Source organism: Strix aluco, chromosome 7, assembly GCF_031877795.1.
Source record: "Strix aluco isolate bStrAlu1 chromosome 7, bStrAlu1.hap1, whole genome shotgun sequence".
NCBI lineage: Eukaryota > Metazoa > Chordata > Aves > Strigiformes > Strigidae > Strix > Strix aluco.
The window spans coordinates 23,288,390-23,576,747 of NC_133937.1; the positions used below are offsets into that span (position 1 = coordinate 23,288,390).

Consider the following 288,358-nt stretch of genomic DNA (forward strand, 5'->3'; position numbering starts at 1 on the left):
AGTTTGCTGTAGCACTTAAATGTATTACCTCCTCACTTTCTAATATTTCCCTCCCTTAAATTAAGGTGAAGTTGGAACAACTGTTGCCAACTGTTCTCAACTCTACCAGGCTTCAACCATGGTGCATCTATGCTCAAGAGCTTGCACGACTTCTCCATTTAAAAGGCTGGTCTGACTGAAGAGGCTCTTCCAGCACACCTGGTCCTGTCCATACCCCTGTGCTGTGGTGACCAGAGCAACAGAGTTACTGGGAAACCCTGGCATTGGAAATATTTGACAGTAGGACCCTGGGGATGTGGTGCTAGAAGATGCATAGGGCCTCCCTGCCTCAGCACCTGCACCAAGAACCTGCTCAAGAACTATGTAGGGGTCTCACCCCAGCCCCAAAATAAAAATCAGAGTGGAACAGAAAATATTTTTGTAAATCCCCCAAACAGAAGAAAAACAGGGGACATCAGTTACAACATGCCGATCAACTGCTCAGATAGGGTATGCTCTATTTCTGTGCAAAATTAGAACTATTAGCCTAAATTAATCCTAACTCATCACAAATTACCCCAAAGAATTTAATAGCAAGAATGATTTGTTATCCCCTTTTTTTGGTTTGGGTTTTTTGGGTTTTTTTAAAGAATGCTTAGGACATATGCTAGATATACAGACTGTATCATATCTAACAACATAATTACCAATGTCTAATTTCATTACAACATCCCTTCCCAATTCACTGACGTTCACATGATGGCAGCAGGCCCACTCTCCCCTTGCTTTCTCAACTGAGAGCTTTGGGGCAACACAGAGATTACAGAATTTCAGAGAGAGAACTGCTAAAGTTGCCCTGTACCCTCTAGAATGTTTTGCTCTGAGAGGGGGTGCAAGATGCAGTTTAAAACATCAGAGAAGGGTTTGACAGATTATTCAGGGGGTTGCTGAGCAGCATTCTGTATAATCATTTAAGTGCCACGATAGCATTTGGACTCCTATTTAAATTTAGATATTTACATCGTGTACATCACACTGTATTAATACTTTAATTGCCTAAAACTATGGATTTGGATTTTTAACAGGATTTAATCTTACATATTAAAGTAAATTTAGAAAGATAGCCCCACCTACTGACAGAACAGTCACAGTACAGAGTAAAAATTAAAGAACTTCATACTCGCTGACCAGAAAACAGGGGTTTTCTTTCCACCTCTTTCAAACAGACCCCAGAATCACTTTATACCAGCAGGGCAAGAACTCAAATCACTCATTTTCCCTTTGCTCAGTACATAAGCTCAGATGACAAAGTAGTTTCTTGTTATCCTGTCCAGGATTTATTGCTACTTGAAAGGAAAAATGTAGGAACTGCATTCAGTAACATCAGAAAATAAAGTTCAATACAAAGCTAATTGAAGAATCAAAAGAATCAACTGAAACTGATTTAAATGGTTCAGCTGCATATCGTATCTCACGCACTGCTTCCCATGCTCAGGATTGTAAGAATACTTTATCAAGTCAATAATGAGAAGTGCGAGTTATACCCTAAGTATTTTGCAACTTTAGTGAAGTTTGTTTTCCAAGTAATAATGGGAATGCTTTTTCTTCTGAAATTCTTTGATCCCTTTTCCTTTTTTTTTTTTTTGTAGTGGGTAGACATAATTCTAGAATTTTGTTTCAAAAGTCTTAATATTTAGTAATAGCCCTCATCTCTTCATGTTATGTCACTATCCGTTTGTAAATAAGGAAGATTTTAACACTATCCAAAAAGCTCTTTCCCCATTCCCTTAAAGCTTAAAATTCTATATATTATATATTTGTAGTTGTTCCAAAGAACCTACAGAACTGCCAAGAGAAAGTTGCAAGGTTTCTCCACAAAATTCTTTCACAATTAGTTTTCTCCTGCCTATGCCTGGCACAGTAAGCTCTCTTGGAAGTACTTTGCTTTTTCCTTTACTTTAGAGCCTGAGAAACAGATGGTGTCAAATCATCCTACAGTAAGATTATTTTTTTTTTGAGGATGTAAGGGTGAAGAAGAGTGCGCTGGATAGACAGGCTAACACTGCTAGTAATTCCCCACTATGTAACTCATCTTCCCTCATCTATTTTTCCCCTCTACAATGCTAAATCAAGTCACACCCAGAAATAAAGATTCACTACATGCACAAAGCTCTCAAGTAGGCTAATACCCTTGTCCACCTTGTTATCTTCTGCTCTTACAAATCCAGACAGCACTGCAGGACAAAGCACTGTTATATGGATAATAAAAAAATTACTACAATCTTTTTGTAGTATTTAGCAATGGTGGTGGTTTTGCAAATGAGATAATCAGGGTTTTTTTTCTGCTTTTTCCCCTTTGGTGAAAAGCTAATTTAATTACTGAAAGACTAGATAATGGGAAGCACTGGGGTGAATTAAGTATCAGTGACAGAAAGGACAAGACCTGAATTCAAATGATGACGTATAGAAATAAAACAAAAAAATAATCAAAAACCACACAAAACCAAATTGAAAATTAACTTTACTGACCAGTCAGTGCCACAGTGTTTCCAGTTAAGAAATTGCTATATGGAAGCTGATGGAGCTTCTTTTCATCTCTAGCTTGTTGCAAGGCATAAAAAGTAACACAGCATGCTAATAGAGGCATATGTTCATATTTAACAGGGACTGTTTGATTAACAGTTCTTTCATAAAGCTTTTACAATCACTACATTCAACTATGTTCTATTAAATCAATGCAAAACCAGAGATTAATTCTTCAGGTTCATTTTATTAGCAATGATGAATATAAATCTCTTATGAAAATATTCTTAATATTTCAATATATAAGAATTGTCTATAAAAATATACCACTACATAACAAAGCCAATAACTTCTACAAAACATATCATTCAACATATATTTAACAATATATAGGACATCATAAAAATCCTTTCATTAATGCTGAGGGTATTTTTACCCCCTTTTTGTCAAACAATAACTCACATAATATAGGAAACCACTCATTCTGATATACAGAAGCGTTATCACCATAGAAGTCTATGTATGTTCCACCCTGAAGTTACCTGCATCTGCAGGAACATAAAGCCATAACTTTTCTTTGGATGGACAGGCAGTTACGACCACAAAAACATTCTGTTGTTAACTGCAACGTCCTGCTGAAGTCAGTGTTGCACATCTGCTGTCAGCATTGCCAACTCTGAATCCATGCAGGGACAGAGATCATGCTTCTACTACCCTCGTAGGACTGATGCCACAGATGACTCTGCCGTGGTTAGAAAACAGACTCTTCCCAGTTAACTGCTGCTAGCTAGCAAGGAAATAACTTTTTAAGAGGCTGCCTCTCTAGAAATAAACAGCTAGCTCTTGAACAAAAGCTCAAGGAAAATACTGCAGGGGGGGAAGGGTTTATACTAAATGATGATGAAGGGTAGTATTACCCATCTTGTCATTATCAACTACAGGAAGAGCCACCTTAGAACACTTTTTGGAATTGGGAAAGAGACTAGTTTCAGGTATTTCACCAATGCTGTTAACGCTGAGGTTACTTCATGCCTGGTGTTAGACAAATGCAGGAAATCCATTTTACTTACGTAGACTGCCCTTGTCTACACAATGAACTTGTCAAATTTGTAGTGTAGATGTATGTAGAGAGCTTTTAGAGCTTCAACCTGAATGATTCTATGATTCTATGACAACCAACTTAACCTGAAAGAAATTGGCTACGGCACAGTGACAGTACATAGCTTTTTCAGCCATCAGTTTTATATAGAAGAGCCAGATACATAAGGCTTTAAGGCTATAAAGTCCCACTGAAGACAACAGATGATTACAGTGTTTTGCATAGTAAAGAACATAAGAAACGTGCTTGTGACACATCAGTAACAACTAAATCTTTTTACCCTGTGTTTATGTGCAAAACAACCAATAATTATTACTCTATTCAGGACCCACTGAAACCTGTATATTGAATTAATATGTTGAAATTCAAGAGAAATTTAACATTATAGCATAGCAACTGCAATGCAACAATATTTCATCATATTACAAAGGAATTCCTATTAGAAAAGTACATTTATCAAACTTAAAAATACTCTAAAGATCACAACAGGACACTACAGGCGATGAACTTTAATATTTCTGACTCAAAGCTCAGAAAAATAGTATTTGACCCTGAGAAACTTGCTGTATTAAAACTTAAAAAGCTAAAAAAGACTTCAAAAGTAAAACTCTATCCAAGGAAAGAAAAAAAAAAAGGAAAGAAAAAAAGGAAAAATCAGAATCTGAAAGAATCAAGGTTTAGTCAGTTTCATTTCAGATTCTCAAACTGTTAAGCTCTGGAAGAAAAAAAAATTGACCATCTTAACAGGAACTGTCAGAAATATTTTCCATTTAAAATCCCAACATTTTAGGGTATCCATACTTTCGTATAATTTCATTCTCTTCAAGGCTTCCAACTAAAATTAGGCTTTCAACCTACATTTGAGAGAAGAAAAATTTAAAAATTGAGGTGGTTGAAAAAAAACTTAAAGCTTAAATGTCTTCCATTCCCCAAATCATCTACAAAAGCTAGTTACAGAAGCTAGCTTGTCATGCTTTATGACTAGAGAAGCTCTAGCCAAGTCCTTCATTCTCACACCAGTTAAACAAATCTCTAAAAGATGCATCAAAATTAAAATAATGTTCCAAAAAATACAATGTTCTCCAACATAGGATCTTGTTTAGATGATTATTTTAACAACTTTAAGTATTTAGGAAGGTTTAGGAACAGCAGCAAGAAATACGTAGATGGAGCCCATAAGGAAACCCTATAGGTTTGGACAAAGAAAAAAAATAATCATCTGGGTTTTTTGGCACTACAGGTATGGAAATATATTGGAAGAGTTTCTGCAAGAAATTTGAGAGAAAAAGTAGCAATCACTGTATTAGGTTGTTGACTTCAGCTTATTTTCTGCACTTACTTACATGTTAAGGGCAAGAAAATAGTCCTTTCTTCAGTAGTCTGTTCTTCTCTACTGAGTGTAAACAAAATTCATTGAAATCATATGACCTAAAGATTTTTTGATACAAGTTTCCACATTATTTTTATTCCATACTGACAAAGCAGCATTCCTGTGCTGTAATTTAAACCATTATCTAATTCCCCTTCCTAATGTTTTCACACTGTCATCAAGTTCAGGCTACTCTGCTTTTGCCCTCTCCAACAAGCTTACTAAAACGTTATGTGGCTGGATCTGCTCCCAGGGCCAGCTTACCACACAACCACATAAGCACAAGCACTGAGCCAACAGGAGGAACCAGGACTAGCTGACAGTCCAAGTTTACATCAATCTGAGCTGCTTTGGAACCACACCTTTATAAGTGTCAATTCAAACACATGCATATTAAACATGAACTGAAGCAGTAAAAAATGCAGTCTACCTTCCTTCCCTCCCCTGAAAGCTGCTGCTCAATGGCCGTGATGGCTGAGAAGCAGAACAACCCCAGTTTACAATTTGAAGTATTAAGTGAAATGGATGCCAAACTGGAATTTTGTTGTTACATTGGGCTTTAAAGAGATGAGAAAGCAGTTTCATACTATTCCTGACCTTGTCAGCAGTAGCTGAACTCCAGCCTTCAGGAGAAGCGGAGAATGGGCAGCTATAAGCAGGAACTGATTCTACCACTCAAGTGGAATCTGCTCCAGTCCATAAACATATATGGATTCAGGGTGCTGGTTTACATACGGAATCTTGCACAAAGCTGGCTCCTAACATCCAGATGCATCCCAAAGTACTACACACATTCCAGTCCTTCGGGATTCAAGTCCCCTAGATCTGCTCTGCCAGGATGCAATGCTTATTGGCAAAATAAAAGATGTATGACTAGACATCTATAAATCAAAATAAGAAAACACCTGCTCCCTTCAATGATTCTGAAAAAAACCAGCCAAGTCTACAGAACACAGTATTCTCCTTTAAAAAAACACTGGAGTAAATAACTGAAAAACACCTCACAATACAAAGGACCAAATAAAGATCTGAGTTAAAATTTTCTTTAAGCACTACTGAGACAAGACCCAAAAGTACATAAGACTCCATCTGGGAAAATCCCCCTACCTGATACTAAACATATATTCCTTCGCAAACATGAAAGACACTAAGATCAATAACATAAGCCTTTTATCTTAGTATTTGTTGCTATCAAGATAAAGCCTATAGAAGTGGGAAGATGTGCAAGAGAAGTGCAGATTTAAGAGGGTCAGCTCCAGAAATGGGGCTGAAGCTGCCCACAAGCATGACTGATGTAGTGTGGATGCCTCCATGTCATGAGATGTGTACACATAGCTCCACCCTCTCACCAAGCTCTCCTCAAACCTGTTCTGTAGCATCTCTGCTATGACCTCGGCCAACCTGCATTTTCTATGAAACTGCAATTACTTTGCAGTCTTGTGAATTCTTACAAATTAGGCAAATGTTTTATTGTAGATCCTCCTAAATTTATGAAGGCCAAGAAGACTTAAAACTTGGTCTCATAAAAAAACTTTTGTACAAAAGAATCTAAACAAAAGGTTCATAAGCAGCATTTAAAATAACCTATATTAAATACCTAAAAAATATAATCTTTTGCATAGAATAAAGAAAAGTGCAGCTACAGCATAACATTCCTTACCACAAGAAATGGCTAATTTATGAGTGGTATACAATTAATTGTTGTCTCTCATCACTGAGACTGCAGCAACTAAATGCATGTTTCTTGAGAAAAATCACATATTAAAAAAAGGGATGAGGTTGTTTCACTGTATCTGTAAAGCAAGTGCAAACATTTAAAATTCTTTTTAAAAGAAAGCAAACCTGATAGGTAATTTTCACAAGTTAATTTTCACTTGATATTACTTGGAAAGATGAAGTAGCCTTTGTTCTTTTAGAATCCAAATTAAAAATAAATCCCCATTTTGGCATCTGTTTTGTAAGGGGAAAAAAAAAGCTTGTAAGTGTGCAAGCTTCATCTGTTCTATAAGAGTTGGATGTTTATAGGATTACAACCTTCATTCCCTTCTAACTTTTGTACTGCAATCCCTCTAGTAATCAAGCACAGAATAGTACTAAATAAGCCTGGGAGACTAATCTCCACTGCTCAGAAGAATAAAGAAAGGGTCCAAGAACTGGAGAATCAGGAATTTTAGGAAAGTAAAAGCCAAAAAAACTATTGTCCACTTCTGATGGGAAGCAAGCAACTTTTAAATATCTTTCTATTTCTCATATTTGAACGCCTAAATGTAAGAAGAGCATATACCTAATCAGTTGTTAAAACATCTTCAATTTTGCTTTTTTTAAAAAAAGTCAACTTACTTCATTGGATATAACTTGGTACTACAATTTAAGTGAGATCTTTAAAATAAATAAAAATAAATATTGTATATATATTTCAAGATTGATTGTTTCTATAATGAATTAGTGTCTGTATTGTTAGATTTCATTTTGTTTAGCTTTTTTCAAGCTTTGTCGCCACTTACGAATGGCAGTTCCAGAACTACTAGCTACTACACAAAGGGCGCCACCCACAGTCCACCAAGTTGGTAGATGATTGAGAAAAAGAATTTGTAAAATAAAAGCAAACACCACATCCATTGTTTTCATTATGGCTACAGGTCCAGCTTTCTCTATCTGTAATGCTTTTGTGAGAAATATCTGACCCCCTAACCCTAACAAGCCTATTAATATTAGAAGAACCCTATCTTTACCACAGTATGGTAAACGCCATTCATTCATAACAAACAATGCTATAACACATCCAATTAAACCAATGACTGCATAATACCAAATTGACAAAAAATAATGCACAGATTTTCCGACCTTCCTTAGTATAACAAAAGTCGAAGCTCCAGATACTGTGCTTGTAATTGCTGCTATAGTTCCTTTAAGGTGATCTGTGTAACTTCCTTCAATCCCTGTAACGTTTGACCCAAACAGAAACGGTGGTCTGGCAATAAGAACCACTCCAGTGATTGCGAAGAGGGTAAACAGAAGATCCCAAATACTGTATTTCTCTTTGAGAAAGATCCATGCCAGCAACGATGTGAAAACAGGACTGCTAAAAGTTATAACAGTGGCATCTGCTAGTGGCATGACTTGGAAAGCATAGTAGAGAAGAATCATTGCACTGGAGCCAAGGAATCCTCGGAAGAAAAGAAAAATTCTTTTACCTTTTGGTCCCAAAAACCCTGTTCTGAAAAACAGAAATGTCACATTAATGTCACTGGCTTGCTTATTTCATGACCAACATCCAATCACATTTAAATGTACACACCCTTCTAGACGAGTGATTTATCTCAAATATCAAAATATTCTTAAGTGCCTGATCACAGACCAATTTATTCCCATCACCACCCCCAATCACATTCAGAGTCCAGAACTTGTTCTTCTTACTCTTAATTTTTTGCTTGCAAAATAACTGAAGAGTATCTACAAATTACCTTCTATTTTTTAAGAACACCACTTCATGGAATATCAATACATTTGATACAATCTCTGCAGAAACTTCTATAACTCAGGGAGTCAAAGATTTTCAGTTTTCTGAATTGCATTAAGAAACGATCAACTAATCCAAAACAATGCAGTTATGCAACTGAAGTCTCAATTAAAATAATATTGCAATCTGATTTGAGTGATCATTCTAGATCTATTTTTTAAGAAATAACTTTAAACATTTGCTACACTTACTTGTAGTATATTAAACCAGGAAGAACGAATGCCATTTGGAAAACACATCGAAACGCACTCACTTCCACTGAATGTACATCTTCTATTTTTTTAAGAAATAAAGAGGCCACTGAGAAAAGGAAGGCAGACAGTACAGTATAAAACAGACCGAGTCCTGGACACGCAGCTTTCTTCTTTGTTCCTGCAATAGATAAACTCCAGTTAATAATGATCTACTAGAAGATTTCTCAGGTCAGGCGGCTCTACATACTGCAGTGCTCCATACATTTGGAGCTGTTCTTGTGGTAGAGGACAGGGGAAGCAATGGAAACAAATGCAAATACTACAGGTATTTACTAGACAAACCTTGAAAATATGTTTCAATCACCACCACGGGTCTCCTTTTTTCCTTAAAATGGGAGATAAGAGATGAACCCTAACATTTTGGATACAAAACTTCTCACAGTTCCACGTGAGTTATTAGGCTTTACTTCCTGGAGGCATCAGTCTAGTTTGGGCAATTCACTGTAGGACTAGTTGTATGATTCTGACGATTGCCCAAGGACCAATAAATACACTGACTGCAGAATGGTCCATGGTCAGATTCTGAAATACTGAAACTTACTACCTCGGAAATCATTTGATTATTAATTTAATTAAGGTTCATAAGCAACAATTTAATTTCCTTTCTCACAAATACACACATGTAAACATTGTGTACAGAACCTCACCTTTGTTAGATCCCATGTTTATTTTGCAGCTAAATCACCCTAAATTTGACCTAGACCTACAGAAGTTTTATATAACATTTTTATCTTGGTGTAAGAATCCAAGTATTTTCTTCAAATAAACATCAAATATACATTTAAGCGACTAATTTTAAAACATCACAAGCCTGCTTAAAGCACTGATACCTATCACAGTTCCATGAAGACCTTAGTTTATGCTTATTTATCAGACTTTCTCTCCCTGAAGTAGTTTCCCAAGTCTAATGGTTTCTATTCAAGCTTCCGCATTGCTTCAGGCTCTCTTCAGTAACATACTCTCCCTCCTCCCACTCATCTTCTCCACCCTCAACTATTAAAAAAAAAAAAAAGGCAAACAGAGGGTGAACTGCTGTTGACCTCGACACCGTCTCCAAAGAAACCAGCCTTTTTTGTTATTGCATGGCTGCATAAGAGGAACAGTCTTTCCACTGAACCTAGAGGTGAACACCATGGAAAGAGAACCCATCTAAAAATTTGGGTGGAATGTTACCTCGCTATCTCTTTTCTTTCTGCCTGCATAAAACATTGGGAGTTACCTTTTCTTCTACAACACCCTCTTAAGACAAGAGCCAGAACTCCATGTCCTTGAGGCAGTGTTTTGAAAAAAGGGTGCCTCATCTCACATTAGTGTGGGAGCCCGTGAGCCTTATGGATCCTCTAAAACGTTATCAGCAGGGCACTGCTCTGAGTTGCTTAGCAACTAAATAAGGTTTTGAGAGGGGTTTTTGTTTTGGTTTGGGTGTGTGGTTTTTTTTAAATTAACAAAACTTGTCACAAACCATTTTGATCCTCCTTAAGATCAGCATTCAAAGCTGAAAAACTGCATCTTACTACTTAAGACAGTGTGTCTAGCATTGGTTCTCACTCTAACAATTCTAGAGACCCAGGTTTTACAACTGCAACCAGAATTTAAAGTAGGCAGAAGGCCTGCTTTTCAAGGAATTCAGCCACACTACCCCTGAAAATGAATGACAGTTTCTACCAGAAATATTTCTGTTTAGCAACAGCTGCTTACATAAAAGTGACTATAAAAACTACCACCAACCAACACTGGACCAGGACATCTACAAACTATGAAACAGAGAGGATTTAAAAAATGTTCATGAATTACGTAATGTCCTAATCCACAGTCACGCAACAGAACTACAAAATCAACATTGTCTCTAATATTAAAGCAGGAGGAATTAGACTGGCCTATAACTGAAATGGGAAATCCAAACCCAGGCTGGCTTATGGATGAACACAGCACAAACAGAACTATTAACTTTTATTTCAAGCATGGTAACTTGTCTGATTAGCACAGAATGAAGCCACTCTAAATAATGGAAGTGTTGAAATGGAAAACCAATCAAATTAAAGCAAAGCAAGCTGAAAGGATCTTATACCCAGAACTAAGCTTTGGATTTGAAAGAACAAAGAAAAACCAGAAGGAACTAATTTTTGTAAGCTACCCAATATACCAAGCCTATCAGAAACAGTATCTTGTAATACTAGAATTTAAACCATCAACATCTCATATTGCCAAAGCACGTACTCAGTGCAATGAGAAAGTGCTTTCTTTCCTTTTAAAAATAAAATGGTACATGTTCTTCCACCAAAAACAAGAACTGCAGTTCTGAAGAGTACTTGTTTCAAAATATGTAGTAAGGAGAAGTTAGGTTAAGATAACATTCCCATCCCACAAAATATTAAGGCTCCAAACCCTAACCCAACAGCATCAAAATACTCAAGCACTTGTGCTTTTTTAAAAAAGTGTAGCAGTCTGAAAATAAAAAAGTTTCCAGTAGTACCCAAGTCCTCTTTTCTGAGTGGCTACAGACTTGAGATTTGGTTTTCCAATTTTATTCCCTGGCCATCTCCACACATACGGCTTTCAAACAATCTTCTACTCCTGTTTTAAGTCCTAGTCAAATGCCTCCCACTGCACACCATCTTCCGTGTAAGTTCTTTTTGTTTGTTTTAATGCCATGCTTTCTTGCAAACAGTTTCTATACTTGCCAAATGCATACAGTGAAGAAAATCACACTTCTCACATACATGCATCTTGAGAATAGTAGTAGAGGCAGAAGAGTACTGGCAAAGAAGATAAAGGTGGTCAGTGAGAAGACGATTCCCCCAGACCTTCAGGAAAGCCATAAGAGGATGATCCATTCTTCACACTGTAAGAACAGCTCTCTCACAGACTTCAGGAAAGCACCAGGATTACAACACACTGTGTATGAACTAATCATGGTCATGCAGACAAGATCTAGGCATGATTCATAAAGTTCAGCCATTGACTCAATTAACATTTTGCTATACAGACTACCAAAAAATAAAAAAGTATATTTTTAGTGAATAAATGCAAGTTTGTCAGGATTTCAAATATTGTTTTCTTTTCCCAAGCTTTGCCTCACTATAGTGAATTTCACTGGTGAAGTACCTATCTCTTCTGGCCTCTCCACAGCTCGCTAGCTAACAAAGACTGCCATTTTATCCATTTTCTGCTGGAAAGTCAGTTTTAGTCCATACTTAATAAGAAACACATTTTCAGTTAAGTTGTTCAAAAACCGCTAAAGTACTTCAGATAACAACTTCAAAAATTATTTTAAGATGGCATTTATGTTTTAAAAGAAAGCCAGATTAAACTTACAGAAACATGTTGTGTATTTCGCAGTAAGTTTGTGGCTTTAACAATTCAAAATGACCACGAAGTGAAGCACACAATAAGGAGTACATACAGAGTAAAGCGAGGTAAGAATAACCAAGCAAGTCATAGTTGCGAGTATATGGACTTGTTGAACAGCACTCGTGCCCCTTCTCAACGTATTTACAGCACCAGAAGTTCACACTGCTAGAAGGCACCTCGATTTACCCAAACCTGTCAAGTTTTACTTTAAAACTTTGACGACGGGAAGCACTGTTTTCCCGAGGGATAACCGCTACCGAAGCTCTCACAGAGGTGACCGAGCAGCAGCCCGCCCGCCCGGGGGATGGCAGGGAGCGGTGGGCGGCCCCGAGCGCTCTGCCCGCTCCCGGGGCGGGGGGCAGCGGGGGCCCGGCCCGAGCCGAGCCCGGCGGACGGGCACAAGGGCTGGCGCCACGGAGGGCGCTTCACTCGGCCGCTAGACCAGGGGCCGGCTTGCCCGGTAGAGAGGAGAAGGAGGAGGAAGAGGGCGAGGCCGAACACGCTCGCAGGGGCGCCGGCCGGGCGGCGGGTGTGAGCCGGCACAGCCGGGGAGGGCCGGCAGGCGGCAGCGTGCCGCCCGCGGGCAGCCGGCGGCGGGGCCGGCGCAGGTGCCGGGCGCCCTCTGCGGCCGCCCGAGCTCGCCCCGCGCCCCGCCGCCGCCTGCGGTGAGCCCCGGTGCCCTCGGGGCCGCTTCCTCTTCCTCCGCCCCGCCGGCAATGTCACCCCCAGAGCGGGTAGCCCAGCCGGGAGGGCGCTGCCCCCCCCCTGCCCCGCTTGCCAGACTTCCCCCTCCTCACCAGGTGCCTTGCAGCAGCGCGGCCAGGGCAAGCCCGAGCAGCAGCCACAAACGCGGCGCTCTTCGGCGCCCGCCGCCTCCATGCCGGGCGCCGGGCACAGGCAAGGCTGCCCCGTACCCGCACCGTCCTCCCGGCTCAGCGGCACCTCCGGCTCCTTCCCGCCCGCTGCCGGAGCGGCGCCGGCCTCGCCGCCCTGACACAGCACCATGAGGACGCCGGACTGCCCGCGATGCTACCGGCTCCTCGCCAGCCGGCAGGCACCTGCCCTCCTGCGCATGCGGTGCCGCCGCCCAGCGCCGCCCGGCCCCCGCCCCCGAACGCCGCGCACCCGCGGGCCAGGGGAGCTACAGCAGGTCGCGGCTTAACCGGCCCCCGCCCGCCCCGGGCCCTGCCCGCGAACAACCGGGCTGCCGGTCCCCCTCCCGCGGCAGATACCCGCCTGAAAGCGCGGAGGCAGCCAGACACCGCTGCCGGGACAGGCGGCAGCGCCCCGCCCGATCTTCCCCGGCGTCCCCTCAGCCCGGGGTGACCCCCTGAGAGGGGCGCGGGCGGCGGAGAGCTCTGCCCGGGCGAGAGGCCGGGGCTCGGCGGGGAGGAGCGAGGCCGCGGCGCCTCGGGAGGGGGAGCTCTCATCTCGCCGGAGCGAGGAGCGGAGCGCCGGCGGGAGGAGCGGAGCTAGCCCCGCCGGGCGACCGTTAGGCGCGGGTGGGGGTGCTCGGCGGCCCGCGCGGTGCGGGCGGCACAGGCCGCGGCAGCCCCCGGCCAACTTTCTTGGGCGGTGCGCTTGCGAGGCAGTGAAACTGAGGAAAACGATGACGCAAAGGGAGTTTAGGGGCGTTGTTGCGTCATCTGAGCGCCTGAAATAAAAGTGTGTAACTGTTACTGTAGACGGGACTGCTACCTCACGGTACCGGCTCATCAGCCTGCTCGCAGGCAGGATCCGCACCGAGATAATGGAGCTTTTATTACCGCTTCTTCATATTCTGTGTGTGACAGTTTGAAATCCTACTGGTGCCATCTCCGCACCGATTTAAATAGCTCGGCTTTCTTTCGGTGGGCCCATTAACATTTAATTGCCATGTCAGTGAGCGGTGACAGCGGCAGCGTCTCTCTGTGGAAGAGCTGCTGACTGCACCAGCTGCATTCATAGAGGTCAAAACGGAGATGGGAACCTGGTGGGCAATTTAGTCATTCTGTGTGCATGTGAAAAGCCTCACAGGATTGTTAGTAGGGTACAAAAATCACTTAACCTTCTCGTGGTGTGTTTTCCTTAAAAAATGCCGTCTGTGTCATTGGGCAGGGGACTCAGAGGAGCTGGTGCAAAGAAATACAGAACAGCCCCTTTTCCTTGCCCATCAAAGAGTGCAGAAAAAAAGCAGCAGAATAAATTTCAAATGCTAAAATTCTTTCCTTTTGAGCAAGTTGAGATGTTATCAATAATTAAAATCAGGAGGAATTTCTATTCAGAGATTGATGCTCACACTAATCTTTTAGCTGCATAAAATAATCAGTTTATTCTTAACAAGGGGAAATGTAATCTATAGCTTTAGTGAAATGAGCACTAAATGGTAAATACAAGCTATTTCACACAATTTCAAGTTTTCCCTCAAGCTACCTCATAAAAGCTATTTCAAGCTTTTCTTGTCTCTGATTTAGCACATTTTATAGTCCATGCTAACCCACCAGAGGCCATAAGTATTTCATTATCTCGGAGCTAGCATTTGATTAATATGACTAGAATTATTTCACAAATTATTCTTAACTAAAAATTAGATGTGTTATATCAAGTATTCAAAAAGAGAAAATCAATTTAAAAGTCTGCATTGAAATAAGGATTAATTATTTCTAAAGATTTACATTATCTGAACTCCTCTTGCTATAAACCCAGAAAATAAGTAAATATCTGCTGCCACTTTTATTAAAGCTCCTATCAGTACAGTCCTCTACAGAGTCTCTATTGAAAGCTTTACTAAATCTTTCTTCGGTGGAGATGCAATGGCAGCTGCATGTCCCACAAAGGGGAGGATCAGGCCAGCAAAATTTCCCAGACAGACACCCTTAATTAAGAAGTTACTTTTGCGTGATGCACTTCCCTGTCCCTCAGAGTTTGGTTGAATTTAGAGAGGGAGGTGCAAATAAGCCTGGCAGCCTGCTGCTTTCCCAAGAAACTTACACCTCTCTGTACTCCAAGGCAGCTTTTACAGGTCACTGTTCCATGAATCGCCAACACGAAGTTAGAGCTGTCCTTCCCCAGTGAAGTTCTGATGAAAGGCAGCAGTGGAGATTCTGCCTCTTACCAGCCGTCCTGGGGTGGCAAGACCATAGGTCTCTAGGAGGAAGACCTGGCCCAGCCCCTGGCCCGTGAGCATGAAGCAGGCTTGCAGAGCACACGCACCCACAAAAAGGCCCATCTTTGCAGTCACTGGGTGTGTTAGCTCTGTAGTCAGCAACAGCAGAAGCAGCTGGCTAACTTGAGTCTTCAGTGAAGAAAACCAGAGCCAAAACTTTTAATCCATATTACAGACAGAACAAAATTTAGTGAGTTCTTACAATTTCTGGCTATTTGTTTAGATACTTTGTTAAAATTGCAGATTATGTATTTATTTTATAATACTGCCACTATGAAACCCAAAGTAAAATTTTTAAGTGCCACAATGCCAAATAGTGTGCTGTAGAGAGTTTCAAAGAGACTTTGCAACAACCCCCTCCATGCCCCCCCCATGTCTGGCTTTGAAAGGAAACATCCAAGGGCAGTGTTTGTTTATGCCAAGATACATAAAGTGTTCCGTTTGCTCCCAGTCGAACTGCCAGGCTTGTCTCAGCTTTGACAGCTTCCAAGTTCTGCTTGTAAAAGTACAACCTTCTTCTTTGAGTAAGGAGAACACTTCCCAAAATGACAGAGCAGTTGCAGCTGCCCAAACTAACCAGTAGGCAAATGTAATTTGCAGTCACGCTGCCCTAGATTGGAAAATTAAGTAGCTGCATAAATGTGACAGGTCAATGTTTTCTGCAGCCCTTTGAAGTACACATTAAGCCTCGTCTGTGTAATACTGTGCTCAGAACTAGCTGTTCCTTTCTCCAGGACATTGCCAGCTTGCAACCAACAGTAGAGCAGTAAGGACCTCCTATAGTATCTTTTGTTCATGCAGAGTCCATAAGAAAAACCTTTAGTGAACATGGGCAATTTGACCATTCAAAATTAAACTGCAGCACCAGCTAGAATGGCATTTATCTATTTTCCGTAATATCATAAGCGCAGAGAGGGAGCAACTTTCTCCTGCATAGTCACCACTCAGGGAGTTTTCTTGGGTTACTCTTTTCAAAGGAGAAATATTCTCATTCTCATCCAGAATTTAGACAGACGGTTTTTGTCATTATAAATGCCAGGAACAAGTCACTGCTTCATTGCAGGTTGAGACACAGACCTGACAAGTACTTAGTAAAGTACTGTAAGGAGTCACCGGTCTGGGTCTGTGTGTCTGGTGAGGGATCCTTTGGTGTTCAGTTTCCATCTCCCTGCCTGCAAGTGCTGTATCCTTCTCCTCAGAGTGGCTTTTCAGAAACTCTAACAGGCACAAATGACAAAGCAATTACATGAGTTTTGTGGAGAACCGTGGGAGTTTTCTGTGAGATTATAAGAACTTTATCCACAATCACATCATTTCTTTTATCCATTGCTGAGATATCCTAATAAGCTTTTTGAAACACTGCTGCCTCTTGGAGGTTTAGTGAGAACAGAATAATATAAACCCAGGGAGCCCTGGAACTGGACTATCCCTTCCTCACCGAAAGGCAGCACTAAGGGCTCTGCAGAGCACCAGCAGAAAAGACGGCGGGCTGGATTCCTGGGCACTGCACGTGGAACACCCTGGTGACATCTATCCCAGTTTGATCTTAACATAGCTGTGCCAGCACAGTTGTGCACTGCCTAAGCTGTTAAACTAGTAGAAGATTTAAAACAAACCAGCAACCCGTATTGATGGCTTTTATTCTGTAAAAATGCTAATTCTGTAAAACTGCTTTTAAGATCTTAATTTGAGATTTAAGTTGTCTAGCAATAAATTCATTAAAACTAATACAGGCTAGTGCAAAGGAAGTAATACAATAAATAATAAACTTGCATTTGTTCCCTTCCTTCTGAAAGGTTTTAACAACAAAAGAGATAAGAATGACTTTATCAGCTTCTGAAATGGATCCAACTCTTAAGTGCATTGTAATAACCATTTACCTCTGCACCTGAATGCCATAAACCAGATGATTATTGCAGCACAAAGGATTTTCATTGTCCCGGTCATTCATTCAAACTTCTGGTCAACCCAGAGTTGTTTGGGAATCAGAATAGCTGAGGTTGATGGGCACATCTGGTGCCTTGAAAAGTTGTCTAGTCCAAACCCCCCTGCTCAAAGCAGGGTCAGCTAGAGTTCAGGACTGTGTCCCTTGGGGTTTTGAATATCTCCAAGGATGGAGACTGCACCACCTCCCTGGGCAGCCTGCTCCAGGGTTCAATCACCCTCACAGTAAAAAAAAAAAAAAAAAAAAAAACACAATTATATGTGGTGTTTATAACCATCTGATGTGCTAGAAGAGACCCATATTTTTCAGCTTCCCTGTTAAGGTGAACAGTGTATGATACTCAATTTTGTCATCACCACAAATTGCTTCCACATATACATATATGACTGTTGTACAAGTGTTTAATCTTCTGTCAAAGAGCGTGCTCAGAGTGTCACAGTTTTCTTCCTCCTGAGTTGGTGGTTGTACTGAATAGTACTATAATAATAGGAGATAGACTAGAACATTGTAATAATAGGGAATCCTGCAATTACGGTCAATATAATGGAGAGACCCCAGGGCTCTTTTTAACTGCGCTTTTCAGTTTGCACTGTTAGCAGTTGCTGTTCAGGAGACTGGAAGTATTGACACAAGTACATTCAAGTAGAAGTAAGGAGTACATGTAACAAAAAACTTCTGTGGTTTTCAGAGTGAAAGATTATATTTTTACTTCTGAAGAATTGCAAATAACAGATAAGCAGGACAATATTCAAATTCTGCTTCTATACTTGTTAGTGTGCTTTCAATCCAGTATTAAAGGTGTGCTGCTTAGCTGATTTTGGTCACATAAAGGTCATGCAGCATTGCTTCTATCCTCAGATAGCTTAACTACACTGCTTGCTAAGCAATCAAGTCTCGGTAGCTAGTATTCATGGGAGAATGAATTAAAAATAAGTTTCAAGCTTGGCAATAAGCCATGTACACTGAGTGTTTTCTTTATTGTATTTCACATAAACTTGTGAAGAATTTATGCAAATCTAGATGGTGATCCTTTAAAAATATTATGTCAGGTTTCGTTCTCTTTAAGCATGTGGAAAAGGCTGTTACTCCAATACATCTTGGACAAAAAAACCTTTTATTTTAATCTCTTAATAAGAAGGCTATCTGTTTCTTTCTCTTTCTTTCTCTATCATTTTGCATCCAGTGAAGAACATAAACATCTAAGCAAACCAATAGAGTGAACTTTAGTAGCTCACTGATAGACAAGAAAATGAACGGTAGTACTGGGTTTGTTGATCATAAATGTATTTGCCACAGGCCAAACCACTGTAAATTTTGTAAAGCATGATGGCAGGTGGCATTCAGGTATTTGTGCTGGTACTCAGAGAAAACAGCAGCACTTGCTGTCTTACTGCAGTGAAGTTTTACAGACTGTTGTAATCACATAACAATTATACCATGCTAAAAAGGCAAAATTTACTGAGTCAATCTCAATGAACAGAGTTTTTAACAGTTCATGTATATTTACACACCCTGTGTGCCTCTATCTCAGGTGTATCTCAGGTGCATACACATATATGTGCATGTACTTACACTGTTGACCCAGTGAAGAACAGAATTCCTACACATTTCAAACTAGCAGTGCTTGATAAAACATACATTGTCAAGGCTGCTATTTCTACTTCTTTAGGAGAATCTATATTTTGAATATAAACTTAGCAAAGCAACCAATGTGAAAGTCTGAATTTGGAAAGATCTCCTTTCTGGCAAAAGAGGTGTGGGTGGTGTTTTATTCAGGCATTTGGTTTCATTTGGTTGGTTGAGGGTATCTGAGTCCTCACTATATGTAAAAATTTTCCAGGAAAGTGCATATAATTTTATTTTTAATACTAAAGGAACATGGATTCACTATAACACAGTAACTCTCATAATTCCTTTTTCAGTTGTTTATTGCGGCCATTTAAGCAGTGAAGAGCTTGCAACCTTGGCATGTTCCTTTCTCCTTACTGTACTTTCTGATCTGATGTGTCAGTACTATTGCTAGGAATGCATAACATTATGAGATTAGCTATAAAACTAACTAAAGCTCTTTTCCCTGTGAAGAACTCATTACTCATAAAGAGTAAGACTATCCAGTGCATACAGAAATGCACAGTGAACAAAAAGAAGACAGAGAAAATGAAAAAGGAATCCAGGAAAAAAAAAACCCAAACACTGATGGTATTTGATGTATAGAAGAGAAGAAATGAGTATGCTAGCATTTATGTATACATTGCCCTAGGTAGGTGCTTCTCCTGGTAAGCATCTCTGGTAGTTTCAACTTTTTCAGCCTCCAACATCTTTTTCATTTAAAATTATTTCCCAAATCCATCCGAACTTCTGGATCTTTCAAAAAAATGTGTTTGGCAGTTTTGATAACATTACTTGTTTTTTTCCACCTCTTCCTTGGAGGGGTTCTTGAAAATCACCTAGGAACTTGTCCTGTTATTTAGTGCAAATTGCACTTAGGTACAGCAGAGATTACTATATAAGCTTTTCAACACACCTATCAAAGCCAAAGGTCTTGGAAGAGGGAAGGGCAGATATTCTTTGAACTATAGCTAGAGAAAACAGGAGTAGGCAGCAGGTATCAGTTACCATTCTGCAATATGCTTGACTAGTAATAATGTAATCATGAAATACATGCTCCTTCTAAATTACCCAGAGATTTAGTAGTAGATAAGAGGAAATATTTTCCTCCTTCTTCATAGCAGTCAGCACTGTGGAGAGAAGAGAAAGTGAAATAAAAAATTATATAACTTTAAAGTTTGTGGTGATTTTCCAGAGCTTTCTTTTCTGGCAGGCAGTACAGTGCAAAAATCAGATAGTAGAAGTACAGCTTGAGTGCCATTGAGTGTCAGAGCTCCCAAGGAGGAGTGGAGGAAGGTGGAAATTGCTCACAGTAGCCACTGATCATTTTTGCTTGTTTTGTTTTGTTCTGTTCTATAATGGCTTTTGTAGCTGTTAAAAGAAGATAATTTGGTCAATTATATTTTTTCACTGTCACCTTAACTGATTTTTTGTAGCAATAGGAATGACTGAATGTATAGTTTATCTTCGTGGGAGGGGAAGGAATTACTTCAATCAGCTGCATTTCTTGGCACTTATACAGTATGTTTCCTGTTCTGTAAGCTATCTGCCTGGGGCTGCTCTGCAGGGCAGGAAGGGGGAAACTTCCTTACTTGCAACTCCTATGAATTATTAAGCATTCGTTTACATGCCTTACTTGAGGGAGATTATTCTTCCTTGACTTCTACTTTTCCCCAGAACAAAAATTACATACAATGTACATAACCTTGTCACAGGTGATGGATCAGTATTAGTGTATTGGGACTCTATCATACATATATATATATTTATACACGAGTGATATATTATTTAAATAAAACATATTTATGTTCTGTATTTATATAAACATATGATATATGTAAAACACTAACATGATTCAGCTTGTGTACCTGTCATTTTGTTCTGACATGCTTGTGCAATGTCGGCTCCTCCCAATTTGCTTGTACTAGTATGTTCAAAGAGGAATGATCTGAAATGCAACCCTAACTGTTGTTGTTATGGAATGAAAACCTTGCAACACAGGTTTTAAAACCCTTCTGATTTGTCAGAGTCACAGAACAGGTGGGGTCTTTTTCGTTTTCATTATTTTTTAAGTAAAGTTGGTGCTCCTTCATTACCTCCAGGAGCTGCAATGCAGAACGGCATTCGTCATGATAGAAAAAACCCTGGTGCTGCCATGCATGCAGAATGTACCGATTCCAGGCATTTACTGTCCACAAGAATACTTCCATAAGGCAGGAACCATGGTTTCTTTTCCTTCCTTGCGGGAGGCTGAGAGGGTATCCTGGGAAATCATCATGAGAAATCATCTCATAGTCTTTTTTGGTTTTTTAATAAGCATCGCTTCTGGCCAAGTAGGCAGGACGTTGGAGCACATGAGCCCTGGTCTAACTCTGAATGGTTATTTTTATGTCCCTGTAACCTCAGCCAGCTCAGATCCTGCTAACAGTGTCAGTGTGGCAGCCCCTCAGGAATGGGCTGACCAAGCTTTTGCAGAGTGTGCTGACCTCTGCAATCTGTTCCTGGCTTCCCAGCAAGTGGATGGTAAGTGAGCTTGGGTTTGATGACATACGCAAGCTGATTACTCCCTCTGAAATTCCAGCAAAACCGGGAATGTTCTGAAATGCAAGAGCTGGCATCCTCAAGACCCTGCTGAGTTGTTCTTGTCTCTGGGAGGATTGCCTCCGGTCTGTGGCTGTACTTCAAGGAAATTGTCACTGTTGAGGCACACATGGAGCTTGTTCCCTTCTTCCAAGGGCAGCTTCAGGGCTGCCTGTTCCTTGGGCAGCACAGGGAAGGCTACAAGGTATTCTCAGATGGGGAAACAGAACTTTGCAATGTACTGGCTTAAGAAAGCTCTGGTTGTATGTAGTGGTATCACTGTAGCACAGTTTATTTGTAATAGTCTTGCCAGGTACACTTCACAGTTCATGTCATTGAATTAACTGATTATTTTGCAATTTTACCTAGTTACATTTAGGCACACTTTTAGACAGCAGTCACAAGCACCCCCCAGTAGTAGGATTTTTTGAGAAGCAGTTGAAATTAGCTTCCTTTTTTCTTATTCTTAGATCCTTTGATAGTGTCACTGCTCTCAAAATAACTTTACAGAAATTCTGAAATTAGTTGTAATTCTGGAACAAGCATTCATTTCCTATTAGGTTCAAGCTAATACAATATGATTATCTTACTGCTGTTGCAGTTTGATGTACTCCAGAACCCTGTATAGAAAGGCAGAGCTTTCCTAGCGGCTGCTCTACCAGATACTTTTTCTTGGTCTCAGCCTTGATGTGAATTTAGTTTGAAGGAGTTATTGTTATCTCAAATAACAATGCTAAGGAAAAGTTAGCAATAGGGTTTAAGACTGGACTAATGCCATATGGATTATTTAAAAGCTGTGGGTTTTTAGTGGTGTTTGCAGTTTATAATCCAGGTAGCTAATTCTTTCAAAGGTAAACATTAAAAGTATGTTTTGTTTTCAGTAATGCTCTATATAGCAGAAAATTTAGATGTTCACAGGTGCAATTAAACTGTCCAAAACCAAACAGATTTCCTGACCACAAACTATTGTTTCTGTTCCAGCTTTGTCCTTTTTCTTCCTTTGTTCTGCACTCTGGACCAACATATTTACTGATGTTTTTCCTGAATGGGCAATATCATTATGTTATCGTATATGGGGGACAAAAGGAAGCAGGATAGGGTTTTCAAATTTCACAGTTGTTTGGAAATTGTGAAATTTGGGGTTGGTTGTTTGTTTTTCCAAAATTGGCAATCCATTCTTGTGTTTTAGAAATGACTCCCTCACAGTACAATACTATTACCTGGTTAATCATAAGGTACTTTGCAGCTAATATTGAACTCTTAATAATAAGCTTATAAAAAGACTGAGTTCTGTTCTTCCCAAGGGAGTCTATGTCTGTCAGGACTTACATAGCTGAAGCCAGCCAAAGTTGTGCAATTACATTTTTAAGCGCTTCCAAATAGTTTGCCAAAATTTTCTAATTGTTGACATCCTCGAAATATATGTTGCTGCTATCTTCCAGATTTTGTCGGTGTTCATGTTTTCAGTATTGTAAATGCTTCTGAGCAGCTAATTCATATGTACATCTTATGTATTTCATTTTGTGAATATCAGCAACAAAGTTGAGCTAATTTCTGAGCAATGTGTCTCAGGGACTGAAAATAGGAAATGCCACACTGAAGCACATTCATTATCCAGCTGCTTGGCTGTCCTCTTGTCCAAAATGGCTAGAGCCAGATGCTTCTGACAGAAGTGCAAAGAACTTCTCTTCCCTAATAATTAGAAATTCTTTTAAATACTAAAAAAAGATAAATACAATTTTTATGTAATTTGTCCATGTTTGACTGTTTTCTGAATGTTCTTGTTCTCAACAACTGTCTATTGCAATGAATGCCACAGTTTAATCTGGGGGGGTAAGTATCTTGGTTTATGGCTAAGTATTTGCTAAAGGCAAGTGTCATCTTGTTCCACACTTCCAAGGAGTTTTTTCGCATTTCTCTGAGTCCTTAATCATTCTGCAGTGTGTTTTTTGATATGGCTACATTACTGCTGCATGCAGTATCTCAGATAAGGCAACAGCATTGATTTGCCATAACATGTAGTGTTGTATTCTCCCTACTACCCTGCACATGTTGTAACACTATTTGCTTTTTCCTGTAGGTGTATATTGAGATCAGTGTCCTGCTGAGTTGTTCACAACAACGTCAAGTTGCCTTTCTTTACAGCTAATTTTAAACCTTGCGAGCATTTCTTTCCTATCTATAATATTTTGCATTTCTGGACCCTGAACTTCACTAGTCAGCCTGTTCCACTTGTTTAGTTACCTACTTTCTCCTGAAATTTTACACTTCCATTTTCGATTAGAATTTCAGATATTCAACCAGATATAACTGTGGATCTTACTGGTCTGAAACTCTGCTGATCATCCTATGAACGTTTTATAAAAATAGACACAATATTTGTTACTTCCAGTTCTTTTGCACATAAATGGTTTTTAATGAAGGCCTGTGTATTCTTAGCAGATCAGCCTGTTTATTCTGAAACTCTTTCAGCATTCTTGGATATTCACCATCTGGGCAGGTTGACAACTTGCTAACATACTGCTGTCGCTATCCAGGCCTTCCAGCAGGAAGTGAGAATGGGTCAGAAAGTCCCTTTTCAACTGAAATAATTCAGTAGGAAGCATAAAGTAATGCTGAGTTGAAAACAACTTTTGAGAATTCAAAAATTGATTTGATGAATGGGAAATTGGGAACAGTAACATAATTATTGCCATCATCCACTTAAGTTTATTTGGAGAATAAATAAACAATTATATGAATATAAATATGCATATTTGGGGGCAAATTGCTTTCTACTGTAACAAACTTGCAGACAGAAGTATTACACTAGCATAACTAATTGGAGAAATTCTAAGTCTCAAAGCACAAATAGAACACCACTTCTGTATAGCACACTGGAGGTCTTTGTAACTGTAGTTCATTTCAGAAAAATTCCTGAATAGGAATAGGGTTAGGTTGGCCTCTGAGCACTTTGTTTAAGTGAGCTATAAACAGAGACATGCCTGTAACGCCAGCCATTAGAATTCAGAGTCATCAGTAATGAAGAAAAGTTGCCATTAGCACTAAGTCAGGCAGTGTACCTTAGCTTGGTCTTGAGGAATTGAACTCCCCAAGACCTCAACATTTATCAGTTAGTTCCTGACCACAAAAATATGTTTAGCCATTCTAATCAATAGGAGTCTAAATCACAGCTTTACTACCATGCTCAGGTCTCCAGATCAGTGAGTATGGGAGGAGAAGGCTTGCAGGCATATGAAAGATAGCTGCAAGTGTTTGCAATACGTATTAACAAATCAGAGAGAAAATCTGCTGGGTAGTGGGGGAGGCATTAACAGCTGAGTGAACTGAGTGTTGGGGTTTGCATTTGCCATCTGCTGGTTTAACTTCTGTCCTGCCCTGGCAGGGCCCTTGCCCTTTCGGTGGGTGGTAGCCTGCTTACTGCTCCATTTGTGTCACCACTGTTGAGACTCATGTAACAGAGAGATATCAAAAGGAAAAATTGCCACAAATTGAGATCATGGATGTAGTGCATTAAGTTTGTAAGCCTCTTGCTGTATTTTGCAAGAACTGGGTGATCATCTGGATTTTCAGGGGTCCCTGCTGAGGAGGAACACATTATGTGTTTCACAGTAAGGAAAACATTTCCTTGAAAGGGAAGACTCCTGGACTCCCGAGACTTGCTGTGGGCTTATATTCTGTCCCTAGTTGTAACATTTTGGGCATGCTGACTTCTCTGCTTTCTTTTGGTGCTATTATCAGTAGTGTTCATCAACAGTCCAAGGACTGTTTGTTACTTCTGTGGTTTAAATATTCTTTATTTTCCATTGAATACTAACACAATATGTTGTAATGGTCATATACATAAATACAGCTGTTAGACATTTAGCTTCCCACTAGAACATATCAAAGCATATCACACATATTATTAACTACGCTAATAATTGTTTCCCATCCTCAAGTGTACTTTGAATGACTGTTATCACCCCTTCAAATAAAGTTAAAAAAATAAAAATAAGATAATTAAGAGAAGTTACAATTAAAATGCAACTCCAAACCACTAATACAATTTGTCCCTATTTCTGTTTGTTCTGTTGCCTCACAGAATGATATTTTTCCTTACTGAATTTTCTTCTTAGTAGGAAGAGTGCATTTTGGAGTATTTTTTCAATGGAAAATAAGTAGAAACAAAAACCCTGCAAGTCCTAGACATTACAATAGACAAAGAAAAAAAAGCTACACATAGTGTAATATCAGGTATTCTAGATGTATTTTATATATCCCTTCCAGAGTAGAGAAGTGTATATTCTTTTATATTTGTGCTCCATCAAAAATATAATGTAGTTGTAGGAAGACAATACAATTCCATTAACAGTTTTTTTCTGTGTTAGACATTAACATGACCAAGCAGCATCAAGTATCAGCAGTATCCATTAATAACCTTCAGTACTGTCTTCTATAATACTTTTAGTACTTTACATACTCACTCATAAACAAAACGATTGGGGAGTTTAGAAAACCCATTACAACTGCAGAAGACAACTAGTCAGCCACAAGTAACATAGACTTTGCTGAAAGAAATGGATTTTTTTAAACAATGTTTAAAAATATTACCAATGAATATATCATTAAAAGTTCCATTTTAGTTTTTGTCTGGGGATTCCACTAATACCAGAAGGAATACTGAGCAGAGAACCAGAACGGAATACGGCCTTATGCTCAGAGGAGCTGTTAAAATGCCCAGTCTCTGAAATTAAGAAGAAACAGCATAGGGAGCCACCTAATGAGCCTTTACGCTCTGCTACGTTAAGGATTATGAGTTCTGTTCTAAAAATACCCCAATTCCTTATGTGGTGCAATGAAGTGCTATACTTGCACAATAAGAAATTGTCTGTGAATCTCCACCTGACATAAATTGACTAGAGAAAGGGATTTTCAAAAGAGAACAGATTTAGATTCAGCATTTTATAGTGATTATTTGACCTTCCAAAAATGACATAGGCATTAAGAACTCCCCAAATCATTAGTGCTTGACTACAGGTAAAATTTCCTGAAGGAACAACCACACTGGTAACACAGTTGCGTACTTCAGCAGATTAACCCAGCAGATTAATCCTTTACCACCCTCCACTGTACCATGGGTAGTTTTACAGGTATTGTGAATGTAAAATTCTGGTGACTCACACCCTTGCAGGGTTTTAAATTCTTCCTTTATACCCAGGAGTAACAGTGAATTCCCAAAAGTCTGTCATATTATTTCAGAATAAGTTAACGCAGGAAAACAATCATAGCACTACTACAGCACAGGGCATGTAGCTGGCTGGCCCTGAAATGTAATTCCATGAAACACAACCTTCTCAAGGTACAACTGTGAGGCAATATACTGGGCTATAGGGTTTGTAGATAAATCTTGGTATCAGATTAGCAAGGTTACTCAACTCCACTTAAACTCAGCCAGATGTCCATAATATGTCCTTAATGAGGATACATAGCCATTATCTATATAATTTGATAGAGAGTGCATGTAGACAAGTATAATGGGAGAAATCAGATCAAAATCAGTGCACATAATTCAATAGGACCTTAAGTAAAAGACTGAAACAAAAGACAAGATGAAGTAGAAAACACTTCATGATTTGCTGGTAGATTGGAGATTGGTTCATGACTTTCCATTTCATTCCTTTGCCATGCAGGATGGATTGAAGAAGAGATGGACAAACTGAGCTGGAAATCACAGATGGGCAGCCAACATTGAGAAATAATAAAAGATATTATTTGGGTTCATCTGGGGTTTGAAATCATGCTCATATAAAAGCTAAAAATTTATAAAGGAAACCTGCCAAACAAGTGATGATTTATCAAGATGATTTTTGGAAATGTATTTATTAAGAAAAAATTTCAACTGTGAAACAGTTTAAAATCTTTCTAGTCACACTGTAAATACTTATGGAATAGGTAGTTATTAAGCCAAATACTGATCAGAGCATAGTTAGCTATGGATAAAAAGGCATTAGAAAAATTTTAGAGTAGTATTGTTCACATGGGATTTTTTTCAAGTAATATTTAATATAAAAACCCCTCTATTCTTTATTACAGAAGCATACTGTTTAGGACTGTCTTCTTAAAATATACATTATATGTCTTTTTTCTTAATGATTTCTGCTCCAGGTGCTCTCAACAGCACCATAATGCTCTGCTGGTTTTGGGGTCTCTGTGAGTACGGGGAGCAGCCAGCTTGCACAATCAGCTTGTGTGATTAGCTGACACGCATAGTATGATAAGTCTTATTTGCCAAACATCTGCGAATGTTAGAAATGTATATAAACATATGCAGTATTCATGTGTATATTTTAAAGATGGCACTGGAGCACAAAGCTTGATAACTTCCAGTGAAGTGCAAGGTGTCTAAAATCAACTTGAGCTCTCTTCCTGAGCTGCACCAAATGATCTTCAGCAGCAGTATAGGTTTCTCACAAGTGATGCACTAGATAAACAAAAAACTATTTTGAGTTTGTAACAGATTTTCATGCCAAATTCTAACTTGGCATAATTTAATAGATATAAGTAGCTTTCCTGGAGTTGCATGTGGTACACCAACTGAATTTGTCCTGCTGTATTCAAAGTTCCCTGAATTTCAGAAGTATCTGTTATTACTAAACTTCATTGCAGGATAATGGAAAAAAATGACTTCACATTCACTAGATTCATTCAGAATAATGAATAAATTCATTGAAGATTAAATAATTGGAATACAGTGGAAAAACTTGACAGGGACACACAAAATTCATGCAGGTGATGTGTGACAGAAATAGAACAGATATATTCAGATATAGAAATGATGCTAGCTGAAAAATAACCTGTGCTTCTAGTTTTCAGCACAGTAACAGCCACAGTATTACACCAGAGATTTACTTTGTGCTGCTTCTGCATGAGAGGGAGACAGACCTTTACATCATCTTTTATTCTGTTGATTTCTTTGTAAATTTTTAGAAAATCAGGTACTTGCAGCTATACACAGTACAAAGACCCATCCTACAACAGGATCTGTATAACTGAAAGCTTTTTTCTCAGTGGAGTCCTGTTTAAATCAGTGAAGATTCACATAAATGCAAGGACATGTCCAGGTGATAATTTACAGGATTGGGGTCCAATGCTGTATTTTTATCAAGAAGTTCTTGTTAAATGTAAAACCCACCTGATCTTCGATATTGTGTATCTTCCATGCAATATGACACTGCACTGGGCAAAATGCCTTCTGGGGTTTATTTTCTATGGGTATAATATATACACAAATAAAAAGTATCACCTGCAAATAATATTTGGAATGTGAAAGACACAAAATGTAAACATTTTATTTGGCAGTTGTTTCAAACAGGTGAATAAATAAATGGAAAATTACATCTTAATATTCTTTATAGCAACAGATGCAGTTGCACACATATTTACATATTGTGGATGCAAAGAACAGTTAATTTAGTTTCTTTTTGTTAAAAAATGCAACTTCCAACACCACTAGACTTGACAATTAAAGATGAAGATACTAGTAATACTTTGTTCTAGCAATCTCAACTTTTAAAGGCATTCATTTGGAAGTAAGATAAGAGAGTCATCATGCATTTAGTTCATTTTGTCCACTTATGGTAGAAAGTCTGACGTAATCTCAGAATTATGAGTGTCATGCGCTTAAGTCAACTATGACATGTTTATAAATCAATGTAGTTCCCTTAAAACTTGAAGCAAAGAGAAAATCTCGTTTATCGATGGAGACATGTATGAAAGATCTTGGTGCCTGTACGTTTAATTCTTGAAACTTCACAAATTTTGCCTTTTCAGCATCCCAATAATAGACTTGAGTGAAAGAATAATCACTTCCAAGAATGGCATATTGATAATTATTTATCTGAAGCGGTTGGAATACCATTGACCCTCGGGATGGCATCCTTTGTAAATCCAGAAATGCTGAACCACCCCATTTCATTACTTTAGAGTCCCCAATAAATCTTGTTAAGCAAATGTATACATCCTCTTTCACTTTGAAATGTTTCACTGCATATGCATCTTCCATATCTTGGATATCAAAACGCTTAACAAATTCATTTGTTCCTTTGTTCCATTGATATATTACAGGTCTTTGGGAACTACTTGACAGAATTAAATGTGGTTTGCCAGATATTTCAAGATACTCCACATCAGTATCTCTGTACCAGGCGTGCAGAGACTGATGGGAATAAAATCCATTCCCATTCCATTTGTAAACTGTGGTGAAACCAGCCTTTGAACTGTCTGCAACAACAAAATACCAGTCTTCAGCAATCCTGAAAGTTTCAATGTCATTGGGTTTTCGGATTTTAAGGATTTCAATATCTTGAATTTTTATAAACTTATTAGCAAAAATATCTCTTTTGTATATGTGGGAGCCTCCAAACAGCTGTGCGACAATGACATACAGCTGACTCTCAATAACTATAGGTTTACACACAACAGTTGAAGTACCTATAAAAAGAAAAGACAGAGTTAGCACCACTTTTTGGATCAGCTGTTGTAATGTTATTTGTCAAGCAGTGTTCATACCTGTAATGTTGTCGTAATTCCTGAACATCACTTCTACATGGTCCCATTCAAGAAAGATGCATTTTCCGGTAAAAGGCTGAGCAATAACCACATGTTCATCATTCATATATGAGAAAGTATCTACTGACAGAGATTGGTATGGCAGGGACTGATAAACTTCAAATTCTGCAAAAGTGCACATAACATATGATAATTACAGAGATACTTTCCATACTGTACTGAAAAAACATCTGCTTAACAGATACCAATTTATTACAAATTACAGTATTTCATCACTAGTCCAATTTTCCTGATAAAGGAGCACTGCAACTTGTTTGTCAATCTTTCTCAATTAAAAGAGGTGCTGTTTTATGTCCCAGTTCTCCCCAGTTCTCCAAATCCTTATATAGCATATTAAAGTCTGAGTAGAAGCCGCAGTATAAGACCCTACTCCCAAGTGAGTGTCAGACTTACACCTCCACAGAATTCATACTGATTTTAGTGGAAGTTCCATCCAGTATGCAGACGTCCTGCAAAAATGGACCCTAGAATAAAAAATACATAGCTTTGACTTAAATTTAACAAGATTAAGTAATTTGAAGCACATTACCTGTAATAATGCAATCAAATTCTTTTGGAGAGAGGCTATTGATCTTGCGCTTCTTATATTCTGGTGGGCTTTCACAGTAAATGTCTTCAACTGTTGCATTGGTGCTGCCCAGCCATTCCACCAACCACTTCAGTTTGCAGTCACAATTAAATGCATTGCCTCTAAGATCTCTACAACAAATAAATCATGCATTGAAAATAAGTAGTCAGCTGATATATTCCTCTTTGCAGGACAACAACAAACTGGGCTCTTGTTAAATATATGCCCTCTTGCTTATTCTCAATTGATGCCTTCCTGGTTTAATTTGTCCTGACCCATAGTTAAATCTATATACCAGAACCCACACAGATTTAATTATGTTAAGGTAATCAAGGAGAATTTAACTTGATGGTCAGTAGGAAATTACTGATTTCCCTGAGTTTACAGGTACACAAAAGCCTACCAACTGTTGACCCCATATTTCAGGAGGTTGTTTCTTTTGGATTACCCTTTCTCAATATGAGCATTCTAGACAACAAAACCAAAATGAATGTAACCTGATGGTCAGCCAGTCAGTATTTGCTGTCTCCTTTGGATATACTCATTTAGGGCTTTAAGAGACACAAGCAAAGGAGTTCTGTTCAAGTCTTTTACAGCTGTCTTCAGTCAGATTTCAGATGTATGTACAGGAACGGACAAGTGCCAGCACCAGACTGTGTAACCACCTGGCCATGATCAGTCATGCCAGGTAATGCTACCAGATACACCGACCATCTCCACATCTTACTACTGCAGCTCTACACTATGAATCCAGACTACCTTGTTAATACAAGGAGCAGGCAAAGGATGTTTTGTGCTCATTATCTGAAATCAGGTGAACCAGAATTTGGTGTGTTGTAAACAGGACATATTTCAGTGAAGCAACTATGAGATTTATCTGTTTATCTGTATTTTGTATTTGTACTGGTATTTAAGTAACATATTTAAACAAGTTCATGTTTTGGTTTGGTTGCAGTTAGATTTAGTATGGGACATGCTACTTACTAAGACACATACTTCTGTGATAAAAGATAGCCTTCCCAGAAATTATTTGCACGTAGAAATGTTACTCCATTAAATATCTTCCACCCTCCCCTCATGCCGTGCTCTCTCATGCATCCCTAAGGATGCTTCCTTCGTATTCACTAAGTCTTAATGAACATGCAGCTCTCTTACATAACTACAAACAATATTACTTATCTTCACAACTGATAAAATATTCAAAACTAAAGCAAATTATCATCAACAGAAGACAAAAACCAAGCCTACCCATATTGGGTAGTCTCTACCCAGTAGTAAGATCCCATTACTGGCTATCAGTTTGAATCGTTACTCAGAATGTCCTCTAAAATAATATCTTTATATTTTTAGTATAATTAATAGATTAATTAATTGCTTTCTTACACATTTGTTAAAGAATCCAAGCCTTTGAATATGTCTTTTGGAAGCGATTGGAGATTATTATTTGCGAGACTCCTGTAAAAGAAGACACTTCAGTATCAGTGCTAGTTCATGAAATAACAGTTTTGCAAGGTGTAATACTGTGTGGGATTTTTTTCTTAAGGTAAAGAACTCTGGTATTCTCCAGCACTTAGTTCTAAAAGACTGCTTTTAAGAATAGCTCATTTACTTTGTGACTTTTTCTTCCACTAAAATGCCATACCTCCTTCTGCTTTCTCACTCTTCAGCAGCTTTGCAGCATTTACAATACTTCACTTAGCAAGGTAAAAAGTGCAATCACCTCTGGTGTTTTGCCAACACCATTATTTTAAAACAATCAGTCATGATTGGATCTACTGATGTTTTCCGTATGAGATACCAATACATGGTGTTCATATTTCTGCAATTTCCCCACATTGTATATCTTCTGGAAGGAAAATCTTAATATTCGGTTTTATTCCAGTGGACTTAGGTGTAGCTCATAGTTTTCGGAAATGTGCATTAATAGACAAGAAATTGCTGATCAGCGCAAATTTCTCTCCTGGAATGTGCATGTGTGTGTGTGAGTATGTGTGAGAACAGCAAAAAACTGCTGTCAATTCCTAATTTTTAATGTTGGGAAAACTCGTTTAAATTCAGTGAGTATTCTAGCCTGTAAAAGTGACGAGGAAATGTGAGCAGACTTTGAACAAGCAATATATAACATTTCAATCAAACATGTCTGTGTGAGTCCACCAAAGGTCTGGATTCTCCAAGATGTCACTAAGGGCATGACAGGAAAAGAATAATGTTGTAGGGTACAGCTTATGCCTCTTTTGACTAACAAAATTATTTATTACTTATGAGAAGAAAAGAAAATGGAATTAAATCATTCTAGTTTAAGATCCCAGTTAGAATCTGTAGCTAGTAAGACTTAGAAACTCTTCTGTTTTCGCTGGTAAACTTAAAAGTTATTTATTAACTACAAATTCTCTAGCCAAGCAAAGCCACTTAGGCATATCCTTAAATTCAAGAACAGGCACAGATATACTAGGTCTGCTGCCTCATTTAAAATTAAGTGTTTGCCTTATCAGGAATAGTAAATATGGGATGATGCCATTAGTTCATTCTGACTTCACCACTTCCAAAGTACATCTGATTCTAACACCGGTGTATGATCACGTGCTTCGCTTATGCTTAATTTTACACTCAAGAGCAATTCCTTAGAAGTCAGGTAACTCATATAGAGAAAGCTAAGTAGACTTGCAAGCTGAGGCAGGTTTAATGCCCTATATATTCTTTGATTATTATTATATAGCAAATTGAAAGGGATGATGTACTTTGAAGTAGCAGTGGTTCACCACTGCCATGGGAATATGACTGACAGAAAAATTTACACAAGGTTTACACATTTGCCAATTTTTGGATGAAAAGTATGCATTTTATATTCCACTGCTACAAAGCGTATATTAGAAAACACTGGCTTGCCTGGATGGTGCTGTACATGGTATTTGGTTTATAATAAGAGAGTAACAGTTGAAGCAAACATGCAGTTAAACTTATGGTCACAGTTCTGAAAGAAATGCAGTCAAAATTCTATGTTTTGTATAGAAATTATTGTCCAACCCTAACTAAGATTTTGACATTAAATTAGTAAATTAGTAAAAAAAAATGCTATTTTTCTTTAATTTTTCTGTTCTTAAATCTACTCTGGGGAGAAAATAAATCCTGTTGCATAACGACAAATACTAGATGGCTCTGTTTTACAATAAGGACATGCTATAATTATCAGTTAATTGCATTACAAAAATACAAATGTTTGGATAGCTTACTGCATTGCAAAAGTTATGTTGTGAAAAGGAAGCAAACAATAAATAGAACAAAGTTCATCTTCTCTAACTTCATGGAACTCATTTGTATGCTTATTTACTATGATTCTTTGAAATATATTTTATGTACACAAGTACTCTCATGTTTCTTAAATGAGAAATGCCTCAGGGTGCCAAATGATTATTATTAACTGTACGTGCAATTTTCCCCAAAGGGTGGGGAGTGGTTCTGCAAGCAAATAAAACTAGTCACATTCTGTGGTTAATGGACCTGCCTTTGCAGTTATTTTCTGCAAATTTCTCATTGTCTTCATGAATAGCGCTCCATGCGCAATAGCAGCATGATGCACAAATCTATGTCCCAAAAATGTGCATGCACGCACATGCAAACCGCATTGGCTCCTCAAATGTGGTTCTGTCTTTTTCATATGTTTTCTCTTGTGAAACTGCTGAAGCATCCCCAGAAACCAATGTAACAGGCAAGACATTACTCTTGGACTGTATGCTCTGTGGAGAAGAAACTGTGCCTTCCTCTGTGTTAGAAAAGCAATTTGCTCACTGGCAGCAACAGCTACTAAATAAGTAAATGAATATGATAAATAATGTACTGGACCCATTTGTGAATATAAAGCTATTCATGTGCATAAATATTTTGAAGATAGGGTCCCAGTTACCAGCCTTATCCAATTATCTGCCTTTTTTAACAATGCTATAATTATGCCTATACCTCTAATACAGATTTTTATGGGATGTGCACAGCCTGTTTATATACTTTTTTCCCTCTCCTCTTTCTTTCTTCTTCCTCAGACCCAGAGCCATCTACACCAGTAGTCTCAGTAGGCTTGGTTTCAGCCAGCTATGAGTCTTGTCTGTTCTGGCCAGAAAGGGCAAAGTGTTTTATGGTACATTTACTATGTGGTGAAGGATGTGGTAAATTGCAATTCAACTATTATATTTATGCATTAACTGTTCAAAATGTAACCTCTGCTTTCTCTCCTGTGTCAAAATATAAGAAAGAAAAAGTTAAATGACCCTGTTTCAAAACCCTCTTGGAGGTTATTGTGTTAAGGCCAAAAGGTCAGAATCCACTCCCCTGCCTATGACACACCCCCAAGATGTATGCTTCAGAATGGAAATGCTCACAGCTGGGTATAAACCCATGTCAGGCACACCCCACATGTGTTAGCCTCCTTTTCTTACAGTATTTTTGTATTTTTATGTTTTCTTGGAGTACATATTGTATTTTCAATAAATTTATCATTTGCTAAAATAAAATTATTGCTAAAAGATAAACTTGATGTAAGGTAAGAGGCAAAAGCCTGTTTAAAAACTGTCTTGCTAGCTCTGAGCATAAGGATGCTACTCTTGTGTTTGCAGGGAAATGTTACAGGTATTTGTTGCCAGTGTGTGTTGCACCTGCTGAGCACAGCGTGAGAAATGCCTCCGCTGGTGTGAGCATGGGAAGCATTCCTCCCAACAGCCACATTAGCATCCAGAGTGCCTTTGACTAATTTCCCCTCTCGGCTAATGCAGCAACGGGGCCACAGCATGTCAGAGGGCAAGGGTTGGCCGTCTTTCCAGGACTGCTGAAGGGCTGAGCAGCAACATGAGGAATGTTAAGCAGACCCCAGTGTCAGTGCCTGTCAGATCCCAACTGTGGGATGCTCTTGCTCACATGCAGGAGGGGACAGGGTGCAGCGCAGGGCTTTGAGCCAATCCTGCTGGAGTCTAAAGGCTGCTATGCCCTACAGTTAAGTGGAAGAAGTGGATCAGTAAGTCATAATAAATGCGTCTTGTTGCAACTCTTCTATTTAAAATTGTTCTGGGTGGGAATTTACAAATTTGATTTGGTCAAATTCTGCTGGATATGATGAGTGGCTGAATTGGACACAGGTATATAGACAGTGATGGCCTGTCTCAGGAATGGCTATAATACTCTCCTGGATACACATCAGGCTGGGGTACCTGGGAAGAGGCGCGTGTCCACCCCTCAGCCTCTCACCACTGTGGCACCTCAATGCTGACCACAGCGCCCACACCTTCCTCCTCTCCACGTCCCAAACTGGGACTTGCCTCATCAATGCCAAGCTTCCTGACCCATCGTGCTTTCTCCCTGCTCCTACTCGCACAGCTGGAAATCCCCAGTGCTCTGAGCAGAGAAAGTCAGGAGCTACTCCCAAACATGTACTGCTTGGAAGCTCTTTGGGTCCTGGCCTCCTACACATACCACAGTTTGGAAGTCTGTGGTGGAAGCACAAAGATTAACATTCTAATTAAATGACTATTAATACTACTTAAGTAAATGTGAACAGCTATATATCAAAATGCAAAATTCAACAACACAGTGGTTCAGTTACTATATTAAATATACCAAGTAATATATTCAACCACTTTACTTACAGGTGAATTAAAGATTTCAGTCCTCTGAAAGTATTTCTTGAAATTGACTTAATGCTGTTGTTCTCTATGAACCTGTAACGGGTCGTAAAGTCATTCTGGTCAAAGCAATGCCTGGAACTTGGAAGCCCACCCACTCTATTCAATAATGCCAGGAAATATACTTTTGTCCACTCACAAATATTCTAGATGAGGAAGGCCCATGAAAGCATCATCACTAATAACATCAAAAGTGTTGGATGTAAACAATCTGTGTAAAGAGATGCAAAAGAAAAGACCATTAGGTTATTAGCATCTTTAGAAAACAGTTCAGCAAGCCATGGTAGGCCAAATTTCCACTGCCTGGTTTCATGGTTTTGTCTGTGCAAGCACTACAGGATTGTAAGGCTGATATATTGCACCATAGTTTGGTGCAAAGGGAAGGACCCAACAACTCATTGCTTTGCCTACTGGGGCCATCTGATAAAATTCCATTGACTTCTGTGGGATGTAAACGTGGGTTTACCATGTCAGTAAAACAATAGGATTGTACAAGTGCCACTGGAGACATACTTGGACAACAATGAAATGTTCAAGTACTACAGAGGTCTAAATTGTCTTAAGAACACTTACTTTTGATGACAACATAGGGAAAGTATCCTGCTGGTTAGCCAGATATCAGGTTGAATTTGCACTACTGACAAGCAGGAAAATCCTCTAACTTGTAAGATAAACTTGTGAGCATATTTGACCTGAGGGTACTGAGAAGTTACGGAGAAAAAAATGGAAAATCTCTTAATTTAGTCAGTGTTCAAATCAGAACTATTTTTAAGACCACGTTATACCTGGTGGAGATAGCTCTTAGTGTGTGCATGTATTTTTCATCCATCTAGCAGTAAAAAAACAGCAACACATTTAATTTTATGTAATTTTGTAAGCATTAAAAGTGGACTAGCATTGATTTTTCCAGCTTTATGTATGCTTATCAGTCATGTTTGCATTTGTCCATTTTAATTCCGCTCTGGACTGCCACACCTTTAATATGGTGAGGCATTGTCAAGTACAATGAACTTTACCCCAGTGGAATACTAGATGCACATCTATATTTTATTCAGTCAGACATGATGGATAAATAGATTTTCGCTATGACATCCTTAGGCATTCAGGAATGCAAGATTTCCAAGTATGAAATAACAAATCTAATGAGTTAATCTCTTATTTTGAAGTTTGCATTAAGAATAAATTGCAGTTGATTTATTTTTGCACTTGGCTATTGCAGACTGTCCTTTTTTCACGTTATATGCATGAAAAATATAAGCAGGAAATTCTTCTTTTGTTAGAAACAATAAATACTTCTCTTTCTTAGAGAAAATAAGTATTTTTGTAAAATCTCTGAACCAGAAGAACAATTCAGCTGCCTGCAACTAATTTTATTTTTCTGATGTGATTTCACTGGATAATTTTTCCTTTTCTGCACTCTACCCTCCTTGCAATTTAAAGAACAGGGTGGTATCTCTTTAAATAGTATAGCTATTTTAGAGATTGCCAGGCTTATAGTATAGGTCTTGCACTTGGTGAGCTCATTTGCCTCCCATCTCGTACCTCTCCCCAGTGGCTGTATCACACTTATTTGATGCACAAAGTGACTTTTCTCTCACTCTTTGGCATCAAACACCAGATTTGCTAGGTCTGTGACCCACCAGCTAGCTACTTCTGGGGACAGAGGCTGACGATATCGCATTGTAGCTCGGGACTATATTGCTTAGCAGGAACGGTACGCTGCTAGCAGGTATGGATCCTGGTGCCATGATTACCTCCCTTCTTTCTACAGGCTTTCATGTCATCAGTTTATAAGGGCACTCTCAGCACATTGCTGATACACAGAGTTATGAGTGCTGGAGGTAAGAGCGGGGAGGTTTTCTCTACATTTAGGTAACACTCCTGCTGGCATTTCACCATAGCTGTGTTTTTGTTGTCACGGAGAGAGCACAGAGTACACCATCCATGCTATTCAATAGGAAAAGCTGTCCTGGCCTGGGACTTAGGAGTATGTTTAGCACGAGACCATGATTTTTCCAGAGACCATTGCTGCTACTACAGTAAAAATAGTAGTAAATAATAATAGCGGCAGATACATGTCACACTAAGAAATGTATGACCGGCATACTGGAGATACCAAGTTACATTTCGACTTTAAAAATGTAAAGCTGGAGACTATTACATAGAAATACATATAGGCTGCTAAATCTTGCTATTGGCTAAAACTACTAATACAGCTATAATCATGCAAAGCTAATACTTAGTATAATTTTTAATTAATCTGAGTTATCCATATTCTTATTTCCCTTACTATCTTCTGCCAAAGGTGGAAATTTTTCTTTCCCACGTACAAACTGGAGTATTGGCCCCACAGATATAATCCTGCTCCTATGATCTGTGTTTAAGGAGTCATTTGCCTTAGATCTGCAGCCTGACTTTTCAAAGATGACAAGCAGCTCAGTTACCATGTCAGAAATATATCTGCAAAACAGAACACTTGTCAAAACCCATAATGGAACAAAACCTGCTTTTCTGGGGTCAGAGCTTTCGTAGCAGCATTTATTAACAGCAGCTTAGAACACGCGTTTCGGTGTACGGCAGATCATGCAAATTATTACCATTACCAAAATGCTGTAAGCCATTGTCAGACCCCACTGTGCCAGGTGCTGTAATTACTCAAAATAAGATGACTGTCTGTCCTACTCCACCCTACCCAATTCTGCCTCTCTGGCAGTGGGATCGCTAAGTGTAGGTGGTGTATCGTAGCCAAGAGAGATGATGTCCTACTCACTCTCTTCAGATACAAGCTCCACCAATGCTGCTATTTTTCTCTTTCCTATGAAAGGCCCATTGCAGGAATTACATGAAATGTATCCCTTTTGTGATCTGTGACCACCTGGGAAAAGCTTCTCCAGAATAAAGCACCATGGAAAAGCATTTAGGTTTCCATAGTAACTGCATTTACCTATTTACCCTGTACCAAAATTGTACAGTACGTCTGCACCTCCTTATCAGCTCCACTTGAGGTAGCAGAGTACAGCTAGGGTCAGGGCTTCAGCTATCAGTGCACCAGCAGTTTAATCTTACAGCTGTGGGGCTCCAATACATCAACATTACACCTCTGACCACATCTACAGTGCACAGGAAGTCCGTCTGGAACAGACATCTGATTTTGATTTTGATCACATCAGGGAGTCTGTCTTGCCGGGTTTCTGAGACAAATCTGGGTGTGTGTCAGGCTGGCAGCACATCCACTATAAACAGTCCAGGTTACACCCCCTCTACCTCTGTATAGCTCACAATTATATAATCGTATGCCCACATTTCTAGGAAAGCCTGTGAGCCTGTAAAAATCCTATATAGAAATGCATCTAATATTTCAACATCCCAAAATATTCTCTTCCTGCGTATACCTCATCACAGTATTTCATTCTGAAATAACTGCATAAATTTTTTAATTGAAATAAAATCTTCATTACTTTTGTGGGGTTTTTTCAAAAAACATGAAATAACAAATAGGGTCAAACCCAGGCTCTATGAAGGCAAAACTCCCACTGAAGTAACTAAACTTCCACAGAAGTCAATGGCAATTTTACATGGAAAAGGACTTCAGGACCTGTCCCACTGCAGTGAAGGGCCTGATCTGAGGGGTTCTGAGCCCACAGTCAATGGGAGTTGCAGATGGGCAGCTTTCTACTGGGATCAGGCCCCGGGACTGCAGAAAAGAAACATGAATAGTTTTTGCAATGCTCAAGTCCCTGCTTTAATGTTAATTAAAGTATAATGAAGATAGCATACGTTCTGTCACCAAAAGCTTCACCATGTAATCATTCAAAGTAGCACTGACAACAGATAGCCTTGCAAAATACTAAGTAGACACACTTTGAAAAAATTAAACATGCACTGTCTTTCAAATTGCTAAAAAGTCTTGTATTTTGTCATCTAATTAATCTTCTCTTCCAGTTTCTTATAAAATTAATACTGAGACCCTTTCTAAAATATTTATGGATACATATACATTTCATAACAAAAATTGTATCATATAAATATTTCTCACAGAAGCTGCAGAGATGGTGTGAGCAAAAAACTCCCTTCTGGGATTTTAGTAAAAGCAGATCTCACAAAGGATCTGGAAAGAAGAAAAAAACAACCTTATATTAATGTAGTCTCATATACCCATGGTTATAATACTGATCTGGTCATCACAGAGAAATTTATTTATAGAAGTAAAAAAAAATAAAAAAAAAAAAAAGAATGTTACAGGTTTCATGTAGTATAGAAGAAGGTATGAAATGGGATGTGTGCACATACACAGATAGAAAGACAGATGAAAGATATGAAAAAATCAGGATTCAAGGATGCAGCACAATTTTAACACATTAGCCGATGATTCTGAATGCTGGAGGTACTCCCTGCAGCAAGCATCCTTCCGTATGCACTGAAAACACCACACATCCTAGTTCATTTTAAATCATAAATTAAATAACCAAATGCTTACAGCCCTTACAGTGAGATAACATCAGGCGGAACGCTGCGAGGAATAGATCTGGCATTTTCACATAAAGCATTATCTTTGGTACAAGTACACCAGGCAGGACATTTTGGCTTCACTGGTTTCTTCCCTTCAGTCAGCAAAAGCACAGATAAAAGGCATAAGAAATAAGCAATTCTTCTAAAGGGTCTGCTGGCATTTCCCATTCTTTTGATCCGCTCTCGTTCCAGCCAGTTGAAAGAATATCCCAAAACATGAACAGGGGTTCTTTATTCAGCCATTGGATGTCTTTCTATAAGTCCAGGTCAATATTTGTCTCTGCTTTCCCAACCCTTTTCTTTCTCTTTCACTCTGTTTTTGTAGACAGAAACCTGCAGCTGATCTGTATGTTTCCACTCACTCAGGCAATGTACTGCTCAGAGAAGAGACCTGCGAGGTGCTGTAAGATGGGGAAAATCCAACCGGCTGAAGGGAAAAAAAAAAAAAAGAAAAAAAAGAAAAAAAAAGACTTGCATCACCACAAAAACACTGAGCACAACACAGCATTAGATTGCAAAGTGATGTAACTGAGAAATACACTGCTTTCTGTTTTCAGAGGGAGGCCCTTTCCCTGTTACCAAAAATAGTACAGCATTATGTTTTGCTGGTGGGTGGGTGAGTGGGTGTGGGGTGGAGTGAATGTGTGTGGGGGGAGAAATCAGTCATCTCTTACTGGATCCCTACAACCTCGTGAACCTTTGAGAATTATGCTTCATATATTGCAAGCAGCAGAACTAACAGCAGTATTCACAGGAAAATGAAATCGAGTGAAACCATCAAAAGCATTGCTGCAAAAGCTGTTAGATTAATTTTTATCCTTAGCCCTTATTGCACATATTTGTACCAGTGAAAAACAAGCTGCCACACATGGAAAATATTACAATGTATGAGAGAATGCCTACAACTGTCATGCCTAAACAAAATATTTTCTCATGCAACCCCAACTGCTTTTTTAGAAAAAGAACCATTCTTATTTGTTACATGTTTTCTGAGCTGGTTAAATAAAGTGGCTCAAGCACCGTTCAAAATGGACAACATTAATTAAAAGTTCAAATTAATGTATTTGCTTGGAGACTGGTTTGATCATTTTAGATGGAAAAAAGAAAATTTTTATTTAAACACCAGCTATGTTAAACCTGCAGTTAAGAATGGACCTTCTTTGAAAAGTGACAGGATAGGGACAGATCTTGATGGTAATAATGAATCTTTGCAATACTGCCTGAAGGCTGCAACAGAAATTAGTGCTAAGCGCAGTATGAATACTCTGTAAGATACAGTCCTCTGCCTGAAGACTACAATAAACTACATTAAGTATTTTATAGGGAACTTCAGCAGCACCTAGGTGTTACATAAAGAATGGTAAGACAAAACTAATGAACACCAAATAGCTGGAAAGCCATATGGGATGATTTTTTTTTTTCTGATATAGGATTGCTATTAGAAGAGTTTTGCAAACTTTAATAGGTCTTGACACTTGCCTGTCAGACTGGCAGCACTGTTTATGTTACACAGAACACAAAGCATACTAGGGTCGACACAACGGTACAGAAGTTTAATACAGTCATGCTCGCTATTGGCTCCTTCATGTAGGTGCTGTGTCCTCACCAGATACTTGATCTCCTGATGAGGAGATCTCTTTTCTGGTCACTCCTCCTTTGATTCCACATAGCTACCTGGCTCTGGCCCATTACTCCTGCTCTACAAGCCATGAAATCCCAAAACCAAATCCCAGGCCATGTCTATTTTCCTCAGGAACAATACCAGCGAGGCCCTAGTGCCCAGCAGGAATTTCATATGCTGTGGGTGAAAGATGGCAAAGGGGAACAACAGCCTGCAAAACTGCAAGAAACTCAGTGTATGGATACTAGGCAGGACCCCAATGTTGCTGAATCCTTGCCTGGGTGGTGGCTGAGGTCTGACTCCCTGGGTTGAGAGGATACCCACTGAGCTCACACCCAGTGGTGGGACTGCATCCTCTGATGACCTCTGGGGATGGCCAGAAACATCCAGAAAGCTTTCAGAGGCAAAGGGCCACCTCCAAAGGCCCTGCTGGGGGAGGACTCCAGTGCCTATGCATTGGAATGCTCCCCACCAGTCACCCGTGCCTGCAGAAAAGGGCGTCTTGCGCTTTCTCAGCTCCCTTGCTCTCTGCGGTGCATTTTTTTTAAAACTCTTTATTAATTTAAGTGCAGGCCCATGTTTTTGCTCTTAAGAAAATCTTCCCTGTCAGCAGTCTCTCCTGAAGCAGGATTGACTTCAACTAGGAGTGACACAGAGCTGCGTTATTTCTGAGCCCTTCCACCTTCTGTAAGAAAATGGTACAGAATTACAGTAACCAAAGCACTGAAATCATTATAAAGCAAATGTCGATGCCTTCCCTTGGGTATAAAGGTTACTTCTTGCTCTGGAAATGATCTAACTGTAATGGCTGAGAAGGAAGCTGGATTTGTGGGACTTGCATAAGTAGGGTATGCCATCTTCTCCCCTCTGAGATGTCCAAAGGAACTGACTTTGGTGAGGTGAGAACACAAAATTCTCTAACTTTTTTCTGAAAGAAGAGGCCTGTTGTTGTTTGTTTGTTTATTCCTGGCAAAGCTACCCATTGCCATGGCAATATTTTGCCATTGATGGTGAAACCCCGTGTTTCATTTCCTTCTGCTCATTCACTGAAATCCACCATCAATTACTTAGGCATTTCTTTTTAGTTAATACTCCAGCCACACTGTGAACCTCCTGAAAACTTTGCAGTGTAGCAGGTTTTCGGTAACAAAAGCACATTCTACAGCAGGGCAGTAACCTGACTCCAGATTTGTCCATGCAGAGGACAACCTGAAAGTTAGTTTTCTATTCCAAACTACACGCCAAAACGACCACTTTTTCCAAAATTGCAAATATTATGAATATTTATAACAGCTCTGTCAAAAGAGAGACATAAATCACATTTTCCAGGGTCCTTTTGTGCCAAGCTCAGCATCTCATTTCTTGCCATGCAGTAGTTTAAAAACAAACCAGTTCATGGATTTTCAGTGGCAGAGCTGCTCTCCAGCCATTGCGACATTTGGCTCACCCTTTACCTATGCCATCACTGTTTTCTGGCTATCGGAGCAGGCCGTGCCCACATCCCAGCGCCTGCCTCTAGGTCCCTGCCAGCTTGTTTTCGCTGGTGTTTCAGGTACTGATTAGGCACAACGGGATTCAAAATGTATTTATTTGTCTGTCAGCACGGCTCCAGCAGAGGCGACGAGGGAGTTGTGGCTGGCGTTCCTCGGTCTGCTTCCCATCGTTTGACAACGTTCTAGATGAAAAACCTTCACCTTGCCGTGCAAGGGAGGTGCTCGCCGGCAGACATGTTCCAGTGCGGGCAGGGACATGCCGTGTCTCTGCCTGCCACTGCCGGCTCGGTGTCGGTGCCGAGCGGGCCAGCAGGTCCCGACACGGAGCTAAGCGGGACACACACACACACACACACACACACACACACAAATCACCCCCGACAGCTGCCGGGCCGGGGCTGCGGGGCCGGGGCTGCCCTCACCCGGGCCGCGGCCGGCCGGCCGGGCGGGGGGTTCGCGCCCCGGTATCCCGGCAACCCGCCGCGCTGCCGCCCCGCTCCCGCCCGCCGCTGCCGCGCGCTGCCCGGCCCGGCCCTACCCTGCCCTGCCCTGCCCGGCCCGGCCGGCGCCAGCCGGTCCCTTGCCTGCTCGCCCGCCGCGCCGCGTCGTTTCAGCCGGAGCCGTTCGGAGGTGAAACCCCCCACGGACGAGGCGGCGTGGCGGGAGGGCGGCGTGCGCCCGGGCTCCCCGTTCGCCTTCCCCACGCTCCTCCGGTGCCCTCGCACGATTTCTGCCCTCGGTAACGCCGGGGGATCACCCATCGCCGCCCTGCGCAGAGCAGATTTCGGTATTTCCTGCGCTTTATCAATATGCTGTGACATTCCGCCTCTTTAATTGTGACCAGAGCAAAGTAAGCCTTAGTGACCGATTATTTCCCACATAGTCACTCTATATGGTAAGAATCGAATAGCTTATTTCTTCCAATGTATCCAAACTGTTTGATAACAGCAATTTTTTATAATAATCAACCATCTAATAACAACCTTAGTGCAGGTATATGATGGTCAGAGTTAAAGATACTTTTGCTAGCTGTCATTAGAGGTATTCACCACCTATCATTACTTGTGTTCTTTGGTCAGACTTAGCACAACTTTTGTGGCTTGGTTTCTAGACCAAACATAGGCATTTATTATTATTAATATTTACTAAAACCACTTTTTTAGCAAGTATTCTCGAATATCTGGTTAAAATGTGAATACTTCTATGAGTAAACCGGTTTGCTAAAATATCTGAGGAAAGCAAACACAAATGGTCAGAACATAGAGCCAAAAATTATTTTTAAAAATATTTAATCCTTATTTGAGGGATTAATGCTGCTTCACTGACTATATTTGCATATTTGCATTAGCCCGATATGTTTTCATTACCAACATATGACAAAATTTTAATCAGCTTCCTGTGGTTTCACACTCACTACATTTCCCTTTATTTCATCCTTCTTTTAGAAAATTGTGTTGCCTTTTCTATGCTCAGGATGAGCTGCCTGCACATATGTGGCCTAATCCAAAATCCACCGACGGTGGTGGCAAGACTTCAGTGAACTTTACTGTGCTTGGTGTTCAGCTCATAATATTACACCACACAGATGCGCAAATAGACTGAATCACACCCCAATATTCATGAGTCTCCTAAAGAACAAAACACTGTCACTGCTATCTTACCACTGCATTTGGAGCAGGATTTTGAGATCAAAGACCCCTAGAAACATCTCATGAGTTTGAGTTTTCACTCTCTAGTGCCACCCTTTTAACAAATTCTGCAGCAAATGGCAAATTTAAAGCAGCTGAGACCGAGGCTGTACTTTCAATAAACAAAACTAAGACTTCTGAATTCTAAACAGTCCTGAAAAGACTATGCTTCCTGGTGGATCTGGCACCAACAGCCATTGCCAGGAAGAGGCCTTCTGCAGGTTAGGCACAATAAAACTTGAGATGCCTTTACAACAGCTCATAGCACAGACTAGCTTGGGAATGATCACAGGGCTGCCCAGAACTTTTTATTTGGAAAGTTCTTCTGACTTTGCCCTGTGCTGTCTATACAGGTCCGTATTAAGGATACCCTTCTTTATTACACCACAAGAGTTTCATTAAAAGCAGAAGAACCAGGCCAGTCCCTGTTCAAAAAGCTGAGGAAATGGCTACTTAATTGCTGCCAACTTTAGAGGAAAGAAAAACTCAGAGGGTGGTCTCCTTTCCCTTGCATAAAGTAGCCAGTTCACAGTTCACTGTGGAGTTAGAAGTCATCACCTCTGAACACAGTCAGGTCTTAGCTCTCATGGCCAAAATTGCATGGTGATGCAGAACACTTACTCCACTGAGCATATCCTGGGGAGTGTGCAGGTGGCTCTAGGACTGCTCGCTGGCTTAGGTATACCAGAATTTGTCCAATGACAAAAATTATGTCAGGAGAGATGTACTGTTACTGGAACTGTCATTCTTTAAGAAAAACAGATGAGCAGTATATTTCATCCAAATAGAAGCTAGACAAAATTAATCTATGTTTAGGTTTTATTTTGTTACAACCAAGGACTTCTGACATCTTCATGATTCTTGATGCTTTATTTTCAATCACAGGTTTTTAAATAGTAGAGAATATTAGAAATTACCTCAGAAGACACTTTAAAGCTATGGGATTTCTACCCCTTGTGATTTTTGAAAGGCTCTCTGAGGCTGGGAGGGACCTAGGGAGGACACCTCATCTAACCTCCTGGGTAACCAAGAAAGATAAAGGCTAAGAAGCTAGATATCAAATATCCAAAATGTACTATGTTTTGATATCACATGACTTTTAAACCAGTATCACAAAATTTTAAGGGCCTAATCCATCATCTTTGAACAGCTGATATTGACAATACTGCTAATATTAAGTGTGTTTACATGTTCTGTGGGATGCCTGTTCATATTGATCTATCTTCCAAGGCAGGCAAATAAGTGCCACAGCTCGGTAGCTTAACATTATGTAAGTAAAGAAAAAGAACAAACTATCAAACAGAAAAATCCATTAACTGTGCTTCAGGTCAAACATGGACATAACCTCAACTACTGGATTGGCCCTTCACTATGAGAAAGACCCCACAAATCCTATCGATCTCGTTATATATTGACCCCCAGTTTCCTCTGGGGTTGTCTATTCCTGTTCCTCCAAATGAGATTGGATGCCTGTATAAATCCCAGAGCTGGGATTCCTCAGCTCTTCCCCAGCTCCTGCATTCTGTTTTCCAACAGAGAGGGATCTGTTGCTTGCTCAGGTTTTTAAAAGACTCATAAACTCTGTTACAAAGCAGTATGCTTTGCAGCACACAATCCAGTAGCATGAAGTTAACTGCTCTCCTGAATACTAGCCACTTTTCTCCAGATGAAAACAAATAGTTCATGCTTTGTTTCTATTGTCTGTGTTTTGCCTTGAAAATGCTGACAATGGATATTTAGAGTTGGGGGGGGGGGGGGTAGGGGAATGAAAAGAGCAAGCATACAAGCTCAGGAGCAAAGGAGAGCCCAATTCAAAGATGTGTGAAGCTGTGCTACTTCACAGTTCACAGCAGGAACTGAGACCACACCTAATATAGAGGGAAGCATTAAGAAAGGAAAAAATAAAAAAGGAACACCGGGTTTTCAGTTGCTGCAGAAATGTGCACTTTCTCAATTTTTCAAGAAAACTTTCAAGAGCGTTTGCCTGTAGTTAATTTATACTCTGGGAAGATCAACATCTCACGTGTGCAAGGCTGGAAATGGGGACACTTTTCAGCCAGACAACATACCCATCCACTTCAGTGGAACTGACATCACACTCACCACCTAGCATGCATCCTACCGTAAGATTAAGGTGCCCTCTATAGGAACCACTCAGGGAGAAAAAGTCGTGTTCAAATGTGCAAGATACCTTTTTGCCTTTTTTTCCCTACACAGCCTGACCAGACATTAAAAGCATGATACTACTGAGAGAACCTATGCTTAATTTATAATTGGAAATGGTCTCATGACTTCTGACGTGGTGATATTGAGAACATAGTTCTGTGCAACACTTTCCTTAATGGGATGGTTTCTCTCCTCCTCACTCTTCCATGGGCTCTTGGTTCTGCCCTCTTCCACAGCTCACTACTGGTATTTCTGGCTCTAATGCTATTCTCTAAACTGGATTAAATAAATAATCTGGTAAAAGAACAAAAAACAAATAAAACCCTGAAGAAGCCCAAAACTTTCCAAAACAAAACAAGAATTGCTGAGCCAGAACAAGCAGCTGAGGACACGAGTGGGCAGGGAGCACGGGTTTCACTGTTAGAGAAAATGTATAGGGACCCACACTTCTGAGGGGCAGTTTCATATTACAAATGCTCATAGACATTTAAATGAACCATAGGTCAGAACTGGTGACAAAATACCTCAGTCTGGACCAAACAGGACAAGGTATGAAACATCATAAAATGCCCTAGTATTTAGCTAGATTGTTTAAAAGTTATCGTCTAACTGGAGGACAGACACACAACAGGTGTATACAAACTGACACTTGATAATTATGATCTCCACTTCCTTGCACTATTTATTAATTTAGTAGTTATTCATAGGAGGTATCCTTCATGCCTACAGTAAAAATACAGAGGGATAGAAAATCCCGTCCAGTAAGAACCCTGTATCTGAAACAGAATGTCCCAGATTTTCTAGCATGAGCAAGTGCTTTCTACAGACCCAAAACAACATACCACTGTCACTGTAGCTAAATGCCATTTAATTGGCAGCTAGAAAAGTCTATAATACATTTCTTCATGGAAAAATGTTTGAGCTCTTCCAGTTTGCCAAGATGCTAATTAAAAACAGACGGCATGTTATAAAATCCTTTCCTTGACCTGTGCTATCTTACATTGCCCTTCTGTACTTTTTTCATGGCATTGGCTCCCTGCAGAATTACTCTAATCTTTATAAACTTGTATTTAATTTTCGTTGTCATTTTGTGGACAGAAAAAAAGTAACTGTTATTTATTTAAATGTAAATAGGAAATTTATTTGGTACATGGCAGGAATAGCAGGCTTTTGAGGAGAGAATCTTCACTCATTAAAAACAGAAGGTTTCTCCTGAATAATTCACAGTGAAAGAAATCTTAGTGCCACTGAAGTCACTGAAATAGTTCAAGTAAAAGTCTCGCTGGAGTGCCACTGACATAATGAATTGTACAATGAGAAGGATGTGCCTCATCAAACACATTATTTTTTCATCATTGCTAATCAAAATGCTTTACAAAGTGGGGATTTGGATCAGCACTGAGACATTTTAAGGGGTCATTGGTAATAGCTCCACGAGTGTATTTTACTGATGTTTTTATTGTTCTTAACAATTCAAGAAATTTGGAAAAATACCTTATTCTGGTAAGACTTATCCTTTTTACCTCAGGCAAATACTAGATCTGCCTGACACTCCACCCTATGGTGAGCACGCTGCCACTGCACAAGCCCAGCACAGATTCTCCATCAATTAAGATACTGCACCAAGCTGAACTCCCTGGTCCCTTTTCCTTACAAACCACACCCCCCTGCAGAGGAGACTCTGGAGGGCTGAAGAAGTCCATCACATCCGTTTGCTCATGTGTCAACATGGTATTTACTCAGTACAGCTTTAAGAAAGGATTTGCTCTTTTAGCTGCTGGCTCTCTCCCTTTGCAGTGGGAGAGCAAAACCAACACAACATAGTTATCTAAGAACTGGCTGTAGTTTTAAATGTAATTTTCATAGCAACAGAGATACACATTTTAGTTATGACTGCTCAGAAGCGAAAAGATTTTCCCTACCTTGAGTATGATAATACTCACATTTTGAGCTTACAACGCTTCCTATGTATCACTTTTCTAAAATAAAAATCCAAATTCCATACAGCTGACTTTTTTTTAGACACTAATCACTTCTAGGCATCTGCAAGTTTCCACTGTTGCTGCCCTTGTGATTTAGGCAAAGAGTCATTAAAACTGGAGGGCCTAATTCCCAGCCTCAATATAATACATCAGTAAGAAGTAGTAAGCTCCTTCATGAAGCAATATAGCTCCCCAGCTAAATAAATGGCACACACTACTGATTAAACAAAGGCACATGTGGCTTTTTTTCCTAAGCATTTTTTGAAGCAAACAGATAAATATGTAGGAGAAAAAGAGACGGACAAAAAAACAGGAGTGGGAACTCAGAGAGCAGTAGAGACATCACAGAAACCAAGATCCTGGACCCCAGGCACTGGAAAGGGAGACCTGAGAAACATCCCTAGAGAACTCCTTGGAGCAAGTATTGGCTGAAAAGAGCTTGGAGCTGCAAATAGTCTCCTGCTGTTCAATTTGCTCTTCACTCAGGGAAATGAATGCTATACATTCTTTGCAAATAAAGACTGGATCAAAGATACCTGGTTCTATTAGCAATTTATTTTCCTAAACAGAACAATTCAAAATGGTGACTTTTTAGACAACTGCTCAGGTCAGAAGTAGTAACAATGCTCTACTCTATGTTTCTGACACCTCTGCCTCCCCTCCGTTCATATACACATTATATACATTAAGATCTCTCTCTCTTAAGAGCTATATATAGCTTCTATTCACAGTCGAGCACCACAACCACTTATTCATTCTTTTCATGCTTTACCTGCTGTTTTCAAGGCTGCCCTGATGCTAAAAATAGCTTCGTGTATTAGAGAAGGGTTGCTATAGATTCAGAATGGGTGATGTTAGGAAGACAGCTTAATCCCTCTTTGCTGAGGACATGGAGGATCCGTGTGGATGTGGCTGACGGGCAGCTGTATTATTATCTGTGACCTGGGCTGTGGTGCCCTTTCATAAAGACTCTCAGGCTCCAAGGTTGGGGTATTTGTATTGTTCTAGGGCTGCACTGAAGTAAATCAATACAAATCATGGATGTTAGAATAAGTTTAAGGCTTTGTTTTTCACATACTGTAGCGTTAGATCACAGTACAACAGTACCTTCAACAGCTACCACATTAGCTTCTTTTTAACTGGGAAAACAATTTAATATTCTGTTGTATGGGCATATTTTTCTGCAGGCGTTGACGTCTCCAAGTAAGAAAGTATCAAAATGCTTCGCTAGTTGTTCTTACTACAAAGTTGAAAGGATGACAATTCATCATCTATTTGATTACTTTCAAGACAGCAATGAAATCTTATAAAAAAATTGTACTATATACTGCTGTCTTGAACTTCTGGCAGTATGTCCTCTGACAATGCTGACAAAGCTAATGTTAATTTTGGAAGTTACCTTCCTGTCTACAATTTAATGGACAGTGCAAGTGAAAAAACTGCTTATACATAACTTACCAACTCATATACTGCATAAAACAGTGAAGTGTGCTATTGATAAGTGTCATTTGACTGTTAAGGTTATGAAATTTAAAGTTTTCAAAATTCGTCTGACAGAAATTTTGGAATCATAGGAAAGATTTTATTTTGTCAAGCTTGAACATGTGAAAGTTTTGAGGACTGTCTCTCGGACATCATTATCTCTATACTCTGCAATTAAAAGCATTTTAAAATATTTTCCAGATTTTAGAAATCACTTTTCTACATTAGGAGAATATCACTGGTTGATCCTTCCAGGATGATAAAGATCAGATTAATGGAGATAAGCAAGTTTCTGAATAAGACTTGCTTTTCTTTCATAATGTAAGTAAAATGCTTCCAAGTGGTAATAATCTGATCTTGAATTTGAAGGCAAAATACATGAGTTAAAGGGCAGGTTGCAAGAAAGAATGGATGCCAAAATATTGGTCATTAAAGTAACTGGAGTTTTATTCCATGGTATACATTAGCTCCCAAACATTTAATAACACAGGTTCATTTCTGTATACAGAATACCTTAAACTTACTCAGCTACATTAACTTTCTAAAAAATTAGGTGACTAAAACAAGATTATTAAAATATATTAAAATGGATCCTAATATAACTTTAAATAATACAATCCACCTTTTAAGAACTTTATATTGGAGGACCATGTAATGCAAACTTGACAGAAGATTCCATGATATGCTAAAGGAAATGGTTTTTCACTCAAATCTCACTTCATGTCCTGACCCGTATCCTTCATGTGGTTATGTTTTATTTCCATTTGAGAAAGGCAGTCATCTAGATATGTAACTGTTAACATTTTAACGTATCACTTGCAAATTGAATGTGGTTTCAGCAAGTAGCAGGATCTCCCCCAGGGTACAAGCTGGAATATTTTCTTTTTACTTGCTATAGCTGGTTTCCTCAGCAATTTTTTGAGTCTGCCATTTTTACTTCTAGAGTTGTGGATACTGCACAGCTGGCTATTAAGTAACATAACTTGATATTTGAAACTAAGTTAGACTAATTGTTCCTATTTAAGATAGTTATCCTTCCCATTCCACTTAGGAGCCATGGAATGAATAGTATCCTAGCAATACTTTTAGTAGAAAGGTAGATAGTATTTCAGTACTTCATGTCTGAATGATATTGGTGATTAAATAACACAAAATTGTATTTAATTTGAAATATAACCCCTATTATTTCCAAAGTCTGGCAATCAGTAGTATACTTTTACTAATGAGAGGTCAGTTCTAGCAGAATGGCTTATGGTATTATTAATTAAATGAGGTCTCACAGTAGTACCCTACGTTCATAAAAAAAAGTGAAATAGGAATTTTTACTGATTCATCCTACTTCACTGCTCAGAGCAGCCTCTTTATATTCCTGTATCCTTCAGTTTCCACTGAATGATCAACTATTGATCACTTCAACCCAGATACTATCAGCCTCTACATGCAGTTACTGTACTACTTTACTACGTAAGTAATCCCAGTGTGATTTTTAAAATCTATCTTTGAGATTTCAAACACCTGACTACACCACTGTGTATTGCAAATAATCTCTGCTATGAAATATTTTCTTAGCTTTAGGACAACCAGTGGAAAACACTGATGAACACACCTGACCAGCCTAGTACAGTTTGCAGCACTGACCACCTTGATTCCCGGATTAAGATCTCAACTTTTGGTTATGTTAAGATGCAACACGTCTCTGAAAAACCAGGTGTTTTCTGGAACATGTATGTAGGAATGAGATTACATTATATCTTAGACTCAGACTCTGAGGCACCTTTCCTTTCTAGGTTTTCTAGAATGCTAGGTACACGAACAGTGCTTAACTGCGTCTGTGACTCACAAGATAGTCACTTGTCACTCACCTTTTTATGTAGAAGACTTTAGATTCAACTGTAAATGATTTGTACCTTCCCTCAATTCTCATCATAAATGAATGTTACGAATATACATACATGGTAGACATTATGCACAAAAATGCCTATCAGGAAACAAGGGAATGCATATCTCTTCCACTGTGGTTTAGAAGTGCAATGGACTACAACTTTGCTCACTTTTTTAATTTTCACAAAATAAATCCAGTGGGAAATGATACAGTTTAAAGAAAACAAGTACATTGCTTGCTTGTCGGTTGTTTTTTTATTTCCACTTTACTGTACATTCATTCTCTTGCTTGTTATTTTCTTCCATTTTTTCATCTTATATAATTCTGATATCAAACTGGAAAAAAAAGATTTCCCTTTTTCTTGGATTTATGTATTTGAATGCCGTCAGTTGCTTTCCACCATAGCAGATCTAGACATAAAAGTAGGATTAAACATTCTTTGCTCTCTTAGGAAAATGTTCATACTTCAGGGAATTTAAGCATAATGCACTTCTAAAATCTCCTCAAATGAAAACTGGAACACATTGAAGGAGTTAGTTTCTGTATTCTACTTATTTCAATGTAGGTTGATAAAACTAAGAAGTAGTATTTTGTGCATACTGATAATTACTTTTTAATTAAATTCTTGATAGGCCGAAGTCACTATACTTGTTTATACATGCCACATGCATGTTTAATCTTTTAGTGAGCTTTGTTGTCATTAGAGCTGCCAGACTGTAAACTCTGAAGACCAAAATTACCTGCCACACAACAAACATGGCACTAGCAGTGACAATTAAAGGACACTAGACAGGAGTCTATATCTCTGTAGGGATTTATTAGGCAAAATTCTTCACTTTTTGAAAAAAAAAACCCCAAACTTTAGAGATAACATGGGAGGTTGCTTCCAAAAATTATTTTTTGATTGAAGTCTGCTTTATTATTTATTTCCATAACTGAATCAGTCTTTATAGGGTCATACTGGCATTATTTACAACACATCTTAAAAAGGAATTGTGGCCTAGTTTATTTTAATGATATTTTTTGAAGTTCACAAAAAATTTTGGATCAAGGTTGTTGCCGCAAGTGCTCCATTAATTGCAACAGAATGAATGAATGAATGAAACAATCTGGTTTTCAAGATATTATGATAAGATTCTTACATAACTCTGTAGTCATAGTCAAGAAAACTAAAATAGCTGTTAGAAATTGAAACAGTTCTTCATGTATCTGTGATTCATTAGTGTGTTAAGAGTATAAGTGATGCTACCATCAAATAAAGTGTTGAGCACGACTTAAACTAATTCAGTCCATGATAATGAAGATTAAGGCTGCTTCTCTGCCAACAGTAACAAAAAAATTATTTTGTGAATTGTGCTTAAAGTTGAGAGGCCTCATCTGCACCACAGGAGGTGGAGCTAATGGAATAAAACAGGTTAGGCCATATTTTCTAACATTGTGGCCTAAACTGGGATTCTATTTACCATATTGATCAGCTAAGAATAAGGGTGCAATTTCCTCATATTTTGCTTCTTCAGAGATATTCACATCAACTGAAAGTTTCAACTCCATTTTTAATAAAAGCCTTTGGTTTTTTATACTTTTAGCCTATCAGCAGAACAAACTCAATCTGGAATTTGAGATGTGCACTGTCCTCTTCTTGAGCTTTGCATTGGTGTTTATAAAACTAATTCCCAAACTTTGGTCTCAGACTAAGTGCTCTATAGATGGCAAACAGAACCACTGCCTTCAGATAAAGTCTGACTGCATTAGGCAGTTAAGTAGGTGTGGAGGTTTGCAGTGATTTGTTCACCCTAGAATTACAGGAGACTGGAATAAGAAAGGTCTATGGGTCAAATTCTACTTCATATGGCCTTCTAAAATTCCATCCTCTGTCAGTTCTGCCTTTAGTTATACAGAATCAGGGCCAGATTTTCAAATGAACCAAGTATTCCAAATTGTTTACCATACTGGAATCCTTACTGTTCTAGAAATTCTGTCCCCACACAATGTATCTGACATTGATCACCGATAGTGTTCAACAGAAATAATTAAGAGGAAAATTTCCATTGATAATTGGAATTTAGGAAATTCTATGCTCTTATAATAGGATTAGATATCATATTATTATCTCTATTTTATCTTATTAACAAATACAATGCAATACAATGATTGCAGTTACTTATACAAAGGTCTGGGATTTTGGAACAAGGGAGGAAACTGATGAACAATCAGCTGCTATTTTTTCAAATGCACTTTTCTAACAATGATTACATGCTGAAATGGTAATTGCAACTTCAAAATAGCATAAAACAGCACAGCTGCTCTTGAAATAATGGACATAGCACAGACTTGTCTATGATATTTTTTGTAACTGACTCTATACTGGAAAAAATTTTGAATCTAGAAGTGCTTTTATTGAATACATTACTTACCAGCCAAACAAATGAAACTGCATTTGCCTTTTACCACAGCAACATTGACATCTAGTGGCTAGTTAAACTCCATATTTGATATCCTTTGTATGACAAAAAACATGGAACATACCATCTACTGAATTTGACAAAATAAACATGAATTGCAACAGCCTGCTCTCCTTACATAATCTCTAGATGATTACAGAATGATGGTAGTCTTTAATGACTAGCCTGGAGTGACCAGTCCCAGTGATGGGAACTGGTGAGTGTGAGCTACTGCCTCTCAGCACAGCCCTGCTGGTTTTCCCTGACTGTCAGGAAGTCTTAGGCTTGGGAGTCAGCTGCCTAACTGAAGTATATACCTTACTTGGGGCTTGTTGGGACCCATAGCACATCCCTAAAGTTGTACACAGGTACATCTAAAAGAAGAACTACACTTACTGAATGTGATATTACTGGCATATGTGAACATCCATTTTTAGTTCTGCTTGCTTTTCTACAAATTACTAGGGGGCTTTAGATAGAGAGAGATGAAAATCAGGAACACGACAGATGCCATGAGACTGTTCGTACTATGAAGACACGAAAATAAATGATTTGGCAACTTCATAGATGTGTAGAAGATAGGAAGGTGCCAATATCAAATAATGTTAGAAAGTCTAATTTCATCATTTTTCAACTTAATGGAGAAAGAGGAAAGATTAGACAGGATAAATCTCAATTTTACTAGCATTCTTGATGGTTCCACATTACTTTCTCATAATCAAACTCAAATGTAGTCATAAATGTCCTCTGCAAACAGGTCTTATGAAGCATATAGTTGTCAGTGACAGCCTTGCCCTTGCTCTCCATACCAGTGGTAGCTGCCTCTTCTGGCCTGCTGGCAAAGCTGCCTTATTTATTTCATTAAAAATTGGACCAATTTTGTAATCGGCTAACCAAACTAATTTTGACCAAACAAATCAGAAGCTGTTGAGTTTAAGCAACTTTACCAGAAGATCTTAGGAGGCAATAATCTCCTGCAGGAAGGTTGAGGTACTTCTTCCTAGCTAAATACTGATAAGGACTAAACAGCTATGCTTAGTGTTTCTTAGAAATATATAGAGAAATCCAAGTCTGAAGAAGAGCAATAAAACATATAAGAGTTCTCAAAAATGTAACCTATATGGAAAGGTTAAAGTACTTTACTTTCTTTACCTTCAAAAGGGAAGGCTGTGGGCATGAGGACAGGCAGAGAGAGTTGGGTTTGTTCAGCCTGGAGAAGAGAAGGCTCCAGGGAGACCATATTGCAGCCTTTCAGTACTTAAAGGGGGCTACAGGAAAGATGAGGAGGGACTCTTTATCAGGAGTGTAGGGATAGGAACGGTTCTAAACTGAAAGAGGTAGATTTAGATTAGATCTAAGGAAGAAATTCTTTACTGTGAGGGTGGTGAGACACTGGAACAGGTTGCCCAGAGAGGTTATGGCTGCCCCCTCCCTGGCAGTGTTCAAGGCCAGGTTGGACGGGGCTTTGAGCAACCTGGTCTAGTGGAAGGTGTCCCTGCCCATGGCAGGGGAGTTGGAACTAGATGGTCTTTAAGGTCCCTTCCAACCCAACCCATTCTCTGATTCTATGATATACGTCTTCCAGTATTTAAAGATTTGTTATTCAAATGATGACTCTTGCTTTCTGTACCAACTAATGTAGGGCATTAAGAAATAATCTCAAGTAGCAACAAAGGAGATTTATCTTAGATATTAGGAAAAAAACGTATATACCTGTAGTGCTAGGGCCTGAATAATAGGCCCTGAAACAAAGTTGACCTCTAGATGAACCTCACAACCAAACATTATCCAGTATTAGTATCTGCTAATTAGTAAAATCTGTATTACCATTAGCATTTATTAATTAGTATCTGATCATTAACAAAATATGTATGCTCACTAGTGAAAGATGTAGCTTAGACAAGAGGTAATTAGAGGTGAAGATGAAATGCTCTGAGAATGTGTATCCAACTTCCCTTGTTTAGCAGTGTTCAAGGCTGAGAACCCAAGTGTTTGGCCTTGTTAGAAACTCCCTTGGTTCTCCGCTCCGAGCTCGGCTCAGGCTTTGGGTGGAATCCAACAGGAGGATGAAACCAGATGTTTCCGCTCAAAGAAAAGTGCAAGTCATTCTGACTTGCTGGTTTTTGGTATATAAGGCTGGACCCTCTTGCCGCGACTTTGGATGCCTCACCTACGGATGGACGCATCGCATAGGACTTCCCACTTGCTCTCTAAATCCTCGCTGCAACTGGGGCTCCCCAGCAACTGCGGATCTGGATGTTGGTAACATATGCAAGTGGTGATGTATCTTTCCTAATCAATACTTAAGAGGTTAATAGATATTTATGCTGTGAAATCTCCTATACTGGAAGCTTTTAGGAACAATTCAATAAGCATGTGAGGTATGATACTTTGAATTCTGCATCTCCATGACTTAATACCTTCTTTTAGTAGATGCACATTGATAAAACCGCCCCCCATAAAAATATGGGGGAATTAAATAAACAAATGAACAGGTTATTTAAGTAAACATAATGCTGCCCCCAAATTATAAGAAAGTCAGAAGTCTGTCCTGAACACACATCCCAGATGTTAAAATGCACCTTTTACTCTCCAGTACAAATGACATGAGTCATGTATTCATAAATGTCTTCATGACAGCACCAGTTTTACCACCCATTTAATGAATTTGGATGACTAAGAAGTGGCAAATTCAATAAAATAATTTTTCTCTTTTTTTTTTTTTTGCATAGTGAGGCTATCTCCGTGGTCTACATGAAATGATCTGATATTACATAGGTGACTGGAAGAAAGACAATATGAATTTAAATAGAGAGAAGCTGATGAACTCTTGGGATTATTCTTGAGAATCATGGACATTACCTTGTATTATTAAGAATATCCCTGGGAAGACTTTTTGGGGGAAGAAATTGCCATTTCTTCTTCCCAAAGTTTTCTATGGAATTGTTACACTGAGTCATCAAAAAACTGAGTGGTTACAGTTGAAGTAAGAATATGTTGATGATTTGAAAACTTGGGAAGAAAAACATTTATTTCCTGAAGGTTTTAAAATCATGTCTGACTTAAGCTTCCTGAATACACTCATACGTAGCCCATTTCTAGATTTAGGGCAGGAGTAAAGTAGGAACTGCAGTGATGTTGTCTCCTTTGTGGGCCATGAAGTTCAGTGCTACTGTAATTTAAGAGTATAGTTTCACTTTACTGCTAAGATGATCTAAGACAGCTGCTGCTCAAAGGGCGACCCTCATTTCTCACCTCCTCCTTCCCTCCTGCCCCATCCCTCCATCCCTAACCTTTTTTAGCACCACCACTGTTACTCATCAGGCACCACAGCAGGACAGTCAGAGGAGCCAGACCAGCAGAAAATTAAATACTGCAGTTGAGAAGTGGTCAGATGAGCAGTAGAGCCAGTTCAAGAATAGGAATGCTCTCTTCAGCAGCAGCTAACCCATAGATTGATTTACCTGTAATGGAAAACTGCTCCTAAGGTTTGGTTGTACAATCACTGAAATCCAACTTAAAACCATAGCACGTCTCACCCTGCAAAGAGTTATGCCCATCTCTTCTCTTCTTTTTCCCCATATCTTTCAGTCCTGTGGGGCTCATATGAGAGAAGTGTCCTTTTTGGTGTCAAAGCATACTGATGCTAGACTTAAACTATGGATCCCATAGGATCAAACCATAATACTTATAGCAAGGGTTAAGGACAAGTCCAGTTTCAACTTCCAATTTATTTAGGAGGCCATTTCTGATCCACTTTCCCAGCTGTAGATTACTGTAGCCCACATATAAAAACCAGTCAGGTGATGTTTGAAAGCAATGCAGTCAGAAAAGCATAACATTGTAAAATGAAATTATCTAGCTGCTATTCTCAGAAAAACTGTTTATAAAATAACTTCAGCATCTACAACAGTTGCTATAGTTGGACTCACTGCAGAATTTTCCTCTGTCCCGGAAACTTTATTTTTACTATGCAGGCTTCTGCTTTTGTGGCCACAGCACAATGCCAAGAGATTCAAGAATTGTAAATCTTTCCTCTACCTTTCCCACTTTTCTTCAAAGTGCATAATCAATGGTATGTTGGCCCAGTTTCCAGAATCATGTCAGGATTCATTCACACTAAAGCAGCCTGTCACTTCCGTAAGAAAGGAACAACAAAAAGATGCCTGCTATTACAGCTTCGTGGGTATACATTATTTATTTTGAGATATTTAAATTATTAATTAGGATAATTCCATTTTTGCAACAGAGTCTCTGCCCTTTAGAGGAAACGGGCCACATTCAGTAGGACTTCAGCAGAATACTGCATACACTCAAATAACCATATTGCCACTCAGTTCCTTTCCACAGGACACTTTAGCATCACCTTTACATCCCTTCAGAATGATAACAACATAACGAGTGACACAAATACTAGGTCAGAAGAAAAAATACTTTTGCTTTTAAAACTGAGGTTCGGTAGCCAAGGTAAGGAGGTAGGCTGTCAGCTATGGCGTGTGATTGCCTTACTGCATAATAGCAACTAGGTACAACTTATATATTACAACTTATATATCACAATGACAGTAGTAGTATCTCAATTTTGAAAATTTCCCTATATTAAGTGTATCTGTGGTTTAAGACTCCAGGAATCAATAACACAGCTGGAAACTCTGATACAGTGCAGAAGAAACTATCTGTGATGGATTAAAGCACTTCAGACCTCGGCAGTCAAAATGCTGGTTCAGGTATTGTGCGCCCTAATGTTTGATGGGAAACAGTATCAACTCCTTGACAGCTACTTGCTGTATCTGATGACTTAATGCTGAAGATTGGTATTTCCCAGCTACCTTATGAGAAAACAGTTTTAGTTTATAAGGCTCTTTTCTCTGATGCAACCCACTGGCTCCCTAACTCATATCACCCAGTTGCTGTCGGTCCTCGCAGAGTAATTGGGTCACGTATTGCCTTTCCTTCTAACTGCGAGATGCGATTGAAAAGAGAAACCGCTAAAACACGTGGAAATCAATGTTACATATTACCTTGCCGAGGCTGCCAGGGCGTTAATGCGGCTGTGGACGGGGTCTGTGCCGCGGTGAGGGCAGCGCACTCACCTACTGCACGAAGCCCGACCCCGGGGACGTCTGGCAGCTCCTGCCCGCCGAGGAGCGGCCGCCCAGGGCCCTTCCTCCCCGAGGGGCCTCCTCCAGAGCGACCCCCGCCTCCCCGGCCCCTCCCCGAGGGACCCTCTCCGCCGGGCCCCGCCGCCGGCCCCGAGCCGTGAGGCTCCGCGCCGCCCCAGCTCAGCTCCTCCAACGGGGACTCCCCCACCCCAAAGCGCCGGGGGTGCTGCGGGGGCGAAGCGGGACGGGGAGGAGAGGGGCTCGCTCAGGCCTCTCTGGCAGCCGCTACGGCCGGGTCCTACCTTCCCAGAGGCGGAGACCGCCGCAGCCGAGGCCGCGCACCGGTTTCCCGGGCAGGGCGACTCCCCTCGCCCCTAAACATGATGAGCGCCTTTCCCCTCCCCTCCCCTGCCGGCTCGCCCTCGCCCTCCCCCGCCCGCCGGCGCCCCGCCGCGCTCCGCCGGCTCCCTGCTGCCCTGCGCCGCGCCGCCCGCCGGCGGCGGAGGGAGGAAGGTCCCGGCGCGGCCCCGCTCCGCCTCTGCCTCCGTTTTCCGGGAGGGGCCCGCGGGAGCGGCCGGCGGAGCAGCGCCGCAGCCGGCGAACAGGGTCGGGCGGTGGAGGCGCCCCTCGCCCGCGCCCCCAGCCCGCTGTCCGCGCCGCCGCCATGGTGCCCAACCAGCTGCGCCTCTCCGCGGCCGTGAGTGGGGCCCGGGAGGGAGGGACAGAGGGGAGGGGCGGGCGGCGACCAGGCTTCGTCGGAGGCCGCGGCCTCCATCGCGGCGGGGGTGGGGCTGGCGGAGGGGTCAGGCCGTGCCTGTGCGGGGAAGGGGCTGAGCCGCCCTCCCCGGGCGGCCGGGGGGCAGGCAGCTGGGGGGCTGCGGCCGCCCGGGGGCCGCTCCGGTGGCGGCGGGACGGGGCTGGCGGCGGGACGGGGCTGGCGGGCCGCGCAGCAGGCCGCGGCAGGGCTGGATGGCTTTCGGGGCACGAGAACGGCTTCGGAAGCCACACGGGCCGTTTTTCGGTGTGATTTTCCTCCGTGGAGCCCCACAAAGTTCTGTTCCTCACCGTGGTGGTCTGCTGTTACCTACCCTTAACTCCTGCTTCTCCTTTCGTAGTTTTAGAGCTTTAATAAAGGGGCACTATCTAGTGGGTATCTTTTCTCTTTGTTAGGGGTGTTCACTGTACAGTATATGCAAATACTTCTCGTAATTGGTTTTACAAGGAAGAGTAGGTTTGAAGCCGATTGTACCTACTCGGGTTTTTTCCCAAAGTGGGGGTTGCAAAGCCTCAAAGACAACACCAAGGTGGGAAGAGCATTTTGCAGTGAAGCATGCTGACCTGCCGCATGGCACCCTTTATCCAGGCAGGATGGCTCCTCAAACCCCGTTCTAGATCCCATGCTCCCTTCAGACCCTCCCAGAGTAGGTTGGTTGTACCAGAATGGGCGCTCGGGGCTGTTTTGGGCCACGCCGGTGCTGTGAGCAGACATGAGCACAGATCTGTGTGCTGGGCAGATAAAGGGAAGGATGGGAGTGACACTTGTGAGGGGAGTAGCAAGATTAGGGCTCAGGTTATGAGCCACGAATTGGGATATTGTGTAGGATTATTTTGCCCTTTATTTTTCTTTTTTCAAACTGTCGTTTTCTGTTCAGCTGTGTGTTGTGATCAGGAGTCAACACGAACTATGGTGTGTCCATTTCACTAATGTGTGTTTGCCCCAGTGGAGAGGGTTAAAGGAGGTGCCTTCGCTGGATGCAAACACTTGTAAATGCTGTGCTGGGGAGCCTGCAGTGTCCTGTATTGATATCTCCTCTATCTGCCCTCGGTTGGGTACAGTGTTTGTACATTTACTGTTTTAAGGTGCTGGTTTTTAGGAGTCCTAAATTAGTGGGCTTGGTTCTGTCTCCAGTTGCTTTGCTATTAATCTAAGATGTTGGGATTTCTTAAATGTCAGTGACTTAAATGTATCCCAAAGCATATTGGTACTTGTTCTAGTTTTATGGTTTCAGTTTGTTTTGTTGTTTGGAGAAAAAAACTTCAGAACTGATGCAACAGACAAAATACACTGTACCATTTAAGTTATGTAGCTTTCGAGTTCATGTTTTGATAGCATGCTTGGTGTTTACCCTACTGATTTACTAAAAGCATTCTGAGTTCTATCAAAGTGAACATTATATTAAAGGGTTTATCAAATAGTGAAAGTAGTTATTTTAAATTTTCTTGACAATTTTGCATGTCTGTGTCTACATATGCGTCTTAAAATCTACTAGCTTGGACACGAAGCTTTGGTATCTGCCCCTCTTTTAGTACAGCTAATATTAAATACAATTTCCTTATCTGGGATTGTTTTTTGGCTTTTTTTGCGGAGAAGGGGAGAAATCAATCTTGAAATTTCACATTAAGCCAGTGTCTGTTTACACTGTCCTTCCAAAATTGAAAGATTCATTTATGGATGAGATTCTTTGGTGGAGTTCATTTTTATGTTCTACCTAAAAATCAGGTCATCTTGTTAATGCCCTAAGGCATCAGGTCAGTAGTTGTTCAGTCCCGGTCTCCAGGAGTGCCATCCAACACTGCTGGAGCTCCTGATGTCAAACCCAGCTTCAGTACAGTACCTGCCCATCCTGCTGTTGCCTTTGAAGAACTGACCTAGAAGTGTCAGGACGTGGGTTGTACTCTTTTTCACTCTGAATTTATCTTTGAGTGATTGTAGTGATTCAGAGGAATGGCCGAAGCTGTGAAGAGCTTTCCTGTCAGAAAAGCAGTCACTCAGGACCTAGACCTTAGCCATGCTTGCCCTTATATTCACAGTCACAGCTTTCCAGAAGAGAGTCATCAGCTTCTGAGAGCCCTGCGGTATGACTCTGTTGGAGCAGCTTTTCTTGCTTTTTTTTTTTTTTTTTTGAGTCATTCCCAGAATCAGTTGGGAGTTGATTACCAAGTATGTCTACTTTCCTGGGGCCCATCATCCAGGGGCAACCACTTGTGGAAAATCTTTATTCAAGCTTTTTTCTTCTTGCCTGTTTACATGTCATCTGTCTCATGTTGACTTTCACACACATTGTGTTGGCTTGGACTTTCTCCCCTTCTGAGCATGAAGGAAGTGTTCATCTGGGAAGCACTACTTTTGCCATTTAAAAAACTACTGGATTACCATGGTATTTTTAAAATTTAGAGGCCAAGTATAAATATATTTGCTGCACACTCATAATGTATGCAGCCTTTTTTAAAGACCACATAAACTTCATTAATTAAAGTACTGACAGGCTTACTCTTAGAACCACCTCAGCAAGGAGACCTGCATCTGAGCCATGGATTATCACAGGGCTGTGCTGGGAGGACTTTGCACCATTGCTACTCTTTTGCCAGGGCGTGAGGCCCGCTTACACCAGACACTGCAGACATCTGCTGTGTATTTTTTTGGTAACTCATAATTTTTGTGTCTCCTGGGAAATAGAAAATATGAGGGCAAATCAGAAAGTTCTGATTTGCTTTTGTTCAAATATATACATAGATGAGAGCTATGTCATCTTCAGAAGAGTTGATGAAGTGGAAGGAACATTACAGTATTAAAGCAAGGAAAAAAGGTGCAGTTTATTATTATTAATAAAAATAATTTTTTAAAAACCTTAAAAATCAGTCCTTCACCAGCAGTGTGAGAAGATTGTGTTTTACGTACTCTGCACGATACACACCAGTTGTTGATGTCAGTAGAGGATACAGCTGACTCTCCAGCATAGCATTTCTGGGAGGCATTTGCATCAAGAGAAGGCACCTCATCAAAAACATCCTGAAGAGATGTGTCTTTTTTGCAGATTTATTTTTTTTTCACAGATTTTTATCTGAGGAGGAGTATGATTGTAGGTGATGTAGGAATCAGCAACACTGAATCAAATATACTGGTTTTCTAACCCAGTGTCTTTTCTCATCCACAGTCTGAATTACCAAGATACTTAGGAAGTATGTGTCGAACCTTTCCCCATGCAGATGTGTAATAACCACCCCTCTGGTGTTTAGCTCAGTTGTGTAAATGTTCTAGCTGTGTAAATGCTTTTTTGGTGTCAGCTCCCAGCTCTGGCCTCTTTCTGTGCTACCTCTCCAGCTGGCTGGTGTAGCTGGTTGGGGGGCTCTGGATGAACTGTCAGGAAACTTACCTGGGCTAAAATAATCTTTTTTGGATAGGATCCTTTGTAACTTGGGTGAGTTGTTTGAGCTGGTTCATGTGCAGTTTCACAACTGTAACTGAGCAACTGGAAGGAAGGTACCAGGGTAGGAGTGAGGGAGAGGAGGTGGGATCTACTTAAGCCACCACTTCTGTTGAAAGAGTTGGACCTGTAACTGAGCCTTGGAAAATGGAGGTGATAGATCTGGATATCAGTCAGTGCTTGATTGTTTGATGGCATTAAGATATAGGATATTTAGGTTTTCTTATATGCATTAATTTGACAATGTTGTAGTCCCAAAGTGTGTGGGGAAAAAAGATGTCATTTCATGGTAGGAATGTTGTGCTGATTAGACAGTACATTCTTGTAGGCATATTGTTAATTTGTATTTTACTTATCATTTCAATCAGCTTTCCAGCTACCAATGTAAGATCAATGTAATGGCCTAAAATGTTGTACCACAGCCCAAGAAACTTTTGTTCTCATCTTTGTTTATGATGTGGGTACAGCAGTTGCTGTCCTCCAGCTCTCTGAAAGGAGCTGCTGGGGAAAATATTCACCTTTTTCTTACATAAGGGAGATTGAAAGTAAAGAGCAAACATGTTTATCATACTTCTGGTTATCTGCATATTTAATCTATGTGAAGATTAAATACGGGGACATCTGCACATCAATTATTTATAAAGTGATGTTTTGACAGACTGACGATGTCTTTCTTTGCCCTGTGTTATTTGGAATATACTCTGCATTGTCTGTTGAATTTGGTTTGGTTTAGACATATGTGAGAATTTGCACTTGCTCGCTTGCTCTCTGTCTTTCGCTCTTTTATTTATGCATGATGGATAGTACTAATTTCTAGCTATGCCGTGTCCATATTACGTTAGCAGGTATATTGACTGTGTTGTGTATTATTTTCAGGCACATGGCTGTGGAGGCTATGATTCTGATTTTAGTGATGAGGAGAATGGAGAGAAGTCTGTGCAAAAGGCGAAAAGGTAATGTAGTACAGAATTAACACCTTGCATTATGTGTTTTGGGCAAATTGCCTATTGCTGTCTATAGAAGATTATGCTGTGGTATGTGAAGTCTGGTGTTGAAATAGTTCTTGAAAAATCAATCTCTCTGATCCTTCATCTCCACAAGTTAAGCTTGCCAAAGCATGTTGTTTCCCAGGGGCAGCTGATTAAGATCCGTTCTGCCATGTCCATCTGGTGTCTATATGCCCCTCAGTTCTTAGAGCAGAGTGTTTCATTTTTCCGAGCATTAGTGTCAACTGCTGGGGTTGGCTGCGCTGTTCACTTCACTGTGATCCATCAGGACACATGGAACTGCTAAGAGAGCAAGGCAAAAAAGGCCAAGTGGCAGCAGACTTTGTAGATCTGAAACACCTGCTTGGAGGAAGTGAAGAACGGATGCTACTTGTTTATTATTTAATTTGTGAAGAGACTTGGGAATTGGTGAACTGTGTGGTACTCAATCCTTGAAATATAACTACACATCTCTTATTTGAGATCACCTTTGTGAGTTCTTTCAGTGGTTTGCACAATTAGTGACCTTGAATTTTGTAGTCTGATCTCATTCTATTACTAAGATTTTTATTTATTTATGTATTTATTTTGCTTTGGCAACATAGTCCTTCAACACTTTCTGGACTGTACTGAACATTTTGCCTACATTATGCATATATTTTTCTTACCTTTTCCTGTTTCTCCCTTGCTCTGTTACTGGACTTTATTTAAGAAGGCTTTCTGGAGACTTTCCTAGGACTCTTGCATATTTTCCTTTGTAGTAAAATTGAAAGAATGGGTTTTGTAGGGTCTGACTGCGTTATGGGGAAAAAAATTTTGTGTTTTAATCATTGGAATAATAGCAGGCATTGTGCTGTTCCATTTATTTTATAAATATAGCTGCTCTCCATTAAAACAGTGACTAGTTTTGTTCAATTTTCGTTTTCTTTAAAAGGCCATCACACCTTATACTATCCCACTTCCTGGGTGGAATATTAACTAACCATCATGAGCCTTTTAAAAATATCATCATTACTCTTGTTCTGGCATACTATTGCTGATTCCTAGTAGGGCTCTTATGTGGGTTCACTGTATAGGTATATATCCTTTTCTTGCTCTATGATAATATTTATTTTCACTTCAAGGAAAATAGTAGTCTTAAGTTTTCTCCATATTGCTGTTTTATGGAGTCTCATTATGGGAATTTTGTGCCTACAGATCCTTTTGAGCAATCCATAGCTTGAAATATAAATGCCCTGGCTTGCTTTCTACAGGTTTCTGACTTCCATTCTTTCTGCCAGCTGATAATTATGGAAAAAAATATTTTCTTCACCTCTCTTGAGGAATGAAACTAACTAAATACACCTTTTACTAGCTAAAGTGCATCACTTTATGTTTAACTTTTTATTACTTTGTTGAATTCTGAAAGTATTTTTAGCTGCCCGCTGACAAGTATGGTTCGCAATGCAGTACTTCAGTTTTAAATTAGTGATTCTTGTGATTACACTAGGAGAGGCAGAGCTGTGTAATGAGGCATTGAGATATTAGCATGAAAGGATGGGATAGGGTTGCTAGCAGTCACTTATTCAGTGAACATACCGTCCTTTCTGTTCCTACTTGGCTGCGTAACTGAGATTTATAGGGGACTTTAAACGTAGAGTGAAACTGAGGAATCTTCAGGGTTTCTTCACTGTGGTTCTGTAGTGATAATATTGATAAAAATAAATATTACAAATTGCTGTTTTAAGCAGTTTTCTTTAAATACTAACTGTGAGCAAATGCCTTTTCGATCTTGTTCTGCCAATGAGGCAAAGTCTAAGCTGATGTTGGTTCTGAAGTTTGGTTTTACTCATGTTGAAACTAGCAATATAAACAGTTTTTGTCACTCAAGTTAGTGCAAAGTTTGGCATATGGAAATTTTTTTCCGTATGAAAAATTCTTGACTAACTTTTCTTCTTTTCTCCCCCCTACCTTTAGTATAAAGGAAGATGGTCTTCTGACAAAGCCATTCCAAAAAGCAAAACAAGGCAGTGTGGTTCACAGACAATTTGCAGCTGAAGAATGGGATAGGTATCTTTAATCTATTGCTTTTGTGAGCCATTTTTCACTTAATGTAAAGATAGCTTTCACTCAAAGGTATTTGTTATTAACAGGGAAGAAGCAAGAAAAAGAAGATTTCACTTGATAGCGATGGACGCTGTATCCTTCTGTTTCATTTCTCTACATGTTTGAAGGTGGGGCGCAGGCTATCCATTATGGTGAAATACTGGGATTTCTCAGTTATCACAGCAGTTGACAGTGCAGCACCAGATACTGAGTTGTTCTTCAAATTAGCTTCTTTTTGTTGCTGAGATGTCTCTGAGAATGCCTCTACTCAGTTGAGGCATTTCCAAATTCTTCCTATGTGCTTGTTTGTTCTGTTTGGGACAAAATTATTATACAGTGAATTTTATTTAAACTGGCACAAAGACACTTTGCTCTTTCAGTTGAGTTTATACAGAACATAACTATATAAGGCTGCTATTATCTTTGGACAAATACATTTCTACTGGAAATTTAACAATGTGTTAGATAATTCAAAAGTCTTATACCTTATTTAGATCACAACCTTTCTCCTTTTATTTAGTTTTTGCCTGGGGCAGTCATTACATGCTTTGACAGACTGTATCTGAAATACCATCAGTTCCTTGTTTGTTTAAATAGCTGTTCTTCAGCATTAACAGTTAATAAATAGGAAAATAAAGACTAATTAAATACAGAAAGACTTACTTAAATCTGGAAACTCCAGTAAACAGAAAGTAACTTCTGACCTGCTTAGAATTTGGCCAGATGCTATATAAACCATTGTATGCCTGTAAAGGGAATGTATCTTAATCAGTCTCACTGACACTGTAGATTGTCATAAGCCACAGAAAAAGCCCATATATTCTGGAATGACTACAAAGTTCATTGTGTAGAGACTTTTGTGAGTTTCTGCTAATGTTTTTGAGTGATTCCTATTTAAAACCTTTACTGTTATGCAGTCTTCATGCCTAGTAACTCAAATGGCAGCACAAAATAGTACATTGTGTTAAATGTGTTTAATTGTACCAGTTAAACCTTCTCAGCTTGCTTCTCTGTTCCTTCCGTTTGTGGTGGAAAGAAAAAAAAAGACATAGTCTGAGGTTAAATTAACTTTTTGGGGGGCCTTTGAAAAATAAAATGTTTTCTCAATAAAATCCTAATGCATGTCAAAATAGTAGGTTGATACAAATTATTCACACTGATGCAGTAGTTGCCAGATATGTACCAAGAGATAAAGTATTTCCTCACTTGCTGCTTGGGAAACACTATACAAGTTAATTGAAAATATTTTAAATTAGCCATATTTTTTTTTTTGTGAAAATGCTTATTTTCTGAATAAATAAGTACATATTTTTTTCTCAAATTATGGTACAAAATGTGTTTCAAATCATGTCTCTGAGGCCAAAATGTTCTAAAATAAGTATTCTATATTTTCCCATGATTTTCATCTCCAAAATAAAGCAGCTAACTTTTACTTGTATGTTGATGGTAAAATGTAATAAACTGTTCCATTTTAGTAGCCAGACTATTTTTACAACACAAAAATACAAACCTGTTTTAAACCAAACTGCAGTACTAAGAAGCTGTTGTCTAAACTACAGCTGAAAAAAAATGAACCCAGTTTCTATGTATATGTATACAGAGCATCTTTGATAAAGAAAGACAATTTTATAAAGGTCTGGCAGCTGAATGAGGTTTTGAAGATGGAAATGCCTTGAGTTCCTGTATTTGGAAAGTAGCTTTTATGAGAGGTTATTAAGTAAAAATTGGTAATTAATGGCTGTCTGTGTGGAAATTACAGCACTGTTTTTGAGAAAAAAATCTTCTTTCTGTTAAGTATATAAAAAGTTTTTATTTTTTTAGTTTTAAACTATGGTAAAGTAAAAGAAGATAAGTTCTGAAACAATCCTTAATTGGTTTATTCAGTATGAAAGACATAAGAAGTTTGTGCATGACTACATATTATACTATGGTGGCAAAATAGAGGATTTCCGACGTTCTGGGTAAGAACCATTAGTGATCTTTCTCTTCATGTCCCCAAAGCTCCCCTGTTATGTAAAGCCATTAATTATGTATTATAGCTTTCGGGGGAGATGAGGATGTGGCTATGTATCAAATTACTAATTCTTTTGGTCACAAATAGTAACAACAGTCATTGTAAATATCCAAAACACAGAATTGCCTTGTTTCATTTTGCACCTTATTTTTATATAAGAACTTACCATGAGCTGAATTATTCTTGGTTTGTTATGTAAAACGAAAGATGACAGGTGAGCATTAATTGAGGGTACATTGAGAGATATCTGGCAGTACCTTCAAAATAACAATCTGAAATACTTTTGAAATGTGCAGAATTGCTATCCATTGTCCAGAATAATGATCACCTTCTTCAGAGCTGTCTATAAGTGCCTTCTAACATTACTGTCTTCAGTAAAAAGTATAAAAAGTATTTTCAGACAGGGTCAAGCCATCCACAGTTTCAGTGGCCGTTTTCCACTGTGAATTTTTCATTTGGGAAAAGGTATGCCACGGAATAAATTTTTTATAGTCTTATTTCATAGCAATATATTCCTTTATGTGGTGAGGTGGAGATCACAACTGTGAGATACTGATGTTTACCAAATTATTATTTGGCTGACTTTTCATTTTAATGTTACATTGAACTAAAAAAAAATGTGTCCTTTTATAGAGCAAATGACAAGACGGATCTTGATGTTATCAGAGAAAACCATAGATTCCTATGGAATGAAGAAGATGAAGTGGACATGAATTGGTACTTGGAACTGTTATAGAACATGCTATTTTTAGATCACTTGTACTAAATTTGTGGTGTCCCCTACTAAGAATTACTGTGCATACTTAGTGATCATTCTTTGATCTTTAATGCATTTAAAAATAAAAGACCTTTAGGAGGTGTTTAATATTGTAATATTGCTCAGTGGCAGAATGAATTGCTGGTAGAAAGAACTAAGTGTGTGCATTCTCTGAGATCCAAATAACTGTTCTGAAAACTCTGAAGGAAACCTAATTTGAAAAAAATACAGTTTAATTTGTGCTGTAGATATATTTTAGATGTATTTGTCCAGTTTTATGGAAATTACCCCTTAGCTCAATGAGTGTATTTCTGTTGCGTTTCTAGCTCTGCAAATTGTGTTCTTTGGATGAAACAGCATGTCTTTGTCTTGTTAATGTCATCATAATGTAAAATGAATTGTATCATGTTCTATATTTAATTAAAAAGAATACCTTTTGTTATAGGGAGAAGAGGCTTGCAAAGAAATATTATGATAAATTGTTCAAAGAATACTGTATAGGAGATCTCAGCAGATACAAAGAGAATAAGGTATGTTTCATTATTGTAAATCATCTTGGTTTTAAACTATGTCCCTTTTTAAAAATTGCCTTATGACTGTGGATATGTTGTGAAACCAGAGTGTTACTACCCATTCCCTAGAAAGAGAGTTGTGAGAACTTGTCAAGTTATTTAATAAGCAGCAGCAGTTTGAATCCAAGCATTGTCACTGCCCCAAAAATGTGCTTCTGTGGGAATAGGAGCATTTCTGTCAGATGGTGTTTTATGAAGAGGTACATTGTGTGTAAGAAAGGCAGAAAATGCAGAGAGGTTAAGTAGAGAAGGCTAGAGAAGTTTGCCTCGAGAGAAGCACTAGATGAAGCCTGAAAAATCCCTGGGAATGTTAGTTTAAAAAAAAAAAAGTGTCTAAAAAGAGAGAGTTTTGTACTTGGATGCTGGCAGAAACAGTTTTGGAAATGTCTGTTCTAAATCAGCATCTTTTGCTAGTGGTTCTCTTCTGTTTATGGAAACAGGATTTATATGTTCCTTCTAAATAAATAGAATTTCTTAAGAGAAACAGCCCAATTCCAGCACCAGTTTTTCTTCTTAACTGGAACAGCATTTGTCGTTTGTAAGTTTTTGACTAACTAACCTCTTAGTCAAAAAGAATACGTGAATTTTCTATTGTGATTTTGCAAAGAGTGTTGCTGAACTCAAATGAACCTTAGTGTTGTTAGCACATAGTAACAACCCAGCCTTGCAAACAGTGTCTATATAATGTTCTTTGAGACTGTTTGTAATCTTGAAAATTACATTCACTGGTGTTTGCAAGGACTGGGCTTAAACTCTTAATATGAAACAGAAAAGATGATAGCCTTCTAAAGAATACTGGAACAGAAAAATGCAAAAATTAAATGAAAATTAACAAAAAGTAAAATGCTAAAGATGTCTTCCCTCCTTTTTTTTTTGAGTAAATTTGATTTTATTTTCCTATAGCTGTTTCATATCCCCCAATCTCTGCCCCGCCCCCCAACTGATTTTCCCTTGAGCATGCTTACAGATTTTGTTTCTTTCGCTACTGTGCCAAGTTTCCATATGTTTGCTATCTTTTGTGGGAAACTGTTCAGCCCCAGTTCCCTTTATTTTTTTTACTTTTTGTGTGTGTGTGTTGTGTGAACAGTGTTTTCCTGTCAGACTTCAAATGTGGCTGTCCCAACTTTGAGGTCGCTCGAAATTCCTATTTACGCTCATAAGTCATTACCTGTATTTTTGGAATTGCCATGTCAGTATAATTCTGCTGTATCGTATAATTTGTTCTCTTATATCAGGTTATGATTTCTGTTCGCAAATACGTTCTGATCATGTGAGAGTCCTTTCTTAGAAGTTCTTAGAAAAGTAGAAAAAATGAGATTTTTCTCAATTATTGATTTATCCATGCCCATGTTTGCTTTGACACCCTTCCATACCATTCTTTTTTCTTGGAAGTCAGAAATAAACTGCTGATCCCATTCACACCAATGGAATGCAGTCTGTGCTTCAGATTTTTCTTGCCTTGATTCTTTTTCTGCATTTCCAGAAACTGAAACTTGGATATCTTTAGCCCCTCGTGCCTTCTGCTTTGCAGTGCTGATGCTATCAGAGGTGCAGTGTATGTAACAAGCATCTCAGCTGGCCAACCTTTTGTATGATAGTTGTTGATGCTGCTGATGCTTCATTTTGATATAAGAAAAAATTTTTTACAGTGAGAACATTATTTCACTGGAACAACCTCCCCAGTGACGTGGTAGGGTCCCCATCATTGGAGGTTTACAAGATGCGATTGCACAGGGTGCTAGATAATCTCATCTAGGTTCCCTTTCCCACAAAACGTTGGACCAAAATGATCTTTCGAGCTCCCTTCCAACCTGAGCTGTTTTGTGCTTCTATGATTCTATATCCTGCTAGGTGGTGCCAAAGTAGTCGGAGATAGTTTTCTATGATGTTTTTAATATATATATATATATATTTTTTGCATAGATTGAGTCTTGCACATATGTACTCATCTGTCTTTTCACAACTGTAATTATTTTGCTACTAGGCAGAATCTTTGAGCCAGCTAATTCTTCTAAAGACCTCTGCGTAGAGATTGTAGCTCAAATCTCATTTAGAACTTCTGGGAAAAAAAGACAGTTTTCCTAAGTACTGGATAATTATAAGGACCAGTTTCATGGGAGGGGCTGTCTTGAGGACTGGAAAATAAAGCAGAGCACCTTGTCAAAGACCGAAGCTCAAAAGGTAACAGTAAGAAGCCCGAAGATGTATGAACTCCTGAGGCCACAGCCACACTCCAGTTGCTGGTTCAGACTGTCTCACTCACATATGTGTGTGCATATACACATACGCACACACAGAGATGGCTGGGACTCCCCTGGTCCCATAGCAGGTCCCCCTGTGCTCTCATCCTTACAGGTACACAGGTGCTCTCACACCAGAGCTGGCTGGTGGAGACCCGCTCACCCTCCTTGCTCCCAGGCCTCTTCACCTAGCTGGTGGCTAGTCTGGCTTGGTGCTCGCACACTCACTCACACACTGGCACTCACCTTGGTTGCTGACACCACAGGCAGATTGTACTCTGTGACCCACAATCCCACTCTTGTTTGTGTAGTTAAGACATATAATCTTTTTCCTTCTCTTTTAATGAGAAATGCCAAGGTGACCCTCTGGTGTGAGCCTGCTTAGAGACACTGGAAGAGTGTGCTCTGATAGCTCTTGCTTGTGATGGGTCTGTTACTTCTTGCATTTTCCCTAGATAAGAATTTTTTAGGTTGAGGTTGTCTTTGAACCTTCAGTGCATCTTGTCTTCAAGCTTTGAGGCTGATAAAGGACTGTCTGTATTGTCAGGTAGTTTAGTTCTATTGTCAGTTTTGCAGTGCAGTAAGGGAGAGTGCTCTGCATGTAAGTTTTACTTTGATACTCATTGGACTAGAAATGTTCTGTTCTCTTTGCTGTCTTACTTTCCTAGAAGGGTTCTTCTTATTTGCTGTCTCTGTGCTTTCTTTTGTAGCTTAACAGATTGAAAATGTCTCCTATTTGCTAAGAAATGAAATCTGTCTGACGCCTGCTCATTAGACAGAATCCATTTTATTCTTTTGTTTTCATTTCCAGATAATTTTCAGGTTTCTAGGCCAACTTGTTTTCCACTTGGTAATGTTAATATGTTCATTTTTGTCATTGTTTTTCAGCATAAAGGTTTTCATGTGAAAATAAAAATATCTATGGTATTTTTCCTGAATGTTGTCTAGATTAATACATTTCTTTTTTTATGGAAGAGGTGACTGTGGACATGTTAGTTGTTGCTGCAGCCAATGCATATTATACAAGCAGTCCATATGTAATTTGGGAATGCTACTGTTTATGGATATTAAATGGTCTTTCACATTTTTAAAGCTATCATTTCTTACTAAGTTAGCCATTTGATACTCTTGTAATGCATCTGTTTTGGAGTTGTTCTACTTGGTCCTGGTCTACCTTGTAGAAATAGCTCATTTAGGAACTTGTTGAACTTGTTTAACAGAGAATATGAGGCAGAGTAAATGCTGTCTGCTGACGATGTTTTTGCATTCCTTAATATTGCAGGCTGACTATTCAAGAACCTACTCTAATTTTTAATTTTCCTATATAGTTTAATCTGATCCTGATATTTTAGCTTAGTTACGGGAGTTCAGTTGTATTTACTTTTTGGTTTATTGTTTCTTCTTAGCCTTGGTCATTTTCCACTAGTTGGTAGAAGAATGTTTGGCAAAAATGAATGCGGATGAGGACAACTTTTGTCCTAGATGCACTGCAGGTGGTTCTAGCTCCCTCCTTGTTTCTATTTTACTTATTTTTCTCAATATTATTACAGAAATGCTCTGTAAGGATATAATCTGATTTATATCTTGTTGAGTCAAGTTTGGACTGTGGGGGAAAATTTGTATAAAAGTCTACTTCAGTAGCAAAAGTGAGCACGGATAACTTGGTGATTGGTGAAGTAGCAGATGGATTATGAAAAAGCAAACATGCAAATAAGGTCAAATTGTTTTATACTCTTTATTGCCAGCAGCACACACGTGCAAAATCGGTGACAAAAATACTGTTGATGTTTAATCGTAAACTTGCAGTATTTTTCAATTGCATCACAAGCTTTTCAGAATCAGAATACCCTGTAAAACAGCAAATATCCTTTAAAAAGGCAAAACCAATTACCATCACTCTTTGGATCAGCTGGTTTCCATCATGAATTCTACATTTACAGATGTAGTTTACATTCCGTTTTCACTGAACTGTTCAGCACACTACTTGGTTTTTACAATTGCTTAATTTTTGTTTGACTGGAGTGTGAGTGGTGTAATGGTACTTTAGACCACACTGCCAATGTGTGACAGCAAACTGTCATCATGAACTCAACACAGCAGAACCTGATCTTCTGTGATTTATTTATCAGTGAAACCAGTAGGTGTGAAAACATTGTTTATGTTATAATACCAGTTTGAAAATTAGTGGACTGATTTACAGAGGCAAATATTTTTTCTGGTGTACAAATTTTTAGTTTTCTTAGACATCTTCTATGTAATATATTGACTTGGGGAAAATCAGTGCCAACAAAACAGTTGATTACTGATGTCTTTCCGTTCAGGTTTTACAGCTTTTTTATTAAGGTGCAAAGCATTTGTATGCTAGTATTCTTAAAAGCCAAAACTTTTGTTTCCCTGTTTTTTCTGATCTTTGAACCACATACCGCTTCATGCATGAGAACTCCATGCTGTTGCTCTTCAGATGAAGAATTATTATGATTTATTAAAAAAACCAACAACATTAAAGACCACACACAGCAATAGATACCAGTACTTCTGTACAGTGTTTTCAAATTAGATTAAAAACATTGAAAATCAATCCAGTACAGAGTTTATGCCACTGCATCTACAAAATGCACATTTGTGTGGGTTCAGTCTATGAGTGCACCAAGAGAAGGTTTGTCTTCCAAAGGATGTTTTGGAACTCAGGTGCCAAAGATGGCAGCCATTTTTGTACCTCTTTGATTTTGTAACCCTTCATTCCCCTCTTGCCTCCCCATCTTTTAACACGATGTTCAGAGTCTTCCATGCTTTGCTTACAGAGCAGCAATTTTATCTTGTCATCCTGTGTCGATGAATTTTAAATGAAAATACAAGATAGCCCTTTTTGGAGAAGTTGTATGCCTCTCAGTTTAATCCGCTCTTTCTACTTGTTAGTGAAAATAAAATTGACTGTTCTCACTCCTTCCATCTTCAATCTTTTCACTAGCCTACTTACCATTTTGAGAGGATGAAGCAGATTCTACTAGAAAACAAAAATAGTAGATGTGTTATCTACATGTGAAGTTTCTAGGCAATGTAAAGAGAAATACAACTTTGGCTTGATTTTTTTTTTTTTTTTTTTTTTTGGCCTTAGTCTTTAGGGTGTAAGAGGTGATCCATTGATACGTGCTAATACGACTTTTCAGTATTCCGGTGGTCTTCTCAGTTTGTAGTGTGGACAAAATTGCAATGAAGTATCTAGTAAAGTCAGTCTGTCCGAATTTCCTATTTGTTCTTCTGCCTGGTATGAAGCCTTTTAGAAAGTTGCTGGTCAGTACTGAACAACATCTACTGGAATTTGAATTGCATGTGTAAATTTGAATCCTCTGGTGTGCAGAGGCAGAGAGATATTTTTAATAGAGAAAGAAATTAAATTTTACTAACCAGAATTGAATGGATGAACCACATGCAGGACATCAGTCAACTGAAATTAGTCTGTACATTACTGAATACATTGACTATTCACAACTTAATTTTGGTTCTTATCTTAACAGTTTGGATTTAGATGGCGACATGAGAAAGAAGTAATTTCAGGAAAAGGTAATGCTGTCTTTCATTTTATATTACATTTCTCCTTGATACTGTGTTTTGACATAATTTTGTGAGATAGTATTTGACAATACTGATAAGATTATCAGATAATAATGGAGAATAAGTTGACCTAACTTCTAACTTTGCTGGTTTATGCCACATAGATCTAGAGTGCACACTGATCTGCATATATTAAAATTAAGAGAACATATGCTTTATTTTCACAAGGTCAGATTTGCAGTGAACACCAACATAATGCATTTGATAATGTAGAATTTCATGGATATGTTTTTTAGCTGCTTTTCTCCAGTCATTCTATGTTACCTCATTAGTCTTTGATACCTTTAATTGAAATCAATATATTTCCTTAGGAAATAATATTCTTAACAGTTTCTCCAGTGCTGTTTTGCAAAATGTTAACTTTTTAATTAAAAAGTTCCATGTGTGATGTCTGGTTTAGGCTAAATTGGTTTTGAAAGCTTTAGTGGCATTCAGTGGGAATGGTTGTCATGTCTCCCAATCCTGTTTCTAAATCAGTAGCTTATTCTGGCTCCTTCTATGTGTGAGTTCTTACCGATGTGTTACTGGGACTTTGCACAGTGGTGTCTATTCCATGGCCTGGGTGCATGGACTTTTTCAAGTAGCTGAACAAGCAAGAAAATGATGTGAATGTGTTGCTGTTACTGTTGGTAGATCTTCACACATACATATGGTTTTCAGAAGTCACGTATGCACATGCAAGGAAATTGCATGGAGTGATACTGTTGATCAGAACAGTTCTGTAAACAGCTCTGTTCATGGTAATATATTACAAGAATTTAGAAATAGACTTTTTTTTTTAAAAATTATATTTCACAGGAGGAAGTGTGAACATTAACGGTGGGGGGTTTTAAGCTATAAAGATTAGAGCTCCTAAAGGTAGTTGTTGTCATATGTTGCATTCTGCGCTACAGATTATATTAACAGATAGTTATATTTGATATATTCTTTATCAAATGCTTTAAAAAGATAATTAAAATTAAATGAGAAATGAGTAATTTATGAACAATTATGTCTTCATGGGGAAAAAGAATTTAAAGCTGCATTGTACTTTTAATATCTGGTACTCCATATTTAAAAATGTGGAAGAAACTGAAGAATTACATGTTTTAAGCTTTTTAATGAAATCCTAATGGAGGGTGCACAATTGGAACGTAAGAATTGAGAAGTAGTATCTTTCACCACTAAGGGGCGCAAGAATTCAACCTTGTGTATTAGACGCGCTTTTCAAGTGCAGTTTCAAATGCACTTTAAAAAGGCGTGAGTCTTTAATGCCTTTCTTTTGCTATTTTTAAGTATAAATCAGTAATATAAATTGGTTTAATTAAATGTAATAAATCATTAATACCTACCTGTCTGATAATTCACATTAAAAAAGGGAGAGCATGTGCTTATTTTAGCTGTGACAGTAATAGTGGAGAGGAGAACCACTGCTGGTGGATTGTACTATGGTTTGGGGTATGTTAAGAAGGGAAGGTAAGAATGGGTTACTCACATTTGGTTGCTTTGTTTTCAGTGCCTGTCTTTGTAAGGTCATGGAGAAGAAGGGTTAGGATGAGTGCAAAGAGACGTATCGCTTGTATTACTAATTGTAAATGCCAGTTATTTCTTTCTCTTCTTTTCTTTCTCACTCCATTCTTTTGCCATAGGTGTTTTGAAGGAAGGTCCTATTGGAGATTGCTGTAAAACGTAACCTTAATGGCGGTTAATGGTGTAATACATTGCTAGTTTCAATGAATGGTTCCACAAAATGGGCATTTTCTTAATTAAAATCTTAAGGTACAAACCCTACTTTAAATTTCATAAGTCAGTGAATAAGTAGGCACATGAGTTGGTCTGAAAATAAAGCCTTGAAACGAAAAGCTTTTAAGCTCTTTAAAATATACGTTTGACGTGCCTTCCTAACTACTTTTTCTCTACTTTCAAAGCATGAATAGTAAGGTATGGCATAAAACTTTAAAATAAAAGGCAGAAGGCTATAGTGGTGAAAGTTTTCTGTAGGAAAATAGGTAACAAGTTCATTGAGTAGAGGTGAAATAGAACTTTTTCAGCAATATGCAGAAAGAGCAAAGCTGAACATGGGGGCATATTTGCTGTTTTCTATTTACTTTATTTGTAGATTAAGTAGTAAAATACTCAAACCAGACATATTATTTGGCAAAATAGGGTTTAATACCTGCAAATTGATCTACTCTCATTTTTTTCACTATTTCATTGCACTAACGTTTCACTTTTATCATAGTAGTGTCTTTCTTAGCCTATTTCATGTATGTATAAATTCACCTATAATATGTTTTACCTTATTTAAACAAATGTTCTTTCAAACCTCTTTCCATTTATTTTTTCTCAGCAATTTCCTCCATGGAAAATAGGCAGGGTATCACTACCTGGATAGTGCACCATCTGGTACATCTGAGTTCTGATCAAAATGCATTAAAATCAGCCTTTTGGCTCTCTAGATTTTCTTAGTATATTTCATTTTCAGAACTTTATTTAGCTTGTAGTACTTATATTTTCCACCTATTCTGCTCTTCTGCAAGAAGCAGAAGGTGCTAGTAGTTTTTGAAAGCATGCATTTAAGAGCGAGATTATTAGAGTTATAATTCTGAACATGAAGGCAATAACTTCCCTGCAGCTTATAGCAAGGTGACAAAACTTAAGATGGAAATGGAATTTTCGACGTATATTTTTCTTGCTGATTAAAGTATGTAACTATCCTCTTGGCACGCTGGTTTCTGTGTCTTCCTTTCTTGGACATAAAACTGTGGGAAAAGTCATGTCTCAAGTACTAAATAATCTGGTTCGTAGTTCCCTTTGATTTGGGTTCTCCATATATACGGTGGGGATTATAATGATCTCTTTGCAAAAAAAGGTTTTTTTAATGCTTTCATGACAGTCAGATGTACTAGAGTGATAAATACTGCTGAAAAAACCTTCAGAAAGAGGGTAATTCTGTATTCAAGACAAGGTTTGAATATGTGGTTTTTGCAGAAGATGTGAAGTAAACAGAGTCTGGTTACGTTCCAAGAAGTTTTATATAGTATAAATTTTTCCTTGTAGATTTTTACTTCTTTATAAAGGATATAAATTACTTCTGATGACATGAGGTACTGATAGCCATATCTTATATAGGGTTAAACATACTTAATGTATATTAATTTGAAACTTTTTTTTAAATGGGAGTCCTGGGGTTCAAGTTTTAGCATTGCAAGTGGTTTTACATCACAGAACTGAAGTATCTGAGGACACTGCCGATCTGCTAAGTTAGCCGCTTAAGCAGAATGTTCTGAGGTTAATCGTTCACCAACAGTCCTGCTTGTGAGCCTATTAATACACATCCTTATTGCCAGCTTTGCATACAAATCAGTCTTCTGCAAAAGGAATATATGTATCTTTATTACTGCAATATTTGGAATCCAGTGGTGTAAACAACATTGATTTTAAAATAGTGTTGTATTTAACATAATAAACCCAAGGAAGCTTTTAAAGCTAATGTATGATTTCTCATAGAACTGGATTTCCTTTTCTTAAAAGAAAAGTGTTTATGAAAAGTCGTTAGAATACAAATTGTATGTCCAGTGTATCAGGTGAAACTAGTAAGGTAGTAAGAACATGGGCATCTTAATTTTGTACATAAAATGATACTTTGAGTAGTTTGATGTTATTAAAGATGCATGTCTGAATCACACCTCCTGATCGATCATCCTCTGCTAAGTAAATAATCATTCAGGATATAGAAAGTATCCTAGTGACATTCATTTCTTCAGAGTTCCGTATTAGGCTTATTATTTCATAACATATGCTTTCATCTATACATTGCAAAACACAGTTCAAGTTATGTTTCCTTTGCAAATACACAATATTAGACAAGTATGATTATCTGTTATAATTTCCTTAATCTAGGTGTTACTTTTAGATTTGTGCTTTTTTCTTTGAAAGAAACAGAAAATGAGAAGCAAAAACTGAGCAAAACTGGAAATAACAACCCCAAACCTATGCATGTTAATCATTGAACCACAGTTTGCTGTTTTTGACCTCTTTAAAGGTCAGTTTTCCTGTGGAAACAAGCACTGTGATGAGAAAGAAGGCCTGAAGAGCTGGGAAGTGAATTTTGGTTACGTTGAACATGGTGAAAAGAGGAATGCACTTGTGAAATTGAGTAAGTCAGCCCTTGAAGATATGTACACTTAAAAGAAGACAAATATCTTGTGCTTTAAAAGCTATCAAGTGAGACCCAATGATAATGTTATTAGTTAATGCAAAATGGAAAATGCTGAATAAGAGATAATTTGGTTAAATTAATTACAGGTAGTATGATGGTCTTGGTTTAGAGAGAATGGCTATTATAATTATACATGACAGAGTTGTTCCAGGTTGGGCACTTCATGCTGTATAATTGGTGGTGTCATAATAATTAGAATAACTGGCTATAAGCTGTTTTGTATACAAGCATGTCTAGTTTTAACAGACAAAACTGCGGCGCAAGGAGGGTTTCATCATTGTCGTTGCTTAATCAGTTACATGGATTAGGAGTCAGGGCTTTGGACCAGACAACTTCTTGCACATGTTCAGCTCTACTGCTTTTATTTTTAATACTTAAGTTTTTCAAACATTCTAACTTTAATTAAATCACTGCCTTTTCCATTCTTGCCTCTTGAGTGGGATTTTCTTACTCAGTATTGTGTAGAGTTTGATATGTTTATCAGATAATTAAACTTACCGCAGTTTACAGTTACTTTGTGTGAAACAAGCTGATGGTGTTTCTTCTTTTGTGCGTAAGACACTCCGTGTGGTAGCACTTGGTCTCTGACAAAGCTCTAAGAGGTCTTTGGTATAATTGTAGCACAATTTGATCTGTCCACAAAGATCCATAAAATGGGATATCTGTATGTGATAAGCACTGATACTTTTTTATGAAGAATTGCCAGTGTTAAACCTGTGGTCTTTCTCTAGGTTTAGTAAAATCTGGGTTTGTACTGAAGATTATCATGGTATTTTTCTCAATGCTGGCTGCAATTACACTGTAACTTTTGTTTTGAAGGAAAAGCTACTGAAATTGGAAGATGGTGTTTTATCTAGTTTTATATATGTATTAGTAAATTTCATTAATTATTCTTATCAAATACATGGGTGTAATGTTCTCATCTTCTCTTTTTCAGGACTGTGTCCAAAATGTTCCTCCAAACTAAATTTTCATCACCGGTAATGAAATACTTTGAAAATATGGGGGCTGAATTATTGATAGGTTACAGTTATGATGAACAACAAATAGGGGGAAAGCTTCAGCTAGATGATTAGGAACTTCATTTATTCTGAAATAGATTCAGTTCTGGAGTTCTTAAAAAGTCACTAGCTTGACACTATTGAGAGTTAAATATTGTTGTGCTAATGAAAGTACAAAACCCTTCAAACTGGAAGAATCCCATCCCTACCCCCACAAAAGTTTCCTTTGCTTAATTTCAGCCCAGTGAGTATTTTTCTTCTCTGAAAGTTTATGCAAAACTCTGTCCTTTTTTTATTTTCTCTTCTGTTGTGTGTAATAGCTGTAATACTTTTCCTTTTCTTAAAAATAATGGGTTTATGTGTGAGTCAAGTGACTATGCTTTGAAATTTTGAATTTGAGTATTTTTTCTTCTTTGAAAATCACTTATTAATAGGAGAGAAAAATAGTGAATTTTGAACCTATAAAATGTGTGCATTAAGGTTTAATTTGGTTTTTTTAATTTATAATCTTACTGAATTCCACAACTACTGATACTCAGTTTTTATGATTTTCTGAATCTCAGTGCAGCTTTAACTCAGTTGCATGGCTCAGTAATTAAGCCGTACGATTATCTGAAAAGCATATGAAAGGGAAACCTTTGAGCTAGGAAATGATGATTTCTTTTTTAAAGTAACACAAATCAAAAGTGTGTCTAGATGGATATATCCAAGATAGTAAATTAATCCATTTTAAAAGTTAATTCATATTCAGTTTCATTAAAGCACTGTGTAGATACATATTGAGAAGGAGATTTAACTAACACACATTAGTTTGATTTGTCTTCCTTCTTTTTGGAACTAAAGTTGTAAAACCACTTGAATTCAGAATAAGCATGGTCAAACATTTTCTCTTTGTCAGCTGCAGAGTAATACTTTGAAACAATTTTAGTGACTTTCTTCTGTAAAGAAGCAGGAAAAAGTTAGCCTATGTTCATACAATAAGCTTGTATAAGTAATGCTGAAGATAAAATACGTAGGTTGTTGGTCTGCAGCAGGTTCTTAGGCTTGAGATTCTTCTACCTCAGGTTTTGTCCCTATCAAATATGAAAATATATTTAAAAACCTGTATTAACTGTGTTTTTCTCATTACATATATACAAAATTGTTTACTAAAATAAAAAAATAAGATTTCAATATAAATAAGAATTTGACATGTTATAAAATTATTTTCTTTATTTAATCTTTCATTGCCAATTCACTGGGTTTGTTACCCGCATCAGTGTCATTTTAGCAGCTTTAGCATTTCCTGTTCTTTGTCTTTAGCTATAGAGCTCCAGTGTTTCTGTAGCACTTTTCATTTTAACTATTTTTTTTTTCAGTTTAACTAGTGATAGCTTTCAAAAAAAAGACAACTGTTTGAGTGAATTAAATATTTAAGATTTACTGTTGCTTGAGGAGTACATATAATAGAGAAGGTGTACATTCATTTTTTTAAGGAGGAAAGAAGTCAAAGCGCACAAGAAAAGAGGGACAGCTGTACCGAACTCTAAAGAGCCAAAAATTAAGAAAGCAAAATTATCTTGTTCAGCAAAAAAGAAGTCCAAAAAAAAGACCCATGAAGGTAAATTTTAAATTTTAGACCTTCAGTTTTTGAAATATTCAGATATGCTAGTTGAATCTTAGTTTTGCTATAGCTACATATGTGTAGATATAGATATATAATTATCTATAAATATAGATATGTAAATTTCTTGACTGTGTAACACAGGTAGTCAAAAAGATAAATTTCTTAGGTAGAATTTCCTAGGTGCACAAAAAAAGATAGATTTGGAGAAAAAAAGATAAATTTCTTACATTTTACAGAGAGGGAGCGCCTTTTGAAAAGTATGCATGGCAAGAAAAATTTGTCCAAGAATTGGACATCGCATACCAGAAAAGACTGTGAAGTATTTAATTCCTTGAGGCTTTGGGGTTGAAAGCCTTGTGGAAATGTTAGATAACCTTTTTTACACCACAGATCTCAGGATATGTTGTGATAGAAATATCCTTTTAAACAATTTAAGATAATGGATAAAACCAAGATAAGCTTACTATTTTTAAATGGTGTTTCTTTCCAGATGAGGTTTCTTCAGAAGATTCAGATCATTCTGATAGAGGTAATGTTATTTTAATATGCATTTTAAGGCATTTTATGTTTTTGTAATAAGTTGTATTATTTCATGGTCATTTGTCATTGGTCTTAGTTTTATTCACTGGCAGTTTTAATATTTTATAAGATGATAAGAATGCTGTGTGAAAACAAGCAGAGATATGAAGAGTCAGAATAATTACTTACAAATTCTTGGAGAAAAACTGTAAGGAATTTAAAGAAAGAAATCTTTTAAGTTTAAGTAAGGAATAAAAATGTGGGCAGATAACAGAATGGAAATAATCAGAAAAATGAGAGGTCAGGTTGTTCCAGAAAAGAGTAGAGGGTGCAAAAACGGGTACATTGTTAATAATTGCACAGGTCTAGGTATGCAAATATGTGCTGTGTAAAGAAAGTACTTTTCTGATAAAATTACTGCTACATTTCCCTTCAAGGAATGCTAGTAATATGTACTCTGCTCAAAAAAAAATACATTTTTAAATAAATCCTGGGCTTTAACTATTTTCCAGCTACCACCTGTAAGTACCTCAGAGACCTACTTGTGGGTGGATACTCTCAGTGACTCCTTAGGTAGTGATTGTCTCTGTATCTCAGTAATTCCAGTCCCCAGTTTCTTTTTTGATGAAACAAGCCCCATCTCCTGGTCATGCCAATTGTTGCTGCAGACTGTCTAGAAGGGATTCACTGATTCCTCTGCTGTGCTATACATTTTTAGGAATGTCCTCAGCACCTAGGTTTTCCCAGCTAGATACAGGAAGACCTGAAGCAGTGCTCTTATGACTTGTACCATGCACAAAGTCTCTGCTTTGTCAGGAAAGCTTCTATTGGAAAATTGGGGTTTTTTAGACCAGGGCATCTCGTTTTTGGTTTTCACTCCTTCTGTATAGTTAAACAAAACAGTTATGCAGTAATCCATATATTCTGACAATTTCACTGATAAGTCACAATTGATAAAAGTTGTCATTCAAATAGAAGTAAAGTAATCAATTCATTTAATATCATGAGTTGAAACTGTATTGTAATTCTGGGGTTGTAATTATAAACCCTTAATTTTAGGAACAAAGTGCTATGCTGCTGTTGTATCAAGATCAGTGTTTTGACGTGATTGTTGTTATGTTTGGTCAAAATATTTGTTCATGATATCTAAGAGTATTTTTGATGCTGTATTGAATAACATTGGGAAATGTTTTCATTTTCACTTTATGCACAGTAAAGTGTTCTTTTTATTCTCATGGTTACAATTAAATATTGTTCCTAGCAGCATACCATCTACACTTAAAAAATTATAAATTATTTTAAAATTTATTTCATAAGCATTTTAAATTTTTTTACAGATTCAGATAACAGCAATGCACAAGATGGTCCTTCAGATGCTGACTTTTGGAAGGGTCCTCTAGAAGAAGCAGATGAAAAATCACGGTTGGTTTGATCTAGTGAACTTGTAACTAGTAAAACAGCATCCATTCAGAACTGCAAAGGCAGAGATTTTTCCTGAGCAGAATATCCTGATGAATATTCTGACATTTAAAATTATGTCAAATTATGTCACTGCTGTTGCACAGATAGGGAAATGTGAAGGGTATTGGAATGTAGTGAATAAGTCAAAATGATCTATACCAGCTAAAAATTCTAATCAGAAGTCTGCTAAATCTTTTTCATACGAAGATTATCTTCTAGGTACAGATCCAAAGCAGAACTTTCTTTGACTTTTTTTTTTTTTTTTTTTTTTACAGGGAGGAGGAATTTGATGAGTATTTTCAAGACTTGTTTCTCTGAAACTTGAAGTTGATGTAGGTTGATTTTCTTCATGGATTGTCAAGATGAAAGTCTGGAAATCCAGTCATAATTAGAGACCAGAGACCTCTTTTTGCCATCATACCTTTCCTACAGTCACTCATATGGACCATTTGGGTAGATTATCTTTGTAGAAGGCTTCAGATCTAAAAACTTCATTTTTCTTATGGTAGACTGTATACTCATGAAATACGAGAAATAATTTTTTTCGGTTCAGTGCAAAAGATATATGCCACCCAAATTTAAAAGTAGGAAGGATGTAAACAAACAAGAATATAGTTTATTGACATTACATCATGGAAGTTGGCTGCTTTTTATTTTATCCCAAACTTCAGTTATTGCCAGATTTTTGTAAAGGGGCATTTTGGAAGATTATGTTCTTAATTTAAAGCCATACACTTTAATATAGTCATATTTCTAATTTATTAAACAGGAGTTAATAGCCCTAAGTTTATTGGTCATGTAGACTTTAATAGTCAGGTATTAGTTTCTGTAAGTATTTTCAAATGCTATTGGAGAAGTTCAGTTTTTATCAAATATGTATATTGCTTGAATTAAGTAAACCATATCTGAAATGTCTCCCCCGTTTCTTAAAAAAGTTTGGTTCGTTGTGACATTGTTTTAGATTTTAATTATATTATGATGTGACTGATAATTCCACAACAAAATCTGGTTGGTTAGTGAAATTTTTGATGTAAAAAATAAAGTGTGTGGCTTTCTACTGGAGATGTACATGTGACTTATATGTTATTTGTGGTTTCTGATCTCTAATGTTGATTGAATGTTAATCCTTTAAAGTGTAATCCTAAATATACAACTAAAGAATGTATATTCCTTGAGAAACTTACTGGATTCATCTTCCTCTTTGAATTGCAACACATCTTTAAACATCTTTTTACATTTCCAAAGAAACAGTCTGCACATGAATAGCTGCAGTGGCTATTTTTTGTGTGATGAAAATTACTTTGGATGTAAAGGACAAACTTTTTTTTCATTTAAATGTTCATGTTAATCTGAGGAAAATTAATGTTGTATAAAATATATTTTTGATAAGTACTTCCCACTGTAGATATATTTATAGAAAGTATTTATAATATGGATTTGATGTGGAAGATGTAACAACAGAGATGGTTGCAGTGTATTTATGAACATTTTACATGAATAAGTTGAGAACTCTACTTACAAATATTACTTAACATAATTATATTTTGAACAGTTTGTACTTATATAATAGATGACAGTACAAGAACATATTTAGGGTGTTCTTGTGTAAGAGATAAACGTAGCCTTGCATGAAGGCTTCTTTAGGTAAGAAGGTGGATTTAAAGGTTAATTCTCTGGCATCTTGCGAGCTTGGTTGAGAGTCAAATCCAATCTGTGCCAATCTGCTTACATGTATGCAACTTGCCCAAAGGGTTTTGATAATGTGTTGCTATATTTGTTGCTTCAAGTATTGTATATTATGTTTTCTGGATAACTAACTCCTCTTTGGGGCTTCAAAGTACAGTTATGAAATGGTACAGTATACATATTAAATACATCGTTTAATACAGTTTGAATAAAATTATAACCTTGAAGTAGCTTTTTTTAGTATCTGCATTTAATACAGAAAATAATACATGATACCCAGTTTTATGTGATAACTAAGTTTGCATAAAATATTTAGCCCGTTTGTAAATAAGGATGTAATAAATGGGATTTTTTTGTGGATTCCTTTAATCTTGGGTGATAGTAGTACACAATATTGATGTTCATAGAGCGCTCTTAGAAAGGTAGATAATATGGCAAATTATTCAATCATTCTACCTTCCCTGTGGATGCTGAGGGCACTTCAGCGGGGGAAAAAAAAAAAAGTATGGATCTGCTTTCTTTAAAGGGGGAAGAAAAGTGGCAGGATGGAGTCTGCATGTCAAACTTGTTTACAGGAACTGCATTTGACATCCATCTCTTCTTAGATTTGGAGCTGGTTCCAGTGAACCCTCAGATCTGTGCATAATATACTAGCCATTTTCCTTCCCTCATCTGCAGGAGGAGCCGACTTCATGAGACCCGTGTAGAAGGTGTGGAGTGGACTCTGTCATTCTTCAAGAACAGAAGGTTTTGGTAGGGAGATTGTTGTTTATGAAGAGCTAATTTATGTGCAGTCTGTCTTGGTTGTAGAGAGGGAGATAATGTGAATTCTGCCATGCTCTATTACTGCTGTCTTCTCCCTCCCAAGATTAAATTGGTGTCAGTTCATTGGTTTTCAAATAGTTTCAGTTACTGCATTTTTTAAAGGGTACATTGTGAGTACATGACCCTTTTAAAATGCCTTTGGATGCAAATCCTGCTGTAGATATACTGGTATAGTTATCTTAGTAAACTCTTATTTGTATGCAAAGTATGATGTTTACCATCCGCCTCTTTAGATTTTCACAGTAAAAGGTGGTCAGTTTAGGAACTGTGGTCAGAGCCATTTGCACATGGGCAAAAGAATGGTTTCTCTGAACTATGGCTACAATTTAGATTTATCCTTGGTAGTTTTGAAAAAATACCATGTACCGTGAGCCTGCTTTTTATAGATATGAGACAGGGAATTGTGTTGAGCATTCCTAAAGTGAAGGAGATGTTTACTCTAGAACTTTATATAGTATTGAGAATGAAGAAAAAAGACAATTCCAGATTAAGGAAATACACGTAATATAAAAACCTAAATATACAAGTTATGAAAATACTAATTTTTTGTTTGAATTGTACATGTGAGACTTCATTCAGTAATTTCATATGAGATCTGTCTAAATTTATATTTTTTCTGGACAGTGTGCAGAAGTTACATATTTTAATAAAAATACAGTATATATATTGAGTGACATGAAAAAATATCTAGAGTGCAGAGTTAACTCATTTTGCACCATTGTTTTTCTTTTAATTTTCCAGTTTTTAATTGTAACTGTTTGCTTTCTTCATTACAAATTATTTCCAACAAATGGCAAGTGTTTAAAGGATTGTTAAGAGATTGATCTATACTATTCTACGTGAAGCAGAAGTCCACTGGGGCTCACTGAAGTTTTTTCTAGGTGTCTTTTCTGTAGCAGAAACAGTGTCTGAGACAAAGAATTACAAAATTATACATGTTTTGGATTTCCCATCCTCTCCACTTCCGCCACTACCTCCAGCTGCATTTCCAGCTAAAAAATGGAGAAGGAAAGTAAAGTGAGTATTTTCTGTTAATTTTAGCTGCTCTAATTTCTTGTTAAAAAGGTGTTGCTTTTGTAATATGCATATTAAGTGTGTTTGACCTTCTGAAAATTGAACATGCTTTCACTACTTGGTGGGAAAATGGAATAAGAAACAATACCACATTATATATACGTATGTGTATATAGTATAGCAGCTGATACCATTTCTCAAATGACCAAACTCACACTGAACCACTCTTGGGGGAAAGTTTCAGCAGCTAAATATATTTAACTGTCCCACACATGCAAAACTGAGGTATGCAAGCCATGCAAAAGAAACTCTTAGATCAGTATAATCTGTGAATCTATTCTTGAAGCAGATGATACAAAAACTTTAATTTGACCTAATTGTATAAGCCTTTATCCAACCCTGCATGAATCCCTTTGTAGTTACCAACTCAGAGAGAGAGACACTTTTTATGTTTGTTATCTATAGCTACTGATTCTGTTACTGTCTCTCAAATGATTCCACAGATGTTCACTGGTCATAGTTAAGATTCTTTCAATGTAATAAATTGCGTTTCCAGGTTCATTTAAGGTAAGATACCAATATTAGAATTAAAACTTACATTTGAAAGCTGTGGATCACCATGTTACTAGGTCATTTTCGACCCTTTCCACCTGCATTGAAACATGTCACATAATCAGTGTCCTACCCTCTGTAATTTGTGGATATAATCAACACTATGTTACTGTGTATTTTATTTTCTTAGTTTAGTACTGTATTCTGGTTTAGTTTCTGTTCTGAACTTTCCACTATAGTGGTTCAGCAAATATGTTTACTTTGTTTTCTGTCTGCTGAATGGCTAAGAATAGCCGGGTCAGTGTGATCTAGAGAAACCACCGTGGTTCAGCATGTATCAAATTATTGTTTGTATGAACTGGCTTAACAAACCCATATATTTACATGGCCTTGATTTGACAGTGTCAGATCTGTTGTTCACAAATGTGCATGACCTCATTCCAGTGCACATTTAAAAAGATGCAAAATAATTCACTTACATTTTGTGATACCAGTTATGACATGCAAAGGTCAGATCCTTAGGTCCTGCAAATCAGTCTGTTCATGCTTGCCTGGGTAAGGTTCCTTGTGGGAAAATACTTCTTTCCTTAAGCCAGTGACTAAATGATTTCAGAATACCGATGGTGTAAGATGGTCCTAACTTCAAGTGGGAGTAAAAATACCTGAGTCTTCCTAAATGTATAATTTAATTTTTATTTAAGAACCTTATGCTTAAGGGTATAGGATCAGGCTTTACTAACTATACTTTTTGCCAAGAAAGCAAATGTATAAGGAGGTTGGTTTGTAGGTCCCAGGTAGTTTTGTATTGTTTTACTGGTATCGCTGTGAAGTTCGGACGCTTACATTCCAGTGTAAGGAAAGAGTACTTTGTTCATACTCACAACCAGCTAGCTCTCAGCAATAAATTAATCTTAAATAAATAAGATTATATGATTAATTGCAAAAAAGTGTCTTTAAAAATAAATTTGGGAGACAATGGGGTGGGCACAATTTCTGTGAAAGTGTGTATAAGTAGTATCACAGTGTGAGCAGGTCAAAATATTTCTTGTGATTTTATTACAATGATAATATTTCATTTTATTAAACTTTCAAAAATCTGCGTTGATTAAATCATGTAACTTACAGTCCTTTTTAACTTCTTTGCAACAACAGGGTTTTTTTTAATTTTAGCCTAGTATCATTTATTTTAGGAGCTAGTAATTTTCTAGTTCCACTCCACACTGACAATAACTTGATGGGTGGCCTTGATTAGTCTCTCTTTTGTGTGAAATGTGAAGAATACTCACCTATTTCCCACAGACACTGATTAACAAATAAATTATTCAGTACTGGTTTATGTTTTAAAGCTCTGAAACACACACTTAGAGTAAGCTAACTTTTCTTCTTCAAACTAGCTGACAATAAATCATTCTGTAGTATTCACATGCATTTTGGTTTTAATCTCTGAACCTTTTCAGTCATCTCAGCTGATTGGCAGAGCTGTTGACCTGCTGTTCCACATGCAATATAGAATAAAAGTAACTGACTCATTTCACTCTTACACTTGAGCGATAGGTTTCAGTTTCTATAAAATCAGATTCTCTTCTAGGTTATCGTGTGCAGAAACATACTTTCAGTTCTAGGACCTGGGCTGTCTTAGGAAGATTAGTGTTAAGTTTGTAATATGAGAGAGTGTATTTCAGCCAAGAAACTAATGGTAGGGAACTAGAGCCAAAAGTTTTATCTTAAACTTGGAAGAGAAGTGCAGATTTGCACTGCTTTTTTACGTTCCAAATGCACACTATCCATTCCCATCTCTTTTCCTTATGCTTTTCATTTTCAACTTAAACAAAGCACCTGAATACATTTGAGGCTGATGCCACACAGAATTTTGATATATCTCTGGTATTTCAGGTGACTGCAGCATTCACAGATAAATGTTTAATTACATTCAGTTTTAAGTCTTAAGACAACAGAAATTTTACATTCCCTTCACTTTTGTGATGGTCACATTTTCTATAATTCTACAGTTTAGAAAATTAGGTCAGTGTACTGGATTTGTGTAAACTTTAAGGTTACTTCTCTTCCCAGTAAAGATAAAGCTAATTTGGTTAATTCAGAACTCGCATACTATTAGTATAAACTTTAATAGAATATTGAGCAAGTGCACTGCATGTGTGAATTTGAGAGAATATCTTGACTGCCTTATAAATACATATAAATGAAAACCTCAGAAGTTACTTAACCTTTTTTGGCAGCTGCTGCTTCTTCCTTTTGCTTTTGTTCCTCAATAACTTTTATCTTCTCTTCATATTCATCAGCTCGCGTTTTCCATTCAACCCTGTTGTTTTTAAGACCATCAAACATAGGTGTAATTTCCTTGTGAAACCTTGAAAATTCCTATACAAACAATTTGAATTAGTAAATTAGAATTTGTAAACACGGATGATATGTGAAGTCTGAATTTATGGAAATACTGCTGCTTTGAAGAGGAAACATTAGCTTTCATTTTTGTATTAAATCTAATTCCATATCTATGCTAGATTAATGAATTTTATTTGAGATCACATTTGTTTAAAGCGCTTGTTCCTTCCTCTGGTAGTGGGTTTTCTGTAGAAGAGAAAAAAAATTTTAAAGTGTCGAGTACCTGCTGGTGTACATTTGAAAGCATGCTTTTGGCCATGCAGTGGTGGCATATTATTGGAAATAACGTGTTGGGATAATAATGCCCTATTGTGCACATAGTTAGTTAGAAAAGATCTGAATTACACTACGCGTTTTAGTATCTTCCCTCATCCCACACGTGATAGCCTGATTCATATAATACAATTATAACAATGATAATCATATGATAAAATAGCATGCGTCATAATCAGGATACAGTTGCAGTGGTGCAACTCCCCCCCCACCTCTTGGGCTGCTTGGTGCAGTTTCCTGCCCCCCTCATGCCACATGGCAACCCAAGATGAATTGGGAAAGGTAGTGGACCAGCACGTTAAGGCACTCCCTTAGCACACCTGGTTCCTGCCTCCTCCCCTACCACTTGAGAACAATAATAACAAAGGCAGTGGACCCTTAATGCACCTGGCTTCTGCCTCCCCTACCACTTGGGAATGGTAATAACAATCAGTCACCTCCTGACAGCCTAATACATCGGTACCTGGGTTGTGGCCCAGAGGGGGTGATACCAGAACTCCAAGATCTAGCAAGTTCTGGGCCTGCACAACTGGTAGAAAATACCAGAATATTCTGTTATACAAGTTGGGCTGAAATGGAAAAGTACCTGATGAAAGTCAATTTTCTTGGACCCTATAAATAGCAATTCTAAGCGAGACCTTTTGAGCTCTTCTGAATCACAGTGTGTTATGACCAGCATCTCCCCTGAGTTGGGATGCCTCTCAGGCTCAGACTCCTCCAGGTTTGAAGATCATCTGCCCGCAAAGCCAATGAAAGGCCAGGGTGAAGTCAGACTTCTCGGGGCTCAGTTATCACCCCTTGAGGAATACCAATGCACTGTGAGTATTTGCTCCAGACTCAAGAACAGGGAAATTTTAACCATAGACTAGCCTCTTACAACCACGTCTTTACTTATCTATGTGCTTGAATACACACATTTGCCTTCATGAGTGTGGATGTCTATATATTTCACTGGATATCCAAATATTTCCGTGCTGTTTATGTGTGTCTGTATGTTTTGTATTTATACATATATATATATACTTTCATCTAGAAAACCTTGTAGTAAGTTAGTGTAAATCTTGTCATTCTCAAATCTTAAGTCACTGTTTTAATCATACTTTACCAAATCACCTTAATTTTTAAATCAATCAATCATTAGGTGCTGCTAAAATTCAACCTTTGATCTACCTCACACCACCGATAAATCTTAAATTGCTATTAAATCATAACCATGTCAAATACTTTCATTCACAACAGTAAAAAAGTCTAGTATCCTGTAGTATGTTCCAAGCCAATGAGGATGTATCTGAAGATGTTAAAAATATCACTTTTCAGCATGACATTTTGGGATAATATTAAAAGCTAGACAGGGATTAATAATGTTGGCATTTCAGTGACTCACAGAAGATATAGAATATCTGTATTTCCAGAATATTGCAAGTTTCCTATTCCCTTTCCTGTGCCATTAACTGCTTTCTGTAAGCATTCACATGTTACATACTTACATTAAATGGGGCTGTGAAGAATCAGACTGGGCTTTCTAACTCAGTCTTTCAAGTTAGTAACAAAACCTCAGCACCCTCAAGTTTCACTGAGATCTTCACTTTTTATGAATTTACTTCACATCTCTTGAATTTGCTTTGTGGGAGCAATTCTTCTGTGTAACAAAAGATTGAAAAGTCATGGTGATTGTGATAGTGGTTTACCCTGTGACCAAGAGTCCTGCTGCTGTCTAGAATTTATTAACTGTGACAGTTTGTCACTAATTGTGTTATCAGAACTGCTGCAGTGGGAAAGCAAAAAAAAAATTATTCTTACCTTGTACACAAATGTACACACAAAATCTATAAAACCAACTTGGAGCTTAGGTAGTTCATCTCCTTTGTTTCTGTCCATCATAGGCTAGAACAGAGTAGCGGTAATTTAGATTATGTAGATATCATGCTTTTTGGTATAATGATCTATTAAGCATCATGGACCATTATCTATCCAATGTTTTAATAAAAGTTGATATTGCCTAACACAGTTTAATTATTTAGTACTTACAATTGGTTGTTGCTGTAGCACAGTTCGTTCCAGGTCGCCTTGCTCCCAGAATTCGTTTGCAACCATGAGGGCAACCTGAATAATCACAATTCAGTGGACGTGTCAGCAGAAAGCAGTAAATTTAAATAAATAAATAAAAGAACAAGGCTTTCCAGAAAACGTGAAAATGTTGATTAACTAAGAACTGGCATATTACTGTTTACTACTTAACTACTATTACTAACTTCCCTTCCACAAAGAGAGGACTTATTTCTTGCTAGTGTTATCTTTGAGTAGTTTAAAAAGTTCTCCAGAAATAGGGGGTTTTCCGCTCTTTAATCCCTGTAGAGATAGACAAGCGCTTCTTTCAAAAATTAGACACCCTCTGGTGTACTTAAGGCTTTTTCCAGAAGTTATATTCTGGTGTATGCCGAGGAAATGATAGATTATTGTGAACAGAAGCAAGAAAATATTAGCAACATAACAGTCTTCTAGTACCTGTAATGTGTATTACTTAGGAGACTCCACAAGCGTCCTGCAGTTGTATTTTAATTATGCATTGTTAAAACTTATTCCTGTAAGGCTAAGTGATGAGCTTCAGCATGATGGTCAGTAAGTACTGGAGTACTTGAAGTACTTACGTACAAAACAGTGTCACACTGTACTACAGAATTTATTTTTAGCATGTTTAAGCTACTTCGCAATGGCACCGAGGTCTACAGAATAGACACAATTCAAATCATACTATTGTTAAATCTGAACCTTAAAAATTGCTGAAAAGCAGCAAACGTTGGATATCACAAAAATAACTTAGTGATATTTAAGGGTAGCTAGACCAGCTGACAGAATCAGGGATGCCAGTTTTAGCTGAAGGACAAGTAGAGAAGGGTGGAACAACTGTAGAGTGGCTGGGGAGAGGCATCATGGAACCCTTACGCTCACAGTGACAGCAAAATAGAGGTGGTTTTCTAGAACCTGCAGTTGCGTGCAGATACTTAAATATCTATCAACTGATACGTAATATTTTTTTAAATGATCATGCATCAGATAGGCAGTAAAAAGATAGAAAATGCAGTATTGTCTTCAAAAAGTACCTACCTTACTTTGTACTTCCCAAGGCTTGGTTATTGCAGACAGGTCACATCCAGTCATCATCATAGCCCTTTGAAAACACAAAACAAAACAGGAGTGTAGTTAGGATGAGGATACAAAAAAAAAAAAAAAAAAGTAGGGTTTTTTTAAGGAATTTAGAGACATAAGACGTGCGGTTTGTACATTTTGTGAAGATTGTAGACATCTGATTTAAAATCATGGTTATGCTCATCATTAGAAAATAAGACCAAGTCTTAATTTACATGTTTAGGTACCCAAATTCTTTTAAAATCTGGTCTTAGATAACTGATTGAACAAAGAGTAGAATATTAACCACCTACATGATGACTTCTTTTTTGGTTGGGTCAATAGATATATATTTAATTGCCTCCTCTTCAGTTTCCATTTTTTCAATTGCATCCACGATCTTTTGAAACATAGTTCTTTTCCTGTTAAAAGATAGCAATAAACCATGTATTAGTGAACAAAAGTTCCTACATTAAAAATGAAATAGAAAACCATATTTTTGATGTTTATGCTTATCCAAAGTAGCATCCTAGTCATCGTAGTATCAAAGTGACACCTTCTTCCCATTGAACTCAAACTTTTCAGGGAACCTAGCACATTTAGATTTTCCTATATACAAGTGACATGTAAAGGTTTATGTCAGAATTCTTGGCAAAGAAACAAATAACGAATTTCCTAACTCTTCATATTAGTGTTTGGGGTGTCATTCTTATTTCTTTAGAATTACATGTTTGTTACTTCCTGTAACATAATGAATTGGGAAAAGAAGCAAATACTAATAAATGTTCTTTGACTCTCTCCCCTCAAAAATCCAAAGAAGCATTAAGACCTGACTGAGAAGAACATTCAAAATATAAACATGTCTTGCTATTGCTTAATAAATCTTGAATGATGAATGAAATAATGGAATTGCTGTTCACTAAAATTTAATAACTGCTGTTGAACAACTTACTGAATTGCTTCCTGTCTCCTGACTTTAAATTGCCCTAGTCATAAGACATCTCGACAAAAACGAAAGGCTCCATATATCTTTAAGGAAAATACCCATTATAAAAGCACATTAAGTCAGTAACTTAGGAACAGAGTGGATGATTTAATATTTGGAGTCTTTAGCATATTTAGCATTGCAATCAGTTGATTTCTGCAGGTTTTTTATAAACCAGCATCTTAATTTCCATGTCATAGGCATAATACTGTTCAGTATGAGTAATTGTATGCTGATTATCACACCTGCATGCAACCTTATGATTAGGCTAAAGAATCCACACTCCTGAAATACAGTTTTGCTGTAACTTAAAAGCATATTTGAATGACCTACTAAATGTGTACATAAGTGTTATATACATCTGTGTGTTCTCTAATTTGAAAGCTTGTAATGAATCTAATAATGTCATGGTTTTTTACAAGAATTAGACTTAAAAGCAATTTTAAGTATAGCTCTGTATTCTGCTTATAAGCATCTCTGTACTCTGCATATAAACAACTAAAAACTACAGTTATAAATTCTATAGGATTGACATTTTTTTCAGTAGGAATTTATACAGGATTTAGTACTTACTTGAAATACAAAGCCAAGTCAGTTGCTATTATTGCAACTTCAAATAAGTGCAGAACAGTTTCAAACTGGCGCTTATTTAGGTTCTGGAAGATGTTTAAACTCTGAAAGATGGAAGGTTTACAAATTCAATTCCTTTTATAACACTGTCTTTGATTTGTACTATACAGGTTGTCTCACAGAATGCGTAACAAAATTGGCCAACTACAGTCCCTACATTAAAATAATGCTATAAGTGAAAAATTATTCAATTGGTGAAGATGGCCCTTATTCATGGCTAATAAATGGCTAATTAACTGTGTGAACAGTATGTGGACCTAAGATGGTGCCCCAGAGGCTGCACAAATAACTAGATCCACGGTAACTCAAAGAGTTGCAAGTCCTACTATTGCCGTATATAAATTAAAACCAATGAAAACCACCTGTATTCCATGTAATTAGTAACAAAATGGCAGTTCTCTATAATTTCTTTACAGTTTACCTGTGAGAGCACAGGGTGCAGCAATGCCACTGTTGAGAGCCTCCAGAGGTCCTGACAACTGCTCCAGCAAAGAGCAGGGCTTAGTCCCCAGCATCTCACATTTGAAAAAGTACATTGCCATGAATAAAGGTAAAGATGTTTTGGTTTATTTTTAAAATCATAAATCTTCTGGGTTTTTTTATGATCATTGTGCTACTGGCTGGTGTAAGGATTTAGTCTGTGGCCTCATGAAGTCAGGAAACAGCACCACCACAGGATTAGAAAATGAAAAATAAGGGTGGAAGTGGGTGTCTGCCATGTTGCTGTGAACAAGTGGGATGGAAGTGGCACATGTGTTCAAGCCTTGCCTGTTAAATCTCTTATTTCCTTGCAAAATATGTATTAAAGAGTTCTAAATAGTGTCTTCCTTTGTAGCCAGGACAGAGCCAGGTGCCGAGGGAAGGATGACTGAGCCCCACTGGAGGAGCAGAGCTCTGTGGGGCAGAGGGTCCTGATGGGCTGCGCTGCTGCCATTTTGTTGAGCCTGAAGAGACTGCAGTGGGGAGCCTCGCCTTCGTGGCTGCTGGGGAAAGGCAGCTGAGGGCATGAGCCTAATTTAGGGAAGATCTGGAAGATGGGAGCTGCAGCAGAGCCTCATGATACCGTCTTCTCTGTTTTAGCAAGGTAAGGCATGAGGGGTCTGGCCTGGGGGTAAGGGGGCCCTCCATAAACAGCTCCGTGCCTTTGTTCCTCAGCTGCTAGAGCCAGCAGCTGAACTCAGACCTCATGAACAAGGGGCAGCAATTTAATTACATTTTGTATGGATGTATTGTATTTTCTGCTTTGGTTTCAACATGAAAATGGAATAAAACCTGAGTGTGAGTGAGGCCCGGAGGAAAAGCATTTCTATCTTAAGTGAGTCTATTTCTGGTGGATTTACTGATGTGTCTCTAAAAGTGGACAATTTCTTAATCTGGACCTAGAGGAATGAATGAGACACGATGAAATTTGGAACATCATAACTTAATTGGATCTTTTGTATTGATCAGTGTGAACAGAAGGTTCATCCAGACGTACCTCATCTTGCAGTAGAGTTTTACTGTACTCTAGGTGATGCCTTTCTAAAATGGAAGAGCCGTGAAGTTTTGCCAGTGGAGCAGCTGACCTGTTGAAAAAGAAACAATTCTTTATAGTATTTTGGAGGCAATATTTTTTTATCCAGGATCCAGATTTTTAGGATTAAAATGCTTCTGATTTGCATGCTCAACAGTTTGATCTGTGTATCGTAACCATTGGTATGATGCAGAGCAAAAAAAAATACTTGTCTGCCTTCAGTCTTGTGGCTGACTAATGATGGTAATTGGAGAGCACTGGGTGTTCAGTGCCCACTAAAGTCAAAGATGTGGTTAGATGCCTCAAAACTCAAAAACTGTCCTTTTTAAAACATGCCTCTGTTGGTCTTGCACATTCAATTTTGCTGTTTGTTTCATCTACGCACCTTATGCGTACCTTAAAAGTAGCCTTTATCCATCTTTCATTTATTCTGTGGCACAGCTTTTGAACTGTTGTCTGTCTGTAATGACTGTGGGCCATGTCCCCTGTGATTTTAACTTACTGTAAGTTAAATCTAAAGTAACAGTATAATGGAGTTTAATTCCTCTAATGCCCTTGGGCTCCTCCCCTCCCCTCAAAATCACCGTTTTATGGACTGCGCAAGTCCTGACAGCTCAGGTGTGTTCCGTCTTATCGCAGAGCTCAACGCATCCCTCTGACGTTGGGCTAAGCTTCAAGCAGAGGAAATTCTGTGTCAGACTATGGTAGTGGGAGGAAGGGAGAAGTGTCCTATCTACATAGGCTCCAGGTGGTTCTGTATGTTTGGGAGTGTATTTTCCTCCGTTCTTACCTCAGCTAATAACTCCATTCCTCAGATAACCCAAGGCAGATTGCTACATGCTACCTGTATTTTCCGACTTGTGATTAGGACTATTGTCGTAAAGCCTGATAACTTTTATAAATAGCTTTGGTGCATATGACCTTGCGTAGAGGGCTTTCAGCTAGGGAAGACCAGAGTAGGAAGATTTAAACCCCCTGTTAAACTTATTTGGATGAGAGGCAGTCTGCTGAAGAAGAATCAGCATCTGCCATTCTCTCTCTCCTATGTCACCTGGAGAATCCCTGAGAATAATCAGAAAATCCCCTCGCGTCACTGCTCTAGCATGCAGGCTGAAATACCTCTCCTGGGAGGAGTGTATCCAGGGTCAGAGGAGGAAGATGAATCATTCTGGAGATACAGTTGGTGGGAAACTGTACTCAGAAAATTATGGCTATAATCTTCTGGTACACATGACGTTCTGAGAAACCTGCGTTCTCCAGCTAGCATATAGAAACAAGATCATGTAAAAGACTAAGTGGTAGATTGTTCATTCTTCAGGTGAAGAGTAATGTTGTAATAAAAAGGTAAGTTTAAAACAAAATGAATTAACATGGTTTTATAACAAGCTTCTACTAATTAATATTGTTTCATAACAAACAAGGAAAAAATCACAAAGAAATCCTTTAGAATATTTTTTCAGAACAAAAAGTAGCATGAATTGCAAGCCTTAACCTCATGATGTGTAACTTAATGGCATGTGGACCCAGTGGCAGAACACAAGCTCTTTAGCTCAGAATCCTGTATAACATGAAGAGGTTACACCTCAGGAAAGTACCTACATCAGTCAGTAAACTGAGGAGGCGGGGAACAACTGAGCCAGTCAATACGGATGGTAGAAAAGAATGCATCTTAAATCCTGTCTCCCTCTAACTGGCCCTTGTCTATGCCACATCCTGAATCCCTCTCCAGAAAAGTACTTACGCTCTGACTTGAAAAAAAGTAACCCAGTTAGGGATTTGAATTTACTTTTCTCATTTCTTTGTGGCCTCATGTGCATGAGACTCTGCTACAATCCAAACATTGCTAGAGCTTAGTCTCTCTTAAAAATTATTGCAGCTCCAGGAGATCCTTCTAAGAATTCTGCCTTTGCATTTTGTCTTTGTGTTTCAGCTGTCAGGACAAATGCTCTGAAGCAGAAATCTTCTGTAGGATAAATGTTTATTCATACCAGTTGAATATGGAATATATACCTTGTATTTTCACAAGTTTTGACGTGTTTTTTTCATTTGCCACTAAAAATACTACATTTCCATACATTTGAGCGGTTGTACTTACTTCATTTGATACAAGTTATTGGTCCCTCTGTGATCAATGTCATGGCAGAAAGCAGCAGCAACCATGGCAAAGGCTTCTAGATCAGTATAGTATTTCTTTATTTTGCCTGTCTGTAAAAGAAAACAGACAATTCTGTGTATGCACCTTCATGAATTTTCCAGTTGGAATTGAAAGGAAAGCTAAGTAATTAATGTAAGGTTGATATTAGCAACATTACCATCAGCAGAGTAAACATTGTTTGTCCCACATTGAATCCATGTCGCCAGTTATGGTAAGTGATATCTCGATAACCCTTCCTGACTGTGTACATCCATCTTGTAAGGACCTATTATGAACAGAAGTGGTTAAGACTGTGCTGTTAATTGAAACAAAGTTATGGAATTCCTACAAAATCACTGGATTATACTATGAAATTGCTGTAATAATGTACAAGTTCTATGAAAGCAATTGCTTTTCACTGAATTAAACACGGAAACAGCAAATTGTTCTTATGTAAATACATGTTGATTTAATTCCTTCTATAGCTCACACGATTTCAGGATTAAAGTATTTATGACAAATATGCAAATGTTTAATTAAGAGTGGAAGATTGTTATCCATACTGCTAACATTTTAGTATTGCCTACTTCTATATTAAAGTACCTACAGTCAGCTATTTTTCTTCTATCTTAAAATAAATATAAACAAAACAAAATAAATCAGACCTCAGCTGGGACTTTGAACTTTTCAACAACATTTATCTCAAAGAACAGTCGTATTCCACAAGTTATCAGGCCATGTTCTGTAACAGGAAAGTCACTGAAGCGAAATTCATACAGTTCTAAATCTTTTGGATCAGGTAATTCTTCTTTCTGTTAGGAAAAGTCAAAAACACAAGGGTTTTTCTGGCAAGAATAAAGTTAGAAAAACTTTTTTATTTTCTTTTCTGACTTCAGTAGAAACACTGCCTAAGGACAGTATACTTACTATATCTTCAAAGGCCTCAGGTTTCAGTACAAACTAATGTGTATTAAGTCATGAAACACAGTCGTCATACTGCTGCCTTTCTTCTCAAAGAGGATAAGGTAAAAGTCTTTGCCAGGCAGTGCTTCTTCCTACTCTGAATTCCACCACAATTTGTTGTGACCATTTCAACATTTCCTTAGTTCAGAAATCTCAGGCCTTGGAATTTCTCCTTCCTGGTATAAAATCCTATGATTCTCCCACTTTCAGCCTGGTCTCAAGGCTGCAGTTTAGCTTTTTCACAACCAAAATTATTCTTGCTAAGTGTTGTTCTTCCCTTTTGGATCTTATGAATAGTGATGAATATAGTCACCAAAATCAATCTGTCTAGAACAAAACATTTTTCTACTTTTATGGTAAAGTATAACAACAACTTTTTTTTAATAACAGAAGGCTTGCTTGCATGCCTACATACCCATAGCCTTGTCTTCTCTTGGAGAGACTATAGGCAAGCAAAGATTCCTGTACGTTTTTTAACCTCTGGAGTGCTGGTGATTTGTTTCTGTTCCACATCCAATTCTCAGAATTAGTCTGTCTTGTCTCCTATGATAGTCTCTCTTTGTCTGTGATAGCCTATATACACTTAATAGACAAACCTGTAAGGTTGATTTGGCACATGGAAAGTGGACTGGAAAATCCTAGGAGATCAGATGTAAAAATTCACAAATCTTATTTATGTTCTTGTTTGTCTCCTTGCAGTAGATTCTTGACTGCTTGGCTCTTGAATGATCTCAATATATGCATAAAGTAAAAATTGTTGCAATGCTTAAATGTACAAAGCATTTAGTATTCATGGTTATTATGTCTTACTTCAAATCCCTTAGAGTCATTTACTTTCTAGTGCTGTAGTTGGTGATGATTCTGTCCTAGTAATTGCCTTTCTGTAGTTTACAACAGTCTGTTCTAAATGATCCTGACCGCTGATGAAAATGAGGGATCATTCTAGAATTAGTGGACTGTATAAGTGCATAATCTTTTCCCCATGTGCTAAGTTTCATTAGAAGCTGTCTGGATGCCATTCAGGGATTTTTCTCTCTCTGAAGGTCAGATACAGAGCTTAGGCCAGCTCTTTCTTGTACTGAAGAACCTCTGTAAAACATATACTAAATTCTAGAATGCAGAGGATACGAAAGTTAAGAAGCCTGTATTAAATTTAAATTGCCTATTTTGTATACATTATATAGATTCACACTGAATAGCCTAACTGGTAAAAGCAATATTAGTGAACTGTTCTATAACAATTTTCATCTGTATATCCCAAAGCCTAGGGAGAGCGGTATTATATTTTAAAAATGTGCCCCAATCCAAACAATAATTAATTCAGGGACGTCTGATGCAACACAAAAAATAGATTATATGATCACAATGACTCCCTTCTTCCATAGTAGCTTCCATAAATGATCTTCATTTTACAGATAAGGAAAAAAGACTGAATGTATGCATATATTTCAACAAATAATGCTGAATATCCGTGCAAAGGTATTTCCTTCTCCCTGGGATTTTCCTTTCTATATACTCTGATCTGAGGTCAAGGACAAGGAAGCCTGGAGCAGTGGTGTTTTAAGACCCATTACTTTGTGAATCATCAGATCTAGAAACACCTGCTTTATCCCATTAGCTATCTGGGATTCCAGGTCTTATAATAGGATAAAGCATTTGCATGTAGCCTTGGCAGTGCAGAATATATCAGACCTTTGAATTTGTGACTCCACGACGTTGAGAGAACTCATTTTAATTGCTTTTTGGAATTTAAAAATTCATACCAGTAATGTTTTTACATTTGGAGCCTGTACCATAATAATCACTTGTTGCTCTACCAGTAGAGAGATTTTTATAATGTTTATAATGTTAATTTTTGCAATTCTTCATGCAGCTAAATTAAATTTACTTTAAAAGGTATGTGAAGCTACACACAGTCTGTTGATATTTTTTGGTTTCACCACTTGTAAGCTGTGTCAGCATCTGTTTTGTGGGAGCCAGTAAAACTTAACACCATTGCATTCCAGCATGCACCTGTACATAACTAAAAATAGTTTAATGAGATCTTTTCCCTATAGCTATGTCTACATTAGTAAATGTGGTATAATAGGAGAAAATATCTGAAGTGGTTGGTACTGGAAGTCAACAAATTTGTGTGCATTTGACCTTTTTTCTTCAGCCTAGCTCTGTTTTGATCCATTAATAGTGGGAGTTCATTCAGTGTTTTCCTGGAGCACATCTTTGATTTTTGTTTCAGATAAAGTAAGCCTGTGCATGTGCTCCAGGACTGTTCCACAAGAAAAAATGAAGTGCACTAACTGGATAGAAACAGGAGTTTTCCTCCAAAAAGGCAATCCCTTTCTATATTGAAATACTAAGGCAGTAAGAGGACTGAACAGTCTGGAAAAGAAAGTGACTGATTTGGGGTTTAATAGTAGCAGAGTTTTAATTGATTAGGTCAAATCTGTTTCATCACTGTGAAGTCACTGATCACTGTCTTTGGACTTCTCCCTAAGGAAATGCAGGAAAATTAATCTGAAGGTAGGGTAGTTCCACAGGACACTACTACATGTGTTTTCTCACTAAGAATGAAAGTGACCTTACATCAATGTCCATTCTTTTATTTTCAAAATTAAGTAAATTCAATTATAGGTATAGCACTGTCCCCATGGATATTTAAAGAAGTTAAACTCTTCAAATGTTCATTCATATAAACATTTCTGTGTAAGTCTATCCAACTTTGTTGACAGTATGTTTCCTTGTAGGTAACAGTGGGGTCTGCATGTAGAAGAACCAAAGAGCTTGAAGATGTGTTATTAAATCAACTCCATCCAGCTTGTGGAACTGATAGCTAAAATCAGTATTAATCAGGGATTGGCTATACACAACTTTTTCTATAATGCAGGCACATTACTATCTGATACAAACATGCCACCAGAATGTTCAGTTTAATGACTTACCAAAATCCTGATAAGATCCTTTTGATCACAATCTTCTATGTTGTTTACATTTAATTTCTCCTTGTATTTCTAAACATGAAAATGAGTAAGAAGTTCAGGTTTTCTGTAGCAAATTTCCTACTTTGATTTTGTGACTGTGGACAGAAACTTACCAGTATAGATTCAACTTCAGAAGGGGTGGCCTTTGTCTGGTACATAAGCATTTCCTGAGCAATGTCTTTCCTGTTTTCAAGCTTGTTCATTTTCTCATAAGTGTCAGTGTTTAAAACAGACCACCCCAGGAACTGTGTGAGAGTCTGAAACAAAGCCAAGCAAAGTGGTGATGACACCATGACAATAAAATTAAACTGACAATTTGAACTTACTTTTCTTAAACTCCGTTTTCTGGTAGTGGTCTTTGAAAAGCAGTGTGTTGTTAGAGGCCTTTACCTTCCATCGACAAGTTCTGTTAGCACCTCGCAGCTTTTAGTGATGTTGTTTGTCTCAGCCTAGTAATTAAGGGCCCATATTCCCATTTTGTATATAGAACTTTGAGTCTTATGAAGCTTAAGTTAGCTGAGTGGACTTGGGTACACTGTGTAGAATCTTATCTTGCCCAAGTACATGTGATCATGAATACTCTGGGAACTCCCATGATCACAGGCATGATACCCACTGGCAAGCAGCATGCCATACCTGCCTACCCACTGCTAATTAGGAGATGCTGACCATCACTGAAAAGTTAAATGGTTAAAAATAAAATTATATCTGGCTTTTGTTCATTATTGGAATGTAAATGATCTCATAAATTTTCAGGTTTATAAAGGCAAGTAAAATTTCTGATTTTCAAGAAACTGTGAAGATAAACTTTTGGTTAGATGTTAATATAGCCTCTTTGAAAATTTTTAGACATTTTTTAGACATTTTAAAATTACTTTTTACAATAATATTTTTATTAACATCATATGGCTCCTTAAAGCCTCTAATCCTATTAAGCTTACTTCAATGATCTGTTCATCATACTCATCAAAAGGTTTTCCATCTTTCCTATTATAAAATGTTGCAACTCCCACAATTTCTTCTTTTTTGTTGACAATAGGCAATGACAAGACATTTTTGATAACCCATCCACTCTCATCCACTGGTCCTTTCTGTAGGAAATCCAAAGAAGAGGAAATTTTCTGTATTTTTTGAAAGTAGCAATACAGCTATTGTTATAGGCAATGTAACACTAAGACCCGTGCATCACAAACAAAGGAGAAATTATTTATGTAATCAGCTGTATAACTAATTGGTGGAAAGCATTAGCATATTTTTCTACAATATCTATAATTATTAATATTACTGGAATTACCTGAAATGTGAAATATTCATCTTCTGGTGCATTCATCATGTTACAAATCTGCGGCATAAAGAAAAGGAAACGTTGTTTAAATGGGATATAATCTGCACCAAGTTTTGGCCTGATATTTTAGAAAGGCATAACAACAGCGAGCACTGGAAATTAAAAAGGTTCCTGTTAAATTAGATGTGGTTGTTCTAGCAGACATCATTCTAGAGTGCTTGTAGCAGAGTCCCTTTTGTATCATGTCTCACAGTGCATAAGCATAGGGGTTAAGAAAATCACTTCCAGTTTAAAATGGCATGGGGGTTTATAGAAATAAATGAGTACTAAGGGCTCTGTCCTTACTGCTATTAAAAATGCTATAGGATTACTAATAACTATCATACATCACAACTTTGAATTACGTATATTGTCTACACAAGAAGAGATAAGAAAAAAAAAATTAAAACTCTGTATATGATAATTTTCTTACTTTGACATTTTGTTGTGAGATTTAGTTAGCACACCTGGAAAGTGACATCAGATGCACACATTATTCCTCCAATGTCACCACAATCAGGGGGAAATTTTCTTGATGTTTTGGCCGTTTGTGCTGAGGGCTCCATCCAGCCTACCAATTCACATTATTTCACTAGGATCCAGTCACACTGGAAGCAGCATGGTATTTTTGTAGAGGTTTTTGGTCGTGGGGAGGTTTGAGGGTTTTTTGGTTCAATCAGAAGAACTACGTGAACTAAAACTTTTAGTTTTTACTTTTGCTATGAACTTACAAATCCATTTTCAGCAACATATGTTGGCAATCCACTGACAAGACACCAGTGATCTGCTGGAGGTGACCTTTAGAGACAGAATGAAATTAAATGATTTCTACAATGTAGACATGTTATTCTATCCCAGCAATATATCTAATTACCACATTCACAGGCTGCCAATAAATACTCACGGAATAACTTTGATTTCTTCTTTTCCATGTAAAATATAATCAATAATCTTATAAAAGTTGACTTCCTAAAGAAAAAGAGAAAAACATGTAGGTGACCTGTACAACCTCAATGTTGAAGTTAAGATTCATAAAAAGAAAAATTAATATCCTCACTCGTCCATCAGGTGTCCTGGGGCCTTTGTAAGGCTCGGCTTCCCCCAGCCGGATTGGCCACTCATCATAGAACTCCTGAGAAAACAATACACAGGGTTTAGCAAAAAGAAAAACAAAGCAGTTCTGTGTTCATAGATAACATGACATCCATGGATAGCAATTTTATTTTTCCTTCTCCATAGCTGTACTATTGTCTCATTTCAGACAATATTAAGAAAACATTATTAAATATATTCCAGGCAAGAAGTGTTTGCCAGTAAATTGCAGGCTAATCTGAATCTTATCTCTGAATGATTGTACAGCTTAATTGTTGTTTTAGAAGGTAGGTATTTATAAAGCAGTAATCAGACCTGCACTTCTCTCTTCTGACCTTTCTCACATGGAATTATTAATATAAAAACAATATTTCAGAATTAGCCTTTATGTTTATTGTTGTTGTATCCTTTGCCATGCTTATATTTTGCATGTAATTTTTGTAGCGTGGTTAGATTTTATATAAATAATCCCAAAGGGTTAGAAAGCATGGCAACTTTGTGTATGGAAAGAATGCACTAGAAACATGCAGAACAAGTGAATTAGAAGGATGGATTTTATAACTTAAATGTTAGGAGTAGCACATTTCTAGCAAGTAGGCAAAATGATTGTTACCTTCTCTTTAGTCATGTCCAGGAGACCAACAGAGTATCTTTCACAATTCAAATACATTCGAATAGTATACAGTGCTTTGTGAAACTGCCGTTCTATATCTGTTAGCTCTTCAAATACTTTGTTGGCAGACCACAAAAGCATCTATTTACAACAAAAGAGAAATAGGGTAAATGTTCAAAACAATAAGAAAACATAAACATATGAATCCTAAGCATTCCAGAATAAAATTATAAGGTGCATTACTGTTATCAAATAAAAAAAATAGATGCTATCCTTACTTCAATAAACTTGCAAGAATATAAAATAATGGGAATAATAATGGTTTCACACAAAAAACGATGTATTATCATTACCAAATTATTCTATACCTGACTTCTTCGGGATTCAATATTGTAGAGATACGTCATATGATGATTTCTTAGGACCAAAGATATAAAATTGAGGTATTTTTTAAAGACCTAAAAATGACAAAGAGCAAAAATAAGACAAAAGTATCAAATCAAGAGGTAGATTCACTCAAACTACTTGTTGAACTAACAACTGTACTGTTGTGTGACATTTGAGATTACCTCTTCATCCTCCTTTGAGAACTCAGTGGCATTTAATTTGTTGAGTGCCATCACAACAGCAAGCACCTCTTTACCCTGCATAATTGGAGTTGCCAACATATTGATTGTTGTATAACCAGTTCTTTTGTCCAGAAAGTCAGAAAAATGGTTGTTCTGAAAGAAGAGGAAAAAAAAACCCCACAAATGAAACACATATCAATTATTTACCATGCCAAGAATAAATGATCGTTTATATTTGCAATGCTATAAGCACAGTTTCACAGTGCAATAAGTTTATATGTGCAAAACCCCATTATCGTTATTTAACTCAATCTTGCAGAGTTATATGTACAAGCTTAACTTAAACATTGGTTATGAGTATAGCTTCTGAAACCAAGTTCTGTGCAGGTTTTTGTTAGAATGATGAGGAGTTTGAAGAATTAAAAATATGGGGAAATCTAGAATGAAGAAGAGAGTAGTATGACTTTGTGGCTACCTGAGAGTCTAATACATATGGCTTGCATGTAAGAGAATGATTTCATAGCTATAATATTAATTATTATTTCATTATTTCTGTAGATAAAATTCATTATACTGTCCCATCACACAATGTTTAAAACTATGGTCTGTCCTGACTGTATATGGCTAAAAATGCTTCTGGCAGAGGGGAATCCCCAGCAGGTATGCATCTGGCTGAGATGTTTCTTACTCCTTCCTGTGTGACAGATTCCGATTCCTACTGCTCCCAGCCCAACATGCTCTTCTGGTGAATGGGATGGTGTAGGACCAGGTGGATCAGGACACAGATAGGCTTTTGTTGGATGTGTGATCCTGTGGAAATGAGACCACATTACTAATGCATGAGCCACAACTAACTACCCCACCAATTTCATCCTTGAAACCGAATGCTGAGGAGGGTTTAGTAAAAGCTATTCTTTTATGTGAAAAGTACTGGGAAGCTAGTTTATGTTTCGTGGAAAACTGTTTCATTTCCTCATATCAAAGAAATTCTTGGTGTTTTCTTTGAAATGCTTTAGTGTTCCATATAATTTAAAAAAGGGATTTGAAATTTGTCAAGGAAATCTCTTTGTCAAGGGTTGTTGTATTTTGTGATGTTCTTATGATAATATATCTAAATGAACAGATTTATGAGTTGGGGGATTGAAATCTGTCATTATGTGCATACTGAGAAGTGACATAGTTTTACTAAGCAGCTAAAATAGCCAGACTCTGTCTTCACTGAGCCTTTTCCATCCCCCTGCATCTGCCACTGCTAACAAGTCAGTGCTCAACCTTCTTCAGAGAGGTAAGCGCTTAAGTCCTGGTCTACGGTCAATGGCAGATTCCCAGTGAATTTCCATTAACAGTTCTGCTTCTGATTTCTCAAGGTGATGAGCAGTTGGTGTTAAATGAGAATATCAAGAGGTGGTGAGTGGCCTGGTAACCAGGGAAGGTCAGACTAGGTTATGACACCATGGATAGGAATGGCAGCCAGCCGGAGGGAGGCCAAAGGAGTCCTGTTTTAAGGACATCCACCCACAACCAAGATTCCCAAACCTTACCAGTCCCCTGCTGTTACAAAATATTTGTGAATGCACTTACAAAGTGACCGACTTCTTACTACATGTCTACCCACAGAGCTCATATTACTGCTATTAATTACTGCATTAGCTTAGACGGCCAAAGTCTGCATGGTGGATCTCAAAGTGGCTTCCTTGCTGAAGGGCTGGAGAATGTTGCAGGATGCAGCATAATCAAATTTCTGCTTTCATAAATTATACACAAAGCTACTTAAACAAACAAGCATTTTCTAGGTTGGAAAAATCGAGCATGAAAAGGCTAGGAAATGCCAGAACTAAAATTGTTTGTCTACTATTCGTATCTTTTCTCTGAATTTCTTTTTTCCCCTCTTCCCTCTAGCAGTTGTTTCTGGTATATGTTGATTTTAGAGCATATACAACCCTGAGAAGGTAGACTGGATTTTATTGGGTGTTCAAAATGTTAGGGATTTTTTTTCTTTCAGTTCTTCATAGTCTTTAGACAGCCCATCTTTTACATTTATGTTTTAGATTTCCTTTTAGGACTGCATTTCTATGAAAGGAATGAAATGTGTGGAAGTAACCCTGAAATGCCTTTTCTATATTTACTGACTGGGGTCTCTTACAGAGAATTGATTCTCTTCAGGACAGCTTGTGTCATCCCCATAAATCACATTGAGAAAAATAAAAGTAGTCAATATGTTTTCTCTGTAGTTCAATGTATCAGGCTGTATTTGGGTCCCTGAAAAGTGTAGCCAGTTTCAAATATATCGTCCAGGTGAAGAGGCAATTTTTTCTCTATTTCTGTCAAACTTTCCTGAAGTTGTTCTTTTGTTTTTCTCAGAGAAAGGTACAGGGGTATCTCACTTAACAGACATCCAGGGAAAATGCCAGTCAGTCTGTCTCTTTTATATAAGAATCAAATACTGTCCTGCAGTCTGCTAAACAAGTATGTTATTACATGGAAATATTTTATTTTCTCTAAGATGTATTACGTGCTGACACAACCATTCTGGTTTTGGATGTGGTTTTGCGCTTCAGTAACAATTTCTGAATCTCTGACTGGTTTAGGCATTCAAAATAAAGTAAATCAGATGATAGATAATTTGACCCTGTTTTGTAGTTCCTCCACCTCACTAAGAGCATCTAGCATAATGGTAAGGCCCAAGTTCCTGGTTTTAGAGTGCTGTGTGCTGCTATGAGGGAATAAATAAAAACTTCAGACACTCCTGGATTTCTGAATACTTAAAAGGGACCTGTATACACCAAGTGAGCTGAATCAGCAGGACACTGCTGCTGAATCTTAATTTGTTTAATAACTCCAGACTGAAGGTACAAGCAGTGGTGTTCAGAAGAAGCACTTTGGTCATACAATTTTTGCAGAGGATAGGAAAATTTTAATGCAAGTCTGTGTTAATAAACAAAAAGTTCAGTATAACAAGCCATCCTGAGTTGTGCCTAGATAGTGCAATGCAGAAAGATATAAATACCTCCTAACACATTGGCAGCATTCCCACAGCATATACAAGCAAAAATTTGTGCTTAGATTTAGGTTTTTACTTAATATTTTGCACATAATTGCTAGGAATTTTGAAGCCTTTATTTCCAATCAAGGTTTTAAAATATTTTCTCTTGAGAATATAAGCTTCTTTTGTTTTTAAAGAAAATCACTTTTCACAATGTCTGGAAAATCATGTTCATAGACAAAAAAATCATGTTCAAGCCAGAAAATTGCTCTGCAGTATCAGAGACAGAAGAGCATCTTGGTGCTCCCATGAATATATGAATGAGGACACTTAGTCTATTTGAGCCTGATCTTATGAATCCAACCATCTTTTAGAGCAATGTTGTGACCTCGCAGCTCTCAATTAAATTGTAAAATAAGCTTTAAAAAAAAAAAAAAAAAGAGGGAAAGGCAATCTGTTGATAACTCCTTAACTGTAGTACATTTGCAAGCCTTTTCTACTAGCTCCATTTAAAGCTAAGATATCTAGCCATTTACTGTACAATGATCAGTTCTGTAGATATACCCTAAGATGTGCAACATGTCCTGGATTTGCACCAGCATACAGGAGTGGAAAATCAGGACACCTCTTTGTGTTCATCTTTCTGTTACAGGTGGTAGAAGGTAACTGGAGGGGAGTTTGGCAGGCTGCTATGGATCTAGACTATACACTTGAAATTAGGAGCTAATTCATGTTTTTTGATTCTCTAAACCATGACACCAGTTTTATCTCACTGTAACTTACCAACACTACTACACATTATTCTTATATACCTCTTACCAATGAAATATCAATATAATGTTCTATGTTTAGATCATTTGGCCTCAACTTTTAAATTCCTTTAAGTTTTATAAGCCTAATTTCCATCTCACAGCTACCAGTGAAATTTACTAAATCAGAAGTCAGTGTTGTGAAAACTGTGATTACACCACTGTGAAAGGGAAAAATAAGGCCATTCTTTCTAAAAATAATTTTTATTTTCTTCATATGGCAGTTAAAAAAAATGTGCTTACTGAGACTATACCATATCTGATTCTGGATTGTAGCTACACAACTGTAAGTTCATGTCTGTAGTAAGGTAAAATAAGTACAAAAGAGAAAAACTCACTCCCCTGGGAACCACAGGCATTTTGAGAAGAAAGTTTTTTTTAAAAGACTACATGAGCAGATAATACTTCATGATTATGTAGTTTGTTTTTTAAAAAAAATCAATGTTACTTTGTTGTTTCTGAAAATTTCTTATTGATGGACTGCCCAGAAGAAGGAACCATCTTGTGTCTCTCTTATTTCATGGTTTTCCCTACAGATCTCAGCTCCTTTCTTGGGAGTGATGTGTTCTTCTATGTTTCTTTTTACCAGTTTTTAAAGACCTAATTTCTTTCATGATGATTTCTCCTTCATTGACTGGTTTTAGATATCCCATCATTCTTTAAGCAAACCATGAAAAAAAGTTCTGCAAAAACTTCTAACCTTTCACAGGCTTTATTCTATGCCAAGCTTAAAAAATGATGAAAACTATAATTCTAATGTTCATTGAACCATCCTACAGTATTTAATAAAGGAAGTACATCTCCTTATTCATAATGTTATTTTAGGATTTGCTACACTGTGCTCCAGAACACTGAGCTAAGCCTTGAGTGTTTCTGATGGGATTAATGACAAAATGCAGCCTCAGGCAAGTGAGTTTGACACTATTGGAAACTCCAGATCAAAGTCTGCAGTGTAAATTATTTTTGGAGTGTAAATTTGATCAGAAAATACAAAACCTGTTGTAAATAATGAGATAGTATAACCCTTGTTAACTTGCTTTTCATTGCACATGCAAAAGTATGTAATTTATACAAATGCAGGAAAGATGGAGAAATGGAGAAATGTAAAAAGCAACTCAAAAAGAAGTATAAGGGAACAAGGATCCCTCTTTCTCATTCAACTAGTCAGGGTGAAGATTCACTGCTCTGGTTTATTTGAGGTAATAGGAACTGCAGCTCAAAGTTGTTAGTATCGAGGCTTCTCACATCTCCAGTATACTAGTTTGTTCCCAATTGCTTTTAGCATCTTCATTACACATGTGGTTTGAAATGTTAGGAAATAAGACTTCTCCATAAACCTTTGCTTCCTTGACTGGGGGCCTCAATAGCAAGCAGCATGGTGTTTTGTTCATGTCCCACAGATGACATTTACACCTTGCTTTTCATATCACCATCACCATTATTCCCATTCAAAAAACTCTTCCTTCCTTCTAGTTTTGACTCTGAGTGACCTGTCAGTATCTACTGTGCAGCCTACCTCCCCATTTTGAGTTTGACGATGTGCCTCAGATATCACAGTTAAGGGGAAATGATAAGACTTAATACTGCAGCTGAGGTGGTAATGCCAAGAGACATGCCTATTTTCCTCCTTCTCTTTCCTCTTACAAAGCAGAGGAAGAATAGCTTTCTGGGACTCCTTGCAGTTATTACTACTTTGTTCATATTGGGCTGGAGGTTCTGTGTTGGATAGATGAGCTCAGACTGGTCAAAATACATCATCCTTTGAATGTGTGATGACCAGGAGTGGGTCTGGAGCACTACTGGAACAGGAACCACAGGGACCTCTGACATTAGGAGCTGGTGTCACACTCTCATCATTATCACACATTTCTTTGCACCATCTTTCCATGTTTCTGATTTTCCTTCTGGTAGCCCTGCAGTATTTTCTCGTCTTCCTGATATTTTGTTGTCCCACTGATTGTCTTGTATTGGCTCAGATTGTCACTGATTGTCTTGGATTGGCTTATCCTAATTTCAATTCACAAGTGTTTTTGTTTCATAATGATATAATTGAATGTGAATGGAAAATAAAAAGCACTTACCATCAGCTATGAAGATATCGTCAGTCTGATTCAAAACCAAAACCAATGAGCTAAATGAGTTGGCCATTCATTAGGCCACACAAAAAAACATGTGTTGTCAGGGATGTAGAACACCTGCATTTTGACATGTAACTTACTAGCATTACAGAACAAATTGACTTTGGTATCTTCAAGATCACTAGTTCTAAAACTGAATCAAGTAGAAATTAATATATATTTAACAGCATTTGGGGGCTGAACTTTTCAGTCATGCCACGGAAATGTCTGCTTGTTATTTGCTGTATGTGGTGGCTGTTTTGCAACTTTTTGAAATTGAATCTGTATTACATTTCTTTAAGTACTTTTTTCACATAAAACAAGAAAATTAGGCTAAAAGGGAACTTTTCATTTTAATTTTTAATGCTCATTTTTTCTTCAATTTTGGGAGCTTCCTCTTTTAACAAATTAATTCAAGGAAAGCATTAAAGGTTTGGTTTTTTTTTCTGGAAAGCATAATTAATAGAAATTTGTTCCTGTGTTAAAATATCTTCTTGTAATTGACTGAATCTTTGTCTTTATAACAGATTGGAACACGTTTCCATTTTTCCAGTTAATATTTACCGTACCGAGTGTGAGTTTATGACAATCTGTTTTTTATTATCAAGATGATAAGATAAAAAGGAAGAGCAGACATAAACATTTACAATGCAAGTTTTCCCCAGGTAAAGGCTACCTCTCAATTTTTTCCTCACTTTTAGTTTATCTTGGGTTTGTTTCTTTCAATTCTCATTACTTTCCAGACATTCAGGAAGGCAGCACTTCTGTAGTGTTGTATATCTTTGCTCTCATTTCTTCTCATACTAACAACTCTGAGTTTGTTTCTCAAGAACTTGCACCTAAAATTATATTAACAATTTTCCTCTGGCCTTTGAAGCTTTTTTTAACATACTCTGCCTTGTCAATATGTTGGATATTTGGGTTTCTTCTCCAAGATCACATTGTGAGGGGACTAGTAGAACATGAGTTAAGAACTGAGACATCTTATTAGCAAGTGACTGCCCTGCTACCAGCTCCACCACAAAATGACTCCATTCTTTCTGTTTTCAGGGCAACCCGTTGTGTCATTGACCATCTTGCTCTCTCCTGTGCTTTCCCACTGTTTCATATTTTTGACATGGATGCACCTGATTCCAGCAATGTCTTCTTGCCCTAGGAGGGAGTCTAAGACTACCACTGGGTCCCAACACCACTGCTATGTGTTACCAGAGCAATTGTTTACACACAGCAGCTGGACAACAGTTTGATGTCCAGGTGTCCTCACGCCACAGGGGAGTTTGAACTACTGAGTTGCAAAACCATGCTTCTCTTTGCTCTTCTCTCTCCCTTCTTCAAACAATCTTTGATTTATTTTACACTTTGATGTAGATTCAAGAAAAGGGATGGAGTGTCTCTTCTTCCTCATTCCAGGCTCAAACAGCCTGGACTCTGGGAGCTGGCACATTCCCATGAATCTGAAACTCCTGTCACTTCAGACAGTCCTGGAATTAAAGTCTCTCCCACCCTTACATTAAAGAGAAGTAGAGCTCCCACAAAAAAATTACTCATGCAAACTGAAGCTGGATCAGTTTACAAAGGGATGATACAAGTGCTTGCAACGTGAAGATGTATTTAAGATGTTTTGTATCGTAGGTTTCCAGTGGTTAAATTAGGTGCCACAACGATCACTGCTCTGGCTGCTTAATCTGAGTTGGAAGCACCAGAATCTCTCCACACTGTTGTTTCTTCACTTACTGGGGGTTGTGGATTCCAGTGCAGGACCTCTAAAAATGAAGGCTTGTTATTTCAGCATCAGAACATTTCAGTCCCTTTATGAATCTAATCCAGAAGCCTTCACTTCTTTTGAAGCATATTTTCACCATTTACAAAGTTTTAAACTCTACTATAACCAGAAATATTATTTCTCGAGTTTCCAATTCTCAGTTAAATCTTTGTCTTCAAATTTCTCTGAATTAAAAGGAATAATGCAATAATATAAATACATGATGGATTAAAGCAAATTTATATTGTCTTTATTATTGGTTCTTACAGGCTGAGAATCTGAGATTTTGATTCCCCAGAAGACATGTTCCTTGTTTAACTATTTTTTAGTTCTTATTTTTATTTGGAAATAATGCCTTGGTAAAAGATGTGGGGTAATTGTAGTCTTCTTTATCATGTTGTCCATGTTATCAGTTAATATTTAAAGAATACTAATAGAAATATCAAATTTTATGCAGTCAATTATTTTAGTCTGGAATATTTGAGTCACATACTCTGCCAGTCACTGGAAATAATATGAGGCAAATTAATAGGGTGGTCCTGTCTCACCTCCTATTTCTCACTACTATTAAACACTGTTAGCTCTAGCAATCAACAGGTCCATAATCTTGTGGGGGGAGACTGTTCAGGCTACTAAGTTAATTACAGAAGGTCTGTATCTTTTCCTCTGCATTTCTTTTCTGAAGCATTAGTCAGGATGAGGAGCTTCCTCACGTTTATTGGTACCTTTCCAGGTTAAAGAACGTGATAATCCCTAAAGAACTGGCTACCAGGCACTGAAAGTGGAGTCTTATGTTTTTTCAATGATTTATTGCTATTGTGATCTTTTATTACATTCACTCTTGTTATAAAGGGGTGGTGACTGAAGCATGGAAATGTCTCACTGTGGGTTTGTCAATGTTGTCATGTCTTTAAGACTTAAAAAACACTATGCTGTTTGGATATGGATTGTGTCAACATTAGAAGGGGGTTAGACATGACATCTTTGAAGTACTCTAGCCATCTAGAATTATTCATTGTGCATTTTGTATTCTGACAAGGCAGTAGGGGCAAAATTCATCTCTGGTTTAACTCCGCTTGTCATTTTTTGCTCAAGATTTCGGTAGATAATCTGGTTTGACTGAAGTGCATACAAAGTGATCTGAAAAATAATTATCCTTTCAAAAATGTGATAAAGGCTTCAGTGGCTGCCTATTTCTGCTGCCATGGACTAACTATATTCCTTAAATGTTACTGACTACTGGAGTTCTGGGTTCCTTACGGAGATAAAGATTCTGGTGACATTAGTGGGAGCTTTGCCTATGTGGGGAGTGTGGATTTGGAGACCTGACTTTTTGTACAAATAGAATGGAAATGGTGACAAATTTGAGACCTTCAGGGTTATTTTTAAATAACAAATCTTGGTCCCAGAGAAGTCTCTGGGAGTTTTGCAATTAACTTCTAAAATGTCAATGTTTTGATGCCATTTAGTTATCAAATGAGGATTAATGGCACCATGGTTTAATCGCATGTTTAAGTGTGGTCCTAATGGCATAGACATCAGTAATCCTAAGAGAGTAAATGGATGCCTAAGTACAGATTACCTTAGAATGACTGAATAATAGCTGGACAGATATTCAGCCAACATTAATTTATGAGTGCAAAATATATACCTAGCAGGATGAGATGGACAGAAAGGTTCTCTTATTTAAGCATATTCAAATTACACTTGTCACAAAACTTTGAACAAATCCTATTGCAAATGAAGAAATATTTGGGCAGCCCTGCTCTGGGCACCTCTCACATAATGATATTAAGGAGCAGTGCAGTGTCTGATAGAAGGCACACCTTTCTTGATCCTCCTGATCTTTTCTCATGTAATCAGCCTTATGAATGTAGAAGGATTATCCTTCCAGTCTCCCCATGTGGTGGTAAGAGGCAGCAAGTCAGGTGCTTCTTGTCAGAAGAGCAGCCATTGAAGAAAGCATCTTAGTGGTCAGTTAAAAATCAACTGACTTGTTTTCTCAAATTTCTTGTAATTGTTCTGTTGCTCCTGTAATTCTTGCTTACTTCTGAGGTAGTTTACTATATATTGGAACGTTCTTTTCACATATATATACATTTTCATTTGTTTCTGAGCTTTAAAAGTAGCCCTTGGTTTCTTTTTGTCTGCCAACTTTTAACGTGATAAAATACATTACTTTTTGTTTACCTTCTGGAAAACATAGATAATTGCAGCGTATAAAGATTTTTATTATTTACATTGAGCTTAGGATACTGAAGGAGTTTCCATTTCTAAAATGGCCTGGAATTTTAAATTGACTGTATCAGAAATACTGAGAAACCAGACTTTCATCTTGTATCATTATCTTAGCACCATTTGATTATGCTGAGCTTTTCCGCATAAGACTAAAATTGCTGAAGATGTCACCATTTGATAATACAAGGTTAGCTATTTTTAAAGAAATCTGCAACAATCAAAGCATATTTAAGTTTCCCCATGTATTTCAGAGCAGTTTCTAAAGCAGTTCCCATCCATGCATGTTTAATTTCTGTTAGGTCACTCATCATTTTAATTAACATTTGTAATAACTCTTATCAGCACCATAACTAAAGAAGGTGATTCTGTGCAAATTCAACAGGAACTCTGAAAATGTTGGAGCAGCTCTGACTCATTAATCTTCTTCTATAGATGGTTCTGAACAAAATCCCTGGATCTGGATGTACTCAAAATTTGGAGCCATTTTAAATTCAAAGAGAGACTTGAAGCTGAACATACATGTTGACATCATCATCATGTGGCTTCATTCACCTACTTATAAGGAAGCATCCTTATTACAAAAGCTGCAAATTAATTGTATTTAGAGGTGCATGTATGTCGGCACAGAATGATAAGGGAAAACACTTCTAAGCCCATACTGGAAAACAGAATAGGAGCCTGATTTGTTCAACAGAAACACAAGTACTTATTGGTCCCTATTAATCTAATATTGTCCTCCCTTATTACAGTAAATTACATTACAACTATTGTGCAAGAATACTGGAAATACCTCACTAAGCTACATGATGTGTTTCTACTGGATTTTAAGCAAACTCTGCTGCTCCTTTCTCATGCTTTTGGTCTGGATTTTTGTCTCTGGGATGTTTTTGAAGAATGACTCTGTACCACAAGCCCTGTGCAGGAAGCTGAGTAAGCAAGTGCACAAAAACTCAAGAGAAGTCACTTACCTTTTTCACATCAGGTATATTAAAAAACTTCTTCGTATGAGCAACCCATCCAGCTATCCCGATGTCTAGAGGGAAAACAGTCTCATTGTCTGGTTTCACCAAATTCTCCTCAAAGCTGGAAATTGGAGTGACATTGAGAAGCCTGGTGGCTACCTCTGGAATACCGTTTCGGGAACGACAAACAAACATACTACACCGATCAGCTGCCAGCAACTGTGCCAGCCTCTGCAGGGCCTTGTGCACTATCTTTTCCACAGTGCCTCCCTCATCCTGGATTTCTGTTAGCAGCTCAAAAAGTATGTTACACTCCTCCAGACGGGACATGTCTTTGAAGCTGACTCCTTCCTTCACGTCGCCAGGGCTCACTTTAAAGATGCTACTCAGCACTTCTGCTCTCATTTTTCGGTCGAAATACTCCTTGGCAAACTGGGGGTTGTTCTCCAAGTATTTTTCAACGGCATCTTTATTTACCTCAACCATTTTTGCTGGATTGTTCTTAGGATTTCTTTTAGAACTGCATCACCATCAAAGCAGGAGTGGTAGCAACAAATCCTAACTTCATACTAGTAAGAAAACGGTACTTTGTACGTACTGTATAGCTCACAGGCATAGTACATTCACCTTCCTCTGTGACTTCCAAGCCTTCTGAAACTCTTGAGGTATGACAGAAGGCACTGGCTTAGCATCTTCTTAGTCTGAGATCTTGGAGACTGCTAATTAAAGAGATGTCAGGACACTAAACCCCTGACCATTCTTAGCTCTTAAATCCTAAGGGAATAATTTTACCATTTTAAACTAACCAATTAATTCTTAGACCTTATAAAATTGTCTGATGTGTAGGTACATAAACCTGTACGTTATCTCCTTCATTCACAGTATATATATTGTAGTATACACACAAAAGTTTCCATTAAAACTTAATATGAGGAATTTCACTTAGATACTTAGCCCACATTATACACGTGCACAGATGTACACACATGTATTTGTAAGAGGTACTTAAGGGGAGGAAAACAGAATGTTGCAGAGAAAATTTTAAAATTGCAAAATTTAGTTTTCCTTGAAATAGTCAGGAGATGATCGAAATTGCATTACTGAAAGTAAATAATTATGAAGCTATACATGCATAAAATGGGTGAAATCCTAAAGACCTTAAAAAAGTCTGAGCTTGCTCAAGTGATTTGCCCAGGTGAAGATGGAGTAAAAGAATTAGAATTTGACTCAGCACAGCCAGATATCACTTATATATAATTTAAAAAAAAAAATAGATGGCCTAAAGGAAAGAGTAAAATTGGAAAATGGCTTGAATTCAAATTGAGTTCAGGAGACAGTAACATTTTTACTCTCTAAGCATAAATAACCAGCAGGGTCCTGCAAGTAGTGTAGTTTCTTCTACGCCTTCTTCAGAAAAAGTGGGAGATCTCTGCTCTCTTAAATAACAGAAAAATGGTAATAACTGACATAGCGGGCAAAGAGGGAATCTTGAGTCTAGTTGTAGCTTTATAACATGTTTGAAGTTTCCTACTGTTGGAAGTTCAGCATTACTCACATGAATGGAAAAAGAATGATGAAAACTGTTGAATTTTAGGAGCAAACACCCCAGGGCTACGTGAATGAAAAGGCTGAGTAAGTTGAGTGCCAGCTACAACAGCAAATGATCTGTGTTCATTGAAACAGATCTGAATTTCAGCACAGTAGGAGGGCTGCAATACAGTTAATCTTACTTCTATTTGTGACACCCACATTGATCAGAACCAGAAAGAGATTCTTGGTATAAGAAAAATGGACCACATACTCTTTGGCAATTCTTAATTTGAAAAGAGTAATTGTCAAAGTACAACTTTATCTGTCTCCCAGAGGGCACAGTGTATCAACATCCATTTTTATCAACATATCTAGAAGAATCAACATGGGCAACCGATACTGATTTTCTCATGCACAAAGAACAAGTCAGTGATTGGTGTGTAATGGCAGTTAACTCAGTACGTTAGTTTTCCCTCTGACTGTGATATGAAACCCTGTGTAAGACTAATTTTTGCCAGACTGCAGTTGCTATAAAGATTTTAAAATACATCTGAAGATCATCACAGTATGGACACATTCTGCCCTGGTTCCTTTTCTCTGGCTGGGTTACTTACTCCTAGCAGCCCTGGGGGACAGCATAGGACCCTCACTGGTGGGTGTGTGAGGTTATAGCATCTTCTTTATGGGTGTGAACTGGTGATACTAACTTTGTGATAGACTGCAACTGCAGCAGAGCAAGATGTTCTCACCATTGTACACGTGTACAGTCTACAAGAAAACAGCAGAAGAAAAGCACATATATCTTAGTCTTTGAATAGTTTCATGATTTGAGCAATACGTATAAAAGCAATAGAGACTTGAAAAGAATTTTATATGTATTTACACATAGAGTTAAATTATTTCTTTTCATCTGTCATCTTGCTAATTTCTAGCTCAATACTTTTCATGCTGCTCTTTAAAAAAAGAGGATGTTGAAGAGCTCCAATGAAATTGTGTGAAGGAATAGTAACATTTTTGCATTACTTGTTTGGTCATACTTTTTTACTGACTTTGGAATAATCTACATAGTAGTTTCTTTGAAGGAGGAAGGGTCTATAGAGGATCTGTCTCATGCCCAGCTAAAACATTCCAGAAAATTATCTTCTATATAAGATTTACACATTAATCTTTATCACATGTGAGAAACTAGCTTTACAAGCATTAGTTGTTCTTTATATTATGATTATATTAATTCTATGAAGTAGAGCAGTCTGTCACTCTCTGGAGGGAGAGTAAGTGAAGATAGGTAACCTGACTGAGTTACACTGTTTTCTTTGGGGCCAGGGTAAGCTAACAATTTTATGATCATGTGTGCCCACTTTTTTTGATATGCAAGATCACCTAAAATGCTTATCATGCTTCCACCAAATCTCCCTCGTGCCCAGCTGTTTTACAAATGATAAATTACACTATTTGTACTTTGAGTAACAAATAAAGATCATATTTTAATTAGGCACTACTATAAGGTGATAAATCTTTCTTTGTAACAAAATATTTCAGATGTAGCTGGGTTGTCCCATAATCATTCTTGAATCATCAAACCTTTTTTTTTTTTTTCTTAATTCAGATTCAATCTTACAGTTGCACTCTTGCTCTGTAAAGTGTTTGTGAAATGACATGGAAAGAAGTATCAGAAGCCAATAGGAAGTTTATGTTTGGAAGACAGTTAAGTTGGCTTTTTTTCAACAACTGCTGTATTAGTCGTGTTTCATCGTGAACATTATGTACATATTGATTAACCATGAATAATTAAGGCAAACCAAGAAGTTGAAGTGATTTCATAGAAATCAAAATGTAGTTTGGTACATAAATGTACCTTACATTTATGGAAGTCTGCATTTTAGAGTTAGGAAAATACATTGTATTTGTCTTGATATTAGACCATTTAAATATTTTGGAGCACTATTTTAAAGTTTCTGTGCTGGAATAAGAAATTTATTTTCTGTTCTATCTCCTTTACTCTCATTATTTTCGAACAATATCAAACATTTTATCTTTAGTAATTCTAATTCACATTTATATTTATTGTAAGAAACTATACCAAAAAATTATTTCACATTTCTGACACTTTCAAGCATGATTTTACTATCATCTTTCCTAGCAATTTTTTAATAAGATCATCTATTAAGAAAATACATTTTAATGTAGGATCCGTTATATGCATGGAGATTTAACAGTGCAAACTAACCTTGCACAGTCATTTTCACTGCACTTTTAAAGGCAAATATAACATGCACTGGGCTTTGATTCTTTTCCATGCTGAGGTTGTTTGATTTAAAAACATGATGAGCAGGGTGGTATATTTTTAAAATTGTTTTCATTTCAGAGAATATCAGAAATATGTATGCTTTGTGATTTTAATACATACAATGTTATTTGCCTTTGACATTTATAGTTGCTACAGAAATCAAACTATTTACGGAGTCGTTCTTAGTAGTAGACTCTTCCTGAGCCCTTGTGATACATGGAAACTCCTAAGAAGGATAACTGACAGACGTAGTTATTTAAATAGATTCAAACAGCACGTAAATGTCAAAGGTATTTATAAGGTTTCCCAGTTCAACTCAGTGTTTGTATCTGAGTGTCTTTGTTCATCTTGATACAGTTAATGTGGTTCATTCAGTTAAGATTTTTCTGAAGAAACACAGATCAAATATGTTTATTTCAGTTGCATGGCTTTTGATGTGGATAATTTTGTGACCACTGTCTGGACATCGGAGATTTATATGTATAATCCAAGAACTTAATATTCAGAAATATTATTGATTTTTTTCTAAATGATTAGGTTGTGAGAATGGATTCTGTAGGTATTTACAACAGGTGCTGCATGCCCCTAACACAGTTTTTGGCATTGAAATATTTTGTTGTCACTGATCTGGTGTTTTGGGGACCTTTATAAACAACCTCAACTTTTATGTTTCTTTTAAAATAACTTTCTGTCCCTTTTCTTACAAAAATAATCTTAAAAATACGAACACTGAAGATATTAAGTTAGCTGCTGTTTCCATACAGTTGCAAATTTTCATGGTCCCTTAAAACTACCAATTATTAGCTCTGGGGTTCATGAAATAAGTAGTCAACACAGAGTTTAGATTCTAGAGGAGATTTCCTGAAGTAAATGGCCAGTCTAGCATGAAGGGGTTAACCTGGGTTGCCAGATGCACAGCAGCTTTGACTATGAGCATGAAAAGTTTCTTGGTAGCTTGACATGAATTTTAGTGTATGGACTGAACAAAGGACAGCAGCCTTTTAATCTCATCCACTCTCGTATTTACTCCACGGTGATCTTATGTTACCTGACTGTTGTTTATTACTGAGAATATTACTCAGTACCGCTGAGAAGAGTCTGACTTTTCTTCATACCCTCGTGCCAGATACTTATATACTTGATAAGTTCTCTCCAAGCCTTCTTTTCAGGCTGAACAGTCCCAGCTCTCTCAGCCTTTCCTTTGTCAGATTCTCTGTTGCTCAGTGATGTTCGTGGCTCTTTGCTGTACTCACTCCAGTATGTCCGTGTCTTTCACCATTCATAGTTTAAAGCTCTCCTCACCAGCCTGGCCAGCCTGTTGGCAAACTACATCTTTGTTTCAAGTTGTTTCCATTTTAGTAATGCATCTAGAAAATCATTTCAATTCAGAATCACAATCCTCAGAAAGGTTTCCTGAAGAGAATAAAGGTACCATTTTAAACTAGGTTTGTTTAAATACTGTTTATAAAGATTTCAATGTAAATTCACTTCTTAACCAGAATGTCACATCACTGAATTACAAAAACAGGTAGAACACAGGCTGGCATGGTGCAAAGGCTAATCTTTTCAATTCCATTTTGTCCTTGACCTCTGTACTCAGACTGCCACCAAGGGGAACAGTTGTGATGGTGACAGTGTACGTAGTTGTCCCTTACAAAGTACACGGAGGCCCTTGGCTCAGCTCATGCCATTTGTTGTTGCTTGTTAATATGAGTCTGGTTCCACAGGGCAGTGGCTACACTTGAATCCACTGCTCTGTGCACACAGCAGTCATTCATTCCCCCACAAAATCTGCCTCTAGGAGTTTAATGGGTACCCATGTTTGTGAATGGCATTCTATAAATAAATAAGACGACATCAAAAAGTCTTTCAATCTATGCACAGTCTGGCTGGAAATGGATGCTCCATTTCCTATTACCAGTTCTTTGAGCCAGCTTTCTCCTAAGAGCTAGACTTATTCTTGTGACCACAAATAAAATTCTAGTTCTTTTAATACTTAAAGCTTCAGTGTTGCAGTGTTAAAAATGTTTTAAATAGTACTTTGACTCTCATTTCTTCCTTTTTATTAGAAAGTCATAAATGAAACTAAAATAACTCCTACAATGAAAGCTTTTTTCTGCCATTTCCTTTGAAGATCTAACCTTTTCTGTGTATTTTATTTTGCTATTCCTAATGGAAAATATTGCAGAATTTTACAGGCTATTAATGTAAAAAATATTTCAATCTCAGAATCACTGCCAGAAGTTAGACCCTTTTTTGGCCTTTTGGCAAAATTCAAAGGTAGAAGAATTTTTTCCCTTTCAATTAAATACAGTTCCAAAAAATACATACTGCCTTTTAAAAAAAAATTCAATAATATTCAAAATATGCTGCCAGCTTTGAACAATAAAATGGGAAGTCAATATGTGAAATTTATCAAGCTGGGTTTTGAACTTAGCACAAGTTTTGTAAATGTATGCTTTACGTTAGAGGTTATTTGCATGTTTATATGTTATCAATATTTTAAAAATTCTTTTAAATTTAATTGTCTGAGCTTTCTGAGAACCCAGCAATCACTTGATGCCATTGACTTGATCTGTGCATACTGCTTTCAGAATCAATTGAAATCCTGGCCCAGATTCTGTTCCTTACTGTTTGCATGAGAACTACAAATCTGCAAGGGGTATATCCAGATTCCAAAGATCTGGATGAGGATCACTTGCTGGCATAATTTCTCAACTGAACCCATAGCCCAAGTCAATCCAAATGATGATTAACTGAGGCAAAGTTTACACTGTTTATGAGTTTACATAGTTGTGCTGGCATAGCTACATCTGTTAGGACTGAGAAAAAATTCACCCTTGAATTGCCATAACAATGCTAGTCTGCCAGCAACCTTCCATCCCTCCTCCAATACACTCCTGATCTAGACATAACTGACAACAGAAGAGCCTTTTCACCTAAAAAGCTTGTCTCATTGAACTAAAGAAGTGCTTTAGCTGTAACTGTGGAAGGACTTCATTAACATAAACTGCATCTCAGGTAGGCAGAGTTGGAAGTATAGCTAAACGTGAAGAGGCATAGAGCCAAACTTTTACAATGTAATCTTCAAATTGTACTGACTTGCCCAGGTACTCTTCTGCAGTTGTTGAAATCTGACTGGGAAATACTGGTGTGACTTCACTGTAGCTGCGCTCCCACAAATCCACAATGATAACAGTTCAAAAGAAGAGTTTTCTCAGGCATTGCCTAGAGTTTGTAGAGATCCCAGACTTGAGGAGATGAATGAATTAGAAGTCTCTGCCAGGCACCTCCACCACATATGAGTTGCCAAACATTGCAGAGATCAGTGGAGGCACACAATTAAAAAAATGCTGTGCCAAGGCTAATACAAAATTACATGTTTCTGATTTATTTTCGTTGATGACCTCAGATTAAATTAAGAAACTGCAATGGCTTTTGCACATATTTAGAACTGATCTTCTTAAAAATTATTAACAGAAGTAAATTTTTGTTTCAGTGAAACCTGGATTGGTCTCCTGTCTGTAAAACTGCTGAGGACAACACACAATAAGTATAATGGCTCTACTGACCTAGATTTTCAACGTGGTCAAATCTCATCAGGTTTTGATTCATTTGAATGATTGACTGTAGACTCCTTTGGAAACCTCTGCCATAGAATTTTCATTGATAATTGTTACTGACAAAATTTTATAGACATGGTTCTGATTCTGAAAGAACCTCTCTAGGAATATAAAGCAGTATACAGATTTTTGAAGAGGACAGACTTAGGAGAAATAGTAATATTTGATGAATTGGCAGAGAATAAAGAAATAATTTTTTTCTTTGCTATTAAAGACAGTAGTAGATTTAAAAGTTATAAATGAAACTATAATCACTCTTCTTACTATCAGTCATGTGAGACACTGAACAAAGAAAATCCATGTTGATTTTGATCTTGTAAATATGATGAATTCATATATCAAAACTAGTGAGTGTTTTGTAGAAGTTTTCTAAAAAGGCATATTTATAACTGGCATCACCATTTCCAGAGACTGGAACAAGTTTCTAAAAGCCACCAGAGCGATATAGATTGCTGTTTCTCTTCAGTCTCCGTGGGAATTAGCAAACTAAAATCTCAGTTGAAAAATGAAAATATTGGCTTTTTGAAGGACTACTGTTGAAAGTTTCAGACCAATTAATATGCGTCAACTTTTCTGGTTATCTGTGTTAAATTTGTTCTTTACTCCAAATAGAAGGTTAATATTAAACATAATGGAATTTTTAGTATCTGATGTTATCCAGTGAATCAAAGGCTTCAGAACAGACTTGGAACATCCCTGAGCATTTGATGTTTGAGAAAGTGAACAAAAATATACTCTCTATGCAAAAAGGCTCCAACACAAAGCAGAAAAGGAAGATAAATCAAACAGACTGTGCTGCTGTTTGCATTACATATGAAAAAGACTGTAAAGGGTGCAACAGTAAAAAGTTCAGTATTTGGATGAATATGTGAAAGGAGTAGAAGGCTGAAGTAAATTTCTGGGAAAGGCCATACTGAATAACTTGTTTTAATTCTGTACATCAGCAACTATTGAAGTATTTTTTATACTACATCAGTATCTCCATATTTGAATTATACTTTTGCTTAATTAAAGTAATGAACACAGACCTTTCAACTAACAGGCTTCTGCCTTTATTCTTTCAAAATTGGGAGGTGAAAAAAGTGGGTGAATTAGTTCTCTTGGTAACAATCGGTCCTATCCTGATCTGGTTACATGTCTAGAAAATAATTAACAGGTTTTCTCTAATGCTTCCTAAAGATGTTGAAACTATAGAACAAATATTGACTGAGAGGCAGCAAAATTTGCCTGGACAGGACAAAACAATAATGGTTTATGTAACTGAAAACAGTTTGCCAAAAACAGAATAGAAATTAGGGAAGCTCTGATTTAAAATTGATGTAAAAAAGGCCAGATGTGGTGTGTACATGCACTTGGGTATTTGCAGGCCACATATATGTCCTGCCACCCTTGCAGTATGACACAAAAGTGCTCTTTTGCTTTCCTGAAGATTTGCAGAGCCCCATTCCTGTCTCTGGGAGCCGATCCTGAGATGGTTTAACACCTGAGCCAGCCTTCAGGAAGCAAGAGGGGACCAGTCATGAGGACCTGAAGAAGTTCTGGCATGACCAGGCTTTCAGAAACATTAGCAGAAACTTGCAAGTATGATGTTTACCACTGTTTATCAGGGGAAGAGAGGGAAGGAATTTGGGGACGAGGTGGAGGAAACAAGTCTGCACCTTGTAACTGGGTTGAGCACATTGGGTAAGAAGGACTTTGGACTGCAGTGTGTAAAATCACAGGGGAGGTGGAGGCAGATCGCTCTCCCCCGTGCGAAGATGGGGTGTCTCTCTTTTCCTTTGTTCTCCCCACACATGTGCACACCCCTTCCCCCAGGTGTGAGCTCTGCCTTTGGGTTAGGGAAACCAAAGAGAGGCATTTGCTTCTAGCGCCTGCTTGGCTGCAGGTCGAGGTCAATGACCACCTGAGCCCATGAGTATTAGGCAAGAGGCTGTTATGAAGGGGCCTCAGCCTGCAGCGTGCATCAACCCACCCCCCTCCAATGCTGGCTTTATAGCTCAGAGGGTTGCGAAAGCCCCAGACTACATAAAGCATTCCCTGTCTGGGTGCTCTGCCACTGCCATCAACGCTTGGGCTCTCAAGAGGCTACAGGGACTGGCACTGTCTGTAAGGGACTCTGCTGTGGTGGGCTGGGGACAGCTAGGTGCCTTGCCTGTGCATGCATCAGGGAAAGCTGCACAATCTCCTGGGGCAGGAGGGAAGGGCAGCCTTCCTCCCTTCCTCACTTGTGTGACAGAGCCTGTTTCTGATGCTATTCTCTGTTTGCTGTTGCTGCAGGGACGGGATGGCCCACACAGAAAGAGCTCTGCCCTGGCTGCTGCTTCTGGCACTGGCCTTGCTAGGCAGCAGCATGGCGGAGCGGGACTGCCGCGTAAGCAGCTTCAAAGTCAAGGAGAACTTCGACAAGACCAGGGTAAATCTTCTTTCTCTCCTGATTTGTGATGTCTTGCCTAGCTCCTCTTCCCACACTGCAAAATCTGGCATTCAGTAACACCAGTGTATTCACATTTTCACTCAAAGTCACAGACTGCAATACTGAGAAACAGCAGAGGCGTGTGATGTTGCCCACACCTCTACAGATGCTGGATCCTGATGCATCTGATAAAGGAATACTGCAGAAACTGAGGTTTAGCAGACTGGTCTCAAACTGTATAGTTTAAACAAAAGGAGCATAGTGACTTTGTTGTTTCTATGAAAAATGAATACTCTGGTGTTTTCAGACATCATTACAAGGAAAAAACATTTATACATAGATCTGTCAGGATCTGCCAGTTGTTATCCTCTTCCCACCAAGATTTGTAAGCTAAATACCAGAGAACTGCAGATACAAATAAGATACCAAAAAATGTCAATTCTTTCACAAACTCTGGCTGTACTATAGGACATATTGGTGGGTTTATGCTGTTGGAACAGCTAGATTTGTTTCTTAGGTACAGCTCTGAGGCATGGTGTTAAAGATCTGCATGTCCTCCCCTCTGTTACCTCCCCTAGTTTGTGATGTGTGTTTGTAATGTATTCCATACTTCTAGGTTTAACTGCAGGCTTTCTTACTTCCTTGCAGTACAGTGGCACCTGGTATGCCACGGCAAAAAAAGATCCTGAGGGGCTCTTTCTGCAGGACAATGTGGTAGCCCAGTTCACTGTAGATGAGAATGGACAAATGAGTGCCACTGCGAAGGGCAGAGTCAGACTCTTCAAGTAAGCTGTTTGCAATCTTCCTCTTGTTCCATTTCACTAAGCTTCTGCTTCACTTACTGGTGTTCTAACCCTACCTGCTAGACACACATTCACAACGAATCTCTGCTGTTAGGTTTGATTGTGATTTTTTCTTTCTCTCTGTCTACAGTAACTGGGATGTCTGTGCTGACATGATTGGCTCTTTCACTGACACACAGGATCCTGCCAAGTTCAAGATGAAGTACTGGGGTGTTGCCTCTTTTCTGCAGAAAGGAAGTAAGTACTGAGCTATGGAAGATGTAGAACTACTTGAGAGCCTAGCTATGTTGTATGTCCATGCGGGGGAAGGAAAAAGTAGTGTTGGATTTCTTAAACACACTTAAAACATATAACAACTATCATACAGCAAAGCCTTAATGTGAACAAGGTAATCACTATTTTTTACATGGGACAGCTGGTTGGCTTTCTTTAAACAACTGAAAATCAGGCCATGTATATCTTTGTATTTCTTTAGTTTGTTATCCAACAATATAATTGATGGTCACTGTTTGGAAAGAAATGAAGGACAGATGAAGTATTTTAAATCTTGTTTTAGTTCAGAACTCAGTTACCAGATGCTTCTGTTCTCTCTGAAAAGTCTAATATCAGACTTGGCCAAGCAGGGGAAGAGGATTTTGCAACTGTTATTTTGTTTGGTCTCATGTCTGCAAATGTGGAGATTTATCTATTTTAAGAAACAAATATGATCCAGTATATATATACTCATGTTTTTCTGTCATGTCTCACACCCTACACAAAATGAGTTTACTGAGCCAAGTAGAGATTCAGACACTTGTAGCTCAAGACATTTCAATGGATTTTTTCCAAGAGAAGCAGGTGGAATTTGGAAGTGATTGGAGCTCCATTCTCTCCAAAGACACAGTTACAAAGAATGCTTTGGATACAAATTGCTCTTGAATTATTGCCAAATCTCCTCACAGCATGCTGCTGAATGGTGTTTTCATGGATACTTCTGATTGCTGGCTGACCCCAGACTCTACCTTTCTAAAAATTGTAATCCCCACCCATAGGAGAGATGGGGAAGAGAATATACAGTGTTGCCTTCACCAGCACATACACAGTGCAAGGGAGAAGCTTTTGCTCCAGGAGAGGAGGGTGCAGAGATGACACTTCATACTGCAAACACCTAGATTCACTTCTGTTAGCAAAGGTTGTCTGTGTGACCAGGTATTTATCAGATTACCTAGCTAAATAGTTAAGAATTCTCTGAAATTGTAACTGTGTTTTGAGAAGAGGGTTTATGATGGAGCTTGTAGCAAATACACTTCTAACACACAGAGAAACTACATGATAATCTTTTTCCTTAAACATACAGTTTAAGTAACATCCCCGGTAGGAAAATAGTTATGGATTTGAGTAATCCGGGGCATGACTAGCATGACCAAGACCAAGACCACCTTTAGCTTCTCTATTATTTTATTTTTTTTTTTTTAAACTATTTTCTGACTGTTCCCCTTTTTTGGTTAAAATAGGAAAACTTTATTTGTACTTCATGGTAGCTACTGTAATACACAGTTCGTTTTTGTGTTTGTTGCCGCATTTTATAATGATGTTCAGGCATGGATTTACAAGGCATTTATTAGCACTTCTTTATGCTGCTCTTGTTCTGTGTCCATGCTAGAGGAGAAGCAGTGGTACCAACCATTTCCTCTTCTCTCCATCACTGTCCCTGATAAATACGCTTATTTTATTTTTTTAAAAAAAAACTTCCCCCAAAACACAGAATTAAACATTGAACACAAGAATAAACAAATTTTTTTGGGGTTTTTTACAGAGTTATGGCAACCATCTCTTTAGATTTACTAGATTTTACTTGTGTCTCTAACATCTTTGCTTCTTTGCTATGGTTTCTTTCAGATGATGATCACTGGGTAGTGGACACAGATTATGATACATATGCTCTTCATTATTCCTGCCGCCAACTAAATGAAGACGGCACTTGTGCTGATAGCTATTCCTTTGTGTTCTCCCGGGACCCCAAGGGATTGCCTCCAGAGGCACAGAAGATTGTCAGACAAAGGCAGATAGACCTCTGTTTGGACAGAAAATACAGAGTTATCATTCATAATGGTAAGAACATTTTTTTCTGAAGAATTTTATTTCAGTGTTTAACGACTAAAGCACTGGGGGTCCCTGGTTCATTAAATAGCAAATGTGTGGTCTTTTACTTAGTGATTGTAATAGTGTCCTTTTAAAACTGGAGCTTGTAGTAAGTTATTTCCAACTTTTACTTCCTTTATCTGAAGGAGACCTAAGGTGTATAGGTTTTTATGCGGCATATCACATCAGCTGAAACAATAATTAGAGGAAGCTGTAAAACAATTAAGACAATGTAGTATGAGTAAACACGGTAAGGATAAACTTCATAGTTGCTATAAAAAGAAATTGTGTCTCTCTAACCAGAACTCTGTCTTTCTCAACAAAATAGTGGTTGGAGGGAATAGAATGTATTCTCAAAAACTTCTATGAAAAATTCTTCATAAAAGGCTTTTAAGTAAAATCAGAAGTCTTGGAAAGGATACTTTATAGCAGACCCTTTCTCACAGGTCCTCATGCCAACCGTTTCACAAAGGGTTGTGGAAGAGGGACATATCCCTCATACTGGAACTATGACCCTGTCTTGAGTCATATAGTCAGGCTGAGCTTGCAATCACAGGGAAGGAAACAGTTTAGCTCACTTGTGCTCAAGTATATTAGAAAAGGCCAAATGGTAATTTGTGCTACTTTAATCAATGATCTAGAAGAAATTGTAATATACTTACTGATAAAGATTACACCCAGAGTGGGGAATAGTAAAGAATTAAGAAGACGGATCAGACTATTTAGGACAAATAAAATAGTAGTGTACCCATCCCCTGCCCTGCCCCTCACATTCTGGAAGACACGATACCTACAGAAGACTTGACTGGTGAATCAGCTGAATATGAACTCCCAATGTAATACTGTGGCCAAAAGAGTTAATGTGATTCTTGAATGCATAAACCAAGGATACAAAAGATTAATTTAAAGGCCCCTATGAGACTGTTGTGCTTGGCATAGGTCTGCTTGCTATGTCACATTTGATGATAATCATAATGTGAAAGGGTACTGAGAATGAATTAGAAGTTTCAAAGAAGAGCAGAGAAAATGATTGTAAAATTTTTAAGATTTGTAAAATGTGTCCTCTAGTGAGTGCTTCAAAGACCTTGATCTTTTCTCACCAGAAAGAGGTTAAAGGCTGACCTGAGCAAAGTCTGTGCTTGCCCACACAAGCAATGGGAATTGGATAATAAAGGACTTGCAAACATAAGAATAATAAATTAAAATGCATGGAACTTTAAACTGGACACATTCAGAGCAGAAATAAATAGCCATTTGTTTAACTCCAAAGGTCATTAACCTTTGGAACAGTTTACCAAGAGCTGTTGTATGTTCTTCATCACTGAAATCTGTAAATCAAGATTAAAGGCTTTTCTAAATGACATGGTAGAATAAACTGGGATTGACTAAAGGAACTTTTGTATATTATAAAGACAGTCAGAACAGATGAGCACAGTCAGCTCTTGTGGCTCTATTGCCTGTTCATCTGATCTATAAACAGAGAGTAATATATTGCCATGTTGTAAAGCAAGTATGCTGATAACAGGGTGCCTGAAAAATCTGCTAAGGTGGGTGGTGTTTAGAATACTGATTAGTGACCTGGAAAAAGTGCCTGACAACAGTGAAACCAAAAATTTTGTCTTGAAAGATAATTTGGAGACAACACAAAAGACGGCTGGGTTTTAAGGCAGCCAAGACTAAAAGACATCATAAATGCAAATGAAATTGGCTTTTGTGAATGAGTGTTTGCATAAAGGGTAGGACAAAAAAGAAACAATGTCATTATATAAATTGATGATGCTTTCTTGTTTTGAATGCTGCATTCACTGCTCTTCAAATTAAGTACAGCAAGCATAAAAAAATCTGAAGACAAGAAAACAAAATAATGAGATGATTAGGGATGTTTTTGTATTAAATTTAAGATAAAGTGTAGATACACAGCTGTTGTGTGTAATGGTGGTTCCTTGCATTTCTGTCAAACCCAGAGAAAGTACTATCCCACTGTAAAATCAGGATATTGGGCTAGTCCAAGTACTGGTCTGAATCAGCATGATGGAATCTGTGTTTCTATTATTTCTACACTATATGGAGCTTGCAAGGCAATAAATGTATTGTCAATCTTTGCATGAAATATAAACCAAAAAGAAAAATTGAATATACTAATGTATTCATAATTTGTGATAGAACTTCTCCAAATATCTCTGAACTTCTATATAATAGAATGCTTGTTTTTTCACAGAATATAGAACCAAGAGTGTAATTTAAAAATAAAAGCTCAGAATGTCTTTTGAAAGTTCAGCCCTAAATATTCTTTGACTTCCTAACCTTAATTTAAAAATTGATCATGCTGCCTCTAGTTTGTTATAGAAATATCAAATCTACCAAGTTGCCCCAAGTGCTGTGTTCTTTATATCTGTGCTGTATTCTCTATATCCTAATTTATATTCAGATGTTAGGTGTTGAGTGCAGTGTCTGGTAAGACTGTGAGTTCCATATTGTTTGTAAATGAAAAATAGTAGCTTGGGTCCTTAATGCTGTCTGCTTTTTATTGAGGATGATGCCAGAGTTTATGAGCCCGGCACCAAAGTATAAATGAAACTTAGTGTCAGAAATTTGCATCTTCCCCATACTGTAATTACCAGAGCGTTAGTGGATTCTGAATTCTCCAGTATCATTAAGCCAAAGTTCCTGCAAAGCAAGTACATTTGGGAATGAGATAATGATTGTGAGCTAAACTGAAAAAAACTTTTTTTTGAAAGCTTTATATCAGAAACAAAATTCCCTTAATTCCGTATGTGTGGATTGGAAACCTTACTACCTAAGTTTTAATTCTGCTATTAAGAGCTACAGAATTAGTAGCAAAAAAACCCAACTTCAATTGTCTGTACTGACCTGCGTTCCATTGTTATTGTGGTAAAATTCTGATTGACATTACTAGATGCTGCAGGAATAGGCTTGTATCTGTTTATAATTGTGCATACTCTGCCTATGTCTTGAAGCTAATTTTTTCCCCAAAGATTTTTCATTAGCTTTTTTAATTAATACTGTACTCAAATCAAGTTACTAAAAAAACTTAATAGATGTACAAAACTTACCTTTATGGAAAAAAAATCTAAAGTATCTCTTCTTTGTATACTGGCTCTTTAAGGCAAAAAGGAAGCCTAGGAAATTCCAAGTTTTTTGGTTGCAATTTACATTGCATTTCTGATGGTAGCTCCTTTCCAAATATGGATCAAGCTATGATACACTTAGTCTCAGAGTAATAGCTCAAGTTGCTTTAAATTGTGCAATGTGAGTGTGGATATCACAGTGGGACTATTTGTAAATACAATACGATGTCATGTTAGTAGACCTGAAAGCTGAATCTGCTGTTAACATTTGCTGGAGGCAAAAATTTTTAATTTAAGAGTGGTATATTCCTTCAGCTAATTTACTATTGCCATTAGAAGTTTTGGAGGTCAGGAGATTCTTGTTTTGTTGAAAGACATTCTTAAATTAATAATTTTTAAAAGGCAAATAATTTGAAGCTTGTTAAAGTGAATAAATAACTCTTTTATCACTCATCCATCCAGTGCCTTGTTTGCCAAAGTATTAAAATGCTCAGGACAGGTGTAACTGATTGAATGAATTCCTGTTTTGTTCCAAGTTGAAAATTCTTTGGAATTATAAACTGCAGAGAAAGGTATTGGCATTATCATTACAAGTAACAGGCTGCTGGACTCAAGAGCACTTTAAAGAAATTAGATATGTATGCATTTTAAATTTGGTGAAAGTCTGTAGTGTAGTTGAAAAAACAAAATTTTGTTTTTTGTGTGTTTCAGGATTTTGCTCTTAAGGAGATCCAAAACTATGGAAAGAAACCATGTAACAACACCATGGATGTAAAGTTAACACATTGATCGGGTGTTCCTCTTAAATGGCTTCATTTAGATTGAGTGTATTTATCTGAGCTGTGTAGCTCACCTTGTTAGTAAACCAATGAAACATTTTAATAAACTTGGATTACAGGGGATGAAAATTGCTTGTATGCAAATCTGTACATATGTAGACATTGGTTTTATTAGTAAACCATTATCTTAATGCACTGTTTTGAACTGGTAACAGATGGTGATAATTAAGAATTTACTCTTTCTTAACGGTTTCAATTTCTGAAGAAAAGTTTTAATTAAAAAACCCCAAAAGTACATGTATTTTAGTTTCTTTTCAAATACAATGTCATCTTTTTTCTAGGAAATACTGAAAATAATTCCTAGTAGCATTTTAGAAAGGAGAAAGGGATATATCACTGAATAACTTTATGATATGACTACTGAAGACATAAAAAAATATGCATGTTTTTAAAAGAACTATTTTATACACGACAAGTAAACATTTATTTATTTATTCTTTATTTATAAATTAACAGGCATTATGTTTGTATTTTTAATCTGAGATGGAACCAAGTTGGTCATTCACTTGGTGATAATACATGTTTATCATCTTGTTTCCTACATGAAATTGGTTAGTCGGCTCAAACCTATGTTCAGGCAGTCAGTTATCTAACCATATAACCAAGTGCCTTTTTTAGATGGAATTAAAAAAAGAGCAGTTACTTTCTGAGGTTGTACATTTTCACTAGAAAGTTGATCTCTCTTACTCTGTAGAAAATAAAGAGTAAAAATGGATCAGGTGCCCTCTTGATATAGATTCACTATAACTTCATTAAAGTTAATGACATTTATGCCAACTGAAAATGTACCCTCTTAGAAATTAATTCATCTGGTAAATACTTATTTCAACTATTTAACATTCACCAAGTTCACTGCCATATTCCTGTTCATTTCAGTGTAAGTGGAGAATTCAATCTATTGGATTAAATTGTCCAAATCTTACTGAGGCAAAGCAGTGAGGCCACAATAATTTTACCTGCAGGAATTAAAAACTGATTTAGCTTTTTTGCTTTCTTCTCTGGCATATAATACTATAACGTAGTGACCTATTCAACCTGGGACAGTGTAGACATTAAAATCCAAAGTGTGGCACAGCTCAGACTTCAAATAATTATCTGGTAATGAAAGACAAATTTGGTTGTTCATGGTTACTTCTTCTTGCAGTGGTTTCTATACCAGCCCCATGCCTTGCAGGGTTCCCTGTACAACAGAGAAGAATTTCCTGACATTTACGTCTGAAATGGGCAACATTATACAAAATGGGATTGACAGCAGAGTTGGCAAAAGTAAATAACACTATCCAGAAGAAAACTGATGGTAAAATATTTAAATCTTGTTTGTACTTCTGGACTAAAATTAAAAGAATAATTATTATAATTGGGCTCCACATGATGAAGAAAGAGATCATCAACACAAGGAGGGCTCGGAATAGTTTGTAGTCTTGCTGGGAAACACGAATCTGATGATTTTCTGAGTAGGCTAAACCAGCATTTAAACTCCTTCTTGATGCTTTTGTAATCTGCAGTAAGAGAGAATAAAGTAACTTTCACTGAAACCTAGAAGAATTATTAACACATTTTTACAAGTGCAAAAGTAAATCTTGGCACATGATGTTTCTCTTTTGAAAAGTGACTGCAAAAAGGGCATTGAAGAATTCCTTTTTATTTTTGTCAATGGTTCCATTTCAAACATTCTCGCATTACTAGCAATCTTTTTTTCCTTTCAGCTGTGAACTCACCTCAATATTAGTCAGGCTGGTTGTTCTCCTCATGGCTCTCTACCAGCCATAAATACTTTTCAGCATAAAACAGAGACTTAATTACTCATGAAATCCCATTAACTTCAAATTATGACCTCATTTGTTCTATTTAAATAAACCCATTGATTTTTTTCACAAATGCAAACTGGAACATAGTTAACAATCCTGTTGATACACAAGAAGAAACACAATCCAATTCTCTTACGGCCATGATGGTATTATAAGGTAGGTATTAGAAAAGCATGAATTCATTACAGTAACTAAAACACGATATTTTAAATGTGAATGGGATTTTACATTAAGTTTTGTATAAACTTTTAGTTTTTTCAGTCAGTAATCAGAATTGCTTTCTATGAACTAACCTGAAATCTTATGGATCCTTTTGTCACTATGAAAATCTGTGTCTTGTAAAAGTACTATCTGATGTAATAAACCAGACTATGGGTAGCTTGGGAATCTAGTGTTCATGGGTATGAATCATCTGTCATTAGGTAGAATATTGAATCCCAATGGCTTGCAGAAAACTCTTAAACTCATACTCTATATCCATGTCTTCACTGAAGTTGGCATAGCACAGTTAAGTCTGTTACATTCACATATCTGATGCAAACAAAATAAAATTGAAATATTTAGCAAACAAACATTTATGCTAAATAATTGAAATGCCATTTTACCCCCTGCATGGGTGAAGAATGGGTATTTTCAATAGCCTGGATGAATTTGGTATCTAAGTAGGAAAGTCAAAGGGCATAAGACGCTTTCTGCCACTTTTATGTGTGACGTTTCCCTTTAGCAATAACTAAAGGAAGGATAACACTAATACTAGTAATACTTAATATGTTCCTGGTTCAGGGAAGGATGAAAATGGTTATATATATATATATTGAGTAATTTGTCATTCTTTCTGCAGTTTTCTGAATTTGTCACAGAGATAGATGGCCTAAAATAAATATTCATTAAGAACCTGGACATCTACTGAAGATTTCAACAGAATGTAGGTGTATAAATCAAAACCCATTATCCAGAAATGGGCTCCTCAGCAGCTGTTGAGCCTGAGAAGGGGACAGTCTCACTAGGTGCTTCCCTGATTTAAAAGGGGCAGAGAATTCAGAGGTTTTGAGCATGTAAAACTATTCCAGCCTGATGATCTTCAGCTGTACCCATTTGGAATCCATAAACTAGGCTAAATCCTCTAAACAATCCGATCCAAGAGTTGTTCTCAGACAGCACCTAACCTGTCTTAGTAAGAATTAAGGTTTCACAAAATACTTCTATATAAAAGTGGGAAAACCAAATTCTGTAGCCTCCTCGGCCTCCACTGTTCAAAATGGCTACAGAATGTCCTCATCAGATACCTTTGTATCTGTCCCATATAAGTGCCTTCCATCTTTCCTACTGGAGCTGCACAGCCTAGAACTAAGAATGCAAGAATCGCTGGGATTGTGGTAAATAAGATGCAACTGCATCTTAAGGAAATGCTCAACTGAAATGGGGTGTCAGTGATACACTTTGGATCTGCCTGGTATAAGGGATGTAGATACCTATTGTGGGCATCTGGACCACAATCTGAGATTCAGGAATTTAGAAGTCAAGTATATACAAGTGTGTAACTTCCCAAACATCTTTACTAGTTCTAGCCTCTTATCTCAGTGTTGCTTGCAACAGCGAACAGTGCAAGAACAAATAACTTAATTACAAATCATGGCTTCTGATCTGTCATTTTTGCCAGGGTTCTGGAAAGTGTCACATAAAAATAATACTCAGATTCAGATTAAATTGTAAAGTATACATTGTAGAGTATATTTGTTAACAAATTTGAGGTCTTATATCTGTAGTGAATCATCGTCATCATAGATGCTGTGTTATTTGAATACATTAATGATCTGAACTGCTTCCAGCAACAGAGAACCCTGTACTCTGTGTGCACTGGCATCATGGAGCGTTCTCACGAAGTGAGAGTGAATCTGCTCCTGGGAATGACTCACGGATTAAGACACTCTCCAGCTGAGTTCTAGTTGCTTCCTGGAGAGCTGTGTGAGAGACAAGATTCAATTATAACAGATGGGATCCTGCTACGGGCCTCGTTCCTTTTTCGGTTCAGGAGACATGGTAACGTATCTTATCATCTGTGTTACCAAGTTAGGAAAGAAACGTGAGCATGACAGCATGGGGCTGTCTTGTAACCCAGTATTCCAAACACTTTTTTTAGACTTCTAGCTCCCTACAAGCCATTTGTTTTCTAGATTTACTTGTTGTAATCTGGAGTCTGCAAGGACAAGAGGAACACCATTCCTGTCCTGGTTTCTGACCAAGGACTGTGGCATTCCTTGGCCTGCAGCTTTTTGCAGTTCTTTCAAAGGGCTCAGATTCCCCACTAAGTTACTGTATGCTCTTTGCCTAAAGCAAATATGAGGTTGCAAAAGGCAAGTGCTTTACTTCACTCAAGAAGTTTACCTAATGCATTTACCTCAAGGTTATAATGAGCTCATAGTGTGTACAGAAACTAAGAGCTGATGATTTTGACTATGAGTTTAAGATCAGTAGGCAAGTACATGTAGAGCCCAGACTCTAGGTCCTAGGTCCATCAAAACATCTATGTGCAGCTCTGGTGCATGTACCCACAGCCCCTTGATGCAAAGCATTTCACCCTGCTCAATAATCTGTGTATTTTGAGGTTCCTTTCCAAAACCTCTAATTTTCCTTATATATAGTATGAGAAGTTTAATTACCTAATACAGGAATCAAGAATCTTTTGGGGGCGGTTGCTAAAAACTAGGCATTGCAGCACCTTGTTTGAAGATTTCTAGCTCTTTCTCACTCTGTTTTTGGAAGAGGAAGGGCTATGAAATCAGATGTTTAAAAGGAATTTAGGTACCTAATATCATGCTTGCTAGAATATAGAGTAAAACTCTGTGGTGCCTCCTGTCTTGGCCTACATTTCAACAGTTAAACAACATTCACTCATAAGGAAAGTGGAAGCAGAGTGTTTAATTTACAGTTTTTGTTTGCAAAGTTTGAAACTGTGGAGGAGTATGTGTAACCTAACAAGATCCGTGTACTAAAAATACATGCTGAAAATCAGTAGATCTAAAAGGGGATAGATTTTTTTCTAGTCCTGACCCTCTTTACTTGCTTACAAATCCCTTGTGACTCTGGAGTTTAGGCTCAAGAAAAGCAAAATCTTGTTTTTAGTTATATCAAATGCTTGACTCCTTTAGCACTTAGGAGATTGCCAGTCTTTATATATGAACAGCACATAAATGGAGAAGTGTATTAAATACTAAATATAAATGAAGACAAACTTTGTGTTGGGCTTCTGGTAATGTGCTGTTCAAGCATGTTCTTATTTGAAATTTATAGGCTATTATGTACAGGTGGAAGTGCCTCATTTTATATCCCATACTTACCATTTACTGAGCAAATGATGTCTACTCCCTTTAGGTGTATTTGTATTCAGTGACAATATGCTGATGCCTAGTGAGTTACTGCTTACTTCCTTTTGTTCTATAACAAAATTTAAAGGAAAAACATACCTGTAAGATTTTGGAATAACTGATGACAATGACTAATCCTGGTATTAGAAAGAAAACAACGGCAAAGGTCACATCCCAAACTATTTCTCCTGCAATGCTGGGCCAAACTAAGGTGCAAATCTGAATCTCCTGTTTAGAAAGAATAGAGAAGACAATTAATATTGTACTGTTATTTTTACTATAAAGTTGTCATATCTCCCTTTATGCCTACAGAGAAAATGGCTGCAGACTAAACTGTTTGTGAAAACTTTCTACCCAAACAAAGCGTCAATTAATGTATTACTTCATGGTTTTAAAAGCCCACACAGTCACAAATAGATGCCATAGATTTCATATCAAATGCTGACGGCAACTTTAAAAATGCAACTTACAGACCTTAACCATGTATTTGAGTGTCATGTTGTGTACGTTTGTACGCATGTCAAAACACTAGGCAGAAAAATCTGTGCATGGCCATTTCACACAGAATCACAGAATCATCGAGGTTGGAAAAGCCCTTGAAGATCATCCAGTCCGACCATTAACCTAACCCTGACAGTTCCCAACTACACCAGATCCCTCAGCGCTATGTACAGAGGCTGCCGCAGGTGCTGGGCAGCTCTCCCCGGGTGCTGATCCCTCGGTAAGGGGGAAGCGTGCTGAAAAGGGGATTTCCGAGCCGCACCGGGGAGCGCGAGAAAAATCCCAGCCGAACTGCGTTTCGTATGGAACCGGAGGGCCCGCCGGGCCAGCGGGACGCGGCGGGAGAGCGGCGCTGCCGGCGGCGGCAGCGGGCGGGGGTCTGCCGGGGGCCGCTCTGGCCGCTGCTCCGGGCACCACCTGGGCGCCCGCCCGAGCGCGCAGCGCCGCCCGCTCCCCAGAAGCGCCCTCCCGCCGGTGGCAGAGGCGGACGAGCCGCCCGCGCCCACGCCCGCTCCCCCCGAGCCTGAGTCCTGCCGCCCCCCCGGCGCCCGCTCTCCCCCGGCGCCCGGCGCTCCGGCCCGGCCCGACGCCGCCGGCCCTCCCCGGCGCTCGCTCTCACCTCTCCGGCAGCGGCGGGCAGCCGCACCACGGTGAAGAAGCAGCAGAGCGGGAGGGTGGCGAGGGCGGCGAAGCCCCAGACGAGGAGGAGGGCCGCGGCCAGCGCCTTGCGGCGGCGGAAGGCGGCGTGGCGCAGCCGGGCGATGCTGACGACGCGCTCCAGGCTGACGGCCGAGAGGGAGAGGATGACGACGGTGCCGCTGAGGCTCACCACGTAGAAGAGCATGTGGCAGACGACGTCGCCCAGCACCCAGGACTCAGTCCAGCGCACGACGGCGATGAAGGGGATGGCGGTGATGAAGAGCAGGTCGGCGCAGAAGAGGTTGAGGACGAGGCAGTTGGCGGCGCACAGCCGGTGCCGCTGCCGTGCCAGCAGGCAGATGCCCCATATGTTTCCCGCCAAGGCCAGCAGAAAGATGGAGGCCAGGGCGGACGACTCGACAACACGCAGGGCCGTTACGTTGTGGCCCCTGAAGTCCGAGAAGAAGGGGAAGTAGGTGCTGTTCCCCCCTGGTGCACTGCTGGGCCCCGGCATGAGGGTGGCCAGCAGGCATGAGAGACCCACCATGGGCAGCGGCACCAGCCCTAGGGGAAGGGCTGCGCTCCCAACCACCACGGCGGCACCCAGGGTGCCCTCCAGGCCTGGAGCAGGGGGCTGGCCGCCATCCCCCTCCCTCCTCTTCCTCCTGCCCGTGCCACGGAGGGCTCGGCTGTGCCAGCCGGACGGTTTATGGCCCTTGCGCCGGAGTGGAACAAGGAAGTGGGAGGGTAAACACGGTGCAGCTCACACAAAGGTGAGGCTGCTGTGTGTGGGGAGGCAGTGAGGGGCTGGGGGCAAGTGGGGCTGCCTGACGCCTGCCCAGGGAGGGCATGGGTCAGCATGCTGGCACCTCCATGCTGAGGGGCCCGGGCCTGGCCACCACCTCCAGGGCCGGCCCTGCTCTGCTCTGCTCTACAGGCAGGCCCCTGGGGCACCGGTGACTCCGCCAAGGCTGCTCCCCTCCACTGGGGGTGTGTGCATGGCTTTAAACAGAGGGATGGCTGTCAGACCACTCCAAGAGCTATTCTCAGGAGCCTGGGATAACCAGCACTACTCTAAGGTAAAAAAAGGAATTTACCCATCACCTTGTGTCTTGACAGTGGCGTTTGAAAGCAGCAGTCCTGTGCATTGCTTGTGCTAACCATGGTCTGGTGTGGAGGGCAAGTGTCACTGTCTTGATTTTTGGGATCCATTTAGTAAGTTGATCCAGAGTCTTACCCTCCTGTGTTACAAGTTCTTGCTGAAGATGCCTGGTCAATTAAGACATACCTAGGAAATACCATCTTTTCTCTGGACTTCAATTCCTGAAAGAAGTTGCTCAAATAGCAAATTAAAGTAGGCCTTTCCGCTTGTGCTCTTCATTCCAGATGATTTAGAAATGGACTGGGAGTGAAGTGCGTAAACCGTCACAGACAAGCAGATAATGTCTCGTAAAAGAAGATAAAGTGTTTTCATAAAGTATGTAAACAGTTGTATGACTTTAGACAGCTCTGGATGAATTTGTTTGACCCAGTGCCAGTGTAGGTGCTTAAGGGTGCAGTTACAGGCTTGACCATATGGAGCTGCACCATTGATTAGGTGAGAGTTATTCCAAACTGGTGTGTCAGTGGGACCAGGTGACTGGGCGGTGCTTCCATGATGCCCTGGGTGTGACCCTGCCATCAACTGCTTACGCAATGGCTTTAGTGGGGATTCCAGATTAGTGGGGATTCCAGAAACTCGGCCCTTCTAAGGGACGATCTCCTAATGAGGACTGACAAGAGTGAGATCTTTCCTGGACCACTTCCCACGTCTTTGCCAACACAGATTTTACATTGTTTTTAATTAGCATGTTTTCTCTTGAGCTGTAAGTGGTTCTATCTATGCTGTCTCGTCAAACAGGGAGTTTGCAGGGCAGATTAAACAGGTGGATGAGATGCTCCTACTAATTCCTGCTGATTTCTTTGATGATTATTCATATTTATGATCGAAGCTTGACATATCTAGCCACAAGTCTGCTATGGACTGATTCTGTAAAATGATTAGCAGATTTTGAAATATAGCAAATACCTTCCAGTTGCCCTAACCTCATAGTCTGGGACTTTAAACAAGCTGACAAACTAGCCCTGAAGTTCTGGGTAGCTGGCAGTAGTGGTGATGTGGTCAGCTCTGAACAGAGACTGAGATTTGGGGAAGAGCCATCATTAGAAGTCTGGTTGTACCTGTGTGAAAATTTGGAAGGCATTAACAGGACGGGTGGAGGGCAGCTGGAAATGGTAGCACAGATAAATGCAAATTATGTTATGGATGAAATCTTTAGCCCCTTTGGCATTAGTGGAAAATGGAGTTAGAAACTGGTCCTATCAATTCAGGGTAAAGTAAACACATTTGAAACAGAATGGGGGAAGGAAAATAGGGAGAGAAACATCCAAAGCAATGTTATTGAAGTAATTAAGATATTTTCAGTCAGGGAGGAAAGAAATGACATAGAGGAGCAGGTTTGAAAATGAGACAATGTGTGGAAGTATCTGGATAGACCCTTGATCTTCTTTAGAAAGGATCATCTTTAGCTTTGGTCTTTAGGTGTGCATGAGAACCTTGCTCGGCATAAGCCTTTTGTTTGCTGAGGAGAACCAAAGCAAAGTGCTTTGTTTTGTGTGCTATTAGCGAGTGAGCTTCACACCGACCTGTGTACAAAATCCTGTGCCTGGGGACAGCAGAGGTGTGAAGAAACATGCATATTTCCATGGAGTGGAATGGGAGCTCCTTGCAGGAACAAAACCAGTCTGATTACTCATGGGTCTAATGGATCCATTATCTAAAAAAATAGTTCTTTTTTTCCCTCCCATGAAGTACAAAAGCTGTATTTGCTGTTGGGCAGCTACAATCATAGCAACCATCGCAACATGAAATCTGAGGAAGGGAGGAGTCATAACCTTGATAATGCTGCTCTGGCATTACTGTAATAGGTGGATGCTGTGTGCAGTATATGCTTCACATGTTCTTATGGCAAGGAAGTGATTAACAGAATGCTTGGAAACCTGTTACAATTTCTCAACCTGTATCATTTTGTCAACATATGTGCTCTTTTATGCTCAGAAGTGGTGAAACATGACATCAAGTCAGATTTCATTGTTCTAGGTTAAATGAAAATTGCAGGAACCTCTGTGGAGCTGTTTAGCAAGCTTTGTGGGGAAAAACTCGTTTCCTTTTTTGTGGCTTTTTTTTGTCCTGAATGAAAGCCTGAGTCTTTGCATCCTCTATGGCAGATAAGGGCTGTGTTACCTGATGCTGTAAGTCAAGCTTTGTTTTTGAGATTGTTCCCCTGACAGCCATGAACTGTCATGACAGATGGGAATAATTCATCTTATTTATTTCTTGAGCAGAAGAAATACTCCCAAAGAGAGGGACCTTTTGGACTAGGTGATTCTAGGAGATGGGGATTCTTGTCCATTTGGACATGACCTAGTAAAGGTTTTTACCTTATTTGTGCATCCTCTTGCATGTAGATTGGTGTTTAAGTCTTTGGGTCTCTTTCCATACACCTGTACAATGAGTAAATAGTACTGACTTCTGTAACAGATGTATGGTATTTTAATGTTTGCTAAGTGATTTAAATTAATTGCATTGGAAATGTTGACTCTTTGTCTTCGCAAAAGAGGTTCCAAGTGTGTAGGTGGCTCAAGCTGTGTCTATATGATAAGGGGGTTAGCATAAGTTGCAAGCAAGGTTAGCTTTCTGTTTTCATTTTTGCTTTTACATACCATACTGCAGCCGTTCTGCTTCTAGACACTATTAATTATGCCTAGAAGAAGTTATGCCATTGTAAGGTTTTTCAGATACAAATATTTTTTGATTTATTTTGCTTTTCGGGAAGTTTTCTGACTGCTCGCCCACTGTATACTTTCTTATCAGTGAGCTGAAGCATTGGCACCGACGTCCAAGGGACAATTTTCAACTTGTAGTGCATCTCTTTGTCTTCATATAGTAGCAAGCTCACCCACTCCAGTGTCCACTGCAAATGCCAGATACTTGTATGGATCTGTGTAATCATGTCAAGAACTAATCCCTCTTTCTTCTGGGGAGTGAGCAAGTCGCTGTTTCTTCTGGGAAGTCTCATTTTCCTGTGGTCAATATCCATCAGAAGCTGGCATGCTTCCTGAGATATGTGCCAGTGGTGCTGTAGTTTCAAGGTGTAAAGCAGAGCTGCTGACAATACTCTCAGGAGATGTGCTTTTTAATAAGATCTGGATCAGTTTTTTGTGGTCAGGAGCACCAAAAGTTTTGCCAACAGCAACACTGAACAATTTCCTCATGACTTGCAGTAAGGGAGGGATTTCTCCCTGAACCAAGGGCAAATGTAAGTACATAATCCATATAACAGAGAATGCCCCTGGAAGGTCATGATCTCTGTTATGCTGCACGCTAATCAAGCTTCACTAGGGTGGCTCAGCTCCAGCTAGACTGTTCTAACTAAATGAGCTTGTGTCTTAACAGTTTTAGATACTGTATCACGCACATCTAGCCCATGGGTTTAGGGAATACAGGGTATCAGAATGGTTCCTTTGGACATTGTGGGATCTGGTAGAACACTCTCACCAAGGAACTGAGACCCTGAGCAAGATTTACACGGAAAATTATAGTCTGGTATTTAAGTCCCACTGGACCTTTGCTAACTCTCAGGTGTGCATAAAGTTACATTCCTGCTGATGAGCCATCAAAGCAAATACTGTGGTGTGCCTCTGAAGGATTTACAAACAAAATTTGTCACCAACCTCTCTTACTCATGAGACGTACTCAGACATTCCCTGAACACATTGGTCCGCTGAGTTGCACACAGTGCAGAGATCACAGATATCATTGATTTCCCTCATATTCAAGAACAGTGAATGAATGCTCTTATAAGGCTTAAGGAGAATCGACTTGCTTGCTTTCCCTTACATCTCATCTTAGAAGAATAACTTTGTTGGGAGCAACAGGGGTTCTTCAGATCAGAATTGGGATAAAGGCTTTACTTTTAAATGTCAGGCATTGTCTGCTGCAAAGAAAATCTGTCCATGTTGGAAGGCAAGGCTTGTGCTTAGCTAGCATTAACCTAGGGCTGGAGAAATAGAAAAATCATTCTTGCAACACCAATGAGCAAAAGTACAAATAATGCTTTAAATTCTGCTGTAAACCCTTCTGACTTCCCAAGTGTAATGCTAAATCATGTTATTTCCCACACTGTTCATGTTTTTCATTATCAGTGGCTGTTTGGGGTCTGGTTGCATTATAATTTAATATGATTAAAGAGATGTGACTTAGAGCTTCTCATAAACCATGTCCAGAAAGCATGGATGCCTAAATTAGGCTGTATAATTTTCTGTCTAGTTGAATGACATAATACTGACCAGATCACACTTGTTACATTGAGAAAACTTGCATTTTTGCAGACACAGTGTGCTGATTCACCAGTTTTGAGTTGATCAGGGATATTAAACCTGGTTGCACTTCTGTCAAGAAGACATCTGGATACCACTCTGATAAGGTCTGAGGCTTGTTTCTTACAAGATAGTTTAGGGCACCTTATCTTGCTCTCTCTTTTTGAAACTATTAATTCAGTATGAAATACTTAAACTTTTGATTGGTCAGAGAGACAGCAAAATGAGTATGTGTCCCTGACTACTGGTGGGGAGCTCCGTTCCAGGTCTGAAGGGGAACTGGGTGTAAGGGGAGGTCTCACTTCATGGATATGTGTCATTTGAAGTCTGCTTTTTTTGCAAGAAGAGAATCATTTGTCATAGGCTGCCAATGCTAGAAGATAATTTACATCTGTGAATCCTCAACAGCACCTCCTTTCTACACACCTAGCCTTTCTTGAAGAGTCACATTCCTCACTGGCTGGCTTGGGTAACTCCCACTCAGTACACTGGCTTCCTGAATCCTGTTTCTGGGCACTCTGTGGAGGGGAGCCCGAACTCCCCAAATGCCAAAGAACCGGACACCACAGTGCTGTTTGTTAAAACAATGTAGGAATGAGGCACTTACCAACACTAGGGAATTAAGTGACATCAAGTTGCACTTGTGTTGTTTATCTTGTTTTCCAGTGGGGTTGCAATGAATGAATGCAAATACTGATTTTAAATGGCCTTGTCTGCTCAGACTAGAAGTTTATACAGACATTAGAATGCCAATAATTTTCCAGTTGTGAAACAAGGTGAAGTTAAACTGTTATATTGACTTCTGGTGTGGTAGCTACTAATTTTACATGAAGTGAAATAACATGAAGAGTCAGAGCAAAACAACCAAACAACCATTCTGTTACCTGCTGGTTTTTTAATGTAAATGTTATGGTGTGTTGTTTTCAGGTCTATCCATGTCATTAAAAATAGGGCTTCAGGGGACTGTGAGAAATCATCTGGCTGATGTCCCTGACCCAAGGCAGACTCACCTGTCAGGAATGGTTTAGACAGTTACCTAAGTGTCCCTGTAAATCTCCAGTGGTGGAGATTTTGCAACCTCCAAAAGTCATCTGTTTCATGACTCATCTATTCCAACCACCAGAAAGATTTTCCTTATGTCAGAATTTCTCCTGTTGCAATTTGGAGCTTGTTACTCTTCTCACTGAGCATAGAAAGACTTTATTTCTTTCCTCTATATGAAAGTTTGTCATTTTTCTTCATGGTCTTTTCTAGACTGCATAACCCTGATTCTTTAATGAATTTGATCAGAAATCTGAAAAACTTCTACTTCATTCACATTAGTCTAAATTGTTCTTGAAATACTCAAAATTGGATACAGTATTCCAGCTAAAAATCTCATCTGTATTGACTAGAAATGAAAGCTTGTGTGTAAAACATATAAGAGTCTGTTTATTCATCATGTTGTAAAACTGTTGCAAAATCATGCAGGTGGGATATTGAGTCATGTTCAAGTTTCTGTTTACTGTAATCCCAAGAAACTTTCTGGAGGAGCTGATACACTGTCATACTATTTATTTTGGGTTTTGGTAGTTGATTATTCCTACATGTAATGCTTCATCCTATTGATTTCAGGTCATTGGTGTTGATAAATTGAAAATTCCTGCTGTCCTCAAAAGAGCTCTCAGTTCCTACCTTGGAGTGTCTCAGATTTTATGTGTACTCTAGTACTGTGCATCACCTATGAAAATATAAATAGTTTTGGAATCAGACAAGACTATCATGGAATTGTCTAATACATTATTCTTAGTTAATCATTTAATGTTTTAAAATGGGTTTAAGGGGAGGCTAGAAGAGAAATCCATTGAGAGGTACTAACCCATGAGATCTGGCTCTTAAAACTTGAGATTATTAGAAGGTCCCACACATGCATCCCCTATCCTTAGGCTATACCCTAGGCATCCACTTTAGGCTGCTTGTCAGAAACCCTATATGTTCTGGCCATGTGGGTGAGAACAAAGATCCATTTTTCGCTGCACTTATGTTCTTAGGGATATAAATTATGTAGTGCAGCTTTTTGGCCAGTTGTGCCACACATTGTACAGACTAGAGGAAATAATTCTATTTCCCTACATTGTACAAAACTGGCATTTGAAACAAAAGGTCCCCATTAGCACATCTTTTGCTTTTTCCTGATCCACAGCACTTGCTCAGTTAAGAAAACTGGGGACATGTGACATGATTCCCACTCTATGCCAGTGGGTTTTTTGCAGGAATCGAAGTTAGGTTGATTTGGTCTAAAACTCTCTGGCTTCTCTTCTTCCTTGTTAGGCACCACATTTTTATTTCTTTCCCCACCTTTTAAAGTCCCACTTACACCGCAGAATCCTCCAACACATTCCCTCACTGTGCAGGTGACTTCAGAGGTCCTGGACTGCCCTTCCCTGGGACATATGCAACTGCCTTGCTCCAGAGGGCTGCCTTGAAAATAACCCAAACAGACCCCCATACTGACAGTATGGCCATATTTTTAACACCCGGAGACTTTCAGTAGGGCCATCCCTTACCGCAGGGAGTACCACTTGGCTACCTAATTCTGTCACATTTTCCAAATTAGAGAAAGGAAAAGATTTAGAAATGCTGCAAGTAGTATTCTGAGTTGTATAGTTTTGCTGTATGTAATGTAGCTTGTATTACTATATATACTATATCTTTCTTTTATGATAGAGATAATTGCTTATCATTTTTAAGGTAAAACCATTGCCATAACTGTTACTGTAATCTTAACTGTTCAATCACATTACAAAATATGGAAACTTAATAGACAGGTTGATTGCCAGATTAAAATGGAAATGCCTAGAGCTCCTCTGCTGCTACATTTTCATTGCTTATAAGCTCCCACCTATCTCTGCTTTGTTATGGAGATATCACAAGAGCAATATTCCCCCTAGTTTTCTTGAAGACAGTGCACTGCTTACGTTAGTGTTCTTTGCCAGGTGAACAGTGATGTCCTGTTGTCTCTAAATATTTGTGCTGTTCAGCGTGATTCTTTTACAGTATAACCGGTACTACACCTCCCTGCCACTTCTTATCTGCGTGGTTAAACATAAGTGTTTTATTGTATAGTTTGCCTAAACATTTGTAGTATTTATTGGCACATGGCAAATAACTAAGTGAAAGAAGGTTCTGAAAACCAAGAGCAAGTAAAATTAGGAGCTGATCCATTTAATATAAGAAAAATAAGAGCCATCTTTCAATTGTTATTATTTCACAAACGGCTCTCCTTGTGTAAAAAAAGTCGATTATGCAGAGTTTAGCTGTCTTTCCAACCACACTACATTGCATCAAAACCACTTAATTCACTTGCTGTTTACAAAGAACACTGTATGTGAAAGCCAGGATTTATAAATATGCTAGTATTGCTGAACCCTTGTGTTAATCCAGAAGCTTCCCTAGACCAACATCTTCAAATGATGCAGACTTCACAGAATTTCTGCTAGATTGAAATTCAATTACTGGAAGTGGACGTAACTCAGACTAGTGAAATTGTAAACACGAAGTGCTTGAAATGACATTTTTTAAATTACTTCCTGCCTTACAGGGAACTTACAGCTAAACCTTAGCATTAAGATGAGCTCATTAGGCACAAACCTTTCTTTCCTACGTATAACTAGAGAGAGGAACAACAGACCTTTTTCTTCATTTACTTTTAGGATAAAAAATAATTTTCAGTGTGAGACTCCTTCTTAGCTTCTGAAGAGTAAAAAAAGCAGTGATATGATCTGCATGCTTTGAGTTGAAGTTTTATAGTTGGTTTTAGTCACTAGTAAGCGAAGACAATATTTGTGGTTCTGAATTCAGAATAGGTTTTTTGATGCACTAGAAGGTCATTGTGGTATTTTTCAATACATACCACACTGATTATATGTATAAATTTATCAGTAAGGTTTTTTTGGGCTTAGGTCTACTATTTAGCAGGAAGGACTAAATGTAATTAAAGTTCAGAAGAGGTGCTGAAATGAACAAAACTTTTTAAAGATTACCACATTATCAGCTTTATGAGTCTCCCTCTACAGTACCAGCTTCTAATGAAAATGTTTTATGCTAATTTAAGAAAGCCCCAGAACTACTGAAGAGTGCTGACCTACAGCAGGCAAACTTATTTCATCTATAATACATAAAAGATCAGAATTTCCTTCTGCAGAAACTATGCCAAGCGTGCAACTGGGAATGTAATACTAACTGATTAATGTGTTGTTAAAAGACAACTAACTTAAACTTCCAGAAGTAGTTTAATTAGAGATTAAAATTACTAGGCTGCAATGAAAAACATAGCTATTCTGAATTTAAAGGATGTTCAGAAAGACAGACACGAAATTAAGCCAATTTCCCTCATGGCAAAACCCGGATATTCTGAAGCATAATTTCTGCTTTAGTCATTAGTTCACCTTATCTTTGGTCAGAAAACCTGGTGCTACAATTAAGCAAATTGTCAAAACACAAATATCAGCCTGAGACATGGTCAGTGAAATTGAAAAGTGTATAGGTAGTGGCTTCTGTCTCATGAACACTGGATTTAATTGCCAACAGCATCACTTGATATTATAATAGTTATTGAAAACAAGTTGGAACACAGTCTCATATTTAATAAGGTTTAACCATCAGAAATTAGGGTCAACATCATGGGATAAACACGTGCAGTTTTGCAGCAAAGCATGATGGAAAAACCTGATACTAGCTAGCAGTCAGAATCAGTATACCAGAGAAAGGATAGACCTTGGGTATTTCACTATCCTCAGCAAACCATAAACTAGTAAAAGAAGCAAATTTATCTTAACTAGCATATCTTTGTAAAATTTCCTCACTTCAGTAGTTTTTCTGGAAGGAACTGCTTGTTGGACTTAACCACAGATGCAAGGAGCAAAATGCTAGCAAGAGATCCGGGCTTACAGTAGGTGCTAGAGGAAAATAAAACTGTGATTACAAATCCATAAGGGAGTTTTTTGCTAGTTTCTAATTTGTTGCAAGAATTTATTGCAAACTCGTTGCCATATTAATACCAAAATACAGTGACACTTCAAATCCACTAGAGCAATTTATTAAAAACTGCACTTTTAAACTGGGACATTTGTCAAATATAACAGATTGAATAACTGACATCTCCCAACTTTAACCTCTAAAATACAGAAGCACAAACAACTTGAGCATAATTCTATATCCAGACTTCAAAACTGGTCTCTGACATTGGTACTGAGAAAAGTTTGTATTTCAGACAAAGTAGTTTGTATTTGCTAGGAAGTTTGTTTTCCCAATGACATGTTTTGTGAGAAGAGCTTAAACCTTGGTCTGCATTTTTATATGAGCTCTAAGTCACCTCTGACTGTGGTTGGGGAAGATAAGCTACTTCTGATTGATGTTTTCAACATGAATCTTAAGCACCAAAGATCTAACATGACCCTCCTGAGTTTTAATGTATCAAGATGGTGTCCTAGTTTCAGCCAGGATAGAGTTAACTTTCCTTGGGTTGAGAGGGAGCACAGCTAGAGGGCCAGAGTATTTCATACCATGGGATGTCATGCTCAGTGTATATAGGTGGAAGTGGGCTCTCTCTAGGTGTGCACTGTTTTCAGTGCAGTAGGTGTGCTGCTGTGGGGGGTAGTCACTGCACTCAGTAAGCCACTGCTGCATTTTACCTGTTTTTTTGGACTCACTATTGTTGTTTTCTTGTTATATTTAGTAAATTTCTTTCTTTTTATTCAACCTGCAAAGTTTCTTCTTTTTGTCCCTCCCCTATTTCACTGGGGAGGGGGGAGGTGAACGGCTGGCCAGATAGTAACTGGCTGCCGGCTGAGTTCAAACCTCAACAGATGGTGATACATCACATATGTATATGATATATATACATGTATGTATACACTATATATACACACACAGACCATGTACATATAATTATATATAGAGAGAGCGCACCTACAAGGGCCAAAAATCTTTTGCAGCTATTACTGTCAGTTACGGTACAAGCACGATCATCAGGATTCACCAAGAACTGGATATGCCAAACATCAAAATAAAGTCTGACACAATAGGTGTGCTTTTACTGTTCTCATTTTTAATAGTGCAAAAAAAAGTCAGTAGTTTACTATTTGACAATATCCCTATTTCTAAAAATATTTTCATTTGCACCCAAAAATGCAGTAGCTGTTTTTTGCAAAAACAACAGGTAAATATTTGAGGCCAAATAAGTTACTATAATGTTTTTGTGGAACTGAATAATAAAACTAGTAGTCTTTTACAGAACCTCAAGAAAAGGCCTTAAAAAAGATCCTTTGCTGTTGTAGAAGAGCATATTGACAGTGTGTATAAAGCAAATATAGTAAGTCCATTTGAAGCTCAAGCTGTACAAAAGTCAATATGTGCTAGTAATTCTCTATGCTGGCTTGCTGGATACTGCACTTTACATCTGGGACACTCAAGAAAACTTTCATCAAGAAGGCTTGAATATTTCGGGGAAGGACTTCTGTCATACACAGTCAGCTTCTCTTCAAACACAGCTTGCAAATCTTCTTGTGGTTTCATATGTCCAGATTCCTGGAGTTTCTGGAAAAGGAGAAGCTCTAAGTCTTAGATTGGGGCATACATGCACTGATCAAATACTGGAGGAAAAAATATTAAGGTTTGATGGCCCACAAGCCTTGTGTGTGTTATGGCACTAAGGGTAGAATTTTAAAGATGGCTAAATACAGTTATGCTACTTGCGTTAATAACAGAGGGTCTGTTGTACAATTCTAACATCGCATTTAAATTAGATTGCGGGTAGCTTTTCTGCAGGTTATTTAAGACAGGTTTCCCACAGTGTCTAATGGGGAATCCTTCCCCAACCATCTTTCCTAGCCACTCACACACTATCTTTCCTTAATAAAAATGATGCCTCAGTCCCTTCTATATAGGATGCTGCCTGGTTACCTTCCAAAAAAAACTCTTCTGTGATTTTCTCTTCTCCTGATCCCATGTGTGAAGGATGTCCCTAACTGTAAAAGGCACCCAACTGTCCATTTGACAGCTATTCCTCCAGCTGCTTATCACAGAGAAACAAAGCTGTAACTTCCCTGCTCTGTCTGGACTTCTGCTCTGCTCCCAGCAGAAAGAAGGTTTTTCGGTGGCCTCCCCTGGCAGCAGCAGCAACTACAATCCTTAGCAAGTGAGGCTCTCCCAGGGGCAACACATGACAAGAACATCACCATCTCAGGATTCATTCCATTCCCTTCTTCATTTGAAAAGATACTTCCAAGTTGCATACAACTAAGAGGAAGAGCAGTCTGGCAGTCACAGAAGAATTTCTCTCATCTGCAACTTGTTAGGAGCTTTTGCATTTATCTTCTCTGTTAAAATCAGAGCAGACCCAGACCTGATCTAATGAAGGACAGGGGTGTCCAATTTCCCTTTTGAACCTCATTTAAGTCCAGAACTGCAGTTTTGACAATCCTATTCAGCTGTCACCTCATCTTACAAGATACCTTATAGTAGAGTTCCTGAAGCACCAACAGTCAGAATGCATTTCTGCCCAAGAGCAGGGCAATCCTGGATACAACACAGCAAAACAGATCAATGGCTTGCTTAATCTTTCCCTACAGATTTCTCCATTAAGTCTAGGGCTCAAATCTAGGTGGCTTTCTCTGGGCTTATATAATAAGAAGCAAACAGACCACAGTCCTCACAAAACAACAAATGTCCTTTTTCATTGTAGTAGAGAGCTTGACTTTTTGGAAATGAAAAACACAGGTTTTAATGATCCATTCATCCTGTATCAGATGGAGATTGGGGGAGAAATTCAACTTCTATATTTAAGGATTGTGTCCTGTTCACTAGCAACAAGTCTGACTAGAGAAGCAGTGCAGCTTTGTCATTGTGCAACAGACAACTGGGTAACACATTGTGATACAAAATGGTTATGTTCCCTGCTCAGGAACCTGACTATTCTGGATCTCCTTCTGCAGTACTAGTTCTCTGTGCATGCTGTAGAGAAGGAACAATGCCTAGCTAGTTGATGTAGGTTTCTGCACCTTGGGGCCACATACCTAAAGGACGTAAGGACTCATTGAATATCTGATGACGTTAGTGAAAGACTCACTAGCTTGAAATAAGATCCCAAAGTGAAAAATGTACATTTATGCAAAATCCCTGACTAAATTCACCTGGAAGTTATTGGGTACATACCAGAGGTTCCAGATGGGTTATTTGCTCCCTGGCCTTGCGCAGTTCCTTAAGGACTTTATTTAGCTGATGTTGCAAGTTCTGGCGATCAAGCTTTTCTTTCTCAAAGTCTGTGGTGCATATCTGGATCTGGCAATCCCCCAAAGTGAAAATTGAAGAATTAAAGTCAGAGTTATTAAGGGGGGAAAGAGAGAAATGTTTCCCCTTCATATATTTAATGTAAGTTTTATTCTGCAATCATATCCTAAAATAGGATTTAAAAAATTAAAAAAAAAATTAAAAAAAAAAAATCACTTGTTGCTTTTACTACAGTGAAATTTATACATACCCAATTATGAAAATCTTTTCATTAATAGAGGTAGAGTTTGAAGTTATTTTGGTTGGAGGGTATTTCAAGCTGTCTTGCAATCTTAAACTAAACATTTTATAGAAAAGCATATACTGTGAGTTCTCATTAAAAATGCCAGTTTCTACTCCAGGATCTTTCTTGTAGCAAGATATTTTGGACAGAAACTATGGGTAACACTGCATGCCCAAGCTTAGCAAATAAATCAATAGTAATAACATCAATTAGATCTGTAAGAATGTTCTTGGAAAAAATAAAGAAGATGGAAAAGTTGGCAATGCAATTATTTGTGTAACTTTATCAAGAGTATATTACAAAACTTCAAAGAACTGATTGGTTTTAGGATGTTTCCCATACCTAATCTAAGGATGTTCAGTTGAACAAGTGATTGTGGAGAAAACAGCATCAGGTTTAAATCACACCCTCTTAACTGTGAGAGGTTACAGACTTTTCTTGGCAGGCATGTCAAAATCTTTAGAAGCATCAAGAGATTATTCACAGTTGAATATTCATATCTAATATTACTTTAATATACTGAGTATTAATATTATGAATACATTCTTAAGTTTGAAGTTAGTCTAGAAAGCCTTTATGCATAATACAGATAAAGTATCAGCATCTTAGCATATATTTGGGTACCTGTTGTTCCAACAAAGCTATCCTAGTGCGTTCCTCCTGCTGTTTGAGCAATGATTTATGGAAAAGTTGCACCTACAAGGCAGAAGAACATTTGTAACAAACAACTTCCCTATACAACAGTTAATAAGCTTAATAAATAATGAATCTAAAAAGGGATGGAAGTAAACTTTTATATTCCAATGCCAACAGAAAATGTATGCCTATTATGCAACACCAAACCCAATTCAAGTATCTCTACTTCCCTGGGGGAAGCCCCAGGGAAACATTATTACTGCACTGAGCAGGGGAAATGCAGGATGATGTTATAGTTAAAAAAAAAAAAAAAAAAAAATCAAACTGAACTTTCTTAGGTGATTGCTAGGATGCAGACAAAGATACACCTATGTTTGCACTAACAGGCCATGATGTTAAAAAAAAACAAACAAGCAATGCAACTTTTTTTTTTTTAAATAGTTTAAGATTCAAAGTACTATACTATAATGGATTAAGTAAATGCATACATAAAAATATCCTCCATTATCAGCATGTATCAATTTTTATAGTGAATGCTGTTGTTCACCTTTTAATTATTATTAACCAGTGAGAACCAGCCTGTTTTTAGACAGCTAAACTGTTATTCTGGTTTTAGCCTACTTTCATGAATAGTAAATTTTATTCTCATATTTCAAATTTCAGTTCTACATTGCTTTGGTTTTGACCTCAAACTTCTCCAAGGAGCAAGTCTATCTTATTTGGATATCCTGAGGACGGTGCTTCAAGGACACTCTAGTTTCTCTTCAGCAGATACGTGGTCATGATTTCACATGCATAAGAAGAAACAACAGATTATTTTTTTTTTGTTAGCATCACCATGCTGATAGGAATATTCCAAGACCCCACTGTAACTCTCCATATAGGGGAAGTGGCAAAGTCCTCATGAGTATTCCAAACAAAAGGAGGTAAGCACTGAATATTTTTAGATAGAAACATAGAGCACATAGATGTCTTCCTGTCTCTGATCAGCCAGAGTGGGGTTCAAGTCACTGGGCTCAAAAAAAAAAAAGGAAGAATTAAGAACAACACATATGAACAGCATTATTTCACTGAAGTCATCAAGGTAACTCTGGAAGATGGGCAAGCCCTACAAACATTTAGAATCTGATGCAAAAGCAACAGAACAGATCTGGCAACAGCGTAAACCATGCATATTGAACAGCCTGCCTGTCAGGCACTTCTTAGGCTTCATAGGGAATTACAGAACTCTTCTCAGTGGTTTCTACCATAGCCATCTTCAAGACAGTGACAACCTGAGGTCCATCCCTTCTCTTGCTTATCTGACTGTTGCTTTCTAGTACTCAGGTGTGCCTGCATAGTTCTTATCCATGGCATCACATAGAGAACCAAATGCAGGAACTTACCTGAATGGAAAAACAAACAAACCCCAGCTGCATGGCCACAGTGGCTGGCTGGGGGCACTATCCAGGGACACTTCCACAGGCTGCTTATCCAGTAAGTTTGAAAATACAAGCCCACATGTGTATTTGTGGCATCCAGGTGACAGCAAATATCAGTGATATTCTACAGTTAGGACTACATGATAAAATAGCCTGTATGGACTTGAATTTTTACCTTTCCTGTTCTCATTTACTATTAACCTCGAGGATGAACTAGATTAGAATCAATTAGGTATTCTCTCACTTCTCCCTCTTGGGTCCCACAAGACCAGGGAAATAAGTAAACAATAAGTTCCTTGTTTAAACAAGGAAATTTCACAAAAGTTTGGATTTTGATTCAAACCAATATATTAAAGAAAAAATTCAGTTTTAACCACAAGGACATGAGTCTAGATGTACTTAAGGAAGTTACCAGAGCAAGTGATGGTCCATTCTGATTAAGCATGACTTTTCAGCTCTCTTGATTCTTTGGTAATGATCTTAAAGCTCCAAATGCATCCACATACCTGACATAAAAGATCTTCAGACTTTTTCTTTTCTTCTCTGAGCTGTCCTTTAATAATTTCATTTTCTTGTTTTAGTCTCTGCACTTTCTCTTCTTTAATTTTATTTTCATTTTCTAGAGTCTTCACTTCAGCAACCTGTTGTGACTGCAATAAGGCATTTAATCTTGTTATTTCTTGTGCTTCTTCATACTTCCTTTTGAATTCATTAACTTCAGATCTCAGCTGGGTTACAGTGCATCTTTCAGTCTCAAGATCACTCTTAGCAGTTCGTAACAGCTGGTCATAATATTTTTGCTTTTCATCTTGTAGATGACCTTAATGAGTCAGAAATAGTTGAGACAGTAATGTGGGGGGTGGGGAAAAAATTACTTGATCACAACACCAAATCCTTGACAGCATTTTAAGGCATATTGACAGACACTGTCTTTCTAGGCTATTATGCAGCTCAGATTAGCAACAAACTTTAGTTAAAACAGCTTTCAATACTTCTAATGCAGTAAAGTCTCCTTCCCAATATAGTTACTGGAAAACTGCAACTTGGCTTGCATATAGTATTCTGTGCTACAGCTGCTTCCTTCACTAACCCTTATAGCAATATTACATTATTCGCCCTGGCTACACGAGCCCTGTGACCCACACATAGTTCTCAAGTGACCTCATACATTATACTGACACCTGGAAATCAAGGCCCAAAGACACTAGATCCTCACTTCCAGATTTAGGCTCCTTAGCCAAGGTTCTGGCATTACTCCCTCCCCAGAGATACCCTGGGGATCTGATGGGCTCTACTTCAGCATTGTTGACCAAAGCTGTATCATCCATTGCCTTTTGCAGATTATCTTCTTCAAAATGTATGCCATCATTTACTTCTAAATTGCAAACAGAAGGGACTAGGATAGGTTTTCTGGTAACAAATGCCTGCTTCTTGGCTAGTGACTGTTACTTAAACCAGAGTTTGAAAAATTTCTGCTTGTTGACCCAAGAAGCTTAGAAAGTAGGAAGAAAAAGAGGCAGTCTGTGGAAGTTCAGTAGTAATGCAAAATATACCTAGAAGCTGAACAAGGAATGCAGAATTTCACAGGCTTTGCTGATTTTTGGCACTGTAAATTTCTTGACTTTGATACTTTTCCTACTGAAGGCTTCCCCTCATTCTTCAAAGTATAATTTACTAGGGAGAGTTTTTTGCTTCACTGTTCTCCCTCCCCTCGACTATGAACTAAGCCTTACCTTCTTGTTAATGGTACTCCATTGTTGAGAGTTCAAGGGGTGAGATCAGAGATACACCAAGTTTTTCCTTGGAAAAAGTTGTCATATCTACTTTCAGCTTGTATAGCTAGGTTCTTAGAAACATGAATTTCTGCTACTGCCTAGCTGCTTGAAGAGAGGAACTTTCTTATACCCTTATTCCTAGTCTCCTGGCTGCTCTGATTACAAAGCTTTGACTGCAGTAACTGAGTTACATTTCCTGGTGAGCTACTTCAGTCTGCTCCCTCTAAATTACCGTTCATAGATTTCTAAACAGCACCAAAACAATACTATGATGATATTTAAGTTTTCCATAAAGATTCAAACAGTAATACAGAAACCAAGGCACTGCACACGAATTACTAAGTGGCAAGTATCTGTGGGCATACTCTTACTCCAGATCATGCTAGTTTCATTTAGTGAATTTACCTCACAGATCAGTTGCAGCATATACAAAATTAATAATTTGATAATAAGAAAAGCAAGCCAATTCCTTCTGGTTCTTCTGTTCAATGTGATTTTAATTTTATTCCACATGCTGGTCAAGCACAACTCAAGTCAATCTGAATGAGGGGTACAGAGAGGGTGCTCATTGTTGAGGGGCTGCATAGCACGGAAGTGAGCTAGAGGTGGCCAGATCCATATTGCGAAACACTGTTTTGAATAGATGCCAAAACATATCACAGGTTTTCATGCCCTGTAACAACTGTTCAGGTTGAGTAAAGAACGTGGCAGTCTTGAGTCATTTTTATAATATTTATTTTTAAAAAAAGTAAATTTAAAAAACCTGATCCACACCTAGCTAATAAATCTCTAATGCTTCCGTTATGTAGGTTGAAAGTGTACTTTGAAGGATGGGAGACACATGTATTTGCTTTGCCACTTTCCACAAACAGAGAGGTTGCTAATAGAGTGTCAAGGCTGTTAAAAATCATCTTTGAAGTAGATAAGAACATGAAATACTGTTGATCAAGTAACATAGCTAGATAACAGGAAGCAAAGAAATTTTACTTAACGAAATTTTACCATTAAGAAACCAAAATGTTGAGAAGAAAGTCTTGATTTTGTTTAATTGTGCTATAATTTCTTTTCAGAAAACTTATTCTATAGATAATTATGGTTTGGGTCACGTGTGGGGAAAAAATAAAGTTAATACCTTCTGAACTGAATTCTTTAGATTCTCGTTGGCTAACTATTTCTGATTTCTGTTCCAGTTCAAAGATCCTTCCAAGCAGTCCCCTGACATATGCTTCACGTTGCTGGTCATACAGCAGCCACTGTTGGTTTTTCTCAAGAGCCTTCATGAAAAGGAACAGAAGAACAACAAAAAAGGCTCTGGTAATTTATCAGATTTTAAAAGTATTGGTCTTATTTCTTAAAAATGTTAAAAGTTATATATTATACAGTTTAAAGATAAGCTAGTTAATTCTGCTGCAAATTGCAGTAATCTTCTCTGTACAATAAATAAAACCCATATTTATTTGGAAAGGTAAGTCAGCTTGTTGAGCATAACTTAAAATTGCAGCAATATTAAATACTGATTGACTTACTTCTTGGAATGGAAAAATAGCTTAAAAAAGGCTTTCATGAGTCATGCTCAGATTATGAAGAATTAACCTTTCAATCTCAAATGTGAAGTAAAATATAAAATAACATCTTGAATATTTAATAAACTAAAACTGTATCATTAAAACTTAAAGTTTGGAAGAACAAGTACATGGATTTTATATCCGACTGGATCACAGAATTATTCAGGTTGGAAGGGACCTCAGGAGGTTCCTAATCCAACCTCGTTCTATCCCAGGCAGTGTCAGCTCTGACGTCAGACCAGGTTCCTTGGGGCTCCTGCTTTGTCAGCAACCACTTTTTTCTGATGTTCCAAGCAAGGTTTTTCAAAGATAATAGAAATATTGTCTTTTTTTTCCAAGTCTTTTTATTTAAATTAAATTGTCTTATCACAAAATAGTTTTAGATACTATATTTTAGAGGGAAACATACCATCTGAGGTCCCATACTACCCAAAAACATATATGGTGATTATTTACATTCTTACGCATCTTGATACAGATGATTTGTACTTGCAGTGTTGTACAGGAAACTTACATCTTTCAGTTGTTTTTCAACTTCATGAAGATTAGTTGGTGATCCAGTGCTGTTTGTTATACTTTCCTGCAGACAAAGAACAACCTGTTAGTGTTCTTTAAAACAGATGGCTGAAACAGTAAAGCTAGTCCTGTATAACTATTAATCTCGCATAAATAGCATAAGAATATTTTTAAAATGGAAAACAGATGCATGCATGTGCCTTGTGTTTAAAGATCTTTACTTTTTTTTTTTTTTTTTTCCAAAAAAAAAGGATCTAAGTACATAGAAAACCATTTCATAGATTTAAAATAAAATCTCCTGCAAGACACAGGACAGAGATTTACATTTGATTTATTCCATAACTCTGCAACTCATAGTTAAATTAAAACATTTCCTAATAAGGCTATCATGTGTCTTCTGCTGAACTGCTATCTTGGAAGACCTGAAGGGTACAGGAGAGCTTCTAAAAAATGAAGATATTTAGGGCATTACTTAAATACACAAAAAAGGTGTTTGTTCTATTTGCATATCCTCATACCAGTTTGACAATAAGCCAGAGCTATAGGAGCTGTTGGGGAAAGCTAGAGACCTTGACAACTTCATTGGGGTAACAGGAAGATTATAAACATCTGGGAAACCATGCCAGCCTGTCCAGAACCATAAGGACATACTGCCTGATTTTCTGAGACCCAGTCAACAGTAAATTGCTTAAAGTACGAGTTGGAGAGTTCTTTAGACCCATCTAGAAACTAGAAAGCATTAAAGAGTCACTGCATGATAGAAAAGCTTTTTTTGAAATTGTGTAAATAAAAGTCAGAGGGAACTTTAAGGAGATAAAAATGTAGATTACTAGCCAAATACAAGCTAAATTTTTCCAGTTTTGCAGTGATTTTTGGAACATGATTTAGAACAAGCTTTATAACTGAAAAAATATAGAACTGTGAAATTATTAAAATCTAGCACTTCCTAATAAAAATAGGATTTACAGAATCACAGAATCATCTAGGTTGGAAAAGACCTTGAAGATCATCCAGTCCAACCATTAACCTAACACTGACCATTCTCAACTACACCGTATCCCTTAGCGCTATGTCAACCCAACACTTAAACACCTCCAGGGATGGGGACTCCACCACCTCCCTGGGCAGCCCATTCCAACACCTAACAACCCGTTCTGTAAAGAAATACTTCCTAATATCCAGTCTAAACCTTCCCTGGCACAACTTGAGGCCATTACCTCTTGTCCTATTGCTTGTTAGTTGGTTAAAGAGACTCATCCCCATCTCTCTGCAACCTCCTTTCAGGTAGTTGTAGAGGGCGATGAGGTCTCCCCTCAGCCTCCTCTTCTCTAGACTAAACAACCCCAGTTCCCTCAGCTGCTCCTCATAAGACATGTGCTCCAGACCCTTCACCAGCTTCATTGCCCTTCTTTGGACACACTTGAGTAATTCAATGTCTTTTTTGTAGTGAGGGGCCCAAAACTGAACACAGGAATCGAGGTGGGGCCTCACCAGTGCTGTGTACAGGGGGCTGATCACTTCCCTGTCCCTGCTGGCCACGCTATTTCTGATACAAGCCAGGATACCATTGGCCGCTTTGGCCACCTGGGCACATTTAGAGACACTATAATTGCTCAGGTTCCTATTGCTATGAACTTTAGAACTCCGCCTCAGTGAAAAACTTTCTCAAAATTGTTCTACAACTGTTGTTTCCATTTCAGAGTATATTTGCTGCTCATATGCCACCTAGCAGTTTAAAGAGCATTCAGTCAAACATGAGTCACATTTTGTTGTCCTCTGTTGATAAATCAGTAAAAAATTTAGAAGAAAATTCTGGTTTTAAACTAAAAGATATTTTGGTAGTTAACTGACAAAAATATCATGGAAATCTTTAACATACATTTTAAATTCTCTAACAAAATTCAAAGTCTCTTGAAATTGAAAATAAACACGGTGCATTTAAAGTGGTATTTCCAAAGATACTGCATTATTAGAAGTTATACATATATGTATGATCACTGAAAATTAGATTTTTTTAAACTGAATTTCTAGCAATTACTCAATTTCTGTGTAGAACGTGGGGAACCAGCACCATCTGCAGGTCAAAATCTGGAAAAGATTTACAGGCACATACTTTTAGCCACCAACTTTCCTGTGCTCCTTATTGAGATACTACTGAATTTTCCATAGAACGTTAGGCAGGGGCAGAAAAACAACTGTAGAACACTAAATGCACTTGTAAAAGCTGCTAAGTACCTGGCACCATACCTATTAGCCACTTTAAATGAGAAGCAACTCATTATTCCTGTCGTGTCTTCTGTCACATTGAAGTATTTACTGTGTCTGATGCCATGTAAAGTACAGGCAACTAGTTTCAACAACCAAGGAGCAAATGAGGATTCCTAAGGCAGGGAGCAGAAAGATATTCCCATGACTAAAGGTGAATTAGATGAGGAGCTTAGTTCGTCTTTTTTGATGTGCCATGTCTCTTCTACTGCTGCCTTCTCAGTCCGTTTAATCACTGAGTATACAAACCCGAGAAGGGTATAGTATCTGCTTAAGCAACAGTAGATCATTACATGTAGTACCACTAGTTATACAACCTGTGTGTGAGCTTGAAAAAGGGACCTTACAACACAGCATTAGAGAATTCTCTCCCCAGCTGTGTTGCCTGTAGTTGTGCTTCCTGACAGTTCTTCATTTAGCATTCAATCTGGATACCATCTCTTCATATAAGAATATATCAGCATGCAATGCAACTTGTAAGAAGACTAAAAATCCATCCTATTTATAACAGATATTGGTGCTCAGTGGGTTAGACCTGGAATTTGCAATTACAATGTTTCTTCAGTGCTTACCTGGGATACCTGAGAAGTACTGGCTCTGTTTTCAATCTCATAACATTTTGCAGTAACAGTGGATGAATTACATTTTAATTGGTTCACTACTTCTGATAGAGGACAAAGTAACCGTTCTCTCCTTTCTGCTTCCTTCGTTTTTTCCTCTAGTTGAGTTTGTAGTAAGGAGACTTCATTATTCTTGTTTTTGCACCTAAGCTTGTCTTTCAGGTTTTGGATTTCTTTGTCCTTCTCTCCAATAAGATGGTTGTGTTTTTCTTTTTCTCTTTCAAGGGAGAGTATTTTCTAAATACAGAAACAGAATAAAGAAGTGACACAAATGAATAAGCATCAGTCTATGCAACAAATGTGTTAGCAAGTTTACAACAGTTTGAGAAGATACTCACTTTGAAAGATTCTCTCTTAGCCTTTAATTAGCTGAGAATATTACTGTTTACTCAAAACAGACAATACTACAGTGATCATCTGAAATATTTCAAGTGATAGTAAAAACAGTCTGAAGCAGATGAAACAAGGAAAGAGTGCAAAGATCCAAATTTCACAGACTTGGTAGGTACTCAGTTTTGTATGTGAATACAGATCACTACAGGGTATGAACCTTAAAACACAAGCAGTACAAGAACTCTAAAACTCTTCCAGTGAAGAGGTTGGCAGTACATTTCTTAGAGTTGGTTAGCATATTTAGTAGCTTTTGAGAAGCAGGAGAGCCTTCTTGCAACTAAATGACAGTAAGTTACAAGAGTTATAATAAAGCATTCAGGTGAAGGATCCTGTTTTCCAAATTATCTGGCCTTTTAGTTTCAAGATGTGCTTTAGTAGGTATTTTCAACAGGCACTCCCTTTTCAGTAGGCCTCTGGCACAGGTAATTATTACATAGCATTAGTACTGCAGCTGAGATACCTTGAGGCTCTATGTAAATTTCTGATTATGGTTTTATTTACCTATAGCTGAGTGGGAGCTTGAGAATATAGCTCAAGCAAATACTCAGCACTTTTTTGCATGTTCTTTGGCAACTGTTTGTAAACAATGTTCTTTGCAGGCAGTGTTCAAAATAATTCCCTGGGACCAACTGTTCCAAACAGTTGGACGTATGAGGACAGGTCTTAGTGGACCAGTTGGCACCTCTGGCCTCAAGTCTTTGTATTTAACAGCCTTGTCAGATGGTTGTAATTTATTAGTTCAGTCATCATTGAAAAACATTTGAGAGCAAAAATGCCAGACTAGTGACATCAAAGTGACAGCAGTCAAACAAAAATGTCAAACTAATGACATAGTAGTGACATCAAAGTAAACTAAATTTTAAGAGGAAAGATTAGCATCTGGCTTACAAAGTCAGACATACTCAGACTCATGTTAACCGTGTACAATTAGGACGTCACAAACATTAGCTCGAGTACATTCACCTCACCTCTAGGAGTCCCTTCCTTTCCGGATCAGTCATTTTGTTTTTCCCTTTAACGACTTCCTCCATCGATTTTCTCAGGGCAGCGTTCTCCTGCTTATACTTCTCGAGATCACTCTCGGATCTGGAGCTACCCGACTTTAAGCCCCACTTACCAATAATTATATCTTTAGCGGTCTTAGAATTCATCTTTAAGAACCTATTAAAAAATAAAGGTAGCGTTATGGAAGAGCAATCCCTTCTACCAGGCAGGACATAACTCCTGACACAGCTTCAGTCAAGCACGGTCAAGGCAGGGCAGGGCTCCCCAGCTCCTGCTGGCGGCTCTCGGACCAGCCGCGGAGAGCGAATGGGCCCGTGAGCAGCCTGAGCCACAGCGAGGCAGGCAGTCTGTAACCGGCGGCGAGCGACAGCTGCGGCTCCAGCCGGTCCCGGCCCAGACCCGCTTCCGGGAGTTTGAATCCCGCGGCTCCGTGATCGTCACTTCCGCCCGGGACGCCTCACAGCCGAAACCAGGGCTACGGCGTCTCCGATGGGTCAGACCAGGCAGGGGGAGGAGTTACAGAACGCTTCCGCGAACACAGTAGCTGGAGGAAGCTGGGCCGGCAGGCAGGGCAAGAGCGGTGCTAGCTGCCCGATAGTAACGGCCGGCACGGCCCCGCCAATTTCTCCACGGAATGCCTGAGAGGAGGCTCCCCATTGGCTGGCGTGAGCGGCCACGTGACCTGTCTAGCCAATGCCGTGGGGCCTTTCTTGGCGGCGCCCCGTTTATCTGCCCCCGCACTCCTGTGAGGCGAGGGCTGCCCCATCCCGGATCGGGGTGGCTGGGCTCTTCAGAGCAGGTTTGGGCGGTGTTTGTGTCCCCTTTATAAGCCCGTGATTATTTTTCCCTTTGCGGGGACTTCTGTTTCGTTGTTAAAGGACCGTTGTAGAAGGGGGGAGGGTAGGTGAGCACCCCCTCATTTTGCTTCCCAGTGGGTGGCTCTCCCCGCCTTACCCGAGGCTTTAATTCACTCGCTGTTCGGGCAGAAAGGGCAGCAGCCTGGGACAACAAGCCTGGCCTGTGGCTGTGGCCGTGCACCAGCTGGAGGACTCGTCTGGGACTGGGACAGGCAAGGATGGAACAACCCACCATGATGCTTCTGTCAAGTCTTCAGGGTCCTTTCAGTGCTGCATCTTAGGTGTCTTTATGCTAATTTCTTCCTGAATGTGTTGGCTTTAGATTACCTTCCCCAGAAGTCCTCGTCCTCAGCTACCCAAAATCTAAGCATTTTATAAAAGGATTAACGTCAATCTTGGCTTCAAAAGTAGTAAGCCAGGATAGTTCTCATGTGACCATATAAAAACTAGGCTGAGCTTTGTCCACATAATGACTCATTTTGCTCCATCTTGCAGTCTTCCCCTCTTATCTCTACTTAAAAACATATTTTGCAGTGGTACCATGTCCCGCTTGCTTTTTTACATCTGGTCTGCAGCTGAGAAAAACTGCTGTAAAGCTGAGCACGGGGTAGCTTAGAGCAGATTTCTTTTTACTCCTTGTGCAAGTTTTACCTAGTTTCGTTTTAGTTAAGTCTACTGCATGTGTTTATATTAAGACAAAATATTTATAGGCTTCCAAACAATGCAGAGGGTGTTCTCACATTTTTTGGATGTAGTGCCTTAATTATTCTTTATTTTTACTTATGCATATGTATTTTCATAATTTCTCAAAAGATCTACTACATTCAGCATGTTAAGTGCAGAATCTAGTATTCTGTGTAAAGTGTAGTTGTTCCAGAGCACAGCTGAAGGGGGAGCACTTAAAACTACTTTTGAAGACCGTAGGTATTTTGTGATTATACACTGACACGGAGGCAAGCTAAAAGCATTTAGAAATAATGACGTTCTAAAAATTAAGAGGATTAAAAAATAAAAGCTATTGTGAAATGTAATACCTTGGTATACAAAGAGGCAGATGTGGTGTATCTTGATTACTGGAGTTATGCTTAATGTTCATGTTATGCTTATTCGTGTCTTGGTTACTTACCACGCACTTTAAGAATAAAAGCAACCAAAAAAATCTGCACTCGTTTTTACACTGTGCCCTTTCTGTTACTGGATTTCGCTAGTTCTTGTTGTGCAGCAACACAGAACTTGGTGTCAATTTACATGTACTTCTTTTTTTTTTTCATAGCCTTCAGTAGCTAGTCCGTCATAGATCCACCCATAGACCTTTACTGTAAACCAGCTATTCCCTGCCTCCTCTTCCTGCTAGCATTTCAGTCCAGAAGTTAAGGAGTTTGAAACTTAAGACTTCCTTGAATTTCTTTGGTAACAATCGACATTTAGTCAAGACTGGAAACAATGCTTCGGGTGATTGTGGAATCTGCTACCAATATCCCTAAAACAAAGTTTGGGAAACCAGATCCTATTGTTTCTGTTATTTTTAAAGGTAAGGAAAACTGTCATAAATGTGCTCAGGGAGGAGGTCTTCTGAAGGATGGTGCCCTGTGTAAGTATTTGACAATCTGTGAAAACATGTTTTCCTGAAATTACATCTGATGTAACTTTAGGGAAGACTTTTTAATTATAGGGAGACAGGAATTACCTGAATGAAGTTTGAACTGGGTGGAGTACACTGGTCTTTTCTGGCCATCAGTGCTTCTGTTTCAGGATCCACCAAGCTTTTGCAAATTAGCCCTTTGCTTTAAAAACCCAAATCTAACTGCATAGAAAATCTACTTTTAATTCTGGTATTGAAGATTATCTTCTTGTTTTCCATCTGAAAAAAATCATTCCTGTGTCTTGATTACTTTGCATAGCCACTGCTCACTGTTACACCAGTTTTTATTGTGACTGGTTTATTGTTATTACCAGCATGCTGAAAAACAGTAGTACTGAAGGTGTTTGGTTTTGTTTCATTTGGGGTTTTTTTACAAACTTAATTGCACTTTAAAATTTTGCCTGCTGAGAAATTAATTTAAAATAAAGATTTAGAAGGAAACCACATCTTACATTTTCATTGCTCATCAAATACATATGGGAGAAGGAGAAAAGAGTGTGATAAAATTAGCATTGATACATAAAGTTAATTATATTTTACAGTATATTTTACCTGTTACCATCATTTCCTCACTTGGCTAGACTAAAGGAACTTGCTTGCAAGTATTGGTTTATCTTTAAGGTGCGGAAACCTCCAAACAGTTTTGGATCACGTAATACGTTCAACCAAACTGTGACGAACGGTCGTCTTAATTCCTGATGACCTGGTTTCCTAACTGTGTACTGAAATGGCAATGGTATTTCCTAAAGTATGAAAAATGATTGTAGGGGTTTGTAATCTTTAGAAATCAAATCTGAAATCGACATTCTGTTGAAGGCTGGAAAAAGACAAGGCAGTGCACATCCAGTATCTCAATTTTCAAAATAAAAACTTTTTGGATACTTTATTTCAACATCAGAAAGATGGGACATCATTCCATTTCCTTTCTTTTCCTCCTCTTTTTCAAGTTTGGTTTTTTACTCCCCTGTGTGTTAGGGCAAGTGGCTGAGCCTGTCTCGGTAGCTTTTGGAACTTCCTAATTCTTAAAATATTATTTTATTTGCCCTGGAAAAAGTGCTGTTACTGGTGTACTGTAATTTCTCTCGTTTGTGCCATTTGTTTCTGCTGCTTCTTAGGCATTCATATTCTCTTTTCAGTTCCTTTCTCTTTGCTTTCCTGTCACAGTTTTGCCTTTCTCTGTTACCTCTAGTTCCTGCAGTTTCATACTCCAGAGTTGGTTTATGCCTTTGCTTCTTTATGCCTTGTCTGTTTAATTCTCCTTGTAATCTTTTGTTCCATGTGCTTTAATGCAATTCAGTTTCACCTAGTAAATGTAAGTTACAGATTATTTTTTTTTTCTTCTGCATTGCTGGATTTCTCAGTCCTTCAGTTATCCAAACACAGGAATTAGGCAACAGACATTAAAGGAATGAGTTTATATTTATCCTTTATGTGCTATAACTGGGGTTTTTAATGGTCACAAACATGCTTAACCATTGTCTTAAATACACCTTCATAATTGTGCCAGTTTTTTAGTAGGATATTTAATTTCTCATTACATCTGCCACTTCTTTTTATGTTGTTTTGCTACATACTAACATCTGATTTTTTGCTCTCTGTCCAGAGTGAGTCAAGGGGGCCAGAAAATATCAGGCTTTTCCCAGCTATTGAGCAGCTCTGACTTAATTTGTAAGTGGAGTACCTGGTTGCCATGTGCAAGGGCATAGGGATCATATCTGAAACATATTGAAGTTCTGGCTGTTTATGTTTATAGTTTTTATATACAGCCTGGTCCCCCTCACCCTGTTAGTGTGTAGAGTTGTCTTATTTTTGGGAAGGTGTTATGTCAAAGGTCATCAGTCTTTAACGTTAGTCCATACCCACTGTAGCTTCTGGGGGACATAAACCCAATTGGCAGTTTATTTTTCAGACTGAAAAAAACTCAGGCATTTGCAGGACTTTGGCCATATCCCTGCAGTACATTTTCATGTTCTTTTTTGACTCTGGAGTATTCTTGGAGAAGTCTTAGAGAACAGCACTCATTTGACAGAAAATTGGTGTGGAAGTTGACATTTCATTAAACTTTTTTTTGTTAGCTTTTTCAAACTTATATAGACTTTGCTGATGTCAGGCTCAGTAATTTTAAGACTTTGATGAAAACACACAGTATCTCTCAGGGTTAGATCTTTAGGGCTATGCTGTGAAGAAAAAGGCCAAGATCCTACAACTATTAGTATGTAGGTGACTCTGCAAACACATATGTTAACACACATATGTTAGTATAGTTTTACCTATGTATACAATAGACCATCAAATTTTTATAACTAAGTTATAGACTATACAGTTAGTACAATTAATACAGTGACATATATTGGGTACATATTAAGAGGAAATAGGCAGCTGTTTCTGTTAAGGTATCTTACAATAGAGGGGTTTTGTGCAAGCATTTGACTTCTTTTTGCACATTTATTTTCAGTCCAGCGGGACAGAACTTTTATTTACTTTAAGAACAACTCACTGTTCAAAGAGAACTACACCCTGAGAGTAAACGAGTAGTGCTATCTGGAACTGGATGCTGTTACTGCAGAATTCTGAGTTCGTTGTCACTCTACATGAGACAAATTATTAGTCATATTAATGTGAAAAACGGTTGCCATTTGCTGAACTGGCACTAAGCGGTAATGATTAAACCAGTACAATTCTTTTGGTTTGTCAGATATACAAAACTGGAGAAAAATATGTCAGATTCTTGCCTTTGGGTGTAAAAATTGACAAAATCACTTATATGTGCAGTCAGTTCTATGACATTTAGTGCTTTGATCATTCCTTTTGACTGCCTCATTCAGCTTTATGCATTAAAAACTGATGTGAAATGGCATTCAGTTTGATTCGGCCAACTTGAATAAAATTTGGTTTTTCATTTGTGCTTAATCTAAGAGCTTTCCAGCAGGCCTGCAGTAGTTCATAGCTATGTTGGTTTATATTTCAGTGTGTGAAAGAAAAGAGTATTAGAATGCAATTATTCACTAAATTTATACTTTCTGTTTTGCAGAGAATTAAATTCTGAACTTTAATTTCCTGGTTTTTGGAGGTCTGCCCATTTGATCCTGCAGTTGCTGCCACTGTGCAATCTTAATTCTTCATTCACAAAAGTTTTATGGAAAGCTTAGTGAAGTGAAATGTGATTCTCTCTTGTATCTTAGACTTAAGACTGTGCTAAAAGATGTTTGCTTCTGTTCCCTACCTGCTGAAATTGATAAAAATGCTAGTTATAATAGAAGAAAAAGTTTAAGATGTAAGCATTGGTTGGTTTACAGTGCTGTAATTATCTTTCTAATGATGGAATAGTTATTATTTAAACAGCTCATCTTGAATGAATTTTTCTGAACACCATGTCATCTCATTGACTATCACTAAGTTCTTACTACATTCCTTTCCAGTTGAGAATATTAAACATGTGGTAGTATAATGCCTCTGTCAAGATAAAGCAAGTAATTATTCTACAGTATCAAGTCTACAGTACCAAGGTTATTGTAGTTAGTTTTTAAAGAAACAAGTATATAGAGTGTCCTACCTTTATCCATTACCATTTCTTACTCTTATTTCTTGGTAGGGCCAAACTGAAAATGATGGCTGGCCCTATCTTCCAGTTTATCCTGATGCAGTTTACAGTCTTGGCTACTGTAGCTGGATTCATTACCAGTAGAGGAAGGCAGCCTGAGGACCTGAAACTTATGTGAATTCTTGGAATAACTGGGCAGTCCCATCTTACCCTGCTTGGCAAAGACTTTTTTTGGTGGGAAGAAGAAAGCTCTTTGCCAATAGTTTAAAAGACAAACGACACCCCCCCAGTGCATTAAAAGAATGATAAAAAGTGTAATAAAAAGAAAGTCAAGTGAAGAAAATACATGCAAAATACATGCTTGAAGAATGTGAATGCTACACTCAGACTGGCTAAAATTACAACTAAAACCCAGTGTAAGCTGTTTCCCAGTGTTTTTCATCCAACTTTCACACAAATGCATAACGCAAGGTTTTTTTTCTAGTATGATGTAGAATATGCATATTGTTAGTGGAATCGTAAATCAAATCTTACTCTTGTTTTTATGAAAATGGATAGTCCAGAGTGGATAATTTTCCTCTTTGTCAAGAATTGTCTTGACTGTTGTTCAAGCCAGGGCTTTCCTTACCTTCCAGAATTACATTTGAGCAGGAATCATAGGACTTTTATCCATTAGTTTTGTCAGGATCAGGTCTGTGATTCACTATCTCCTTTACAAACAGCTGCAACTGTTCCTTTTTTGACCAGCACTGAGAACATCTTTTCCCTGACTACCAGCTCCTATTTGGACTTGGACTATCTGTGAGAAACCCCAATATTCTAGGATATTCAGTTTTGAAAATGCTTTGTCTCCTATTAGATAACATGAAGTTGAATTTCTTTTACTAGCATGTTAATTAGTTCTTTGTTCCGCAAAACGCGAGTCCACAGCATGGTATGTTATGAATGCTCTTTCCTTTGTGGTACAATGTGAGTCAATATCCTGTATAAATTGTAGACAATTCCTGTTACATAAATGTGAGTCAGTTCTCGCAATCTGCAGTATGGGCTGACTTTCCTTTTTTCAGTACATCCCATTCTCATCCAATAAAGAGCTACCACAGTCAGCTGCTTGAATAGTGGGTATATGAACTTGCCCATGTGGCATACCTTTACTCTTGCTTCCAGGCTTTTGCAACATTTTCCTGGCAAAGTATAGCCGTAAATTGCACATAATAATAATACTATTACCTCTACTTCAGTCCTTAAATACGAAGAGTGTGTCTGAAACTTAGCCTTCTTATGGTGGCTGAGCATTTTATAGATTAGCAGTTAGTTTACTGACCGCACTTAAATATACGCTTTTGTTATCACTAATACATGCCATTTCTTTTTAGAGCGCTGCATGTTTGCGAGTGTTCTTTTGTGCTTCTGAGTGTCATGTCAAGGCTTGTTCTCCATTGGAGCTGTATATGTATAGGGCAAGTAAAAAGTAAAAATAACGCCATGGCATGTTACTTGATTTGAACCTGTTGTAAGAACAGAATTTTGTTTCCCTTTTTAATAGGTAATGGGGGCCTCACCTCCAACAACACCTGAGTTGTATTATCCTCTCAGGAGAAGGAATTTTGAAGTGCCACACTATATATTATTTACACCACACTCCACACTCCCATGATTTGTAGGTTGACCAAATGCAAATTTTACCATGAAGTATGGAAAATTTATAATGTTTAGGCTACAGTAAACATCAGTGAAGTGATCTGCTTAACCTCTGGAAACCATTTTTTCAGGAAGGACTGCATTGCCTCTTATATGCATATGTATTTCTGCTAATATTTGCTCATTTAAAGCAGAAAGTGCTGACACTGTAAGCATATCTTCTTAAGATTTTTTTTTCCAAGTGATTTTATTTCAGAGCTAAACGCTTACAAGTATTTTGTAACTCAGATATGGTAAATGTGTAACACTGAAATTCATCACTTCGAGGTTACTGTTTGGTTTGATGTCTCCAAGTCTTTTAGTCTGCCCTCTTTCATCCTTACTGAAGTTGCAGTCAAGGGTCATAAAAGGTTGAGGAACCTAATCATTAATTTTGCTTTTTGGAAATACATCTAGCTATGCTTAAATAAAACAGAATAAAAAAGCTTCAACTACTCAAATTGCCCAGGGGACTTTTTGACTGTAAAATATGCAGCTACTGGAAAAGGCAAAAAGAATCGGAACATTTAGTTTAAAGCTCAAAATTTATTTTGAAAAGTGAAAGGAAAAATTGTGATATTTGTGTAGTGCTGTAGCAAAAACAGATCATCACACTTTGTTTGTATTTGCAGATGAAAAAAAGAAAACAAAGAAAATTGACAGTGAACTTAATCCTGTTTGGAATGAGGTAATTTTTTTCAATCAATTCTTGATCTTTTTTAAGACAAAAAATTGGTTAAGTCGGTTTCTACAGTTATGAATATCGGTTAGAAAAAGGAAATAGTGATATGTATTCTTTCAGGAGGTTAGTAAATGCAGGTGAATGGATTCATCTTGTGCCAGGTATTAAAATTCATTAAGTAATGTTTTTATGTAAAAGGATGTAGCTATCTGGTGAGTTTGTGGCCTGGTTTTGTTTCCTCTTACTTTGGACCAAATGATATTCAGCTATTGCTTAGCCACATGTATGGGAACATAATTGGATCCTTTATTATATACTAGGAAAAAACCCTACAGAATTAGAATGAATCATGTGCTGAAGTTCCTAATGATTTATTTGTAGGACTGGTCTTATTTTGCATCTTCAGTAATGTTTTCCTTGGGAAAATGTTTTCTTAGTAGTGTTTTTTCACAAGCAGAAACGAAAGTTAAAAATTCTTATATTTTGTAATTAGGGATACAAAGAAAGGGAACCTACAAATATTTCTCTAAATTTAACAGCAACTGACTTCAACCAGTATTGCAGGGGAATAGTATCAGATCTTATGAGTGGTAAGAAAATACTTATGTTAGTGTAAGGAAGTGGAACTGCAAAAGAGATTGTGGCTCAATATTAAACAATTTAGGTTTTTTTCTGTTACTGTTACTAGTAACCAGCAAATCAAGAATGTGCTATGAGCATGTTCCCAGATTTTTAACTTTGATTTGCAAATGTAAGCTGGTCTTGTCTGTCTCTCACTAAATGCAAAATGTATTTCTGAATAATTTTGTTACATACACCACTCTGCTGTTAATTAATTTGCACAAAACTTGTAATTATAATTTGATTTTGCTCCACTTTTTTGTTCAGGTTCTTGAATTTGACTTGAAAGGAATTGCTCTGGATAATTCATCTTCCCTGACAATTATTGTGAAGGATTTTGAAACAATTGGACAAAACAAGTATGTTCTTTCCCCCCCCCCCCCATATTAAACACAACTTTCAATACAGAAGTCCAGGGAAAAGATGGAACTGATAGTAGCTGAAGAGGAATGATGAATGCAATTAGATGGTTCCTGATGTAATACCTACTTGTAGCCTTTAAGCCAGTGGGCTTTCCATACCTCACCAGTTGGATTGTTACTCTTAAACAGTGTGTCAGCTTTCTTTTTATACTTTATTGCAGACATGCTGAAGGTAAATTCAAGAATGTTTTGGGCATGTGAGGCAGAATTTGGGTAAAATTTAGATCCCTTCATGTGGTGTTGTCATTTGAAAACCACAGCTGCTATATTTCAGTTGGTGCTTACTTGTAATAAAGGTCCTTGTGTAACTAGATTTATGCTGCCACAGATACCTGGTGCAGGTTGCCATCTTGCAGAATGGTGCAGGGCAGTACCCAAGACTACTATATATAAAAAGTTCCAGAAAGTAGTTCTGAAGATCTCTTAATTGGCATTCTCAGAGCACAGCCACCACAAACCACCAAAAATTACAAAATTAAGTTAAGGCTCTTAACCATCTTTAAAAATTTCCTCAATGGGCTATATTTTATGTCACTTATTTAAGACTTATGTAGGAAGAGTGGAAGCCTAAGCTCAATTTCCTATCTTGTCTGGAGGGATTGAAGTCCTAGACTCATCTCCTGGGATTCTGACTTAGTCATCAAGATAAATATGTTGGATAAAATACAAAAACTGTCTTGGGAATGGAATCTGGGTTTTGAGTGTTCTGGCTAGTGGGGTCTATGAAATTACATGTTCCTACTGTACTCTTCCTGGCCCAATGAAGTTCTCTGTGTGGTCATTAAAAAGCTTGAACTTGAAAACAAAAGGAACTTCCCCAAGATCAGCTTGCAGAAGTCTTTTCTGATGTCAGATGTGAGAGTAAATTCTCTCACACTTGAGTAGGGAGATGAATCTCTCTCCAACCGTTGGCCAAGTGTTACAAGCCTCAGGCTCATTGCCTATATGGAAAATTGACAATGCTGTTGCTACCTCTTCTTCTGGTTATATTTTTAGAACATTGTTTAAAAATGGATTGAGGATTTTTTTCTTTGGTTGGTGGTTTGGGGTTTTTTTGGTTTTGTTGGTTTTGATGGGTTTTTTTAAAGAAGATAGGTAGTTTGATATTAACAGAGTCTTCTGTGAAAAGTGAATTGAATAACCTCAGCAGAGAAGAAAATGGGTATCTAACTTCCCATTCCTTAGAGGAGGACTCTAGACTGTTATAAAAGTGTGGGAGGCCGCTGAGAATTGCCTTTTCTGACATTGATTTCTTGGAAAGGAAAGGCAGAGAATCCTGCTATCAGTAAGGGATTTAGAGTTTAGGCCTTCAGCAGATAGAAATACCCATTTTCATGATGCCCCTAACATACAGAAATTGAAGGCTTTTTCCTTCCTGCACCATTTCTGTTTTGGTTAGTGCTGTTAGTGTGTGTCGATGAGCTTGAATCCTACTCTAAAAGTCTAAACTCTGCCAGTGCAGTATGTACGACACCTATATACTTAAAATTGGGTTCTGCATTTTTTACACATCTAAAAACCAAGTATCATGGGATCTAAGGCTGCAGATCTTTTTGTGTATGGTCCAAGGAAAGTTTCATTTGTGCAGTTGTTTGTTGAGTCCTCAGTGCTCAGAGAAAAACTTCATGTAGTAGTAAGATGCTTAGTTTTAGTTTTGACAAAATCAGGTTTTATTATTAATTTTAGAGAACTGAAGATAAACAAACAGTGGCTATACCTACATGTGCCTGGAAGGATACCACACAAAACACAAAGAGATTTCCTTCAACTAAAAAATGAAAAATAAGTCTAGTTTTTCTACACATTGAGTAATTACAGCAGAAAGGATGCACAGAGTGTATGATCTTCTGGAAATTGTTTTTAGTTTAATCTTGCTGTCGAAGACACTGAGAAAGGAGCCACCTTGAATTGAGGCTTGTATCTTTATATGAAAGGTGATGACCTTATAAAAAGTTTTAGAGTACTGAAATGCTGTCAGGTGTCCATGTTGGCATTTAAACATTTTTTTGTATGTTTATATTCTTACAGAATAGGAACATGTAATAAGTAAACATATAAGTAATTAAGGTGTCTCGTTCAATTAACTTTTAAGAGTCATCTTTGTATTTTTCAAACTTTCTTTTTTCTTTTTTTTAATAAGAACAGGTTTGTTCCTGTGAATTGAGTTGATAGGACCTTTTTACTGTGGCCATTGAAAAAAATTGTTGCCATGAAAAATTATAATGGTATATATGGGAACACTAAAATCCAGTTAATTCGCATCCTATTAGAAAGCATAATATATAAACTTAGTAAAGATTTTTGTCATTTTGACCTGGACTTTGATGTTCCTGATGTATTTGTGATGAAAAAATACCTAACACAGACCCTAGCAAGTTTTATGTGGTTCTGAACATAAGAATATTGAGATTAAAAAACTAAAGCATATCTTGAGTTTTGTAGGATTTAAGCTTTAATTTAATATCAGAATTGGAGGCGTACTGGTTACCTTGAAGCAATGCATGCAGATCATTTCAATGAAGAAGACATAAATTACCAGTTGAAATTGTTAGCAACCTCTTGTGTTCTGCATGCCATTTGTTTTATGACTTGTCACACAGAAATAAAACTGGTCCATAAAATCAATTGCAGGAAAAGGGTAAGGTCTTGGGTGGTGGCAAGCTAATCAGAAAGTTTTTCTTTTAGATAATCTACAGCAAAGATAGAATGTATTATTTTGTGTTGAAACACAGCTCTGGCTGTAAAAGCTCTAGCAAAGTCTAGGAGTTCTTTCTTAACATGCATAGCAAGATAAAGCTTCATCAATGCGTTTAATGTTTAGCTATCTCATAGTGGTTAAGATCTTCTGCCTATCTCTGCTTAATCATAGGATTTTTGTCTAAAAAGGTAAATATATACATGTGGACAAGTATCACTCAGAGATTTTTTAAAAAACTTGCAGAAAGAGCTTATCAAAAATGAGATGCCAGTTCCCAAATTCTTGTATAAAGTCGTAGATTTTAAACAAGGATCTATTTGTCTGTTTGCTGCGCTCTTGCACTCTCTCTTTTCTGTCAATGCAAAGTAGTGTTGGTTGTTGCTATTTTGAAAGGGAGTATGATCTTCTTTCCTCATCTCCTTTCCTTGTTTTTTTTGGTGGCAAATTTGGGTATTTTATCACACTGAGCTAGGCGTACATTCATATTTATTGATAGTAGTCCACTTCCATTGTTAGCTTTTCTTTACTACTTTCAGCCTCCTCCCAATGTGTGAATTCAGGTTTTTACAATACTCCAACAGCTCTGTTGTAAAATCCCTGGGAGTCAAGCTGATGCCCTCAGATCTCTCATTCTTGAGATTCCTGTAGGTCAGTAAAGCAGGAATATATTGCATGCCTCTGATTTTAGGGAAATCCCAGAAATCACAGAACTTGATATAGGAAAGCTTGCCAGTAATCAGAATTTTGTAATGGATTTTATAATGTATCAGGAAATAAAGGAAGGTGCTTATCTGAAGCCCCTAAAATGTTTCACTCTCTATGTGGGTCCAAAGTTAAGCAGGCATGTGTGTTTTCTTTTCAAACCATATTTGTAAATATCATCTGGACTCATATTTGTAATGCTTAACCCCTGGCTTGTGCAAATGCCTCTTTGTTTTGCTTGGGTTTATGCACTGCAAGTTGTCCACCACTTATTTTGTGTACAATTTAAAAAGTAAAGCAGTAAAATTATTTGGGAAAGGGACTTCTATGTATGGAGCTGTGCAAAAATATATATAGTCCATACCAAAGACAGAGCAATACCTTCAGAGTAATGCTCTTTGAGAATAAATCCTCAATAACTGCCACATATTTTCAGTGTGTGATGTATTTGGAAGGGCTATTGGCAGGGAAACAGGATAAGGGGGTGAGAAGTGAGAAACACATGAGTAGGCTTCCTGACTGTAACAAGATAATAGGAAATGTCATCTTGGATTTCTTTTAAAGACACAAAGCACTGTAACAGCAGAAGCAATTTGGTATTAGTGAACATTCACATTTAGACAAAGGAGCATGTGAAAGAGGGAATGTGGAAGAAGTTTCCCACATATTACTTGCCTGTATGCATAACCAGTATTTCTGTAAAGTTACCGATTCTATTTACTAATACCAAGTTTGAAAGAGATTTAGGACTACGATATCATACTTTTGCCATTTTTTCACAGTATCCTCTTTTAATACTTAAGGAAAAGTCTATAGTTAGATACATGCCTGCAGTGCTGCAGCATTCCAAAAAGATGCTCGGTGGAAAAGTACACAAATTACATTCCCCTGCTTTTTCTGCATGCTAGTTCAGGATTGGAAAGATGAAGTATGATGCCTACCTAAGGTCCTTACTACTGAGAGCTATTATAATGACAGTTTAAGAAAACAAGGGGGTGGGGGAGTGAGGGCTGGACAATATTGTATTAATTTTTACATGTAAATTTGATGTGGTTAACTGAGCTGAAGTCTTTCAGAGGTAAAGGCCCATTATTTCAGAAACCCAGTGTTTGCTATGTGCTTTTGACATTATTTATGAGTAGACCCATTAACTTGGGAGGTGTATCTGGTATTTAAACTAAGTGGGATTTGAGTCTAAATCAATAATCTTTTCTTTAGAGGAATTTTTGTATATTTTACTTTAAAGTCTAGATTGAATTGGGATTTAGTTTTTGAGTGTAAAGGGTATGGAAGACTGTGTCTTCCAAAAAAGAGCACTGAGAAGAAACTACACCTTTGTCTTTGGCTTTATTTTCTCTCTTGTGGAGGAAAATAAGCAGTGGGGATTGCTGTTGTTATTTTCAAAGTAGAGACAACTTTTTGCTCAAACATTCTGCCACCGTTCTTTACCGCAGTGTAGGTTAGAAGCAGAACAATGTGTTTCTTAACCCAACTCCCTCTCTGACTGCTCACTCAAAGCTCCTAGCCCATACACGCTCTGCTATTCCATGCAGTGTTACTCCTGACTAGTTCTGGGCACCTGGTCCGTTGCTGCATCTAAGAGGTGACTGCAGAACCTGTACTCCCCTCTAGAACAACACAGCAGAAGATTGCAATATAACCCATGATTTCTTACAGCTCCTAGAAACTTAGATAGCTGTTCACCCAGCCCATTCTTACACTGACGCAGGAGGAGGAGCGCAGTGGATGTTATTCTGTTTTTACACTGTGCCAAAACACTTGACTCATTGCTTTGGCATGTTTCTGTAAATCAAGCCTGAAAGAACATTTGAATATTTTTCCGTTTCTTCTTTTCCTGGAGATAGAATTTACTGCTTCATTTACAGGATCACTAAATTTTTGCAGATAGATTAAGTGAGTGCTCTTCATGGTAAAAAGACACAGTCATTGGAAAAGATAAATAAAGCAAACCACACTGACATGCATGCAGACAATCATAGGAATAAGCTAGAGGGAAGTCATATGATCCATGCTTAGCTAGATTTTCCAGAATAAAGATGTTTGAAAAGAGAACACATCTGTTTTCTATTATGTTTAATACTGTTTGTAGAAAGATTTCAAACTCTCAGAACACAAATCTTCATGCAGTTAAACAAACAAAAAACAACTTCAGTTGTCCCTGTGAAGTTAAAAAAAAAAAATGTTAACAGGAAGTTACAGTTGTGTCTGAATGAAATGATTTTCATTCTATTTGAAAGAGAGTTGGAATTCTATGTTTCCCTGTGTTCTTTGCATAGTTAGTAACCTAGTGACACGGAGGAAAAACAGATTGGGCACACCCTTTTCTCAAGTGCAGCCACAAATGAACAGTGCAGCAAATTATTTAATCATGTTTAAGTATTTTCCATAGTTAACTAACTTCTAGATTGTTTGAATCCTCCTGCAGCTGTACTCTTTTGTGTGGATTCTTTTCCACATCAGTGTGGCTGTGCATAGTTGCATTTTCCTTGCATACTTTGTGTGCAAGATCCAGCCTTGTTAAGATTCAGTTCTGAGGTTTTCTGCCTTGTACAAAATAGTATCCATGCTTTGTTTCTTTTTAAAAGTTTGTTATTGCAAACAATATTATCAAATAACTAAAGAACATAAAAGTATTTGGTTTGCTTTTAATAAAACTTATAAAACACAGCATGAATAACAGAAGATGGGTGTTGGGTCTTGTAGCATAGAATCTGTAATGGAACATACACACTGAGAAAGAAAAGTTGAATGTAGCAATTATAACTGCAGGGTGGGACCAAGTTTGCTGATGAGAATAATTAATATAAACCTCTGACAAAATAAACCCCTGACAAAATAAACCCTTAAAATTAAGTGAAAAGAAATTAAATGCTTGACTCTCAGGGGATTAAAGTCACTGGGTTTCCAGTAGAAGTAGCATGTAAGCAGCTGGAGGACGTGAAATGCTAAAGAATTTGGTATGAATTGCTACCTTCAAACAGAGGAGGAGTAATAAAATGGTTGGTACTGTGATTTAGCATTTCCTGATCCAGGCATGGGTGTGAAGTTTCACTTCTCTTGATTATTAGGGCAGCTAACAGGAAATGCTAACCACAGCAGTAACGGATTAATTAGCTTTGGCACAAATCTAACACTGTTTAATAGTTGGTCATCTGTAGTTCATTGATTTCATGCTGATGAACTAAGTATTTTCCTTCGATTGCTGGGGGGAAAGTTATCATAGGCCTGGTACTGATATATACTGGTATATTTGAAGTGGTTTAAAAGCTGTATGATCAAAACCAGACTGGACATGGTCCTGGGCAATGTGTTCTAGCTGACTCTGCTTGAGCAGAGGGATTGGACTAGATGATCTTGAGTGGTCCCTTCCAACCTCATCAGGTCTGGGGTTCTGCTAAGGGAGGGGTGAAACATCCCAAATCCTGTGAACAGGACCACTTTGGGGAAGACAAAAGACTAACTTCCTAAAGCTTAGAATTTGGCTAAAGCTTAGAAGTAGGCTAAAATAGTGTGTAGTCTGAATATTAGATTTCTCACTCTAGCAAGAGTGGAAAAAGACTGAAGGCTATTGTTGCCCAACCTGTTAAAGGAGGGGGAAACAAAGGACTTTAGAGGCAACTAGTAGCAAGCAAGTAGTCTATGTAACTGGCTCCCTCTTCAGTCTTCTGAAGGTGATCAGAATTTTAAAAATTATTACCATGTATTCAGATGTGTGCAGTTATCTGCACAGGACAGATGAAGATGTAGAAATGGAAATTCACGCTGGAAAATTTCAAAAGCACTACTGTTGAACAGCTGTTCTTGAGTTAATGTCACCAGATAGGAGGGTGTGGTTGCTGAAACAGTCATCCAGATGATTTGAGACTGGGTGACTTCTGAAGTTCTTTCTGGAGTTAATGTAAGTCACCCTGGTTCATATCAAATCAAAATAGCAAGTCTACAAAATTTTTCTATGAATGTACATAGGAAAAGATTTTCTTTGCCTTTCTCTAGGCAAAGCTGGTTTAGGGTAGTCTTGTTGGGTTTTTCCTTTCTATGATACCTCAAACTATGTATGTTTCTCTCTGTTATTCTCAAATGGGGAGGCATATTCACAGTTGAAGGATTTGGGGAAACTAAGGATATTTGGAATTGAAAGTTTTTATTGACTAATTTTGCATTGATTTAAAAAGAGTGAACAATAGTTGGTTTCTTTCAGTATCCAACTGTGTAAATGAAATTCAAGCATTTGTTCCTTCCAGCTGTAGGAATAGTTTCCCATTTGCTTATATTATACTTGCTTTCAAAATATTAACATGTTAGAAGGCTACGTAATAGAGAGAAAAATGCATTAAGCTACCTAGTATTTTTCTCTCTTAACAGCTTTGGGATTTACAGTCATTAGGGAATGAACCTCTTCTGCTTTTCTTTGACTGTTGAGTAGCATCAGTGTCTGTCTGCATGACACCTGCTTTTCTGCATAGAAAAGTTTCTTCAAATATACAGGGAGATGTTCTCTTTGGTGTGTAATGTCATACTTACTTGACTTCTATATAACACCAGTTTTTGGAATGTTGAAGCCACAGGGGAAAAAATAAAGCCTCTTTCAGTTTCAGAGAGACCATCTGCTGTTGTTCCCTGAGCTAGGTAGACATTACTGTTTAGTGTCCAGGTTTACTACATCAGATCATAAGCAATGTCAAATAATACTACAGTTGGAGGGATAAATAAGACCACTGCACGTATATCTGATGTTCCAAATCTAGGTTTGCCTTGTGGGTTGAATGCAATTTTGATTGCATAACAGGAGAAATTGCTTCTTAAGCTCCCTAAAGTTGAGAAATATATGGAGTCAGTGTTTCAGCTAACGTCCAGCTCTGTGCAACAATTTGTAAAAAGTGAAAATGTACCTAGGGTTAATCTAATGCTCGCTGAAATAACTAGGTGTATTTCCATAGTTTTTTTAAGGACACTGGATCAAGACTACAATACTGAATCCATGTGTCTGTTCAGTAAAGAGAGGAGAGGCAGGTATTAGAAATGGGATCAGAGTTTCAGTTATGGTCATCTTAAAGGTTAGAACAGCTTCATGAATTTCCTCAGCAGCGTGGCCTGATCTTAAACTGCTTTTCATATCTAGCCCATGCTCTGTGTGTGACATATACGTGAGGCATATCTGGAATATTACTGTGCTTTGGCAATTTGGGGGGCAAAAGTTTGAGTAGGGAGTCAAAACTATCAAAAAGACAACGGGGATTGGAGGAGTGAGAGGAACTGGGAAAGCAGAATTGACTGAGGAGTTGGCAGCACCGAAGTAATTCTAACACATCATTCAAACAGAAAGCATGGTTATTTTTTGTGCACAGCTAAACAAAAGTTGTAATGTGTACTACCTGGAATGTCTATTTGCAGGAAATTAATGTTTTATACTTCTATATTCTAATGTACTTTACAAAAAGTAAATTATGTTCTCATGACATAGCACCTGAGAGTAGCTGTAATAATTCTCTTGCTCCATGTCAAAAAATGCCCTTGCATCCTTAGCTTCTCCATGAAAAAGTACTGTAATCTATTCAAAGGGACCTCAGTTAAGTTCTCCACATAGAGAACTTTTTTCTTCTTTGGCAGCAAAGCTGGTATTTTGTTTGTAATACATGTTCTTTGTAATATTTACAAGGTGAAATTATCTTGGGGTTTTTTTCATTGGCAAAAATCTCAGTTATTCCAATAATCCACTTCAGTATAGGAGTGAACTGTTATTGCATACTATGGAAATGAAATACATATCATGAGACCAATGGCACACTGTTAGAAACTCTGCCTAAAAGAAGTTTCTCAGGTTAAAAGTTCATGCAGTTTTAACTTTTTTGAAGAGGATGGGGGTGACAGAGGCAGTCCCGTAGGTGGAAGTAGCTCAGGACAGTCTGCCACAGAATGTCAGATCTCTTGGGCAGCTTCCCATGGTAGGCCTCTTTAGAGCCATGTTGAAACATTCTGAGAATGTAGAGGCAAGGAGATGAACCTATTCCAAAACGTAGAGTATGGGCAAGAAGATTAATTTTGTGAAGCCTCTAGTAAGCACATTGATTGCATTTGTTCTGTTTCATTGTTTTCATTACAGAGATGTGTGTATGTCTTTTTGTGTCTCTTTCTGTGTAGTACAACAGCTGTCATATCTAGCTTTAAACATTATTTCTCATCTGAGAGTTTGCAAAGCTATGTAGGGAAAGAAAGAATTACCTCCTCTAGTTTACCAGTGAGAATTCAGTGGCTGAAACAAGCGACATGGCTGTTGAAAGTTATACAGAAGACTATTTTCAAAAATACACATAAAATTTATTTAAATTTCATTTTTTAACCTCTTTTAGGTTAAAGCTGTTTCTTCCCTAAAGAACATAAGCACATTTAAGTGCAGTGAAACAGAAAATACAAATTAGCAGTACACAATCATTACATAACATTTGCAATGACCTTTTGCTGTGTCTTGGGTTTTCAAGTCATGGCTGGAGTTATTTGGCTGACTAACAGACACTAGCAAAATACAAAAGGGAACTTCTGTTTGATGTATACTCGCATTCTAATAATGATTTTTACTTTGTTTCAGATTAATTGGCAGTGCATCCATAGCACTTAAGGATCTTGTAGGTAACCAAAGCAGATCTTTACCCTTCAAACTCATACCTCTGCTAAATGAAAGGGGACAAGAAACTGGAGTGAGTGGCTTACATTTCCTTATTTTACTGTTTGATCAAAATGCTCTAGCAACAGAGCTAACAGTGAAACAAAAAATTTTCAAATTATTTTTACTTTATGAATTAAATGCTTGGAATTTTGTAGCAAAAGCTCCAGACAGAGGAAATTTCTAACAAAATATAATTATGTCTGTACCATCTGAGTTTGTTTAATATCCTTCAAGTTAGATAAATTGTTTTCTGTGTATGTATTTATATATATGTCTTACAAATACTATAGGCCACAAAGTATGCATGGAAATCAGCTTGATGTTGAAAAAGAGCATTTTCCTAAGTATCAGATGGAGTTCCCATATGCACTTTTTTGCTATATTCTTTCTAATATCCACCTGTGTCATAGCACTGGTTCTAGAAAGCACATAATCATGTACATGTTCACTGCCAGCTCAGTTCAGAAAGTTACACAAGAACTTGCTTAACTTGGTTTAGCACGTGTTTAAATTTAACGGAGTTATTATCTGGTCATTAACTTAGTCATTAATTAAGTAGTTTCTAGAACTGGGACCTTACTGTGTTTGTGCGGTCTAGCTGTTAAGGCACTTCATTCTAGTACACATAACAATAAGAGGCTTTAAGGGTAATTTCAGTATCTCGTCAGCCGTAGTTTAATATCATGCTTAGTTGGTCACAGCGTTGGGCTTTTTTTGCTGACTCCTCATGTTACTGTGGCAACTAGGAATAATAATGGTTTGTTCAATAATCCAAAACTGTAGTCAAGCACAAAAAAGGCAATTCTGTAATTAGAATGGAAAATGACATAGTGTTTTTCTTCCAGGATGGTGGTATGAACAAGCAATTAGAAGAGCCAGATAGGAAGTTTTACTTATGATTCAGACTTGTTATGTTGTTGATCAGATAGTGTTATTTCTCATTACCTTTGTTCTTCCATCTGCAAATTTAGGATGTCACCTAGTCTGCTATGAATATTGTGGAACTAAATAAATGAACATTTATAGAACATCTTATATACTTGTATTATGACAGATTTTTCTAAATATAAACACAGTGATTCCATTCGTTAGATATTATTTTAGAGCCTATTCCATTAGCTGCAAATTGTGTAGTCTTATTGTTTGTATGTATATATAGCTTAATAATGGTTTATTAATTTACTAATACTTGAAATTTTATTATAAACTGTGCTGTGACTGTGAATAGTTAACTGTTCATGTACAGTATTAGAACAACTTACTGCTTTAAATCAATTGTTGTGAATACTGTGTGCTACATTTAAAAAAAAAAGTGTATTTCTCTATAGGCAACAATTGATTTGGGAGTAGGATATGAACCACTAGCTGGACCTGCAAATCCAAATGATCCAGGAGGGACCAATACACAAGAAGGTATTTCAATCTTTTCTCAGAACATTATTGTTAAAAGATCATGGAGATACTTAGATAAGGCAAGAAAGTGATTCAACAGCGTTGTTCATCAGAAAAAAATGTAACCAGAAGCAAGCATGTCAAGACTGCAAGATAGTGATTTTAAAAAAATTAAGGATGATTCAGAACTACAGCTAGGAAGAAAATTGGCATTTCCTGACATAAAATGGTTTTTAGCATCATTTTCTCCAGTGGAATCAGGTTACAAAAGAATGATGTTGCTTAAAAGCTTTTCAAAATGGCTTTTGTTTAGGAAAGAAAGGTTTTTGGGTGCTCAGAGAAACAGCAGCAGTTATCTGCTGTAATGCTAGGGCTAACCAAAGAAGCAGGGAAGTCACACTTTTGGAAAAATATATTCTATTACTTTCAATGTCAGGGAGCTTTGTGAAAAGATTTTCTTAAATCATTAAACTTTTTTTTTTTCTGTAGAGTAAGTTTCGAAAGACACTGTTGTATCTTATATTAAGCTTGATACTTGACTAGCCTACAAAATACTGTGATTGGTAGGGAATATTCTTTGGTCTGTATTTATAATATTAACCAGGCTTTTGCTGAGAGTGTTTCTGAGATCCTCTGGTTTTCCATTCTCTTAAAAGAACTGTAAAGTAACAATGGGTTTTTGCAGTTGACAGGCAAATAATTACCCTAATATCCAGGCTGTGTTTGTGCAGAAAGAAGTAAATGTAATAAATGTCATGTGTTTGAGGAGAAATAAATCAATTTGACCATTATCTGTTGATAGATAATAACGTGAGAAGGAAAAAATTGAAATGAGGAGTGTTTGGGGAGGGAAATCTTGATTCCACTGACTTCACTGAGAGGTGTTCTTGGGGAGTGGAAGGATAGCTAATGCAAACACAAAAGCTGTGGGTTAAATCATTACACTTCAAAATAATATTATAGAAATGTCAATTTGAAGGCTAAAAATGCAAATTCATTTATATGAGATTATTTTGATAGCTTTTTAAAAGTGTACTTAAACTATAAGTTAATACAGGTAAAATAAAACATGGCTCGTATCCAGCAACTGCATGAAGATTATTTCAGTGCAAATTATCAAACACACATTAGATAATTATTGTAAATACCTATTTCCCATGAAATGAAATCACTTCCGCAGCTGAAATTGCTGCAGCTCAGTTTCAGAAATTAAAAATTAAATGCTAAGTCAGGGTGTTAACTCAGGGTGTGTAATCCATCAGTTACATGGGTCCATCCAGGCAGATAGATTTTGAGAGATGTGAGGGAGGTGGGGTCTTACGGTTATAAAATACATGGTATGTCAATCTCTGTGTTTTTATATGTCTCTTACAAGGATCACTGAGGCAAGTGATCATCACCCTGTGTTGGCAAACTAATTCATAAAGTTAACAAGCATTGTGTTAATGCTAACTATCAGAGACACATCTTGTTCTTCCTGTAGATTTTACCGTAGTCACTGCCCTTCAGTTAAGAAAAGAAACACAAGGAGTATGACACAGTTCTGTGGTTTAGATATTTATGGATCCTGTTTTGCAATACTGGAATGTCACTGTATGATCCAGTATTGTAGTGTCATGTGGTTGTAGAACAGTTTTCCACAGAGGTATTGTGATTTCAGAAATGTCAAAGAGGCTTACTAAGAAACTTTAACTTATTCCACAGTTAAATGCTGTGGAGGAGGATTCAGAGTTTTATTTTGGATGGCAGACCCTAAATGTCTTCATGTTTTCAAGATTCTGAAGTAAAAACCAGTGCTATGCTGTAGCCTAGTCTTGCTGCTGGGAAACAGCTCCAACGGGAATAAAATTAACCACTTCTGGTGTATTGTGAACTGGTCTGGTGGCGATTACAGCTGAACTGTACTTTACTAAAACTTCAATTGGTTCAAAAAAATGTATGAAAATTGTATTAGATACTCTACATCCTGAAGAGGGACAGTTAGTTTGGTTAGGATATAAACTTGTTCTTAAGCAGGCTAAAATGACTAGCTTTCAAAAGGAGTTGGAAGCATGTGTTAGCAAAAAAACCTGTTCAAATGAGATAATAATACAATTTTAGTGGAACTCTTGTATATCAGACTCTTACTGTAACTTTAACATCAAAATGTACTATTTGTTTATTAATTATACTGGTTTTTTTACTGTATGAGATGGAGAAGATGATGGAGGTTATGAAGATGGCTTGGATGGTCCACTTGGTGGTATCACACCAACAGTTCCAAGTGGCACGAAGGAAGCCCAGCTAGCTAAACGCATCACCAAAGGAAAGAAAACACGGAGAATCCTTTCTAACAAACCACAAGACTTTCAGGTAATAGATTTATTAAATGATGCATGTTCTCTTTTTCTGCCTGGCATGACATTGCTTCTTTCACATAGCCTGAGCATAATTTAATGTCAGATTGTGCAAATCTAATGCACTGTAGACACAATTAGCCTCTTCATTTGAAAGCCTGTATTTCAAAAGTATTCTTCAAATTTGCCTGTTACAGACATGTCCAATTTTGTACAGTTCTGACTGAAATCTAGATGAACCTTATTTATTATATAGTTGTATAGATTTCATACTACAATAGCAGCTTTAAAAATAAGTAGTAAAATCACGTAAAAAACTTTTATTGAAATAATTATCCCCAACTTGTAAAATTCAAGTAAATTATATTTGCTATCATAATTAAGTTTGAAAAGTCTGCCCAGTCCATATCTGCCAGCTGCTATGGGTGTTGGCTAACTTTTTAGGTGGTATAGTAAGAAACTGTTGTCACCAGGATGATAGACAATATAGGGAATGAATTAATACAAATACTTGAATTTTTTTTTTCAGATTCGTGTTAGAGTCATTGAAGGTCGTCAGTTACCTGGAAATAACATAAAACCAGTAGTCAAAGTTCATATTTGCGGCCAGACACACCGAACAAGAATCAAAAGAGGAAACAACCCATATTTTGATGAAGTGAGTGGTGTAAGAACACTATGGCTGAAATGTTGATGCTATCAAATGTAGAAAAATAGATATTACTGTTTTCATTATGATCAAGGAATAAGAATTTGCTAATATTTAAGGGTAATTATGGCTAATATACATTTTGCAGTTCCCATTTCTTTAAGTTCCCTTTCTTTAAGTATTCACATCACTAAACACATCTCTATCACTGGCAGTCTTAGCAGATAAAACTATCCAGAAGGAAGTCAAACTTAGCTGAAACATATGGAACAGGTTCTTTGATACGGCTGGCCATGTGACATAATAATGACTTGGAATCGTTCTATGCAGGTTATAAAATCATGGAAAAATTAATTAGGAATCATTGCAGACCTCTGTGGTGTGTGCAGATGAGCTTTCAGTGCAATGCTTTGGGTCAGTAATACTGCCACACAGAATCTAGAAATGTCATTGCCTTATTCCCATGATTTGTAAACGCACAACTAGATTTCTTTGTCCAGACAGGGATCTGTACATCAAACACACTGAAACACAGGAGAGAATTCAAAGCTGTGTAAGGGACACAAGAATGATCCCATTGTCTGGAAGACTGATGTTGCAAAGCTTAAGCTTAATAGAGAGAATGCTGAGGGATAACTCTCATTATCTGAACATGTGTGGAAAATTCAGAAGATTTTGGAACTGGGTGGCAAGCATGTTTAACACAGGCAGGCAAAAACAAGGTTACAAAACTTTGAGACTTGAACTAAAGGTAGCAGTCAAGATTTATGGAGCAGTGGTAAAAAACAGAAAGGGAGAAGGTCAGCTGCACCTTGTATTGAATCAATTCCTAGGTAGTCCCAGTATCCATACTAAGCGAAATTGGAATAGGAGGGGCCATGTTTATGTACCCTTCCCTTTTGTTGGATAAAGTACTGACTGGAGTATAGCTGGGCTCAAAGACCAGACTTAGTGAGGCATATACTATTAACAAAACAAATAAGCTAATAAATAGTATATCTATCTTCGTGCTGTAAAAATATCAGATTTATTCCTGTGGCCTTGAATTTCAAAGATGCAAATCATTACAATCACTATCACCACTAGCACCTAAACAAGACCTTTTTGACAGCTACAACAGAGATGGCTAGACCAGGATTGAATGTCCTGGAAAATGAACAAACTTTGTAATTCCCAAAGTTGTTCCCCTGAGGAAAATGTGAAGTACAGAGCAAGGAGTAAGGACAGTGCTGAAAGTTTGCAGCACAGCTATGCCTACTGCATTCATTCAAGTGGAAGTTGTGACTGTCTTTTGTCTATTTTTTACTAACTTTACTAAATTTTTTATTCTGTGCTAAATTAGCATATGAGTCCAGCAAGCAGACATGCTTCACAAACCTCTTAACATAATGTTTTTGCATTTTCTGTTCAGAGAATTATGTGTTTGTCATTTTGAGACAGGTTTTTTGTTTGTTTTTACCTTAACAGATATTTTTCTACAATGTCCACATGACTCCTTTAGCGTTGCTTGATGAAACAGTTAGCATTCGGGTAAGAAAAAATGGTGCATGTTCAAAAGGCTGCTGGATGCATATAGTGTTGTCTGGCTATTTCACTATGGTGTTTAGGAACATTCTTGTTTCATAGTTGTCTGTCTTTTTAGGTGTATGATTCTTATTCTCTACGAGCAGACTGTCTAATGGGAGAATTTAAGGTGGGTATGAAACAACATCCATATCTTGACTAAATTAAATAAAATGAGAGAAATTTTTCAAGGACTTGTTTAAATGTTTAAATTTATAGTGCTTTAGCATGGGGCCAAAAAATTACCTGATGATGTCTTGCTTCTTATGCTGGAGACCATTTGCTCAAAGCACTAGTAAACAGTTTTCTTATTTGAGTAGAAGATTATTGTTAAAGAAAATCATGTGTTTTATATACCAAGTTCTCTAACTTGCATCCAAGAGAAAAAAATATGTACCAAAGGTAAATTTTTTCCTCCAAAGATATCGGGGGATTATTTGGTATGAGGTAGGGTTTGAAGAGATAATTATATTAGGTAGCTAATAGGCAGAATAGTGGTATATATTGCGGCATAAAGATACACATTCTCAAGTGATGTGGAAAGGTGTTCCTTTGGTCATAAGTTTGTTAAGTAAAAGAGATGGTGGGAAAGTCTCTTAAAGTAATTTTTGTGGTTCTGATGATATTAGTGAGACTGTATTTGTGTTTGTAATGGTCAATATTGGGAGGTAGACATCTGCCTGTTGAAGGTATTCCTAAAGCAATACAGACAAAGAATTCACATGACAATTTTAATGGCTACTAGGATCCCCTATTACAAGATTTCCAATGTCAGTGTTGGCTGTATTTTCTGTTTGTTTATTTTGTACTGCATAAATTCAGTAGGTCTCTAGACCAGCTTTTCACAAAAATATACAAGTGTGGAAGAGTGCTCTTTTCTAAATGAAGCCGTTTCTGCCACAAAGCAGGTTGATTTTGCTTCTCACTGCTTATTATCTATGTAATTTCTAGTGGTTCAGAAAGTGGTATATTGCTCTGTGAAGGATTGATCAGCATGTCATTGAGCTACTTTCTGTTCCTGCAGGCACACATTCCAGGAGAAAGCCCTAAGGGTAATTCTCTCTAGAAAAGTACCCTTTCAGACATTACCTGCAAGGAAAACTAGCCCAAATTGCCATGAGCAAACATACTTACCTTCCTGAACATGTTTGAAATCTGATACAATGAATACAGTCATGGTATTTGTGCAGTCTTGTCCAGATTTGACACAGTGGGGGGGGAAATTGCTCATCATCTTCATAAAAGAAAAAGGAAATAATTCATTAAAAAAAAGCTTCATTTCTGGAACTGAAGGATGAGACGTTGAGCAGGAAATAGAAACAAAAGAGTTCTGAAAAGCCTGTCTGAACATAAAATAATGGAGGAACATAGGGAATTCAAGAAGCAATAGGCTAGCCACATCTTCTGTGTCAGATAAATGGAAAACCTGGGGATCTGAGGAAAGAAGAAAGTAACTACTAACTAACTGTTAGTTGTAATACATCTTCTCTTGCATTTTCTTCTTGGCTGCTGTATCCATTCAAAATCCCTCATTTTTTAATGTAAGGTATTTTCTCTTTCTCCTCCCAAGAATATGCTATGTAAACTTTCTTTTTTTTGTGACAAGAGAACACTGTAGAAGTACTCATGAAAAACTTGAGTTGCCCTAGCATTTTTCTGTTTTGGTATTTCTTCAGAGGGTAATGACTTTGATCTTTATTTCAGATTGACATTGGCTATGTTTATGATGAGCCTGGTAAGTAACAGTTACTTCAGAGCTTCTTTGCTAGCTTGAAACTTGGAGTTGAAACATTTCATTACATTTCTAAAGTAAAAGAAGAAAGTTAATGGAAAGTTATTTGAGATTGATCATTTAAGTATTAACTTTTAAAAATCCAACAATATATAAGTCCTTTCAGTGGTTTCAAGATGAAGTAGAAGCACCTAAAATTTGGATATTAGTTTTAACAAAGACCTAAAATGTGAAAAATAATGCAAAACTATTTTATAATTATGTCTCTGAAGTAGTATGCCACAACATTTTAACACCACTAGATTTCTTGTTTTGAATGGCACTATTGAGACCTGTCTAGGACAGAATAAATTTTTTAAATAATTAATTTTAGAATAAGGCATGCTTTTGGAACAGTTGACTTTGATTTTATGATTTCTATCATTTTGTAATGGATATTACTGGAGGCGAGTGGTGGTGTTTGTTTTATTTTAGGCCATGCAGTCATGAGAAAATGGCTTTTGCTGAGTGATCCTGAAGATACAAATTCAGGAGCTAAAGGCTATATGAAAGTCAGCATGATTGTCCTGGGAACTGGAGATGAGCCACCAGTAAGTTTCATTTAAATGTTTTTCTTCCCCTCTCGACCCAGATATTTATTCATGTCCCTCTGACATTTTTGAAATACTGTGAGCAGCATTTAAAAGACAAGATTTACAAGTTGTTTCAGGGGCATGCAGTACTAAGTACAAAGCTTATTTTGTTATCCTGTCCAATTAAGGAACCTCAGAACCAGCTCTGGGTTTGTTGATCTACCATTTGTAGATAATTCTTCACATCCTGGAAGAAGTAGAGATGTGTTAGCCTGATGTTGCATGCAAGCTAATATGTAATTCTCCTTAGTGTAGCTAATCAGGGTGAGCAACGTATTGATACCAGTTCAAGAACTAAGTCAGGAATGTCTCCACTACTATGTGATGTAGACAAGCCTGTGGAGATATTTTCCAGGTGAAAATCAGACCTATCAATAATTACAATCTAGGCACAAGTAATTTGATGTATATGAAAGCAGTAGGTAGTTTTAACAATCCAATCCTTAACTGTCTGCTATTCTGTCATGGCAAAAACAGGCCCTCTTGCCTCTGTGACATTTTTTGTATTTGACCATTGTCTGTAGTTTAAGTTCTGCTGTTCCTCCTGCCTGAGATTTTTGCATTCTGCTACTCCTTAGTTAAATATAATATGGTCCTCAGAACCATGGAAGATCTCCTTCTTGTTCCATATTAACTCTTCTTTTCTGCTATCTTCATGATTCTTGAAATCACAAAGATATGTCAAGTTATTTGTGGTGAAATCTTTTATTTCTTATTTATTTTTAAAGAAGGAAGCAGTAAGTTCTGGTACATTATATGAGAGCTCCATGCAGTTTCTAATTGCAGTAAGATGCCTTACCACAATATTCATCTTGAGATGAGTATGAAAATTGCATGAAATTGGCATTGTATGAGTGCCAAAATCATCATCATTATCTAATGATCGTGATTTTAAAAGTGTGATTATAATGGGCTCCTGCAATTGAGTACTTTAGACATAAAAATGTAAATAAAATAGTTTAGGTAGAATTAATTTTTGTGGCTTGATAATTTGATAAAAACTCATTCTGTAAAATGAAACAGACAACAGTCTATCTGGAGTGTTGTGGGTACCCGTTTAACTAATCACCTTAATTCTGTACATTACTCTGGCTTTCTTATATACCAGATACTATGTATCACTGTATTTGCTGACAGGTTGAAAAAAGGGAAAGAGATAATGAAAGCGATGATGTGGAGAGCAATCTGTTATTACCTGCTGGAATTGCACTTCGATGGGTCACTTTCCTTCTCAAAATCTACAGAGCTGAGGACATTCCACAAAGTATGTAGCTTCTTACTACTTGTCCATCGGTGTATTTGATTACCATTGGAAATACTTGTGTTAGCTGTTCAGAAACGTTCCTTGAACATAAAACATCTTGAGTGCTTTACATTGTTACTTGAGCCAATAGTTCTGTGATGGTGTAAGTAACCCATTTCAAGTCCCTTGATAATGCTCAGTAAGTCTACTTAATTCTTGTAACGGATAAATTTGTTACCCATTAGATTAGTCATGTTCATCTGTTGCTGAGTGGGGGGTGCTGTGTGCTGTTCCCCCCTACAGTTTCTGGTAGGGGGAGAGGGTCATCTCTATTAGCCCTTCTCCAATCACAGAAGTTACATGCAAGTAATTAACATTCAAGTACAGTTTATCTGCAGAGGAGCTGGATGTTCTGTGCATGTCTAGCTCAAGTATACAGTGCATGTGTCAACCTCCCGTTGGATCTCAATCCTTGCCCACTTTCAAGAGGTTATCAGACAGCTGGTTCCCTGCAGCCCTCTTTTCCAAGGCCATTTAGATCCTAGTAGATAAGTAGTACTGCTCATGGTCCCCTGCACCCTCCTCTTCCCAGCAGTCTATTAATTCTTCTTCATAGGTGTGCATAGCTGCAGCTATTTTGCAATGGGGGAAAGGCCACAGGACTGCTGAAATCAGTCAGCCACTGCTGTGATTGCCAGCAACCTGCTCCTGAGTGGCCACAGGAAATAAGTAACTAGGAACTGGCTGTATCCCAGAAAGCTGCATGCAGTTCGTGGGCTATAAGTTGAGCACCATAAGCTTAAATAAACAGCTTTGGAGGGCAGGGGAGCTTGTAAGCAGTTTGACCTTACTTTATTTAGTGAGACTTTACTTGTGTCAACCCTATATTGCTGAGACAAAGGCTCTTTCTCTCATTATATGCCATATGTGTTTTCTGATAGGATATAGGTTGGTTTTTATCCTTCCCTAGCATAATTTCTCACCTATATCTGTGACTACAAATGACAATGTCTACAGGTACATGCATAATGTTTTTCAAATACAACTGTGCCGCTACATTCAGAAGCACATCAACACTCTTCATGATGTTTCAAAAACTTATATTCTTGAAATTGCTCCTAAGCCTAAATTCTCCATTTTTACCAGTGACACTGTTCAGAATTTTGCTTATCAGATTAGACTTTACCCTACCTAGATCTGTAAGCTGGTTGATTTTGGTGGGATTGCGATAGGCAATTTATTATTTAGGCTGAATAAATAAATAAAATAATAATTAAAAAGTGTTAACCTTAATTTCTTCTTTGACACCTCTCCAGTGGATGATGCTTTTGCACAGACTGTCAAAGAAATATTTGGAGGAGAAGCAGACAAGAAAAACCTGGTAGATCCGTTTGTAGAAGTTTCTTTTGCTGGGAAAAAGGTAATTTAGTAAATATCTGAATCTTTGCATTCTAATTGTAGTCCTGAGAACAGATTTCATATGCCAATATAAATTTTGAAGTTTACTGAAATTATGGAAATAAAAAAGCATTAGCCCTAAAGTTCACTTTGTAAAATGAGGACAAACTAAAAGGTACAGTAGAATGGGTGTAAAGCTGATGAGTAATAAAAGGGGAATGTATGACTAAATGCTAGGAACTGATGCGTGCCAGATTGCTTGCCTACCGGTTGTTCCTGATTGCTTTTTGTAACTGATGGTACAGATCTTTCTGGACAGGTTAACAGCATTTGTACATTTTATTACTAATGTGTTCCTTAGAATACGAAATTTGAGCCGAAGCACAATTGCACAACCTATATTCATTGCTAGCCGATCTTTTTTCTTAAGAAGAAAAATGTCAGTCCTTTATTATGTTGTATAGTCAGGTTGCCATACCCAGTAATGTAGGAGATCTTCAGTAGACGTGACTAACAAATAATATAGGCTCTCCCATAGAATATATTCTTCATCTACTCTAAAATCTGCATAAAGCAAGCTGGAATCAAGTCATTCCTTCGTCTTGTTTCTCTGCTGTGATAAAAAGAGATTAGCACTAGTGTGAAAACACACTAAATTGTAGCTAGTGGAAATAACAAGCTTTTTTCCTGTAGGGTAATGCCAGTCTCAGGTTTAAACACTGTTTCAGTTTTCTTTTCCCTCCAATAGTCATTAATACTGCATATGCAGATCAGTTTAGCTGTATTTACCAATTGAAAACTAATGGTTCATTGCAGCATAAACCACTCAGGATTCATCATTAACTGCTACCCCTCATCTTACCAAACAGAACGTGATTTTATCCTAAATCATAGCTAGTATATGCTTTTTTGTCTGTTTTATCTTTGGGTTGATTTAATTTTTTGCAGGTTTGCACAAATATAATTGAGAAAAATGCTAATCCAGAGTGGAATCAAATTATTTGTCTTCAAATAAAGGTCAGTGTTTTTTTTCTTGTTTCTGTAGAAAACAGCCATCCTTTTGGAACTCAGGGCATTAACATTAGAGTGGTGAAATAAGTAATGGGTTATTTTAATTGCTTTTTTTTCAGTTTCCCTCCATGTGTGAGAAAATAAAGCTTGCAGTTGTTGACTGGTGAGTTACGACTTTTAATCGAAGTACTATACAAGGTAAATTATATTAAGTGAAGAAAAGTCTGGTTCTATAGATGTCAGGTATTTTTACAGCCTATGAGAGTATTTAAGCAAGTATTTAAGTATCTTCCTTTATGGTTTCTTTACAAAAGACCTGATTAGTATAACATGGGAGCATTGTTAATTTTCTGCAGTGAGCACTGAGCACCATCGCTATTCAAGTGATAGCGTAAAAGTCAGGTGACTTCTTCATGAGACAGACCACTTTTGTAACTAACCATTACCATCTGTGTTAGTAATAGTAAAGTGTTCCAGGTGATATAAAATGTGAGTACACTGTCTTGGAGTGAATTTAGTCACTTGGTACTTTACTTATGTGTAGGATGACCAGTATTATATTTAAATAAAATCTCCCTTTTTTTTTTCTTTTTATAGGGATCGTCTTACAAAAAATGATGTAGTAGGAACAACATATTTAAGTCTCTCAAAAATTGCTTCTTCTGGAGGAGAAGTTGAAGGTAATTGATTGAGCACTATGTATCTATCTTCTGTTATGAGAAATAGCGAAGATCGGTGTGCTAAGAAAGTATATTTTCCTATAGTTCCTCAGTTCTGTGGCAACAAGATTATCTGTTTCTGGAATTTTCAAAACAATGCTCCTAGAAAACATACTGTGGGACTTTTTAAAGTAAAGTATTAAAATTTTAATGTTTAAACCACATCGTCATGAAAATAGCAGTAACTAATTCAAAATTCAGTCTTTTGTGTTATATATAAGTTAATTGATTTGTGGATACTTTCCTCAATTCAGAAAACTATGTGATATCACAATCTATCGTAAGATATGTGAATTTACTAAGATACTTAATAAGACATTGAATTTTAAAGCAATCCTGAGTCACTGTTTCAGAATCCCTACTTTATTGGGCAATAATAGGCAAGACTTCTTTTGCCACCTTATAAGCGTGTCTGTTCTTTCTCTGGGAAGAGAACCTAAAAGCTGGGGAATGTTCCTGAGTAGCTAGCCGACAGGATCTAGAGACACCTGCTCATTTCCTGTATACTACTAGGCTGCTTTCAGATACTGGGGGAACTTGGATCAGTCTCTGCTCTGATCAGTAGCTTACTGGAAATAGGCACTGCATCTCATTGCATGAGTGCTCCAAATTACTATTTAGTAACCCTTATTTTAGTAGCTTCCACAGATGAAGATTTTAGTTGCAATGCTGTGATCACAGACAATTAACTTAGGTGCTTCAATCAAGATCCTATGACAGGATATATAATTTCAGAAAAACTAAAACTCGAAACTGATTAACTGCAAAAAAACAAATTCAGTTAGGCAGGATATGAAGTTCTTAACATGTTGTCCCCTTGGACAATATGTGATAAAACTCTTTACAATATTATAAGAAACACTTTTTGTGCCAAGGTTGGGGGAAATATTAAAAAAAAATCCTGTTACATTTATGTTCTTATACTGTGATTACTGATTATTGATTATTTCTTTGTGATCTATAATCTCCTCATCTTTTTATAGCAAGATCTTTCATACAATCGAGCTGGCTCCATGACAAAGATTCTGTGTTAATTTTCCAGGAAAAACGTTTTATCCTTTACATGAACATAGTATGTCATATTAGTTGTTCATACAGAATTGTAAAGTTCATGGCTAAACAGGCTTTTATCTGACTATCTACACTAGGTTGAAAGACACTGGCTTAAAACCATTTCCACCACTACCACAATAAGAATCTAAATTATTATTTTTTCTGTCTGTTGTGTTTATAAAATCTATATGATATGTACTTGTATGAGACAGACCAATTTGTCCTTAAATTGATAGCTATGTAGGAGTTTAAAAACAAAACTAGTGGCTCCAATCCTGTAGTGACTTGAGCCAGGTATTTATCTTACTGGATGGAACTGTATTTTCAGTCATGTAACTTCAAGTTTATAACCCAGTCCTCTTAGAAGTACTGCTGTAGAAGTAAGACTTTGTGCAAACATTCTTTTCATATATCACACACACAACCAGAAGCAAAAGAAAGGGTTACGAGAAAAGGCAATGGGAAATCAAAGGCAGAAAGGCTGGGCTGTTGGGGAACATTCAGCTCTGAAGAGCTCACTTGTACTACCCACACAAGTGTGTAACTTGAACTGCTGCTGAGTCACAGCTCATTTATACTTCAAACCCAGGCACTCAGTAACTGAGAAAATCTTATCTGGATTCTTTCTCTACTGAAGTACTGACACTGGAATAGTCATTTCCATGTAAAATCACAGATTATCTTCCCTTGAGGTCAATGCCATGCCTGAGCCTGTTCTGTTTTCTAAAGGATTGGGAAACTGATCTAGTCTATGATCTTCAGTAAATGAAGATATGCTAATGGGCCCTGAACTGTAGTGGTTTTCTTAAATGTTCTTAAGATTTTAAAATAATTTTTTTAATAAAATTTTATTTTGTCGGGAGTACTATACAAAGCTGAAACAGAAGCATCAAAACAATATATTTTGTCAGCTACATGTTTGGGTTTTTTTCTTTGGAATTGTACAGGAAGAGTAATACCTTCATATTTTAATCAGGAAGCAAAATTCTAGCCCACATGAACTTTACTTCTTCTCAGGCCTTCGACTTTATTTTAAAAGCATATTGCTTTGTGATGTATTTGTTTTTAAAATGCTATTGTCACTTGTCATGTAACTTCTTCTCTTTTCATAATATAGAATTTTCATCTTCGGGAACAGGGGCTTCATCATATGAAGGTTTATATCTTCAGCTGTTACTGATTTTGTTTTCCATTGCCCAAACTGAGAAGTATTGCCTAAGAAAACCCATCATCTTAAAAAATATTTTTAATAATAACTTGTCTAAAAGACTTCACCATTATGATTAAAGAGTATCAAACATAACTAACTGCATAAAACAGTTTTGGCACTGGAACTGGTTTGAAAATATTTCTGTTTGGTTGGTGCTTCAAGCTGTGTTTTAGAGTTGAGCATGCAGTTGCTTTGATTATAAAGTGCTTAGTCTAACAATGGCTTGCAATTTTTAACTTAGCTATGAGATTGCAACTATATTTGCAGCTGCAGAGCCCTGCAGAAGTAAATGCCTAAATTAATTAGTGGCTGTTTTGCTTATGCTTAGCTAGCTATATAAATAAAGTCTGAAAAATGAAATCTGATTCTGTTAAAACCTGGAGAGACAGCTTTTCACATAACTGTCTAGGTTCGCATCCAGTTTTGAAAGACTTTGTGGTAAATATTTATATAGTGAGAAATAAATACAACTGCACCAGTTGAAAGATAACAAACATTCATCTGCACAAATACTTCATTTACTATTTTTCTTTCATAATAATGTAATATTAAGTTAAACGCTGAAATAATTTTTCAGAATCACTTTATGTAATACATGATCATCAGCCTTCTAAATGTAAACAATTGAATTTTAAATGTAAACAAATACAAAAAATTACTCTTTTTATTCCAGGCTTGGAAGGGGGTGTTTTTTGTTTGTTTCATTTTGTTTTTAAATTTATGTTCTGTTTAATTTATTAGAATCTGTAAGTAGTGAATGTATTAATTCAACACAGATCTCTACCTTAAATCTAGTCATATCAAGATCTGGTGTGAGCAGTTTAGTGTTAGAATCTTTAAAAAATTGAACAGTATTCCAACAAGAGTCTGAATTCTTTTTCATTCAGATTTTGTTCTTTTCTGATTCAGATGTAACGATGTGAAAGTATGCAAATGCAAAATAGAGAACTGCAAATCTTTATATTTTACAGATTTTATGTGACTTTGTGTTGACAGGAAATTACATCAGGATGTCACATTCATTTTTATTATCCATTTATGTCACTCAGTAGTCACAGTGGCAAAGTCATACAAGGTGTAACCCTTTATTTTCACTTTCTTATCTCAGCCATCCTTTCCTGTGATAAATGAGTCCTCCTTTCTGCTGCAGATCACTCTTAAGTGGTATCTGTTGCAAGGTTTAGAACCTGATTCTCCTCTTTTTTTAATACCAGAATCATTTGTTCAAAGACAAAAGCTAGGATGCAAGAAGGAAAATAATATAGAATCTTTCCTGTTTGCTCAAAACTACGCAGTATTTTTCTGCATGTGTTGCTTACCTTGTTCTAATTCTCTTTGCACTACTCATCAAATGTATCATGGCATATGTTTGATTGCTACTGAAAGAACAATTAACTCTCTAAAGTTAAGCCAATTTTAACTGGTTCTAAAAAGAGCTTTTTAGAATCTCAATCATCTAATAAATTTGAAAGGCATGAATGCAAACACAAAAGACAACAGTAGTAATACAATTAAGGCTTCCCTATATATTTTTTTCTACTGAAAAACAGAACACTGTTCAAAAATACAAAATTATGACAGTAAGCATTGGCAATGGAAATACTTTTTCAAGTTGTTAGATATCTTAAATATCTGAAAATAAACAATAGCTCTGGTATGCAGTTTCCTAGCTTAGCTATTAAAACTGACAAAAATATCTAAATCCTTATTAATATTTTTTAAGCTAGATTAAGACATTGGGAAATTTTAATTTGTTAGTCATGGAATAAGAATAGTATACAAATTAGAGTTTATTGTCATCGGAATTAACTGAGAATTAACTGAGTTTGCAGGCTTTCAGTCTAGTATGAATTATAGTTTACTGAAAAGGGAGCTTCTGAGAAACAGTGCACTGCGGCAGTTATGATTAGAGTTTGCAGTAGTCTGTATTTTACCCTGAAGTATAGTCACAGAAAAATTAAACTAAAAATTAGAACAGTAGGATTAACTATTCTAAACAGTGGGGTTTTTTTCTGCTCAGTGTGCATCTTTTTTGTAGGTGTTTAGCTAGAACAATGGCATATGTGTTTAAATGATTGCAAACATTGTTTTACTCAATTTCATTTATTTCTAGAAAATATCTTTTCTGTTAACAGAAGAGTGTATTACTCTTTCACATAAATGAAAACCTGATATTTGAACTGGGGCAGAAGTTTTGTTTATTCTGTGGGTTTTTTACTGCATGAAGTAGTATCTAGTAAGTATTGTACAATGAAGGAGGAGGTTAGGAACAAGTACAGTCACTGGTATAATTACTTTAAATTCATATAGTATACCCAGAGAATGAAGTGTTCTTACTTTACTAATAACTAATATCTAACTAATATCTAACATTTGTTCCACTGGGTTTGATAGTAATGTTAACCTTTTCTGGCTCTGAACAATAATTAACAAAGATATAATGGTAACGTTTTCTGTTAGTAAACACTGGAGAAACTGAAGTTGGCTTTTTACCAACATTTGGGCCTTGTTACCTAAACCTGTATGGAAGTCCAAGAGAATACACTGGATTCCCAGACCCATATGATGAATTAAACTTTGGAAAGGTCAGTTTCTTTATTCATTGTTTTTAATAAAAGGATTAAACCCAATTGTTCTTAGTCGATGAATAAATTAATTTTAATGTGGGCTTTTTTGTTTTCTTCACATTACACTCCCTTTAGTGTTTCTTTTTGAATAAAATTTTCTATTTATGATTAATAAGGAAGTATGATAGTGTTTTGCATTCCTATCTGTTTTCATTTTAAAGGAGCAGTAGTGGTTTTGATGGCCTTCACTATCTGCATCTCTGCATACATTTGTATTTCTTATTTCCTTGGTTTTGTAAATATATCTTTTTCACTTCTAGCATTAACTAAAGCCAACTGCTTTATTTAATTTGTTCAAATATGTACATCCATGCCTCTGCAGAAGTTTTGACAACACTTCAGTGAAGCCAGAATCATGTACAGCTAAAGAAAGTATGCTACTTCAGGAGAAATATATAAAATTGGATTCAATGTGTGATTATGTTACAGGGCGAAGGAGTTGCTTATAGAGGGAGAATTCTGGTTGAACTATCTACGATACTTGAAAGCAAACCTGTTAATAAAAAATTAGAGATGATTCCTAATGATGACTTACTGGTTGTTCAGGTAAACCTTTGTTTTATTGTCAATGCTGGTAATGGAGATATGCCTTGGCTGGGTTTTTTTTTGCAGGATAATCTAACTTACTACAATTGAAACTATTGAGTTGAATCTCAGAATTAAGAGAGGTGGTTGTTGATGGTGTGGCTACAAAAATGTCATATCCTCATAGCATGAAATGTTAATTTGAAACATTTTTATAATCTTGAATACTGTAATTTATTATACACAAAATATATTTTTTTGGTTGCTTCCCAGAAAATAGTAAAAATATTAAATTTATTGTTTCCATTAAGAAAGTGCTATTGTTTTCTATAGTTGTGGATCTGGTTTTACAAATACTGAAATACAACTACAACTAAAAAGGTTCTTTTTGTAGAAATACCAGAGCAGACGAAAGTTCTGCTTGGCTGCTGTGTTTCATTCTGCTACCATGCTGCAAGACACCGGTGAGCCTATCCAGTTTGAAGTTAGTATTGGTAACTATGGCAACAAGTTTGATACCACCTGTAAACCTTTGGCATCAACAACTCAGTACAGTTGTGCTGTTTTTGATGGTAAGGATGCTGCTGGTATGGGCATAAAATAATGTAAAATTCTCTTTTCAAGGAGCTATTTTATGACTTTGGAATGACAGCCCTAAACTGCACTAAAAACTTATTGAAAACATGACAGAAAAGAATATGTGGCTTTTCACAGCTTTTGAGATGAAGTTATTTTATGGAATACATGCTGCAAAGCCTACTGAGGTTATTAAAGAAATTTTCACAGAATTCAGTGAAATCTTTTGACCATGTACTACTTGGGCACAGGAAAATTGGCAAGAAAACAATCACATTATTTTACAGGTGTCTAAAAACTAGGGATTAAATGGAGAAAATACCCTTTGAACATTCTGATTTAGAATAAAATAAAAACTTGTTTTTAAACCAGGTGTCTGGCAGCCAAGAAAAAAAGAACCTAGCCAGACCACAGGGAAATATATTTTGGTTATAATTTTTTTATTAACTTCAGACAATAGGAGTTCTTTTTTTCTGTGTATTAAATGAAGTAATCAGGTTTACTGTGGAAAATAATTATTTGAATATTTTATTTCAGAGATAACTTATATTAATGTGCTATCTACATCGATAAGTTATGGGAAAGAATAATGAACATGTTAACAGATAATTTATTGAAAAAATCCATTGGGTTTTGAAACAATTTGAAGTAAAAGTTTACCACCCAACAGACACTACAGTGGCTGAAAAATACAAATCCTTTTACAAGTTTGGACTAGCTTGTATGTTCTTAATGAATTGTAGTACATAAATGAAATAAATATAGCAACTTGTGCAGTGTAGAGTATGTATTCCTGCCATGAATTCTAACTCTAATGTACAAATGTTTCACACCAGGTAATTATTATTACTACTTGCCATGGGCAAACACAAAGCCAGTTGTAACGCTGACTTCCTTTTGGGAGGACATAAGTCATAGATTAGACCCTGTGAATGTGATCCTAAACATGGCTGAGAGACTGGTAAGACATTTAAGATCTTTCTTTTGCTAATACACTTTTCATTTTTACTTTTTTTCTGTTAGAGGTGTAATCAAAAAATTACATTTTAAGCAAATTATGGAACAGTTTTCTGACACTTTTCCCTCCTTTTTTCCTATTCAAAATTAAACATAGCTCAGTGTAACAAATGGCACTGCTAATCATAGGTCTGTATTCTGGCAACACACTCCCGCTTGAATCTGCAGGGAATTCCCACAGGAAGGAAGAGTCCTTGGTGTTGGTTAGGGGCATGTGAAGTCTGTAGAACTGTTAAAATGCTTTGGAAGTTAAGTGCGATATCATGTATTGTTAAATACAATGAGAACATAGGAATAATCCTGCTAAATTAACCAAGTTTGAACATCTGAGTCTTTTTTTATTTGGGCTTTATACATAGAAATAAGTAAGATTAAAGTCTTGAAACTGATATTGACCATAAACCACAATGGAAGTTTATAAGTGCAAATCCTTTTCTTTTAAATTTCTCAGCAATACAACTTAGCCACCTTAAAATCAGAAATGCAGGCTAAAATTTCTGAAAACCGATTAGCTGAGATGTGGTTGAAGCTGATTGATGAACTTACAGAAGACATAAGGTAAAAGTACCTTTTTTATCTCTTACGTTATCATACTAGGCCTGCTCAGAATCTTCGCTATTGCCTTTACTAAGTCAAAAAACAAATTCTGAGGACTATAAAACTGATTACGCCTTTGAACTGACCTGAGAACTGGAATTCCAGAAGTCTCTGCAAGTAGTAAACCAGCATGCATAGTTTTGTAATTCTGCTGGAAAACAGCACCTAATTTTGTAATTCTCCTTTATCTTAGTCACTGACAGTAGTAAAACAGCATCTCTTGAAAAAATCTAAGGCAGGACTGTTCTGAAAATGTGAAATTGTGAATCTCTGCTGCCTTTCTAGCATCTTGCCTAATTTAGAATTCCTCATGTAACTTTTGTTTACCCGTGTTTCAATGTTATTTCTGAAACTGAAGAGGGAAGAAATTCTGTGATTTACTGGTAAACCCAGGATAAAAAAATTAAAGGCTATTTAGAGCTTAAGGGCCATAAAGATGATATTTTTGAATAAACCTTTAGTCAATATGTCTGTATATATGGGAGTGTTCAGAGAAGGCAATAGGAGTCAGTACTTAGGGTTTTGAAGGAAAATAAGGAATTAGAAAGTAAGGAATTAGATGAGAAAGAGACATTAATAGAAGGAGACATTGAGATGGGGAGAGATGCTTGAAAAACATTAAGTAGGTGATGAAACACCACAGGAAAAGGAAAGGGAAAATGAGAGAACAGTTATTATCCATTAGAGGAAATATCAGAACATGAAGTGAGAGAACAAATTCATCAGGCTGTAGAGCCAATATAAAAGTGAAGAGAGGAAAAAGCAAACAGTGGAGGTCAGTATATACTAGCAAAGAATTATATGATAGAAAGCTAATGTCAAAATATAAACTAGTAACTTCACAGAATACCTGTTGTGATCTGGAAGAAAGCAGAGTTAAAGAACTGACATACTTTAGGAAAGCAAAATATGAAGGGCAAACTATTGTCACGTGGAGCCATCTAGTGAGTGTAGGAACTTCAGGTTTTATATCAGTTATGTCAACCCATCCTCCTGACACACATCTGCACTGTTATTAATTCAATCCATTATTTTATAAAATATCTTATCACTCAACAATTATGGCGCAACAGCACCTAGATATAGAACCAGATGAGCTTCCTGTTGTTCATAGGATACAATGTTCTTTATGGTTTATTTCAGCAAACTCATGAAACCTGTGTCAAAGACATAATTCCCTATGTTGAATTCATAGAACAATTTTCCTTGTCGTGATAAAGTTTAAAAGAGTTAGGAGTTTGAAAGAGTTTTCAGTGAACTATTTAAACCTAATATGAGGTGACTTTCTGGAAGTTCTGATCTGGTATATTTGATTCATGTGTAAGTACTTGCACCCAGGGCAGGCAGCACTTGCATTCAGATTAGTAGAACTATAGTGGAAGGCACAATAGTCACTATCAAGGTTTTGCAGGATCAAAGCCCTTAGAAATGCATGGCTTGTCATTAAAAATAAGTCAGAGAAGAGTCAGTCTTTTCAAACTTGGCAGTCTGTTTGGAATTTTTTTTTTAAGTATCATATTAAAGACCTCTTAATGAACTCTGTTAAAGGGATATATTCATTGGTCTTTGAAAAGCTGCCTTTTCCTCAAACCTCCACCAAATCAAAAAAGCTTGTTTTTCCTGGGCTCTACTGTGATGCTATAGGATTTCTTGGTTCCATTGAATAGTTATTCTGCCCTCTGGTGACTCAGAAGTTCTATGTCACGGATTTCTTTTAGGGTTCTTTGACGTTTTCTTAACAGAGGGTTAGATAACTCCATAGACACAAGCTGCACTTGTATCTTGAGTTTCTGAGAAATTACAGTTTCCAGTGAAGGAAAGGAACCTAATCTTGATGTGAAGGCACTGATTTCATCTTTGAGATGTACATTCTGAGACAATAATTTTCTAATTTGAATATATAGGGAAATGGATTTTGCTTGGTTTGGTTAGCAGCAATTACATTAAAGCATACACCTCGAGCTATTCCACATTGGTGCTGTAAGCACAGAATTTTCCTTGCTTACTATAAACACTTTGTCAGGTGAAAATTTCTGCAGAAAAAGATGCTGTAGTACTATTTCGGTGGGTTTCAATCACAGGAAATAATAGCACTCAATCTGTTGCCACCTATATGCATGTTTGTATTTAGTGTATGGCTAAGTAAAATCCACTTAGATTATTAACCATAATAAATATTCTCTTTTCAGTAAACCATTTCCCCTCATAGAAGGCAAATCTAATATTACAGTCCTTGACACTCAGATAGAAAAACTGCGCCTCAAGTCTCTCAAGCAGATTGGAGAAGCAGCAGCAAGGATGAGAAACGAAGCTACTGATGTGAAAGCCACTCTGACAGAAATTGAGGATTGGTTGGATAAACTACTGCAACTGAGTGAAGAGGTTAGTACTACACAATACCAGTGGTTCAGTTAGTTTAGAAATAGCTGTCTAACACAAACTGGTGTAATGTTCACTGCTGATCGAGCAATATCCACTCTCCTTAGAATCGTAATTTTAGATGCTGCGCAAGTAAACATGTTCCCCTCTGTAATTAGGATTTACTTAAATATAATGTTCTAGTATGTTAGCTGTCTTCACTGAGAACATGTGTTGGGAAGTAACCACTCTGTGATTTATTGAATAGACTCTATTCTGTTTAAAGTGACAGTATTATGTCCTTTCATTTCTTGCAGAATTGCAAGTCACATTGCTGGTTCTGGGACTACAGGATATAGGTTGTACTTCTGCAGCTTGTTAGCCACAGTAATCAACTTCTAACAGAGTTAAATCTGTTTGTTTCTGTGGTTTTTAAATTTTCAGCAACATCTTATGTCTTCATCTTGGTTATCTTGTAATTTGTTTTCACAACATTGTAGAGATGTTTTATTTTTTCTTTGTCACCTCTGCTTTGGAAAGTTAGTGATTTTTTTAAAAAAGAGCACTTAATTTGGCAGACTTGCAGCTAGCATACAAAGGTGTGCATGAAACTGCAAAAACATAGTAGGCTGTTTCTGTCTTCTGCTAAAAGTCTTATGATGATCTACCCTTAACATGGAAGCATTATAAGCACTTAAATACGTAGCAGGTCAATCCAAAGCATTAGCATTTAGGATCAGTCACTAGGGTCACCATAAAGGAATTGATACACAAAACATTTCTAGAAAAATTTGCAAAAGATACAGGAATTGGTCTTTTTAATAAAACTTACTTGCTTCCCAACAATCTCAATGGTATTTTAAATTATTGTTTCAGAACTATATATTGCATTACTTGCAAAGAAAACAATTTCCTCTATTTATCACAAATTCATGTTAATTATTGGTTCTAAGTGATAAATCCTTTGACATAAATCCTAATTTATGTTTCTGTTGTCGAAGCATTACAGTAGTTTAACATAGTTAATTACCACTCTTAACTTTCTTTTCCCCACGAATAATCCACAGCCACAAAACAGTATGCCTGATGTAATCATATGGATGATCCGAGGGGAGAAAAGACTGGCTTATGCTCGGGTTCCTGCACACCAAGTGTTGTATTCCACAACGAGCCCCGAATCATCTGGTAAATATTGTGGAAAGACCCAAACAATCTTCTTAAAGGTACTTTCCCTCCCCTGCCCCCTTAAAAAATAATTAACTCCCTAAACTGTGATGCCTTCTGACATGAGCATGGAACATGCAAACTGTGAACAATGAGGTGTCAAAACTCAGGACAGTCAAAAGCCAACTGCATGTAGCTTCTTCAAAATATCACAGAAGTTGTAATGTAAAGTTAGTTCATCATAAGCCAGTTAAAACGAGCATCAGCCCTTAACTCAGAGGCTTTTCAGAAAGAGCTCAGAATCGTGATAGGACTTTTAAAGTGTTACTGGGGTTGGTGTTTTGGGGTTGGATGTAGAGACTTTCAGAGGGAATTAGTCAGAGAAGTTCCAAAAACCTATTCAAAGTTTTGGATGGTTTCCTGCAAGTAATACAGAGCATGTCTACACCCTGAAGTTCCCTAGTATGTCTCTCTGCATTGAGTCTTACTCTTGAATAGGAATTCCTTTATCCATTTAAGTTTATGTTGTCTTTAATTGGAATAAACTTAACCAAAAAAAAGGCAATCTGACTGTAGAACAGTAGCATTTACAGAGTTTGTCAATGTACTAGTAGTTATACCGATTAATGCTTCAATGCAGATAAGCTTGTATCTTCATGTTTTTATGCAAGCCCCTTATCATGCATGATAAGATGCATTGCTTCTATATTTAGTGAACCATTCTGACTAACCTCTGCATTTCCAGTCACCTGACAAGAAACACTAACATCAACATTGAAGTTTTAAGTTATCCTCATAATAAAAAACTCATTGCTGTATAAAACTTGGGTGAGAATATACAGGAATAGGAATGATACTGCTGTTACTGTGTTTGGTTTTTACATGCCCTAGGCAGGTACCATTTAAAGAATGTTCCTTCCTGAACTATTTATTACCGGCTTTTAAGGAAATGCAGTACAGGAAGCGATAAATAAATCATGTATTATTACTCATCTCTCTATATTATTGTATATATTTTAAAAGCTACAATACCTGCATAAGCTAACAAAGTGTAACTTTTTTTGTTCATGTGCCAGTACCCACAGGACAAGACGAAAGATGTCAAAATGCCTGTGGAGTTGCGAATTAACATTTGGCTTGGGCTCAGTGCAGTTGAAAAGAAGTTTAATAGCTTTGCAGAGGGAATGTTCAGTGTTTTTGCAGAAATGGTAAGCGTCATTGTTTTCTTACTTTAAACTTGGACGTGAGTATTAGGAATTCAATGATATTGGAGCTCTCTTGAATTTTTTTTTTTTTTTGCATGTGGGGCAGAAAGGGAGAGTACTATTTATTATACTGAAACAAGTAGAGCCGCTCAAGGCAATTAATGATCAAGTCCATTCTGCCTACCAGATGAACTTCAGCAGACCAGATTCTGAGCTGGTTAATCAAGTAAAAATCTGGTTAACTCCAGTGATTTCAAAGACATCTATTTTAGATTTTTATCAGTGTAATTAAGATTGGGATCTAGACCATTATGTTTTGGCATGTGAATAACCCTTTCATTTTAATTGCTTCTTCACTTCTACAAATGATACTTGGATACAAGTGGTTTTGCTTAATAATGGTTCTTTTATAGCAGTAGAAAATTTACTGTTACAAGAAAAACTGGTCGAAGCCAGTAGATTTGTCTGACAAAAGGCTATAATATGATAACATTTCAATGGTAAGAGTTAACAAATTTGAAATAAAAAAGCTTGAAATAGTCTCACAGCATATAATAGAGATTTTGAATGATAAGGGTAAGCGGCAGATGTCTTTTATATGCTCCATCACCTAATGGTGCATATAATCCAATATCAGTACAATAGCTAATGAAACAAGACATTTTTAAAGAAGCTTGTTTCACCATTGCATCTATGCTTAAATATTTAGTAGTGCTGTAGTAAGTCACTTAAAATAGTTAATGGATGTTCAAAGCCCTTTAAGACGCTATTGAATATCTCATTTTTTGCTCTTCATACAGCAATCCAACAATTTTACAGGAATAAGAGCAAGAAGACTCAAGACTATCATAAACTACAAATAATCCCATTAGCATAAAGGGAAATATACTATATAAACTGGGCTGACATCAGAATCACACCCCGGTAGCTTCCATGATAAGACTGTAATTCAGTTTTACATATTACGAAAGAAGCGATTATAAATAGAAGAAGATTTGAGATGTAAAAGAATGAGAGGATCATGCATTTAGGGAACAGAAGAAAGTTGTTTGAATGATGTAATGGTATTTTATTTAACAAAGTTTTAATTTGAAGGAAGTTTGACTGTAGTTGGAGAGAGACATTAAATTGAGAAGACAGTTTAGTTTAGCCGTGGAATCATTGTTTACCAGGCAGCACAGAAGAAAATGAAAGAAAGAAATTGATGATGACATTGCAGAGTAATGTGGGAAGGGAGTACTTAATTTCAGAGAAAGAAGACATATAAACATATTGTAGAATGTTTTGGTTGTAACAGTTACATAAATACATCATTTTTTTTCCTCCTAAAAGCTTTTTATTATTTTTAAGGTACTGATTTTTATTTTCTTCTCAAACAGTATGAAAATCAGGCTCTTCTTTTTGGAAAGTGGGGTACCTCAGGACTTGTTGGTCGCCACAAATTTTCTGACGTCACAGGAAAAATGAAACTGAAAAGAGAGTATTTTCTGCCCCCAAAGGGCTGGGAGTGGGAAGGAGAATGGATGGTTGACCCCGAAAGAAGGTTAGATTTTTTATTTTTTTTTTAATTTTATGCAGGCACGAATAAAGGAGTTTAATCTCAGAGTGTAAAAGCTCCTCTCTTTTCTTGGCTGAGAAAGAGATATTAAGCTGAACTTTCCAGGACAGCAAAAGCCAGCCAATAGTCAAAGCTAGTTAATAACACTAAAATTAACATTACCTTTTTAAAAAAGTAAAATAAAACATACAACAGAAAGAATGCATCCATTTTCTAGGAACCAGCTTATGGTTTAGAAGTTCCCACGTGATGATGGGCGTATTGCCTGTATTTTCTGCGTCTCAGTGCCCAATCTTTAAAAAAGGGATAATAATAGTTTTCCTTTCCTAGAAAGCTACTGTGAGGATCACTTGGGTCTATGTGAGTTTCTCACATCCTGCTGTGATGGTTTCAGACAAGAGCCTTAGATAGCTAGATCTGCCATAGACAGAAACTTAACCCTAACATCCTGTGTAAATCTGCAGTACATGTTGTATCAAAACCATTACAGCATTTGCATGGTCTTTCACATATAGTGGATGGTTTTTGTGTTTATTTCACTAAATTTTGAGAAGTTCCATTGCCCTTGTTAAACAACAATCACAGGTTATTTCTCAAACTGACTCAAGGCAGGGGTTGTTTTCAGAGCCTAAGGTTGTGCTACCATATGACACTTCCTCCCCTGGCAGACCGAATTCATGAGCTTTCAATCCTCTTCCGGCTCTAAGAGGTTCAGTCTTGCTCTGTCAGAGGTTTTCAGCTCCTGAGTTGTGTCAGTTCAGATATTTGTGTTGCCACACTTAAAACCAGACTGGGTAAATTATCTGTTTCATAAACAAAAGCCAGCATGAGTAAGAGATTATTTTCTTTTTTCTTAAAAGAAAAGGTTCAGCCCATTTTAAATTCTCATGTTCTGATGGTAAAAAAAGTACAGGACTGTTGTTATAGAAAAACTGTGGGAAAAATATGTGCTATTATTTGATCCATTTTAAAATCATACCAGTTTATACGTCTGAATAGATGGATATATTTTCATATTCAATGAATAGTTTTTACTTCAATGAATAATCTGACATGAAGAAAAGCGATAACAGACGTGGAGATATTTTCTCAAATAATGGAAAAAAACCCTGCTGTTAAAATGCATAAGTGTGTTTATGCCCTGCATCTGCTTTTATTGGATGGTTTTATCTGCATGGTTTTATTTGACCAGCAGATGGCATTTTAGAACATACTTTAGAGCTTTAGAACTGAATCAGTTAAGTACAAGTGGAAACCAAGGCTATTTTGTCTGATTTAATGTTCTCTTATTTCTTTCACTTGCAAGTTAGAAAAATATTAGCCACCTGATTGCTTGCCTTGTCAACTGCATAAAGGAGAACAAAATTAAGTACATTGCCAAATTTTAGTGCATAGGTAGATACATAAAAATTAGAGATGCATATAACTGTGATGTGCAGTCCAGGTTTTCCTACATTTAAATATATGTTTTTTCTTTTTCCAAGAGGAAGTGTTGAAAGCAGATCCTTAACAGCAGTTAAAACACTCCTGATAGTCACTCATTCTTATGAGTAATGTTCCTCCTATTGCTTACTACTACTGGAGTTGCTTCAGTTTTAGGAAGACATTCTAAGGAAATGTAACTGTAAAAACTGTACTAATAAATAGAACTTCACAAAGATGGACAATCCAGAATTCCAGCACATGTGCACATGCTGTGCACTGTTTCTAGATGTTCTCTGGTTTAGTATTATACTTGCTTTGGACTTGCAGTTTGTTGACTGAAGCTGATGCTGGTCATACTGAGTTTACTGATGAAGTATATGAAAATGAGAGTCGCTATCCTGGAGGGGAATGGAAAGCAGCTGAAGAGAGTTACACAGATGTGGTGAGACATATTTTTTCACTGGAAAAGTAAAGGTTTAAGAGAAGAAGTTCTAGGATTTGCTACACAGTGTATTTAATCTATTAATGCACAGAACTGTTATGTTTTCCCTACATATAAAAGAATGGACAAAAAGCTCCACCACCACGTGAGTTCACATGTCCTCTTGGATGGATGTGGGAAGATGATGCTTGGAAATCCGATTTAAATCGAGCAGTGGATGAGCACGGTAAGAATTACTGTTTATCTGTCATAGTCTATACTGAAGGAGGACATATGTCACGATTGTAGCAATGTCCTGAGCATGATAGTGGTTGCCCTGTGGAAAAATGTCAAGGAAATACTTGGATAACAGTTGCTTAATGAATCAGGTAAGGTGACATTAAGAAAGGGTTCGTTGTCTGCATCTTTCTCCATTTCCATTTTAATCACTGTTCCATCAAACTCACTGTTCTCATTGAGCCTTTCTTGGATCAAAAGGGACCGGTATTTTGAACAGTATATGTAATAAATGCATTTATAAGTGCCTACTAGAGAGAAAATCACATATTCTGAGAAGCTGTACATTGGTCTCAACTGCAGCAGCAGATGACAATTTTGAGCCAAAAGCTTTGACAAATTAAAAAAAAAGAAGGCTAATACAAACAACAATCTACTAACATGAGAGGTTCCAGTTGGGAAAACTGTATGTATAAACAGTGTGCTTGGAAATCGAACCCATCCTTGTTTGAAGTAAGTTTCCAAAACATTTTTCCCAAGTCCAGTGTTAATGCAGTCCAGTGGTTAGGATTGGGCCTGTAAGATGTGGATTAGTAGCAGTAATTGCTTTTTTTAGAGAAGTCAGAAGCTTAAGTTGAGACATGAAGCCTCTCTAATTGCACCACAAATATGTGGCAAAGCCAGGTTTGGATCTACCTGGTAATTTAACTGGGAGCCTTTAGCCAGGGCACAAGTCACCAAGCAATGCTAAGAGGTGAATCAGGAGGTCTGGGGACCAAAGGAAGTCAGGAACCTTTTTATGTTGGTCACACCCCACACAAGTGTGTGACAGATTCCTACATTGTCAGAGTGCAATAACTGCACTGAATTTGTGTGAGAAGGGAGCCATGCAAGACTGATCAGGATGAAATCTTAACAGTATGCAACTGATTATTAGGCAATTCTGAAACGAAAAAGACTTCAAAGTCTTTCTGTGAAGAATCTGATACTGCTAGACAGAGTTTGTCAGATTAGATGTACTACTAATCTGATCAGGTTAGAAAATCCTAAATGCATAGAGCCACCATTTTTCCTGGAGTTGCTTGTTACTTACATTAAATTACACTGTTACCAGCGTAGAAAGTTGTGATATAAACAACCTCATAAGACCATAATTTGGATTCTACAGCAATAGGAAAAAGCAGTCAATCTCTCACAGCAAAGTATTTATAGGACATTGATTTGATGGTTCGAAAACAAAATGAATAATAAAAGCAAAAGGGAAGGTTGTAGAAGTTTCTGGAAAGCCCTGAATTTTGCAAAACTATCATGAATTTTAAGTTGTTACAAAACAGGTGAAAATTCTCAAATAGTTATTACTTTTAAATATAACCAAAATAAATAGCTAAATAAGTAGAAAAAAGATTTTATCTTAAAGAGTACTGATATCTGTCTTAACTGGAATCTCTCGTAGGAGTCTGCAGTAATTTTTTAATAAGAGATCAATCTAAATAAAAATCTGAGTCATAGATACCTGAAAACTGAATTATAATATGTAGAGCCAAAATACAGTAACAGGTTTACCAGTTCTTACAGCTTTATGATCAAAGTTCAAATAGTTGGTGTTCCTTTAAAAGCCAAGCTGCTGGAATTGCAAGAGTACACAGGACATTCCACTCTTATTTAAAATTGAGGATGAGTTTTCCCTGCAGTGAAGTATGAAAATCAATACACCTAACATTTGAAAAAACAAGAACGCAAAGAAAAGAACTTAAAATGTATTGTATATGTTTTAATGTTGAGATTTTTACTGTCATATATATTATAGCATCATCATAAAAGGTCATCAGTTGCCCTCTAGCTATTGGCCATTTAGGATTTGCAATATCAAATAGCCTTGTGTGACTAAAGCTTGATCCTCTGAAGGTACAATAACTATTTCCCATGCTTTTCTTCTTTGTATCTTGCTTGTCTTTCTGGAAATATACCAAATAATCAATTCTGTTTCAGGATGGGAATATGGGATTACTATTCCTCCAGACTCTAAACCAAAGTCATGGGTTGCTGCAGAGAAAATGTACCATACACATCGACAACGAAGACTGGTGCGGAAACGTAAGAGAGATCCAGCTCAAGCAGTAACAGCAGGAAGGGTAAGCAGAAGAGAGACGCAGTCAGAGACTTGCACAGTGTAACAGTCTGAGTTTCTTTTTTTTTTTTTTTAAATCTGCATGGGATTACTCATTTCCTGAATAAAGAAAAAATTTAATACTGAACAAAAAAATCTAGAATAACGTTGTATGTTTTAATTATATTCCTCCTCTTTGTCTTTTTGTAAATTGATATTTCCAGCTTTGGTTTATGAGGGGATTATAATGTGTGCCAGAGCACGTGCCAGTTTTTTTCATTACATTTGTACAATACCGTGGATAACAAGGATTTATGTCTTCCAGGGAATGTCATCATATGAAGATCAAGAAGGATGGGAATATGCTTCCTTGATTGGCTGGAAATTTCACTGGAAACAACGCAGTTCTGATACTTTCCGTCGAAGACGATGGAGACGAAAAATGGCTCCCTCAGAGACACATGGTGCAGCAGCTATCTTTAAACTTGAAGGTGCTTTGGTAAGGGATGGAGTATCACAAAAGTATTTGAAAGTTCAATCTGTTAATTTACAGTAAATAAACAATTAAGTATACCAGCTATTTTAGTCCCTGAATTGTTAAACTGATATATAACTGAGGAACTAATTCAGTTTATATTGTTTAAATTGTTTAAAGTCTGAAAGGGACCACTGAAGTCGGAGTAGAGACTCTTGCATAACATGCTTATTACTTCATTTTTCAAATTATTTTTATTATTACATTATGTGAGGTTTAGAGCAAAAGGCCAAATTACTACATGAGCCTTCTGTAAGTGAAAAGATAGCTCAAGCTTTTCATGCACATAATTTAAATGTATTAACATCAGCACAAGAAACAACAGACACTGAAATAGCTGCCGCTGATTAACGTTTACATGCTCAAACAATCAAACACAAGAAAGGATAGCAAAGTGCTGGAGAAGACAGAATGTCATACATCAGAAATAGATCATCAGAACTTAATTATTTCTCAAGTTTTCAGGTTAACACAGCTTCATAGATAAGCTCTACCTACCAAAATACAAATTGGAGCAAATAATGTGAGGCTACTTTGTTTTTCTGAAATAATGAATCTGAGTCTGATGGTATAGCATTGACAAAAATTTGCACCTCTTTCTTGGTTTGTTTCTCTTTCTGGCACCAAATGTCGACCCATGATTCATTGTCAGCATTTTCTTCCTCCACTTAATTTGGTTCTACAGAGTTTAAAAATTTGTGTTTCAATTTCTTTTCTGACTATACTTCCTGGGCTATTGCTAGGACAAAGCCTTAGAGCAATTCTCTGCAGTTCTCAGCACAGTGCAGAAGACCTGCAACCTCTCCTTCAGTAGGAGCTGATGGGTAGCTAGTGTATCTCCAGAAATAAGACATTCTGAAAATTAAGATGAAATGACTGGATCTGATTTCTGCACAGCTTCAATGGCAACAAGAAATGACCTTTGGACATGAGTAAACATCTTTTAGAACACATTTACTCAGGAAAGTAAATTTCTCCTTGTCCTGGAAGAGAGACTGAAATCTGTATATTCCCACACACAGTCCACTTTTATCAGGTTTGTAAACATGCAGTAACTTTTTTTTCTATATATAACTTCAGGGAGCAGACACTAGTGTTGATGATGGAGAAGGGAAGAGTTCAGATAAAACCAAGGAGTCAGCTACAAAGGTGTTTGGTGCCAATACACCGCTTGTTTCCTGCTACTTTGACAGTAGGTTCTTTAACAATTCCTTTCGTATAAATCATGTCTGTTTCTCCCTGGTCTCAAACAGAATTGTAATTCTTTGTGGTTTACATCTAGGTTTATATGCCTTCTGTTATAGTTACTGTCTGATCCTTGATTGGGCCCTATTTAGGCTAGTAAAAGAAAAATTACAGTTAGTCATTTTGATATTTCAGTCCACTGTCATGCAGACATTTTAAAACCTGTATGAGACAGGAATTCTAAAGCTAACTATTGCAGCACTGTCTTAAATGATACATTTTTAGCATTAGGGTCCCTCCATAACAATGCAGGGAGCTAAGCCAGCAGAGAAGATGTATGTACAGTTAATTTTTTGCTGTTTTAGCTCACTTAACCAGCTCAGTGCAGGGTCAAAGAAATTCCTGACCCGGAAGAAGCAGTAAGACCATGTAGTTGAGTTGGCAAAGTGAACAAAACTGTAACTTTGCCAACCTGGATTGGCTTTAAATGCCTTGGAATCACTGTAATGAGATTCACAAAAGCAGGGACACTGAGATGGGAGCCACCAGTGTTAGTTAATAGGAATAGAGGCCAATCCCATCCACTCCTGAGACTCAATATCCTTTTTGAGGATCTCTGACTGGAACACTTGTCTTTATTTGGACTCAACAGCACTTGATCTCCCTGCTTGGAATGGGTGCCTAAATCTTAAATCTTGTCTTTCAGAAGCTGAGGAAGATTATTGTGGTTTCTTTTAAATAATGACCACTATAGGAGGAAAATGGCACCTTTTCCTGCCAGAGTTCAGAGGTTTCAGCTCATTGAGGCTATGAATGGCTCAGATTTTTCCAAGGGCTAAAAGGGTCAGAGCTGATACCTTTTAAAGAAAAGCTGTAGTAACTTAGCCACATGCTGTCCTGGGTTTGGGCTGCTTTCACATCTTCCTTTTAAGCTATTCCACCTTGCCCGCGGTGATTTTTTTTTTAAATCTTTTAGCCAAAAGAGACAGAGTTGCAATTGCAATAATTTTCTAGAGCTAATAGCTAAAAATGTGAAGCTCCTAGGTCCCTGGAAGTGCTGTAGTGAATACTTAAATTAAGCACAGGAATGCCCAGTTCTTGATTCTTTTCAGAGGAACTAGATTATCACACCATTTCAAACAGGAATTTTTTAATAGAAGGATTTTTAGATGATCGTATGGTGAAAAAAGCCCAAACAGTGTTAGTTCTTTTTTTTAATTTCTGCTTTAAGTTGTGTTGGAACAAATGTTCTCAGGTGCTAGGTTGTTGCTATTAGTACACTTGTCACCAGAAAATAAAAGCAGAAATCCTACTACAGTGCTTGTGCTTGAATTAAAATGTGTAAAGAATTTTTATAAACTTGAAGTATCTTCATTACAGAAAAGAAGCCTGTATAATGCAGTTGACTTCTTTTTTATTTATTTGATACAGGAGTATATACTTACCACCTTCGCTGTTATGTCTACCAGGCAAGAAACCTCATGGCTTTAGACAAAGACAGTTTTTCAGGTATGGAAAAATCATGCTAATGGTGCAGAAAACCTACTTCTGCAATGAACTAGTAACTTGATTTAGCTGTAGAATATCTTAAATCCTTAAGGTCTGTGCATAGGTCCCAGCTACTGAAACTATACCATAAAGTCTCAGCTTCATTACATATGATCCAGATTTGGTTAATACTGCCCCAGAAGCTGTCAAAATGGAAGTGCTTTGAATGTGCAACACCTGCTGCTGCCAGTGAATTCTCAGTGAGGGAGTGGGAATTCAAATAAGGTCTGAATTTCCCATGACCAATCCCTTCCCTATGCCTTAGCTTCTCCTTCTAACCAAAGCCCACATACAGTTCCTAAGCTGTCCTGCAGAAAGCTTGCACAAAAGCAAGGATGAAGAAAGTTGGATGGCTGTTATGTCACCAGCTGCCTCTCAGTGTTCAGGATTTTGTATTCATTCATTACTGAGATGAACTTGTAGAAAACTGCACTGTGCCTTACTAAGCATGGCTTTTGTTTGTTTATACAAGTGTACCTGTTGCCCTTTTATTTCCAGCTCTTACATATTCCAACAGCGTTGTATCCATTTGGCATCTTTGTAGTCAGGCTAATTCAATACTTAGGTTATCAAGTATTTAATTTTTGCTGATTAGAACTAAAATTCCACCAGGAAGTCAAAGAGCAAATTGAAATTAAATTCTGTAGGAATATGAATTTACACTTCCTTTAAATAAGTTCAACCAAAGATAAAGATAAAATGAGCAGCTTAGAATTTTCTTTCCCCGTCAACCTCCATTTGCATCCTTTTCTCCTTGTTTTAATTAATAATTAAGTGTAATGCACTTGTTAATGTGTTACAGAAGATATAGAGCTATAGATATTTTAGTGCTGTTTTCTGAAATGAGGGGGGTTTTGTACAGCTGCCTGTGTGTATTTGGTCTTACTTCAATATGCAGCACTTAAAAGCAATAAGAAGAAACAATAATACATGCCTCTAATTTGCATATGTAGAATTCAAGATAGGGACCTCAGATGCAGTCACACATAAACTAGCACATCTACGTTTTATTTTCCTCTAAAAACTAGTTTGAAGAGTTAGCCAAATTTTGTAAAACTGATCAGGTATCTAGCCAGAAGCTGTTGAATTGACCTAAAGATAACCTTTAAAATAGCCTCTAGTCCTTAGTAATTGCAATTTGTAGAGGAAATGTTAATGACCATCATCAGATACCTTCTACAGAGCTCCTGATGATTTAAAGACCTGCCAAACACTGGGCCTAGACCACTTTAATCATTCAGCTGTTTCACAAGAAGAGCTTGCTATAAATAAGCATGTTTGAAACCAAAGCTTGATCTGAGCAATATAGCCTGGGAGAATTTGTTGTCTGGCAACTAGTCGGAACTAGAATTATTTCTTTGTATTATTTATGAGACTGTACAGTTATATATCAATGGAGACAATGAAAAAAAAGCTTCTACAGACAATATTTAAGAGGAAACTGGTATAGCCAGTATTTCATTTTAGTTTTCAGGTTCTTTTTCTGATTTGCAAGATGTTTTATCATTTTCATTTATTACTCTGTTAATCAAGACTTGTATAAAGCAAGCTATTTAGTAATCAAATGGAATTTGCTCTATTAAATGTAAATTATGTGTATGTATGGGCTTATGTTTTATATAGAATGGCTTATAGAACTGGTAGTGACAGAAGAAAAATAACATACGATATTTGATAAAAATTGTGCTTGTGTACCTTGTGGCTTGATGGGGTTTTGTTTGTCTGTAACTCTATGCTTTTAATCTTTGTATGATATTTCAGATCCGTATGCTCATGTTTCTTTCCTCCATCAAAGCAAAACAACTGAAATCATTCATTCAACATTAAATCCTACATGGGACCAAACTCTCATATTTAATGAAATTGAGATCTATGGGGACCCACAGACAGTAGCCCAAAACCCACCTAATGTTGTTATTGAACTTTTTGACAGTGACCAAGTGGTAGGTGAAAGCTTTTTACCCTGATTGCTTCTTTATTTACTTATATTAATTAAGAATAACATTAATGGCTACGATTGCTATTTTGGGTTGCAGGGTAAAGATGAATTCCTTGGAAGAAGTGTTTGTTCCCCCATGGTCAAGTTAATTCCAGAGGAGGACATCACACCAAAACTGCTCTGGTATCCTGTAACAAATAATGGCAAAGCTAGTGGAGACATTCTTTTTGCTGCAGAACTAATTTTGAGGGACAAGGTATTTATTTCTTATATATATGTTTTTGTGTGTATATATAATATGATACATTATATATCCTTTCATGGTGAGTCACAATGTAAAGAACTGTCTTAATATTTGCAAGGTATTTCATTTAAGGAAGATGAGAGAAACTAAAACTCACGTTTGTGTCTTAATAGGGTGGTGCCAACCTTCCAATTCTTCCATCACAAAGAGCACCAAAGCTTTACATGGTACCTCAAGGAATCAGACCAGTAGTTCAACTCACTGCTGTTGAGGTGTGGCTTATTCTTAAACTAACTGAATACAAGTACAGTCTTCTCATCCTCTAGATAACATGTTTGTGTATTTGCTTAAAGAAAAAAATTTCATAGTGAGAAATATGGGGGATTTTTTTCTTTAAGTGTTTTTGAGTTTCATTTTTTCCATTAACTTTCCTAGAACAACAACCTTGAAATATTTTGCCACTCACATTTTATTATTGAAAGGACTTTGTCTCTTCTTTCCTACTTTTTGAGTATCATATTAAGCATATTGATATCTCTCCCACTTTTGTTTATACTGGATTTTATTTTACAGATCCTGGCTTGGGGGTTGCGGAACATGAAAAACTACCAACTGGCACCTGTTATGTCTCCGAGTCTCATTGTGGAATGTGGGGGTGAAATGGTAGAATCTGTGGTGATCAAAAACCTCAAAAAGACACCAAATTTTCCATCTTCTGTTCTCTTCATGAAAGTTGTACGTTGCAAAAAAGCCTGTATACCAGCTATCTATAGCAAAATCAGTTATCCCATACTTTTAAATGTCAAGGATTTGTTATGCAAGAATGAACAGAAAAATTTGCACATCCTTTTTTGACTTAACATAACCATTTTACTGAATATTCTAGTAAAGATCACGTAAACATGTCTATACAGTCACTGATAAATTATATAATTTTATATGCAAAATCCAGTGCAGTACATATGTATTTATTTGAAAAGGCACCAATTTACCTGTAGATGTGTGGCTACTTTCCTACTGCTAGGATGGGAGCTGTGCAGGAGTCAAGAAAATTCAAGATTTAAGGCAATTCAAATTATTCTTACTGACTTCTATTGAACAATAATATAAGGTTAGATTTTCACTCACCATGCAGCTATAGAACACAGTAGTTCAATATTAAATAAATGAAGTAACAGCTCTCATTTAGGGGGGAAATCTTTGTTCTTCATTTTCCTTGTTTGCGTTATAAACAAACTCTACCCTCTCATTTTTAGCTTTTGCCAAAAGAGGAGTTATACAGTCCATCTCTTGTTATTAAAGTAATAGACCACAGACCATTTGGACGGAAGCCCATCGTGGGACAGTGTACTATTGATTTACTGGAAAGCTTTCGCTGTGACCCCTACACTACTAAAGAAGACATTGCACCACAACTGAAAGGTAGACAGCTGGAAAATGAAAAGTTCTACTTTCTTACAAGATGCTAGAATAACCTATCTTCAGTGTTTACCCTGAATACTGTACTGATGAATAGCCATCTCATATTGTGTACTTACTTGGAGATAACACGATCTGAAAGAAAAAAAAATCTAACTCAGAGTATTAATTAGTGCAGTATTCTGTGGAGCATAAGAGGACCAAATGCAAAGGCAAGTCCACTCTCAGACTTAGTGCGCTGGTTCCCTGAAGTTCCTCTTTAGTAACCAACTAGGAATTTAACTACCTGCAGATTACCCCTGCACTAAGTATCAAAGTAATGATCCAGTTCCAGCAAGAATGCTCTGAACACAATGCTGACATTTTCCTCCATATTTTTTCCAAGTTCTACTCTTTTTTTAATTCTATATATTTGAGAAATGTTTGCATATCCTGCACAAAAATATATTGTGTATTTTTAGCAAAAAATGGAAAATAATAGCTTTCTTTAGAGGATCAAACATACAACCAATGCATTATTTTACATCTTCTGTAACTATTTGGTTTTCAAATCTGATGAAAATGTTCAGTAAGATATTTTTCTTACACCATATTGCCTTAATAAAATCTCTGGCTTACAGTTGGTCAACTCTCTGCTGTACCTCGTCGGGATACAGTAATTGAAATGGAAGACACACAGCCACTGCTAGCAGCTCAGGTAAACTTTAAAATTTGATGCTTGCCTTTCTTCTTCAGATCTGTGATTTCTGAGAAGCTATCTAGACAGCAAAATTGTCAGAAACATATGCAACTTTCTGGAAAGCCAGATGGAACAAAGATACTTTGTGACAGGAAAGCAAAGGAAGTATGTCAATCATTTTAACCTCTGTTTTCATATAGTAAACATCAAACTACAGCTTTTTGTGCATGGTAAAGTTCACCCAGTAGTTTAAGAATGAACTCACTTGTTCAACAGCTACTGAAAGCACATGATAGAATGTTACCCAGTTGTCCACTGGTGATGGTTAGAGCAGCCTGATCTTGCACAGACTGAGCGGTTCTAAATAAAGGAGCTAGTAGGTGTATGCTTTGGTGGGTACAGAATCAAAGTCATGCTAACGCAGACCTTCAGCTATTCATTTTATCACAGTCGTGGCTTTGCCTCTCTTACCATGAAGCCATTTTTTCTGTACTAACACTTCTTTTCTTTCTCTGTTGTGCCTCGTGAATCTCTCTACTGCTCTCATTCTTTCAGGACCACCACAATACAATTTTACTTTCCAGGTAAAAAATAATTCAGCTTGCAAAATTTTACCCTTGAGTTGAAACATGAGTGAAGACAAATTCCAGACAGTACATTTTCAAGGAAAAAATTTTCACTTATTTTAGGACCGTAAAATGTTCCCCTTACCTAGAAGGTGTTCTCACAAATTTCTAATGGCCTGTTATTTTAAAGTAAGCACAAAAGTTATGCCCTTCAGTATAGTAATTTTGTAAGCTCTTAATCCACAGTCTTGATTTTTCAAAAATGCAGAATTTTTTATTTTGTTACAGAGGTCCCAAAATAAATACTACTGAATATAAACTTTTGAACCCTTGCTGCTATTTGAGTATGTTATTGATTGCATTGTTCTTCCTTAATTTCTTCTTCTGTATCTTAATGTCAAGATATTCAGACTTTAATTTAAGTATCTCGTAGACCCTGTTCTTGTATGTACTTTCGTCATACATGTAAATTATCCTTAATATTTAATTTAGAACAGTCTCTAACTTTTATCTGAATTAGGCCTTCTTTTCTAATATAAATCTTTATAGCTGATACACAGAATTTTTATTTCCTTTAAAAATTTTAAGAGATTAAAAAAATAAAGAAAACTTAGCACTTTGAACTCACTGGCAAAATGGATTAAATTCATGTAGTTGGTTTCAACTGTAAGAGGGAAAATTTTAAATGCTACATAAAGTGAAACACAGTTTCTTTTAGAGTTTGAAATCACCTGAGCCAAATATATTACAACACTAGATAAAGTGATAGCATCCATATGAGAGAGGAAGGAATATTCAAAACAATTCAAATTGCAATAAGTACAAATGTGGAAAGTGTAAGTGATATGCAGAAAACACCCTGAGGACACAAAATGCAAAAATTTCATCAATTACATTCCAATTTCCAGTGTTTAAGCAGTATGTCAACAGCACTCAGCAAAATGGCTTCTCCAACAACAGTGCATGTATGTATGTACCGAGCTAATGCATGGAGCTGACTGGTACGGGGTCGGATGGGGGAAGAATGTTAATGTGATGTGGTCATGAGCCTGTACTTCTCTTGGCAATTATGCCATAGAGAGATTTTGGAGGAGATGATGCTCGTAAGTCTAGTGCGATTAGTTACAAATATTAAGGTATCCTTCTTCCAAAAGTCTTACTATGTATATACAATACGTATGAACTATTAAAAGCTTTTTTATTGTTGGCTTATTTGGGATCTATGCACCAAAATCAACAGGAATTATTTAACCACACATTCATATTTAAACTTTGTTTAAAAGTCTACTTTCTGGAGAATAAAATACATCTACAGTAAATAAAATTCTAACTCTAACTTTTCTAGGGACCCACTGTATCTCTTAATTTTTTTTCCATAATTTCAGGAAGTTCAAAAAGTTAATAGTTCAGTGTTAGCATCTTGAAAACTTCATATATAACAATCTACAGTGAAGTCACTGGGTACATGAATAAAAGGACAGTAACCATTACATGATCTTTACCATGTGAATATTTCACTCCAAAATCTCAAATCTATTATATGGCATTTTATTCTGTGTTTTGGCATTCTGTGAGTACATCCTACTTACCAGTTTTAGTAACAATAATATCCAAATATTGGAGACTCATTGTTTGCTTTGGGAATTTTTAAAGAAGGTCTTAACGTTTTGATTTATTTTTTTTTCTTAACCTCTTCTTCCCAAAGCTACCAAGTGCATTATTTGAAGAGACATTTGAAGGTATATCAAGGGAAAACAAACAAACCCACCCACAAACCCTAGTTTAAACTCTTCTAACATTATGCTTAGATGAAAGATTCAGAGTTCTACACAATATATTTTGTGAAAAGGCTTTAAACTAGGAGTTTAAATTATTATTGCATAATTATGCAAGCTACCCTTCATGTTGTCAACATTACAAACCAGTGTTTAAACAAAGTCAAATTAAAATATGGCAAAGATTCAAAATTGCCGCATGAATTCTGCCTGTAAGTTTTGCAAATCACTAATGATATGGTTTCTGAGAATAAATCACTCCAATTGCCTTTAGAAAATCTGACAGTCCCATGCAAATCTGAAAAAAATTATGCTCCATTTCTGAAGGTAGTCAAGACTACTAAAATACAGTAGACCTGAACATCCCAGCAAGATAATTACTTACAGAATAGAAATGGAAGTAAATGAGCATGATATACCAGACTGATGTCCTGACCTACTGATGCATTTGGCTTGTATTCATAAAATGTTTTGCATATTTCTTCTGCTTTGCACAAAAATTCATGGATTATGCCTTTAAAATGAAACACAAGGTATGATATATGAATACTAGCACAAATCACATTTGCTAATCGTGGCTTCCAAATGGGATGCATGATGCTTATGCTTAATGGACTATCAGGTCGTAATTACAGCATCTGTGATTTAACAGGTGAAGCATTTTGGATTGTGCACCTTGTTACTACACTTACATGGATAGATCTATAGACACGTATTCTAGTTGTTACTATACTTTATAATTCTTCACATCTTTTTCAGACTCCTGAAAATCCACAGCCTGTAAACAATTGAAAAACAATAGTAGAAGAAAAAGGGAAAAGGCTGTTGAGCATTAGCAAATTGTTTTATAAAGAAGTAAATATTCAAAAAGGGCAAAAAAATCACTTGAATTTTATGTATGTGAAATTTGTTTGGAAAAGAATCTCTGGAATAGATTCAGTTTTGTAAGTGCTCTTAAAAATATTTTTCATCTGAAATAAATCAGATCCAGTGCTCTCTGCAACCACAGAGGAAACCAGGGAATGATGCTACTGTGGAAATCAATAAATAGAATGTGGAGTGTAACGCTGCAATGATACAATAAGAAAACAAAGTTTCTCTCAGTTTTACTTTGTTATGTGATGAACAAAGCAGAGGGTCATAATGTCTTACAGTCCTGAAAACTTGCTTTTTAAAATTTTTAGATATATATATGCTCCAGTTTAATATCTAGGACATACTGACAGCAGCAAAAAAAATAAGTTAAACACATGGTGTCTGAACATTCTTCAAAAGTATTTATAAATTACTGAATACATACTATATATAAAAACCTAAACTTTTAAAGCCTATTTAACTGTATAAAATTCTACAAATCATATCCTTACCATTGTTTTTATTTTGCTCTTTTTTTTTAATGAATTGATCTTCATGAGCAGCTTACAGAAAAGGTAATGTATACTACTTTTAAGAACCTACACATTGCTTTCTTGTAAATAAGATCTCCAGTTGAAAATCAGTATACCAATACTGCTACCTAAATTAGCATTTTAAGCATGTGGATGACGAGTAATCTCTGAAAATGTTTGACATAAAACCTACAATCAACTTTTAAAATGGTAAATTCAGGAAAAATATGAAAGACTGAAATAATAACCCCTAAATATTAAAAAAAACCCCACCTAACATTTAATAATCTGTATAATACTTTAAGACTTTCTTTAAATCCAAACAATCTTAAAGATTTTTTTAAATTTACACAGTGAATGAATACTATTCATTACCAATTGAAGTATGTTTCCCGGGGCAGATAATTATATTATGCAATCCCTATGGATAAATACAGAAAATAGCACTCTATTGAACAAAGTGATTATCAGACTTAAATAAATAAAAATATAAAACCCCCCACAGAAATACTGTCTTAGTGGAATGTATAGATTGTTAGCATCTAGGATTTCATGAGGCTCACTGAAATATTAAGAGGGCAAGACTCAGTGTTCCTTCTTTTCAACTGTATTTGGTAAACGTTAAGGTAGATCTCCAACTGCGAGATTCTGTCACAATACAGACAATCTCCACTGGTTTTAAACGACTGATGTATGGTTAGAGCAGTTACAGTTCTGTCCCAGGGTTATTATATGGCAACAGTTTTGAAATAAATGGGAATGCTGAAAGCAAAATAGCACATTTAGTCCTCAGGAAAAAGTTTTCAATATGTTCACTGTAGTTTTTACAGTCATGTAATTCCTGTAATGAATACCAGGTATGATGGTGTTTTTCCTTAACAGCTGAAACAATGACTGCACTGGCTAAGCGTACATTCACGTCCTCTGACTTAAGTAATCTAGAACTTAGGTGGCTAGGCTGTGCTGCACAGCCAGAAGATGGAGGAGGGAAGTATACACACCTCCAGAAATCAGTCCTTTGAGATAGGGATCTAGATAGCAGTAATTAATTACTTGCTTGAAGATTGCTGGCTGTTGACTATCAATGTAGCTGGATTATAGACTAGATAACTAAACCTAGGTAAGAGAAATTCCATCTTTTTAGCTTTAATATTTACAGTCTAATTCTCTTAGAGATGAGCCTCTAATATTACTTAACTGGTAGTAAGTTTCAGAGTATACTATCTTTTAGTATGCTTAATTGTTCATTGTTTCTGCTGTACATCATGATATAAAAGAGGCTTTATCTCCCAATAAAAGACTTTTTTATTTGCTTTTTTTAAGGAGGAAGAAATTGTTGATTGGTGGAGCAAATTTTATGCTTCAGTAGGAGAACACGAAAAATGTGGACAGTATATGAAAAAAGGATACGACACTTTAAAGGTATTGCTCAGTATAAAATAAATTAACATAACTCAGAGGTATGCTCTTTTTTTTTTTTAAATGCTCTTAAAATTTAAGTGTACATGATTTCCTGTAAAGGTCCATTACTAATTCATGTGGTGAAACAGAGGTTTAAGAAGACATCTTCGCTTCTTTTCTACTTAACTACATTAAGAGATGTATTCAAGAGTTTAATCTAACCTTCAGTCAAATGGAATTTTATTCTTGACTTCTTTGGGTGCCAGGCAGATCCTAAATAAACATACACAGTGAGAAAGTATGAACACAGAGGATCAGTACTTTTAATGTCTGTTGGTTAAAAATTGAAGCCAGACTACTTTCATTTCTCAGCTAATACACCTAATGAAGAAAGTAAAGACAAGCTTGTGAAATGCTATTTACTGGGTTTTTAACAAGGCCTAAATGAAGCTTGATAACATGTTCTCTAAACATTGCATTTGCTTCCACTTCGATGTAAAAATAAAAATAGTTCCAAATGCTTTGGTTCCTTAAGATATTCTACAGTACACTTTGTAATGCTACAATGGTGGAGCTGATATGTATGATAATTTCTGAACTGCACTTTTTTCATTTTCCCTTTTCTCTTATTTTTTTAAGGTGTACGACTGTGAATTGGAAAAAGTACCTGAATTTAATAGCTTAACAGACTTCTGTGATACATTTAAACTATACAGAGGCAAATCTGAGGACAGTGATGATCCATCAGTGGTTGGGGAATTCAAGGTAAATTTCAAATACTGGGCAACAACCAAATGCTAGATGCAGTTTGTATGTAAGTGGTTATCATTTAAGTAAGTCTACTTGCAAGCATTTCAGATTAAATATGGATGCATGCATTAATAGGGGCAACAGATGCTTGTAACTACTTAGGTACAGGCCCTTCTTTTTCAAGGAAGGCACAGCTACACATTGCTCACACTAAATGTGATACATGTTAATTTAGAAGAAATATCATTCCTGCTATTGTGATCTTCGCTGGTACCTGTGGAACAGCACCTTCCCAGATGACCTCTAAAGTTTCACCTGCAGATGTTCTGCATGAAGTACATTTTTAGAATTAATTTGGAAAAGGTATTTTGTGAATTTGGAAAAGGTATTATGTACTATTTCTGTGACTCTGTGTCTTTAAAAGATTAAAATAATGTTAACACTATGTTAAAAAAAAAAACAAAACACACAAACAAAAAACCCCCAAAAACCAAACATTAAACGATGCTTTTGGAAAGGGAAACAAATACGAAGTATGTGTACATATTCTCAGCTGGAGCAAACGGAGTAATTGTGTTGAAATTAAGAGAGCTGTATTGATTTAAATCGGCTAAGGATATAACCTTGCCTTTGTAGTAAGTCTTATCCAAAACCCACTAAAGTAAAACAAAAGACTTCTAAGTGACTGTGAATCAGGCTATAATTTTGCTATTCCTATATAAAACAGTGTGTATGTGTACAATAAATAAGAAAAAACAAACCTAACAGAGTGACTTCTAGACATTTATTTTGACTGAGTCTTTTGTATTATTTTTTAGGGATCCTTTAAAATCTATGCATTACCTGATGATCCCACTATTCCAGCTCCTCCTCGCCAGTTCCGTGAGCTACCAGACAGTGGGCCTCAAGAGTGTATTGTACGAATTTATATTGTTCGAGCTTTACAGCTTCAACCCCAAGATAATAATGGGCTGGTAAGGCTGCTTTTGGAATGTCTGTGAGCTAACTCTGCTGTAGTATATTTTAAATAAAGTTAGTTTTGATAACTATTTCTTAACAATAATTTTTTTCTTATTTTAAATAGTGTGATCCTTATATTAAAATATCCCTAAGTAAAAAAGTAATTGAAGACAGAGACAATTATGTGCCTAATACTCTCAACCCAATTTTTGGCAGGTAACAAACTTTTTTGTATTTTCAATTTATTGTGTTTTGGAATGTTTTCCTAATTTTTAAGATAAGCCATTATTTGAAATATCCAATGCTCTATTCATAGTTATATACTGACAGTTAATTCTGAGTAAAGTTGCATAAGGCATTTCCCTTTAAAATCATTGGACAACACAGGTGTTTGGCTAGTCTACAGACCTTCTATAGCACATGGGTAAATTGCACAAAGTCAAACAATGTATATATCTTAAAATCACCCTGTGTTATGCATACAAGAATAACAAAATAGGCTTATAGAGTATGGAGAAAGTTTTAACTCTCAAAACTACTTGGATGTCATGATGAGTAATCAGCTTAACATGTATTCCCAGTACACTGGTGGTCTTTCCTTCAAAGGCTAATCATATCTTTGAAATACATGAATAGAAAAATACTAATAAGGATTGGAGAGGATACATCATCTTTAGAACTATTAATGAAATTCTGGGTCTGCTTTGGTGTGCAGAGTTAAGAGGAGGGTTTTGATAAATTAGAAAGTTAGGAGAGGAGGACTAGAAGGATTATAAAGAGTTTGGAAAGCATACTCTGCAATGATGTGCTACGGGATTTCAATTGTTCAGATTATGCAAAGAAATAGAGAGCAAAGAGACTTGATTACAGGTACAAAATACCTTCAAAATTCCAAGTTTTTCCAGAATGATTCTGAAAGTCAAAGTTAAAAAGTTAGACTAGAAATAAAACAGACAAAAAAAAAATGCAGAAAATAATTAACCATGGAATACTTTAACTCAAGGGTAATGGATTCAGCAGCAGTAGAAACCATGATGCTGTGCATCTTGAAAGTAAATTCAGATAATTAATTTGAAAAAAACTCTACAGTCTATTTTGTGTAGGACAGCTAGATGACAGAATAATCCCTTCTAGTCATAGAAGCTAAACATTTGGACTGTATTTTCAAAGGCTCCAACTGTGTTTGTATTGTGGTTAAAAAAAAATTTTTAATCATACAGATACTGGATTAAACAATGATCCTTTATACAGTGTGGCTGGCAGAGCTACACTAGTTGCTCTCTCAGTCCCAATTCAAGCTACTGCACAGAAAACATTAAGTAATTGTGCAGAAAGGAAGGATGTAATATCCATAGGAGTGCAAATGAAATTATTAATAAGTGCAAATAGGAATTGGAACATGAGTGGTAACTACTGCTAGATTTATCAGCATTGGAAGCATACCTTTAATATCTTGTAAAGGCTATTGCTCAAAAATAAACTAAGGGGGGGTTAGGGGTTTTTTTTTTAGTTTAAAAAGTATTGCTCAAAAAAGCAATAGTGTTAACCGGACATTTTTATGTTTAGAATGTATGAACTCAGCTGCTTCTTGCCTCAAGAAAAGGATCTGAAAATTTCAGTCTATGACTATGACACATTGACTCGTGATGAAAAAGTGGGTGAAACCATAATTGATCTTGAGAACAGATTCCTTTCTCGTTATGGATCTCACTGTGGCATCCCACAGCAGTATTGCATGTAAGTAATTTTGTCTACTGAACATTTTTATCTAGTAAGATCTAGTACCCAGTCTCTAAAAAAATCTGGGCTTCATCTTAATTATATGGTTAAAAAACAATGCCATGGCTTCTCATGGGTGTTTGCTGTGCTCAGTCATCTGAATTTCAAGTTAAGCTGCAAAGTCTTCATAAGAGCCTTGACTGAAAACCATGATGTCGAACATTTTAATATTCTCTTTATATGGTAATGTGTGTTATTTCTGTCCAGGGAACACACACTTAAGAGAATTTTCTCACCTACTCATGGAAATAAATATGAAAGCATCTGTTAGCATAAATTATTTTGATGTGTAAAGAAAAAAGCACTCTGTCTTGGCAGGTAATTGAGCTGGTACAAAATTATGTTGCTGTATCAAACTCAAGTGGCCTCAATCTAGGAAGTTACAGTGCTGCCCTTTCTGAATTAGTTGAATAAGTATATTTTACATGACATGTAAATGCCGTGAATGGTGAATAATTTTAGGATGTGTTTCTGTTGCTTTCCTAAAAGTTCAGGTGTGAATACCTGGCGTGATCAACTAAAACCAACCCAGTTATTACAAAATGTAGCCAGGTTTAAAGGCTATGCTCCTCCTGTCCTCTCTGAGAATGGTAGAAAGATTAACTACGGGGGACAAGACTATACTTTGGAGGAAGCTGGTGAGCTTGTTCACTTATTTTGTATTTTGTATTTCTGTCTTAAATTCATATTGATACAAATGTAAAACTTTTCAGTTATTTATGGAAAAATAGAAAAATCTTTGATTTTTAAAATGTTGAGCACAGTATTCTGCTCAATTTTAAATACCTGGGTTTAAATTTTTTTCAAAAGTTCAAAAGCAAATTCTGGTTCACAAGCTTCTGTTCTTTTTCCATTTCTTTTATTCCAGAAGCTAACAAAATTTTGCATCAGCACCTTGGTCCAGGTGAAGAACGGCTAGCCCTTCACATCCTCAGAACCCAGGGTTTGGTACCCGAACATGTGGAGACAAGGACCTTATATAGCACCTTCCAGCCCAACATCTCCCAGGTACTATGAACCAGTTTACTTCTGGTTTCTTGAATGCAGAAATGGAGCATTCCTGCATTTATATCATGTTAATAGAGTGGTATCACTCAGGGGGAAGAGGGCTACAAATTGATATTACTTGGCTGAGAAACTAAAGCAGGTTAGTTTAGAAAGATAACAAAACGCAGTTATGTTTTGCCATTAAGACCCCCACCTTAAACACAGACAGAGTAAAAATTGGGCATGATTTATTTGTTACTTTGTCACTGAAATAAACTGGAATATGTGTTCAACGCCTCACCAACAATAAAGGAGACAGCCTGGCTGAAGAGTTTCCTAGCTACATTCAGCAAATGAGACCAAACTTCTAATTTCTCTACAAGGTCCAGAGGTGCTAGTTTAAACACGAAGTCTTATATTGGACTTTTCTGTTAGCGAGGAACAAAGGCTAACATTCGTTTTCTAGCATTTACTAACTCACCAGTGACTGTTTTTTTAAGAAAGTTTCTGCAGCAACCAGTAAAACTATCTACAAAAATAAAGGGGCTTGCATTTGAAATAGAGTATAAAATCTGCAGGGGTTACCTTACTTCAGAATCTGCTTAAGAGGATTGAGCATCTACTGGGTGGGCCACCAGCTGGCAAACTATCAGCCACATGTATGACACTGTACTTAATATCACCTCTGAAAGAACAAAAACTTGGACCTACAGAATGAGAACTACTTAGGCACCTAACTTGCACTGAGTTCACTAGGAACTGACATCCTGACCATCTTCTGGATTCTTGGCATTGTTCATTTGAAGCAGCTTATATAACATGAGGGATTGGGCTTCCTCCAGTCTGTATTAGTTATGACACTGGTAACATGAGGGACCTCTGCTCTGTGGCTAAAATTAGTACTAAGCATGTCAATAAGCAGATCCATGAAATTACCATGACAAACCTGTACGCAACAAACAATCCCTCATCCATCTTCTCCACTGCTACAGGGAAAGCTCCAGATGTGGGTTGATGTTTTCCCTAAAAGCTTAGGACCACCAGGCCCTCCCTTCAACATCACTCCCCGAAAAGCTAAGAAGTGAGTATCTCTATATACTACACACCATCTGGCAGTCCTGACAGACAATTCAATTCTCTTTCCCCAAACATCTTCTCCTAGGTATGTCTTGCGGGTGATTGTCTGGAACACCAAAGATGTCCTTCTGGATGAAAAGAGCATCACAGGGGAAGAAATGAGTGACATTTATGTGAAGGGGTAGGAGCACCCTGTCATGTAACACTTACAAATGAATGTCCTGGGAATGCCTAGACCATGGGTTCCAAAGATGATTTGGTTTAGCCAAGTCATTGCACACTGTAGCCTCTGAAATAAGTGCTAACCTCAGAGAAGTACAGAAATATTATGAGATAAAGCACAACCAGTTAATGTGCAGTGAAAGATCCCAGAACTTCATCTCTTGAGATGGGAAGCAACAGAAAAAATAGGGCATTAGCTTTGGTGCTGCTTAACCTGGATTCTTAATTTTTATATTTCCTAGTCTTAATATAAACAACTCAATAGAAATGAGAGAAATATACTACTAGGCTACTGATCTAAATTCTCTTTAAAAAGAAATAAAAAAATTCCACCAGCAACTCATCACTGATACAGTACTGGTCATAGCAGATCAGAAATTCAGTTCAGATGTTCCTATTTACAGTGCCAGATTGGAATCGAACTGAGAAAGGGTGTGAAAGACTCCCCAGCCCTCTGTGAGCAACTCTTACAGCTTGTTGGCAACCACTTAATGACATGGTTACAGTACAAAGAGTACCAGTGTAGTCCCACTGCAAACACCAGACGCATCTCTCTCTATTTTCAGATGGATGCCTGGTAATGAAGAAAATAAGCAGAAAACTGATGTTCACTACCGATCATTGGATGGTGAAGGGAACTTTAACTGGAGATTTGTTTTTCCTTTTGACTACCTACCAGCAGAGCAGCTCTGTGCAGTTTCCAAAAAGGTAAATATTTCTAAAGATTTCCATACCTAGAATACAGATTGTAATTAGTCTGATAATTTTGTACCTACATATCACAAGAGACAAGTTTGGCTCAGTTCTGCATACTTTTCTCAAACTGCTATTGCAAACAGATTCGATTTTGCCTTTTAGCCAGGAACAACACACTGGCAACAACAGCAGTCTCCTCTTAGCAAGGGCAAGATTACATCCTTAATACTTCTACCAACCCCAGGGTTCACAAGTACTAACAGACCACAGCTTTGAATTTTCATAAGTAATTTTAAAAAGGTTCTTGGGTTTTGTTTTTTAAAATTTTAGGAACATTTCTGGAGTCTTGACAAGACAGAATTCAGAATCCCACCCAAACTGATCATTCAAATATGGGATAATGACAAGTTCTCCTTGGATGACTATCTGGGTAAGACTTCTAAGGAAATAATTATTGTTGTCTCAAAGTAAGGGGTAAAAATGAACAATTTTAAATTATCCCATAAGAATTGTGTTTACAAAGTGAGCCACTGAGCATGCAAATACACTCCTGCTTTCCCACACAGTACAGGATTACTTGTGCTCATGAATTAATGAGTGAATATTCACTCAGTAAAGGCCTACTTGCAGGTAAACCAAGGTACTTTTCATTCAGGTAAGCCCTATCACAAAGTGCATGAAATGATAATGTGCATGAAAACTTACTTTGTTTTTTTCTTTAAGTAAAATTACTTAAAACAAGAGTACTTCAATTCTAAGTAAAAGAATTGACATAAGGCTGTAATTTACGTTAAGCAATCTACTTCACACCATTATTAATGCTACTTCACACCATTATTAATCCCTGCTTTTTGTAGAGAGATTGCTCTGCAGAAGATTGTCTGCCCTGTATTGACAGCTCCAAAGTATTTAGCTTACATGCAAACCATATAGGCCTCAAAACCTGAAAACAAATAATTCATTTATAACCATCATTAGAGTTAGCTAATCACAGAATCACAATTACATCAGTATTACATTGCTCATTTTGGTTATCTTCTGTTTAGGTCTGTGCGGAAAAAAAAAAAACCTCTATTAAAAATCAAGTGATCTTGCATTAAAAAAGGGGAAGGAGAGCTTGCTAAATCCAATTTATCAACACCAGCACTTTCAACAACAGCAAGATGGGCTCAAACACAGCCTGATATGTCCCACTTCTTTGCCACAACATCCTTAGACAAACAAGAATGTAACTTGTATGTTGATTGGTTTTCCTGTATAACATGTTTAGAGATAGGGAAGGTTGATGTTGAACCACTATGCCATATGGTTGGTTGTGTTATGCAGTGTTTATTTTTTTTAATCCATCTCCTAGGCTTTGTGGAACTTGATTTACATAAAACAATCATTCCAGCAAAAGTTCCAGAGAAGTGCAATATAGGCATGATTCCAGAATACAAGGCAGACAGTTCTCAGAAGGCTCCCAGGACCGCCTCTCTCTTTGAACAGAAATCCATGAAAGGATGGTGGCCATGTTATGTTGAAAAGGATGGCTCCCGTATTTTAGCGGTATGATTATTACTTCTTTAAAAAGTACTTAAAACGTGCTCACCTTGCTTTTCAAATTATAAAGAAAGAGTGTGAAGAGTCCCCCACTTAGCTGTTAGCTTTCAGTGGACAGAGGAGGAGTAAACAGAACATTCCATGCACAATTTCAGGAATTTTGTACCAGCAACAATTTTTTGTTTTAAAGTATGAGTTTAATACTTAAATTTATTTATTTAGTTTTAAGCTCTGTTTAACTTGAAGGACTCTGGCACCAGGTTGAGTCATGTCATCTCGCCAAGGACATCCTATATGTATTAAAGACTAAAGAAAAAAGTTTAAATCCAAAACATTTTTGTACACAGCAAAGATAATTTATATACTGAGAACCCAGACTAGCTTCATGGTTACAAGGTCAATCAGAGGACGTAAAGCATTTTAACCTGTTCTATGAAGAACAGAAATGTGTATTTATCGCTTGCTAGAATATCAAGCCTTTCCATTTTGTCTGCTTCTTCTTTCTAATGTTTTTGCCTTTAAACTTTATTACTGGAATTTAATAAATGAGGAAAAATATTCAGAAACATCTATCAGACACAGCAGTACAAAAAAATGAGATGCTTAGTCATTTGGAAAAGATGCAGTCCTTAGAGTTGTTCTTGAAAGAAGAGAAGAATTGTTTTGCTCTTGAAAGAGGAGAACTGGTTTTGTTTTGCTAAATTGGAAAAAAACAATGTATAGCTTAAAATAGAACTACAAATGAATCAGCAGAACCATTTTATGTACTGGGACTTTTTTTTCCATTTGTCATTTCTGATGCTGTGTTGTGACACTGTTATAGTGCAGAAGTATATTTTGAGAAGGAAATGGAAGATACACAGATGCACACAAAACTCTGCTGTATAAGTACCAAACAAGTACTATCTATTAGTGCTGTTCCAATAAGATGCTTGTCTCATGCCACATGTTTTCTGAAGGGTAAAGTTGAAATGACGTTAGAAGTTGTCAATGAAAAAGAAGCTGAGGAAAGGCCAGCTGGTAAAGGAAGAGATGAACCCAACATGAACCCCAAACTAGATCTACCAAAGTAAGATATTTTTCTCTCACTAGCTTGAGAAATATATAATATCTAGCTACTGTGATGTTCTTCACAAAATCTGCATGCATTCACAAGATCTATTAGACATCAGTTGTCCTTTGCAAAACTTCATTTATAAAAGCCAGTCTTGTTTCCTTCTGCAGACATTAGGATAAAATGCAAGGTGGTTTCTGTATTAATGGCACATGTTTACTGAAACTGCTGTCTTACAGTACAAAACTATCTGTGCTTTCTTCAACCTCCAAACCAGAGTGTTTTAATGTGTTATACTCTCACACTGAAGTATTCTCTGTTTTTATAATATGAGTAATATTTGTTTCTTTTAAAATGCAGCCGACCAGATACTTCCTTCCTTTGGTTTACAAATCCCTGCAAGACAATGAAATTTATTGTGTGGCGCAGGTTTAAATGGCTCTTTATAGGCCTTATCATCTTGCTGATTTTACTCTTGTTTGTAGCAGTACTCCTCTATTCATTGCCGGTAAGAATTTTTAAATATTACTGTTCTTCAGCTGTGGTTATGAAGCTATTTTATATATGAGTCATCAACAGGATACAAGAGATTCTATCAACTCAGTTTTATCAAGAAGATAGAGATTATATCCTTATAGCTATAAACAATTTCAACTGATTTTTATTGAGAAACAATTAAAATTTATGTTAAAACTAACCTATTAACTACAGATGGAGCAAATAAGTGCTTTAGAAGTGTTAATAACCTACACAATTAAAAATAGTTAATAGATGGTCTAGAGTCTGGATTTCAGTCTTATTTAATCTGAAATATTTTACTCATTTTTACTGTATTTTAACTGAAATTACCATACCCTGAATACATTCTGATCCATTTTAATATCTTAAATGTCTTTTACAAAACTACACTGAAGTATTTCATGTACATCTTTTTACCTCTATTGTTTCTTCCCTCCTCCCCCAACAGAACTATTTGTCAATGAAGATCGTGAAACCAATTTAAAGAAGAGTTTTTTACCTCATCTTTTTAAATAGTAATGCAGTTTCACCTCAGACTGTGGACCAAATTCAGCAAGGCTCTTCATCCTTTTTATCTGCTAGTATTTGGAACTGTAAAATAGCTAAGTAAGAATTTAACCAAGGTTAGTCAAGGTTCAAGAGGTCAGGTGTTTTAAAAAAACAAAAGATAAACCCCCTCATGTTTCATGTACATTTTTTTACTTCAGTAGTATCTACACATGGTAAAGTTCTGACTTCCTTGCTTTTAACCTAGATTTTCATAAAAATTACTCTTTTTTTAATGGATACTTCCTTTCGAGAATGCCTTTCTATTGAACTCATTTTGAAACTTTGCATTTTAACTTAATGAAAAACAAGCACTACTTATAATTACATATACCAAAAAAACTTCACAGTGCAATCAAAGAAGGGTCAGACATTGTTTCTAGAAAAATTTTCATCATCATGCTGCTTAAAATTCTTAGTTACTGCACTGTAGACTTGACAATTATATATATGTATCTTGACAACTGCATGTGTGTAGAAATAAACTGTTTACTTGGTATAATTTACAAATGTTTAAATAAACTTATCCACAAGTAAATGCAAGTTTCCAGTTTTCTTTATCTATTGCAAAAACTGCAGTGCATTAGGGATTGTACAGTGTCTATCAGAGAATGTAATGCCACAAATCTGGAGCTTAAGGTATTTTACCATTATCTTTACAGTGAATAATAAGAAAATACTTCTGCACAAAGTTCTAATTAATTTCTTCATTAATTAGGAAATTAATAAAGAAATTAAATTAGTAGAATAGTTTCACTGCACTCCTTGTACATAGAGATGATCTTGAATCAAAATGTAAGAGGATACACAAACCAGAGTCAACCCTTGTTTGAAATCTGATCTGCACGTGGGAAGTATTTCATTTAGCCTCAGTCTCCTCTCCCTAGGCACAGTAAAATATAATCTGCACTAAAAATCAGGTTATAGTCTGGGATTCCACCTCGCTTTTATGGAGAGCCAAAGCAGAAGCATCTCTCTCAACATTCACTGGTGCCTGAAATGTAGGAAATCTGCAGCAGAACCTGAAATTAGCATTTTGTATGACTGTCACACTCTTGACTGGATAAAGACTTCAAGCTGTCTTTAAAAAGATGACAAAAATAACTACAAGAATGAGTTAGTATTGAAAAATCTCTGTCATTGTATTTAGTGGCACACAATGCTTTCTTACAACACAGCACTGTAACATAAGCATGCACTTGTCAGGCAAAGCAAGTAAATTATACTGACTTAACTCTGTTGAACAAACTAGAGTAAAGGTATTACATGAAAGAATTTCCAGAATGTGAAGTCCCATTGGCTAGAGTGGAGCAAGCAGCAAAAAGATAACAATGCCCTTATTTTTTGGTTGTTAAGAAACTCTCAAGCATCCTGACCTATGAACAAGAGCTCAGAGCTGGAATTAATCACTATCCAGATGGATTGTTCCTTCAGTAATGACGAAATAGCACTCCAGAAATAACTGGCAATTTGCATGAGCTAATGTTGATCATTCACTACTAAAATCTGTCTCAATCAATGCCATAAATCTGACAGACAGTAAAAATCACAGCAGCCTTATTTTCACTGTGAGACAAGAAAGCGTGTTGCTTGTAAGGGTTGTAATTAGAAACCTTTAACTTGAAAGAGCATTCCCCAGAAAACAATTATGAAATGGAGTAGAGATCTGAGCAAGCCTGTTCCCCTAGCATTTGAAGAGTGGCAGGTACTGCCATTCTCAGTTGAGTTCACCCTCTTCCAGATGCCTTGTTGTCCAAGCATGCATAGGCTTGATAGTTTCACTACAATTAGGCAATGCTATTAAAAACATAACTGAAAAGTCTGAGAAGTCATTCTCTCTCCCCGCCTGCTCCAGTAACAAACAAAAGAAAACACATGTTCACAAGAAAGAAAATGTGAGCATATTTCCGTACAATGCGAGTCACATCTATAATCCCTGGTGTAGCTGCTGTGCACGACTCCAACATACAATAGCTTTTTGCCTAGTTCAAACTTAGCAAAGATTTAGCCCTGTGTAGGGAACAACTTTGTGCTGCTCTCATTCTGCACTGACTACTGGGTTGTTCACTTTGGCCAGGACAGCTCTGCACTGCCCCAGTTGCCAGCAACTGAGGCAAAAATCCTTTGAGGCCACAGAAGAAAAGGCAGAATGTAGGTGTGCCTGATATCACTCTTCCTTATAATAGGAAATTACTTAACCCCAGGAATTCTTCCTCCTATGAGTTTGCTTTGCCTAAACTGATAAGCTGACAAATATTTTGGTCTGTGAGCTGATGGGGCCAGTTCAGCTGCACTCCTGTCACTAAGTCCCCAGTACACAGACTCTGTGCTTCACAGAAAGATTATCTGGGTCTAGAATGACTTCTCTGTTCTGGGAATATAAAATGTTTGATGAGGCTACCTTCTCTGCACCTGCCTGTCATTCAAATATGAGATGCTAGCTGGCTGAAACGCCAGGGAAAGGCTAAAGCTAAATAGAAAGTGGTTTTAACAAAAAATGGCTAAGTAACAGCAGTATGTCACTTGCCAGCAGTATGTCAGAGTCCTTCCACCTCTGCCATCATGTAGGTTCAAACAGCAGCAGCTGCACTCTTTGATACACTCAGGTACCCAAGCAGCATGTGACTTCCCATTGGCTGCTTGCTGTAGTCACCCCAAACGCTGACTACTGGAATGGGCTGGAAGAAGGCTAACAGCAGCTACTTTACAGCTAGACAGATTGTACAAGAAAGAATCATCATGTAGCTCAAGAAGAAAAATTGCACCTAAACCAACTCAGTGTAAAATAAAGAGGCAGTAAACTCATCAACACCTGGAAGCTATTCTTGCATTTCTTTGAACAACCACAAGATGACATCCCAAGTCTCATGTGTTCACAAAGTCCTTCCAGTACTTCTGTTTTATTCCTATCCTAAATACATCTCACAGAGGGAGATGAACAACAAGATATATTTAATAGTTAACGGAAAACACAGTCCCATCAAAGTCCATTGCTGCTACGTGTATCTGGAATGCACAGCTGCAAGCGCCTTCGGGACCTGCCTATTATATACAAACAGAAAGTGACTCCAAGTCGTCCCCACCGACTTTAATGCTGTTGTGTAAGTAGGATTCCCACTCCATGCCACTAGATGCCTCAGTATCTATCTAGCAACTTGAAAGCAGTACCAAGAGTGAGATGGCAGCATTCAGTGCTGAATCTTGTGTCAGTGCTAGCTCAGCTAGTAAATAGCACTCAGCTTTTTACACAGTACTTTCCACTGCTCAGTTGTGTGTGTCATGCATACAGTCTGTCATGTATACAGGCAGGGACCTGAAGTAGAAAGATAATTCCCTAAAGAAGAAAAAATAGAAAGTGCTTTAAAAATTCATACCCAGAAAAGAAATGGGAATACACATTATGTCTGTCAAGTCTGACCATGTTCTGACCACAAAGCTACCCTTGGGAAGTTTGTCTCCTTTGTAACCTTTGCTGTGGCTAAGAGATGAAATCAATTGACAAGTGCAAGATGAGGAACAAAGTAGTAAAAAACACACTTCCCTGATGCACCAAAAACTCTGAGTGTATTATAATTGCTTATGAAAGACTCCAAGGTAGTTCTGTTCCTTTCCCAGACCCACAAGATGTCAGGACTAGCAGCCAAAAGCACCAGGGCATTCAGGATGTGGCAGGAGGTACACAGACACCCTGAATGGAGCAGTGGGACCACCAGTCACCTCAAAGGGATCCACAAGTGCCAGCACAGAGGAGATAAGCACTCGCTGAATTCCTTTAGGGGAGGGTCTGTGAGAGACAACCAGCCTACAGCACGTCTTACAGGAGCCTAAGTTCATGCCTTACACCTCACAGCTCAGGGCTGTGGCAGGGTGCCAGCATCCACCTGGGCTCTGTAGACCAAACCACCTCCCCTCCATTCCCTTCTGCAACAGTGCTGCTACCACAACAGCACTGCTGGAAAGTGTTCCCACCAACACTGCATCAGCAACAGCATGCTCAGCCAGGCAGCAGATTTTGGTTTAAACCTCTCAGGCAGAGAAGTGAACTGAACCTGTACTTCCAGTCTCCTGGGTAATTCCCATTACTGTTAAGCAATTATGGTAAAACAACAGAAGACTCGCTTACCATCATTTTCTAAAAGAAAGAGCAGACATTCTGTATGGCAGCCAGTTGTACTCTCAGACTGCCTACCGATTCCAGCCTAAGCCTTCAGAGATACTGAAACTTTTGGTCACAACGAAGATTAGGTGCCAAGCTGCTCAGCTGTAAGAAGACACACATACTTCCAGAAAGGAAGAGATGCAGAACTAGGAGTGACTGGAGAGCTTACATAAACCATAAATGCAACTGCTGTTAGGCAGTAATGGAACAGTTACAGACTTGCACCTAAGCACCTGAAATCCCATCAGTCCCTCTTTACACAGCTATGGCCTCTATTCAGTCTGCCACTGAGAGCAGCTCAATACAAAACAGCAATTAGAAAAACTAATAAAGTTAGAGGCATCATCAAACAGGGAACAATGAATAAACCAGAATATGTTACAGTGTGGTATCAATCATAATCTTCTTATGTTCAAACTTCATATTTGATTTTGCCACAGGTCTCAAAAAAGGCACATTACAAATGAATAAAGATTCAAAAGTGGGCAATGAAAGTGATCAAGGTAGGATAAGGGCTCCTGCACCCGAAAAGCTTAAGAGGTTAGCACTAGCCTGGAAAGTGACAGAGTAACAAGAAAATAACACATCAAAAGTACGCTACAGAGAGGTAGAGAACATATAAATTGGATGCCTTTCTTCAGGGACTATATTAAAACCATGCACGTGCACACATGAAGACTCCTTCCCCCTCAAAACCTTCAAACTAAAAGGCAAAAAAATTACAAAAGGTTAAAGGAGACATTTTAGTGCAGATTTCAGGTAACTGTTGGAACACACTGGCAGAGCATACTATTTGGTTTAATAAGAACAAAGAAGAGCTGTAATACCTCCCTACATTTACATATTGAGACAACATTACGAAACACGCTAGCTCTTACACTTCACCGCATCCCATGTTCACTGGTAGGAATCCCCAGAACAGTATTCCACTCACAGATAGCACTGTGCAACTGGGAGAAGGATTATACACTCACAGCTGTGAGAGATGCCCTTCCTTGCAGGATTCCCAAATTTTCTAGGCTTGAGTACATACTCCTTACTACTCAGATTATCAGATAAAATACCACGAAGAAGTGGTCTCTAAAGATCATGGATCAGCTTTAGAGTCACCATTCCAATGGGGCCATGGCTTCACAGTGCATTGGCATTAGTGGCATTACAAACTTTAGGTATTTATTTCTGTTCACTACCATTCCCTTGACTAACAAAATCAGACTTAGAACAAAAACAAACACCACCGCCCTATTCCTACACCTTGTCTGAATTTTTTAGTGTGGGACTAGTCTTTTATTTGCTTCAAACCATAGTACTATGGGGTGTTGAAAGAAATCATGGGTTTTGGCCGTGAGAAGAATATTTTAAGCTGATGTAGTCATCAAACAAAATATTCTCAAACGGAGTCATCAGCAAGTTCCTTCAGCCCAAGTCTGTTTCAGGACCACAGGCAGACTCAGGGAGACAAAAATATATCAACTGCACAGGTATGACCTTCAGAAGAATTTATTTGCTCATAGGAGGACAAACATAATATGAAAAAAAAACCTAAATTAAAAAAAGTAACAAAAAAGTACTTAGCCACCAGCCGACATATATACCAAAAATGAGGATGGACATTGCAAACATGACAAGGTATCAGTCGTGATAAAGAATCCTTTAAGAAGTCCAACACTTACTCTAAATGTAAAAGACAGATATTAGCATATGCTAAACCAATGAAAGGTCCAGTTAGTAGCCAAACGTTAGACATCGCTATCTTGGAGAAAAGCATCAGGCTACTGCAGCAAAATTCCTGATTTCAAGAGGAGAAACTGCAGAAGTATTTTGTATATAAATCTGCTCTGCTTTTACCCCTGGATACATGAAGCCTTTTTTTTAATTAACATAGTTAACAAATGTTTTGTTCAGATAGCTATCTGGCTGAGAACTGATAGCACAGTTAATTAGCACCTTCAGTTCATCCTTCTGCCCTTCTCGGGTGCGAGAAACACACACCGGCCTCAGCACCTCTGGGACTCCCACGACGAGCTCCTGCTCTAGACCTCTGACACTCCCTGCCCTGGCAGAGGAGATACATTTCAGTGGGCTTTTTTCAAAGCTAAAGAGTTCCAGTTTTGGAGTAGGAGGCAGCCAATTAAACTTTTAAAACTAATCCTGCCCACATCAGATCAGTCTAGACCAAAATATACACATTCTGCCACATAATCCATCTGCCCTCATGCAAAAGCCTGTACTGTATATGCACTATATATAACTGCTACTGTTAGAATATTAAGAAAGAAGAAAAAAAAAATAGACTGAGACAAGTATTTATGCAAGAAAGAAAGGAACCAGAACACCTAGCAAGATCTTCATCTGGTGTTACCATACAGGGGCTCTGTTATTGGGGGCCTATACTAGTTTTTGGTTCTGTTTCTTGCTTAAAAAAAATCCTGAAACAAAATGGGATGGTCCCACTGTACTGTGAGTTTAAACACACAACAACAACAACAACAAAAAGTAGACAGGTAGAAGCAATCAGCTCTGAGAAAGGATTTACTTTTACTTCAACTGCACAAGTATATATGTGTGTTTTTAATTAGAAATAAGATGTCTCCACTCATCTTGCTCTGATCCATGCTGTGCCAACTTAAACCCTGCCAATGAATCTGAATAGTCAAACAAACCTCTGTCCCTCCCCAAACATCCACCATTCACATTAAATAAAACACATAACAATGGAGGGAAAAGAGACCTGAAAGGAGCTTATTTCCAAATGTAAAGGTCTAACCTGAGGATAGCTTTTTTCATGCAAATCTGAATTCTTCTTGCTCATATACATGGACTAAGAATTATCTGTTCACTTAAGACTCTAAGCTTCTCTTATGCGATTAACAGGGAGGAGCAAATTAAAGGAAAATGGAATGGAAATCCCCCAAAGCAATGAAAGAGAATCGTACCTCCCCTGCTCCCAAACTAGCAAAAGACCCTGAAAACAAACTTTACACTCAGGGCAATAAGGAGGGAAGAAAATGGGTTGGAACCCCAAATGCATCTTGCACAGCAGAAGTCAGGCCAGCAAGTCAAATCATGGGAGAGGTCTGCTGTTAGCATCAGTTCTAACGACTGAGCTGCTCGTTGTCCCTTTTCGAGCACAGGGGAAAACGTCTTCAATGCAGCCAGCCTCCAAATCAGCCTCACCTTTGCAAAGCTCACGCAGGACAGATGCTGATGCACCTCTGAAACACCTTCCCACAGCAACTGTTCAGCAAGTGGCCACCTGCTCCGTAAAACTTCAGCTATATTATACATATCCACTGCTGCATATCACTACTGGTTCAACAGCAGATCTTCCAGTTTGGAAACTCAAAATACCAAATTTCACCTCCAACATTTTTTTTTATCTGAATGCAATGAAAAAAAAAAAAAATGCTGTGAAAATTTGGTGTGAAAGCAATTAAAAAGGAGTAAAGAAAAAAATCCATTGCCCATCTGTGAAAATAGCACGCTTGTTGGTTTTACCATGAATAGCAGTTCCAGTGAAAAGCTGCAGAAAGCTACCAGAATTGCCTGTGGTAGCAGCAGCTACATCTAAACTGGGCAGAGGAACCTACAAGCCTGATACAGTGCTGCAGGTGTTACAAGCTCTAAGGAATACAGGCCAGGCTGTAATAGAGCCTTGCCCCTGTATCTGCAAAAGATGAACAAACCCACAACACCTCAACTGAAATTTCAAGCTCAATAAACTTATGTTTTCTCTTTATGCATAATAAAAGTAATTACATTTTACCCTGCTTATTTGAATCAGAAATGGTCTCTTTAGTGGTGGCTCCAATCAAATAAACTACTCCAAGGCTTGCACAAGGTAGAAACTGTTAATTCCCAGAGACAAGGCCAGATGAATTAGATACTAAGTTAAGTCCTGGTCCTTTTTTTTTTTACTACTATTATTATTATTATTACATTTTTTCACTGTTCATGAATATGTCCAGGATTAAGGCAGGACTACAAATTTTCAATGGTATGTATATAAAAGATCTGACCCACACTAACACTCACAAGGATTAAACAAATTACTGTAATTTTAACCAGAAAATAACCTAGATTTTATGAGAATGAGATGAAACACTATTCAGAATATATGAACTGGTCTACTCTAACACATCCTGCACTACTCCAGTCGTAAGACAATAGTGAAAAACCATATGGAAATAGCTGGCAGATGCAACACCACAGAAGGAACTCTGGTGTGCAAGCCAAGTGCTAACATAAAGACTCCAGCTCCAGAGACCTCAGTGAACTGTAGTCTTAACGGGTTGGCATTTTTCATATCAGCTATTTGTAAATGTCTTTTGTCTTTGTCTGCATTAAATAAGCAAGAGAATGAGTAACAGGGAAGGAATCAAAAGAAAAGGAGACACAAATTAGCAGTACATTGCATTATGCCATATGAGCCACTGCCTTGTAATAATGTGACTTTACAGAGTTTTCATGCTTTGTGATGCCAGTAAGAAGATATATTGGGAAAAACACCAATGATTTATGTTCCTGGAGAAAAAAAAACACTGGAAAGCAGTGACCTGGTGAGAATAACATTATTCAGTGAACATGACTGCTTCTGTGGACTGCTACCATAGAATTATAGAATAGTTTGGGCTCGAAGGGACCTGTAAAGGTCATCTAGTCCAACCTCTCTGCAATGAGCAGGGACATCTTCAACTAGATCAGATTGCTGAGAGCCCCATCCAACTTGGCCTTGAATGTTTCCAAGGATGGGGCATCTGCCACCTCTCTGCCACCTGTTCCAGTGTTTCACCACCTTCATTGTAAAAAATTTCTTCCTTATATCTTGTCTAAATATACTCTCTCCTAGTTTAAAACCATTACCCCTTGTCCCATCACAACAGGCCCTACTAAAAAGTCTGTCCCCGTTTTTCTTATAAGCCCCCTTTAAGTACTGAAAATCTGCAATAAGGTCTCCCTGGAGCCTTTTCTTCAGGCTGAACAACCCCAACTCTCTCAGCTTTACCTCACAGGAGAGGTGTTCCATCCCTCTGATCATTTTTGTGGCCCATCTCTGGAGCTACTCCAACAGGTCCATCAAAGGAGTCTTTCTCAAAAATCTTCTTTTCCAAAAATCTACATTACTCATCCATGACTGTTAAAACATGAAAGATCACAGCACACCAAGTTTCTCACAAACCTAACACTACTTTGACAGAGTAGGGACCAAGAAGGACACTACCTCCTCTTTACATACAATTCATTTCTCATTGCAAAGCAGATCTGCCCGCACAGGTGTCAGTGTCTCTCTTAGATACCACTTTTATTGTGATATTGGATAATCTGCTATTAACAATACCTGACAAAAAATAAAATGTCCAAACCTAAAATTTTGCTTATGTTTCATAGTTCCTTCAGGTAAGTATATCTCTCTGGAGGATTTATGTCTGACAAAGATGAGTATTTTTAATCAACTTTAGAGCAAAATGGTATGTCTCAAAGGAAACTCGATTCTGAACTCGTTTTAACTCATAACTCAGATAACTCATTAAAAACAGTTATTTGACATAGGACATAGAATCGCTAAGCAGCTCAAGGACAGATGTAGGGTTTGAGGAGGATTTGAGGGAGAGGAAGAGTTTACGTAACACACACATCAGCCTGTGATATTACAGAAGAACATTCATAAACAATGGTGCCCTTATGATACCTGAGAAAATAAAGTGAAGTTAGAATTTGTAAAAGTCACTATTAATTTCCAAATGTTTATTTCTGTTTATTTTACAGAACAAAATTTCTAACAATGCATAAAACTAGGGCAAAAAAGGTCTAAGGAGGACATCATTGTTTCTAAGGATGTTAAGAAAGTCAGTCAGGGTTAGGAGAATAGAAGATCCCATGCCCCAGTGTTAAAAAAGGAGAGGGGAAGAATGGCTGCTGACCAGGTTCCTTCAGGACTGTGCTTGCCTTAGCAGCCTCAGCTCCCATGCAACTCTTGGCAGCCACACACTACTCCGACAATCTGCAGAGCCTCCACTTCCCAACACAGTCTTTGAACAACAATTCTGGTGCTTAAAATGCAAAGAATAATGGTGATAGCATGATACATATCTACTAAGTACAAAGAGCTGCACAGCTAAACTTAATCAGCATTTCATCCAAGCGTGTCAAACAATCCCATGCTTTCATTGTGTAAACCATCTACAGAAAGAAGTGCCACAGCAGGAAAGGAATTTCTTAAATATGTTTCATAGTTATTAGTAGATATTACCTTTACTACACTACCTCCCTTTTCCCATGTTATAACAAGCACGGTTACTTCAAAGTGTAGCTGTTTTAGCTCACTTACCTACAGAAATTCTTCCTTTACTTCTCTGCACTCGGACATGATGACTGGAAGGGTCCCCTTCGTAATAAAGACAGCATATGCTAAGTCAACACTCGTGTGTAACACCTCTCAAAAGCTATAAACACCTGGATTGTGAATTTATCTCAAATTATTCAGAAAATAACTTACTTTAAAACAAACCAAAACCAGTGAAATTTTAGGAAACCTACTTTTACTGTGGATTATCTTACTTCTTGAAAAAAGTTTGCAACAAAAGAACTAAAAGGGGTAAACTATGTTCATTAGTTCTCCCAGGTGGACATCTGTTGAGTTTGGAAAGGGACTTTTTTATCAATTCAGAATTCTGCCTGTGAGGAGGCCAGAAGAGACTCTTGGGATCCTTTGGTTTCTTGTCCTACACTCAAATCCACAGGGAGACTGTCCCAATATCAAATTGATAGTCAAACATTTTAGCTTTTTGACCCCAGAGCTTCACCTAGGAACACAGTTCCTTTGGTCCAGAAGACTGGATCATTGGACCCATTAATATCAGTCAGGTCTTCTCTTATGGTCCAGCTACCTCAAGATAAAAGCCTTGCTGTTTAAAATCTAATCAGCATGCTGTTTGTGCTCTGCATAGTAAATCTCCACTGAGCTCAGCCTGCATGCAGTAAAGGGAGCCTGAACTCTAACTAGCACAGAAAGCAGTTTGATACTTAGTAGTACTTATTATGGCACATAAGCAAGTACTCATCTCAGAGGATAGATTCATTCAGACTGTGGATGCATCAGTTCCTACCTCCCCTCAGTAAAACTTGGCTGCAGCCTGACCCTTGAGCATGTCATGCAGAGCCCACAATGCTTCACTAAGCTTGGAAGATCCTGGGAAATCCTCATGAACTATGGCAAGCAAAGGCTCATCTGCTAATTTTGCTCCTTCAACACAAACATTATCTATGATTTCTGTTACACACACAGTATCTTCCCTGCACACTCTGGATTTTAGAAGGCTAACAGTAATTCCATTTTGCCATGAGGGAAAAAAAAGGAAAGCATCATTACTACACTGTGCTAAGTGCTCTGCTAACAGGTAATGGCGGGCTTGATCTAGCTGTCAGTGGAAATGGGTAACACCCTCCTAGACAGCGTTGATAAATGCTTTGATATGTGTATTTTAAAACAGTATCTCCAGACTATAAAAGCACTGTTTATCAAATGAAATATATTATGCTTAAAAATTCCATTATATACATTTCTAGGGAAATTTCACTGTAGCAAATATGCTACTAAAATGTTTCTGAGTTACAAATATCTCATCCCCAGTTCTTTCAGAAACTGCAAACAAATAATTAGCCTTCTGAACTCCAGAGTCTGTGGCCTGTAGTTAATGTGATGTTACTAATGCATTTATAAACACCAGGCTCCAAAGCCAACACTGAGATATTCCATCATAATTTAGATCTCTCATTAACTTCACCACCCTGACCAACATGCTGTCACTGGCAGAGTGTTTGACAGTTTACATTACCTGCAGACATGAGTTCGTGTCAATTCAATTAAGAAAGATTAATTCCAGAACTGACAATGCATAAATATTTTTAAATTACACCTGGCCTTGTTGGCAGTGCTTACTCCAAGACTGACTTTAAAAGAGAGAACTTATCTTTAGCCTCCTGGGCAGAAAGGGAAACTAGAAAGAAGGTGAAAGAAAAAATTTATTATTAATTCAGTATTCCATCAAACTGTCCGAGTCTATCTTTTTTAATCCCCTCTGTCCTCCCTTCCCAATAATTAAACAAGGTTATCTCTCACTGCTGTTACAGAATGAAAGGAAACAGGAAAGATTCGATCCAAGCCACTGCCAGAAAATTGTCAGCGACATCTTTATGATGATCATTCGCTGACTGGTTTAGGTCTAATTTGTGTATGTTATTGCTTTGGAAGGCATTCAGACACGATGGTGATAGACACCATACAAGAATGTAGATAGATAACATTTGACATTTATCTTCATGAACAAAGATCTGGGTAACTCCCCACTGATTGCACTTCTGATGAGCGAAGATAAATGTCACATCAGACTAAGCCATCTCGTATTCTAGTGAAACACTCTTACTCTTGGCTCTGATGTGTAAAAATATCTAGCTTCAGTGAGTATGAACAGGCTTAATGAGGTAAGCATCAAGCACAGGGTGATAAAATGATTTGTTCACTGTCAGGAGACAGAGGAACCAGGTTTATTAAATTCTGCTCCAAGGTTTAATCTACTAGAAAAAACTTTCTCTGAGATTTCAGTGTAACAATTACATAGCCATTGCCTGAAAAAGAGCATTTTAAAAAGCAAAAACTCTCTACTGCTATAGTGAAATCAGTGCCATACCCAAGTAAATAAACTCTGTTAAGAAAGAGTGCAGTCCCACGTGAGAATCAGGGGGAAGGCCAACAGGGCAGATGTTGTAGTAGGAGTCTACTATAGGCCACCCACCCAGGACAGAGAGGGGGATGAAATATTCTGTAGGTATTTAGGAGAAATCTCACGATCGCTTGCCCTTGTTCTTGTGGGAGACTTTGACTTCCCAGACATCTGCTGGAAATAAAATACAGCAGAGCGGGACCAGTCCCGGAGATTCCTGGAATGTGTGGGAGATAACTTCCTGATGCAGCTGGTGAGAGAACCAACCAGAGAAGGTGCCCTGCTGGATCTCCTCTTTGTGAACAGGGAAGGACTGGTGGAAGATGTGGCGGCTGGAGGCTGACTAGGGCACAGCGATCATGAAATAATAGAGTTCTGTATTCTTAGAGAGGTCAGGAGAGGGCTAAGCAGAACTGGCATCCTGGACTTCCAAAGGGCTGACTTTGACTTGTTTAGGCACCTGCTTGACAGGATCTCTTGGGAGATGGTCCTGAAGGGTAAAGGGGTCCGGGAAGGCTGGACACTCTTCAAGAAGGAAGTCTTAATGGCTCAGGAGCAGGTGGTCCCCAGGTGCTGTAAGAGAAGCTGGAGGCAGAGAAGACCACCCTGGCTAAACAGGGAGCTTTGGCTGCAACTCAGGGAGAAAAGGGGAGTTTATGGCCTTTGGAAGAAGGGACTAGCCACTCACAGTGATTACAAAGAGGCTGTGAGGCTATGCAGGGTGGAAATCAGGAGGTCTAAAGCCCAGCTGGAAATTAATCTGGCTTCAGCAATCAAGGATAACAAGAAATGTTTCTATAAGTATGTGAGCAGCAAAAGAAAGACCAGGGAGAGCCTCCATCCCCTGCTAGATGCAGGAGGAAACATGGTAACAAGTGATGAGGAAAAGGCTGAGGTGCTTAATGCCTTCTTCGCCTCAGTCTTTATTAACAAGACAAGTTGTATTGAGGGAATCCAGCCTCCTCAGCCAGAAGACAGAGACTGGGAGAACGACCCCCCCACAATCCAGGAGGAGATAGTCAGTGACCTGCTGCATCACATAGACATACACAAGTCTATGGGACCAGATGGGATACACCCGAGGGTGCTGAAGGAGCTGGCTGGGGTGCTCACCAAGCCACTTTCCATCATTTCCCAGCAGTCCTGGCTGACCAGGGAGGTCCGAACAGATTGGAAATTGGCCAATGTGATGCCCATATATAAGAAGGGTCAGAAGGATGATCTGGGAAATTACAGGCCTGTCAGCTTGACTTCAGTGCCCAGGAAGCTGATGGAGCAGATCATCCTGAGTACCATCACACAGCACATGCGGGACAACCAGATGATCAGGCCCAGTCAGCATGGGTTTATGAAAGGCAGGTCCTGCTTGACAAACCTGATCTCCTTCTACGACAGGGTGACCCGCTTATTGGATGAGGGAAAGGCTGTGGATGTTGTCTCCCTTGACTTTAGTAAGGCCTTTGACACCGTTTCCCACAGCATTCTCCTGGCAAAACTGGCTGTTCGAGGTTTGGATGATCGCACGCTTCGTGGTGTAAAAAACTGGCTGGATGGCCGGGCCCAAAGAGTTGTCGTGAATGGAGTTAAATCCAGTTGGTGGCCGGTCACGAGTGGTGTCCCCCAGGGCTCGGTTTTGGGGCCACTCCTGTTTAACATCTTTATTGATGATCTAGATGAGGGGATCGAGTGCACCCTCAGTAAGTTTGCAGACGACACCAGGTTGGGTAGGAGTGTTGATCTGCTCGAGGGTAGGGAGGCTCTGCAGAGAGATCTGGACAGGCTGGAGCGATGGGCTAAGGCCAACTGTATGAGCTTCAGTAAGGCCAAATGCCAGGTGCTGCACTTGGGCCACAACAACCCCCAGCAGCGCTACAGGCTTGGGGAGGAGTAGCTGGAGAGCTGCCAGTCAGAGAGGGACCTGGGAGTGTTGATTGACAGCTGGCTGAACATGAGCCAGCAGTGTGCCCAGGTGGCCAAGAAGGCCAATGGTATCCTGGCTTGTGTCAGACATAACGTGGCCAGCAGGGACAGGGAAGTGATCTTACCCCTGTACTCGGCACTGGTGAGGCTGCACCTCGATTCCTGTGTTCAGTTTTGGGCCCCTCACTACAAAAAGGACATTGAATTACTCAAGCGTGTCCAAAGAAGGGCAACAAAGCTGGTGAAGGGTCTGGAGCACATGTCCTACGAGGAGTGGCTGAGAGAACTGGGGTTGTTTAGTCTGGAGAAGAGGAGGCTGAGGGGAGACCTCATCGCCCTCTACAACTACCTGAAAGGAGGTTGCAGAGAGATGGGGATGAGTCTCTTCAACCAAGTAGCAAGCGATAGGACAAGAGGGAATGGCCTCAAGTTGTGCCAGGGAAGGTTTAGACTGGATATTAGGAAGCATTTCTTTACAGAACGGGTTGTTAGGCGTTGGAATGGGCTGCCCAGGGAGGTGGTGGAGTCCCCATCCCTGGAGGTGTTTAAGAGTCGGGTCGACATAGTGCTGAGGCATATGGTGTAGTTGGGAATTGTTAATGTTGGGTTGATGGTTGGACTGGATGATCTTCAAGGTCTTTTCCAACCTAGACAATTCTGTGATTCTGAGTATCACTAGTATCTTGGTTTCCAGACCAGAGCCTTATCTTGGTGCTAAATTATGCTGAACTATGCAGATGCACCAACTTCAGTGATACTAACATTGGCTGATGCTAAACAAGGCAGACGTCCTTAGTGCAACAGGAGTGGGAAGGAGTACAAGAGGCAGCATTCAGCCAGCAATGGCAAAGGCAGGGAGAGGTAACACACTCCTGCCATCTTTAGGCTGATGGCTCATCCCATGGACTCTTTGTTCTGTCCTATTGAGTGAGCTTGGTATTAGGGTTAAACAGGACAAAAGCAGTCACAGAATCGAGAACCACCTGACACAAGCATTCAAGATTCTGGTGCTTAGACATGACTTTTCTAATTTCTCTGCACCCACCAGTTGAAAAGGTGGATTGAGTGGCTTGCAAGGTACCTTAAACTCATCAAATTTGAGTACTTCTGTACTAGCCAATATGAGGCAGCTTAAAAACCAGACAAATACAGCAAGAAAAACCAAACCCAGAAAGCAATAATATTTTCAAATCCCTTCTAAAGTACAGGTTTGAGCAGATATTAAAACACTGGCTCAGTTCAGGGTTTTAGCTTGGTTTCCTAAGAAACGAAGGTTTATACTACTGTATTGTTTGTCCATCCCTCTCTCATCAGTCCTTTCCTAATAAGGCTTGAAGATGCTGGCCCCGCTCTATCTCACACACACAAGGCCTCTAGATGAACGGCAGCATATAAGGAAATTCAGGATGGATCCAATAAAAGGTGTAAGTGCTTTTATGTTGGACAGCAGGCAGATATTTAGGTGCCTCTATTCCCTATGAAGTGTATAGAGTGAAGTAGAGGATGCAACATCAAAGCCAAAGTAGTCAGCATGTGGAACAGCCTACACATAACCCACTCAGGGCAGGTGTGTCTGAAATTCACTCTCTGCAGGACTTAGCTTTCTTCATAGAATTGAAGCCTCCTCTATGGGTAAAGAATGACATCAAGACTGATCCTTAGCCCACTCAATATGTAATTTTAGCTCTCAGGGACTGCTGTTCATTTTATCCAATTGTTTTTTTTCCTAGATAGTTTGTTTTATTTTTAAATCCTGGGTTTTATTTGCAAGAGTATTAACTGTTTGCCACTACTGTTATCATAAGGTATGCAAACAACATATTTCCGGATTCTGTCATCACCTTATAGGGGAACTTTCAGTTCTGATTGGAATTTTTTATTCTTCAAAGGCTGATGATTTTTAGGATGTGCCAGGAGAAACAAAATGTTTCAGAGGCTAAACCTGTTTCAGGTCATTTCAGGATTAAAAGTCCAAAGAGAAATGCCAAAAACCAAACAAATAAAAAACCCAAAGAAAATAAAGAAATTGGTCTCAAATGCCACCAAGGCAGTATCTAAGTCTTTTCACATATTCAACCACACACCCCCCAAAAAAACCTAACACAATGGGGGAAGAGGGGGAGAAGAGTAGTCCATGAGTGACTACAATAGTGGGCTTCTCTATAAACCAGAGATTCTTAGAGTGTTTGGAAAACAAACTATATACACACACATTACAGTTCTCACTTATCCAATCAAGCTTTACTACAACATACTACATCTGACATGGTCACCACACATATCAAAGCTGTTTTCACCAGACTCCGTTATCTTGTCTGACAAAGGCACCCACCTGTGGGTTTCCTGCTTGTGGTGAACATAGACTTGGCCTTTCGAGCACTGAAATTCATTAATCTTAGCAATGCAAGAGAACTACAGCGGAATACAATTTCTTTGGAGGTCCTCTATTAGAGCAAGATTTAATGCATTTGTATTCTTAATTCCAGAAGTGCACTAAAGAAACCTGGACTTACTGAAATTTTATGAAAATAAATTTGAAAACAAGAACACCTACACCAACAGATAGTGCCAAGTCATTAGAAATATGTAGTTATATTAGGGAAGAAAAACAGAATTGAAAACATCATTGCAATCCTAGGAACTGCTGTCATTCCGTGGAAATTACATTTCTCTGTGCAATGAGAAAAGACAGTCATAAACTGCGGTGAAGCCATACAGGACAGTGCTTCAGCTGCATGGAAGTTATTAGCTCAGGGAGGCACACAGGAAAACAGGTGACTTTTCCTGTGAGATTTTTTAGTTCAGCCACCTATTAAATTCATATTCTTTAAAAGAGCCTAGCTCTTTAGTTCATTCAGTAATCATTGTGAAAGTATTAATGTTCACTTCATTAACAGTTCCATAATTTTCACAATAGTGTAATTTTCATGAAGTGGGGACAATATAAAAAGGTTTTTTTTGAGAGCCCATTCAGGACATTAGGAAATAAACCAGGAGTAGCAACTGAAGAACACTGCTGTGGCTGTTAGTTTTGGATCCAGCTATCAGTATTTTTTGATACACTGCTTTTTTCAAAAAAAATAGATTAGCTATAGAGATGAATGGCAGCTAAAATAACAAGAACAGATGACTTATTTTATGTTCTTCTCCTCTGAAAATAATCTGCCCTGTTAAGGTGTTTGAATTGCAAAAACTAGTGTCTGCATTCTTCTTTAGCTTTTCTGTAACCATGGAGGAGATAGAAGTCCACTGCACTTTCCTCCTTAGGGACAATGGCATCCTGATATTGGGAGTAACTGGCTGTGTCTGTGTTTCAAGACACACATGTGCAGGTCACACTGTTACTGTTCTTGCTACCAAGTGAAAGATGTTCCAGGCTGCAATATCCTGGGGCCAGCAAGCACAGAGTAGACCAGGAGGAGTAAGGAGAGCGCAGTTTTCATTCTTGCTTTAGGCATATCTTTCATGACCACAAGGGAGATACCCAGTGGCTGTGGCATAGCAAGATCACTAGCAGAGTAATCACCATTTTTAACAGGAGCCTAAGTGCTAGAAAGAGATTCTTCCAAAGGCCTGGGACAACCAAACAATTTGCAGCAGAATACAAACTAATTATGCTTTACAGCTGAAAGAAATATTTGTACACAAGTGTGAAAACAGAAGAAAGCTAAAAGGAAATGGAAAACCTCATAAAAGTTGCACAATAGATTAAGAAAGGGTTATACCAGAGACAGCAAGGCATGTGTAGCTACCCAGTAGCTATAGAAAGCATCTAGAAAATGGAGTAACTACATAAAGCAGCAGAAAAAAAATAATAAAAAAGGGCAAGCATAAATAAATAAAAATGTCCTTCCTCCCTTTGTATCCCATTTAACTTGTAAGATCTTTAGGCACAGTGCTACCTTCTTATGTGTTTCTAACTCCTATAGCACAAACTTTCAGACATTACTGAAATAAATAAATACTTCAAGAGAATCACAGTGTAGCATGTGGCAGATGGTGCAGTATCAGAACAAAGAAGGCACTGAAAGGCTAATACATTTAAGGTATCTTATATTTTGGTTTTGGTCATGGAGGGGTGGTTTTGTTCTGACTCTCTTTGAAAAAGAATATAATTTACATTACTACATTAGCAGCCTCTGCATCGGGCAACAGAGGACCTCCCTCTGAGATGTTTAGACCCCTCTATGTTTTCCTCAGTCAATCCAATATGACCACAGGGAAATCTAAGATCCCTAAAAGAGAGGCCATGAATGACATCAAACAGCATACTTCACTGCTGACTTTGAAAGCAGCTGTTTAAATTCTGTATAGACTTTATCCTAATATTAGGTTTTGGTACAGGGTTTTGTTTTTTTTTTTTTTACTATTAACAAATGGCTGTGGATAACTTTTTCCATTTACCAGTTTTTAAAGTCTCAAAATATTAAGAAGTCCCTTAAATTAATACTGTCCCTCATATTTTAAACCAGTTTCTTGTCTGCATGAGCCATATCTAAATAGCATCTTCCAAACACAGATGATCTTTGTAATTTTTTTAAAAGTTCATTCTAGGCTATGTTAAGATAACCAGTTTTTGTTGGTTTTCAGGAATAAGGAGAAAAATAACTCTACTTTGTTCCTTGTATTTTTCAGTTTTGCATAATTTGCTTTTTAAACTGCATGCATTTTGTGTGTTTTTAAAACATGCTGGAGCAAGAGTCATGTATCAATAGCTGCATTAAAATATCACACTGATTAAATAATGCCTAAAATTAAACAGACAGGAAATTAAAAGCTACATCTGACACTTCATCTTTAACTCAGGCCACTGAAAAAAAGGTTAAAGTGACAAAGATTCATTTGTCTAAGAAATTCATCTGAGAGACTGAAGAGTGAGACAGAATGTGGTAGACTGTCTGCAAGCTGTGCCATCACACAGTCACCTAAATAGTTTACCATCAACCTGGACAGACAAGAGAACACAGAGGGCAATCCAGGATGCTGTAAGCAAAGGGAACAGGGGTTCAGCAGGTTGCACTACCCCCACAAGGTGCTCCCTTTGGCTTCGCAGCATTCTGCACCCTACACTCAGCTACAATAGGCACAAGAACATTCCTGATCACTTAGATCATTAAATGTTTCAGGGTGTTTATAGAAGTAAATACATTGATTCCACTGGACAATTCTATTCATTCTTCTACTCTCCTTATAGCTCCACAGAGCACACATCCTTCATTCTCTTTCTTGGAAATGGGACAGCTCCATTTTAGGAGCAGATGAAGTGATTTCAAACGAATTTATAAATCTCTTTCAACTGAAAAACATTGTCCTAATCCATCTCTTCAGTAATTTCTCAGTCTGATGTATTTCAATGTTGTTGAAAGGTACCTCCAAAAACCTCTAAGAACAGCTGAAACTTAGCAGAAGCAAAACTAATAAATAGAAAATACAAGAAGATTGGCAGACCTGAGACCCGCTCTGACTAGAACAACCCAAGAGAGACTCTGAAATGAGCTGGAGCTCTCTGAAACACCGCCAAGTCATCCTTGGATTCAGTGAACCAGAGATTTGGAAAGCAGTGATGACCAATAAGCTTATGTTCAACAAATACCAAAAAGGTCTGGCAATTATCTGATCACACCAATACCAAGAGTGATGTTCACTTATCAAAAGCATCTAAGCAGTTTGGGTCTCTATGTTAACAGTAAGATTGCTTAGACACTTCTAGCTGAGCAGATGTCCAAAAAAGAAACCAGTCACCCCACTGAAAAGCTGATACATTTTGCTGACTCATTTCATAGCCAGGTGACAAGAGGATGTAATAAACCACAAGATATCGCCTTGAACCGTAAAACCTTCATTAAGTGGAAGTGCTGCCCTAACAGTTAATGGGCCATGAAGAAATATTGAAAAGGTTATGGGTGAGCTCAGCTTTCTCCTTAAGCAGAAGACAGAGATCACTAAGTCTTCATCTGCCTTTGCTCTTTTTCTTCTGTAGGAGTTCCTTACCCAGAAATCAAGATTACAGACATGTGGATGACATTAATCAGCCACAGTGGATCCAACAGACACATTTCTCTGGGGATGAACAAGGGGGTATGGGGCTGAAACTGAGAGTATCCATACCTCTTTTTACATTGGTGGCCAGAGGAGCTTCATAGTTGCTGGGTATGGTCAACACTGAACAGTGTCTCCTCTAGCAGGGCCAAGAATCATGATCTGATGTTGCTGAGACCCAGAGAACTCAGCATACCTGAGAAGCAGGTAGTGTCATTCTGGACCAGAAACATATTTACCCTGAAAGCAGAGCATTTGGACTTACCTTCACCAAAAATGAATTAAGCAGACTTGAACAGATTACTGATGCAAGAGAAGATTGACAACCAAAGCTATTAACAGGATTTTCCTCAGGTTTTGTGGTGGTTTTTTTCCAAGCAGGCATTTACACAGGCTGCAGACTGATGATAAAACAGCAGCAAACAACAGCAGGACCAAAATCTTCATGATTTCTCTACATGAGAGAGAGATCTTCAGCAGAATGTTTTATCTCCAAGGCAGCTGAGAGGAAGTGAAATTTTGCTAGGCATACTCCACCTGCACTGAACAGGAGGGACAGCAAAGCATGAACACACACCTTCCATGTGAAGGCATAAAATTGGTCAGTCTCAGGAGCAACAGCACTGCACACTTGCAGTGTAAATGTACGTGCAGACTATCACTTCAAAAAGAACGCAGTTAAGTCCAAGTATCAGACATGATATATAGGATCTTGTATTAGACTCAAGGCAGACATACTTCGCTAATGACCATAATACCACTTACTAATAATTAAAAAGATGAAATCTAAAATATTATCGTTCTTACAGAAAACATGCAATGAGTAATCAGCAGCACTGTGACCAGACAAGAAACAAAACCAGGAAGTCTGCCTTGCAAGCAGAGCAGTCAGAAGTTCAAAAGCAGAAAAAAAAGAAAGGCCTGTAAGAGTAAAGACGTATAACACAAGAAGGAAGAAAGGGCATGACTATAAGGAGTGAGAGTCCAGCAGCTAAATGAAAACAGGCCAAGTAAAGGCCAACTGAAAACAGGATACATGCAACATATGAAAGAGATTCGTCCCTAAGAGTCCAGACAGAGAGAAGAGCAGTCATATTTTGCAACAGACAGTGATAGTCTGTGTTAAGTGTGACTCCATGTCATATAGTCACACCTAAGCAGCTGCCCAGTCTCCCGCCCTCCTTCCCTCTTTCTTCTCTGCTTAGACTATGACTGAGTTTGCACCAGTAAGGCAACAGTTTAAGAAGTAAAAGAGAGGGCTTTTCTTAAAGAAAAGAAAAGCCTAGTTTAGTGGATTCTGACCTCCTCCAGGCATGACTCCAGGTAAGGCTCCTTGATCCTCTGGCAAGCAGGCATGAGTAGGCTGATGGAGTCACAAGGTGATGGGATCAAACCAAACAGTGGAATTAGTAAAACTGTAATGTGAAAGTTCGGTGGTCTCCTCCTGGCTTCTTTACAGGAAGGGCAGGGGATAGACCTGGACAAAGACAGCATGGAATTCTACTGAGTAGAGATGAAGACACTGCATGCAATGCACAAATTATGAGCAAAGAATATACAACAAATTTAAGACAATATTTCTGAGAAATCTAAAGTTTTAGCTTTTCAATTACCTTCCCTCAAAATGACCAACAGAAGTGCTTTTTGCTTCCCTAACATTCAAAGATTAAACAGTTTAAACAAACCTTATCTTTGGTAAAAACACCTCTCAAAGTCTGTGGGTAAAGGAAATCAACAAATTTTATGCAGATTAATAATGACAGTCAAACACCACAAGTGCTTTAATGGGTGAACAGAGCATAAGGAAAACTATCTATCAATGGACGATAGTATCAGCTTATCTCAAAACAATATTACACATCTCCAGCCTAAGCATGGGAAAACAGCTTTTGCTTTTTCTTTTTCCCCTCCCAGCAATTTCTTAAGACACTTCCATAACACATTTAAAAAGCCGTAAGATACACTCCTATTACCAAGTTTTTAACATCCCCACAAGAAAGTTAAGTCAGAATGCAAAAAAAAATAAAAAAAAAAATTGTCTGAACACAGTTATAATATGAGGAAGAATTCCAGTTTACTGAACAAGTATCATTAATATTGCTACTACTTGATGCATATTGTATTTCACTCTGACTCAAAGTTTTTTACCCCAAATCTGTATAATTAAATGTATCATGGCAAACACACACACATTCATAAAGAATCTCTTGTTTGTACTTGGTCATGAAATCTTAGGGACTCTGTATAGCACTCCAGTAAATAGTAAAAGATCTTATCTCTAAGTCTCGTTATATGGGTCATGAATAATATTAGAAAGGATTGCTGTGTCTCAAAATTGGACAACAACAAACAAGGGAGCTACAGAAGAGGGATAACAAACACAATAGACCAAAAGAGAGAAACATACATCCAAGGCACTATGTCACTGCCCTACTTCATTTATAAAAGAGTTGGCTAGTAATCAGCATTAATTTAGTTTACGTTTCTTAATGGTATGACATTATTCTAGGCATACATCTTCAGTCAAAACACTGTAGTGGCACATTAGCTTACTTTTGTTAGTTTTACATCCAACATAATTCCAAAATTAACTAAAAAGAAAAACCATTTAGGAAAGATACGAAACTCAAATAGGTCACACACAAGGAAAATCTGTTTTAATCACATGATTTACCCAAAACGAAGCATAAAATCAACATAAACAGGTCCATTTTCATCTTGACTCTATGTAAATGTTTAATGTGAAAAAATGTGATAATGAACGTTTCTATACTCTTATGCTTAAGGAGTCATTACAATCAGCCTTTGTTTGCTACAGAGTTGGCAGCATAGACCTGCTGCATTTGAGAAGGGAATGTTTTAGGGTCATTTAACATTATATCACTCTTGGTGATCCAAGAGCTGCTATAATTCTGCCAAAGAGTATAGAGGGTTTCCCAGTCAAGTTTCATCCTGATTTTGATTATTGTTTATCTCTAGTCCACGTCTGAATAGTTGTAGTAAAATAGAGGAAGTTTTACTCCTGAATTTGAGGTCAGCTTGTAATGAACCATGGTCTCAATCGCATGAACAGCTGCTTCTTTTATAAGCAAAAAGGGTTCACTTACAGTTCAGGGTAACACAGTAATAATTTAAGGAACAAGGAAGCTTCTATTCATTTCTTTATTTTTTATATGTTTTTGAAACATTTTGACATTTGAGTGCCTATAGTGGACTTGTCTGAATAGAATGTAATATTGACACTATTCTGCTTTACAAAAAAATGAACAAAGTGAATTTTAAAACCAGAAATACAGTAGACCTATCAATCATCATATAAAAGCTTTTTTCATTGAGAACTTCATTTTTCATAGCAAGAAAAACTATTATTGAACTTCTAAAACTTTGTAACTCAAGTTAAAAGGGCCATAGTAAACCAGGTATGCTCTCTGAAAACAGGACCAAAAATATCTGGAAATGACAACAAACCAAAACGGGAAAACATCCAAAAAACCAACACATTACTAAAGTCAGTGGGACATAAAATTTCTTACAATTAACCAAGACATCAAGAGAAATAAAAGGGGTTGTGGGTTATTTTTCCCATCTAATTTGCAAATGTTCTTCTGGATGAGAAGGAATAATTTCTATGAATTACAGAACCAACTAACTAAAAGAAGATTAATGAGGACTTTTGTATCTGTTCTCTTTTGCTCATTTGTCCAACTAAGATTTGTTAAAGTACTTGTAAGTTGAATGGTTTTAAGAGGTGAATTTAACAGCCTTTTGGCATTTGTCATCTCAAACATATTATGGCTTCCTATTTTTGCCAAAATCCATGTTGATGTTTTTTCATTAATCACCCTGTTTGCTTTTGGCAGTGCATAAGTCACTGGACTGGAAGCCAAGAGACCTAGGCTGTATTCCTGGCACAGCCATTAACTTGTCACATGATCCTAGGTAAATCTTTGTGGGCCAGATTTACTCATAGTGATTCTTAATCATTCACGTAATCCCCATGGCAGCTCACTGGAGCTCTTTCTCAAATAATTTCACGTTTTAGCATAGACCGTCCTGTATTAAGGGCTGTGCAGTCAGTCCCAGAACTTCTATGAGCTTTGTTTCACTATCTGTACATGGAGAGGATGCCCATCTCAGAAAGTCCTTTAAGATAAGACTGCCATCTTTTCACTTTATTTTTGTTCCAATAAAGGTCTTACACACATTGGTGGATGTATTGGGGTTTCTCTCTTTAGCAGGAGATGACCTGATTTGTTGCTCATGATCACAGGCTAAGCACGAACCTGGATGTTTTCACTTTTCTTCCCCGGAAATAAATGAATATCCCTGCTTCCCACTGCACATCCTTCCTTGAAGGCAGCAAGATGGTATTCCAGATACTCAGAATGTGGAATACAGGAGTAACTCAAATTTTAAGCCTAAAATTTAGACAGATTTCTGAACTCTTCCTTTATCTGTTTTTTCTTTCAAATACCCAGCTGTTTCCAAAAAAGAAAAAAAAAAATTACCTTTGATCATGAGCATAATGCAATTCAGGAATAAACATGAATCCAGAAGTATCACAAAAGCAAAGAGAATTTTGTAATGAGATTTCCCCATAAGCTTACAGAGATCTTATCTCAAATCAGTGCCACTCACTGGACCAAAGCAATCTGAGCTGTGCTGAAACAGCTACAGGATCAGCACAGGCTGGGCATGGAAACATAACCACTGTCATTGCTCTGAGACGCTCAACACCTGCCTATTTTCTTCCTCTCACTTTAAGGCAGGATTTTTCTGCTCCCTGGGCTCTGCCTGCTCTGCCAATGCCTAAGTCACCCCCACTCTCACAACCTACTGTCAACCCTGCCTTCTTGCCTTCAGTCTGCTCACTCCAAATAATGCACAGGGATCCTCTGCATCCCAGCAGTGTTTGTGTTCTTATGTGTTTCCCAATGCAAAGGGCAGCACTGATTATAGGAAACACTGATTATAGGAAGGCAATTAACAAGGGGCATGGAATAGAAGCATAATTGACAACAGAAGTGTATCTAGCATTCAGATCCACTCCAGAGGCCACCGATAAGACCGATGAGGCTGCTGGCCATCAGCCAGTACCACCTGATGCTTCAGAAGTCCAAAACTGGGAATGCATTTGAGATGTTGAGAATTACTGTGCAATATTTAAGATCACCCAGAGCACACCAGAGACATCCCTATAACAACACAGACAACACACTGCCGGGAAGACACAGGGTTAAGCCATTGCCCACACTCCCATTGTCCTTCACCAGCTCTCCTTCCTCACCTTTACGGAAGACTTTACCCTCTCTGTTCTTGCCACTGTGACTTCAATTCAGCTTGAACTTCTTCAAGCTATTCCATACCTGTGCAACTGTCTTCAGTGGATCTGCTCCATATTTAAAGCAACTGAAAAGGTGAAGAGATCCTTCTTTTACTTTACCTGACTCATTTCATTACTCAGCCATACACACACATTTTTCCAGTGTTATTTTACTGATACAGCAAGAGTCTTGATTTCCACCAGTCCTTTTAAACAAGATTTTACTTGCCAGTACCAGGACACCCACTCTCACCAGGCTCTCACACTTACAGGCATCCTTCTAAATTTATCTAATTGCTTTGCAATGCACTTTAATTTCTGTTTATTTCTCTTCTTTCTTTAGTAAGTAGCCATCATCAGGTACTAACGTTGCTACCAGTGATTTCACAGATTACTAAAAGTTCACTAAAATTTAGTGGTTTTGGGGTTGGTTTCTTTGTAAGGTACTTTAGCATGGTGAGAACAAGGCAAATCCAAATCCAAGTGTTTGTTTTATTTTACCTAGGAGATAAAGCTATGGCAACTTCCAACTCACCTGAAGGAAGATTGCCACAAGGAATTCTAAAACCTAAACCCAATTCTAAATGGACCAGTGTCCTGAATTTAGATGTAAATGGTTTCTTTACCTCTCGGGAAATACTCAGCTGTTCACAGGAGAACTAGCAGATGGAGAGAGCACCCCAGGAGGAAAGAAATGAGAACATTAAACATACAAAAGGGTACATGACTACCAGGCTGCACCTTTAGTCCTCTCCCATGGTTCAGCTGTTACTTGTCTGATAATTCAAACAGGCTTTTGGCTCCTTTCTGAAGTGGCTGAGGTAGAGATGAGCTAATTCAGCATTTTATGCGACCTAATTCAGAAAATATGCAGCTATTCCACTACAGCATACACTGTTCTGCAAAGTTATTATATTCATGTCTACGTATCTCTAAGGTTTTGGAACACTTGGAAAATTACATTTCTGAAATCTGCTTCTCTCCGCATGTCCTCCTTCCTCCCTAACGCTTGCTGTAATTCACCTCTTTACCAGATAAAAAACTAACTGATTGGTCAGGGTACACTAAGCTCAGATTCCTTGTTGGATTGTGATTTTTAAAATGTCACAGAAGAATGGCAGGACACACTTCCTACCGTACATAAAGTGGCAAAACACACTACAAAGAATAAATAGCATGTTGAAACCAATCTCTCTGGGCCTCCTATCCTAGCAACAATTCTTGCCAATTCTTGGAGCGCACACTTGTGGCCACTGGATTAATGCAAGTTCCATATCTGAAACCTTTTTTTTCCTTCATTTTCGATGGAGAAAAAGCCTTATGGAATCTTGACGTTTCTAACTCGCACCATTGCTTCTTTTCATGCCCAGTTAAATTTGTTTCCATTACTCTTCTTCTTAGCCTCTCATTTTTCTGTCTTTGATGCTTCCTAAAGCAAGGATGACTTCCTGAAACAGAAGCATGACCAACAAAGCAATGCTGCTCATAATGACCCTTCATGTTTGTACTATTTTCTTTCCTTTCTTGCTAGAGCAGACTAAGATATCTTGGTAAGGCAGACATTCTAGCCCACAGGTCTGTATGTATCCTTTTATTTAAAATACAGCTTTTGGATTCTTGTTTTGAACTTAAGCAATACTTGCTTGCATACCTTTGCCCTGCTCAAACTACAAGACATAAAAATAATCTTTAAGTGCAAATAATGATTTATGTAACAGAAGTTTTTAACCTATTACTTTACCTACCAAAAGAGATGAAGAATTGAAGATATTTTACTTTGTCAGCCTTGAACACACAATAGTATTTAATATTCTCTCCATAAGGTACAGATCCTTTTTCTGAAGCTGAAAGGTTCTCAAAATGCTTTCTAGTTCTTTGAAGTTACTAATTGTTTCAAAAAAAGGAATGCTCTGGCAAAAACAAACAAAACCCCACACACCTTTGAAAGCAATTTCTCTCTGTTTCTTAAAGCCTGTGGAATATAAAACATACGTTCCCACCTCACATACAGCAATGAAGAGACTATTTATATAAAAACAGAATCTTATGGATTATAGAAATGTATTAAACACTAATTTTAAGGTCATACATCATCTTATTTGTACACAAAGAGATCTCCCAAGTGTACACTAATATATTAAAACTGATAATATAATTTTAAACAAAATTTTAATATTCTAATATAATTGTGTATACTTGAGATCAGTATATAGGCTATGCTACAGGCGATGGTGTTTTTCTGCAATATCGCCCATAAAATTTTGTGCCATACTATGCAGAGCTCCCCAGACTTGATTAAAAGAGCTCTTGAAATTTTTTCCTAGAAGATGTCTTGTCTGCCTTCTCTAGTAGCACAACATTAATAAGAACCAAATGCCAGCTTACAGGTAAGCATATACATGAAATTTGTCCATTTTTTCCATGAAGAAAGACTGATCTATAACTTGGCCTACAATTCCAGACTAGAATGTTGTGAGGGACACAGAGAAGGAGGAGGTTGAAGAGAGGAAGGCTACTCTGAGCCTGCTGGTCCTTTCTGCTTCTGGCCAAGTAGAGCTCCTTGACACGACTCTGGTTTACACTGTTCCTTTTTAACTCAAAGGCAAACAGAGAAGAGAAAAAACAAAACCAACAGTAAGAAATTAATGGGAAATTACCAAGCTCACAAATATTTCTTTGATTTAAGTTTTGGGAGCCTCTCTAAGTGCATTCACCTACCCCAAGCTTCAAATTAACTCCTGGGTTTTGATGAAAAGAGCCATTATTTGAAATGAAGCATTTAAAAGTTTGCAGCCTATACAGAAGAAGGTTCCAAAAGCAAGCTTTTCTTTGATTATACAACAAACTGTATACAAACATTTATGCCATGTTTTTCAGCTTCTGTTAGCTGAAGACCATTACACACATATTATCAGATCATCAGAACCACAACAATCATCGCTGGTTAATTATCTCTTACAATCAACAAGCAGTAACAGAACATGAATTAAATTCAAAATATGAAGGAAAAAAAATATGGTAGTGCTAATGAAGCACATTGTACTAGCCAAGGTATGGAACCAAAAGCTTACAGCCAAAAAAAAGACAGCAGGTAAGAAATAGAGACATAAAGAGGAGATAGGCTCCCGACTGCCAACAAACATGCATTTATTTAATGGCTGTTATTAACCACTCTACATTAGCAAGCTCCACAAAGCTGGTCAACCCCTAAAGAAGTAATTCATAAACAATTATAAACCAAACAAGAGGGAAGTAAACACTACATAAAGTTATTATCAGAACAGGCCTACTTTGTAGTGTGAAACAGAGTAGCCTCCATTTTTAAGGTTTCTAAATGAAATAAGAGAAAATGGCACCTCTGGCAAAGGTACACTAGGTGCCAGACTCCTTAAGAGACTTGGTAAGATTTAGGCACATGTATTTCTTAAGCCTTTGAAAGCCTTCCTCACAACTTGGTTGACAACCACTCGGTCACATCTCCAGCAGTAATACAAACCTTTCTACCTCTGTGCTCCCATCAAGAAATAAATTCAAGGTAAAAGGTGAAGCTAGTGGCTGTCACAGGCCTTGACCCTCTAGGAATTCTGAGAAGGAATTAATCACTTTCATGTTTTGTTCCTTCCTTATAAGCATGCTACCTGTACTTCAGGAGATCATTGCTTTCAGGCAGCAAAACTATGCCCTCCGAGATGTTCAGTTCACATATAACAGTCAACTTCTAACAGCATTCTGAAAAGGAGAAAGACAGAAAACACTTCTTAGATGAGATCTACCTATTAAGTACATGTAAAATTTTAATTACTAAAAGGACTGTTTATTTCTCAAAGTCAATTATAAGCAGCATACTACAAGCAAGCAAAAAAAAAAAAAAACTCCTTGTGATGCAAAACACAGCGCAGTGCCTTGTTTTACTTCCACCTTGAATCAGTCTGCATTTTTGAGCCAGGTTAAAACTTCATGTGCTTGTAGTCATTCCTGCCAATACAGCTCATCTGACAAAGAAAAACACCTCTGCAAGTAGTTACTAATCACAGTTCACTAAACAGAACTAATTTTAGTTATAAAAACTAGTGAATCTACTGCTTTACCAGGTGGCATCACTTTGTTCCACTGTAATAGCAAGTCATTAGCCAAAACCATATCCATCACATTAACCCAAAACACTATTAAGACTCATTACTCATTTTCTTTTAGCTACTAAGCTACTGTCTTTAGTTCTTCTACTTTCTATTTTAGTTCTTCTACTTTTCTACTTTCTATTACCATTTGCTTTTCATATTAATAGCACTTTAGTTTAACATTCCTCTGAAGGTCTGTTTTTGCTAGGATAGTGCTGAGGTAGATATCTGTTATTTTGAGAATACAATTTACGATCAGGGATAAGGAATCATACAAGGGCACAAAGCAAGTAAGCCTGAAGAAAACAGAATGCAAGCTGACCAGAAAAGGGTAATACTGTTGGTGGGTTAGTAATATACAGAAAAGTGACAGAAGGCTATTACAAGTAACTAGTATAAAACACACAAGAGATATTTCAGGTTCCAGAGGGGTGCAAAGGAACACTATACTGTGAACTCTGATGCTGGAGTTCAGAGAGCTTTGCTGTATTCTGCTCTCAAAGCACAAAGCATATGACAAGATATCAAGCAGGAGATGCACACATCTGGCAGAGCAGGGATAGTTTTTTAAACTAACCATAGTACATCAAACACCAAATTTATTTAGACACCAAATACGATCACAAAGGAAAACCAGCAATGCTAAAATGAAAGGAAACTTTAACAATGTTCCATGTGCATAACAAGAAAAAGTGTCAAGCATGGCACTTTCATATCATGAAAATACAGATTCCCCAGGGTTTTTAAGAAATTAACAGCAAACACACACCCACAGACAAACATGAGAATGTTTTAACCACCTACAAAGGTGAAGACTTAAAGAAATAGGTACTAAAGTCTCAAGCTTAGTGCAGTGCATGAAAAAATAACTACCATGCACAAGGTTTGCTTTCTTTGCTTTATAACATTGGCTGTTTCTGTCCTGGTTACAACAAGCAAATCCAACTACCATTTGTGTTAAACCAAAAAAAGAGCAACTGACTGTATTTCCAAGTTGAAATCCACAGGAGAGTTAACAGGAGTTACAGCAGCCTAGATTCTGGTACCTTCAGTCACACTGATAAGTACTTTTAAAAACAAACAAACAAGACACAGGCAACAAAACTTCCAAGTATTATCAGCTGTCTTAGTGGACCAATGGGAACATGCAGCCCACTCTTGGCCCAGTATAAACATTTTTCATTCAGATGATGTTTCATTTATATGCCTACACTGAAGAGGAGTTTCCTTTACATAGATAAGACTGAAGCATGTGCACGTATGTATGTGCATATGCACAATGGAATGTGTCTCAACCATGAAAATCCCATCAGACTGTAAAGGTTTATGAATGAAATCCAGAGGCCCCACAGAACACCATCAATGATGAGCCATTTTATAGCCTGGGAAATAACAAGACGACTTTAAAAAAACTGGAATCTGGAGCCAGAGACACACTAATGTAAAGCAGACCGCTTCTTGAACTGCACGGTTGATACAAAAAGTTCTGAAACATGCTCTTGATAGAACCACTCTCCACAAACTGTGCTGAAGGATCTGCACTGCTGTTTAGAAAATGAAATCAGCTCTAGATATAGCAGCAACTGCCAGTATGCCATTATGCAACTATTACAGTTTAAAAAAAACTACACCAGAAGTACTGGTATTGCCATACTTTGCCCTCCCAACCTGCCTAATCTCATAAAACTGTAAACTATGAGCAAAAGATGACAGTTTTACTTCTGTGGATAGACTCAGGTTATCCAGACCCAGAATTCTGCCAACATATTTCAGTAACTATTGTGTAAATTCAAGCATTGCCCCATCACTCTGATCTGTTTTAGAAATACAAAATTACTAAACCAGGACTCAGCTACAACTTTCTTTAGGGTTGTCAAGTTACATAAGGAGGAATAGAAACACTTGATGTAACTAAATACTAGCTGAAATAAATGGCAAGCTGCTTTGTTTAAACAGGTCAAATCCCATGGTCAGCATTCAGAAAAATTCAGAGTGAAGTTAATGGGATTCTTCCCTAGACAGTTATAGCAAATTGGCCCTGTGATAATGAAAATAAATTAATTCTGTAATTTCAAAGATTTGAAGCAGATTAGAACAACCAGGATACGTTTTTATAGTTCCATCTTAATATATGGATGATTGCTTTATATTTAGAAGATGACTGTTTCTTCAAAGCATTTTCTCAAAGTTGCAGCAAAACATGACAACATTCACCCCTGTTTCACTCACTAGTCACGCTACTTAATTCTACATTACTTACTGGATCACAATAATCATATCCTTCTTTTGACCCCAAACCTTGAAAAAACACCACAGACTGTTAAAATACTTACAGTAAAAGCATCCATCTAATCTTTCTACTCGAGCAAAACAGTATGCTCTATCAGGAATGAAAAACTGGTTTCACTGAGGCTCACTTGACATAGGAATGAACCCACTGAGTATGGAAGGTAAAGACAAAGGGTGTTAAAATAGGAGTGAAATGTTGCAAGGAGCGTTTCCCCTTAATGAATTACTGGGAGATTTGTAGCAGGCCAGCCAGGGTAAGTCTTTCAGCATGTGTATCCAGAAGTGTCATGGACTTGCTGCACTATATCGTTGCTGCCCTTTCCATGAACTGGGCAGTTTCCTTTCACCAGTTTATTTTCACTTCTATTCTGGCAGCTGTCTACAGCAGTAGGCATTTATCTTAAATAATTTGCTACTTGTTGAAGAATTCATTGGCAGGGGGTGGGAAGAGGGAAATAGCCATTCTTGGTGCACCATGTCATAACTGATTAAAAAGAAAATTCAATAAAAACAGATTTCCCACAGATTTTTCCCCCACTTCAGAGGAGATCCTATACATAAAGTACCTTCCCTCTTCCTCAAGCAAAACACCACCAGAACTTGCTGAATTTAACCTCCCAGTTATTTTACGTAGCAAAATTTGTGGAAGCTGTTTGCTTTTACTTAAATCCTCCAAAGGATTTTCCTTATAGCAAGAAACCTCAGTGATGACTGCAGTACAAAATAAACCTACTAAAAGTGAGGGTTAGGGCTTTTCCCTTCTTTTTCACACTACTAACCTCTTGCAATAATGAGGCAGAGCCTTTGATGCAAACTACCTGTTCCTATGTTCAGCAACTAACCTCAAGAGCAGAGTTTCTGGAACAAAAAGATAGGACAGTGGAAATTCAAAAGGTAAGGGCAGCATTTAATGGGGATTTTTGCTGAAATGTACTTTACACTACCTTAATTTCTGTATCACAAGCAAAATTATCATTTGACCACTTTGTAGAGTACTGTGGAAGAAAGAAGAAATGTCAATGTCAGATGCTATTGGTAACATAGAGGGCTGTTCCAAGTAGGAAAAGAAATGAAAAGAAAGATAAAAGTAAACATTTCCATTCTCCTTACTGGCTACAGTTATGGGACGCTGGCAAAGTACATGGCAAAGTAGACCTTACAAAGTGTTTGGTAATTTTCATTAAATGCGAAAGCACTTTGCGAAAGCAAAATGGGAAAGAGTGAAAGTAAAATTACATTCTTGTGTTGCACATATGAAACCCAAGGGAGCAACTGGTATTCCAAGCACTGGTTGTTACAAATGATTTGATGAAAGACCGGTAGCTGTTAAACTTTAATGCTTTCCTAGGCTTTATACAAATTCTGTGAAGTCAGAAGTTCACTGCAGCAGGTGAAAAACCAGGCAAGCCTCCCTAGCCCTCATTTTCTCTCATTTGAATGCAACAGTTTACACTGCAAGTTTGCATACTGTAGCCCCACAATAAAGTAAGCAGAACTGTAATTTGCTATTTAGAGTAGCTCATCTTTCCAGACTGAGCTAGCACTAAAACTAACAATTTCGCAGTTGCAGAGCTAAAAAAAAAAAAAAAAAAAATCCATTGCTTACATAACACATTCATTATATTTACAAAATGCATACTGTTCCTGTTCCACTATCTCAGGGAAGTTTCACAAGCAGAAAAACAACAGGCAATGCTGGAAAACAAAATATTTTCTTTTCACCATAAAGTCTGAGTAATAACTAACTGGCATTCTCTAAATGGAGATTAACAACATTGAACCAGATGTTCTCCATTTCACAAGTGTCTATGTCTCAAAAATACCCAAGATAGATATCCTTTGGAAAAATCCTACCTCCAGGGTTCAAATTCAAGCTTAAACAAAACAAAACCAAACTGAACCAACACTCTCTCCCTGCCCCGCAACCTCCACAGCATGACACTTCCTCACTCTGTGTATCAGTATAAACTGATAAACAAAACTAAAGTTATGTGTGCACATGATTATGTGAAGTCTGTTGGAGAGGATTTACAATCAGAACCTCAACTGTAATGCCCTGATTAACCTAACATTTCAGTAAAAAGCTAACTTCAGCTATGCTAGTCAGTCTCCTTGAAGTTGTCCAATACTGAACCAACAGCTTTGACTCCAGTTAAAATCAAAACCAGACAGATTTGCTCCAGTTCTAGTCTGTTAGGAGTTGGTTGAAATTTTCATGAGAATATGAATTTCCATGAGGATTGAATTTCAAAGAGCAGACATCTTGTAAGAATTTCTAACCTTGAAATATCTCCCTTGGAATCTTGTGGTGTGTGGATGCCATTTCATCTGTGCCCATTTTTTCAATGCAGCCTTAAATTACACTGGATTTAAACCTCTTTACTCAGTATTTTTAGGGAAGCACCAGTGAGAGTGCCATCTGTATTTCCCCCTATATAGAGGCTTACAAAACTATTCAAATTTTAAATTCAAATTAAATTAAAACCTAGCAAGCTGGTTAATTTGCATGTGTGGTGGAAGGGTCTCGGATCTGCTACAGCTATGTTTACCTAGGAGAGAGAATCTAAAGGGAAATGAACATCAGTACCATGTTATAAATTCTGAAGATTATCAAACACATTTGACATAGGAACCAGTCATCTCCAGTAATCTGTTTAGTTGACCAAAAGCAGCATGGCATCATCACACATAGGTACTTTCAAAACTAGATAAGCTTCTGTATTTTAAATGTCCAGCAAAGGACTACATAATGTATCATCAGGAGTGCTGTTATCATTGGTTTATAGTAAAACAGATATGCAAGTCAAAGCGCTGATGAGAGATTTATCAGTATTCTAGGATTAAAACCAAATTTAGCTCTAATCACATATGAGGTGACAAAGAAGAAGGCGTCAGCCAGGGGCCTGCAAATTACTCGAAAGAAAATAGGAAATACAAAATCAGAGCACAGGTACCTAGCAAAATCAGTGCAGTCTATGAGTCAAGTTTTGTTTTCTTCCGAACTCAGCCTGATGGCTGTATTGATAATGTAACAGTGGCTCTTGCCAAAGGAACATGCCGTTGTCAGCTTCTTTCTATTCACAGCTGATTCAGAAAAAAATAAGGTTATCTACTATTTTGCATTATAAAAGTCTCTTTTCAACTGTGTATAATTTTGCAACTCTCCAGCCCATTAATCTGAACATTCCCATTCCTCTTATCTGCCCTAGGCCATTCTTCTGGAGAGCTTCAGTGCAATTGTACCACTGCTTCCCGAAATGAGAATAACTTTGCCCCATCAATACATTCAGATGATGATGTCTAGCACTATAATGCTTAAGAACAAGGATTTAAGACTTGTCTGGCAGACCATTATTTCGAACTTGTAGAAAACCAGATTTGGAGACTAGCATGAGGAGCCAGTGGATGGGGAAAGAAAACAGAAAAAGGGTTGATCAGACCTCAGCAGAAGAGTTCATGTCTACAGACTAATTACTTCTCCACTGAGTAGACAACAAGCTACCAGGCGCTGTCAGTCCAAAACCTGTGACAGAAGTCTCTGTGGGATCAACTCTATGAAATTGCATCTTGTGGAAATACATTGATGTTGTTCACAAACAAGTAATTTTTGTATTCAGTTTTCTTTAAAAAACAACCAGCCAATAATAGCCAAAATCCTTAAAGCATAAGCAACATAATTTCTTTTCCCTGAGAAATCAGGTCTAAACACCTCAGACTGGATAGCCAAACTTAGCAGAAACTCTTGCACCAAGTTCCCTACACTTTCATCATACTTTATAAAATGGGGCAGTGCCTCCATCACCCTGTGGAGCTGCTCCGAAAACAAAATGCCTTAACTGAGATGTCTGAAGCCTAAGTGTGAAGCCAGAAGGCACCCTTGAGAAAACTCAGCATATATCACAGATAAAGAGGAGGGTTTATACCTCAAATTCTAAACAGCAGTATGCTCAAATTAAATGGAAGAAACACCCAATTGCAATTGCATGCAGCTACAAAAGGAGTGAGTCTGTCCAAAATATGCGTTAAATCATGGCCACAGTTAGGCCAAACATTTCTAGATTTCCTCTCCTTCATGTTTTGCTTCCTGTATTAGTTGCTGATAAAAAACATCTTGCCACTACTTAGCTGGACAGAGAAAGAGACAAAGCCAAAACCCAAAAAGCTGTTACATGGTTTATTTACTTAAAAAAACATGTTTTCATTGTAATCTGAACAAGGCTCAATAACTACATTCTGGGAATTAAAGATTCAAACTCAGTGTTCTTAATTTGTATTTTTTCATAGAGCCAAGCCTTTCAGAGATGCTGCATGGTCTAGTGATGGTCAGAGGAGAAGACTGGGAGCCTCTAGGATAATGGGTCCTAGTCCAAATTCACAGCACTGACTCATAGTCTGGGACAAGTCACTTGACCTCCTATGCCTCAAACAGTCCAGCTGGAAAATACAGAAAGAAAAGCAGCAACCCTGAATGAGAAACAGTTATTATGACTAAGATCAGCTCCTGGATAAATCAAACATCAAATAAAATGTGTTTTCCATATGGAAGCTGCCTTCCTAAAGTGGAATAAAATGTAAATGTCAGTCAACTATAATGATCTGAGAGGCAAGTGGTGAGAAAAGCAGGTCTGAGACAGACCAACAGGAAAGACTCAGCTAGGAATGAAGGACAGTTTTTGAGGTGGAGAGACATGGGGGACGGAAGGTAGTCATGCATCTGGCAGCAACAAAGGTGAAACCATGATTTGAGGAGGTCAGAGACAACAATGTGTCTGAGTCAGAAAAGGTCACTTATTCAATATTCCAGCTGTAAAATGAAAGTGGAGATTTTTCAGAGCAGAGATCACAGATGCAAGAACATCTAAAAGGTGGACTGTTACTTGAAAGTGCCACTGACAGATATGATGAATCCATCCTCTCAGGCCAAACAATTTCTCATCAACCCTTGATTTTACCTTTTCCTTCTCCTATCCTGCACTTCTCTAAGCAATCATCCCTTGTTCCCTGAGTTTCCATACTGCCCAGAAATCCAGTCTTTTCACTAAATTTCAATAGGCCAATCCTAATTTTAATAATACTGCACTGTTCTAAATATTGAACCATCTGAAGAATCACGGTCTTCTATTCTGCTAAAACCCTTACATCACAGAAGTACCAGTACAAGGAGATGAGATATTCCCTAGGAAACAGTGCAGACAAGTCTTAGACTTGCATGTTTTCCAGCAGATTCAAAGGCTGTTGAAAGATCATGGATCTCTTTCTGCTACTATTCTGCCATAAAGCCATCATTATGGAAGCCTGAGATAGAAAGCTCTATGCTTTCTTTCCATATAGAAGATGAGTCTTAAGCTCAGGTACTTCATCTATCCTGGACCACACACTAGCCCACCAGCGTTCAAGCAAGACTACTCCAAGCATGTATGTGTGAGAAGCTAACCAGGTCCCAAACTACAGGTAGAATAAAGATGTCATTTCCTCTGTTCTGCCTCTCCTCAGCTGTGCTCTGCATGTTTTTGTGACAGAAACCCATTCCATTAAAATACAGTGTTTTTGAAAAAAGCCTATTTCCTATACTAACAGAACAGCTTAAGTAGCAGTGTCATTCCTTATTGGTATTTACATGAGGCTTATATGAAGGTGACAAGTACAAGTACAACATCATTTGAACTTGGAATAGATACTGACCTCCAGCATGTTCACAAACTTTCCAATTCACCAGCTGAGACCTCATGATTTTAGAGAAAACAAAAACTACAAAAAGGTCAGATGTCCTTGAAGTAAAACATAGGCTGAACAGTCAGTCAGTGACAGTAGGGACTTGTGAAACAAGTGAAAGAGCTAGTCTGAGAGGCAGTCAGCTACAGATCGCACAGTGAACTGTTTAAACAAAGAAATTGATTTCCTTGGACTGACTTTACAGGGCCAAAACAAATTATGAAAGTGTTGTATGAACAGCAGTATCCAGTTGAAGTTGGAAACATGCCATCAGGAGGTCCACTAATATAACTGATCAAAGAAGCAGCTCCTGCGGAGATTGGTAAAGCTTGTTCAAAATATTAAAAAGCAAACACATGCAGAACTTGAGTTTAAAAAACTGGCCATATGGGAAACCTGCAGCATTGGATGCCATGACAATGCACCAGCATTGTCATTACAGTGAATTAGTTTATCCTCTGGAGTTTTTACTGGGGTGGGATAACCTCCTAGGGCACAGGACAAGCCAGCAGCAGTTATGGCATACCAAGGTGGAGACATACAAATCAGCGAGGAGTGCCACTTTACTGTGTGGCCTCAGGCAGGTCCACAGGGTACAGAAACATACCCTGGCAGCTTCCTATAACAGTACAACTTCCAAAATACTATGGTGAAAACTATCAATAGACCAGAGTCTTTTATGGGCTGTGAAACCAGTAATGACAGTTCCTCACTTCTATCTAGCCAGGAGAAAACTGAGGTTAAAAAACAAAAAAAAAGCTTTTAACAGTTACAGGAGAAGCAATTTAAAGAAGAATAGGGAAAGAGAGGGCAGCAGCTGAGCAACTGACTGAAGGCTAAAGGAGGCAGTGCTGAAGGCCTAGGCAACCTACAGTCAGCAAACAATACAAAGAATTAGACCTGCTAACCACAACTTGGCCAGATACCTGATCTGATGATGAGGAGGATATGAAACATGAAATGATGTTAACTTATGGTTAGCCTACTGTCAGTGACTCTCCGACAGGAAAATGGGAATTGTTCTGTAAGCTTAAAGCGCTCTCCTGACATTATCCTTAGCAGGATGTCAAAGAAAACACTGGAGAATCCCAATGCAGACAAAACCCAAGACAAACTTCTTGTTGGAATTATTACATCTGAACATTCTCATTTATTCTCTTTCTATTGTTTTCATCATCTATCTCTTTGCCATTCACAAGTAAGCTGCTACGTATTTAAACACTCCTGTTAAGGCAGTTAAAGACAGAAACACTTAGGTAAGTCACTAGAAGAAACATCTTGCTGCTCCTGCGGACCAATGGCAAAACTGAAACTATCGCAGATACCATCTTTTTTCCCAAACTAGTGCAAGCCTGACCATGCTGACTTAACACTTCCCTGCTCCCTTCTGGGAACACACCAATACTACTAAATTATTTTCAGACTCCTGAGCAGTCAGAGGATCAGGTTCGTGCTTTCTGTTAACACAGTAAACACATGCACTAGTGCACAAAGTCCTTCCTCTGTGGTCTCAGTGCCAGTCTCAGCTTTTCTGTTGTTCAGCCCTTATTTTAAGTGACTTCAGGTTAAACTCCATGTCAGCCCCCAGAAGACTGCTGAATCTAGTAATTAACCAAAGTAATGACACATTTATGAAGTAAAAAGGTAACACTGTAATACTCTTAAAGGATACTATTTGAAAAATAAGTTCAAAGCCTCTATTGCATCATACGGATCAGGAAACACTGAATTAGTAATGGTTCAACCACTTTGGAAAAAATGTACAAATTTTCCACCACTGTCATTCAAAAATATTTTAAATGTTATTATCTCAAGTCGAAACACAATGTTTCTGAAATCACCTTAATGATTTTTCAATCTTACTTACCTTGCAAGCAGAGCCAACAGGCCAAAATACCACTGAAAATTCTCTTCTCCAAATATGTGCAAATGGACAAGAGGTTAATATCAGAAATCAACTTTTTGTTTCAGGTTTTCCAGTCAACATTTGAAGTCTCAAGAAGCTTGGGAAAAACTGACATCATTTTAGGTGCTTAAATCAGCAAGAATCAGAACTTCAGCATTCTTGAAGCAGGCAATGTGCTTTCTTTCTATGCTGACACACTGTCAGTACATCAACATAAGTAACATAAATAAAATTTATACGATTATAATAAATAATAAATGTAGAAAAATTGTCATATTTGTTAAATAATTTGTTATAACAAATTCTAATAAATAATTAGAAAAGCCTAGTGATTCAAACTTTCACAAGCAATACAATACCTGTGCCTGTCTTTCTCCCATCCTAGAGCTACTTCCATTCACTCAGTAATCTGATCATTCCAATTAACAGCAGCTTGAATGGAAAAATGGATTGTATTTATCACCAATATTATTCTATTTCAGTCAAAACAATATGAAAGATGAATACAGTCTAATTTATGAATTGTTTGACCTTCTTTACATAGCTTCAGTAATGAATCTCGGTGCCTATCATTTTTTGCTATTTGTACCTACACAGAACTGAGACGACCTATAGGAAGAAACATCTAACAAAAAAGTGAGTTGCACTTGGTTTTTTATTAACATTTCTATTTTCTCATTATAATTCTAAAATACATTAAATGCACTGTACAGCAATTACTATATGTTTAGGAGAACTGATAATAAAAACAGGAAACCTATTTGGAAGTTTTCACCTGTTAGGACCTGCCACAATGAATTAGACCCTGAACATCTATTTATGTAAGAGACTATGAGAAGATAAATACTGCTCTTCTATTGGCTCACTAAAGTTGATTAAAACAGAAAATAAAATTAAAAGTACTGTATTGCACAAACATTATTAGTGCTGCAGCCTGGTTTCAGTAGAATATTCTTCAGTAAAACTCATGTTCTCAAATGGAAGAAGAAAATTATGTTTAAAACCATGAGCCATGTTCAGCATAGGAGAAAAATAACCTATCCTTCCTAGCTCTTCATCTGCTATACCAGCCTCAACAACTGGAAGCAATGAAGGGCCACCTCAGCATTAGTTAATTCTATCTTCAGTTAGAAATTTACACAGGACTCTGGTCTAAACTGTACCTGGCAAAAACAAACCAACCAACCAAACAACAACCCCCACCCCACCCCCCCTCAAAATTCTCTCCAGCTCACAGGTTATACAGCACTTCAGGAAGACTGTATATATGTTGTACCTTTACATGGATTCACACAGAGTTCTCAGAGAAGGGACAGAATACTCAACAGGCTTAAAGCTATCTGTGCACCTTCTCTGATGCTAGGCTGTATCACTTGCTGATGTCACTTGCTGTCTATGTTACGGAAGGATGCCCAGAGTCTAAGTGATGATGCAGCCTATGGCCTTCATCTCCAGTGAGTCTCCCACCACCAATCCATCTCCAGAAATGCTTGAAGAGAGGGCAGAAGTCTCAGAAGACAACTTTCCTCACCTAGACCGAGAATTCTGAAAGCTTGTTGTACTGCTCTGTGACTTTTACCCAGCATAAAGGGACTAAGGAAGAAAGAGTTACATACATATGTATAAAGCCTGTAGCTCATGCTGCAGATCACTGATGTGCTATATAAAGCTTCCTGCCAGCACTAAGTAGGAAGCTATTGCCCCTGAAGTGCACTGCTTGTATTGTGGAAGTTCTACTTTTGCTTCCCTGGCTTCTTCCCACAGCAGCCTGAAAGCCAGGAAGAAAGCTCATGCTTGCTCCAGCAGAGCATGAGTTAAATATCACCAGCTCCTGGAATAGGTGCACTTGGTTAAGATACTGCAGCAGAACTGCCCAAGGCAATGAACATTTGCAACTATCAGACAAGACATGCAATGCACTTTCTTACAATGTGTATTTTTTCCATTTAGCAGACACAAGCCTTCAGAAAGAGGGAGGAGATAGGGTAGTGATCCTAATAACAATCACAACTCACATCACAAGCTCAATCACAATCTCAACTACAAGTATGGGCTCAGCAGCACAGATGTTGAACTGTTGCAGACGTCCACTAAATTTTATGTTTCCTCATTCTCTCCTCTTTGTTGTTCAAAAAGAACACGATTGTTAATTTCTCCCTTATGTTTATATCTGGTTTTTGCCGAGCAATGTAAGAATAACAATTAATTATTTCAAACAATGACTCCTTCTGCAAAGAGCACATACCTCATACAGAGACCAAATACAGAAATTTTGCCAAAAATCTATATTTTTATGTTTTCCTTAAATGAGAAATTCCAAGAGTGTTGTAATTATATGATAAGCCCCCAAAACAAGGTCCCAGCTCTTATACAGCATAAAGAAAAGTTAAAAAATTCAAACTTTTTCTAATGTAAAAATCAGAAAATATGTGTGATACTAAAAAATACATTTCAGATAGTGTCATGTTGGGTTTGTTGTGTTTTTTTTAAAAAACAGATGTAGCAATTCTGGGGAGCCCTGAATTATGGTTTATGAAGAGTCAGAGACAACAGCCTTAAATCAGTTGTTGTTTCTGATTCCAAATTTAAGTCTGAAAAAGAAATGCTGCTTCTTCCTGGTAGATTGAGTCTCCAGACCTACTAGGAGGAAGGAGAGAGTAGGCATAAGGAATTCCTTTTCATGGAAAAGAAGCTGAATTTATTACAGGCTCTTCAGTTTCTGGTAAGTTTCCACATTTAAAAAACAGTTTTGCACAAACTGGTTTTGCCCACATGCTTTTACTATCTAATAAGGAGGTGAAAATTGCATTAACTGATTTTTCATTCCTAACAGTCTTATACTTCACATACACTTGTAAAACCAGCTCAACTCAAGACTATATCATGAGATGACATAGATTCAAGCTTTAAACAAATACATAAAGCCATGACCCATTTGTTTTGATATGCTGCAATGTTCCAGACGGGGAGAAAAGCCATCACTGAAACCATGAGACATACAAGACTTCACAATTTATTAAGAAGATTAGCTGGGTTTAGTTTGTGCAGTAATGATTAGTCACTGAATATGTGTTGGTTTGAAAGCCTAAAAGGTCAGGGATCAAGGAATTATTTGGCTTAATTGTGTTTAGTTTTTTTCCATCTTTTAAATAGTTAAAAGTTTCTTTAAGTCAAGCAGAACTTTGCAAATGCAGAACTCCAAGTATATTCCACGAAGAATAACAAATGCACCTTAAATATCGCATGTTTTTTCACTTTCTGATTATATTTGTAGAACTGCCTGCTGTGAAATGACAAAGTTCATGGTTCATCTGAACTTTTGAACTCAAGTGAGTATTTGACACAGCAAAACAATCTAAATGAACCTAACACAAAGTTTTCATAGTTTAAACCTAGCTTTCAGGCCTTTGTCTGGGGCAATTGGGTAGGAAAGTTCTTTATTGATGTTGTAAAAACTACCAGTTTAATAACAGGCAGAGAGAGTGGAGAGATCAGTGGAAAGAGCACCTTAGCATTTCTGAAATAGTGCTGGTTTGGTAGTTCATTGAACTTTACCTGACCCCATTACGAAGGCTTCCCCAGGACAAGTTGTAGCTGCATTTGTGACAAGACTGAAGCTTCCTATCTTATTTCAAACAGGCTCCAGGGCTGGGAGTTCACAGATAAAGTTAGTTTAAAAAAAAAAAAAAAATACTCTGCACACATGAATTCACTTGGCTCCCTTGCACTGCTATTTCATTTTTATGTTCAGGCTGGATTCTCTATATTATAGAGAAGTTGAAATATTATTTTCCAAAAGGAAAAAGTTTGTCACCTGCATTCCTGACAGGTACCAAAAAGAGTCCTTAAAAAAAAAAATAATGGGAAAACATAGTGCATTTAAGATTCTTATGCTCCTCACACACCCTAAATCTCGGCCTGCTTCTGCATGACTGCTATGATCCCTTCTTAACATTACTAAAAATTTTACAGCAGTCTCAATCCATGATTTATCAATTTTAGACCTATCAACCAACAAAACTTGAAAAATATTTCAAGGCTTTTAAAATTACTTTTAAGACCCTGCAAGATGTCCTGTACTTCAAGTTCACAATCAGTTTCATAACTCACTAGCGCATATGAATGACAAAGATTTCCAACCACATTAGAAGTGCTGACTGCATACTACACAGGGTTCAAATGAGCCTTATATATATATCAACCGATGAGTGATAAAACCCTACAACTGTTCACGTCCCCTGTAAATTCCCTGTGAAAACAATCATACCGCACAAGAACCTGTATTTTACCAGCCTGTACTGGAGTCACCCACTACTTCCTTCCATCCAAAAGAGCGAAAAGAAGCAACCCAGGGATTACTTATGGAGAGCAGCTGTAATAGTCACTAACGATATTACAATGTTGCCTCTCCGATGCAGTTTACTAAAAAAGTAGTATGTTTTTACTGAGCTGAACTATGACAGGAAGACAGATTCGAGAATTAGAAAATTCCTAAAGCAATTTAAAGACATTGGGTGTTACTTTCTTTTCCAACTAATCTTTCAAATTTACCATTTGACACCAAAGCCTACTTACGTAGCCCTATTTCTAACCCTACCACTTCGTTTGCTGGCGAGTTTTACTTCCAGGATACCTGCTCTTCTTCCTATTCACCCAAGAGGATAGCATTCTGCAGGAATGAGAAAAGGAAGCATCTATCTTCCCGCATTTTAACAAATAAAAAAAAAAAAAAAAAAAGCAGGAAGAGCCCGTGGCCCCGCAGGTTGGCTCTCCCGGGAGCGGCCCTCGTCTCCTCCGGCGGCGGGCAGGCGCTGGCTGCAGCGGCCGGTCGTGCCGGCACCGGGGGGCGGTGGAGCCGCCCGTCCGCCGCCGGTTCCCGCTGCGGCGGCCCAGGCGCTCTTTGCCACTCAGGCGTGCGCGAACCGGGCACCAGGACGCCTCTGACCTACCAGGGGCTTCTTGACAGTAAATTAAGCGAGCTTTGCCCTGTGGGGCCGCTCTCTGGGGCTCGTACTGCGCTGCCGATCACGCAATTAACGGGTTATACAGATGCAAATGACGGTAAGAGAGAACTTTAGCTGGCACCAAACGCCAGCTGCAGACCCGCTTCATGTCAAACAGCTTGACAAAGGGATGCCTTGTACCTGCAATTAACAGTCCCGATATCTTCCTTTATCACTTGCACAAGGCGCTACACCCGCGGGGCTTCTGCTGGGAGGGGCAGCCACCTCCACCCCGTCGCGGAGTCGGACACCGGCTGCGCCTGCGGCCCAGGCGGCCGGCCCCGGCGGGGAAAGCCGCCGCGCTCCGGGGACACGGCAAGGCAGCGCGGAAACGAGCCCGTCGGCGGGGAGAGGACGGCACGGCCGCGGTGCCAGCGGGGCCCCGGCAGTCCGCCACAGAAGCTTCCCGGGCGAGGCTGCGGGAGCCCCGGTACCGCGGGCGGCCTGCCCGCGCGCCGCCTCAGCGGGCTCCTCCGCCACGGCCTTCCGCGAGAGCGGGCGGTGCGCCAGCAGCCTTGCCTGCAAAAGGCGATGGCACCCGCAGTTTGAATCCACCGCTCCCTTTTAACCAGGGAGTGCCCTCAGTGATGGCTGAGGATTTTTTTTTTTTTTTTAATTATTTTCAGTTTCAGGACCCACCTGTGCTCTACAGCCTTCTAAAATATGTGAAGGAGCTGACAGTGAGTCCCTGGCTCACCATTTGAATGGCAACACCCTACTGAAATTCCGTATCTAAAGCAATTACATTCTGTACACTCCAATACTTGTATTGTAATTAGACACCTGAAAAATAATCACCTGAATCACTGCTTGATTAGGTCTATGTATTCTCCGTGAAGTACCTAAATTCACACCCTAGAAGCTCTATGAATTAACCTTCCGAACTTCTCAAGGGATAAAGTTGAGTTTCTCCTTTCCCCTCTCGAATTGTTGAACACCCCCAAACGTTCCCCGTGGAAAACCACAAACCCAGCCAAGCTGGACCCAAGGTGCAGTATGCACCCTGCAACTGTGCCATCACAAATTTACCTCGCTGTTTCTAAGTAAGCCTTGCTGGGCATTGCCTTTACAGTCAAGCCTTCTGCAACACAAGAAGGAGAATTTCTTTTCACCTCCAATATGTGGGAGTGATTTTGCTGCTTCCTGCCCCTCTCTGAAAAGGCTGTGGGCTGGGAATCGTCTAAACTGGAGAAGGAGTGGCTGTTGGCACCCATTTAGTGATCCAGGGAGAAAGTTACCTGGCATCTGGGGTGATAATGGATAGGAAGGATTTTGTTGCCAGCCCCCCTGAGGCTGCTGTTACCTTCACAATGACAGGTGTGGATGACCAATATATGTTTAATCCTTCGGATCCCTTTGTCTTTCTTCTGGGGAGTTCAGAACAGTATATCAAACCCATTCCTCAACTGAAACACTGAATCTTCTGTGAGACTTAGGAAGTTGACCCTTGCTCTGTAAACCCTGTCTGTGCCCCTGCTCTCCCATTTCTTTCTAATTTGTTGTAGGACTTGTACTGGCAACCTATTACAGAAGCATCAATCAAATCAGCTCCTAAAATGGCTTGTTAGACTGCTGTGTTGATGCATGCATTTTTAAGAGATTTGGAGGGAGAAAGTTTAGAAGCAAGCAGTGCCACTGAAATTGGCTGGGGCTGGTTTTATTAATTCTGGAGTAAGCAGGGGCAGAGTAGCAAATACGAACATTCAGAGTACAGTGTTTGGAACTATGCAGCAAATGCCACAAGCTTTTTAAAAATCTGTGTCTGTGTTTAGATATGACATCTTTAATCACAGAATCTCCCTGCTTGATGCTGAAGGAAGGTCAGGTCTACAAGGCAATTCAAGATAGCCAGTAGATCACGCAAAAGTTAAGTCTTCCATTTATGGGCTGTTGTGCATAGCTATTTCAGAAGCTACAGGGTAGCAGGAAATAACTTTGGCCTCTGGGAGACATAATTTTGTACACAGTGTTATTAATTGTTCTTCTGTTGGCATCACTGCAGGTCCTAGCAATGTTGCATAAAAGCAAAGTAGAACAAGTCCCTAAGTCCCTGCCCCAAAGAGCTCTACTATTAAATAAAAGAGAACAAATTACAACAGAGCTTTACAACAGAACACCAGAACAATACTCGTCTCGGGACCCCAGCAGTCTGTTGTTGGCAATTTTTTTGTAGTCATTGTATCTAAGGGCAATGAAGATAAATAGGTTGCACTTCTTTAGAAGTTCTTAATGGAGCTTCTGCCAAATATATGGATGAAAGTACTTTGCTGCTCTTTTGAAAATGTAACAAGTGGAAAATAGACACTGGCATCATTAACAGGTTAAAAATACGAGTCAACCTTTATGCTGAATGAGAAGCTCATATAAGCTATGAAATTCCTTTAAAAAAAAAAGACAAATCCCTTATGCTGCCTTAGACTATGGAGAGAATGATTGTGGGAGAGAGGTGAGTGAAATAACAGTCTAGGGAAGTAATTTTTAGCCATCTTTCTTAACAGAGATGAATGGAGAAGAACTGAATTTGTGAAAACCAGACAAATGTGTTAGAAACTGAGATATGAGTGGGTGAGAGTTTCATAAAAATGTTTTAGCTGTGTAGGTATCTCAGGTCGTGGATCAAGAAAAAAATGTAAGCTAAATATAGTGCCATGATCAGCACTAATACCAACTCACGTATGTGGTGTCATGCAGGCAAATGGGTAAGGGTTTATTACATGGGACTTAACTGATGCACATGGTCTGTGGACCAGTTCCTTGAACCAGACTCTCTGTGATCATCTCTTTGGCAGCTAACCACAATTATTTGTTCTTCAGATTGGATGTTGCCCTGGGCATTTTCTATACCAATTTTGAACCATTTTGGACAGCATTAGAGATTAAAGTGTTAACACAGGTAGAAATACAGACTTGGCACTCAAATAGTTCTAGGCTATAAACTCCAGGGCAAAGACTATTATGTTTCATAACCATAACAATGTTTTTTATGGTTAGGATTTGAACGAATACATGTTAGGTCAGTGCTCAGATTTTTCTCAAAAATAAAACTCTGAAAAACATCATATGGAAGCTAATTATTTGGTTCCTCTTATTGATCTCATTGCACTTACCTAATCACCAAATACACCTTTTATTTAGTTGGTTCAATGTAACTGAATCATGCTCTAAGCCCATTATTCTAAAGCACAGGATCAGTACATTGAGAAAGATGTAAAGAAATGCACTAAGACCTTCCACAGTTATCACTATAACTATGAAGATGTATTTTTCATATATTTAAACCAAAGGACATTTTTTAATCTTCTCTTTCTGGTATTTCCTGTACTGCTTTTATGTAATCAGTACCAGCTGTATTGTTAATACAGCTCCCAGCAATGTAGATTTCCAGCTCAAGTAATTGACAGCTTTCTCCACTGACCTCATCCTCTATTGAGGCATGTCTCTAAAACGCTTTCCACAGACACACTCTTACTGTTTGCATACTCTTAACTCCTGTGTCTGGTTAC

The 288,358-nt window shown here is 37.8% G+C and overlaps 8 protein-coding genes and 1 long non-coding RNA gene across 13 annotated transcripts; 4 read left to right on the top strand and 5 right to left on the bottom strand.

Moving 5' to 3' along the window:
• Window positions 1-2,483: 2,483 nt before the first annotated feature.
• Window positions 2,484-13,139, bottom strand: SLC35G1 (solute carrier family 35 member G1). Its single transcript, XM_074830929.1, has 3 exons — window positions 12,893-13,139; window positions 8,682-8,862; window positions 2,484-8,187 (listed from the first exon to the last, which is right to left on the bottom strand). The coding sequence occupies exons 1-3, from the start codon at window positions 13,098-13,100 to the stop codon at window positions 7,428-7,430; spliced, it is 1,149 nt and encodes a 382-aa protein (XP_074687030.1). The 5' UTR covers window positions 13,101-13,139; the 3' UTR covers window positions 2,484-7,427.
• Window positions 13,140-25,605: 12,466 nt separating this feature from the next.
• LGI1 (leucine rich glioma inactivated 1) lies at window positions 25,606-60,655 on the bottom strand. 2 transcript variants are annotated; one of them, XM_074830934.1, is made up of 9 exons: window positions 60,500-60,655; window positions 40,701-41,150; window positions 40,251-40,322; window positions 36,354-36,425; window positions 36,179-36,250; window positions 31,935-32,006; window positions 30,513-30,682; window positions 29,924-30,088; window positions 25,606-29,845 (listed from the first exon to the last, which is right to left on the bottom strand). In XM_074830934.1, exons 2-9 carry the CDS (start codon window positions 40,889-40,891, stop codon window positions 29,028-29,030), a joined length of 1,632 nt encoding a protein of 543 aa, XP_074687035.1. In that variant the 5' UTR covers window positions 40,892-41,150; window positions 60,500-60,655; the 3' UTR covers window positions 25,606-29,027. The 2 variants fall into 2 exon arrangements, with proteins under 2 accessions (XP_074687035.1, XP_074687033.1); XM_074830932.1 differs by lacking the exon at window positions 60,500-60,655 and adding an exon at window positions 44,422-44,531.
• Window positions 60,656-61,115: 460 nt separating this feature from the next.
• LOC141925966 (protein FRA10AC1) lies at window positions 61,116-87,755 on the top strand. Its single transcript, XM_074830935.1, has 14 exons — window positions 61,116-61,277; window positions 65,662-65,738; window positions 67,728-67,820; window positions 67,904-67,949; window positions 69,741-69,817; window positions 70,504-70,587; window positions 71,073-71,157; window positions 76,955-77,000; window positions 81,076-81,189; window positions 82,190-82,232; window positions 83,729-83,853; window positions 84,350-84,388; window positions 85,716-85,800; window positions 86,115-87,755. The coding sequence occupies exons 1-14, from the start codon at window positions 61,245-61,247 to the stop codon at window positions 86,155-86,157; spliced, it is 990 nt and encodes a 329-aa protein (XP_074687036.1). The 5' UTR covers window positions 61,116-61,244; the 3' UTR covers window positions 86,158-87,755.
• Window positions 87,756-88,943: 1,188 nt separating this feature from the next.
• On the bottom strand, window positions 88,944-120,033 carry PDE6C (phosphodiesterase 6C). Of its 2 annotated transcripts, XM_074830931.1 has the most exons (23): window positions 119,397-120,033; window positions 108,520-108,672; window positions 108,319-108,408; window positions 107,951-108,091; window positions 107,303-107,377; window positions 107,150-107,214; window positions 106,977-107,043; window positions 106,216-106,263; window positions 105,863-106,012; window positions 105,035-105,178; window positions 104,883-104,951; window positions 101,646-101,792; window positions 101,159-101,266; window positions 100,942-101,051; window positions 98,811-98,898; window positions 97,277-97,377; window positions 96,033-96,140; window positions 95,698-95,761; window positions 94,621-94,695; window positions 94,393-94,476; window positions 92,142-92,295; window positions 89,963-90,014; window positions 88,944-89,342 (listed from the first exon to the last, which is right to left on the bottom strand). In XM_074830931.1, the coding sequence occupies exons 1-22, from the start codon at window positions 119,874-119,876 to the stop codon at window positions 89,995-89,997; spliced, it is 2,541 nt and encodes an 846-aa protein (XP_074687032.1). In that variant the 5' UTR covers window positions 119,877-120,033; the 3' UTR covers window positions 88,944-89,342; window positions 89,963-89,994. The 2 variants fall into 2 exon arrangements, with proteins under 2 accessions (XP_074687032.1, XP_074687031.1); XM_074830930.1 differs by lacking the exon at window positions 89,963-90,014.
• On the top strand, window positions 92,713-128,390 carry LOC141925968 (uncharacterized). 2 transcript variants are annotated; one of them, XR_012624004.1, is made up of 4 exons: window positions 92,713-93,410; window positions 97,750-97,883; window positions 98,169-98,417; window positions 128,260-128,390. It is a non-coding gene; the product is annotated as an uncharacterized LOC141925968 (long non-coding RNA). The 2 variants fall into 2 exon arrangements; XR_012624005.1 differs by lacking the exon at window positions 128,260-128,390 and adding an exon at window positions 104,688-104,872.
• Window positions 128,391-128,863: 473 nt separating this feature from the next.
• Window positions 128,864-136,330, top strand: RBP4 (retinol binding protein 4). The gene is made up of 6 exons (XM_074830936.1): window positions 128,864-128,936; window positions 129,108-129,243; window positions 129,892-130,028; window positions 130,177-130,283; window positions 131,925-132,137; window positions 135,968-136,330. The coding sequence occupies exons 2-6, from the start codon at window positions 129,115-129,117 to the stop codon at window positions 135,979-135,981; spliced, it is 600 nt and encodes a 199-aa protein (XP_074687037.1). The 5' UTR covers window positions 128,864-128,936; window positions 129,108-129,114; the 3' UTR covers window positions 135,982-136,330.
• A 181-nt stretch (window positions 136,331-136,511) lies between these two features.
• Window positions 136,512-143,620, bottom strand: FFAR4 (free fatty acid receptor 4). Its single transcript, XM_074831635.1, has 4 exons — window positions 143,513-143,620; window positions 142,389-143,123; window positions 141,368-141,496; window positions 136,512-137,594 (listed from the first exon to the last, which is right to left on the bottom strand). Exons 1-4 carry the CDS (start codon window positions 143,618-143,620, stop codon window positions 137,187-137,189), a joined length of 1,380 nt encoding a protein of 459 aa, XP_074687736.1. The 3' UTR covers window positions 136,512-137,186.
• Window positions 143,621-153,894: 10,274 nt separating this feature from the next.
• CEP55 (centrosomal protein 55) lies at window positions 153,895-166,719 on the bottom strand. Its single transcript, XM_074830937.1, has 8 exons — window positions 166,537-166,719; window positions 165,128-165,412; window positions 162,289-162,354; window positions 161,342-161,483; window positions 158,941-159,254; window positions 157,002-157,073; window positions 156,020-156,145; window positions 153,895-154,402 (listed from the first exon to the last, which is right to left on the bottom strand). Exons 1-8 carry the CDS (start codon window positions 166,717-166,719, stop codon window positions 154,196-154,198), a joined length of 1,395 nt encoding a protein of 464 aa, XP_074687038.1. The 3' UTR covers window positions 153,895-154,195.
• A 2,154-nt stretch (window positions 166,720-168,873) lies between these two features.
• Window positions 168,874-240,204, top strand: MYOF (myoferlin). 2 transcript variants are annotated; one of them, XM_074830938.1, is made up of 55 exons: window positions 168,874-168,961; window positions 174,926-174,981; window positions 175,864-175,955; window positions 186,023-186,131; window positions 187,429-187,513; window positions 189,684-189,844; window positions 190,358-190,486; window positions 191,945-192,007; window positions 192,120-192,170; window positions 193,745-193,775; window positions 194,247-194,362; window positions 195,542-195,668; window positions 196,964-197,067; window positions 197,994-198,062; window positions 198,176-198,219; window positions 198,654-198,736; window positions 200,946-200,984; window positions 203,499-203,623; window positions 204,095-204,211; window positions 204,585-204,762; window positions 205,603-205,727; window positions 206,235-206,341; window positions 208,570-208,762; window positions 209,806-209,961; window positions 210,979-211,110; window positions 212,487-212,650; window positions 214,418-214,532; window positions 214,653-214,758; window positions 216,738-216,880; window positions 217,181-217,354; window positions 218,471-218,582; window positions 220,007-220,084; window positions 221,885-222,066; window positions 222,160-222,318; window positions 222,480-222,578; window positions 222,880-223,041; window positions 223,563-223,728; window positions 224,346-224,422; window positions 225,879-225,935; window positions 228,164-228,175; window positions 229,457-229,555; window positions 230,174-230,299; window positions 231,103-231,258; window positions 231,369-231,460; window positions 232,811-232,981; window positions 233,513-233,661; window positions 233,892-234,031; window positions 235,003-235,091; window positions 235,173-235,268; window positions 235,876-236,017; window positions 236,336-236,435; window positions 237,360-237,553; window positions 238,507-238,616; window positions 238,962-239,109; window positions 239,569-240,204. In XM_074830938.1, the coding sequence occupies exons 1-55, from the start codon at window positions 168,874-168,876 to the stop codon at window positions 239,602-239,604; spliced, it is 6,234 nt and encodes a 2,077-aa protein (XP_074687039.1). In that variant the 3' UTR covers window positions 239,605-240,204. The 2 variants fall into 2 exon arrangements, with proteins under 2 accessions (XP_074687039.1, XP_074687040.1); XM_074830939.1 differs by lacking the exons at window positions 200,946-200,984; window positions 225,879-225,935.
• Window positions 240,205-288,358: the final 48,154 nt, after the last annotated feature.

Coding starts and splice junctions, on each gene's coding strand:
- SLC35G1 (XM_074830929.1), bottom strand. CDS start 13,100: ATGGTGCTGTGTCAGGGCGGCGAGGCCGGCGCCGCTCCGGCAGCGGGC. Junction 8,863..12,892: donor GCGCTGCTGCAAGGCACCTG/GTGAGGAGGGGG, acceptor TATCTATTGCAG/GAACAAAGAAGAAAGCTGCG. Junction 8,188..8,681: donor CCTGGTTTAATATACTACAA/GTAAGTGTAGCA, acceptor TCTGTTTTTCAG/AACAGGGTTTTTGGGACCAA.
- LGI1 (XM_074830934.1), bottom strand. CDS start 40,891: ATGGGAAATGCCAGCAGACCCTTTAGAAGAATTGCTTATTTCTTATGC. Junction 30,683..31,934: donor TTGGATTCTTTAACAAATGT/GTAAGAAAGCAA, acceptor TATTTGTTGTAG/AGATCTTAGAGGCAATGCAT. Junction 29,846..29,923: donor GAATTACGACAACATTACAG/GTATGAACACTG, acceptor TTCTTTTTATAG/GTACTTCAACTGTTGTGTGT.
- LOC141925966 (XM_074830935.1), top strand. CDS start 61,245: ATGGTGCCCAACCAGCTGCGCCTCTCCGCGGCC. Junction 61,278..65,661: donor AGCTGCGCCTCTCCGCGGCC/GTGAGTGGGGCC, acceptor TATTATTTTCAG/GCACATGGCTGTGGAGGCTA. Junction 84,389..85,715: donor TTCAGATCATTCTGATAGAG/GTAATGTTATTT, acceptor ATTTTTTTACAG/ATTCAGATAACAGCAATGCA.
- PDE6C (XM_074830930.1), bottom strand. CDS start 119,876: ATGGTTGAGGTAAATAAAGATGCCGTTGAAAAATACTTGGAGAACAAC. Junction 107,215..107,302: donor CCAGGACACCTGATGGACGA/GTGAGGATATTA, acceptor CTTTTTCTTTAG/GAAGTCAACTTTTATAAGAT. Junction 98,899..100,941: donor AATAACTTGTATCAAATGAA/GTAAGTACAACC, acceptor CTTTTTCAACAG/GTCAGCTGCTCCACTGGCAA.
- RBP4 (XM_074830936.1), top strand. CDS start 129,115: ATGGCCCACACAGAAAGAGCTCTGCCCTGGCTGCTGCTTCTGGCACTG. Junction 130,029..130,176: donor GGCAGAGTCAGACTCTTCAA/GTAAGCTGTTTG, acceptor CTCTGTCTACAG/TAACTGGGATGTCTGTGCTG. Junction 130,284..131,924: donor CTCTTTTCTGCAGAAAGGAA/GTAAGTACTGAG, acceptor GGTTTCTTTCAG/ATGATGATCACTGGGTAGTG.
- FFAR4 (XM_074831635.1), bottom strand. CDS start 143,620: ATGGATCCCAAAAATCAAGACAGTGACACTTGCCCTCCACACCAGACC. Junction 143,124..143,512: donor CGCCACTGTCAAGACACAAG/GTGATGGGTAAA, acceptor CTCCGGCGCAAG/GGCCATAAACCGTCCGGCTG. Junction 137,595..141,367: donor GTTATTCCAAAATCTTACAG/GTATGTTTTTCC, acceptor CTCTTACTGCAG/ATTACAAAAGCATCAAGAAG.
- CEP55 (XM_074830937.1), bottom strand. CDS start 166,719: ATGAATTCTAAGACCGCTAAAGATATAATTATTGGTAAGTGGGGCTTA. Junction 165,413..166,536: donor AAAGGAAGGGACTCCTAGAG/GTGAGGTGAATG, acceptor TTCTGTATTTAG/AAAATACTCTCCCTTGAAAG. Junction 157,074..158,940: donor CTGAAGATCTTTTATGTCAG/GTATGTGGATGC, acceptor TCTGCCTTGTAG/GTGCAACTTTTCCATAAATC.
- MYOF (XM_074830938.1), top strand. CDS start 168,874: ATGCTTCGGGTGATTGTGGAATCTGCTACCAATATCCCTAAAACAAAG. Junction 175,956..186,022: donor GAAACAATTGGACAAAACAA/GTATGTTCTTTC, acceptor ACTTTGTTTCAG/ATTAATTGGCAGTGCATCCA. Junction 222,319..222,479: donor AACTAATTTTGAGGGACAAG/GTATTTATTTCT, acceptor GTGTCTTAATAG/GGTGGTGCCAACCTTCCAAT.